The sequence below is a fragment of the Orcinus orca genome, chromosome X (assembly GCF_937001465.1).
Source record: "Orcinus orca chromosome X, mOrcOrc1.1, whole genome shotgun sequence".
Classification (NCBI taxonomy): domain Eukaryota; kingdom Metazoa; phylum Chordata; class Mammalia; order Artiodactyla; family Delphinidae; genus Orcinus; species Orcinus orca.
In genome coordinates this window covers 116,520,909-116,809,266 of record NC_064580.1, presented here as the reverse complement: position 1 = coordinate 116,809,266, position 288,358 = coordinate 116,520,909, and the positions used below count along the sequence as shown (strand labels likewise).

The 288,358-nt window shown below is 41.5% G+C and overlaps 6 protein-coding genes, 1 non-coding gene and 3 pseudogenes across 23 annotated transcripts; 6 read left to right on the top strand and 4 right to left on the bottom strand.

Moving 5' to 3' along the window:
- Nucleotides 1–3,569, bottom strand: part of LOC101282499 (dolichyl pyrophosphate Man9GlcNAc2 alpha-1,3-glucosyltransferase-like) — a 7,682-nt pseudogene extending 4,113 nt beyond the window's left edge.
- Nucleotides 3,570–7,960: 4,391 nt separating this feature from the next.
- LOC101277529 (retrotransposon Gag-like protein 8) lies at nt 7,961–9,205 on the top strand. The gene has a single exon (XM_033403691.2). It carries the CDS (start codon nt 8,009–8,011, stop codon nt 8,348–8,350), a length of 342 nt encoding a protein of 113 aa, XP_033259582.1. The 5' UTR covers nt 7,961–8,008; the 3' UTR covers nt 8,351–9,205.
- A 13,498-nt stretch (nt 9,206–22,703) lies between these two features.
- RTL8C (retrotransposon Gag like 8C) lies at nt 22,704–23,957 on the bottom strand. Its single transcript, XM_004285486.4, has one exon. It carries the CDS (start codon nt 23,904–23,906, stop codon nt 23,565–23,567), a length of 342 nt encoding a protein of 113 aa, XP_004285534.1. The 5' UTR covers nt 23,907–23,957; the 3' UTR covers nt 22,704–23,564.
- A 4,934-nt stretch (nt 23,958–28,891) lies between these two features.
- LOC101275912 (retrotransposon Gag-like protein 8) lies at nt 28,892–30,180 on the top strand. Its single transcript, XM_049704989.1, has one exon. It carries the CDS (start codon nt 28,950–28,952, stop codon nt 29,289–29,291), a length of 342 nt encoding a protein of 113 aa, XP_049560946.1. The 5' UTR covers nt 28,892–28,949; the 3' UTR covers nt 29,292–30,180.
- A 35,069-nt stretch (nt 30,181–65,249) lies between these two features.
- LOC101277412 (small integral membrane protein 10-like protein 2A) lies at nt 65,250–67,482 on the bottom strand. Its single transcript, XM_033416105.2, has one exon. It carries the CDS (start codon nt 67,277–67,279, stop codon nt 67,046–67,048), a length of 234 nt encoding a protein of 77 aa, XP_033271996.1. The 5' UTR covers nt 67,280–67,482; the 3' UTR covers nt 65,250–67,045.
- Nucleotides 67,483–115,050: 47,568 nt separating this feature from the next.
- MOSPD1 (motile sperm domain containing 1) lies at nt 115,051–136,008 on the top strand. Its single transcript, XM_004285485.3, has 6 exons — nt 115,051–115,187; nt 126,363–126,617; nt 126,729–126,804; nt 128,257–128,474; nt 132,803–132,964; nt 135,048–136,008. Exons 2-6 carry the CDS (start codon nt 126,464–126,466, stop codon nt 135,077–135,079), a joined length of 642 nt encoding a protein of 213 aa, XP_004285533.1. The 5' UTR covers nt 115,051–115,187; nt 126,363–126,463; the 3' UTR covers nt 135,080–136,008.
- Nucleotides 136,009–139,356: 3,348 nt separating this feature from the next.
- On the bottom strand, nt 139,357–203,058 carry LOC101277174 (uncharacterized; annotated as a pseudogene).
- LOC101274902 (annexin A2-like) lies at nt 186,976–188,234 on the top strand (annotated as a pseudogene).
- A 3,147-nt stretch (nt 203,059–206,205) lies between the features above and the next one.
- On the top strand, nt 206,206–286,778 carry PABIR2 (PABIR family member 2). Of its 17 annotated transcripts, XM_049704977.1 has the most exons (11): nt 206,207–207,244; nt 209,410–209,500; nt 213,591–213,647; nt 213,951–213,994; nt 214,079–214,133; nt 214,407–214,508; nt 214,852–214,937; nt 215,690–215,754; nt 218,424–218,520; nt 233,198–233,280; nt 286,164–286,778. In XM_049704977.1, the coding sequence occupies exons 1-11, from the start codon at nt 207,147–207,149 to the stop codon at nt 286,187–286,189; spliced, it is 804 nt and encodes a 267-aa protein (XP_049560934.1). In that variant the 5' UTR covers nt 206,207–207,146; the 3' UTR covers nt 286,190–286,778. The 17 variants fall into 17 exon arrangements, with proteins under 17 accessions (XP_049560937.1, XP_049560934.1, XP_049560938.1 ...); XM_049704980.1 differs by lacking the exons at nt 233,198–233,280; nt 286,164–286,778 and adding an exon at nt 228,104–229,895 and having other exon boundaries at nt 206,206–207,244; nt 214,855–214,937; nt 215,693–215,754; XM_049704981.1 differs by lacking the exon at nt 233,198–233,280.
- LOC117198640 (small nucleolar RNA U109) lies at nt 221,573–221,707 on the top strand. Its single transcript, XR_004479854.1, has one exon. It is a non-coding gene; the product is annotated as a small nucleolar RNA U109 (small nucleolar RNA).
- Nucleotides 286,779–288,358: the final 1,580 nt, after the last annotated feature.

Sequence of the window (288,358 nt, the reverse complement as noted above, 5' to 3'; positions counted from 1 at the left end):
AACAATTTAGAAAATGGGAATAGGAACATACATATCGATAATTACCTTAAATGTAAATGGACTAAATGCTCCCACCAAAAGACACAGACTGGCTAAATGGATACAAAAACAAGACCCATATATATGCTGTCTACAAGAGACCCACTTCAGACCTAGAGACACATACAGACTGAAAGTGAGGGGATGGAAAAAGATATTCCATGCAAATGGAAACCAAAAGAAAGCTGGAGTAGCAATTCTCATATCAGACAAAATAGACTTTAAAATAAAGACTATTAGAAGAGACAAAGAAGGACACTATATAATGATCAAGGGATCGATCCAAGAAGAAGATATAACAATTGTAAATATTTATGCACCCAACATAGGAGCACCTCAATACATAAGGCAAAAACTAACAGCCATAAAAGGGGAAATCAACAGTAACACATTCATAGTAGGGGACTTCAACACCCCACTTTCACCAATGGACAGATCATCCAAAATGAAAATAAATAAGGAAACCCAAGCTTTAAATGATACATTAAACAAGATGGACTTAATTGATATTTATAGGACATTCCATCCAAAAACAACAGAATACACATTTTTCTCAAGTGCTCATGGAACATTCTCCAGGATAGATCATATCTTGGGTGACAAATCAAGCCTTGGTAAATTTAAGAAAATTGAAATTGTATCAAGTATCTTTTCCGACCACAAGGCCATGAGACTAGATATCAATTACAGGAAAAGATCTGTAAAAAATACAAACACATGGAGGCTAAACAATACTCTACTTAATAACGAAGTGATCACTGAAGAAATCAAAGAGGAAATAAAAAAATATCTAGAAGCAAATGACAGTGGAGACACGGCAACCCAAAATCTATGGGATGCAGCAAAAGCAGTTCTAAGAGGGAAGTTTATAGCAATACAAGCCCACCTTAAGAAGCAGGAAACATCTTGAATAAACAACCTAACCTTGAACCTCAAGCAAGTAGAGAAAGAAGAACAAAAAAACCCCAAAGGTAGCAGAAGGAAAGAGATCATAAAAATCAGATCAGAAATAAATGAAAAAGAAATGAAGGAAACAATAGCAAAGATCAATAAAACTAAAAGCTGGTTCTTTGAGAAGATAAACAAAATTGATAAACCATTAGCCAGACTCATCAAGAAAAAAAGGGAGAAGACTCAAATCAATAGAATTAGAATTAGAAATGAAAAAGGAGAAGTAACAACTGACACTGCAGAAATAAAAAAGATCATGAGAGATTACTACAAGCAACTCTATGCCAATAAAATGGACAGTCTGGAAGAAATAGACAAATTCTTAGAAATGCACAACCTGCCAAGACTGAATCAGGAAGAAATAGAAAATATGAACAGACCAATCACAAGCGCTGAAATTGAAACTGTGATTAAAAATCTTCCAAAAAACAAAAGCCCAGGATCAGATGGCTTCACAGGCGAATTCTATCAAACATTTAGAGAAGAGCTAACACCTATCCTTCTCAAACTCTTCCAAAATATAGCAGAGGGAGGAACACTCACAAATTCCTTCTACGAGGCCACCATCACCGTGATACCAAAACCAGACAAGGATGTCACAAAGAAAGAAAACTAGAGGCCAATATCACTGATGAACATAGATGCAGAAATCCTCAACAAAATACTAGCAAACAGAATCCAACAGCACATTAAAAGGATCATACACCATGATCAAGTGGGGTTTATTCCAGGAATGCAAGGATTCTTCAATATACGCAAATCTATCAATGTGATAAACCATATTAACAAATTGAAGGAGAAAAACCATTTGATCATCTAAATAGATGCAGAGACAGCTTTTGACAAAATTCAACACCCATTTATGATAAAAACCCTGCAGAAAGTAGGCATAGAGGGAACTTTCCTCAACATAATAAAGGCCATATATGACAAGCCCACAGCCAACATCATCCTCAATGGTGAAAAACTGAAAGCATTTCCACTAAGATCAGGAACAAGACAAGTTTGCCCACTCTCACCACTGTTATTCAACATAGTTTTGGAAGTTTTAGCCACAGCAATCAGAGAAGAAAAGGAAATAAAAGGAATCCAAATCGGAAAAGAAGAAGTAAAGCTGTCACTGTTTGCAGATGACATGATACTATACATAGAGAATCCTAAAGATGCTACCAGGAAACTACTAGAGCTAATCAATGAATTTGGTAAAGTAGCAAATGAAGCAACTGAGAAAGGATTAATCTCCAAAATATACATGCAGCTCATGCAGCTCAATAACAAAAAAACAAACAGCCCAGTCCAAAAATGGGCAGAAGACCTAAATAGACATTTCTCCAAAGAAGATATACAGACTGCCAACAAACACGTGAAAGAATGCTCAACATCATTAATCATTACAGAAATGCAAATCAAAACTACAATGAGATATCATCTCACACCAGTCAGAATGGCCATCATCAAAAAAATCTAGAAACAATAAATGCTGGAGAGGGTGTGGAGAAAAGGGAACACTCTTGCACTGGTGGTGGGAATGTGAATTGGTTCAGCCACTATGGAGAACAGTATGGAGTTTCCTTAATAAACTACAAACAGAACTACCATATGGCCCAGCAATCCCACTACTGGGCATATACCCTGAGAAAACCAAAATTAAAAAAGTGTCATGTACCAAAATGTTCATTGCAGCTCTATTTACAATAACCCGGAGATGGAAACAACCTAAATGCCCATCGTCGGATGAATGGATAAAGAAGATGTGGCACATATATACAATGGAATATTACTCAGCCATAAAAAGAAATGAAATTGAGCTATTTGTAATGAGGTGGATAGACCTAGAGTCTGTCATACAGAGTGAAGTAAGTCAGAAAGAGAAAGACAAATACCGTATGCTAACACATATATATGGAATTTAAGGGAAAAAATGTCATGAAGAACCTAGGGGTAAGACAAGAATAAAGACACAGACCTACTGGAGAACGGACTTGAGGATATGGGGAGGGGGAAGGGTGAGCTGTGATAGGGCGAGAGAGAGGCATGGACATATATACACTACCAAACGTAAGGTAGATAGCTAGTGGGAAGCAGCCGCATGGCACAGGGATATCGGCTTGGTGCTTTGTGACAGCCTGGAGGGGTGGGATAGTGAGGGTGGGAGGGAGGGAGACGCAAGAGGGAAGAGATATGGGAACATATGTATACGTATAACTGATTCACTTTGTTATAAAGCAGAAACTAACACACCATTGTAAAGCAATTATACCCCAATAAAGATGTTAAAAAAAAAAGAGTTTATCTCCTATCCACGTGATATAGAGAGAGCAATCTAGTCTGGTTTTATAAACTCTGCCATATATGCATCTAAGAGACAACAATAAGCTTAAGGGGTGAATAATCAAATCCCCAATATTGTACGTTTTTATCACTGCTGTTAAAATTCCCTTGTTTGGTAAATTATAAGTAATTTCTTTCCAGTGTCTCTCTGCTTCATAACCACCAAACATAGGAGGTTTTCCAGTGCTAGATGACCGGTTTATTGTAAAAGGATATAGCGCAGGAACAGCCAGATGGAAGAGATGCATAATGCCAGGTATGAGGAAAGGACACAGAGCTTCCACGCCCTCGCCAGGCGCACCACTCTCCCTGCATCTCCATGTGCCCACCAACCTGGGAGCTTCAAAATTATTGGGTTTTGACTCCTGCTTGTTCTCCATAAGGCTTCCACAGACATGAGAATGGCAAAGCCCAAATTCAGGATAGTGTTTACATGAGGGACAAATGTAGTCACTGTGTTTGAAGTTTTATTTCCTTAGCTGGGAGGTGAATATACAGACATTCCTTATACTGTTTCCCATACATTCCATACATTTTCATATTCCTGCTATACTTCATCAATAGAGAAAAAGAAAAAGGGAGATAATGAGGCAAGCAGGAACGCCCAAGAGTAAAATAATGGTATAGAGTGTATCTTTCAAATATTGGTGGAAAATAACTTGGAGCCTAGAATTCTACTTCCAGCCAAACATTCGAGTGTCAGCGTGAGTTAAATGCATTTTTAATACATGAGGTGTCTTTGTGTGTGTGTTTCCAGGAAGCAGACGCTGAGACAGACCCGTGAATATAAATAGCTTACTTGAGAGGGAATCCCAGGGAGCAGTGGTATGGATGTGGGGAAATGAGCCTTAGAAGGAAGGCAACCAGTTAAGGGGGATGATCTAGGAGGTGAGAGCTGTGGGTAACTGGAGCTTATTCAGAGAGGGGGGACTATGGGAGACTGTGTAGAATGCACCTCAAATCCATCTCAAGTATGGGACAAGGAAGCTGGCGTATGTAGCCACCAAAACCCCAACTATTATTTAATAAAGCTACTTCCAGGGGTAATAAATCTCTCGCACTTCCGGCTGGCTTTGGGTCATGTCCAGCATGCGCCAAGGGTGAGGAAAAAAACCCTAATGCAGAAAGTCATGGGTGGTTGTAGAAAGCAATTTAGTGGGTGTAGAGGTGAGACCTGGCTCTGAGGAGTCAGAATCTTTTTGGCATTGTCTGCAATACTCTACCCACTGTTTGTGTGAAATTTTCAATAAACTGGAATTACATTTCCTCTCTCAGTCTGATCATGTATTAAACATCGTACCAATTAGCACATTTAGTTGAAATTTGGTTTCAGGAACCCCAGTCCCAGAGAATTGTGAGATGACTTTTCAGCTGCCTAAGAAATGTTTGCATTGCAGAACTTAAAATCTTCTAGAGAAAAAGAGAGCAAGACCTCTGTGGTCTGTTCTGACTGAAGATGTGCCCACTGGGTGGGTGGGAACGGGTCTTTCCCTGGGATTTTATGAAAACCTTGGGCTGCAGGTGTCAGCAACTCAGTTCATGTCATCCAGTCTAAAGGGCCCCAAGCTGCAACGTGTCACATCCTGCCTGAGGGGTTCCTCAGCATGCAGAGGTCAAAGAAGCTCCCCTGGTCTTCCATAGCACCTGGAACTTTTTAATATCCCTATTATTAAGCTCTGTGTTAAGGAATGAGTCGCCCATTAGGGTGTGAGTTAGTCCCACCCAGCTATGCTCACCCTTATCCCAACCAGTATACTGTCCCCATAGTGTTGTTATCGAAAGTGGGGTCCGACTGCTCGCTGCTCTGAAGCCAATAAGAGGCAAGGCTGGTGGAAAGGAAAGTTTGCTTTACTTCGGAGGCTGGCAACCAAGGTGGGTGGCAGGGGAGAACTCCTGTCCAAAGGTCGACTCGACTCCCCGCCACTGACAGTCAGTGGGCAAGAGTTTCAGGGGTGTATAGGTGGAGGGAGGGGGCTACATGCAGAAACAGAACAGTCAGCTCTGACAGTCATCTGGAAATTGGTCATACGATGGTCTGATCAGTGACATCTTGATTGTTTCAAGTACAGTTAGTCTTCAGTTCCAGGGTCGGTTTATTCCCATTTCTTTGAGGACAGTTCTCGAAATTGTGGCAGCTTATGTCATGGCTACAGCCTGGTCATCATGTAGTTAACTTCTTCCACCTGGTGTGCGTTTCAGTATCTATAAGACAGCTCACAGGATACGGCTCAGAATATTATCTATAGCCCTTAAGGAGGAACTAACTTCGCTTAATGATTAAGTTATTATTATTTTGTCCTGTTTGACTGTTTTCCTTTGCTTCTAAATTTTCTCACTTCTCTGATTAAACTTATTCTTTGACTAAAGCTTTTCTACAGATAAAAGGCAGGTGGAAGACATGGGGGGAAGTGGGGAGGGAAGGACCATAGCGTCCTGCTCTGTTTCAGTGTGTATTCCTCTCTTCAGAGATTCTCAGAAATGCTGTTCTGGGTGGTGAGCAGCTTGTAAGGGACTGAGGAGTCAGATGAGCAGAAGTTCAGTGACATTTGGGGTATTATTACCAACTAGACTCCATTTCAGCCTCGCATAGCCACAGGTGGCAACAGATGGCCTTCCCAAGCATGTGATGGAAATCCAGTAATGGATCTTTGTCACAATTCAGATGTGGCTTGGATGCCTGGGTCCACTGGCTGCCCAGCCAAGTGTGCGGTGTCTTCCCTCAGCTGTTGGAGGTTCTCTGAGCTATCACCATCCACAGACCAGGGAGAACTTGGGGCTGGTTCAACCTCCCACCCTAACACCCCCAGAGGGACTCAGTGGCCATAAGAGGTGCCTGCTCTGGATAGAGGGGGCCTAGGTTTGGGGAAAGAGACATAACGGGAAGGGAGGTGTTACCTCAACAGAAAGGTAGGACCTACAGGGCAAAAACCAAGAGAAAACTTTGGGAATCTTGGAGGACTTTTCACATCTGCTTTCCATTTGGGATTAGCAAGTGTGCACAAACCAACCAACACACACTCATAAACAAACAGGCAAGGTGGATGTTTGCTCCTGACTGTAAGCTGAGGCAATACTACAGTTGACTTTAAGTGTTTTTTCACGTGTGGGGAATATTACCCTGGTTGCTTGATGTCCAATGTCACAGAACTAGTGTCTCACATACTTTGAATTTTTTTTTACTTGTGAATAATTCTGTATTAGCCGGGCCCACAAGAGATATTTTGCACTTGAAGGTCATCTGATCATCAAGCACTGTTGCAACTCAAGAAGGTGGAGACAAATTTGCTGTCACCTTGTTGGTATGGGGCAGCACCTAAGTCCATACCTCCTCTATCTCCTCACACAGGGAAAATTAACATCTTTAAGATGTTGTGCCATCCTATTTCAGACCTGGGTATGCATTTGTGTTTGCCTGAGTATTCCTGTATATCCCCTCGTTAGCATTTCAAAATGTTCTTTGACTTTTACGATTTTTCAAGTATATTCCTAGGCACTATTTTTTTAGTTGCTTTTCTGAATTGAGTCATTAAGAGTATTGTCTATTTTAACTGATTACTTTCTCAATTATATGAAAGCCTGTAAAGAATATATATTAATTTTGTACTCAGCCACACAAATGAATTCATATATAACCTGTAATGGTTAGTTTTCCCTCCTTCAACTGGTTAATGTCTTAGTTATTTCTTTCCTTTATTCTCACGTATGGAAATATATAACGTCATATTTGGAAAGCATCCAACACCTCTTACTTTTGTCTTTTGTTTTCTATACTGATAATCTTTTGATCTCTTAATATACCAAATTAAGAGATTTCTTATCATTTAACCCTCTTTACATTAACTGGTCATGGTGCAGGTGCATTATTCTCTGACTATGCTGCTCTGAATTATGTTGACCAATATTTGGGCCTTTCCTATTATGGTCAAGGCAACCACACCTACAACCAGCGGTGCGATACGTCTCCAACTGAGAGATGCAAAGATAAGTAGGAAAACGTGTTCACAGAACTGCACCCAAGTGGTGTACGGGTCGGAGGGTCGGCAAAGGTTACGCTAGGGCTGAGGGGCGGAAGGGGTGAAAGGGAGGACTCCTCAATTCCAAGAAGAGGAACTCCGTTCTCCACGTGCTGAGGCTCAGCCATAGTCCTGTAGAGAGAGAAGTCCTGGGCCCCTCCCCTCGTCTCCGCCCCTGGCCTGCGGCCCGCCTTGGGAAACCTAGGCTCCGCCCCTTCGTTTACGCCCCGCCCCTTCAAGCGCCCTTTGGCCACGCCCCTTTCCCCTTCGCGGGGCGGGGCCCTGGTCCTCTCCGAATTTAGCGTGCCCGCCCCACCCCGTGATGTGCCTGCGCACTGCGGACCACCCGCCTCGTCGGCTGAGCCTAGACCACTTAAGACTCCCGCATTCCGCCTCAGGAAACCTCAGCCCCGCCCCTCAGATTCTGACCCTCCGGGAGCGGGCGTTAGCCCCGCCTCTTTCCCCTACTCCCACCCCGCCCAACTCGGCCGCAGCGTCACGCCTGCGCTCTAGCAACCACCAGGCTCTGTGGGCGGAGCCGTGCAGCGTCAGGTACCGCCCATGGTCCCGCCCACCCCGGGCTCGGGTCCACCTCCGCACACACGCACTTCCCGCCACGCCTCCTCGCAGACTCTGCTGAGCCCTGGGGACACCAGCGAAGCGAGCAAGGCGCGATGGACGGCCGAGTGCAGCTGATCAAGGCCCTCCTGGCCCTGCCCATTCGGCCCCAGACGCGTCGGTGGAGAAACCCGATCCCCTTCCCCGAGACGTTTGACGGCGACACCGACCGGCTCCCGGAGTTTATCGTGCAGACGGGTGCCTACATGCTAGTGGACGAGACCCTGTTCACCAACGATGCCCTGAAGGTGACGTTCCTCATCACCCGGCTGACCGGGCCCGCCCTGCAGTGGGTGATCCCCTACATCAGGAAGCAGAGCCCCCTCCTCAACGATTACCGGGGCTTCCTGGCCGAGATGAAGCGGGTCTTTGGATGGGTGGAGGACGAGGACTTCTAGGCCGGGAGCCCCTCGGGCCTGGGGGCGGGTGCCCGGGGGAGGGTCCGCCGCGCCAGTCGCCGCCACCCAGATCGCCACAGGCGGCGTCCTCCCGCCGCGCCTCCCCTCTCCCTCGCCTTCGGGTCGCCTTGATCTCCCCCGCGCTCGTGTCCCCTCCCGCGTAGTGCTTGCCTTTGTTCCAGGAATAGCGCTCCAGGTTCCCGCTGCTGCCGCCGCTGGGCCTGGCTCTGGAGCGGCCGCTGCCCTCTCGGGCCAGCCCGGCCCCTCCCCTGCAGACTTGGACTCGGTCGTGCGCTCCAGCTGCAAGCCGGGCTCCTGTTACACACCGGACAGACCACCCTCAGCCCGGCCGCTGCCAACCGCCCGCCCTCTGCCAGACTCCCAGGCCCGCACATAGGTGCCCAGAGATCTGCGCTGCCACCGCCACCGCCATCCACCGCATCCCACCGACAGCCTGCAGCCTTCAGCGGTCTGGACTCGCCCGGGAGGTGTCTGAGCTGAGCACAGCCTCTGGACAATGCTTCCAACAGCTCGCCACCGCCCTGGAGGGGCTGGCCAGCCTTTCACCTTCGGCGGGACCCAGTCCCTCCCTCCTCCCAGAGACATCTTCTGCTCCTGCCAGGTGGCCGCCAGGTCCCAGGGGTGCCTGGCAGCCAAATCGAGTCACTCATTGTCTCCGGTGGACCTGTTCGTTTCGCCCAGAATCCAGTTCTCTTCTGAATGTGCAGCTGTCTCTCTGATGTGTGCCTTTTGTTCCACACAGTAACCCCTGCACTCTGCCCAGCTCTTCTACACTACCTGGACAAACGTCTTTTCCTTGTTTTCAATAAATGTCAGGCGCTGTTCAAAAAGAAATTGAGTCTCAATGAATATGGCGCCTCTCCCTCCCTGGTCCCGTGTGTGGGGTCCATGACTTGCTCAGGAGGTGTGTCCCCTGCCGTGCTGTGGCTGATGTTGAGTCTCGCATTATCCAACAGAAAAGATCGCCCTGTGGTGGTCCTGGTGATGGAGACCCCACTGGTGATCAGTCAGTCCCGGATGCTGACTCTTCCAAACCAGTCAGTTCCGTGCCCCTTCGGAAATGGATCTTGATCTGATTTTGGCCAAGGCGATGTTAAGGAGAAATTAGCTAGGAGGCTTTGGGGAAAGAGTTCCTTGCTTCCAAAAAGCCGCTTGAAAGCACAATACCTGATTTCTACAAATCATGAATCCTGCACATTTGTTGGTGAACACCTGTCAAAGTTCTATTTAATCCATTTTTCAGAGAACCAGCACAATGACAGGTGGTTCAGAAAAAGCATTTACATTTATGGAGCCTTGATTGTTAAGTGGAGAAGGGAGTGCAGAACTGCTCTTGTTAATCTAGGTAGAAAGCAGGTTGAGAGCCTGCAGGACAATAAAATTATAACTTTCTTCAATGGGCAGAAAAGCAAAAACTGTTGCTCCTTACCATTTCTCTTCATGCCAACCTGTTAAAACATGAGTGCTGAAAAAAGCCTCTGCTACTTCATCTATGGCTGGGAAAGTTAAATATCCTGATAGTCAGATGATCCTCAGAGGGCTTATAGGGCAGTACTCTGGTGTGATGTTAAAAGGCCATGGAATAAACCCTGCCTCATTTTTAATTAGGTTTATTTTTCCAGAGTACATAAAAGAGGTGGGAAAATGCTGAGCTTAGTTCATGCATGGGTTGGCTTATTATATGGTAGAAAGCAAAATTGGACCATGACTGCAGGACAAAGAGGACTGAAGCTCACAGTCCAGTCCTTCGACTTCTCTCCCTTCTGCTTCTAGATCCTTTGGTTTTCGACTTTATGCTAAATTGGTGTTTAATCATCCTTAGCCTTTCATTTTCTTTCTGCAGTTCATCAATAGCCTTGTGTAACAATCATCTGTTTTCACAATCTTTATAATTACTACTTACTCAGGACCACTCAAACTCCGGAGATATTTCACCTTCCATGAAATTTCCTTCCAGTGGTGTCCAATCTCAATTTACCACTAGCCAAAGTTTTGACAATTGCACCACGACCACATCACAGGGGTTATCAGTATGTCACTTACCACCAGTGATGTAGTCCCCATTTCTAGCCAGCTGGCAGGTTACTGTGCTCTAAAATCCTATGTCATTATCTGCATCTTAGGACCACTTCTAGAACCAAATATTATACTTGTAAGCTCCCTGAGAAACAGATCTCATAAACACTTGTAAGAGAGTGAGGGAAGCAGGTTTGAGTAAAGGGAGAATTTGAAGAGCTATGCAGTTGCAAAAGAGGCCTCAGCTGATCCTACAGGGATATCTAAAGCTAGGATGGCCACTCAGAAAAATTATGAATGGAGGAGATGAGGCCAGGCCTTTGTGCCTCCACACCGACTAGTCATTGGATGTGGTCTTACCTGGAGGAAGTAGTGTACCCCTGGGCAGGGCAGCTCCCTCCAACCCATAGCAATTCCTAGAGGGTGATTCAGCTGTGACTCTCAGCAGCCTATACTCCTAAAAGCTGGGGGAATGAGTGCCTCAATCCTAAAGGTGGGATCTGGGCAGTGCATTACATCATCCACTTCACTCATCAAGGGGGGAATAGAATCAATACAATGGAACATAATTCAGCACTTAAAAGGAATAAGATAAATTTATGCCAGCTGATTTGGAGAGATTGTTGCAAGGTTTTGAAATATAATATGCAGAAAACTGCATAATGTGCCCCTTTTTTTGTTAAATAGATATTAACCCCAAAAAGCTTACATATGAATACACACACACACACACACACAAGATTAGCTAGGTATGAAGAAAAATATAGAAATATACAAACTAGGTTGTTAGTATGGGTCACAAGAGGTGGGAAAGGGTTGATGCCATAGATGGAGTAAGGACTTCTGCGGGGTACCCCACAAAAAAGGAAAGAAAAAAAGTGGCACTAAAATGGGGAGCTTAATGTGTGTCCCTGAAAACTGGAAAATGTATAGAAATTTGTGAGAATGATATAGTCTTAATCAGTGTTCTGACAAGAAACAGATGCAACACACAAATGCAGTAATGAGGGAGAATTAAATGAAGAGACTGTGTAGAAGGGTTTCGGTGTGGTGAAAAGAAATTGTAACACATTGGATAACCGTTGTGCAAATATTCACCCCTCACTCCCCCACCCCCCACCACCTTTGGGATGGAGTGTACACACCTGTTCCTCTGAATCTAGGCTTGGTCATACATTTGCTTTTATCAGTGAGATATGAGCAGACATGAAGTACCTAGAGGGTTTCAACATGCTTGTGCGGTTTTGCTAGTCTTCTTGCACTCCTGTGATTGCCTTGAGAAGAGCTTGCCCCAGGTAGCTGCTGATCCTTCTGTTTGGGCTACACAGTAATTCACGTGGAGCAGATCTGAATGCAGTTTGCATCCCAGAGCCAAGCCCACCCTAACTGCATCCTGTAGCAGAATAGTCCCAAACAGTTCATAGCACATGAGCAAGAAGAACAGGTGACTGTCATAAGTTTTGGGGAGATTTCTTATACAGTATTATTGTAGCAATAGCGGACTAATACTGACACCAACAAGGGATTTTGAAATACCCTGAGGCTATCAATAGTGAGGAACCATTACCTCCCCCCAAACATGAAGGGCAGGGAATGGTTACTGGAACACAGTGGCTATAGAAGAGAATCCCTGGATAGAATTTGTGGCCTTTGGTCGAGGAACTCAGCCACAGCCGCCTTTCAATCTGGTTGAGATGGAGCCTTCCCATTGGCCAAACTCAACCAGAATCTAGAAGGCAAGGGAGCCATTTATGCAGTCCATAAAGGTCAGCCTCCTGGGGACAGAGTAGGGTGGAGGAGAGTCGTTACAGAAGGACAGATGGAAGATATCCAGGAGATATGTGAACAATTCATTCCAAGTGAGGAACATGGAAAGAGATGCACAATCACATTAGTAATCAGAGAGATTTTAAATAGAACAAAAATTGGATTCTATTTCAAAACTATCATACTGGTAATAGTAAAAAAATAATGACAATATCAAGTGTTGAAGGGATATGGGGGAATGAGAATTCTCATATACTGCTTTTGACAGTGTACAACAAAGTTGGAGATGAAAGTGGCAATGACCTATAAAATTTGACATACATACCCTACAAACAAGCAATTCCAATAAGGATGTTGACCACAGCTTTTTAAAAAGAATGTGCGTACGATTAGGACCTCTGCTAAGCTGTATAACACCTTTGCCTGCATTAATAAAAGGTGCCCCCTTGTGGTGAAAGCAGTCTCACGTGTGCACAGTCTGGCAAGCACTTCAGAAGTGAATAAACTATTGGACTGTATGCGGCAGCCCCGTTTGCAGTCCCTGAAAATTGGAAACAACGTAAGCATCATCAGTAGGAAAATGCATACACACACGTATGTACATTTCCTTTTGTCCTCTTTTAAAAATGTAGATCGTCATTTTAAATTTCAGAAAAGTTTCAAGAATAGTTCAAGTAACTCCCATGTCTCTTTATCCCATTTGCTATTTCTCTCTTTCCCTATCTATGTATCTACCTGTAAAATATGGACAATGTGTATTTTCTGAATCATATGCATCATTATGTACATATACATATATAACACTATGTATATATAATTTTTTCAGAATTATTTGACAGTAAGTTCATTAAAATTATAAAGTATATCTGGAAAAAAACTACAACTAAGATAATATTTAATGGTTAAATATCAAATGCTTTCCTTCGAGGTCACAGACTAGACAGAATTATCCACTCTCACCATTTTTGTTCACAATGTCTTGGAGGTCTTAGCCAGCATAACTAGCCAATAAAAGGAAATAAAGGGTATTAAGATCGTAAATAAAGTAAAAGCCATTATTTGAAGATCTGACTGTGGACATAGAAAATCCCAACGAATCTACAAACAATTAGAAATAATAAAGTTAGTAATTTTGCTGAATACATGAATGATGTATAAAAATTAAAAGCAGACAATAACAAGCATTAGTGAGAGTGTGGAGAAATGAGTCCTCATATATTGCTAGTAAAATGGTGCAGCTACTGTGGAAAACAGTCTGGCAGTTCCTCAGAAAGTTAAGCATAGAGTTACCGTACAACCAAACAAGCAATTCCACTCCTAGGTATGTACTCAAGAGAATTGAAAATATACATCCTCACAAAAACTTGTACATGAATATTTATAATAGCACTATTCATAATTGCTCAAAAGTGGAGACAACTCAAAAGTTCAGCAAGTTATGAATGAATAACCAAATAAGGCATATCCGTATAATGGAATATTATTCAACCATAAAAAGGAATGAAGGACTGATACATGCTACCACATGGATGAACCTAGAAAACATAGGGCTTAAGTGAAAGAAGCTAGCACAAAAGACCACATATTGTATGATTCTATTCATATGAAATGTTCAGAATAGGCAAATATACAGATGCAGAGAGTTAGTTGATTAGTAGTTGCTGCAGCTTGAGAGAGGGAATAATGTGGAGGCAGAGGGATTTTTTCTGGGGTGATGGAAATATTCTAAAATTAGGTAGTGGTAATGGTTGTACAACTCTGTGAATACAGTAAAAACTACTCACTTGTATAGTAATTTAAAATAGTGATATTGGACTTCTCTGACGGTGCAGTGGTTAAGAATCCACCTGCCAATGCAGGGGGCAGGGGTTCAAGTCCTGGTCCGGGAAGATCCCACATGCCGCGGAGCAACTAAGCCCGTGCACCACAAATACTGAGCCTGCACTCTAGAGCCCGCAAGCCACATCTACTGAGCCCACGTGCCACAACTACTGAAGCCCGTGCACCTAGAGCCCGTGCTCCTCAACAAGAGAAGCCACCGCAGTGAGAGGCCAGTGCACCACAGTGAAGAGTAGCCCCCCCTCACCACAACTAGAGAAAGCCCGCTCACAGCAACGAAGACCAAACGCAGCCAAAATAAAATATAAAATGAATAAATAAATAAATCTTTAAATAAAATAAGTGATATTATAGAGTGTGGATTATATCTCAATAAAGCTGTTATAAAAAATTAACTGTATTCCTGTTTACTAACAATAAACTAGTGAGAACAGTATTTAACAAAAATAATGCCATTTATGATAGTGTTATAAATTACCCAATGCCTGAGAATGAAATATTTGCAATACTTCAACACTGGAAAATCCAAAATATGACTGAGCTAAGTTAAATAAAATAAATGGAAGGCTATAAGATGTTACTGAATTGAAAGACTTAAAATTGTTATAATATATATTCTCCCCAAATTTATTTTTAGATTCAATGCAATTCCAATCAAAATCAAGCAGACTTTAGAAGAAAATACAGGAGGATATCTTCATGATCTTGGGTTATTCTTAAACAGGATATAAAAATTATTAACCATAAGAAAAATTGATAAGTGACTCTAAAATTTATATGAAAAGGCAAAGAATCTAGAATAGCCAAGTCACTATTGAAGAAGAAATACAAAGCTGAATGACTTACAGTATGGGACATCAAGGCATGTTGTTAAAAAAAAATAGAGCATGCAGTATTAGTGCAAGGATAGACAGATAAATAAATGGAATACAATAAACAATCCAGAAAGAAATTCACACGTATATGGTCACCTGATTTATGACAAAGACACCATCTCAGTTCAGTAGGGGAAAGAATGGTCTTTTAAATAAATGTTATTGGGTCAATTAGATATCCACAATGAAAAAAATGAACATCGGCCCCTATGTCCCAGCATACATAAAAATTAATTCAGTATAGATTATAGACTTAAATTTGAAAGCTAAAACAATTAAAGTTTTAGAGGAAAACAAAGGAGAATATCTTTATGATATTAGGTTTGGCAAAGGTTTCTGAAACAGGACACAAAAAGGCATTAATTATAAGCCTGCCCGCCCTATAGATAATATTTATTAAGACATCCAATCACACAATTCCCCCCACTTTATGACAGCATCCAATCCAGAGCAAAGCTTCACTTCCTTAAACCCTCCCCAAATTACCCAACCAAAGCCCAAATATCTTACAGTCTTTTCTAACACCTGCTTACTGAGATACCCCATGGTTCTCCAGGATTTGTGTTCTCCTTTGCTGCAATGAATAACAAACCCAATTTGTTCAATTACAGATGTGTTCCTCGTGGTCTTTGGCTGGAGGATATTAACATCAAGAATATATAAAGAACTGCCACCAGGCAATAAGAAGATAGATAAACCAAATTTTAAAACTGGGTGAAATTTTTGAATGGGCATTTTATAAAAGAGGATAGCAAAGTGGCCAGTAAACATATGAAGAAGTACTCAATATCATTAGTAATAATAGAGATGCAAAGTAAAAACACAATGAGATTTCAGACCCATCAGCCTACACTTTGATAAATAAGAATGAAACTTGAAACACAACATAGATGAATCTCACAGACACACAGAGTACCTACAATATGATTTCATTTATGAGGGGTTCAAAAACAGGTGAAATTTATCCATGGTGACAGAGGTCAGAAGAGTCTTTACACTACTGCCTGAAAGGGAGCATGAAAGCACCTTTTTGAATGCTGGAAATATTCTATACATTGATCTGGGTGGTGGTTACACTGATGTATACATATGTAAAAGTTCATCTAGACCTATGCTTAAGATTTTTGTCCTTTACTGGATGTAATTTATATCTCATTTCTTAAATATAATGAAAGAAAAAGAAAAGTAATGCATTTTTAGATTAAATAGTAGAGAAGCTGCTGAACATCAAATACAAAGAGAAGATCTTTAAAACAACCAAAGAAGAAACACAAAATTAGACTGACAGCTGATTTATTAACAGTAAAAAATGGAAGCTAAAAGACCATGGAATAATATTGTTTTCAACACTATGACTCAAAATTTTCACATTGTAATATTTCTAATATAAGGGTGTTTCTTACAATTAATCATAGTCTTATAAATTGTTGGCCAGGTGCAAAAAAAAAAGGATAAGTATGTGGCTAAATCTAAACAAACAATAGGACAAATATTTAATTTTAAAATAAAAAAATCAAAAACGAATGAAGCTAAAGTAATGACAGTATGAAGAGTATTTACCCTGGGAGGTGATTATTTGTAATTAAAAGGTTCTAAGTTCCTTGCATTCTTTAATTACTTTCTTCTACTAGTTAAGAAGTTATATTCTCTATTTCCATACTTTTAGTGGTTGCTCTGAAAAGTTAACATGCATATTTAACAATATAGAAAGTTAACCAATACAAGGAAATTAGAACAATATAATTGACAAAAACTTAGACTCTGACAATACCAAGTACTAGTGAGGAAATGGGAACACATACACTGAAGGTAAGAGCGTAAATTAAGAAATATTTTGGAAAACAACTTGGCAGTGCCTTTAGATTAGGTTCCCTATAAGCGGACTTTGACCAAGGACTCATGTAAAAGTCATATATATCAAGAAGTGGTCCAAAAAATATACAGACAGGAGAGTGAGAAAGTGGACTTGGGGGGAAGTGAAGAAAGCCAAGCAATATTTTGTTATCAACCAAAGTCTCATAGAGGATCACTTTGGCACAATCTAATAGGGGAACTCTGGAGGCAATGCAGGTCACACCTCAGAGTTCTCCTAATCAGGAGCAAGACAGCTGAGGTATTTATACCTATGTATCCATCAATCATTAGCTATGGCTTAAATTATGAGATACTGGCTCTTCATGCTTACAAAGGGGGTTCTGGTAGCCTGTAGGCAGCCCTGTGAGAAGGAGCCACAGATTCTGGCTATTGTGAGCAAAAGCACAGGGAAGCGGAGGTGCATGAAAATGGTCGAGAGTTCTAGAGGGGTAAAAACAGAGCATTAACAGCATCTGCTTCAATGGGCATTAGTTTTAATACTCGTAATACCATGAAAAATAAAATGACAGCTACAGCCTGCCCCTCCAGCTCTTCTTACAGTTACTTGCACTAAGTGCTTAAATATACCTGCTTAAAATACCTGGAGTATATTCTTTTGTTTGCAGATATATGCTTCTCTATCTGTACCATTCCAAAGGAGTAGGCAGAAACATGGACCTCATCTAAGACGATGATGAAATAAGGTCATGTGAATGAGGCACATCTAACATTTCTTGGTACATACTAGGAACTCAATACACATAAGTCTTCATCACATTTTTAAAATAAATTTATTTATTTTATTTATTTATTTTTGGCTGCGCTGGGTCTTCATTGCTGTGCGCGGGCTTCGTCTAGTTGTGGCGAGTGGGGGCTACTCCTCATTGCGGTGCGCGGGCTTCTCATTGCGGTGGCTTCTCTTGTTGCAGAGCAAGGGCTCTAGGCGCGTGGGCTTCAGTAGTTGTGGCACGCGGGCTCAGTATTTGTGGCTTGTGGGCTCTAGAGCACAGGCTCAGTAGTTGTGGCGCAGGGGCTTAGTTGCTCCGCGGCATGTGGGTTCTTCCCGGACCAGGGCTCGAACCCATGTCCCCTGCATTGGCAGGCGGATCCTTAACCACTGTACTACCAGGGAAGTCCCCTTCATCACTTTTAATATTAGATATTAACATGTTTTATTTTAGGCAGAGTGTACAGGGCTGGCCCTGATGTTATGGCTGCCTTACACAGCAAGTTCTTTTCTCCTCATCTTTATGGCCTTGATTACATAAATTGTGTGGATATTGATTCATCAAATAATGGACGTAAATGACCCCTGGTGGTCTGAGGTCCCAGGATCTCCCAGGAGTGTCCTACTCAATGCACTTAGCTATCTAGTGACCTGTTAAAACTGGACGTTCAGGCAGAATATCCATTCAACTCATTTGGGAGATAACTGGATGGTTGAGGAGAGAAGGACTCTGGATGCAGCCAAGGTGATAGTCCCATTCAAGTAATGATAGTACAGGAAAGAGCTGAGAATGGTGGGTATAGTCAAGATGTTACCCAACTTTGGCTTCCAAGATAGGCTGTCTCTGTGTGATTCCATGAAGGTAGAACAAACTGGAGTAGTGGAGCCATTGGGAGGATTATACACAATCCTCCAAGTTGAAAGTCAATTTGAATGTTCATATCCTTTAACCCTATATTTTCTAAACGACCAGTCCAGAACCACTTTATTTTTTAAAATATTCATTTATTTGGCTCTTCCAGGTCTTAGTTGCAGCACGCGGGATCTTTAGCTGCAGCATGAGAACCCTTAGTTGCACCCTGCGCTGTCTAGTTCCCTGACCAGGGATTGAACCTCGGCCACCTGCATTGGGAGCATGGAGTCTTAGCCACTGGACCATCAGGGAGGTCCCCAGAACCACTTTAGACTAAATCCTCTGCTTAAGATTTCTTGGTGGATATAACTGTGGGTTCCACATTTGTAGGTAGTTATATCTGAAGTTTTGTTTGATGTTCTATCCTTTTATTTTCTCTCAACATCTCGTGGCAGGTATTCTTCCTTTTTTATTCAATATTCTACTTGGCAATTTTGCTAACTCATTACTTGAACATACTTGTATTTCTTCTTTTGGGAAGATGGGAACCCCTCATTGTTGTAGACCTCCCTGGATTTTGGAAAGGTGTCAATTCAACTTCACCATTGTCTTCATCGCTAGAATGTCTTTTAACATCCAATATCTGAAATGTGATTGATCGGCTTTCATATTACAAGTTAAATATTGCTCCTTATAGAGACCTAAAAATGATAAAAATCCTAGCTATATTATTTTCATACTTTCAGATGTCACCTATCTCCACCAACCTCATCACTTGGGGATGAGAGTGAGGTGTGAAAGTGGAAATAGAAGGGTTCCAAATGTCTTGATTATGGTAGGGTAGAAGAGAGGAGAGGCAGAAAGTATATATATTCTAAAAGCCTCATCTTTTTGGTGACAGAGGTGAAGCAGGACGAAAGAGAACATTTTATTGAGGGAAAAAGTATTTATCGTTGGCGTATTGTATCTTGATTGAAAATTTAAAATTTAATCATGACAGGGGCAAAGAGATATTCCCTCACACTACTAGTGAGAATGTAACTTGAAAATCTTTCTGGGGTGAGATTTTGACAGGTCAAAATAGTTAGTGTTATACGGACTTTGATCTATACATTCATTTTAGGACTCTAGCCTAATGACCTTACAAAGCATGTGCTTGCTTCTAACGAATGGAAGTATGCAGTCCTCCACTCAGCTTGCACAACAGGTACGGCTGCAGTCTTTGGCTCAAGGCCCAAATTCAGGCTTACTATATCCATAGGTCCCACAAGGTTCTAAAATTCTAAAAGTTCCCCCTCTGATCATGTGACAATATGCTCTTAGATGCCATAAGACTTGAAGAAACAGCAACAGCAGGGATAGGAAAATGGGATCAGCAGGGCACTTGAGGCATCTGATGGCGGGGCCTCTGCCATCAGAGGGCTAAAGAGGGAAGGCGAGGAGGGGATGGTGGTGCAACCCCCAAGGGAACCAAAAGGAGCAAAGTACTGGGAAGGTTAGGAGCTGTGGTCCAGGCCAGCGGCCGCTGAATCCAGCCAGACAGGCTTCTCTGGGCCACGAGCTCCCTTATCATGATGTCAGGGATTTCCTCCATACACAAACATAAACACAAAGTCCAGGTACCTTCAGTCCGTGGTCTGTGACTAGCTGCTGCGGTGGGAAGGTAGACGGGGATCTTGACTGTCCTCACTATATGTTAACTGGTAGACTGCTTTTATTCCTTCCTGTTCAGGCATGCCACCTCCCCATGCCACTAAATAGTCTGACATCATCATGGGCTTTCATTTTACTTTTTCATTTTATTTCACTGAGTGTGTGTTTTGACTGACCTTTGTCCTTTCCGTACCCGGTCTCATTAGGTGTCCTATGTTTCATCGTAGACTCATTACTGCTCAGAACTGCTTGATATAAACTGAAGTAGTCACAGTACCTGCATGATGGAAGCCAAAGCGATATGTCAACACCTGTAGACACAAGCAGGGCATCCGTGCAAAGGTTACTGGAGGAAGCTTTGGTGCACCCAGGATTCCTGGTACCCACTCTCTCATCCTGCTTCTCTGGCTCCCTCCAAGTTTCTGGTAGACAGATCAGAGACATTCACAAAGGGTACATTTGGAATCCCCTTCCCTACTCCATCTCCACCCTACGGCTGCCTTTGTTTATAGGGTACACATAGGCCACTGGGGTTAAGGGAAGAATAAGGTATTTCACCAGTACGTTCTACAAGGATTTCCCTGAGACCTGAGTGTCCCCTGGGACACTAAACCACTCAAACGCCACTTTGTTCCCATATTAAATATTTGTAGATTTCAGTGTCACAAAACTTGTGTGTTACCTTAATTATAAGTTTCAAGTTATTATCGGCCCCAAGTACAAACAAAAAAAGATTAATTGCATTTCTCTCTTGTCCCTCTTATAGTCACCTTCCCTTTTGTCCATCTTTATATTTCTCTCCCCTTCTGAGGTAAGGCTTCTTGGTTGAATATTCAAGAGACTGCTAGAATGTGGTGAGGGAAACAAACTAAGAATGACGACTGCAGAGGGGGCGATTGTAAAGTTATGAGAAAATAAACCTCCCTTCTCCCTTAAAAATGCCATTCCCTTGTATCAGTATGGGAACTTGCGAAGATGTTCATGATTAATTCTTACAAAATACTGCCTCTCCCCAAGACATTTGTATCACGAAAAAGGACTTGGGATGATACAACTAGTGTAGACCAAGGAACAATCCTTAACAGAGCCATTCGGGCAGGAGGAAGAAAACGGCAGGGGCATTTTTGTTGAGGGGGGTAGGGGGTAACTAACACTGTTCAAAGGACTTGAGGACACGGGGAGGGGGAAGGGTAAGCTGGGACAAAGTGAGAGAGTGGCATGGACATATATACACTACCAAACGTAGAATCGATAGCTAGTGGGAAGCAGCCGCATAGCACAGGGAGATCAGCTCAGTGCTTTGTGACCACCTAGAGGGGTAGGATAGGGAGGGTGGGAGGGAGGGAGACACAAGAGGGAGGGGATATGGGGATATATGTATACGTATAGCTGATTCACTTTGTTATAAAGCAGAAACTAACACACCATTGTAAAGCAATAATACTCCAATAAAGATGTTAAAAACAAAAAAAGGATGCCCAGTCTTCACAGCCCATTCTACCTCCCTCGAGAGGCAGGTTTTGACTGGACAGATTGTAGGGAACACGCTGGATCTACTCCATAAAGTAAACTGCTTCCAAGCACTTCTCAAACCACTTCAGGAGAATCTATGTTTAAAACCAAACAGTGAATATACTTAACACAATCGTCTTTCATACCCACCCAGGAAGGCTGACTGCCAGGACCTTGAATTGGAACCTCATAATTAGCCTGCTTTCAATTATTTTAAGAACCTGTGAATCAAAAAAACTCCATTTCATTAAGCAATTCAGATTTTCCCTCTGACTTTAAGACTCTGACCTGTTACATACGAAATGCAAGTTAATGATGTTTCCACTATATCTGGTAATAAAAACATTCTGATACAAAATGAGGGTAATGTACCTCCAGCTCCACGTACAGCCCTACAAACCAGTGCACAAGTTTACCTGTTCAAATGAAGAGAGAGAGTCAATGAAGTGAAAAACCACTGTAGTGATTGATTCTTCATTGCCCTGTTCTGGAAAAATCACCTAAATTAGAAATGAGGCAGAGTCAACTGTCATCCTATAAGTCCATTTTTTAAATCTGACTCTACTAGGAAACTTAACTTTTCCCAGACATAGATGAAGTAGCAGCACGGGTGATTCAACGGGTTGGCATGAAGAGAAATGGTAAGGAGCAACAGTTTTTGCTTTTCTGCCCATTGAAGAAAGTTATAGTTTTATTGTCCTGCAGGCTCTCAACCTGCTTTCTACCTAGATTAACAAGAGCAGTTCTGCACTCCCTTCTCCACTTAACAATCAAGGCTCCATAAATCTAAATGCTTTTTCTGAACCACCTGTCATTGTGCTGGTTCTCTGAAAAATGGATTAAATAGAACTTTGACAGGTGTTCACCAACAAATGTGCAGGATTCATGATTTGTAGAAATCAGGTATTGTGCTTTCAAGCGGCTTTTTGGAAGCAAGGAACTCTTTCCCCAAAGCCTCCTAGCTAATTTCTCCTTAACATCGCCTTGGCCAAAATCAGATCAAGATCCATTTCCGAAGGGGCACGGAACTGACTGGTTTGGAAGAGTCAGCATCCGGGACTGACTGATCACCAGTGGGGTCTCCATCACCAGGACCACCACAGGGCGATCTTTTCTGTTGGATAATGCGAGACTCAACATCAGCCACAGCACGGCAGGGGACACACCTCCTGAGCAAGTCATGGACCCCACACACGGGACCAGGGAGGGAGAGGCGCCATATTCATTGAGACTCAATTTCTTTTTGAACAGCGCCTGACATTTATTGAAAACAAGGAAAAGACGTTTGTCCAGGTAGTGTAGAAGAGCTGGGCAGAGTGCAGGGGTTACTGTGTGGAACAAAAGGCACACATCAGAGAGACAGCTGCACATTCAGAAGAGAACTGGATTCTGGGCGAAACGAACAGGTCCACCGGAGACAATGAGTGACTCGATTTGGCTGCCGGGCACCCCTGGGACCTGGCGGCCACCTGGCAGGAGCAGAAGATGTCTCTGGGAGGAGGGAGGGACTGGGTCCCGCCGAAGGTGAAAGGCTGGCCAGCCCCTCCAGGGCGGTGGCGAGCTGTTGGAAGCATTGTCCAGAGGCTGTGCTCAGCTCAGACACCTCCCGGGCGAGTCCAGACCGCTGAAGGCTGCAGGCTGTCGGTGGGATGCGGTGGATGGCGGTGGCGGTGGTGGCGGCAGCGCAGATCTCTGGGCACCTGTGTGGGGGCCTGGGAGTCTGGCAGAGGGCGGGCGGTTGGCAGCGGCTGGGCTGAGGGTGGTCTGTCCGGTGTGTAACAGGAGCCCGGCTTGCAGCTGGAGCGCACGACCGAGCCCAAGTCTGCAGGGGAGGGGCCGGGCTGGCCCGAGAGGGCAGCGGCCGCTCCGGAGCCAGGCCCGGCGGCAGCAGCAGCGGGAACCTGGAGCGCTATTCCTGGAACAAAGGCAAGCACTACGCGGGAGGGGACACGAGCGCGGGGGAGATCACGGCGACCCGAAGGTGAGGGAGGGGGGAGGCGCGGCGGGAGGACGCCGCCTGTGGCGATCTGGGCGGCAGCGACTGGCGCGGCGGACCCTCCCCCGGGCACCCGCCCCCAGGCCCGAGGGGCTCCCGGCCTAGAAGTCCTCGTCCTCCACCCATCCAAAGACCCGCTTCATCTCGGCCAGGAAGCCCCGGTAATCGTTGAGGAGGGGGCTCTGCTTCCTGATGTAGGGGATCACCCACTGCAGGGCGGGCCCGGTCAGCCGGGTGATGAGGAACGTCACCTTCAGGGCATCGTTGGTGAACAGGGTCTCGTCCACTAGCATGTAGGCACCCGTCTGCACGATAAACTCCGGGAGCCGGTCGGTGTCGCCGTCAAACGTCTCGGGGAAGGGGATCGGGTTTCTCCACCGACGCGTCTGGGGCCGAATGGGCAGGGCCAGGAGGGCCTTGATCAGCTGCACTCGGCCGTCCATCGCGCCTTGCTCACTTCGCTGCGTTCAGCGAGGCTACGCGGAGGTGGGCGAGGAGGCGTGGCGGGAAGTGCGTGTGTGCGGAGGCGGGCCTGGTCCCGGGGTGGGCGGGGCCACGGGCAGTTCCCGTCGCAGTGGCGCTCCGCCCACATGGCCTGGCATTTGCTAGGGCGCAGGTGCAACAAGGGGGAGTACCTCGCTCCAGGGAGGACGGGGGAGGGGCGCCGTGCAGGAGGAGGGGACGGAGCTAATGGTTCTTGAGGAGTTAGTGGGTCGAGTCAGAGGGGCGGGACCAAGAGTTTTTTGGGTGGGCCGCGGGGAAGGGCAGGAGCCAGGGGCAGAGCTCAAGACACTGAATCTTTTTTTCTGTTTAATATCAAATTATTTCTATTACCATATTTTATTTTTTCACTGAAGTATAGTATTATATAAGTTATAGGTGTATAATATAGTGATTCACAATTTTTATTGGTTGTACTCCATTTCTCGTTGTTATAAAATATTGGCTATATTCCCTGTGTTGTACAGTATATTCTTGTAGCTGATTTCATACCTAATAGCTTGGACCCCCATATTGCCCTTCCCCCTTCCCTCTCTCTACTGGTAGCAAGTAGTTTGTTCTCCATATCTGCGAGTCTGCTTCTTTTTTGTTATAGTCACCAGTTGGTTGTATTTTTTCCATTCCCATATGAGTGACATCATATAGTGTTTGTCTTTCTCTGTCTGACTCATTTCACCTAGCATGATACCTGCCAAGTCCATCCGTGTTGCTTCAAATGGCAAAATTTCATTCTTTTTTATGGCTCAGTAGTATTCCATTGTATATCTACCACATCTTCTAAATCCATTCATCTGTTGATGGACACTTAGGTTGTTTGCATACTTGGCAATTGTAAACAATGTTGCTATGAACATTAGAGTGCATGTATCTTTTAGAATTAGTGTTTTCATTTTTTTCGGTTATATACCCAGGAGTGGAATTGGTAGGTCATATGGTAGTTCTATTTTTAGTTTTTTGAGAAACCTGCATTCTGTTTTCCACAGTGGCTGCACCAATTTACATTTCCACCAAGGGTGTATAAGGGTTCCCTTTTCTCCACATCCTTGCCAACATTTATTTGTGTTCTTTCTGATGATAGCCATTCTGACAAGCATGAAATCATAGCTCATTGTGGTTTTGATTTGCATTTCCCTTATGATTAGTGACAAAACAGTATAGGCTTACATGATTCTTTTTTATATCAATGGCAAGAATACACAAAACTAAATGTTTATAGAGTTCAGAATAGTGGTTATCTCAAGAGAGTGGGAATTATATTCTGCAAAGTTGCATGAAGGAATTTTACAAGATACCAAAAGTGTCTTCCAAAGTGGCTCTACTATTCTGTATTCCCATCAGCAATGTATGAGAAATTAATTTGTTCTTCAAACTCAATGACACTTAGTATTGTCAGGTTTTGTTTGGTTTTGGTTTTGGTTTTGGTTTGTTTTTACTTTAGCCATTCTAGTAGATGTGAAATGGTAACTCACTGTGGTTTTAGTTTGCAATTCCTAATTATTAATGATGTTGAACATATTTTTTGTGTGCTTACTTGCCATATATATACATTTTTTCTTTTGTGTAGTCTCTTCAAATATTTTGCTCATTTTTAGTTGAGTTGTTTACTCTTTTATTGTTGAGTTGTATTCAAGTCTTATAAAGATATGCGATTTACTCACATTCCCCCCCCCCAACCTGTGCCTTTTCATTCTCTTAATAGTGTTTTTTGAAGAACACAAACTTTAATCTGAAGAAGTCCTATGTACCTAATGTTCCTTTTATGGATTATAATTTTCATGTCATATGTAAGAAATCTTTGCCTAATCTAAGGTTGATCAGGTTTTTTCCTGTCTTCTTCTAGATGTTTTATAATTTTAGATTTTACCATTAGATCTATGAACAATTTTGAGTTAATTTTTTTGTATGGTATGAGGTATTGATAGAAATTTATTTTTTTGTAGATGCATATCTAATTGTTCCTGTATCATTGTTGAAAGGACTATCCTTTCTCCACTGATTTGCATTTACGGCTCCATACATGTGTGGGTCTATTTCTGGATTCCATGTTCTGTTCCATTCATCCATTTGTCTTGATGGCAATATTACAGTGTCTTAATTACTGTAGCTTTATAATAAGTCTTGAAATCAAATAGTATTAGTCTTCCAAGTTAGTTTGATTTCAAACTAGTTTTAGTCGTTGTGTGTCCTTTGCATTTCCATATGAGTTTTAGAATCAGTTACTTTTTACATAATAAAATTTTTCCTGAGACTTTGAATCTATAGATCAATTTAGGGAGAATTGATATCTTAAAAATATTGTTTTCCGGGCTTCCCTGGTGGCGCAGTGGTTGAGAGTCCGCCTGCCGATGCAGGGGACACAGGTTCGAGCCCCGGTCCGGGAAGATCCCACATGCCGCGCGGAGAGGCTGGGCCCGTGAGCCATGGCCGCTGAGCCTGCGCGTCCGGAGCCTGTGCTCCGCAATGGGAGAGGCCACAACAGTGAGAGGCCCGCGTATCGCAAAAAAAAAAAAAAATTGTTTTCCAACCCATGGACATATATCTCTCCATTACTTAGATCTTCTGTCATTTATCTCAGGAATGTTCTGTATTTTTCCGTGTACAAGTTCTGTATTTTTACATTTTTTGTCAAATTTAACTCTAAGTTTTTCACATTTTTATGGTATTTAAAAACTTTTTTAGTTTCTGGGACTTCCCTGGCAGCCCAGTGGTTAAGACTCTGTGCTCCCACTCCAGGGGGCACAGGTTCGATCCCTGGTTGGGGAACTAAGGTCCCACAAGCCATGGGGCAACTAAGGCTGTGCACCACAACTACTGAGCCTGTGTGCCACAACTACAGAGCCCATGCACTCTGGAGCCTGCGTGCCACAACTAGAGAGAAGCCTGCGGGGTGCAACGAAGAGCCCTCGTGCCACAACTAACACCCGATACAGCCAAAAATAAATAAATAAATAAAACAAAACAAAACTCTCTTGTCTGTTACTAGAAACATAATTGATTTTTGTGTATTCACCTTGTGTGCTGAAAACATGCTAAATTCACTTCTTAGTTCTACTTTTTTGTTGTTGATCCTAGATCCTAGAGAATCTGTTTTCTATATATATGAACAAGTCATCTTTGAATAACGAGTTTGCCTTCTTTTCCTGCCAATCTAGATGACTTCTGATTCTGTCTTCGCTCTCTTTTATTTATTTTAAAATTTATTTTATTTTATTTATTTTTGGCTGCGTTAGGTCTTTGTTGCTGCCTGCAGGCTTTCTCTAGTTGCGGTGAGCGACTCTTTGTTGTGGTGCGCGGGCTTCTCATTGCGGTGGCTTCTCTTGTTGCAGAGCACGGGCTCTAGGCGCGTGGGCTTCAGTAGTCGTGGCTTGCAGGCTCTAGAGCACAGGCTCAGTAGTTGTGGCGCACGGGCTTAGTTGCTCCGCAGCATGTGGGATCTTCCTCGACCAGGGCTCAAACCTATGTCCCTTGTATTGGCAGGCAGATTCTTAACCACTGAGCCACCAGGGAAGCCCCTCTCTCTTTCTTTTATTTTCTGTCTTCCTTTCTTCCTTCCTTCCCTCCCTTCCTTCCTTCCTTTTTTCCTTCCTTCCTTCTTTCCTTTCTTTCTTTCTTTCTTTCCTTCCATTATTGCACTGGTTGGAACCTCCAGTACAATATTGAATTGCAGTGGTGAGAGTAGGCATGCTTGTCTTCTTGATCTAAGGGTGGAATGCATTCGGGCTTCCACATTTAAGTATGTTATCTGTAGGTTTTTGTAGATGCCTTTTATTAGATAGAGGAATTTCCTTCTATTCCTAGTTTGGTGACAGTTTTTTTGTTATTGTTGTTCGTTTGTTTGTTTGTTTGTTTGAATATGACGTAGAAATCCTTCTTCTAGGCATTTTCCCTACAGAAATGAAAATATATGCTCACACAAAATCTGAATGTTTGTAGCTGATTTATTTATGATTGCTAAAAACTTTAAATATGCCACATGCCCTTCAACTGATTAATGAATCACCAAACCGTGGAACATACAACCGTATTTCATCAGACTTTAGAGTGGCACTCACAATCCCAACCTTCTGATAATGCCATTGAGTGTGGGTGGGGACTGTGTCTTTCTTCTAACACATAGAAAATGGCAGAGGTGATGAAATGTCACCTCTATGATTATGTTACATTATACACAACTCCATCTTGCAAGCTGACTCACTTTCCATCTCCTGCTGGCCATAAAAAGCAAGCTGCAGTGTTGTGAAATGCCTATAGAGTGGGCAACTGGCAGAGAATTTCCAGCAAGCTTTGTAACAAATTAACAGATTTTTTAACATTTAAGCCTCCTTTACATTCCCTGATCATTGTGCACTATTCTTTGACTATGCTGCTCTAGATTACGTTGGCTAATATTTGGGGGGTTCCATTATGGTGCAAGGCAACGAAATCTATAGCCAGCGGTGCAATACTTCTCTGATTGAGAGATACATGAATAAGCAGGAAAATGTGTTCACAGAACCGCATTCAAGCGGCAACTGGAGACGAAGAGGCAGACGATACGCTAGGGCTGAGACAGAGGGGTGGGAGAGATGAAGTGGGAGGACAGCTCAACCCCCTGAACAGGGACCCTCTCCTCTCCTCCCTCACAGTACAGAGCCATGTCCAAGGATCCACCACTGGTCCCGGCCCATTGCCGACCACCTGCCTAAAGAACCCTTGGCCCCGCCTCTTTCGTTCCGATTCTCCCTCCTCAATAGGGCAGCAGGCCCGCCTCCTTCGCCAACATGGCGCCCCTTCCCCCTCCTCTCTGGCCCTAGGTTGGCCCTTTTGCCGCACCTGCGCACTAGCAAATGCCAGGCCATGTGGGCGGAGCGCCACTGCGACGGGAACTGCCCGTGGCCCCGCCCACCCCGGGACCAGGCCCGCCTCCGCACACACGCACTTCCCGCCACGCCTCCTCGCCCACCTCCGCGTAGCCTGGCTGAACCCAGTGAAGCGAGTGAGGCGCGATGGACGGCCGAGTGCAGCTGATCAAGGCCCTCCTGGCCCTGCCCATTCGGCCCCAGACGCGTCGGTGGAGAAACCCGATCCCCTTCCCCGAGACGTTTGACGGCGACACCGACCGGCTCCCGGAGTTTATCGTGCAGACGGGTGCCTACATGCTAGTGGACGAGACCCTGTTCACCAACGATGCCCTGAAGGTGACGTTCCTCATCACCCGGCTGACCGGGCCCGCCCTGCAGTGGGTGATCCCCTACATCAGGAAGCAGAGCCCCCTCCTCAACGATTACCGGGGCTTCCTGGCCGAGATGAAGCGGGTCTTTGGATGGGTGGAGGACGAGGACTTCTAGGCCGGGAGCCTCTCGGGCCTGGGGGCGGGTGCCCGGGGGCGGGTGCCCGGGGGCGGGTGCCCGGGGGAGGGTCCGCCGCGCCAGTCGCCGCCGCCCAGATCGCCACAGGCGGCGTCCTCCCGCCGTGCCTCCCCCCTCCCTCGCCTTCGGGTCGCCGTGATCTCCCCCGCGCTCGTGTCCCCTCCCGCGTAGTGCTTGCCTTTGTTCCAGGAATAACGCTCCAGGTTCCCGCTGCTGCCGCCGCCGGGCCTGGCTCTGGAGCGGCCGCTGCCCTCTCGGGCCAGCCCGGCCCCTCCCCTGCAGACTTGGGCTCGGTCGTGCGCTCCAGCTGCAAGCCGGGCTCCTGTTACACACCGGACAGACCACCCTCAGCCCGGCCGCTGCCAACCGCCCGCCCTCTGCCAGACTCCCAGGCCCGCACACAGGTGCCCAGAGATCTGCGCTGCCGCCGCCACCGCCACCGTCATCCACCGCATCCCACCGACAGCCTGCAGCCTTCAGCGGTCTGGACTCGCCCGGGAGGTGTCTGAGCTGAGCACAGCCTCTGGACAATGCTTCCAACAGCTCGCCACCGCCCTGGAGGGGCTGGCCAGCCTTTCACCTTCGGCGGGACCCAGTCCCTCCCTCCTCCCAGAGACATCTTCTGCTCCTGCCAGGTGGCCGCCAGGTCCCAGGGGTGCCTGGCAGCCAAATCGAGTCACTCATTGTCTCCTGTGGACCTGTTCGTTTCGCCCAGAATCCAGTTCTCTTCTGAATGTGCAGCTGTCTCTCTGATGTGTGCCTTTTGTTCCACACAGTAACCCCTGCACTCTGCCCAGCTCTTCTACACTACCTGGACAAACGTCTTTTCCTTGTTTTCAATAAATGTCAGGCGCTGTTCAAAAAGAAATTGAGTCTCAATGAATATGGCACCTCTCCCTCCCTGGTCCCGTGTGTGGGGTCCATGACTTGCTCAGGAGGTGTGTCCCCTGCCGTGCTGTGGCTGATGTTGAGTCTCGCATTATCTAACAGAAAAGATCGCCCTGTGGTGGTCCTGGTGATGGAGACCCCACTGGTGATCAGTCAGTCCCGGATGCTGACTCTTCCAAACCAGTCAGTTCCGTGCCCCTTCGGAAATGGATCTTGATCTGATTTTGGCCAAGGCGATGTTAAGGAGAAATTAGCTAGGAGGCTTTGGGGAAAGAGTTCCTTGCTTCCAAAAAGCCGCTTGAAAGCACAATACCTGATTTCTACAAATCATGAATCCTGCACATTTGTTGGTGAACACCTGTCAAAGTTCTATTTAATCCATTTTTCAGAGAACCAGCACAATGACAGGTGGTTCAGAAAAAGCATTTGCATTTATGGAGCCTTGATTGTTAAGTGGAGAAGGGAGTGCAGAACTGCTCTTGTTAATCTAGGTAGAAAGCAGGTTGAGAGCCTGCAGGGCAATAAAACTATAACTTTCTTCAATGGGCAGAAAAGCAAAAACTGTTGCTCCTTACCATTTCTCTTCATGCCAACCCGTTAAATCACCCGTGCTGCTACTTCATCTATGTCTGGGAAAAGTTAAGTTTCCTAGTAGAGTCAGATTTAAAAAATGGACTTATAGGATGACAGTTGACTCTGCCGCATTTCTAATTTGGGTGATTTTTCCAGAACAGGGCAATGAAGAATCAATCACTACAGTGGTTTTTCACTTCATTGACTCTCTCTCTTCATTTGAACAGGTAAACTTGTGCACTGGTTTGTAGGGCTGTACGTGGAGCTGGAGGTACATTACCCTCATTTTGTATCAGAATGTTTTTATTACCAGATATAGTGGAAACATCATTAACTTGCATTTCGTATGTAACAGGTCAGAGTCTTAAAGTCAGAGGGAAAATCTGAATTGCTTAATGAAATGGAGTTTTTTTGATTCACAGGTTCTTAAAATAATTGAAAGCAGGCTAATTATGAGGTTCCAATTCAAGGTCCTGGCAGTCAGCCTTCCTGGGTGGGTATGAAAGACGACTGGTTCTCTCATTTGGCAGTCAGGCACTAATCATTTTTCACGTACTTCCTGTGTCCCAGGCACTGTACTATGAACTATGAATACATCATTGCAAAGTTATGGTCCAAGTCTTCAAGGAATTCAGAGTCCATTTGGCTGTAGTGGAAAAACCACATGTATATATGGAATCTCAGATTTGGATTTAATTAAGAAGTTCTTGAATCCGTGCTTGGGCACACCAGCTGTATGACGTTATGCAAATTTCTTAACCTTCTTAAGCCATTATTTCCTCATATGTAAAGTGGGTAAAATAATACATTTATATTGCGTTCCTTATGAGAATTCAATTAAGTAACAATAATAAAATCTGAGCACTGGGACTTCCCCGGTGGCACAGTGGATAAGACTCCGTGCTCCCAATGCAGGGGACCTGGGTTCCATCCCTGGTCAAGGAACTAGATCCCACATGCATGCCGCTACTAAGAGTTTGCATGCCGCAACTAAGGAGCTGGTGAGAGGCAGCTAAGGAGCCCACCTGCTGCAACTAAGACCCAGTGCAACCAAATAGATAAATAAATAAATAAAAATAAAATAAATAAATGAAATGTAACATAAGAAAGCTTTCCAGAAACAAAAATATTTTTTAAAACAATCTGAGCACTCAATAAATGGGGCTTGCTGTAACTATAAAAACAACAACAATTTAAATTATTTTTTAGGGCATGATGATAACTTGGGGCTTGTATATAACACAGTTGGAGCATAAGAAAAGAACATTTAAATCTGCCCTTGGGAATTCTCTAGTGGTCCAGTGGTTAGGACTCTGCGCTTTTACTGCCGAGGGTCCGGGTTCAGTCTCTGGTCAGGGAACTAAGATCCCACAAGCCATGCAGCACAGCTAAAAAAAAAAAAAAATCTCCCATAGATGAGGCAGGGACCATGTCAATAGAGGAAGTAGTAAATGAGTTGAGACTTGATTCCCATGAAAGAGGGCCACCTCTATCTGAAGTTCAGAAGAATGAGAGAATGTGTTTAGTATATAAAAGTCAGGAAGAGGGCATGGTAAGAGTTAAGATAGCAAAGGTGGAAGCTACATCATGAACATTCTCATATGTCATACTAAGGCATATATCAATTATTCTGTATTCACTGGGGAACAATGGAAAGATATTGAATGGGGGACCGATGTGATTAGATTTGTGTTTTAATGTTCACTCTGGGGCTGAAGTTGAAAATAGATTGTGGGAAGATGGAATGTGGGCCGAGTCCAGTAACGAGTATTTTGTAGGTGATAGTTATCCAGGGCTTAAAGACAAAGAGGATGGGCAGATAAAAGCGACATTCAGATTCATTAGAACTTGGTGATTAGTTGGAACGTGGAGGTTGGGGAGAGGTAGAGGTCTCGGATGGGACCAAGTTTCTGGCTTAGTAATTGGACCATTCCTGGATCTGACATGGGCCAGTCTCTCTCTAGCTTTTTGATTTCTTTGCCTGGAATATTTTGTTTTTCCTCTTTGCTTTCACATAACTTTCACTAGACCAATTCCTACTCACTGGATCTGTTGACTTCATTCAGAAGTTCTTCCTGAGCCACCAAGTTTATTTTAGTAGTTTCTCTAATGTGCATCTCATAGGTCCTCAAACATCTGTATAGCACCATATTGAAATAGAATGACTCTCACTAAATTGCGGGTACTCAACTCACTTTTTTACAGATTTAAAAATCAACTGTAGGTTGAGTTACAATTTACATGCAATAAAATCACCCATTTTAAGTATATATTTCAATGCATTTTGAAATAATACATACATATATACAGGAATCCCCCCTTATCCTCCGTTTCTCTTTCTGTGGTTTCGGTTACCCTCAGTCAACCGTGGTTCAAATATATTAAATGGAAAATCCCAAAAATAAACAATTCATAAGTTTTAAATTATGTGCCCCGCTGAGTAGAGTGATGAAATCTATCACCATCACGCCCACCCCACCCTGCCCCTGTCGCCTGGGATCCCCAACCGTTACATCATCTGCTCCTGACATCCAACCATCCACATTGTCATGGCTTCATGATCCAGGATCACCTAAAGCCGATGATCCTCCTGATGTATTGTCAGAAGGTCAATGGTAGCCTAACACTACGTCACAATGCCTCCATCATTCACCTCATTTCATCTCATCTGTAAACATTTTATCATCTCATGTCATCACAAAAATAAGGGTCAGTAAGTACAGTACAATAAGATATTTTAAGGGAGAGAAGGAAACCACATTCACATAACTTTTATCCTTGTATATTGATATAATTGTTCTATTTTATTATTAGTTATTGTTAATCTCTTACTGTGCCTAATTTATAAATTAAACTTTATCATAGGCATGTATGTATAGGGTAAAACATGGTATATATAGGGTTCAATACTATCTGTGGCTTCAGGCATCCACTGGGAGGTCTTGGAATGTATCCCCTGTGGATGTGTATATGTGTGTGGGTGTATGAGTGTGTTTTAATTGCCTCCTATGCACCCCATTGGTGAGGGAGGTATTCCTACCCTGGGGTTATGGGGATGGCTGAACACATGACACCTGACACTGGGCAGACATGATCAATAACAGTTTATTGGTCACATATACTCACAGCTCAACAGAGGAGGGCACTGCACGCTACATGGGGGGTTGCACTTGGGAACTGAGTGAGCAAGCAGGGGCTATGCGAGGCAGGCTTTGTAGTATCAAGAGGATTCGGTGCCCCTGTTTTCCCTGGGGAGGATGTGATTGGCTTGTTTGAATAATTCCTCACACTTGTGCTAAACTGAAACCCTCTACTCAGGGATAAGCAAGAATTGCACCTGGTCTCTGTGATCAGAGGAGTTGTTTATCTGGGGGACCCTCTCCGTGGGAGCAGAGTAGGGAGGGGAACTTGTGGCTAGGGCATTTGAGGTCCTCCTGGTTTCCCCAGGTCAAGGGAGTGCACAATATTGGGCCTTAAACCACAGTATGGAAATATGTATGTACATATGTATATGTGTGTGAACACCACCACAATCCAGATATAGAACATTTCTGTCACCTCAAAATGTTTGCTTGTACCACTTTGCAACCAGTCACACCCCTAGTCCAAGCAATCTAGCACTGTAGATTAGATTTTCCTATTCCAGGACTTCACATAAATGGAATGATACAGTATGTACCATTTTATGTCTGGCTTCCTTCACCTCAGCATAATGCTTTAATATTCACCCATGTTATAGCATGCATCAGTAGTTCATTCCTCATTATTGCTAAATAGTAGTCCAATGTATGGATATACCAAATTTGTTTTACTTATTAATCTGTTTGATGAAAATGTGGGTAGTTTCTACTTTTAGGCTATTGTGAATAAAGCTTTTATGAAAATAATTATGCAAGTCTTTATTTGGGCATATGTTTTTATTTCTAGGACGAATACCCACGAGTGGAATTTCTAAGATATATGGCTGGTGTATATTTAACTTTATAAGAAACTGCCAAACTGTTTTCCAGAATGGTTTTTCCACACTCCCAGCAGCAAGATGTGAAAGTTCCAGTTCCTCCACATCCTCACCAACACTAGATATTGACTTTTTTTTTTTTTTTTTTTTTTTTTTTTTTGCGGTAGGCGGGCCTCTCACTGTTGTGGCCTCTCCCTTTGCGGAGCACAGGCTCCGGACGCGCAGGCTCAGCGGCCATGGCTCAGGGGCCCAGCCGCTCCGCGGCATGTGGGATCTTCCCGGACCGGGGCACGAACCCGTGTCCCCTGCATCGGCAGGTGGACTCTCAACCACTGCGCCACCAGGGAAGCCCTGTTTCCTTCTTTTTTAAGGGTGAAGAATATTCCATTGTATGTATATACTACATTTTCTTTATCCATTCACTTATCGATGGACGTTTAGGTTGTTTCCATATCTTGGCTATTATGAATAATACTGCAGTGAACATGGGGGTGCAGGTCTCTCTTCGAGATCTTGATTTCAGTTCCTTTGGATAAATACCCAGAAGTGGAATTGCTGGATCATATGGTAGTTCTGTCTTTAATTTTGGGGGGTACCTTCATACTATTTTCCATAGTGGCAGCACCATTTTACATTCCCACCAACAGCATACCAGGGGTTTCTTTTCTCTATATCCTCGCCAACACTTGTTATCTTTTTGATAATAACCATCCTAACATGTGTGAGGTGACATTTCATTGTGGTTTTGATTTGCATTTCCCTGATGGTTAGTGATGTTGAGCATTTTGCATAACTCTGTAAATAAACTGAAAGCCGTTGACTGGTACACTTTAAATGGGTGAATTTTATGGTATGACAAACATATCTCAATAAAGCTGTTAAAAATAAAAATGGTCCCAGGACTGACAGCATATCGGTTAAGAGTGCAGGGCTTCCGGAATCTTCAAGGTGAGTCCCAGTTCCTCCACTTTTTAGCTGTAGGACCTTGGGCAAATTAGATGGCCTTTGCTAAGCCTCAGTTTCCTCAACTATAAATAGTGCTTACTTCACGAGAGTGTTGAAGATCAAACAAGAATATTTCTGTAAGGTTCTGGAACATAGAGAGTGCTCAAACATCTCCAGCCATTTTGTTATGATATAAGCCTTCATCTCTAATTCAAAGACAATCTCTAAATGAAATAAAGGTAAAAATTGCAAAAAAAATTGCAAAAAATTACTGTTTATTTAGGAATTAGTTTGTAGAAATATAGTAAGAAGTGATATTTTTCTGGATGTCGACCAGGTTTGTACATAAATTAACAATCTTATTGCTGCATTCTTTTCCCCACAATCTGTAAATAATTTTTCAAACTAGCTCTGTCATTCTGCTGGTTTCCTGACTAACGCATTACATAAAATTTTGACAGGTGTTCATCAACAAGCTGTGTAAGAATTATGGTTGTAACAATGTGAGAGTTGTACTTGCACACTATTTATTACACGAGCTCTCTCTACCACGATTGCTCCAGAATCTAAGATCTCAAGACATTAAACTACTCAAAGGCCACTTTGTCCCCTCTGTGTCTATATTTCCTATATGAAATTTTTTGTACATGTGTGTCACAAAATTTGTGTAATATTATCTTAACTTTTAGAATTCAAGTCAATATTGGCCCTAACCACAACCAAAAAAAAAAAAAAGATTAATTGCATTTTCTCTCTCATTCCTCTTATATTTATATTCCTCTTTTTTTAATCAGTCTTTATGTTTCTCCCACCTTTGATATTCACTTCTGAGGTGGGGCTTAATGGTGGGGGACAGAATAAATTGCTGAGAAGGAAGTTATGGAAACAAACCATGAATGACAACTGTAATGGGTGAGATAGCAAAGTAATTGCTATGAACTGAATGCTTGTGTTCCTCCTTCCAAATCCATATGTTGAAGCTCTAATCCCCAAGGTGATGGTGTTTGAAAGTAGGGCATTTGGGGAAGTTATAAGGCTTAGATGAGCTGATGAGGTTGGAGTGCCCAAATGGAATTAGTGTCCTTATAAGAGGAAGAGATAGGATTTCTTTCTCTCTCTCCCTCTCTTTCTCTCTCTCCACCATGTAAGGATGCAGCAAAAGGGCAGCTGCTTGCAAACCAGGAAATGAGCCCTCACAAGACATCTGATATACCACCACCTTGAGTTTGGACTTCCCAGCCTCTAGAGCTGTGAGAAATAAATGTTTTGCTGTTTAAGCCACCAAGTCTGTGCTATTTTATAATAGCAGCCTGAACTGAGATGCTAATGAAAAATAGCCTCCCTTCTCTACTTACAAATGCCATTTCTTCTCTCCCTTTATGGAATCTTTCAAAAATGTTCATGATTAATTCTTGCAAACCATTAACCCTCTCCTAGACATTTGTATCACGAAAAAGGACTTGGGATGATACAACTGGTGTAGACAAAGGAACAATCCCTAACGGAACCATTCTGGTAGGAGGAAGAAAACTGCAGGGGCATTTTTGTTGAGGGGAGTAGGGGGTTACCAACACTGTTCAAAGGATGCCCAGTCTTCACAGCCCATTCTACCTCCCTCGAGAGCCAGGTGGACACAGATTGCAGGGACCATGCTGGATCTACCCCAAAAAGTAAACTGTTTCCAAGTCTTTTTCAAACCACTTCAGCAGAATCTACATTTAAAGCCAAACAGTGAATATGCTTAACACAATCGTCTTTCATACCCATCCAGGAAGGCTGACTGCCAGGACCTTGAACCGGAACCTCATAATTAGCCTGCTTTCAATTATTTTAAGAACCTGTGAACCAAAAACCTCCATTTCATTAAGCGATTCAATTTTTTCCTCTGACTTTAAGACTTTGACCTAATACATGACAAATTTCAAGTTAATGGTGGTTTCAGTATTTGGAGGAACAAAAAAATAATAAAGAACACATAACACAAGTAATGTACCTCCATGTCAATGGAGTCTTATGAACTACAACACATGAATAGCAAAAGCTTACCTGTTCAAATGAAAAAAGAGATGGATAGAGGATAAAAAGTGAGAAAACACTGGTGTGATTTATTCCTCTATCCTGTGTTCTAGAAAATCACCAAAATTTAGAAATGAGACAAAACGTTAGATTGTACAACCTTTGGACATCACACCAGAGAATTGTCTATTAGCCCACCCGTGGATCATCTGATGCAGGATAGTTAACTTTGTTGACCAACAATTGGTAAGGGAGCACAGGCTTTTTACAATACTATAAATATGAGGTTAAACTGAAGATAAGCAAGGAGGGATGACTTTTTTCTGTTCATTAGGGGATTTTATACTTTTATTGTCCTACAGGTCATCAACCAGGTTGTGTAAACAATATCATTTCTGCATGCCTTTCCAGTACCTACATAATGGTTTCTATAAATGTTTTTCAAAAGCACCTGTATCATTCTGTTGGTTCCCTGAAAAATGGGATAAGTAAAACTTTGACATTGTTCACCATCTGTGTAGGGTTAATGGTTTGTAAAACTTTGGGTGCTTTCAAATGGCTTTTGGAAATGAAGAAAGCTTTTCAGAAAAGCCTCCTGGCTGACTTCTCACATCACCTTGGCCAAAGTGAAGATCCATTTCTTAAAGAGACTTGGAACAATCCTTACTGGTTTAGAGGGTTATTCATCTGGGACTGAACAGTCACCAGTAGGGTCTCTATCCCTAGGAACACCTCAGGATTCTGACTTTTATTTTTTTTTTCTTTTTTCAGTACGCGGGCCTCTCACTGCTGTGGCCTCTCCCGTTGCGGAGCAGAGGCTCCGGACGCGCAGGCTCAGCGGCCATGGCTCACGGGCCCAGCCGCTCCGCGGCATGTGGGATCTTCCCGGACCGGGGCACGAACCCGTGTCCCCTGCATCGGCAGGCGGACTCTCAAGCACTGCACCACCAGGGAAGCCCTGACTTTGATATTTTATATGCAAGGCTCAACAGAGAGGAGAGTGTCTCTAGCATTACCCATGGAGGAACAAGGCATATTTCTTCTGGACCACTTTTCCATGAATAGGGAAGGAGAAGTGCCATATTCACTGAGACTCAATTTCTTTTTAAATAGTGTCTGACGTTTATTGAAAATAAGAAAAGAGTTTTGTTCAAGTAGTGTTGAGGAGTTGGGTAGATATAAGTTATACTGTTGACCAATAAACCAATAACTAAGAAAATACTGCACATCCAGAAGAGAACTGGATTCTGGGTGAAACGAACAGGTCCACAGGAGACAATGAGTGACTTGATTTGGCTGCCAGGCACCCCTGGGACCTGGCGGCCACCTGGCAGGAGCAGAAGATGTCTCTGGGAGGAGGGAGGGACTGGATCCCGCCGAAGGTGAAAGGCTGGCCAGCCCCTCCAGGGCGGTGGCGAGCTGTTGGAAGCATTGTCCAGAGGCTGTGCCCAGCTCAGACACCTCCCGGGCGAGTCCAGACGGCTGAAGGCTGCAGGCCGTCGGCGGGATGCGGTGGATGGCAGGGGCCGTGGCGGTGGCAGCGGCAGCGCAGGTCTCTGGGCACCTGTATGCGGGCCTGGGAGTCTGGCAGAGGGCGGGCGGTTGGCAGTGGCCGGGCTGAGGGTGGTCTGTCTGATATGTAATAGGAGCCCGGCTTGCAGCTGGAGCGCACGACCGAGTTTAAGTGTGCAAGGGAGGGGCCGGGCTGGACCGAGAGGGCGGCGGCCTCTCCAGAGCCAGGCCCGGCGGCGGCAGCAGCGGGAACCTGGAGCGCTATTCCTGGAACAAAGGCAAGCACTACGCGGGAGGGGACACGAGCGCGGGGGAGATCACGGCGACCCGAAGGCGAGGGAGAGGGGAGGCGCGGCGGGAGGACGCCGCCTGTGGCGATCTGGGCGGCGGCGACTGGCGCGGCGGACCCTCCCCCGGGCACCCGCCCCCAGGCCCGAGGGGCTCCCGGCCTAGAAGTCCTCGTCCTCCACCCATCCAAAGACCCGCTTCATCTCGGCCAGGAAGCCCCGGTAATCGTTGAGGAGGGGGCTCTGCTTCCTGATGTAGGGGATCACCCACTGCAGGGCGGGCCCGGTCAGCCGGGTGATGAGGAACGTCACCTTCAGGGCATCGTTGGTGAACAGGGTCTCGTCCACTAGCATGTAGGCACCCGTCTGCACGATAAACTCCGGGAGCCGGTCGGTGTCGCCGTCAAACGTCTCGGGGAAGGGGATCGGGTTTCTCCACCGACGCGTCTGGGGCCGAATGGGCAGGGCCAGGAGGGCCTTGATCAGCTGCACTCGGCCGTCCATCGCGCCTTGCTCGTTTCGCTGGGCTCCACAGGGCTCGGTCTATGAGGAGGCGTGGCAGGAAGTGCGTGTGTGCGGAGGCGGGCCCGGTCCCGGGGCGGTCGGGGCTGTGGGCGGGCCCATGGGCGGTACCTGGCGCGGCGGGGCTCCGCCTACATGGCCTGCATTTGCTAGTGCGCAGGCGCGACACTTGGGGGCCGAGTTGGGCGGGGCGGGAGGAGGGGAAGGAGGCGGGGTAGGAATCCGAGGGGCGGGGCCTAGATTTCCTAAGGCGTACGCGGGCGAGGGGCGGGGGCCACGGGCGGAAGCCAAAATACCTAATGTTAAGTGGTGAGGGCGGAGTCCGTTGACATTGGAGAGGGGAGGGCAGAGCGCGTCGGAGAAGAGAAGTAGACCTCGTGCCCACCCTGCCTTTGGGCCACTCATTTTTCTTCCGAGTTCCTTGTAGAACCCTCGGCCTCTGGACGCCCCTTGCATAAGGTTCCGTTGTGAACACATTTTCCTGCTTGTTCATGCATCTCTCAGCCAGAGATTATTGGCACCCGCGCTGCAGCGGTGGTTGCCTGCCACATTAGTGCGAAAGTCCCAAATATTAGCTAACGTAATTTAGAGCAGCATATTCAAAGAATGATGTACCATGAACAGGGAATATAAGGAAGTTTTAATGTTAAGAAATCTCTTAGGGCTTCCCTGGTGGCGCAGTGGTTGAGAGTCCGCCTGCCCATGCAGGGGACACGGGTTCGTGCCCAGGTCTGGGAAGATCCCACATGCCGCGGAGCGGCTGGGCCCGTGAGCCATGGCCGCTGAGCCTGTGCGTCCGGAAAAAAGAAATCTCTTAATCTGCTATATTAAAAGAACAAAAGAAAATAATCAATAGAGAAACTGAAAGGCAAGTGTGAAAGTGAATGGATGCTTTCCAAAAGCAATTTTATACATGTTCAATGTAAGAATAACGGAAAGGAATAACTAAGAGTTTTAACAAATTGGAAAGGAGGAGAGGAAATTAGCCATTACCTGTTATATCAGAATACCATTTTGTGACTGAGTATAAAATTAATATAAATTTATCACCAGCTTTCATAAATACAGAAAATAAGCAGTTAAAATATATAATGGTAGAAGACCCTATTCAGAAAAACAATTCAAAGGAAATAGTGCCTAGAAATGTATTTTTTAAATTGTAAAAATCACATGAAGAAATGTTTTAAATGCTAAAGAGGGATACAAAAGAATACTCAAACAAATGGAATGATATCCCAGATCTGGGGTAGGTTGACTCAATATCATAAAGTTGTTAAATTTCCCTAAGCTATTTTTTAAATAAATTTATTTGTTTTATGTTTGACTGCGTTGGGTCTTCGTTGCGGTGCACAGGCTTCTCATTGCAGTGGCTTCTTTTGTTGCGATGCATGGGCTCTAGGTGCGCGGGCTTCAGTAGTTGTGGTGCACATGCTTAGTTGCTCCGAGGCATGTGGGGTCTTCCTGGACCAGGGATCAAACTCGTGTCCCCTGCATTGGCAGGCAGATTCTTAACCACTGCACCACCAGGGAAGTCCAATTTCCCTAAGTTAAATTATACTTCCAACACATGACCAGTGATGGGATCTTGTCATGAGGCAATATTGTGTTTAATCAAATTATATGCACTATTTTTCCCCCCAACATAATCCTACCAAAATACCAAGAAGATTTTGTTTTGATTAGAGAAGCTCATTTTAAGGTTCACGTGGAAGAATAAACAATGAAAAATAGCACAGAAAATTTTGAAACATAAGGGTAGTGAGGGATGACGTGCTTCAACAGATAATCACAAATATATATTATTATTTATTGGTATATTTTTATTGTCTTTTTCCCCTGACTAAAATACGAGATGCTGGCAACCTCAGGTAGCCATGATGTTAAACAATTCCCTCTGTTTTGTTTTGTTTTTTCAGTAAATGTTCTGGGGATAGGGCTTTCCCACAGCTAGCTCCCAGTCAGGTGAAATAACACTGTCCAGAGAACGGGACTTTTTCAGGGAGCTACAACATCGCAGTTCGAGGAAAGTCCCAACTGTGCCAGACGTAACAAGGTCCTATGAGAACCTTATCCAGCCTACTTCTCCCAGCCCACCTCCTCCCAAACTCCAACCACTCTCCTCACTGCTCCAGCCATTCCGCCCTCCTATTCCTTAAACACAATAAGCTCATTTACTCAGATGCATTCTATTCTCAGGCTGGAAAATGAAAAAGCCAAGGGCCCTTGTAGCAGTTGAGATGAGGGGGTTTGTTCAGGAGTTCTGGGGGTCGAGAAAGAGGGTAAGTATGAAGAAGATTTAGGCTGGTTGGGGGAGGGTTTTGCCAACACCAAGAGAACCAAGTATATCAGAGTACAGGGAAGATCTGGATAAAGGAATCCCTTTTTTGAACTTTGGCCAAATTCCTTTCCAGAAGGATTGTGCAGATTCTAAACTCCTTTAAACAGTGTGTGTTCTGCCCATCACTCAACAACGCCACCAGCAGTGATTTTCTTTTAATAGCAATTGAACGCAATAGATCAGAAAGTGGGTCTATAAGTGCATTAATTTGCAATATTTGATTACTGATAAAGTGGAAATATTTTTGTATCTTTATATTTCGATTGTCTTGCATCTTCTTGGTTGAGTCTAATTAAATGACCGCACATTTTTTGAGGTCTAAGTTTTGTTTATCTATTTGCATAAAGTATTAGTGCATGTATTATGCATTTGTAATAATATAAAACATATCTTCTCACTGCCTTGAATTATCATTTTTGGACAAATGTAATTGTTGACATTTTAATTAATCAGATCGATTTCTGTGGTTATTATACTAGATTCTACACTGGACCAAGATGAAGGAAACATCACAATCTTCTCTTACAGATTTTCTTTAATTTTTTAATCCTATAACTTTTCCACGCATCCAGAATACATTTTTAAGGGTGCACAACATGAGAATCTTCTTTGTTCTGTTCCATTTTTTTAATAAAAATAAGCTTTATTACATTAGTTAATAACTTCACAGGAGGATGAAAATGATTTTAATGGTTTTTATTGGTTTTGGAATAGTGAGCTTCAGAATTAAAATCTACAGGCTGAGATGATACTAAAACTTTCTGAGTTCGATCCACATTTTTTGTACCACTCAGTCTTCCTTTTTATACTCATGCCTCCATCGTGTGACACCTATTGTGTATTCAAGGGGAGAATTAAATTAAAGGATAACTGTTCTTTTGCTCCAAAGCCTGAGGACTCCAGTCACTGAGAGTAACTCTGATACTTGGTGTTAAGTAAAACAGTTACTTCCTTTTGAGAATGGTGATGGTTAAGTTTGCTTCTTAGCCTTTTTGCTGGTTGATTCTTTTTTTTTTTTTTTTTTTTTTTTTTTTGCTGTACGCGGGCCTGTCACTCTTGTGGCCTCTCCTGTTGCGGAGCACAGGCTCCGGACGCGCAGGCTCAGCGGCCATGGCTCACGCACCCAGCCGCTCCGCGGCATGTGGCATCTTCCCGGACCGGGGCACGAACCCGTGTCCCCTGCATCGGCAGGCGGACTCTCAACCACTGCGCCACCAGGGAAGCCCATGCTGGTTGATTCTTGATTTTGATCTCAGTTATGTATATTATTTCATGTAGAAATGGTGTAATGACTCATATTGGTGGAACATTGATGATCTCTAAATCCATACCTTGATTACTTTTAGAAATGTGAAAGATTCATTGCTGGTATTTGGACTTTACTGTGTCTGTGTCATTAGTACTGGCAGGAATGCAGATTTCAGGAACTTGGACATTAACTAGCCTCACTAATCCTGACTTTTATTACAAATGCCCATTGCCCATAGTATCCTAGGGGCACACTTGCAAATTAAGAGCAAATTCCCCATTATATATACATTACCAAATGTCTTAAGTTTTTCTGTTGTTTTCTCCTCAAAGACCTGTGTTCAATGTCAAGTGTTAGTAACATTATGTAATTTTTTAAAATTCTTCATGAATTTGTTCTGGATTAAATGAGCTCATTTCTAGTTTTATCAATTTTTGAACTTACTATGTTACCAATTACTGAAACTAATATAAAAGTAACACAGTTGTATAATGTGCATTTCATGGTCTATTAAGTGGAACACAAACCCCATTTGCATGATTTATTAACCATATTCTTGCATAGTGTATAAAATGTCAGTAATTGGTAACAAAGTGAGAACACATAACCCATTCCAAAGGTTTCTCACCCATAATTTTGTATGAGTCACTTGCTTTATTAATGAAAAGAAAAAATGGAGTTTTGAGACTCCCCTTCTAGAAAATAACTGGCAATACCTTGCAACATAATATTTAATAATTCCCCTATGATGCTTGATTAAAGCACGTTGAACCTAGGTTCATTTTGAAGGGGCAATCAGGTTTCTATAGAGCAGCAGTCTTATCTCGTGATTTGATTCATGCAGTTCCTGTCTTAATAAACTCTTTTGGCCTACCTCACACAGGCTGCATGACTGGGTACTCTGCCCCAACCAAACATTTGCAGAAATTCTTCTGGATAAGGGAAAGGGGAAGTTTGCCCCAGCCACTCATCTTATCAGTTTCCAAGTTACTTAAGTTTCCTGCAGTTGTGTTAGGCTGTCCACCCATTAGCAAGTCTCCTTGTAGATTTGTACAATCACCATTTCCTTCAGGACCTGTGGTGGAAAAGTCTAGTACTGGTCAGCTTATGGGCCTGTGATGAGAAGAGAGTGGACCTGGAACCAACTGTCTGGACCTGCCAGACAAGTAAGTGCACCCTTATGTTATGTGGGGCCACAGATGCTGGGTGGAGGGTAGCACCCATCCCCTGTCAGCTATAACATTATTTAAGGTGGTGTTGAAATGCCTTCCCTTAGTCTCTAAGATAGGAACTTCCAACAATGTCAGGGTCACTCCCTGGGCACTGCTTATTAACTCCATGGTTCAGGCACTGTGTCTATAATCAGTCAGTGGCATCTTTTTCCAGTCCTTATTCATGTTCCTTTGTTCACTGTGGGTGCCACTATTACAGACACGTTGAATTTATTAGAATGTCAGATTTCCAAAAAGCCTGATCATGACATATTCCCATCAAAGTTTTGATCTGTCTTTTTATCCTTTTGGAAAACCCTTGTAATACCAGGCAGAAGCAGGATGGACTGGAAGGCATTGTGAAAAACAAACTTCAGGAATCGAGAGATGGTAGGAGTGCTGCTTTTTTTCAGGTAGGAGAACATGGATTTGAATGTAATTTAAAGCTAGCTCTATTTAGGAAAGGGGAGAAAGATGAGACCTGTACACCAAGTGGGTGTCAGAGAATGAAAATCTACCAGTCTACCCTCGCTATGTGTGGGTGGGCATTTATTTTGCAGTGGTCCTGGAGGCATAGGCTAACAATTAAAGTAATATGCAGGTCAATACTTCGTTAAATACTTACCCTTCCATACTTTATTGGGCTTTTTTTTCACCTTGCAGTTGTTGCTGAGACAATACATTGTGTTTCATTCACAATAAATTTCTAGTATCTGAGTCTGACTCTTTCTTACTCTCACCTCTGAGCCTCAATTTCCATATTTGCAAAATGGGAATCACACCTTGCTGTCAGGGATATTGTAAGAATCAAGTGTGGTAATCTGTGTAAAGTGCTTAGCACCCAGGAGGTACTGAAAGAATTAGTACACCATTTCCAGAATCCATATATTGGAAAAGAACATTGTGGCTTGGTTTAGCTCTTCTCCCCACCTGTCCAGACCCCACTCTCACTTCATTTCTTTAGACTTCTGTCATAATATCAACCAAACGTTTGTTTCCTTTCACAGGACCAGCATATTTCCTCAGATATTACAGGGCTTCTTTTTGCAAACCAACCTCTTTAATTCTGCCATGATGCCAAGAGGTAGCCCGGCAACTCAGACCTTGCCTTGCTCTGAGCCAACTCTGACGCCTTACATTGAAGCTGATGGGGCTCAGCACCAAGTTTGGGCACCAAGAGGGTGCTTGTCAACTGGCAGTGCCAAAAAGTTCTCCTCTCTTTCCTTGTCTGTATAAGGTCACTTCTTTTCTGGTCAGTGGTTAATTTGTGGAAAATCAGGTGAAGAGTTTTGACAGTTGGGGTGGGGGAGGAGTGCTAAATATAAATACGAACCCTTCTAAAGTATGTTCAAAGACACTTCTAACCTCTAGCTTCATAGATACCTCTGGTTCCTCTATTGCTTTATTAGCACAGGTTTTATCCAGAAGGTGGCATCACAGAACCTGAATTTCACTCACCAAAGGTTAAAAGAAAATCCACATTTCTTTGTGATTAGAAACTAAAGAATGTAGCCTTTAGACAGCACATTGCCATTTCAAAGGCTTTTTATTTATCCCTGTAATTGGCTAAGTTACCTTAAAGCTGTGAAAGACGGGGTGGTCATGAAGGTTTCCTACCCGGTGAGAACCTGAGGCCTGAGATACTTAGAAAAACCTGTACCCAAACCAACATTCCTTCACCAAGTGGCATGACGGTGACCAAAACTGGCTTATTTGCTAGTCAAACAACAGCTGTGAAACTTAATAGTAACTGTGATGCCTTCTTCCCCTTCCACACACACTTGTGTCCACTGCCCATCAAGGTCATGTTGGGTGACTTCATTGGAGGGAGGGGTCGGGGAGACCTAAATGGATGGTCTAATAGGTAAAACTACTGAGCATTGGCACTTAAAAATAAGTCACAAGGTTGAGGATTCCAAAAGGGTGACTCTCTGATTGGTGCCATTCTCAAAATCAGGACTCTGAGGGAAAGAGAAGGTAATCCTCCTCTGAATTTGAGATGGAAACTGGCTTGCTGGTTCTTTCCCAGGAGTTCATTCCTAGGCCAGCCATGTCACTTAGCCCCATGAGACAGGTACTCAATGAATGTCTACTGACTGGTAGGGATGTTAATGTTCTATACCTTCTTGCTGTAAAGTATTCCTCTGGATATATACCCCAAGTGGGATGGCTGGATCAGATAGTAGATCTATTTTTAATTTTTTGAGGGACTTCCATACTGTTTTCCGTAGTGGCTGTACCAATTTAGATGGGAGAACACATCTTGAACTAAATGGGTTTCATGACTGGTTCTCCCGTCCTTTTGATTGTCTGTTCTTTTAGGGAGAGGAGCTATAGAGATTAGAGGCTCAAAGGGGGAAGGACTTCCCTGAACAGGAAAGGTGGAATGACTAGATATGGTCTATCCTCAGGGTGCCTAAAGCCTAGTGGTGGGGAAGGGGCTGGGAAGAGTGACCCTCTGCAGAGCTGCTCTCAGAGCATGAGGAGAAAGCAGACAGGAGGACATCATGAGCCCTCAATGTGAAAGGTGCATTGGACTTTGTGTGTTCAAGAGTGTCTCCTGAGAAGCAAGAAGAACTACAGTCCTGCAGCCTGTGGAACAAAAACCACATTCACAGAAAGATAGACAAGATGAAAAGGCAGAGGGCTATGTACCAGATGAAGGAACAAGATAAAACCCCAGAAAAATAACTAAATGAAATGGAGATAGGCCATCTTCCAGAAAAAGAATTCAGAATAATGATAGTAAAGCTGATCAAGGACCTCAGAAAAAGAATGGAGGCAAAGATTGAGAAGATGCAAAAAATGTTTACCAAAGATCTAGAAGAATTAAAGAATAAACAAACAGAGATGAACAATACAATAACTGAAATGAAAAATACACTAGAAGGAATCAATAGCAGAATAACTGAGACAGAAGAACGGATAAGTGACCTGGAAGACAGAATGGTGGAATTCACTTCTGTGGAACAGAATAAAGAAAAATGAATGAAAAGAAATGAAAACAGCCTAAGAGACCTCTGGGACAACATTAAATGCAACAACATTCGCATTATAGGGGTCCCAGAAGGAGAACAGAGAGAGAAAGGACCCGAGAAAATATTTGAAGAGATTATGGTCGAAAACTTCCCTAACGTGGGAAAGGAAATAGCCACCCAAGTCCAGGAAGTGCACAGAGTCCCATACAGGATAAACCCAAGGAGAAACATGCCAAGACACATAGTAATCAAATGGGCAAAAATTAAAGACAAAGAAAAATTATAGAAAGCAGCAAGGGAAGAACGACAAATAACATACAAGGGAATTCCCATAAGGTTAACAGCTGATTTCTCAGCAGAAACTCTACAAGCCAGAAGGGAGTGGCATGACATACTTAAAGTGATGAAAAGGAAGAACCTACAACCGAGATTACTCTACCCAGCAAGGATCTCATTCAGATTTGATGGAGAAATCAAAAGCTTTACAGACAAGCAAAAGCTAAGAGAATTCAGCACCACCAAACCAGCTCTACAACAAATGCTAAAGTAACTTCTCTAGGCCGGAAACACAAGCGAAGGAAAAGACCTACAAAAACAAACCCAAAACAATTAAGAAAATGGTAATGGGCAGCATCAGAAAATCTACCAACAATAAAGGCTGGAGAGGGTGTGGAGAAAAGCGAACCCTCTTGCACTGTTGGTGAGAATGTAAATTGATACAGCTACTATGGAGAACTGTATGGAGGTTCCTTAAAAAACTAAAAATAGAATTACCATATGACCCAGCAATCCCACTACTGGGCATATACCCAGAGAAAACCATAATTCAAAAAGACACATGCACCTCAATGTTCATTGCAGCACTATTTACAATAGCCAGGTCATGGAAGCAACCTAAATGCCCATCGACAGATGAATGGATAAAGAAGATGTGGTACATATATATACAATGGAATATTACTCAGCCATTAAAAGGAACGAAATTTGGTCATTTGTAGAGACGTGGATGCATCTAGAGACTGTCGTACAGAGTGAAGTAAGTCAGAAAGAGAAAAACAAATATCGTATATTAACGCATATATGTGGAACCTAGAAAATGGTACAGATGAACCGGTTTGCAGAGCAGAAATTGAGACACAAAAGTAGAGAACAAACGTATGGACACCAAGGGGGGAAAGCGGCAGGGGTTGGTGGTGTGATGAATTGGGAGATTGGGATTGACATGTATACACTGATGTGTATAAAATGGATGACTAATAAGAAACATAAATAAATAAAAAATAAACATTAAAAAATATGTGCACTCCTGTACAGTTTGAAAGATCTCTTGATCCCTCTGGATTTGAATTTGCCCTCTCAGTCCATCATGCTGGCTGCAGAAGCACAATAAATGGGTTACTGAGTGTCGCCAGCCAGGCTGCCTCACAGTTTATATTTGGGTTGGCCTTCCGAGCTTCCTTTGCGTCTTCTTACTCATGTGCAGGCCTACTATACTGCTTCTTATCGCCTTTGGAAAAGAACAGCAGCGGGCTCGATTTAGTGACTCCTAAGGAGATTCACTGATTTGCTCAATCTCCCCCCATCAGTCAGACACAGAAGCCTTCCAGAATGCTGAAAGGCCTGTTGTAGACTCTACTCTAGTGATCATAGGTTGTGCAGTCAGGGTACTGAGCGGCAGGATGTAGGATATAGTTAAAGGCAGGAAGTGAGCACCTGTGCATCTCCTCCAGAGCTCAGAATTGATGTGTTGTATACTGACAAATTTGCTAAGAGGGTAGATCTTATTCAATCTTCTGTCATGTTCTTATTACAATAATAATAATAGTACTAATTAATGAGGGTAGAATGAAACTTCGGAGGGGATGAGTATGTTTATGGTATAGATTATGGAGTTGGTTTATGGATGTATACTTATCTCCAAACTCATTAAATTGTATACATTAAATATGTACAGCTTTTTGTATGTCAGTCATACCTTCATACCTCAATAAAGTGGTTTAACAATAATGATAATAAAAACCCTCCCATGATTACAGATGAGTGCTCCCCCTCAAGTGTTTTTAGATTTTAGAACTGAAGGGGAAGAATGCTTCTACATGGGGAAATGGGTAATGCCATTTATTGCTTCTGTATTATTGTTTTGCCTTGGTTTTTCTATGTATATGTAGCATTTGGACTGGTGGTGTATGAAGTGAACATTTAGTCCATAGGATTTTGAATTTCATAGAATCACAGCAATTCTACAGAAGCCATAAACTTCACCTGGAGGACTTCGGCTCAAGGAGTGGCCCTGTGACATCAGCTATTTGTCATTTGACCAGAAATTGACTTTGGGTACAAATGTACTATATTTGTATTCCATAGGGTGGAAGGCAGTGTCTCAGGCCGATTGGTCTCTCCAGAAGGCCCCTTTTCTCTGAGACTTTCCCACAACCTTCTGTTTTCTGTGAGACTGAGTTCCCTGGCCATAGCTACTTGGTTTGATACTTTTCATCTTATCCTAATTGGGCCAGCCATACTTTTGTTATATTTAGAGTTTGGGACTAGACCCCAAGAATGAGTGATAGCCTGCAAAGGCTCATGTGTAACCTTTCACTGCAGAGAATATGAAAAGACATACTGTTGAGTTTCCCTGAGCTAGCCTCATTTCTGTGTCTTTAAAATGCATTTGTTGCTTAAGTTTCTTGCATTTTGTAAAATACTTGTGTACTTCTAATAAAATTCATTTGCTTCAGAAGATCTCACTTGTAGATTTTTATTATTCACGATGAACACCAGCATGATCAAGGAAGCTGTGGCTCTCTCATGTGCATTGTCACCTGAACCAGGGCAGAGCTCTAAGCTATAGAATCTGATGCATTAAGAACAGGAGCTGGTGGCAGGGGAATGGAGTCTCAAGGTCATGGTAGAAGTTCCCCCCTTTGTTAAGCTCTCCCCTTTATTTAGGGGAAAAATTCCCCTAAAGGCTATAGGTAATCTCATACCTCCCTGTGAGAAGTGATCCTTTCAGGCACTTCATGAAGGCCATAAATGCATATTTGGGGATGGTGGAGGAATCTTCCGATACTCCCAAGGGGAAGGCAGAGGTAGAGTGACCAGCATGGTTGTACAGAAGATCAGTTCAGAAGTCAGTAGGACCAAAACTAGAAGCATCAAGCACACAATTAATTCCTGGTGAAGCCTGCATTAGAATCTTGGTCCCTTGTGTCTGAGGCATCTTTCATTACACCACACCGCTAGGTCTTTTTTATTTTAACGTCTTTATTGGAGTATAATTGTTTTACAATGGTGTGTTAGTTTCTGCTGTATAACAAACCACTAGGTCTTATAAAGGCTTTGTAAGAGCAGAATTAAATTAGTTAAGTGGGTAGAAGAATTTTTTTTGCATTGTTCTTTAAACATATCAATACAGTTTCCAGTTCTAACTGGAATTAGACATGCAATTAACTAAAATTGGGCAGTCTGTTCTGCCTGTAGATATGCTGCGTGGTTGGGTAGTTTCTCTTCTTGGGATTTCATAAAGGTGTCAGCAACTCTGTTCTTGCCATCCAGTCTAGAGGGTCCCAAGCTGCAATGTCTCATTTCCTGCCTGAGAGGTTCATCAGTGTGTAGAGTTCAAATCACTTCTCTTTTCTCCAACTGCAGCTGGAACTTTATATCCCTTTTATTATCCTCTCATGTTACAGAATGTGTGTCACATAAGGCTGTGAGCCATTTCCCATTGGCCCTATTTCAGGACACTGGGTATGATTTTACCTGAGGCATTTGCGTTTAAACTTTACCAAACACCATGAAATCCCATTACCACTCTGATCTCTACATTCCCAGGCCTCACCTGAAGCGCATTCCGCGGAGGCGGGCCCAGGGCAGGGGTGGGCGGGGCCATGGGTCGTACCGGCGCCTGTACAGGCTTCGCCCTCAAGGCCAGATGATTGCCAGTGCGCAGGCGCAACATGGGGGACGAGCTAGGGCCGGAGGGGGCAGAGGAAGGGGGTGTGGGGAAGGGGAGGGGCTAACGGCCCCTGGTGGAGGAGGGGGGGGGTCAGAAGCGGGGGGCGGGGCCTAGGTTTCCTAAGGCGGGCGGTGGGTGAGGGGCAGGGAACAGGGGAGGAGCCCAGGACTGTGTCTTATATGATGGGGGCGGGGCCCGCTGCGCTTGGGGCGGGGAGGACCAAGTACTCTGGAGCTGAGGAGTCAGCCAGGGGCCCACCCTCCCTGCCCTGCCCGCCACTCACTTGCCCTTCCGAGTTCCTTGGCCGACCCTCAGTCTCTGGACGCGCCTTGAGTGAGGTTCTGTGAAGCATTTTCCTGCTTATTCATGCATCTCTCAGCCAGAGATTATTGGCACCTAGGCTGCAGGTGTTGCCAGCAACATTAATGGGGAAGCCCCAATATTAGCCAGTGTAATCCAGAACAGCATGTTCTAAGAGTGCACCATGACCAGGGAATGTAAGGAAGGTTGGATGTTAAGAAATATCTTAGGGCTTCCCTGGTGGCCCAGTGATTAAGAATCCGCCGGCCAATGCAGGGGACACGGGTTCGAGCCCTGGTCTGGGAAGATCCCACATGCTGCAGAGCAACTAAGCCCGTGCACCACAACTACTGAGCCTGCGCTTTAGAGCCCGCGAGCCACAACTCTTGAAGCCCGTGTGCCACAACTACTGAAGGCCAGGCACCTAGAGCCCGTGCTCTGCAACAAGAGAAGCCGTCGCAACTAGAGAAAGCCCGTGCACAGCAACGAAGACCCAACGCAGCCAAAAATAAATAAATAAATAAATTAATAATAATAAAAAAAGAAATCTCTTAATTCGCTATATTGAAAGACCAAAAGAAGATAAACATATGGTCATCTGCATCCATGTTGAAAAGATAAAAATGAGGGGTTATCTGATTTTACCTGAGGCATTTTGCTTTTAGTCTATTACTAATACCAGAAAATCGAATTACCACTCTGATCATTAAGTTACTTTCTCTAACATCATAATCACATATATGTGCATAATTCACTGTTTACTTAGGGCAATGACACTGCAATTCCTTTCATAAATCATGTGGTTTTATGAGATAATGCTGCAGGCCAACCCCTCTGGATGCCCACAATAGCTCGACCCAAAGAGGATGTGGCTCCTGTTGTTCCATATTAAAGTATTTCATTAATTCATGGGTTTGGAGTTGGAATTTTAATTGAAGCCTTTTATATGTTGTTTCTATATTGGAACTTTTTTTTAATGTTGGGGGTAGGAGTTTATTAATTAATTAATTTATTTTTGCTGTGTTGTGTCTTTCGTTTCTGTGCGAGGGCTTTCTCTAGGTGTGGCAAGCGGGGGCCACTCTTCATTGCGGTGCGCAGGCCTCTCACTATAGTGGCCTGTCTTGTTGTGGAGCACAGGCTCCAGACGCACAGGCTCAGTAGTTGTGGCTCATGGGCCTAGTTGCTCCACGGCATGTGGGATCTTCCCAGACCAGGGCTCGAACCCGTGTCCCCTGCACTGGCAGGCAAACTCTCAACCACTGCGCCACCAGGGAAACCCTATATATTGGAACATCTTAGTTTCACTGATTTTATAAGTTTACTTTTTTAAATAAATAGATTTAGTATTCATGAAGGTTTTATACATTAAGACTATTTTTTTCCTTCCCAAATCTGCTCTCCCTCTGTCTTCCTCCCCTTGGTAAATGACAGTTCTTTTCTTCCTATTGCTTAGGCCAAACACCTTGGTGTCGTCCTTGACACCTCTGTTTCTTTCATGTCCCACATTAACTCCATCAGCAAATCTTCAGCTCTACCTTCAACATACAACCAAAGGGGTGCACATTCAGGGACAGGAGGAATTGCTGTGGCCTTCTTTTCAGTCAGTCTCCCACAGTCTGTATATGGAAGTATGAACCAATGCCTAGAGCAGAGTCTTACAAACAGAATATGAACTCATAAAAAAACATGAGGGAATATATAGAAACAAAGTCTGTATGTAAGGTATGAACTTACTCAAGGTGTATGAATCCCTTCTAATCCACTGGCGTGAACATCGAATCAAAAATGGGTGTAAAGGAAACATCTGTGGATTTGCAAGGGGTTGGAATTTCAGCTCAGCCTTCTCTCTTCATACCCTAAGAGGAATAGAAAATAAAGGGAATCTCCTTTCTACCTCTAGGAGAGTGGAAGAGAAAATAAACATCTAGCCCATAACTTGAATGTTGTGCAAAATTCAGATGCAGGATTAGAGTTTTAGACTACTGTCTGGAATCAATAAAACTTTGTGATTGATGGAAGAAATTTTCACAATTGGGGTATGGGGAAGCCATTCTGGCTCATATGTGATTTGGCTTGAACTTTATGCCAACTAGAACAGCCTATTTTATGACCTGTTTATCATGCATTGTACATTTGCTTTAGCCATTAAGAAAAGAATTCATTATCCAGAAGTAAAGTATGTCCACTTTGAAGATAGGGGTAAATGCCACCCCGCTCCTATGATGCTCATGCTAGTACTCCTTTTTTCTTTAAACATCTTTATTGGAGTATAATTGCTTTACAATGGTGTGTTAGTTTCTGCTTTATAACGAAGTGAATCAGTTATACATATTCATATGTCCCCATATCTCTTTCCTCTTGCATCTCTCTCCCTCAAACCCTCCCTATCCCACCCCTCCAAGTGGTCACAAAGCACCGAGCTGATCTCCCTGTGCTATGCGGCTGCTTCCCACTAGCTATCTATTTTACGTTTGGTAGTGGATATATGTCCATGCCACTCTCTCACTTTGTCACAGCTTACCCTTCCCCCTCCCCATATCCTCAAGGTCTGTATCTTTATTCCCGTCTTGCCCCTAGGTTCTTCATGACCATTTTTTTTTTTAGATTCCATATATATGCATTAGCATACGGTATTTGTTTTTCTCTTTCTGACTGACTTCACTCTGTATGACAGACTCTAGGTCCATCCACCTCACTACAAATAACTCAATTTCGTTTCTTTTTATGGCTGAGTAATATTCCATTGTATATATGTGCCACACCTTCTTTATCCATTCATCTGATGATGGACACTTAGGTTGTTTCCATCTCTGGGCTATTGTAAATAGAGCTGCAATGAACGTTTTGGTACATGACTCTTTTTGAATTATGGTTTTCTCAGGGTATATGCCCAGTAGTGGGATTGCTGGGTCATATGGTAGTTCTATTTGTAGTTTTTTAAGGAACCTCCATACTGTTCTCCATAGTGGCTGTACCAATTTACATTCCCACCAACAGTGCAAGGGGGCTCCCTTTTCTCCACACCCTCTCCAGCATTTATTGTTTGTAGATTTTTTTGATGATGGCCATTCTGACCGGTGTGAGATGATATCTCATCGTAGTTTTGATTTGCATTTCTCTAATGATTAATGATGTTGAGCATTCTTTCATGTGTTTGTTGGCAATCTGTATATCTTCTTTGGAGAAATGTCTATTTAGGTCTTCTGCCCATTTTTGGATTGGGTTATTTGTTGTTTTGATATTGAGCTGCATGAGCTGCTTGTAAATTTTGGAGATTAATCCTTTGTCAGTTGCTTCATTCATGCTAGTACTCCTTTAAAGATAAGGTTCCCTTCCCAGATACCAAGGTCATGCTGACTCACTGCGTATGTGCTAATCTGTCCCTTTTGAAATCTTGAAGGAATGTACCCCTGTCATGTTTGTGTTTGATGGTTGTTCTTTGTTCTGAAAAGATATAAAACTGTGATGAAAACCATGCTTCTCCAGAGCAGCTTCTCAGAGTTAGTGATAAGCTGTTCCCTAGGCTATAGTCCTCGGTTTGGTTCAAATAAAACTCTTTTCTCTTTCTATTCCTGTTATAGATTGTTTATTGATTATTTATGTTGACATGATGATAAATAAGGCATGGCTTGGCACCATTTGGGTTAGAAGTGGCAATGCGATATGAATTAGTGTTCCGAGCAGGTTCAGAATATTGGTTCTTGTTTTGGTTCCAGTGTTAATAAAAAGGACAACACCCCCCAAAGTGTTGGTCATCACAGTAATACTTAGGATATAGACTCAGAGTGGCCTTGGCTACCTTCTAGTTCTGTAGCCTGACTTGGGTAACCCCACCCCCCCACCCCAAATTAATCTGTTGAAGCCCTAACTCCAACGTGATTGTATTTGAAGATAGGGAGTTTTGGAGATAATTACATTTAAAAGAGTGAGGTCATGAGGGTGGAGTCCTAATCCTATAGGATTGGTGGCCTTGTAAGAAGAGGAAAAAAGAGAGAGACCTCTTCCTGCCCACACACATAGAAGAAAGGCCATGTGAGAACACAGGGAGAAGGCAGTCATCTGCTGGCACCTTGATCTTGGACTTACCAGCCTCCAGACCTGTGAGAAATCGATTACTGTAGCTTAAGCTATCCACTCCATGGTATTATGTTTTTACAACATGAGCTGACTAAGACACCTAATCTAGGGTTTTCCTAACTGATCTAGGAAATGCTGGTGTGCCTGGACCGTTAGAAGGTGTTGGTTCTATGGTCAGACACTTTGGAGGATGTTGCATAATATTAACGTCTCTTGGAAATCCACAATGTACATTAGACTATTAAAGGCTTTCAGAGCCCTAGAGTGAGAAAACCTGTTTACCATTGTTGGAGGAGCACCTTTTTACGTCTACATCACAGATTCCTTACACGGGGTCTTTGGAAGCACCAATGGATTGATTTTTGTTTTGTTTTGTTCTGTTTTGTTTTGCGGTACGCGGGCCTCTCACTGTTGTGGCCTCTCCCATTGCGGAGCACAGGCTCAGGACGCGCAGGCTCAGCGGCCATGGCTCACGGGCCCAGCCGCTCCGCGGCATGTGGGATCCTCCCAGACCGGGGCACGAACCCGTGTCCCCTGCATCGGCAGGAGGACTCTCAACCACTGCGCCACCAGGGAAGCCCGGATTGTTTTTGTTTTATGCACATGTCCAGGCCTTGACTCTGCTTGCTCCACACCTACTGAACCAGAATATCTAGGGGTGAAGCACGGGCATATATATTTTTTCAAAGATCGTATAGATAATTCTGGTGAGTGCCTCTAATTATGAATGACTAAAGGTATACAAATTTTTGTGGAGTTGAATTTAGGAACTACTGATCTAGGACAACACCCTCGTTTTATAGGCAAGGAGATTAACATCCCTGTAGGGAAAATGACTTGCTCAAGTGTGAGCACAGAGCAAATATTTGAACCGTTTTTCCTCTGCTATAAATAACCCCTAGGTGGCAGTCTATGCCTTGGTTTTAGTCTGTGCCTGCACAGGCAGAGAAGTTGAAGGATTACTGAATGAATTTGAGCCTTGAAATGAAACCGTTAGTCAGTCAAGTGAGTGTCATGAACCAGTGCCTTGGACCAAGCAGTTCCTGGGCTGTTTTTGTGTATTTCTCACAGGCCAGGTCTCCGACCTAAGAAGAAGAGAACTGAGGGAAGGTGAAGTCTAGATTGGGAAGGGAGAGGTGAGGGGGCAGCAGTACCTTTCCCATAGAGCCTACTGTGGCCAAGAAGCCAACGACTCTGCCCACAGTACCAGATCCTGAATCCTGAGATGGGCAGAAGTGTATGTCAGGCTGAGACAACTGGTTTTCCCAAGCCACCCCTCTGTTGATATATTCTTTGAGAAGGAATAGTTTAAAAAATATATCTGATGATGGGCCTTTTAGAGAGATGCCTCTTGAAATTCTATCATTTAGAGAACCTTTTCTGTTATTCCTATTGTTCTTCAGTAGCATCCTAAAATATCTTAAGAGTTTCAGACTCTCCCAGGCCAATACTAGGGTTCTAGTCTTGTATCTGCTACTAACTTCCAAAGTGATCTTAGGCAAATCACCTCCCCTTCCTCAGCCTCAGTTTCACCATCTAATTTATTTGTATTAAACTCCTTCAATAAATCAGTGACAATCTGGGTGATGGCTAATACCCAACTTCAGTGACTCTAATAATTTGTATTGGGCAAGATACAGCATCACAGATACACACACACACACACACAGAGGAAACGGCACGTGTGCCTTTCAAATACCTGTTACACACTTAGTAAGAGCTTCCTTTTATCCTCTCCATGAGGTGGCCCCTCCCCCTCTACACACAAGCACAAAGGTCCATGGAACAGAACAGATGGCAATTATTGAATCATATTGTGTCATCAAGGGAGAAGCCCAGAGGTATAGCAGGCTCCAGACACAGAGCTCCAGTTCCACTTCTTTGTGATTCCCTTGGATCTGTTATCCTCCATGATTTGGCTTGTCAGGCTCTTGGCAAGGTGGCTTGGGAACAGCAGTTCCCAGGGGTCACATCGAAATCTAAGAATTTCCACAGGGAAAACAAAGGACCATCCCTCTGTGCATTTACTTCTTAGGAGAGAGGAAACCCTTCTTAGAAGCACCCGAGTGCACTTTTCACCTTTCACTGGTCCTGATTGGATCATATTCCCTTTTTTTTTTTCATTCGCTGACAAAGGGAATGATAGAACCCTGATTAGCTTGCACTAATCTTTGTGGGGGGAAAGGACTACTGAAGTCAACTGCTTGTTAACCTTCCTTCCTCCGGAAGTTGAAAAGACAAAATGCTTATAGTGCAAAGATAGGGTCATTTCTAATCCGTTGAGAAGGATTAAATGGTCATTTTCATGATACGATTCAATAATTGCTGTCTGTTCTATTCCATGGGCCCTGTGTGTTTGTGTGTAGAGGGGGAGGGGCCACCTCATGGAGAGGATAATAGTTACCATCCAAAGGTGTTGTCATCCTTCTAAATTGACTTAAGGTATATTATCCAGGGATGGCAAGTGAGATGCAGTGTCAGTCAAGGAATAGAGTTAAATAGAATGAGTGGTAGGCATTCATGAATTTTATTCACAGTGGTGAGTTCAGGCAGCAGGCTGTGACTCTGTTTTCTCGGTTGTCTAATGCAAACCTGGACCAGATGCTAGCCTGTGACATATGGCATTGAGTGGCTAGAAGCCCACCGGCATAATGTAGGGGAAGAAATTCAAAACTTCTGAACACAAGAGTACCCTATTGGATCTTATGAGCATCTACCCATTCACTCTAACTTTGCCTCTCCAAAGAAATTAAAGTGTCTGTCCTGTAACCCTTACCTCGAGAAATTAGTGGGTGAGGGAAGCATCAAAGCTTTCAAAAGCACTTCTACTGGCTATTCTCTCAAGACAGAGGATGCCACTGAGAAGTAGGTGCCATTGAAATGCACTCTCTGATTTGTAGCATGTTGGAGGGAGCCAGGTATAGGTGAGTCTAGGTGGTGGCAGTTAACATCAGTAGCAAGTGGATATTATTACCGTAACAGACATCTGGAGATCATCTGAAAGGTTGTTGTGGACTGAATTGTGCCCCCCCCAATTCATATGTTGAAGCCCTAACTCCCAATGTGACTATATTTGGAGAGAGGGTCTTTAAGGAGGTAACTAAGGTTAAATGAGGTCATAAGGGTGGGTCCCTATTCTGAGGATGGGAGTCCTTATAAGAAGAGGAAGAGACACTAGATCTCTCTCTCTACAAATGCATAAAAGAAAGGCCATGTGAGGGCACAAAGAGAAGGTGGCCATCTGCAAGCCAGGAAGACATCTCACCAGAAACCAACCCTGCTGGCATCTTGACCTTGGACTTCCATTCTCCAGCACTGTGAGAAAATAAATGTCTGCAGGTTAAGCCACCCAGTCTGTGGTATTTTGTTATGGCAGCCTGAGTGGACTAATACACATGGAGAGATCTCTGGCTATGGATAATTAACCTTGTAGTTCCCAGGAATTAAATCTACAGACAATCTACCAAGGCCTTAGTTGATCTGTAAAACCAAAAAGATTCTTGGGTCTGGCCAAGAGAGGTGCCTTGCATTTGAGTCACCACACTAGCCTAACAGATAGAGGAATAGCTCATGTGCAGTTCCCAGGCATGAATTATTAATTACACACACCCAGAGTCCTTAGAATAGAGGATGGTCAGGTGAATCTGTTGTAACACTGTGAACCTTCCCTTTGGCCTTCCCTGCAAGGTGACACGGAGCAGGACCCCATGGTTCTTCCTCACCACGTCCGCCACCTGCCTTTTACCTGTGGAAAAACTTTAGCCAAAGAATAAGTTTAATCAGAGAAATGAGAAAATGCAGGAACAAAGGAAAACAGAGACCAAATAATAATAATTTAGTCATTAAGCAAAGTCAAGGACCTTTAGCTCTTCTTTAAGGGCTACAGATAATATTCTGAGCCGTCTCCTGTGAGCTGTCTTGTAGAGACTGAAACTCCCACCAGGTGGAAGAAGTTAACTACACGATGACCAGGCTGTAGCCATGACGTAAGCTGCCACAATTCCGAGAATTGGCCTCAAGGAAAAGGGGACAAACCCGACCCTGGAACTGAAGATTAACTGTACTTAAAACAATCAAAATGACACTGATCAGACCACTGCATGACCAATTTCCAGATGACTGTCAGAGTTGACTGTGCTGTTTCTGTATGTAGCCCCCTCCCTCCGTCTATAAAAGCTCTTGCCCGGGCTTCCCTGGTGGCGCAGTGGTTGAAGGTCCGCCTGCCGATGCAGGGGACACGGGTTCGTGCCCTGGTCCGGGAGGATCCCACATGCCGTGGAGCGGCTGGGCCCGTGAGCCAAAACCTCTTGCCCACTGGTTGTTAGTGAGGGGGGCGGAGTCACCCTTTGGACAGGAGTCTCCCCTCCCCACCCCGGTTGCCGGCCTCCAAAATAAAGCAAACTTTCCTTCCCACCAACCTTGACTCTTTATTGGCTTTTGAGCGGTGAGCAGCCGGACCCCAATTTTGGCTACAAAAGCCCCCGTAGCCGTTGACCTTGGCAACTTGCAAGGGAAAGCAGGACAGCCCCAAACCTTTCAGAGACTAATTGAAAAATGCCTTTAAGGCAGTGCTAGTGCCAAGGGACCCAGGACACCCCTGCAGTAGTACCTAGTGCAGAGTGGAGGGAGTGCTTAAGGAGGTTGGGGAAAATGGGGTTCTTCCCTGAGGCTGCTACTCAGGAGGCTCAGGGAGACCCTGATGCCCCTTCGCCGGGATTATTCTACCAGTTCCCAGGTACACTTAGTGTCAGGTAGTATCTGCACGTTGCTTAGAGTGTGTACGTTTTGTTATTGTGGTTGATGTCCAGCCTCAAGGCATCCCGTCTCCCCTGACATAGCCGAGGACCCTCTCAGACAGGGACATTTGGGCCTCCGTTTAGAACCCACCAAACCAAGTCCCTAATCTCCTCTCCAGATGGAGTGTTTTGGGCTGGCAGCTGTCAGGGCTACCCTGACCTTCTGTTGCTTCCTCTAACCTCTGTGCTCCAACACATGCCATCAAGGAAACCCCTGAAGTCATCTTCTGCACCTTCTGAGGGATGCAGAGAGAAGGCAGCGAGTGGGAGGTCGCCCCCATCCTTTGCTTCCACATCCACCATATCATGGCCTCTGCTCATCCTGCTGGAACAGCGAGCGTCCTGACTGCCGGAAATTTCCAGGCAGAGACAGGCACCTGTCTCCTGTATACTGCCACAGTGGCTACCTGGCCCCTGGAGAAAGGGATATGAGGGTAAGGAGAGGCAAATCACCCTCCTTATCAACAGAGGAAGTAAAATGCGATAGCTTATCCTTATGGGAAGTGCAGAGATTTTGGCCACCATCCAAGACTTGAAAAAGTAGGTGTTATTCCTACCACACCCAGACTAATGGATCCACAGCTAAAACAGGCTCTCTAGCTAGCTGGTGTGGGCTACCATGCTAGTAGGTTTGCCCCTTGGCTCTTATCACCTAGAAGATCCAGTGGTGCCCAAAATGTTTAGGGTGAATCAGTATGCTTGCTGTACGGAGCTTGTGGTAAGCCCTGATAGGAGAATCACAGCGCAGCCTGCTAGGATGTAATATCCACTACGAACCAGCAACCAGTATATGGTGCTGTTTCTCCCATTGCCAAGATTGGCAAGTTTGGGAACAGAGGGGCAGAAACAAAGGTGGTGCCTCTCGTAATTACACCTGACCCATCTGCAACAGTTTTACTTTGTGTCCCTGCAACTCTGATCTCTGCTGGTTTAGAGGTTTTCGTTCCCTAGAAGAAACACTTCTAGTCTGGGACAAAACAGTGGTTGCATGAAATGTGAAGTCACTCTTAGCTCCTGGAACCACTCAAAGCAGGTGGTTGTGGTGTTCATGCTGTAGAGTGACAGGGAGGAATACGAATGAGACTCGGATCCCCTAAGGTGCCTTCTTATATGACAATCCTGAGGGCTTGCATGCCAGACTACTGCAACCCTACAAAGCCCACCAAGGCTCAGACTCCTCAGGAGCGAAACTGTGCCCCCCCAGTAGGTAAGGCAAAAGGAGCGTGGAATTGACAGAGAAGTCATAAATACCAGGACCACCTCATGGCTATGTGCAAACACGAAGACTTACCTTCTACCTGTACTGCCTGGCTGGTTGTCTTTTTTAAAAACTCTCTCACCTCTCCTTTAGTATTGTAAATCGGATAGAGTGGTGGTCGTGGTGAATTCACCATTTAGGTCATGGAATTGTAGAATAACAATATTAAGTTGGGATAATGGTGGCGCTAGAGAAAGAAGAGACATCACGGGGAGAACTTGAACTATAATCAGAGGCCCCATGACCTCATCTCCGACTGTGATAGCTGGAAGTGTTTGTATGTGTTGTTTCTCTCTGGGTAGTTCTTGGTGGTACGTGGAGTAATTAAATTATGCCAGGAGGGAGCACGTTTGGAATCATATGAATGGAAGAAGGGTGTTTGTACATGCTGTCTGTATTACTTTTCTGTCTACCTAACATCCCCTCCTTTGGGGAACTGCTGAAAATCAGAGATTTGCTTCTCCAGACCACAGGAGTGCTTGCTGTAGAAATCCAAGTGACGGAAGGACAGCAGCACCCAGCAAAGGCCCCCCAAATTGGGTATCCTTGCTTGTTCTAGAGCCTCCACTTTTTACCTTGCCCAGAATCACTCAGATTCTTTGGTTCAACAAAATTTAGCTTATGAACTTGACCTCTAGCTTCCCAAGCATTTTTCGGGAAGGATTTGAAGCGAAGCTCTTAGATTTGCAGTAAAACTACCCAAGGTGGGGACTTGTGGTAAGTCATGGAAGACAGAATGTTTCCCAGTCTCTTACCACTCCCACCCCTATACTGGGGCTCAGGATTCTAGAGATAGTCTCTGAATTGCTGGAGAAGGGAGTCATCACCAGTAGTCATTGAGGTGACCAGAACCAGTCTGAAGGCAGTTACGGAACTGCGTCCCAGGAAGGGGGTCAAGGGTCACAACAGAAAGCACAGGCTGTAGTCCAGCCTGAGGAAAGTTCAGGACCTGGAACCTGAATCTGTGCCTGTAAAGTTGGAAGTTAGGACCTATCTGCAGAGGACCTGGGGGAAAGGAAGAGGGAAATGATGGAGTCAAGGTAGAAAAGGAATTTTTTTCACCAATCAGAATGGCCATCATAAAAATGTCTACAAGTAACAAGTGCTGGAGAGGGTGTGGAGAAAAGGGAACCCTCCTACACCGTTGGTGGGAATGTAAATTGATACAACCACTATGGAGAACAGTATGGAGGTTCCTTAAAAAACTAAAAGTAGAGTTACCATATGATCCCTCAATCCCACTCTTGCACATATATCCAGAGAAAGCCATAATTCAAAAAAGTACATGCACCCCAATGTTCATAGCAGCACTATGTACAATAGCCAAGATATGGAAGCAACCTAAGTGTCTACTGACAGATGAATAGATAAAGATGTGGTGTATATAGACAATGGAATACTACTCAGCCATAAAAAATGAAATAATGTCATTTGCAGCAACATGGATGGACCTAGAAATTATCATACTAAGTGAGGTAAGTCAGACAGAGAGAGGCAGACAGAGAAAGCCAGGGAATTCCCTATATGTGTATATGTATAACTGAATCCCTTGGCTGTACACCTGAAACATTGTAAATCAACTCTACTTCAATTTAAAAAAAGAAAGAGGGGGCTTCCCTGGTGGCGCAGTGGTTAAGAATCCGCCTGCCAATGCAGGGGACACGGGTTCGAGCCCTGGTCTGGGAAGATCCCACAAGCCGCAGAGCAACTAAGCCCACGAGCCACAACTACTGAGCCCACGTGCCACAACTACTGAAGCCTGCGTGCCTAGAGCCCGTGCTCCTCAACAAGAGAAGCCCGCGCAATGAGAAGCCCGCGCACCACAACGAAGAGTAGCCCCCGCTCGCCGCAACTAGAGAAAAGCCCGTGCACAGCAACGAAGACCCAGGGCAGCCAAAAATAAAAAATAAATAAATAAATAAATTTTAAAAAAGAAAGAAAGAAAGAAAGAGGGACTTCCCTGGTAGTCCAGTGGTTAAGACTCCACACTTCCACTGCAGGGGCCATGGGTACATTCCCTGGTCGGGGAACTAAGATCCCGCATGCCTCGAGGTGCAGCAAAAAAAGCCAAAAACCAAAAACCAAGAAACTAATTTCTTTGGGTAGAATTCAAATCCTGAATGACTATGAGTTCCATCTGATCCTCCATTCGTGTGCAGTGGTACACGTACTTGTACTTGGGAGTGCTAACCCGAGGGTGCAGGAATGGAGTGCCTAGCCCTGTGTTCTCAAAGTTCCAGCATCCATGCCACCCACTTGGATAGTGACTTTTACACTAAAGTTTTAAAAAGGAGGCCTCACAATTCAAATAATAAAAATACAATTAACAATTAACCATAACAGGGGTGATCCTTTGGTAACATATAAAAATATTGAATCACTATGTTGTACACCTGAAACTAATAAAACGTTGTGAGTCAATTATACTTCGATTTAAAAATACAAAGAAAGGGCTTCCCTGATGGCGCAGTGGTTGAGAGTCCACCTGCCAATGCAGGGGACATGGGTTCGTGCCCCAGTCCGGGAGGATCCCACATGCCGCGGAGCGGCTGGGCCCGTGAGCCATGGCCGCTGAGCCTGCGCGTCCGGAGCCTGTGCTCCGCAACGGGAGAGGCCGCAACATGAGAGGCCCGCGTACCGCAAAAAAAAAAAAAAGCTAAGAAAAAACGAATCATAGCAATAAATGTCTCACATTAGTAGGAAGAATAATATTGTTGGCAGTATTTCATCACTCTGCCACTATCCTTTTCCATGTTTGTCTCCTCTCCTGAACATTGGGGGTAATGACAGTCACTCATCTCTGAGTTGTTGTGAGGATTAAATGCAATGATGTATATAAAGTGCTTAGGACCTTGCATGGCTTATGGTAAGTGTGCAATAGTGTTTGCAAGTATTATTATTTCTCTATAACTAGGTGGAGTATATAAATGTATATTATATTATATATATATATATATATATATATTTCTCTCTGGCTCAATCACTTGAGTCATTGGTGAGGTGACTTAACATCTAGTACACATGGATAAAATATAATTCCTTATTTTTAATAGCTACATAGTATCCCATTACATAGACGGACTATTTCTATTTAGCCAAGCTCCCGTTGTATATTTAGCTTATTTCCTCTGTCTTGCCATTATGATCAATATTAAAATGTAAGAACCTTGTCTAAACATCATGGGGTACTTGTCCAATTTTTCAGTTTTTAAATTTTTCAGTTTTGAAAAATTAAATCACACTTTTTGTGTTTACTTTAACTATGACATTGCAGACGTTAGCTCGTGAAAAGTTACATAGAGTAAGGAAGCTCTGGGCTGCCTGAAGATTACTGGCCATTTCATGAGGCATTTCCTTATGGTCTTATGGCTTGCTTGGAAAGCAAGGAAATCATATTTCATGCGATCATTCAGGAACATTTTAGGATATGCATCCACTATTGCAGAAAGATAGGAGGGCAGAATTTACCTGGACTCACGTACCACTCCCCAACCCCCCTTCCCCCAGATTTCCTTCTAATTGCAGTAAATTCATTTTTAATAAGTTTTAACTTTTAATCAAAGTAATACATGTATATAAAGGATTTAGAAAAATCAACCAGTACAAAAGGACATATAATGAAAAGCAGTAAATCCCCACCCACCCTTCTCAACTTTTGCTTTCCCAACCCAGAGGCAAAAGCTTTTACATGTCTGTTTAGAGGTTAACTCCATTTTTCCTAATAATATGCTTTTCTTACTATTTCTTAACTTGATGACATGAGGCATTTTCTGCTGACTTCCTGCTGTCCCCTTGGTTTTCCTCCCCCCCTCCATATATCACTATTTTTAATTCTTCTGTTGGTTACCTTGTTCACTTTAAAAATCTAACCCCTAAATCTGTCTTATTCTTTCAACTAGAGACAGTATCTGGACTTCCTAGTTTAGGAGAATAACACCACTGTTCCACTTCCTCCTCTCTGCCTGCCAACTTGTTGCCTGTACTTGCCAAAGTTGGTTTACATTCCCACTCTGTTCTATAACTATAATTAAGTCTCCCCTGGTTTGCCTAGTGATTTACTCTAAAAATGAAAAAGCATAACTAATATTTCCATTGTAATGATTATTTACACACTGTTCACTGAATAGCAAAGTTGAACGCTATGATTGGATTTTCTGTGACTGCAGAGGCTGGATCCACGTGCCGGTGTTCAGATTCCCTTTCTCACACTCCAGGCAACGGTTGAAAAACAGGCCACGTCTGAGGTTGCTTCATATGTGAAGCATGCTCTCCTTGTACAGTTTGAAATGTTTGTTTTTCCCAGTAGGTTCTGTTTGCCGTTGTTGTTTCTTTTAGGATGAAGAAATGTATGCCTTCCCGATCATGCGATAAATTTGTTGCCTAGAATCGATTCCATTCAGTTGGAAGTCTATTCATTTCTTTTTCTAATTTGGAGGACTTGCCTCCTATTTGGACCACTCTTGTACAGTTTATCTTTTTTTAAGTTGTTGGTAACTTTTCCTTTTTTCCCCCTTAGGGCATCCTGTGCTTATTGTCATTTCCCTACCTTCAGTGCTGTCTTTTGTTTTATGGATGCAAGAACTTCTCAAATATTTCTGAGGATTTTCAGATTTTTAGGTTCTGTTCTTTGAATTAGCTATTTCCTTGAGATTCAACTTTTCATTATATCTTAGGCTTTTTTGGTTACACTGCAGGCTTTCTGCAAATGACTTCTAGCGGCGCATTTATATGAAAAGACGAGGCAATTGGCAAGACAGGCCGGCAAGTCTGTGTGCGCGAGGCGAGCTGGTCGCTTTGCTCTAGGGCGGCTGAACTGGTGGGTGGAGGTCAGCCATCCTGCTGGGCACCCCCCAATGCCACAGAGTTAGTTGCTCTAAATATGTACCTGCAGGCGCACGTTGAGAATCACTGAAGCCACGACGTAGAAGTAGGGGAAGTTCACGCGCAGCCGCCAGGCCAGGTCGAAGAAGGTGATCAGCGTGCGCGTGAGCCCTTTGCAGAAGGCGCCGTACGAGCCGCGGGCCGCGGCCGAGCGAGACAGCCGCACCGCCAGGCCCGACAGGGCCGCCGCCGCCGCCGCCGCCATCGGTCTGGTTTGGCCTCCCATACAGCGCCCAGAGCCCGGGGCCTCCCGCCGGCTCCGCGGACAGAGGGACGCACGCGGGGGAATCGGCGAGGGAGGTGGATCGCGCGGCCGCAGATGCGAGCTGCGCTGCACGGAGGGCACCCTCCTCCTCCTCTGGCTGCGCTCTGGCCACCGCGGTCCCTGGTGCCCCGCCGGGCCGCCGGGCTAAGTTGCCTCGGGGCCGCGCGGGGCGGGGTCGGGCTGGGCGCCAGGGATCAGGAGCCCCGGGACGGAGAGGAGGGGAAGGTGGGGGGGGGAGCCGCGGGGAGGGGGGAGCCGGGGGGAGGGGGAGGGGCTTGCAGTGCACCCGGGAGACATAGCTTCCTGACCCCGGTGGTCTTTTTTTTTTTTTTAATTTTTAAATTTTAACGGAAGCAAAACGAAACTTGCTCAAAACGTTAGAAATGTTCCTTCATAAGCACGATCTTGAGCAGCTTCGAAGCGTGAACGCGTTTCCTGTTCCCTCAAATCCCTTTAGGAATTTTTTCAATCCTCAATTGTGAGCTAGTACAAATACACCAAACCCACTAATTTAACTTTAAGATGTGTGCATTCTGTTTTACTCCTTAAAGCGTCTTATTTTTGCTTTTGCTTTACATCTGTAGTATTCTGCTAATGGGAAAAGTTATACAAACAAGTTTTTAGAGATTGTCAGCAGCACAATGAGAACAATGGAAAGCAAATTCCCTGCTTAGCTTCCCAATTCCCCACCCCTCCCCCGCCGTGAACTGAGGTTACGTTTCCTGTATGTACTTCCAGATGTGATGTGTTGATACAGTGCTCTTACCGTGTCAATAATGTACAACTACCTCACTCCCTTTGACGACGGATTATTACACCAATACATATGCTGACTAATAATGTTCAATAATTCATTTAACAAATCCCCTGTTGATGGACGCTCTGAATGTTTCCAGTTTTTCTTATGCCAAAAATTGTTGCAGTGAGCATCACTGTACACATGGATTTGCAAGTGGCAGAAGAGGATGAATAACATGATCCCATCTTCATTTATAAAAAACAATCACATAAGCATATACATTTAGTGTTTGAGGTCAAAAAGTTTTACTAATACATGTGGTTAATCAAAGAAGTTTAGAGATGAGGGCTCTATTCAACCCTGAGTGTTAATCTTGGAATTTTTTTTCCTCAACATCATAGACAATAATTACATCTCATTATTCTTCTAATTTGCTTTTATTTATCAGAGAAGCTGAGCAACTTTTCTAAATTTCTTAATTTTTATTATTGTTTTACTCATTGCTTGTAAAACATTAAAACTTAAGTATATATTATGAGAAAAGTAAAGTTCCTAGGATCATAACCCCCCGAAAGAAAGACTATTAACAGCTTGGTATATGTTTTAATCAATTATTTACATATTTAATAAGCAAGGCATATATACATATTTCACACACAAATTGTAAAACAAAAATGAAACCGTACTAACACACTACCCTGACAGTTGTTTTTAAAAATAATGATATATCTTGCTTATCTTTCCATATTGATTTCTTTATTTATTTGGTTGCGCCGGCGGACTCCTTAGTTGTGGCATGCGAACTGTTAGTTGCAGCATGCATGTGGGATCTAGTTCCCTGACCAGGGATCGAACCTGGGCTCCTTTGTCTTAACCACTGCACCACCAAGGAAGTCCCTCCATATTGATTCCTTATGATCAATAATACGGTGTATTATTCGTTATGGTTTGCCAGTAATTAACTGAAGGATATTTGGATGGTTTCAAATTTTTCACGATCATAAACAATGTTGAGATTAACATCATTGCACGCATATCTTTGTACATGTCTCTGATATTTCCCTGGGATACATTCCTAAAGGTGGAATTCTTGTATCAAAAGGTTTTCACCTGTTTAATGATTTTGATACATACTGTCAAACTGTCTTTCACACAGCTTGTACTAAGGTATCCATGAACGTCCTCAACTTTCGTAATAATGAGCATCGATGTTCTTTTAAATCTTGGACATTCTAATAGGGTGAAAATACTATCTCATTTTAATTTGCATATTTTGTTTACTAGCGAGGTTAGACATTATTCATATGTGCAGATTTCATTGCACATTTGTATATAAGGAACTATTCTTTCAAAAGATTTGCAGTCTTGGGCTTCCCTGGTGGCGCAGTGGTTGAGAATCTGCCTGCCAATGCAGGGGACACGGGTTTGAGCCCTGGTCTGGGAAGATCCCACATGCCGCGGAGCAACTAGGCCCATGAGCCACAACTACTGAGCCTGCCTGTCTGGAGCCTGTGCTCCGCAACAAGAGAGGCCGCGATAGTGAGAGGCCCGCGCACCGCGATGAAGAGTGGCCCCCCCTTGCCGCAACTAGAGAAAGCCCTACGCACAGAAATGAAGACTCAACACAGCCAAAAATAAATAAATAAATTAATTAATTTAAAAAAAGATTTGCAGTCTTATAGAAAACAAATTTATGGTTTCCAAAGGGGAAAGTAGGGGGAGGGATAAATTAGGAGTTTAGGATTAACAGATACACATTACTATATATAAAAGAGATAAACAAAAAAGACCTGTGTGGCACAGGGAACTATATTCAGTATCTTGTAATAACCTACAATGGAAAAGAATCTGAAAAACAATATATGTATATATATGATCACTTTGTGGTACACCTGAGACTAACACAATATTCTAAATCAACTACACTTCAATTGAATATATATATATGTAAACATTTGGACAAGCTAAAAAAAGATTTGAAGTCTTAATTTTAATCAGTATTTCCAATTTCCGTGTAAAAAATGTTGTACCAATTTCCACTCCCTCAGGCAGTGTATGAGGCTGTCCATTTCTCCACACCCTCACCCATATTATTATGATGTATTATTTTATTATCTCTAATCTAAAAGCAAAGCAAATAATTATTCTAATTATTTTAATTTGCTTATATTTGATTACAGTTGAGTCTGAATATTATGTTCATTGGTCATTTATAGTGGCATCAAAAGGAAGGAGGGTGCCGCGGACTGGATGACTGACTGGAAGGTAGAGGGAGGGCTTTCAACTAATATGCAGACTAAAGGGTCCTAGAGATCCCGGGGCAGTGGCAACAGCAGGGAAGAGGCGAGTTAAGCAACTTTCCCCTCTCTTCCCCTCTGTCTCCTTGCCCCTCAGGCTGTCCAGGCTCTGGTCCCTTTGCTCATTTTTATATTAAAATTTTTGCAAGGCTTCCCTGGTGGCGCAGTGGTTGAGAGTCCGCCTGCCGATGCAGGGAACACGGGTTCGAGCCCCGGTCCGGGAAGATCCCACATGCCGCGGAGCGGCTGGGCCCGTGAGCCATGGCCGCTGAGCCTGCGCGTCCAGAGCCTGTGCTCCGCAACGGGAGAGGCTACAACAGTGAGAGGCCCGCGTACCGCAAAAAAAAAAAAAAAAAAAAAAAAAAAAAATTGCCTAAGGCAGGCAGAACAGCACAAGCAGCCAGAAAATGAAGAAATCTCAACCCCAGCTTTAGGAGAGACCTAGAGTACACAAAACAGCCTCAGGTAATGCATTAAACAAAGGAATTAATGCTTCCTTCTCCCTCACACCAGACATCACGAATATAAAATAGTTGTAATAGGCCACAGTTATTGTTTTTGGGAAACTGTACAATCTTTTAGCTCTTCTTTCCCACAATAGGGCGCATATGCCTTGATTCTTCTGTCTGAATCACCCACTCTTAGTATGTATGGGGGGAATATAACGTTTTTAACTGCTATATTGGTCCAGAGATAATAGATTTAACTTTAATGAGAGGCTTTTGAGTAGAAGACACTGAATGGAACAAAGGTGTTTACCTTTCCAAAACAAATAGAAAAAATTATAAAGAAATGCAAGGTAAATTCACTCATAAAATTAGTGGAAGGGGTGAGGGTAGTGGCCCAAAGTGTCTGATAAATTACTGGAGTGAATTCAGATTGGCTCAAACTGAAAAATAAATCTCAGGCAAAGGTTGCAGCAGAAGCAGAGCTACTTTGGGGGAAGAAGGACCAGGTATGGAGAGTGGACGTGGGAGGATGAGGTAAAAGGAGAAGATTAGTTTACAAGTTATTTGGAAAATGGCTGAATAAGTTGGGCTCTACTTCCACCATCTTCCCCTCCTCCATCACCAGTGGAGAATTTTATCTCCTGGATGCAAATGAACAGCGTTTCTCTAAAGAAATTGAGTGATCTGCCTGCAAAGGGCTAGGGCTCCAGAATGGGGGGAGGAGGATTGGTGCCTGTGGCAGAGAAAAAAATCGCCACAAATGTTTCTTTTCCCTGAATCCATAACTTTGCATTGACATTGCAGATCTGTCAAGAGGTGATCTGTTTCATTTCTCTTGAAGCTACCTTCTAACTTGCTTTGGTCAATGGGACATTGGCAAAAATAGTGCAGACAAAAGCTAGAAAAGTGCTTATGCATTGGGACCTGGCCTCTTGCTACTCTTGTAAACCTGCTGCCACCAGACTGGATGATGAGACACATGACCCAGTTATCCCTGTATCCCCAAATGGCAGCCAACCAACGCCTAGAAGTAGTGTCACCAGGACTGCTAGCAGCAGCTGATGACAGACACATGAGAGTCCAGCTGACACAAGCAGAAGAATAGTTCAGCTGAGCCCAGTCCAAGTTGCCAACCCCCAACAATTGTCCATTAAATGAATGGTGGTTGTTTTAAGGCTCTAAGTTTTGAGTGATTTGATCTTTGGTGGTAATTACTTGAATCATGGGGCCCCTAGGACTGAAAGAGAAGCATGACCCATTTAACCAAAAGAATTCTGGCAAACAGAAAGTTGGGGCACCATGATAGAGTGTCACAGCCCCTCAGGTTGTATATCCAGGGTCCCTAGGAGGAAGGGGAGACTGGGAGCCTTGAGGAAGGATGCTATGGTAACACTGGAATTATGTACTGTAAATCTTCCTAGTTACCCCCCAAAGGACCCACAGCATTTTCCCAAGGTAACTGTGCAGAGGAGAGATAAAAATCCTCACACTCTCCAGGGATTATTAGACAACGGCTCTGAGCTAGCACTCATCCTGGGGATTCAGAGCACCACTGGTGGCCACAGTCAGAGTGAGGGTTAATGAATGTCAAGCGATAAATGGAGTTTTGGCCTAAATCCAGCTCATGGTGGGCCAGGAAGGTGTGCAAACCCACTCTCTGGTAATGTGCCCAGTTCCTGGGTTTAAAGTTGTAACAGGTAAAACCAGCAACTGGCAAAACACCCCAATTGGCTCCCTGACCTGTGGAGAAAGAATTTTTCTGTTAGGAAGAGCCAGGTGGAAACCTGGAACTTATCCTCCTTTCCAATTTTGTAGCAGTAACACCCAACATGAATACAACACTTGTTACATGCCAGATACTCTTCCAAGCACTTTACATACATTAACACATTATTCCTCAAAACAGCACTACAAGGTAGGTACTATCTTTTGTTTTGTTTTGTTTTTTACGTATTATTATTTTTTTATAATTTGTTTTTTTATTGAAGTATAGTTGATTTACAATATCGTGTTAGTTTCAAAGTAAGTACTATTATTGTACACATTTTACAGAAAAGGAAATTAAGGCATTGAAAGCTTAAGTAGCTTGCCCAAGGTCACCAGTTAATAACTGGTAAACTGGAACTTAAACCAGAAGCGGGCTCCAGAGTCCATGCTCTTAACCATTATATTGTCAAAATAGTAAACCAAAACCAATATTGCAGGCATGGGGGACTCACAGAAATTAGGGCCACCATCAAGACTTTAAAATTCCATGGTAGTGAACCCTATCACATCCCTGTTTGATGTACCTGTTTGGCTAGTGAAGAATACAGAGGGCTCTTGAAATGGAAATGATATATGTGGATTGGCCTTGAACAGGTTCTGAAGGTGCAAGTAAGGTACATGAGCAGTGGCTCACACTTCCAGTGTGCCTATACCTGCCACACTGCCTTCCCTTTGCCAATCCGCACTTACGGTTTCATGGGGACCATTATGGACTAAATTGTGCCCCTCCCAAATTCATATGCTGAAGTCCTAACCCCCAGTATCACAGAATGTGACTGTATTTGGAGACAAGGCCTTTAAACAGGTAATTGAGGTTATACGAGGTCATTGAGGTGGGCCCTAATCCAACATGACTGGTGTTCTTATAAGAAGAGGAGATTGGGACACAAATAGGCCCAGAGGGAAGACCATGTGAAGACACATTGAGAAGATGGCAGAGGAGAGGCCTTCAGAAGAAACCAACTCTGCTGATACCCTGATCTCTGACTTCTAGCCTCCAGAACTGTAAGGAAATAAATTTCTGTTGTTAAGGCCACCCAGTCTGTGGTACTTTGTTATGACAGCCCTAGCAAACTAATATAGGGGACCTCTTTATACCCAGTTGTATTAGTCAGGGTTCTCCAGAGAAACAGAACCAATAGGATATATATAGATCTATATAAGAGAAGACTTATTATAGGAATTTTCTCACACAGTTATGGAGGCTGAGAAGTTCCACAGTCTGCTGTCAGTTAGCTGGAGAACCAGGAAAGCCAGTGGCAGAATTCAGTCCAAATCCAAAGGCCTGAGAACCAGGGGCGCTGGTGTAAATCCTGGAGTCCAAAGGCTAGGAACCAGCAGCTTCATTGAATGTTTGAGGGCAGGAAAAGATGGATGTCCCAGCCCAAGAAGAGAGATAATTCTCCCTTTGCCTTTTTGTTCCTTTTGTGCCCTCAAGGGATTGGCTGAAGCCCACCCACATTGGTGAGGATGGATGTCTTTACTCAGTCAGGAATCTATTGAAGTACAGCTTTGACATAAGGGCATTAGCTGGAAGCATACTGCTGTGGCATCCCAGTCCCACACAGGAGTAGCCCAGAAAGACAGTGAAAAAGTAAAATCTTCCCTGAGAACATAATTTCAAGTGGTATATCTGGTTGTTCAGTTTGCTTGGAAGGAGAAATTGCCTATGGTATGGCTCTACACTGTCTGATGTTCAGGAACTTGGAAAGTAAAAACTGTAGTACTGGTGACAAGAAGGTTTGGGAGAAGTCATATGTGGTCTAAGAATGGCCACAGAGTATGAATACATTTGTGTTCCATATAAATGCCCAACAGAGGGCATCAACTGTGATGAAGGCTCTCAATAATCATGTGAACAAGATGACTTACCGAAGAATGTCAGCCAGCCCCACTCTGAAGCTTGCTCAGGGGCCCATGTGCGAAGTGGCAGTGGTTGCAGGGACAGAGGCTCTGCATAGGCTCAATTACATGGATGTCCCCTCACCAAGGCTGATGTAGCTATCAGAACTGTTGAATGTCCAACTCTGACCTGCCAATAGCAGAGGCCAATAACAAATTCCCAATACGCACCATTTCCTTGGGGTGGGAGGGGGCTCCAACAAGCCATCTGGTGGCAGGTTGATTGCATTGGACCCTTTCCATCATGGAAGGGATGGGAGTATGGACTTGCCTTTTCTTACTACAACACTGCAGCCAGAACCACTTTCATGGGCATACTCACAATTATGATAGCCCACACACACTGCTAAGGAACTCATTTTACAGCAAAAGGCAAGAAAGGGCTAAACAGAATTCACACTGGTCATACCTTATCCTCCATCATCTAGAGTGGTGAATTGCCTATTCAGCATCCATTTGCAAGTATTTTCGTCATGTCCCCTTGATTTTGGCCTCTGCTGATTTAAAGGTCTGATTATTAGTCTACCGGAAGAAACAACAATGATTCCATCGAACAGATTGTTGAGACCACAACCTAGCCATTTGAGTTACATGCGTCACTGGTCCAACAGGCAAAATATGGGTTTGATTGGTGTGATTGATCCTGATAATCAAGGGGGTGTTTGGTTGCTCTTACACAATGCAGGCTGGGAGAATTAAGTCTGAGACTCTGGGGCTCCTCTTAACACTGCCACATTCAGTGGTCAAAGTTAATGAAAGATTACAGCAACATCACATAGGCAGGACCACTGAGGACTCAAACCTCTCAGTAATGAAGCTTTATCTCAGCCTGCCAAGCAAAGAGAACTTGATAGCTGAGAAACTGGCTGAGAGCAAGAGAAAATGGAAAGAGTAATGGAAGAAAGAAGTTACAAATACCAACTATGGCTTTGTGACTAGTTTCAGAAACAAAATGGAAGTAGCTGTTCATATTTTCTTTTTTCCTTATTTTTGGGTGTGTGTGTGTGTGCGTGTTGTGGGTATTATGTGATTATGGTGAACTTAAAGAGGAATGAACATGGGTCAACAATCCTAAATTTAGAGCTGGGTGTGGTAACTTGTAAGACTTTGGGCATCCTCTTTTGGGGAGAAGTTGAGTGTGATTTGTTTTGTACAAGGCGTATGGAAATGGAAAATCTTATTGTTGCTGTCGTTGTTATTTAGAACTTCAAGTGTGGAAAAAGATTGAATAGACACTCATCATTATTTAAATCTAATCTGTTACTGAAAATATGTTGGATACCGCATTTTTGGATAGCAGAAGCCTATCTTTTATTAATTTAAGTGGGGAAAGTAATGTTTCTTAGCTCACCCAAACCAATTTTCCCAAATGTTACTAAAAGACTCTTTAAAAGTCTATATAATCCACCAAAGTTTTCTGCGTAATATGAAGCATTTATAACCCAACTATCTAGCTATTTACTATTTAAGGAACTCGCTAGTTTATATGTTTGTGTGCAGTATGTGATGGGTGATGCCATAAAGTATAGGATATGAATTACACTCCGTTCCACATTGCAGGAAACACATTCTGTAATATAAAGAGAATCAAGTCTTATGCTTGCATTTTATCTATTTTACTTTTTAAATTATTACACTATAATGTTACAGTAATCAAACAGTGTGGTATTGAAGAAGAGATAAATACACATATCAATGGAACAGAAGAGAGCCCAGAAATAGACCTACACACATACGGCTAACTGACTTTTACAAAGATGAAAAAGCAATTCAGTGGAGAAAGGACAACCTTTCAACAAATATGTTGAAACAATTGAACATCAATAGGCAAAAAAAAGAAAAATTGAATCTTGACTTAAAAATAATACTTTATTAAAAAATTAATCCAAACTGGACGATAAGTCTAAATGTAAAACATAAAAGTATAAAAAATTTTAGAAGAAAGCACAGGAAAAAAATCTGTGTGACCTGGGATTAGGCAGAGTGATTAAGCATGACACAAAAGCACAATCCAAAAAAAAAGAGGATGAATTGGACTTTATCAAAATTTAAAATTTGTGTTCTTTAAAAGTCACTGTTAAGGAAATGAAAAGACAAGGTACTGTCAAGAATTTGATAGGATATGAGATTTTACCATACTTAGAAGATAAAAAGTTAACCTGTTACAGTTTCGTGGATACTGGCAAAAGACTCCTGGGTTTGAGACAGGTGGCCTTATTACTCCTGGAAAAAGTCATGCCCCCTAAGTCCCACGGAGTGATGCAAAGGCTCTGTCATGGATGTTGGGACACGCAGGGGGCTACATTACAGGAGAGGGACATTGGGCTTGGGGGATTCATTGCTTTTATAACAAGTGGAAACAAGCCCTCTCTGTCTAGGGGAAGATGTCACCTCATTCCTCAAGGCTGTTTGCAGTGATGAAAACACAATCACAAGAAATGGCCAGGTAAAGGGCAATCAGGGTTTTCCAGTCTTGGCACGCCCATCAGAAAAATGTGCAAGGGCACTAGCGGCCCATGGTGGTCCTCTCTCCCAACATTCCACCCTGCAGCCCAACACATTCTTGGCCAAATTTGAATTTTTGCATGAGTATGCCACTCTAATCTGACCCAGAGAGTCTGGGATCAAATCTGTTGAATTTGTCTCATAAACTATTTTCAAAAGAACTCCAAGCTGCAGGATGAGACCACCTTGCAGCAGTGACCTCATCCACCCCTCCCAGAGTCCCAGTCTCATCCAACTCTGAATAAGTCCTAGCGGGGAACACTAGGTCTCCTTTTAGACAGTAAGAATAGAGTCTCAGTCCAGACGATTATCCATAACAGCCCACAAAAGGGAGTTTAGACATCGTGATGATCTTTGATATCATTGCCAATAATTATAAGGGGGAATAGATGGTCCATAAAGCAGTCTCTATTCCCAATGGAGAGGGTCCGTGGCTCATTTTCTCCCACATACAAACATATAAAACCCGAAGGGGAACAGTTCAGGATTTGTTGTCACCTTTATATTGGTTTGCTTACGCCACATGGGCAGTGTCACCAAGTATTTGCAGCCTCAATCTTCATACCTGGCATGACCCAAGGCCACTTGAATGTCAAGAGAAACATATGGATTGGAGCTAGATTGAAACAACATTGTACAGGATCATGTGTTTATACATGTTCACTTTCAGGCGCTGCCACTGATGGCATCAGGAATAACAAAATATTTCTAGACCTGTCATAACCACGTGAGTTTTTCTGAATTCATAGCACATGGAAGGGGATTACAAAATTCAGCAGCAGGTCAGACTGCCAGTGCAGCTGCTGCATGACTCAAGTGACAATGCTAGCTAGATCCAGGAGTCAAAGACAACATTAATTGCCCTCCCTCCATCCTTGTACCTCTCAACGTTTAAGGTGTTCTCTCCCAAAGTGCTGGGGATTGGTAATTTCCCTCCTCTGCAACATGATCGGCGTGTCCCATCCCAATACCTATAACTTCACCTTTTCTCCAATCACCTCCTTGCTTGTTTCCAGACCTTTCATCCTGGTCATTGCACAGGAGGCAGTCAAGAGATCTCTTTCTGGGGATAGCTGCATTCAGTGACCAAACTGCCCCACTAAGGTGTGTGGACCAAGCGGAAGTAGAGTTAGAAGTCGTTCCAATGCTTAACAATAGCAGATACTAATGGATGGTAGGGTGTGTGGAATGTTCATCAAATACTTTGACTATTGGCCCATTACTCGGTAACATTTGAGAGAGAAAAAAAAAAGGCTGCACCATTTGTCATGCTGCAAATGGGCTGAAGAACTGAAAACATGACACAGGTAAGACTCACAAAGGCCGTATGGTGTGGTTGGAGTCAGCTGATCAGACTGAAACAGCAACACATCAACTTGAAAAGTGTCAAAAGTGCTGAGACCATTGGTAGCACTGAGGCGGACAGTCAAAAGTCTGAGGTAGGCAATCTGTCAGGAGGGAGCAGGGTCAATGCCCCATGCCTTGGGGCCGCCATTGTTGCAAGACAGGCCACCTTTTGGCAAGAGTCACAAGTCTGGTACATAGTAGTGGTTTCTGCATCAGAAGCAGAGTCCTTTAGTTTGTGCCCAGTCCCCGATGCCAGATGTGTTGCCATGTCTGATGGCATTCCGGCAGTGTGGGCTTGATCAGCTGCTTGATTTTATTTAGTTGGTCTCTTCAAAGAACAGACTTTTACCGTGGGCATCCCTGTGAGTGACCCAGGCAGTCCCATCAACACCCACAGTTTGTGTTTCCACAGTTTACGACCCCCAAAAGAGGGGGTAGTCTGCAGTCTTTCAACTGACAGATCCAATGGCCAGCCATTGGCAACAGCCCCAGAGTCAGTAAAAGTATAACAAGTTTCATCAAGGGAAGGGTTGACCAGATTTATGAGAACAGCCTTGAATTCTGCCCATTGAGCACAAGTGTGATAACACTGCAGTCAGGGCTGTTGATTTGGAGGAATTCTGAAGTCATCTATACCATAGAAACTTTGGACATCAGAGGATAAAGGTACTCACAGCAAATGCTGCACCCCTCCCCACCCCCGCCCCCGACACACACAGGTGGCAAACAGCAGGCGTTTGTCCCAGTAGCACCTTTCTACTTGTGTCAATGCCCTGAATGGAAGGACCTCCTTTGAGTCTTTTCTTTTTGGCTGCCCCACGCAGCATGTGAGATCTTAATTCCCCCACCAGGGATCAAACCCGCGCCCCCTGCAGTGGAAGCACGGAGTCTTAACCACTGGACCGCCAGGGAGATAGGTCCCTCCTCTGACTCTTTATGAGCATTTATGGTACAGTACAAGCATTTAACACATCAATTACCTTATACATTTTCTCATCAGTAGGTTGAATTGGCACAGTGGGCTCTAACTACAAGATCACTTGAACTGTCTTCCCTCATCTATAGTTTTACTCAAGCTCTAACAGTTGAGTTTAGTTCTTTTTGTTCCCTCTGGGAACACAGACCAGGTTGTTTAGCATCTGCACGGGGCAGTCCCAGGTGTGGGAGGAGGGAAGAGGGGCAGGGGACTGGAGGAGGCCAGTCTGAAGGGAATAGCTGGAGGCTTTTTCTCATTTGCTTCTTTTCCCAGGAGCTCCACCCTGGAGACCTCAAGGCCATTGGCCACCTGTGCGCCCAGTGCCCTCTCCAGCCAAAGGACTGGGTAGGATGGTGACTTGGACGCTTGTTGCCAACAGTCATAAAAGTTTGAGTCCCTCCCCCTGCAAGTTCCCCTTTTTTGTTCTTTAAAGCAGCTGAAATCTGGGTAGAGGAGGAGGGAGGCGTCAGAGGGTGTGGAGGGAGAGAGCAGCTCTGCACCAGTGAACAAGGCTTTCCATTTCCTTTAATTTTGAGTGGCTGCCCACTTGGGCTCAACTATTGAACCTTTAATGTGTTTCATTGCCTAACGCTGTACATCCTCATTTCTGACACTGTATTTCAGCCTAGGAGACCCTTTGACTCAGCAGCCATATTCCCTTTAACTAGGGATCAGGGCTGTCCCATTGTCATGATAATGTTATTGTCATGATAACAACCCTTCCTCTGCCCTCCCAGAGGAGAGGGATCAAGAACTAAGGTACCAAACTAGTAGAAGAAGAGATTAGAGTTGGGGTGGAGGGGTGCGGGGTGGGGCGGTTGAAGGAAGGTGGTCGAAACGTACAAACTTGCAGTTATAAGATAAATAAGTACTAGGGATGTAATGTACAACATGATAAATAGAATCGACACTGCTGTATGTTATATATGAAAGTTGTTAAGACAGTAAATGTTGAGTTCTCACTACAAGGAAAAATATATTTTTTCTATTTCTTTAATTCTTGTATCTATATGAGATGATGGATGTTCGCTAAACTTACTGTGGTAATCATTTCATGACCTATGTAAGTCAAATCATTATGCTGTACACTTTAAACTTATACAGTGCTGTATGTCGATTATGTCGCAGTAAAACTGGGGGGAAAAAAGAACGAAGGTATCCAGCAGAGGAATTTTTGTGTCATAACTGAAAATGCCCTAGAGAATGGTGACTTCTGAAATGGATACTAAGTCACAAGAAAAGTAGGTGGTTGAGGGGAACATTGCCTAGAGGCTAATAACCTGCGTGTATGGATACCTTTCCCTTGAGATGGTAGCTATGGGGCCCCGGGTGGGGTAGGTGGTGGGGGAGAAAGAACTAAGGTACCAGTCAGGTGGCTTGTTTCATTCCTACCTCTCACCACTTAGTCTCTAACATCATTCATTAACTGGTAGGACAGTGAGGGATCCTTAACTCCTCACTTCCCCACTATTTGGGCAAGAGCATTCCCTACTGGATCCCAGGAAGTCTTCTCCTATTCTCTAGCCTGGCTTGTGTGGGCCCTTATCCTTTCTCTTCCGGAAATCCCTGTCTCTTTCAGCCTCCCCCTCTTATCTCCAAAGCTGTCAAGCACTGTGCAGGATCTGAAGTTTTACCCTACTTACAAACCAACAAGTTAGCCTGTTATTGTTTCATGGATGCTGGCAGAAGACACAAGGCTACAGAATCAGAGACAAGGCACATTATTATTCACTGCAAAAGTAGTAGCCAGAGTGTTTGTGTGATGCCTGTACCAGCCCCTTACACCAAAGTCCTGCGGTGTGATGTAAAGGGCCCATCATGGGTGCCTGCACACACAGTAGACTGTGTAACTGGAGGAGGTGCTGAGTTTGGTGGACTCACTGCTTTCATAACAAGCAGAAGCGAGCCTGCTCTTCGTTGGGGTGAGACAGCACAACCCTCAGGGTGAGAGATGGCTAGGGTAAAGCGTCGTTAAGGCCTCACCCAGTAAAGAATGTGCTGGGACACACAGGGCCTGTGGTAAATTGCCTCTCACAACAGATACAGACCAGGAGAAAATATTACAAATCACATATCTGGCAAAGGACTCATCTAGAATATTTATAAAGAACTCTCAAAACAACAGTACAATAATGCAATTTAAACATGAGCAAAAGACTCAGATGCTTGACAAAAGGGAATATACAGATGGAAAATAAGCATGTGAAAAGATGTTCAACATCTTTCTATGAGATGTTCAACAATTTCCATGCAAATTTAGAGCACTATTAGACACCACTATGGAGAAGACGGTCATCTTCTCATTGTAGCCTCACATGGCAGAGAGCAGAGAGGGAAAGCCAGTTCTCTCCTATCTTTTCTTATCATCCCATCAAGAGAGCTCCACTCACATGACTTAATTACCCCCCAAAGGCCCCACCTCTTAATACCATACACAGGGGATTAGGGTTTCAACATGTACATTTTGGGGGGACACACACAGAGAAAAGTCCATAGCAGTACCTATTAGAGTGGCTAAAATTAAAAATACTGACACTACCAAATGCTAGTGAGGGTGTAGAACAACCAGAACTCTCATATATTGCTGGTGGGAATGCAAAATGGTACAGCCACTCTGGAAAGCAGTTCGACAGTTTCTTATAGAGTTAACCATATACTTACCACATGACCCAGCAATCCCACTTCTAGGTATCTACCCAAGTGAATTGAAAACTTATGTTCCCACAAAAACTTGTACGTAACACATATAGCAGCTCAGTTCGTAATTGCCAGAAACAAGAAAAAACCCAAATATCATTCAACCAGTAAATGGATAAGCAAACACTGGTATATTCATACACTGAAATACTAGTTAGCAATAAAAAGAAACGAACTATTGACATACTTAACAAGTTGGATGAACCTCAAAGGTGTGCTGAGTGAAAGAAACTAGTCCCAAAGGTTGCATACTATATGATTCCATTTATATGACCTTCTTGAAAAGACAGAACCAGAGTTATGGAGAGATCAGTGGTTGCCAGAGTATAGTGGTGGGGGGAGGGTATCACTATAAAGGGATTGCGGAAGGGAGTTTTTTGTTTTTTTTTAAACTAAGTTTTTTTTAAAATTAATTAATTTATTTATGGCTGTGTTGGGTCTTCGTTTCTGTGCGAGGGCTTTCTCTAGGTGTGGCAAGCGGGGGCCACTCTTCATCGCGGTGCGCGGGCCTCTCACTATCGCGGCCTCTCTTGTTGCGGAGCACAGGCTCCAGACGCGCAGGCTCAGTAATTGTGGCTCATGGGCCTAGTTGCTCCGCGGCATGTAGGATCTTCCCAGACTAGGGCGCAAACCCGCGTCCCCTGCATTGGCAGGCAGACTCCCAACCACTGCACCACCAGGAAAGCCCCAGAAGGGAGTTTTTTGGGGAGTAATGGAACAACTGTGTAACAAGACTATTAAAATCCATAGAACTTTATGCCCTCCTCCCCTTCTAAAGCCCCTACCTTTCCTAGCTTCCCTTGCTGCTAAGGCGTAGACATACAATTTAGCTTCTGCCAATCTGATGCCATTGTGTTCAGCTTTGAGTGCTAAGTTGTCCCTTGCCTCTCCACCAGAGTTGGTCCAAGAAGACCAGCCTAGAGTCTGTTCCACTACCTTTTCCACAGATTTTCTAACATACCTAATACACCTATAATAAATTGTTGCTAATTTAAACTGGTTGAGTGGATTCTGTTGTGTAAAAGCAAGAATGCTAATTAACATATCTGTGTGTGACTGATGGTGCTATTCAATTCCAGACCAAGGTCTGCTTCTCGAACATACCATGTAACCATGATAATCAGTTACTAACCATGGCAAGCAACCATTTTCAGAGAGGAACAATTGGATGTCCTTTTAACATGGCCAAAGGAGGAGCTGTGAGTCCTTACATGGCCAAGTATTCAATAATAATTCCTTGGCACTTGAAGTGGTAAAATACTGATTCTAAGTAGATTAGTCAATTGATTGCAAAAAAGGTCCCAACAATTCCTCCCATCACTGGATGTGCAGCCCTTTGCACTGGGACTTTGCCAGTCTTTCCATCAAGAGGCGGAGTCTGTTTCTCCACCCTCTTGAGTCTGGCTGGCCTGTGACTTGCTTTGACCTACAGAATGTGGTGGAGGGGATACTGTGGGATTTCTGAGCCTAGTCAAGGAGGCTCTTGGAACCTCGAGGCCTCCGTATCTGGAGGCCTGGTAGCCTAAATCTCCTGGGGAGCTCTGAAATATATAGACTCCTGAGCCACACTGCAACCAGAGCTACTGAGCACGAAGTGAGGACAAGCATGTCCACCCCTACCCTTACCCCAAAAGTTAACCTGGAAAATATTGACTTGCTATCTGGATCTGACGCAAAGGACCAGTGGCCCTTGGCCCTGTGCTCTCCAGGGCCTCACGTTGCTGGCTGCGGGGCAGTGACTCAGCGTCTGCCCAGGAGGGAAGAGCGAAGTCCCTGAGTGCCATATCGGCATGTATTAGCAGTCCACAAGCCGTCCTCTGGACAGCAGGGTGCAGAGGTGGGTCTGGGCTCTCTCCAACACACAGCTCACAGGCTGCCCACTGCCATTTTCTGAATTCTTGCTCCCTGTCAAAGCTGTCTTGCAGGTTCATTCTCACCAGAACTCTGTTTTGTATACGTGAGTAGACAGAGCTGAGCAGAAAGAAAGAGTACACACGGTGAGCGGCCCGGGCCCTGCCCTCCCATCCCACAAGAGGCAGCCCCTCCCATCTTGGTACACAAGATTCCCTCTGCTCTATCCTGTGGGCTTGTGATCGGCGTCACATCCCACTGAAGCCTCATGGTCTACTGACAAAGGTTCTCTTCTTGACCATACTCTAGCCAGCCTCCTCTCAGGCTTCAACCTTGGTCATAGTTGGAGTTTCTGATAGCTCAAAGTCTCCTCCCAAGGATGACCTTAGTCCCCTTTAAAGTGTCTGTCTGAGAAAAGTCAAGGCTGCCAAAAGAATTTACTGTTTCTTCCAGGCAGCAACTGAGCATAGGGTCCGTGTCTCCCAGTCTCTGTGGGAGGGTAGGACCTAACGTTGACAGGCACCAGTTAATAAACCCAGATGGGTTTCACACAGACCGACTATCCTCCCCCAACTTCCCACGTTTTATAATTTTTTCTCTTCCCTGACTCTACTGAGCCTTCACTTACTCCCTTCCCTATGCCCTCATTTCCCTTTTAAAGCACCCAGTCACCTCCATACAAATCAAAGTTCATGCTGGACTATCTTCTCTGTTGCAATAGTATGTTACGGATTAAAATCTGTGCTAACCACTTTAGTGTCTGGCTTTGTTTATCTTTGACACTACCACCAACAACTACATGTACACAAATCTTCTAGATGGTACTGTGTCATTCAGATGGCATGTCCCAAAGGAAAAGGAGGAAAAATGACTGCACTTGCTGTATGAGTGGGGTGGGATTGTGGCCTCGTTTTCACTCCTCACCTCATACAACTATTTCCCTTGATGCCGCTTTGAAGCTGCTTTGCAGCAAATTAAAAAAATATATAGGTGTGAAAAAGCATGTCCTTCTCCACCAATGCTTCCAGACCCAATACCCGTCTAGGATGACAGAGCCTGTCCTAAACATGGTGAATGTCGAAGGCGCTGTCTAGAAGATGGAGTTAACACTACAGAGCTCACCTTGTCTCCTGGCTACTCAGGAAGACAGAGAAAGAGCAGTGACAGGAAAGGTTGTGGGCGAGGGATTTTGGAGACCAAAGGCTTTCTCATTTCAAGTTTTCCAAAATGAGACTGTGCACTGTCATTATAATTATAGGTTTTCAGGCTTGAAGCCTCCTCCCTGTGACTCTGTGTAAGGATGGTGGGAAGGTCCAGGACTTCTGCTCAGGGACTTGGGATGATTGTTTCTGCCCTTATCATAAGCAATGGCTTACCTTGCTATACGCGTGTGTGTGTGTGTGTGTGTGTGTGTGTGTGTGTGTGTGTGTGTGTGTGTGTGAGAGAGAGAGCATGAGGGGGAGAGCATGTGCCCATACTAGGCCTGCTGCATTGGTATCTGCTTTTGTGGTGAGACAGGGAACAGACAGGCCTCCTCCTAGTGCAAGGCTTCCTCAGCTTTTCACAGTTGCCAGTCCAGAGAGAACGGCGGACGCGTAGAGTTTGCTCTTTACAAGATGTAGGACGTCGTCATATGGCAGCAAGGGAAGGCAAGGGTTTTATCATGCAGATGGCCTCTTCTTCCTCTGGGGGATAGAGCGAGCCTATGGGACAGATTACCTTATTGGTGCTTGACCAGAAAATTACAGACAGGTTGATTAAGATTATATTTCTGGGAGAGGTTAAAACTATGATTCGATCAGGTATTAAATGTAGGTTTGGTATCATGAGCTTTTTGCATGAGTGATGCCGTTTGGGGTCTGTGGTTTTCTTTTTATCATCAGCTATCCTTTACCCCCAATCCCCCACCCCACCCCAGTTCACAAAAGAAGAAACAGCAGCTGATGAGCATTTAGGGGGGGAAATGTTTAATTTCATCAGTAGCCAAAGAACACGCCCCTTACTAGCTATTACACACTGCCCTGTTTCTTTCCTCTCTGTAACACGTCATCCAACGCAGAACTGCTAGCTTATATCGTATAGCTTATATGCTAGCTTATATGGTATGGAATGGTATCTGTCTTACTCCCTCCTGGGCTCCTAATGTACGGAATATGACAATGAATCAACGCTCAATAAATATTTCTTTTACATTGGATTTTTGAAGAGGTACAATATAAAACAACTCTGAAGTAATATGTTGCCTGTCAAGTTGGCAAAGACTTCAAAAGATAGGAACGGTGTTGCAGATGACAAGTCCAAAGCAGCATTCTCTCACACTTCCAGAGAGAGGGGAGTTGTCTTTCTGGAAAGCAACTTGGCAATACGTGTCCAAAACCTAAAAGGATTACATTGCCTTTGAGCCAGCAATTCCTCTTCTGGTCACTGAGCCCCTAAACTAAAAGGCTTATCAATGGTATTGAAGGGGAGCAGAGCTTGCCACCCCAAAATACGCCTCTTTGGCTTACTGAGCATTTGGGGCTGATTATTTCTGAGAAGGTGCACAGAGGAGAAGCTCTGAAAACCAAGTAGAAGTTATTCTTTTATAAGATACATTTACACTTCTAAGGGAAATCTCCATTTGTAAGGGTGTCTCCAGCTCTGTACCAGGAAGGGGGTGTGGTGAGGGGGGCGGGGATGACCTTATCCCCAGGAACTCTTATCAATGGAGAAAGCAGATTAAATCTGCATCACAACCTTACCCTTGTTTACTGTGCTTTTCCTGGTCACTTCCCATAACTACCCCCGACCCCCTAACATCTCCTTTTGTCTTTAGCTGGAGATGGTATTTAACGTGATAGCTTGGGCCGTTTGGGGGAGTTACTCAGTTTTCCTGGGTCTCTCCCCTCTATACAGGAGGTATCCATGTTGTTGAACGTGTTTTACTCCTGTGTATTTGTCTTTTATTATGGGGTTGGGCGGGGGAGGTCTCAGCTAAGAACCTAGACGGGTAGAGGGAAAATTATTGTTCCTCCCCTACTGTATGCACAGAAATTAAACCACAGTGAAGTATACTGTCCATGTGTTTTGCAATATTTAAACATTAGAAAATAATGCCATAGAAGAATAAATAACACCTTGGAAAGATCTTTACAAGATTTTGTTACAAAGTAGAAACAAGATAGTATGTAGAGAAATACTACATTTAAAATTTATTTACATTTAGGTAGAGGGAAAAAATAATGCAAACAAAATGCCATGATGTTCTGAGGGATTATCTGATGTACAGGATATCAGATGATTTTTATTTTCTACTATTGGTTTATCTGTATTTTCCAAATGTTCCCCACTTTTGTAATGAGGCAATTAGAATTTACTAGAGCATCTTTGCCCCCTGCTGGTTTATTCAGTAATGGCCCTCAGTCTGAGGGAGGAATGTCGTCCACTCAGATAGAAGAGCAGATACTACTGCAGGCTTTAATCCAAAGGCAGAGCTTTCAATATTCCCAAGTCCTTTGCTAGGACAAATGGCTGTGTCCTAGGGGAGCAATCTTGCGGAACTCTGCTACCTTTGACCATATGAGGACAATATGCTCTCTGCTGCCGTAAGACAGAGAAACAGCAACAGCAGGAAGAGGAACATAGTTTCTGGGATCAGCAGAACCCTCGAGGCAGGGCCTCTGCCATCAGAGGGCTGAAGACGGGGCAGGCGATTGGAGTTGGGGCGGCGGCCTTGGGGTTGGAGGAAAGAGGACCCACTGAAGTGGGAGTCCAGGGCCAAATGGATTTGGTGACTGTCTGCAGGGGATCGGTAAGAGGGTGGGCACGAAGAGCACACGGGGTGAGCGGGGGACGGTGGTGCAACCCCCAAGGGGACGAAAAGGAGCAGAATACAGGGAAGGTAAGGAGCTCCGGTCCAGGCCAGTGGCCGCTGAATCCAGCCAGGCAGCAAAGCCTCCTCCTAGACATGTCTTACCTCATCATGTTGTCAAGGGCCACCCACCCCCGCTCCAAGTTCTTAGGGGCCCATGGTTTCCTCTCTGAGGATCTCTGAGAGGCCCTAGAATTTTCCATAAATAGTGGTTTCCCAGTTGACCTCTCCTTATTCACTGAGTGTAGCAGAGAATGGGCAGCATTGGGCCTGTGCTGGGCCTGGGGTTGAGACCGGGACTGCCCTTGCCTTAGGATGCTTGGATAGTTAGGGCTGTCAAGGGATAAATATAAGGGCGGAAGGGGAGAACCCACTGACATAGGACCACTTTCCCATGACTCAGGGTTTAATGTGGTTGTCTTCTGTAGACCAGGATTGACAATAGGAGATGCTGTGGTGGAACTGGGTGCCCCGGTATCATTGGAGATGATAGGATTTTGTGATGGCAGAAGCCAATGATGACATTTAACTGACCTAGGCAACATTGAAGTAATTACGATAATAGGCTGTGTTATCGTCTGAATTGTGTCCCCCACCCTCAAATTCATATGTTGAAGCCTTAACCCTCAGTGTGATAGTATTTGGAGGTGGGGCCTTTGGGAGGTAATTAGGGTTAGATTAGGTCATCAGGGTAATGCCCTTATTAAAAGAGGAAGAGACAGGAGATTCCCCAGCTCCCTCAACCAGGACCAAGAAAAGGCCATGGGAGGATATAAGGAGGGGGACAGCCCTCACCAAGAACTTGGTCATGCCAGCACTCTGGCCTTGAGCCTCCAGAACCATGAGAAATAAATGTTTGTTGCTTAAGTCACCCAGTCTTTGAGTTTGTTACGGCATCCCGGACTGACTAAGACATATGTCAAAGACAGAAAGGTCACCAAAAGTGAGTATCCAGAAGCCAGACGTCCAGGTGAGGCAGTGTGTCAAAGTCAGTTAATCCCCAGGAGAGTAGAAGCAGACATAATTCTGGTCAATTTTGCTACCTAATAGTTGAAGCTCAACTTTTTAAAAATATTGGCATGAATTCCTGGGTGCTAGGTAGAGTACTAAAGGAATCTCAAGAAATCTGGGGAATCCCCATCTTTTGGAGGCTGGTACCAAAGAGGGACATATCCTTTTCTATCATCCATCTCTTGGTTCCCATCAATAGCAGAGTCCTGGACTGTACATACTTGAGTGTTGACCCCATTTGCGTTCCTTCTATTTTTACAATGTTTTGGAATGAGGTCGTGTTCTAAGGTGACCCAACTAGCCAGAAATCAGCATCATTTAATAAAACCACCTTGTTAACTTAAAATGCAAGGAGCTGGAGAAAACAGAGCACTTCAGAGGATTTGGATTGGCCAATATTTTCATCAAAGAAAAAGAGATGATAAATAGCGGCTATACCATTTTTGCAAATTCATATCAACCTAACAAGGTTTCATTGCATTTCCTAACACCCACCTTTCAACACAGAAAACCCTCAGGCCTAGTGAATCCTGAGGAGGCAATCTTAGCATTGCTTTAGCAGCACCTGTGAAACTGGACTGGATTAGAGGATGGTGTTTCTCCTGGTTTAAAATCTTCATAAATGAATGCTGAATGTTTGCTGTTATTCATTACATGAATGCTCTTAAGAAAGGAATTTTAGTTTTGACATGAAGGCAATTCCTGTAGGTACCTTAGTAGGTCACAACCCATGCAGCAAGTACTTAGCGAGAAGCTAGGGTGGAGATTTCTTTCCCTGCTAGGGCTACAGTAACCATCTGTTTGAAATGATTGTTTTCTATCATTAAAGAAGAGGTTTTGTCCTGTACATAAACTGAGTAGCATATGATTGCTTTTAGCTGACCAGCTTATACTGAGTTATGCCCTCATACTGAGGCAGAAGCTTACTGGGAAGCATCTATGTCAGATCTCAGGGCAAGGTCCAGTTTCCCGCAGTGGGACCACACCCACTGAGGGGCCGAGTAGTGGGGCTGGAGCCTTCCCACGAGGAGTAGGGCTAGGCCCGGAGGGATGGAGACAGCTGTGGATCCCTAGACGAGGAGGCAGCTTTGTGTTTGGGTGTGTGGTCAGAGTAGGTTGAAGGGTTCCAACGTGAAGTGACAAGAAGAATATCGATAGATTCTTAGAGGAAGAAATGAACCAGAACCTCTGAAGGGTCATTCTGAGGAACCAAGGCCCTGGTAGCTGAAGTGTGGAGGATGGAGGGAAGGTCACCAAGTGGGAAGAATACAGGGACCTAGCACTTATATTGGACACCCTGGAGTCTCCACTGGAATCTCACTACTACATGATGATGTCTCTCCTCCCTCCCTGACACACACGTAGAAGGAAGCCAGATGTAGAGCAAGGAACATAAGTTTTAGAGTCAAGCAGACCTGGGTTCAAATCATGTTTCTGTCATTTATCTACCTGCTGTGTGACTTCGGACACATCACTTGCTTCTCTGATCTTCAATTCCCTCATTTATAAAATAGGAATAATAAGAGTAGTTATCATATAGGGTGTTTTTAAGATTAATGGGGACAGTGAGGTGTCTCCACTCATTAGGGGTATATACCTAAAATGGTTTCATTTTATTTCTTTCATATTTCCCAGTAAATATCTCTCAACTGCACTGTGGTCCTGATGGAGGCATAAGACCACACTCCGCTGAGGTGTGAAACTCTTTTCCCCCATAAGATGGTAGTTTTTGGCAAGACCATGGGCCCCAATCTTATCTATCATTTTGGGACAATTCCTGGGTTTGCAGACAAATGCCATATATATCTTACTCCTCAAGAATCAGGAAATTGAGGCTTGGGCCCCTTTTCCACCTGGCAGTGCCCCAGGTCTCCATCTCTCCCGAAGTCCCTTCCTGTATGCCCGGGCAGCATCAGGCACAGTGCCAGCATGGGAGCTTTGCAGTTTTCAGAGGAAGGATAGACACCCGTCTCCATCTTAGTAAGATGGTGGGTGACTTCCAATGACTCTTGTTTTTATGAGTGGACCTCTTAGACCTTCCCCTGTCTTGGCTTGGGGAAGGGAAACATTGCACAGTCCCTAACTAGACCTCTTCTATCAACTGGGCCCTGGGGCCTAAAGCTGGTTTTCCCACAGCCAGGTCTGTGGGCTGGTGGCTGACCCTATTCGTTGCTGTCCCTCTGAATTTAGAATATGGGGTATTGAGTGTCTTTTGCTTTAAGTTTTAGGCCCTTAGCTATGATTCCAAGAGAACAGGCAAACTACAGAGACAGAAATCAGATTAGTGGTTGCCAGGAGCTCAGGGTAGGGGTTAGGGGATTGACTGTGAAGGGATTTGCAGAAACTTTGAGGGGTGATGGAAAGGTTCCACATCTTATTCTGGTGGTGACTGTGTGATAAAACCCATTGAACTGTGCACCTCAAAAGGGTGAATTTTACTGAATTTAAATTATACCTTAATAAAAGGGGGGAAAAACAGGGAACAGGAAAAAAATCTCTTTGGGTAACTAAGAGTGTCATATCACAAGGTAAAGGGCCTGGCACACAGATTTCAATACCCCATAGCCACTGTTCCTGGCAAGGGCCAGAGCTCTGCGGGAGCTCCGTCACCACTGCTGCTCACCAAGCTACGAGTCCAGTCACCTCCCTGCTACCTCTCCTGGGCTGTCCTGTCACCTGTGGCTGCTACTTGGCACCAGTAATACCCACACTGGTGATATTCTTATTTCTGTGGGCCTTAGGCCTGCTTCAGCATTCCTGCTCTGGTTCTCTGAAGGGGTAGAGCTGGGGTGGAGGTGGGGAATCCTTCCAGATGGGACCGAGTTCCTGACCACCGAGAAAACCTGCCCAGGACCTCCCAGGAGTCTGGCTGGACTGGTTCTTTGGGCTCTGCTCTCAGCACGGCCTTTCCTGATGGCCCTGCAGAGAGGGACCTCACCCTGAGCCAGACTCACTTATTCTCCTTCCCAGGAGCCCTGGTGTGAGCACAGAGGAGACAGTGAGAGAAAGCAAGAGAAAGAGGCTTGTGTCTTGCTGGCTCCCGACCCAGGAGAGAAGCTGATAAGGCCTTACTTATGGAGGATGCCTCCTTTTTTCCATCAGCAACTTAAAAATATTTTTATTTAAATATCTCAAGCTCTTGAGGCTTGACACTTTGGAAAAGGAGGCCTTGCCCCAGGCAGTCAAATAGCAGTTACGGAGTAAACGAGTGACCATCTGGGGTGGGCAGGGGGTGTCTGTGAAATCAGATGTCAACTGGGGTCACCCTGTCATTTGAGATTCCCATAGAATTAGCTTAGAACCCTGTCCGGCACCCATAGGAGCCACTGCATGTGTCTGCGCTTTCTGAGGAGAACCTGCTTTTTTCCTAATCACACACCTCTGGCTCCAAGTTCTTGCTTGGGCTGAATCAGCTTAGTAAACAGAGGTTCTCACCATCGCACCCTCACCGGAGACTGGAGACCGGGAATGTTGAACTGAATAGCCCAGCCCTGGCTGCAATTTGCATCACCTGGGGAGCTTTTAAAACTCCCAATGCTGGGACTTCCCTGGTGGCGCAGTGGTTAAGAATTCGCCTGCCAATGCAGGGGACATGGGTTTGAGCCCTGGTCTGGGAAGATCCCACATGCCGCGGAGCAACTAAGCCCATGCGCCACAACTACTGAGCCTGAGCTCTAGAGCCCGCGAGCCACAACTACTGAAGCCCATGTGCCTAGAGCCCGTGCTCCGCAACAAGAGAAGCCCGCTCACTGCAGCGAAGAGTAGCCCCCGCTAGCCGTAACTAGAGAAAGCCTGCACGCAGCAACGAAGACCCAATGCAGCCAAAACTAACTAAATAAATAAATTTGTTTAAAAAAAAACCAAAACAAAGCTCCCAATGCCAAGGCCGCATGCTGATTACATCAGAATCTCTGGGGGTGTGGAACCCAGGCATCAGTATTTTTAAAGCCTGTGTTGTGCAGCCAAAGTTGAGAAACAGTGTTTTCGAAGTTCAGACAGACCTGGCCCTGCCACTTATGGGCTCATGGACCTTGAATAAATTACCTAAGCTTTGTGAGTCTCAAGTTTCTTCATCTCTAAAAGAGTTTGTATGAAGAGGCCATGAGTTAATCCTGATAAAGCCTGGTGCCTTGTAGAGACTAAGCACCTAATAAATGGAAGCTGTTAGTATATTTTTTATAAGACAGTCTACTGCTGTTATTAATGGTGGATAAGAGCAATTTAACACCCTTAAAACCGCTAGCTTGGGAAACCGGTGCTCTGAATGGAGGAATAAGAGAAGATAAATTCTAGCCACAAATATTCATTGTGATTCTAATTCATGCTAAGCTTCGAGGGGACCCAGTGATGGTTTGATCTACGCTTTCCAGGGACTCACAAATCTAGCTGTGGGGAGAATAGATGTGTAGACAAAGAAGGAGGAAGTGAACTTTAACTTACGTTAGACAATGAATAGATTCAAACTCCGTGCTGGAATGGCCAGGAGAGTTTTCACTGAGAAGGATGTGGCTTTGAAATATGGGTAGGATGAGGGAGAGTGTGTCAGGGAGAGGAAATGGCTGAGTAGAGATTCAGCGGCTGGAATAAAGATGGGTGGACTGGTCTGAGTGAAGCAGAGGGTTTGTTACGGAAAGCCCTGGGGGATAAATGTAGAAAAGCAGGTTTGGGAAGAACATGAATCCCAGGTGAAAGGATGTGGACTTGATCCTATAGGTTCTTAAGGAGTGTGTGTGTGTGTGTGTGTGTGTGTGTGTGTGTGGTGTGATGGAATCCTCTGAGCATTCAACGAAAAGCTACGTATATGGTGGGGGAGATCAAGGATGGTAATGAATCACATCCTTCCCTTATGGGATCTGAACCAACAGAGAAACATACAAGTGAATCAGAATCAAAGTAGGAGCTCTGTTAATAATAAAGCCGTGTTGGAGAACATAGCATGGCCTTAAGGCAAAAAGGGACTTCTTACTCCTTCCTCTAAAATTAGATGAATTTAGCCATCTAGTCACAAGCAGAAGAAGCCCTGACCTGGTTGCAGAAGCAGGAAGCAGAGAGAATATTTGCCACTTGTACAGAGAAATGTAGCAAGAGGTCAGGTCATTTATTTGCAGTACCTTGACATATTAATCTCTGACCAGAATTGGAACCAATGGAAATCAGGCCATCATAAAATGGCAAATTTATAATTTCAGAAATTTTATTGACTCTCTCGGAGTACATGGACCCCAGAATAAAGATCCCTGATATAGGCAATGATAAGTCACAGGTTTTTTTGTTTTTGTTTTTGGTAAGGAAATGTAGTAGCAGATTTATTCATCATAGCCCCAAATTGGAAGCAATGTCCTTCAACTTTTAAATGGTTGAACAAACTATGGTACATCCATACCATGGAATACTACTCAGCAGTAAGAAGGAATGAAAAATTGATACACAGCAACCTGAATGAATCTCCAGAGAATGATGCTGAGTGAGAAAAGCCAATCTCAGAAGGTAACACACTGTATGATTCCATTTATATATTTCTGAAACGACAAAATTATAGAGTTGGAGAATAGAACTGTGGTTGCCAAGGCTTAGGGATGTCGGAGCAGGGAGCGAAATGGCTTTGGCTATAAAAGGGTAGCACAAGGGATCTCTGTGATGGAACTGTTCTATATCTTGACTGTGGTGGTGGTCACATGAATCTACACATGTGACAGCATTGCGTATAACTGTATACACACACACACACACACACGAGTGCATGTAAAACTGGTGAAATCTTAATAAGGTTCGTGGATTGTATCAATGTTAATTTCCTGGTTGTGACAGTATTCTATAGTTAAGATGTGACCGTTGGAGGAACTGGTGAAGGGTGTGTGGGATCCTCTGTTTTATTTCTTACCGCATGTGAAACTACAATTAACTCAAAGTGAAAAGTTTTTTTAAAAAAATCAAGTTTCACAGAACATTGAGTGTAGTATGATTCTGTCTGTATTCATGCCGTCAAAAGGATACATTCATATATATGTACTTATATAGGCATAAAAAATTTTTGAGAAGGCCACACAGGACAGTTAATAGTCGTAGTTTTGTGGGCCTGTGGTTAATAAGGAGACCTACTTTTCACTGTACATCCTTTTATATGCTAAATTATTTTTAAAATGTGCATATTTTCTTTTTAATTTTAAAGGAACATTAGTTGAAGCAAATAAATTGTTGTAGTCACTGGAATCAGATATGCCACGTTATCATTGGAGTACTGGCATCTGATTCGTCTTCCTTTGCTGCACTCTGCACAGGAATGAACACTTGCATATACATAAAATGTTTCCGGAAAAAAACTGTTCCCAGTGGCCACCATTAAGGAATGGCGTGGTAAGGAAAATAATGTGGCCTCAAAGTTGTCCATGTCCTGGGCTTCCCTGGTGGCACAGTGGTTGAGAGTCCGCCTGCCGATGCAGGGGACACGGGTCGTGCCCCGGTCCGGGAAGATTCCACATGCCGCAGAGCGGCTAGGCCCGTAAGCCATGGCCGCTGAGCCTGCGCGTCCGGAGCCTGTTCTCCGCAACGGGAGAGGCCGCAACAGTGAGAGGCCCGCATACTGCAAAAAAAAAAAAGTTGTCCGTGTCATAATCCCCAGAACCTATGGATATGCTTTGGCACATGGCAAAGGAGAATTAAGGTTGTAGATGGAATTACGGTTGCTTATCAGCTGACTTTAAGATGGGGAGATTATCCTGGATTATTCAGTCATGCCCAATGTAATCACAGGAGTCCTTATAAGTGAAAGAGGGAGGCAGGAGAGTAAGGAGTCAAGGTCAGAAGGAGACTTGAAGATGCTATACTGCTAGCTTTCAAGATGGAGGAAAAGACGTGAACCAAGGAATGCAAGTGGCCTGGAGCAGCAGCAAAGGCAAGTGAACAGATTCTGCCCGGGGCCTCCAGAAGGAAAGCAGCCCTGGTCTCCTTGATTTTAGCCCAGTGAGATCCATTTTGGACTTCTGGCCTCCAGAACTATAAGATGATAAATCTGTGTTGTTTGAAGCCACTAAATTTGTGGTAATTTGTGAGGCCAGCAATAAGAGACTAATATAAATGGCTATGAAGGTAAGAGAATACGCTGAAATATTTTCACTTTTCAATTGACACCCTTCTTTAAGAGAAAAAGAAACAAATTCATCAAGTTTGAGAGCTAAGTGGTGACCCTAGATAAATGGTTTTCATCAAAACGCCCAGAGGGAGAGAGAGGCTCTGAATGGATGGGGCTCTAGGCCCACTCAACCCTGTCAGAGCTGAAGCTTTTTCACTTGTATCTGTTATTTATATTGGGCTTTGGTGGCTGTATTAGTCAGGATTCTCCAGGGCAACAGAGAGAAGGAGAGGGAGAGGGAGAGAGAGAAAGTGGATTTGAAAAACTCTCTTCTCGTCTTGCGTCTTTCTTGACTATCACACAGAACCCTCATAACACTCTGATCACTCTAATACCAGATGTGTGGGGGTTCTTCCCTGCCAAGCCATTCTCTGTGACACCGGCTGGGCGACCTACACTTTAACTCAATTCCCACACTATCTACCTGGAGAGAGCGTCAGATCCCACAAGTTAAGGGCTCAGTCCCACAAGACTGCCCACAGAAAGTGATACGATTTTTGAAACTTTAGGCATTCCCACAATTGAACAGTCTTTCACTAATAGCAAAAACAACAGCTACCTTACAAAATAACTTTTAAAAAAGAACCTATCCAAAGAGTTTTAGAGAAACATAAGCAATTTAGTCCAATTGCTGGCAGGGTGACAGGGAAGCCATTTTGGTCTTGACCAGGATTTAAATGCCTGTTCTCAAATAAATGTGCCCATTCCAAATGCCATTCGAGGGCTTTTAGACACAAGTTTCCATAGGGCTATGATGACCAATAAGAAATCACATCTCAGTGCCTTTCACATTTGATGAGTGATGTCTGTAGCCTCACTGAAGTGAGGTCAACCTCTGGATCTGATGCTTGAGAGCTATTAAGACTTTGGACAAGTGACCTCTTTGAACTGTAAGATATTCAAGAAGTTGTAGCTATTTTTATTATTATTACTATTATTATAAATTCCCACTTTAAATGGGGATAATTAAGTACCTACTTCACAGGATTGTTACGACAATTAAATGAAATAACACACTTAGCACTTTGGCATATAGTAATTGCTCAGCAAATGGTAGTAGCTATTAATAGCAGTAGTAGTGTGACATCTAATGTGAAGGTGACATTATAAAGTCAAGTCGAAATCCCATTAAAATTATTCTCGAAAAGTCCTACTAATATCCTGAAGTACACTCTCCGTGCCTTTGCGTACATCCTGTCCAGCTGATTTCCTTCTGTCTCACGCTCATCCTGTTGCATCTACTCACTGAGTGGAACAGCAAGTGACTCGCTCTTTGTCTTTCCTTTATTTTCCTGTATTGGGTGGGGAGGGAGGAGCGGCACGCACGCTCAGTTGAACTGGCACGAATTAAATGTGGTAGATGGGACATCACTGGTTTATTAGTCCTAGGAAGCTGGCTCTTTTCAGTGTTATCTCCTGTGAGCCCTACGCTTTGCTACTTTCTTGTTCTCTGAGCTGAAAAACATTAAAAGTTTTAAAAAGGCTGACCACGAGACTCCTTTCTATAGGAACTACAGAATTTTAGAGTTGCAAAGGATCTTGAAGGTGTTGACCAATGCATTGGGTGGCAGAACGTGCCACCAGATGGGACTGTGCTACTTACAAGCCGGGTGAGCCACTTAACCCCTCTGCCCTTCCATAAGCTCACAAGTGAAATGATGGCCTGTGCTGCCCGCCTCCCAAGGTTGTGAACAAGACTCCACAAGATAGTATTTATCCCAATAAAGATATTAATAATAGCTAGCACTTACTGAAGGCTAAGTTATCTCATTTAATTCTTACAATATCCTTGAATGAGGTAGTGCCCAATTAACTGGGCATTACCCGCCCCCCCCCCGGGTAGTGCCCAGGATAATTAATTATCCCCCATTAACTCATGGAGAGCCTGAGACACCAGAAGATGTGTCAAAACACTTTGAAAACTCTGAAGCGCTCTGCAAGCGTAGGGGATGATGGAGATGAGGATGTCGAGGGATAGAAGTACAAATGTGACCTTGGCAAGTCACGTCTCCAAATGGGGCTGAGTTTTCTTATCTGTAAAATGAGCAGGTTGAACTCTTTCAAGGTACATCCAAAACTTTAAGAGTCTAAATACAAAAGCTTGGAGCAAGGTCCATTGTCTACACACTAAAAGTAAATTATTTCAAGAACAAATTCTAATAAATTCACTTGTCATGCTCTCTATAGCAGCTCCATTCAGTTCACATGTTGAAGCCTGCATGACATTTCACCCACTGCCAAATCGCTCCTTTCTTTTATGTTTATTTGACAAGCATGAATGCTTTGAAATGTTCTGAATATTTTCTCCTTAGAGCACAATTAAAGGACCAAGGAACATTCCCAGTAAAGCCTGCTTAGCACCGGATTATAATTTAATAATACATTCGTGGCTCCTTTGGTGTGCCTTACTGAAATAGCTAATGTGCATTTTTCTGTAAGGCCAACAGAATGCATTTATTTTCCCATGTTTTCATTGGAAATATAACATTATAGTTTTTCAGAGACAGAGAGAGAGAGAGAGAGAGAAGGAAGGAAGGAAGGAAAGAAGGACAGAAGGAAGAATGGGAGGGTGGGAGAGAGAGACAGAGAGAGAGAGAGAGAGAGAGAGAGAGAGAGAGAGGGAGAGGGAAAACCTCTGCTCTAACCCAATCCCAATATTTTTCATTCCCAGATGCTTCCTTCAGTCCTTGTTCACCTGCTTCCAGATGTTTCCACAGTTCGTCGTTCATTCCACAGGTATTTATTATGCCATAGCATGTAGCAGGCACTCACTGTCCTAGGGACTGAGTTTACAGCAAAGACAAAGTCCCAGGCCTTGCTGCAAGCCTTGTGTACATGCACTTTGCACTTTTATTCCCCCTCACCTTTTTTTTTTTGACTTAACATTATATCCTAAACATTTTTCCATGTGTCTTCCCTGAAAGAATGAGGACAGAGAGAATAAAATCGGCTCTGTAGGTCAGAGGGAATTTAAGCTCATAAAAGATTTGTGCAGTGCTTCTGGGGAAGAGATTTGAAGATGATTTGAGGAGATTTGAAAGCACTCTCTAGATGATACTCGTACATTATGTCATTTACTTCCATCTTTACGACAACTCTATGGGGTCAGAAATATTATTATCTTACTCCCATTTTATGTATAAGGAAATTGAGGCTCAGCGAGGTTCTTACTGGCTCCAGATCACATAGCTTATAAATTGCAAAGCTGGAGTTGGAGTCCCAGTCTGCATCACCCCGAACATCTCCCTTCACTTTTGGGATGGAATGGGGCCTTCCAGTTCTTCCTTAAGGAACTTTGATTTGCTTCTGTTTTTTTCTTTTTGAGGAAGGTAGGAAGTAGAAAATCATTCTGCACCACCTGTTGCTCAATTTCGTAACTACTTCCAGGTTTGCAAGAAGATAGAAGTAGAGAGAAAGGAGGTAACATGCAACTTAGAGGAACTGAAAGAAAACAGGAGCTCTTCCTTTCTTTTTCTCTTTTCTTGCCTCAAGTCCTTCCACTGCATCACTTTTGTTTGGAGAAACAACTGAGAAAACAGTATAAACAGTCTACTAGCAATGGCATAAAACACAAATGACTAAGATATAGTAGCTAGACCGAATACTCAAGGGATGCCAAAGACCCACAGCTTTACTGCATACATGCAACAAGTGGTTAAAGGGAGGCCAGGGTCACCTTGAACCTTTTAGATATCTCCAAGGTAATAACAGCAACAAAACCAAAATTCCAATAACAGGAATCCCTGGACAGTCATGCAGCTCTTTACCGTCTTCAACTCCCTGTACAGCAGTTTCTCAAATATGAGCAATGTGTGAACACTTTCTGTTGGAAAAGAAATTCCTTCAGACCTTCAGTGTCGATCTTTTATTATAATATTACTTAAATAGATGGTAACATAAAAGAAGACATAAGCTCCTTATGCTTATACTTAAACAACAGTAAACCAGATTGATTCTGTATATTAAACGCAAACAAAACTACGAAATCAAATTTGAACATTAATTTCAAAAATTCAAATCACAAACATTAATTTAATATGATGGTTGATGTTGTTTTGCTGAAACTAAATCACTTTCCCCAATGTGAATACTGGTATGAGCATTATTAAAACACTTCCTCTGAAGTAACTATGATATTATCCACCTTCATTTGGAACAAATACATCATTTATGCATTAGGTCTACCTCTGTTCTTTTCTCTTGGATCCAAAACAATTAAAAGAGTACTCTTTGTACTATTACGATTGTAAATAGAAATGCAAGTTCTGATGCTGAAATTGCATGACAGGATTTGGTTATAAGGTGGTCATCCACTTAATACAATTCTGGGAGACATCTTAGGACCACACTTGGAAACACTAGAGATTAAGAGCGTAAGCTTTGGAGTCCAACAGATCTGAGTTTGTATCCTGGCTCTGGCTTTGCCAGTTTCTAGTTGGGCAAGTTATTTAACCTCAGGTTTCCTCCTCTATAAAATGGGGATGATAATAATAGTACTTTAATTTTGCCAGCAGAAGCAGGCACCATGACTCACTTTCTAGACATGCGTGATGTTTAAGCCTGAAACTGTAGAGAAACTTCAGAGCTCTTCTGTAACTTATTTCAGAACTCCTCTGTAACTTGAGAACAACACAGAGTTGGGCAAGTTGAAAAAAAAAAAAACCTTTCTCTGGCCTCCCACCCTATCCTCCTAATACCTGCATGTGCCGTCCCAGGTTCATGTTTTAGAGTGGAAATGGAAAATATGATTGAGCCTAAAAAGGGAAACAACTGGCAATGCCAGTTAGACATTTGAGAATGAGTTGAACCCGTGCCACAAGACAGCTGTTTTTATCTGAAGCCCACCAATAAGGACTTGCTTTTTTGCTTCCTGGCCTGGCATGAATCCTTTGATTCCTGAGGCCCCCAAGGTTGAAAATAGCCTAGCCACCTGCCAATGGTTGGTATATTTTTAGGACCAGCAGGATTGGAAACAGGGCTCTGTATGCCTGGAACTTGAGCCAGGCTTCTGGGTGGGTCTCTTACCTCCATTGGGTTGCTAGGTCCTGAGTTGCTGAATCAGATCCAGAAGCCAGTCATCGAACAAGAGAGAGAGTTCTGAGAGGAGCAGATTGCAATAGTAAAAGGGGGAAGAATACAGGAATAACGGGGCAAGTAGAAGGTCTTAGCTAGTGGATATTTGGATAAAGGATACAGGAAAATTGTGTAAATGCTAGGATCCCATAATAAGCAGAAATCACAGCACTAGACCCTTTCTTTATTAAAAGAAATGTAGATCAATTTAAAATTGATCTTATGGTCTCTTACCAATCTCTCAAACAAAAAGCCTAATACACTTGAAATTGTCACAAAATCGTGTATGCGTCAAATTATAACAGACGAATCCAAAGATTTTGTTCTCTCCACCCTCCTTATCCCCATCCCACTCAAGAGAAAAATCAGTTCTTGTTCTTCTTGTCTCTCTGTGGGTCTCACTCTCCTGAGTGATTTATCAAAATCATTCTTCCAAACTAACACAACATTCCTCCTAAGCAAATACACACTTACAGAGAAAGAGGAAATGAATGGATGAGAGAGCAGAACAGAAGGACCTAACTTAATCCGGGAGATGGAAAACATTTCCCTAAGAAAAAAATAGGAATAAAGCTGACTGTATACAAATGCTCATAGCAGCTTTATTTGTAATAGCTGCAAACTATAAACATCACAAATGGCCATCAGCTGCTGAATGGCTAAGCAAACTGTGGTATATACACACAACGGAATGCTACTCAGTAATAAAAGGGAATGAACCTTTGATACACATAACAATGCAGATGAATATCAAGATAATTATGCCGAGTCAAAAAAGCCGGACCAAAATTAAAAGGACATACTAAATGATTCCATTTATATAAAACTCTAAACATGCAAACTCTAGACATTAAATGTGTACAGCTTTTTTTTTTTTTTTGTGGTACGCAGGCCTCTCACTGTTGTGGCCTCTCCCGTTGCGGAGCACAGGCTCCGGACGCGCAGGCTCAGCGGCCATGGCTCATGGGCCCAGCCGCTCCGCGGCATGTGGGATCTTCACGGACCGCGGCACAAACCCGCGTCCCCTGCATCGGCAGACGGACCCTCAACCACTGCGCCACCAGGGAAGCCCTATGTATACAGCTTTTCGTGTGTCAATCATACCTCAGTAAAGTGCCAAAAATGCAAACGAATCTGTAGTGACTAAAAGCAGATCAGTGGTTGACTGAACAGCAGGCTAAGGCGGGGAGGCAGGGGTTAAACAAAGGCCATGAGAAAACTTTGGGGGGCGTGATATATCTATATATCTATGTATCTGTATATCTCTATATTATCTGGACTGGTGATGATTTCATGGGTGTACACATATGTCAAAACTTATCAAATTGTACATTTTAAATATGTGTAGTTGTATATCCATTCTACTTCAGTTAATCTATATGAAAACTATTTTTTAAAACTTAATTTGAGAACTGAAGAATGAATAGTGTGAAATTGTAGTGTTGACATGGGGGCTGGGGAAGAGAGAACTCCAGGTAGAGAGAACAGTGCGCAGAGTTTCTGAGGGGGAAGGGTATGGCATGTTTGAGGAGTTCAGAAAAGTCCTGTTTGGAAGGAGTTGAGAGATCCAAGGGGAAAGGGGCAGGAGACGAGGTCAGAGAGGGCAGCAGAGGCCAGATCACGCTGGGCCTCACATTCATCTGTTCTTTCAGCAAATATTTGCTGTGTGCCAGGAGCTGTTCTAGGTGACTGGGATTATTTCAGTTCACTAGCGCTGTGATAGCAAAGCACCACCGACTCGGGGTGGGGGGCTTAAACAACAGAAATTTAATTTCTTACAGTTCTGGGGGCTGGAAGTTGGAAGTCAAGGCATCAGCAGGGTTAGTTTCTTCTGAGGCCTCACTCCTTGGCTTGTAGATGGCCCTCTTCTCCCTGTGTCTTCACATCACCTTCCCTCTGTATGTGTCTGTGTCCTAATTTCCTGCTCTTTGAGGGCACCAGTCATATTGGATTAGGGTCCACCCACCTGACTTCATTTTACCTTAATTAGCTCTTTAAAGGTCCTCCCTCCAAATACAGCCACGATCTGTGGTACTGGGGGTTAGGATTTCAACATATGGATTTTAGGGAGGACACAGTTCAGCCCATAACAGATATAGCTGTGCACAAAACAAAGATGCACGGTCTCGTGGAGGGGGTCTCATTCTAGAGGGGGGAGACTGAGAATAAACAATAGTCATAATAAAGTATATCGACTGTAAGAGGTGGTAAGTGCTATCGGAAAAAGAAGTGGGGCAGGATAAGGGGATTGGGAATATGAACTGTGTGACAGAAGGTGGGAGTCGGGATGAAAGGAAAGCGGGAGAGCTAAAAGTTTTGTTCTTTAGCCTGGGGGCAGTGAAAAGCTCTTGAAGGGTTTTTAACAGAAGTGTGACATGGTATTTGCTTTTGAAAAAGATCACTCTGTTTATGGAAAATAAAATAAAGGGTGGGGGAGGCAGGTAGGAGGATTTGGCAATAGTCCGGATACAAGGTCATACTGGCCTGAACTAAAGTGGTGAGTAGGGGGCTGGGATCATGTGGCTAGACTGAAGGTATGCTAAGGAAATTGAATCAATAGCATTTGGTGATTGAATGTAGAAGGTGAGGAAAATGGACAAAACAAGGATGACTCCTAGGCAAGATGGATGATGGATAAGGAAGACTAAAAGAGGACCTGGTTTGGGAGGGAAGATCACGAGTTTGATTTTGGATGCAGTGAGTGACATGCCCTGTGTGATTCCCAAGTGGAGTTATCCAGTGGTCAGTGAGATATGTGGGCCTGGAGGTTAGAGGAAGTGCATGGGCTGGAGGTACAGATCTGGGAACCAGCAACATATAAATGGTAGAAGCAAGGGGTGTAGATGAGATCAACAATGGCTGCAAGACTATGTTGTTTCTCTGGTCTGCTTGCTCTCCCACTTTCTGCAATGACAATTTCATGCTTTCTCCACCCTTTTCAAAACTTCTATGACTCCTACTCAACCAACACACAAACATACACCACCACCACCACTACCACCACCATCATTATCAACGGAGACCTAGATCCCAATCTCTCCTCCTGAACCCCGCCCATTATTCCCCCCTCCAGTTTCTTCTGTCACTCCTTCTTTATTTTCTCCATCCCATCATCTCTTATACATGCTCAGTTTTATTTTGGGGGGTTTGCTTCAAATACTAGGAACTTGTTTGGGTGTGTATAACCAGATTAAACTAGAATTGGCTTCTTAAACATGGAGTTTGGGTGTTTTAAATGTTGTATTTCACTTATTTAGTAAAGTTACTGATTCCAAATATATATCTAGACTCTGATTTTACTCCAAATGTTAACATTAAAAATGCATTTTGTATAGTTATGTTGAGAACCTCAACGTTTATATAATCACTCCATTTTACAGATAAGAAAACTGAAACTAAAAGAGACAAACTTGCCCAGGGTCACATACAGCTGGTAAGTGTCAAAGATGAGGTGTTTTTTTCCATTTGTAGTAATATCATTTTAATTCAGAAATTTAAATATACACATTCATAGCCAACTATTTAAAAAAGCATATGTCCTGTAAAAATAAAGTGGCATTACCAAAAAAGGAGTTTGCCAAAAGCAATAGCAAAATTACATGATTACAGTAGGCTGAATTTGCACATAATATCCCTTAAACATCAGAAAGTAAAATAATTACACACCGACCCCTGTCATCAAATTATTTCAAAAAGGGCTTCCCTGGTGGCGCAGTGGTTGAGAGTCCGCCTGCCGATGCAGGGGACACGGGTTCGTGCCCCGGTCTGGGAAGATCCCACATGCCGCGGAGCGGCTGGGCCTGTGAGCCATGGCCGCTGAGCCTGCGCTCCGCAACGGCAGAGGCCACAGCAGTGAGAGGCCCGCGTACCACAAAAAAAAAAAAAAAAAAAAAAATTATTTCAAAAAATCTAATATTGGTATTCTAATGAACAAAAGTATAAACATCTCTTTATGACCAACTGCTCAGACAGCATAAACACTGCTTTCATTTCCTCAGAATCCTTTCCCTTGGCACTATTCTTTAGCTCTTACAGCAATTACTTTGTTGGGTCAGTTTAAGAAAAGTCTAAAAAGTAAGGCTTTATATGACTGGCCACTGGTTATTGATGTAAGCTCTTATTCTTTATAACAATAGAATATTTGTGTATATTGTTAAACTGGATGGCATTTGATATATGGCATGCCAGTCTTCAACAGGTACTGAAGTTTATTAAGAAAGGTGTGAAATCAGATTATCTTAATATTTAAAGTATTAACAATGACATTCTTTTAGAAACAAAGAAAAACAAATAAAATGATATTATCATAAAATGGTTTTGCTCTAGCTCCTTTCACTGTTTCATACTTTTGCTCCCTATATTAAGATGTAAATATTTAAGAACTTACCAGACACTGAACTTCCCAGTGTGTTCGGGAAGATAAGATTTGAATGTGTTTGGTACAAAATGATATAGGTACTTAAATGCTAAAAGAGCTCAGAAAGTAATTGCAAAGATGTGTTTTATACTACACTTGTCCTGCAGCTGTTTACATAACTCATTTCTCTACCTCACCCATTCTATCCTATTCATTACAAACACTGACTCCTATGTGCTCACTGGGCTCATCTGAAGCACAGAACACAGTAAATTATTTGAGTGATTATTTTCTCCATTCTCCTGAGGATGATACAAAATCAGTACCATTCTAGATGCCATAGGGAATTAGGGCTTAATTCTCTCCTGGAAACCTAATTGAGAAAAGCTTGTGATAGACACTAGCACACGTCCTTTTCTTCCCTAACCCTTCCTCCCCAAAATACTCTAGCCTCATGGTGCCTATTTACCTAATGGTAGACTTTGTCCTGTATTCCTATCCACAGAGGAAAGTTGTTTGAATAAACTCAGCTTCATATATTTAAATCTTAGGCTTCCTCTTAAGCTATATATTTCTCTACAGTCCCTACCTTTGCCAAGTTTGGTATGTAACAAGTCATTTTTTTCGTGACTTTTTATTTATTTTCTACCCACAAACTACAAAAATCTTCATTTGTTTCTGGAGATGCAGAATACACAGTTTTTTGGCATAATATTTTGTATAATATAAAGTAAATATAAAGTTTGAGTTATCCTATTCCTGTGAACTGATGATGACAGTTGAATATTTTGCTCAAAAAGCTGGTGTGGATTTTGAAAACTTTGCTTGACTCTCCTAAGAGGATAAACAGCTGCTAAAAGATGGTAAGGTTTATATGCTAACTGGCAAATTCTTAAGGTTTATTTTACTGAGCCATAGCAAATAAGATCGTCTCATTCCACGGTATAGGGGTCAGTCTTTGCAGGCTATGCCTCTCTGTAGCAACTAGTCAACTCTGTCACTGTTGCACAAAAGCAGCCATAAACAATGAGTATGGCTGTGTTCCAATAAAACTTTGCTTATGGACACTGAATTTCATATTAATTTTCATGTGTCTTGAAATATTCTTTTTTTTAACCATTTAAAATTGTAAACACAATTCTTAGCTCGCAAGGCCATGAAAAGCAGGCAGTGGGCTGGATTTGGCCAACAGGCCAGAGCTGGCTGTCCCTTATATAGGCTTTTATATGTTATGCAAAATGTTTAAAAACTACAGGTTCCAAGTCTAGAGACTTAGGAGACTTATGTTTTTTAGATCTCTCATTTTAAAACTTATACCAAATAAGTTCTCCACTTTCTAGATAAATATACTCACATAAGAGAAAAAATAATTCAGAATACAAATTCCTACTTTAAAAAACAAACAAAAAAACAACCCCAGAAACCTGTAAAATTGAATGTTTCACCTTAAAACATAATTAGGAAACACTTAAATTTTTATTCTATGCAATATAAAACAATATGCATAGATTTGGTACATAATGTTTTAGTTTTTAATTTAGGAAAAAAGATAATGGGGAAAAGGTTTATAAATCTCTCTATCCCTTTTATAAAAGTTTCAGCTGACACCAGAAGTCCGTTGTATGTACAACCATCAACTCTGACTACAATATGAATTATACCCAGGATTTGGAATTTACCAACATGAGTTCTGGATGCTCTTTTAAAAATGCACAATTATATCATAGAACACTATGGCTTCTACAAACTTTGAGACACTTTTGAATAGGAAACTCCTGGCTCCATAATATAAGGAAACAAGAATATTCTTTCCATAGTCATAGAGTATAAAAAACTTCACAGTCTGATTTACCTCTATCAAAGGTAAAATGATTCACTGCTACATTTCATGGATTATTTTGATGCTCAGTAGTTCCTAAACACAAAATAAATTCCGCATGAACTCTTATCAGTTTGGGTTTTCCAAAGCAAGACACCAATACAAAATGTATTGAATTGGCTGGCAGAAGTCCATGGGCTACAGAAAAGGAATTAAATATAAACGTTTACCAACTTTATCCATTCTAATTTTACAACAGCTTTGGGTATTGAGACCTAATTGGTTTCTTGTGTCTACCCATTACAAACGTAACTCAGTCTCCTATTTTAATACTTCTCAGGGTCATTTTTTGCTGGGTATTTCATTGAGCATCGTATAAGATCATCTCTTCCAACTTCAACAACTTGTTCTTAAGATTTCATTTCGTTACAATAACGAACTTTTTCATCTTTAGCAAGCTGGGTATATACTTGCTTTTGAGAACTAGAGAGATTTTTCCAGTTTTCACTTACAGTTTTCAGCTTTACTTGTGATGTACCATCCTTAGCTTCCTGAAAGCGTTCAGCTATAAAAATGTTATAAGTTGAGCGAGGTCTTTTCGGTTTTCCAAGCATTGTTAACTCTCTCTTTTTTATTAACGTTTTCTTTTTTAAACGTTTCTGCATGATTTCTTTTTCCAAAGATACCATTTGACTTGGAGGTAGTTGTTCTTGAATTCTGTTTATCTCTTCTTTGTATGCCTGCCATTCTGCCCTGTAAACATCTTTGTATATCTTTTCCTCTGAATCAGGATGTTCCCTCCGTAGCTCGGCAATTTTTAAAATTAGTTCTGAATTTTTCACATCTGGGTTCTGAGCTTTAAATATGGGTAGCTGTTCTTTAGAAAATCGAATGTATGAAGTCATAGGCTTCTTTGGATAACCACTCATGTTGGCTGAAAAGCAACTCGGTACCTTCGCAAAACTGAAGAGAGAGCGCAGTCTACGGCCGCAGCCCTCGCAGAGGTCCGCTCCTGGCTTTCCCAGAGCGCTCAGCACGCCCCACTGGCGCAATAGAACAACCCCAGCAATGACGACTTGAACCCTCGAGCAACCCTCCCGAATTTGCTGTCATGCCCGCCACTCAAAGATGAGGTTTTAACCCGGATCGGAATGCTTTTTATCCATGCTCTTAAGCCACTGCGCTGCAGTACGGTACACCTGTCTTCTGCAGTGGACGTTTGGAAAATACTTAAAACTGGATTATAGGGTTGGTCACTTTGAAGTACAAAATCACATGGGCTGTTGTGAAGTATAATTATATACAAGCTACATCTTAAGTATGTGTTACTGCAGGATCTCCCTGTCATGGCTTATCCATCCCAGTCATTGAAATCATCCGCGCTTCTATGATGACATGTTCTCAGATGTGCTGTGGTGTGCGTGCTTACCTTAACATTGTTTTCAGTGTTAGTTCGGTCTGCCTTCCAAGTCTGCCCATGGAGTAGATAAGTAGGTGAGTGTGACAAGTTATACATCTTGGATGCTTAATGAAATTTTAGTGCCGCCCTTTGGCATGTTCCCTCAACAGGGTGGCCCAAAAGTTTTAGTGCAGTTTTAAGCTTTAAATATAAATACATTTTCATTGAGTGCCCACCAGATTACTAGGTAGAGAATCCCAGATCACTCTACCATTTATGAGACAAGTCGAGGAGCTAAGCATTAAGGGTTGGGTCACGGGGAGTACAGGCTTTGGGATGGAACAGAGTGAAAGGGTGTAGACAAGAAAGCAGTCAGCTCCCCAGGACATGATGTAGGAGCTCCCTGACAACCTTGAGCATTTTCAGTCAAGTTACCAAATTTAGAAAATGCTGAGTATCTGGATTTCTTGTAGGAAATGGCAAAGCCTCTCTGGGTTGGACACAGGACAGCCAAAATGGCAGGCACAAGTGTCCGAGAGCATGGAGGCATTGAAGAATGAGGATGTAAAAGCATGGAAATCCTCTGAAGAGTGCAGAGACATGGGCTGGAATTGGGGATGCCCCAAGCCAGTATCTGGGCTACGCCATCATTAGTACGGACTCCCCTTGAATTTGTATAACTAAGTTGACCAGTCTCAGTGGCTCATGGCTTTTCTTTCTTTATCGGGTCTCAGATTCTTCATAGTAATAACTAACACGTACTGAGTGCCTTCCTTCTACGTTCTAGGCTCTTTACAACCATGCATTATTTCCTCTATCCAGGCTATCATCTGAAAGAAGGCTTCATAGCTGATGCATCTGACCTCAGAGAAGTTAAGCAACTCACCCCAGTTTCCATAGCTCATGACTCCATGCTTCTTCTCGTAAAGCACTCAGCATCACATGTCTCATTCCACAGCTGCCTTCTATTTTCAAAAGGAATTCCTGATTTGTACCTCTTTCCCCTTAATACTATGCCTAAGACCATCTCCTTATCTTGGTCAATTTTTTCTGGCATAGTGAATAGAGAGTCTTGTGCAACTGTTGTAACCCAATAGATGCAAAGAGTACAGGTAGCCTGGTTGCCACAACAGAAGGTACAAACCATCCTTAGCTCTGCCCACAGGCTCACTAAGTCATAGGTTTCTCTTGGTGTCACTGAGACCATCTCAAGCTCCTGGAGCATGGAAAATGCTCCTACTATTTAAAGAATAAAACAAAATCATTCGTACACAGTATTGACATGTAGTAGGTAATTCAATAAATGGTCTTGACTAATCAGTAATTTAGTAACTTTTATTTTTATAATGTGGGTTGTGTGGGGTGGAGGGGAGGAGAAATACAGAACAGTTTTTCTGTGGTTGATTCTATAAGTTTGGGTGGGGAATCAGGGCAGGAGAAAAATCTATTTCCTGGACCTTGAACAAAGATTTCTGGCCAGGCCTGCCACAGACTCATTTTAGTCCAGCCACCTTATTGTACAAATGGGTGAGTTTTGAGGCCCAGGCTGAAGAAAGGATTGGCCTGAGTTCATACAGCTAGTTAGTGGGACAATGAAGTCAGTCCCTACTTTTGCAAAAAGTACTCTAGGCAGTTAAAATTCTCTTTCTACCCTGCTACCAAATGCCTGCAATTGTGATTTTTATTGCTTATTTTTTTCCAAAATGAGCTATGGCAAGAACAGGAGAGGAGCTCTGGGCAAAGGTTTCCAAAATGGAATAGCAATGCAATATAGCTGAACATGGCTGAACAATCTAGGGTGAACGGTATGGCCTTTAATGCCTTTGTGTGCCTGGATTTGCCACGTGTCTGGATGGTCAGCAGATGAGAATGCAGCCGAAACCTTGTTGGTATTCAATCCTGTTTTAGCCACACCTTCCAGTCCCAGCGCTTGCCTCAAGGTATTGGGAGAACTAGGCCGTATTCCCCACTCTTTTCAAAAGGCCCTTCTCGAACTCAGCTCAGGTCAAAAGGAGCACACGTACATCAAGGCTATGAGCAATAGGCTCTCCCTGAATCCTAGTCTCAAGACTACCAGTGCCAGTGCCTAGCAGCTTGCATCTCTCCTGAAGTAGCTAACGTAGGCGCTACCAAAAGGGAGACCATTTGGTCTTCAACAAACATTTGCTGACCCATGACCCTGTGCACGTCTCCAGGCTAGGACATGAGGATACGGAGTTGAACTGTGGCTCCCCTCGGTGAGCTCCCAGTCAAGCAGGTGAAGCAGACGTTAAACAATTTCATAGGTCGGCACAACAGAAGCACCGACAATACATCAGGCACAGTGCCACACCCCAGGGGGTGCGAAGGTGTTTAAGACCCAGTCCAGCTCTCACCACCGGAGAGACAAACAGGAAAACAGTGACAATACCGTGTTTAACTGCTGGGAAAGAGGTCTGCTTGGGAAGATGGGGGAACTCTGAAGAGAGCGGTCTAAAGGGAGTTTTGGTCACAGAGCACTGAGAAAGTCCTGGAAAATCACCAACTGGATGGAGACAGTAACGGCTCCTGTTTTTGGCTTCCACTGGGAAATCAGCTTAGCTGCCAGCCACAGAGCCTCAAGCCAGTTTCTGGGCTCCTGGAGCAAGGACAAGGAAACCCGGGGGAAGGTTTTGCTTTACTAGTTGTGGGCACAGTTGTGACGCAAACTGAAGTTTTTCTGCCCTTCTGGAGCCTCCTCTCAGGATCTGTTCCAGTTTTGATTTCTCCTTATCTGAGAGGCCTTTCCCAGAAAGAATCCTAAATGAATTCATTCTGATCTGTGAATAACTGGTAAGAGCAGTGTCTCCCAGGTTTCTCTGAGGATTACAATCACCTGGTGTCGTTCCTAATTATACTGTTGATCTTGTTTTTCTCCTGGTGTGATATTGTGATTTATAATAAGAAATATATATTTGGTTTTCCTCCCCGTTTCTGGCACAGAGCTCCTAAAACTCTTGAAATATCCAAAGTGATGAGAGCAATAAAGGTGTCTGGATATTCATAACAAACCCCTTTCAACCATATCTGAGTTTATGTTAATGCAGTGACTACTGGAAAACCCCTAAGGATGGGGACCTCCAGAGGGGAGAGGGGCGGGAGGTTGAATCAGTCACCAGTGGCCAATAATTTAGTCAATCATGCCTATGTAATGAAGCCTCTGTAAAAACCCAAAAGGACAGGGTTTGGAGGGCCCTCAGGTTGGTGAACCAGAATGCTTCCGTGTGCCACCATGCCAGGCCCCAAACTCCACAAGGACAGAAGCTCTTTTGTTCAAGACCTCGCCCTATGTATCTCCTCATCTGGCCATTGGTTCATATTCTTTAATATCCTTTGTAATAAATCAGTAATCTAGTGAGGAAACTGGTGTCCTGAGTTCTGTGAGCTGCTCTAGCAAATTGATTGAACCCAAAGGAGGGGGTCACGGGGACCCCTGATTTACAGCCAATTGGTCAGAAGTACAGGTGATAACCTGGACTTGTGATTGATATCTGAAGTGGAGGGCAGTCTTGTGGGACTGAGCCCTTAACCTGTGGGATATGACACTATCTCCAGTTAGATAGTGTCAGAGTGGAGTTGAATTGTGGGTAGACAGTGCCAGAGTGGAGTTGAATTATAGGACACCCAGCCTGTGTCAGACAGTTGGTCAGTGGTGTAGAAAAGCCCACACTTTAGAATTGTTGGAGCAGAATCTTACCTGGAAATTTTTATTCAATAAGTCTGGGTAGGTTCTGGAAATCTGTTTTTGTTTTTTAGATACAAATAATATATGAAAGCAGGGACTATTTACTCTCTGAAAATGGGCAACTCTCCTTAAAATTCTCTGCTCGTTTTCTACACCTTCATGTAGTTGCAGGCTTTGTAAAATGAACAGGCTAATGCAGCTGGGCTCACAAATCAGACATACATGTGCTGAAGCCCCAGCGAGGTCTGAACTAGAAGAAAAGATACTTCCTGAAGCGCATAGCAAAGGGGATTAGAAAATTGTCCAAGCTCTGAATATCAGAATAGTTCTGAATTCGTGGCTTTCTTTCGTGGACATCATGGAAATCTGTTTCTAACAAGGGCTCTGTGAACAAAGAAGAACAAAGAGCGTTGCTCACCACCCAGTTCTACAAGGGTTAAGTTGTAACCCACTGCATTTGCTGATGGACAGTGTACTCTGAGTGGAATTCAGGATGAAAAACAGGAGGAGGCACTCTGTGCTTTGGACAAGCAGGCCCCATGGGTAGTTAGATGCATATCTCAGGAAGAATTTCAATGACCCCAGATTCTTGCATCTTCTAATACATAGGAACGCACAGTTAAAATCATTGACTTGAGGTATCTGTTCTTTGTGAATAGCAATAATCTTTTACCAAGAATGTATGCTTGACTGTGCATATTTCCTAGCTGAAAGTGGATAAACTGGCTTCTCCCCTACCTCTTTGGAGCAGTTTCCTCAGAGCTAGCTGAATGGCTGCCTCCTGGGCTATAGTCCTCAGCAAGACCCCAAATAAAACTTAAACTCACAACTCTTATATTGTGTGTCTTTCTTTAAGTCAACAGTTACAGGTAATTCTTCAGGCAAATTTGGGAAACCATGATTTAAAGCATTATCCCCAGGGATTCACAATAAAGGCTTTGATTTCTAATGTGGAATCTCAAACACACATACCTAAGTGGTAGAGTGTAAAGGTTTTAAAAACGTAATAATAAAACAGACCTTACACTGGAAAAGCATCCTACAGTTACATTTTCACATATACTATAAATATTACTACATCAGAACCTCCTAACAGCCCAGTAAACTGGGTAGGACAAGGATTCTTGTCCCCATTTTATGGATGAGGAAACTGCGCCAGAGTGTATCTTGTAATGTAATTGGAGAGCAAACAATATGCATTAAATGGTGCGGGAACAACACAAAGCAAGACGCCTACTTTTGTAAAAGGATACCTTGTAACACAGTTTACAAGGTCTGAAGGGATGTGGATGGAGCCCAAGGGCAGCCTGAAGCAAATAGAAGTCTGAAGCTTCCCAAAAGCAGGAGATACAACTGCATTTGGAAACTCAGTTATTTTCTATGGCACCGTGAAATCTTTCTACACTGGATTGTCATGTGAACTATACCAGCAATATCTTCCACAACCACATATCGTACCACAAACCAGTCTGACTTGCAAGGGAAGTACAAGCTTTGGTCCTTTTGCAATGCTCTGCTGACTAACCACTTTGTGTTTCATGTGGCTGGGTCAAGATGGAGATGTCCTAGTGAAGGGAAGGTGGTGATTATATGAGGTTTTGCCTAGCATTCTTTCTGGGCCTACTTAGGGCTTCAGATGCAGTGAAGTTGAAGGATTTCATTCATTTCATCCAACTGTATGTCTCTTCTGAATCAGGCATTCTGCTGCCAGCTATGGGTGGGTTTTGAGAAATTCTTAGCCTAGGCAGGAGAGAAAGGAAGACATATACATGACTAGTGATTACCTAAGTCAGGAAGAATTGCAAAGCAGAAAAAGTAACATTCTGTGATGGTGGTGCAGGAGTTAATGGTTCTCATGGACGATCCTGGAGGGTTTACCGGAGGTAGTGACATTTCTACTGGGCCTTGAAAGACAGAAGGGCATTATAAACTGTGGGAATCTGTGAGCAAAGGCATCCGAAGCCTGAGCCCATGGGAGATCTACTGGCAGCCCATTGCTCAGGTGGGACAACTGGGGGAAATTCTTTGGGCCTTATACTTGTGGGGAGGGGACCTGGAGTAGCTGTACCTTACTCTCCTTAATGGACATGATTAAAATTTAATTCTGAAAATTCTCTTTAATGATACTCAAGGGGCCTATGAGCATTACTGACAGTGTGGCCTCCTCTCAAGGGGGAGTATTTTGGGCAGCCAGCGCTGGTTGAATTGTCCCAGGCCCCACTGTCTTCCATGGATGGCCAGTTGATGGGCTCAGGTGTTGGGTTATCAGAAAAGGGTTGCAGAGGACCTCATATAAAATGCTAAGGGGTTGTAGATACTGCTGAGACAGTGAAAGGTTTTAAGCAGAAGAGTAACTTGTCACGTATACATCTTAAATCTCTCTGATTGCTGTCTGGGAGATGGTTTAGACAAAGACAAGAGTGGAAGGAGAGAGTCCAATCGGGAGGCTACTGCAAGAGTCCAAGCAAAAAATCATGGGGCCTAAACAGAGCCTGTAGCACTGAGGATGGTGTGGAGAAAGAGGGGGTTAATAAGACATCTCAGAGGCAGAATCAACTAGCCACTGTCCTCATTCCGCGTGTGTGTGTGTGTGTGTGTGTGTGTGTGTGTGTGTGTGTGTGTGTGTGTAGGGGAATAGGACGAGGGAGGAGTCAAGGGTCACTGCCTAACAAATGCAATGAGAGATGGCCTTCTGTAAGAGTCCCCTTTCTCTTCAAGGGGCGGCAGGAAGGGAGAGGAGGGGCAGGTCAGAGACAGCAGGGAGAAATCCAGAGGCCAGGTGGCAGTAAGGAAGCCCCGCCCCCGGATCCGGCCCCGCCTCCGACTCCACCTCTTCTCCCTCTTCCCACCCACCCCGCAACCGCAGCTCATCCTCCAGGGCGGAGAGAGGTGGCATTTGAGTCCTCCGGTATCCCAGCAGGCAGTGCAGCCTAGAGATGCTGACAAAGGACTGGAGGGAGCAGTCGCAGCTGCTTTCCGAGGAACCGGTGTTGCCGAGGTGAGAGTCCCCCACCGTCCCGTCACCCACTTCCTCCGACTTCGGGAAGACGTGGAAGTTGCGTTGCCAAGAGACCCCGCGGAAAGAATGAGCTGTACCTAAACCCCGAGCTTGGCTCTGTGACTGACAGCCGGGCTCCGTGGCGCCGGGACGCGGGTGGGAGGTGGGGGGAAGGCAGATGGAGTCCTTTCTGCCCCATCTCTGACTGTCAGTTGCCCCGCCGCCCGCGGATCTCCGCCCCCGGATGGGGCTGGCGCGTGTGTGTTTCGCTTTTGCCCGGGCGGAGGCAGCTGGCTCTGGATCCTCCCGGTGCCTGCCCGACAGAGTTCGGTTGCCCCGGGGATGCGACTCCAGGGACAACTCTTTGGCGGATGTTTCGAGGAGGGCTGGGGGAGGGAGGTCGACATCCCTGTTCGGGATGACACTGTCCTCGTCCTTCCTCCAGTCCAGCCGGTCCCCGCGGCGAGCAATTGGAAGGAAATCGGCGGGGCTGGAGCGAGGCGTCCCGGGATGGCTGGAGGGCAATGAAAGCGGGGTGGAAAGGCTGGGAGTGAGAGCAAACGCCTTCTTGAAATGATTGGCGGGGGATGTAAGGGGTACGTGGCCTGTGTCTTCCCCCTTCCTGGACCTCCGCACGGATCCTGATGGTTGCACCAGCTGCTGGGCTGTAAACAGGCTCACATGACCGGTTTCACATGGAGCCGGCCGGTGTGGGGACGAGGGCTGGAAAGGCTGGGCCCCAGCCTGGTGGAGCTGAAGTCCTAGGATGGATCGTTTGATACTCCCTCCTCAGCCTTCCAGCCCTTCGTCAGTGCTCTGTGGTGTCCCCTCTGGGTAAAGTAACTGACATCTGTCCTCTCCGGATTGAAGTAGCATTTCTGCCCCAGTAGACTCAAAAAGACCTCACTTCGGGGAGCGAGAGGGAAAATGTTAAGTGAAAAAGGTCCCGGATTTTTTTTTTACCTTTGAGGGAACTAAGAGAAGGACGGAAACCTGAAACATTGGGTCCTTTGGATCTTGCCTAAAAAGCAGTCCTGTACTTTTGGAATGCATTGTGTTCTTAATGTGAATTCCAGACAAAAAGGGGAAAATCTACTTCTTCAGGCAGGGCGCACATGGGATTTAATATATTCTTGATGGTGAAAATCTTGTCCACTTGTTTCCTCTAAGTGCTGGGAAGTCTCTGCCGAGAAAATATCATATACAGGATATTAAATAGGGAGTGGACACCAACTTTTAGATTACACGTATATTTGGTTATAAAGCAGTGGGAAGTTTGGAAAACAGGAAACGGGGCCAAATGTGCCTTTCAAGTTGTTCACGTCTACATATCCAAACAGGATTCGAGATTAAACTAGATTCTGAAGCATTTCTAGAACTCTCAAAATAAGAGGTTTACTCAAATACCAGGATATTTGAAAATTTGGAATTCCCTTTATTTGGATTTCCTTTATTTATAGAATATAATTAAATGTAATGGACAATATTCAGTACCGAGTTACCATGTTATAGGCAAAGATAGAAAATAGAACAACTAGTTTATAACATAATGCATGTTTCTCCCCTTAAATTGTTCATGCACATTTTCTTCCTAAATTTTTTATTTTCAATTTTTTTTCTCATGGACCTTTTACATATAAGTCCAATTTCTGAAAAGCAGAAAACAAGAAACTGCAAGAAAAGCTTCCCAGTCTCTAATAGCCCAATGAAGTAATTTGTTATTCTTTTTCTGATTTTAAAAAGTTTAAGACGGAAAATAATTTAAAATCTTGTCTGAAACTTAGATTATTAGTGTTCTGAATCTTGTTTTGCCACCTTGTAGCATTCTGGAGAATCTTGCCCTACAATAAATAGATTAAGTGATTTACTCTTTGAGGCCCTCCATTTCCTCATGTGTAATATGAAAGTTTTGTTTTAATCTCCAGAGCCCCTAATAGCTCTCAGATTCCATAAAGTGGTGCAGTTTTTGATTGGGCACTATTCTTGGATAAAATAAGCTGGTCAAATAAGGCAAGATGTTGGTATCAACTAAAAGGAACATGCAGCAAGTAACAAGAAGTACCCAGAATCCTAATAGAAATAGGAACTGCATTCTGCAAAATTCTTATTAGGTAAATTAACCGTATAGGTTGACCTGTACCTGTCTCTCCTCTCTATCAGGGAATTGAAGATTGCCTCCGCTAAACATTATAAATAACAGTTCCATCTGACTTTCTTGATCTTCAGGGCATAGTACAAAGTCTGATTCTTTCACTCATTCCAACTTCTTCCTGAATTAAGTGGGCTATGTGATCAGTGATGAAATTTGAATAAAAAGACAGCTCTAGCAGGGTCTCACCTTGACAGTACCTTGATGAGATCACCAGAACCAGTATCTGGTTTTCAGCCTTTCAGGGTTCAAAATTACATTTTGCCAGCACATCTAGAAACTATCAGTCAGTCTCAGGGATTGATCCATACTAACCAAACTCACAAGAGATTTCTATGTTAATATGAATACCAGTTTATTAATAAAGGGAGACGTAGAACTGCCAAGCAGACCAGAGATTCATGTACAAGCCAGGGCACCCTTTGGTCTTGACGCTGTGGGAACACATAGAAATTGCTCTTGACCTCCCCTTTTTTCTAGGGTCTGTGTGGACCACTTCTTAAAACACTTAGTAGCTGATACAGTTGACAAAATTATAGCTTGCTTTTATATAAAAACCATTTTGGTTATACATTTGTGTGGATATACCCTAGTCACCTGATGGAACTTGAGCCACCTGAAAGACATCTCTGAAATCTGTTTCCTCTCCATTCCTCCTGCCTTAGTGTAGGCCCTCATCTCTCCATGCCACATTCATTCAATATTTATTTATTTTTTTACTGTAACTACTTTGGGGTCAGGCCCTTTGCTTGACTAGTCAATGGCAACCAGTTTCCTACTTCAGATCATATCCAGTCAATTCCCTGCTTCAAATCCTTCCGAGGTTTCCCTTGGCCTGCAGCAGTGCTTCTCAAAGCATAGAGTGCATCAGAATCATTTGCAGGGCTTATTAAAACACAGATGGCTGGGCCCCAACCCCAGAATTTCTGATTCAGTAGGTCTGGGGGAGACCCAAGAATCTGCATTTCTAGCAAGTTTCCAGGTGAAGCTGCTGCTGCTAGTCTGGTACGACATTTTGAGAAACACTCTCAAACTTGGCTTACAAGATTTTCACCATCTGCCTCCAGCTTACCTTTCCAGCCTTCTTTCTTGCCGCTCCCCCATACGTGCTATTTTTTAACCATAAGCAATGCCAAAGCTCATTTTAAGAGTCCCTTTCATGCCTCCACACATACTCTTCCTTGGAATTCACCCCCGTCTCCCTCCACTCCTACTGCAAACCCCTATTTAAGGCAGACTGTCACTTTCTTTATGCTCCCAGAGCGTTTTGTATCTATCAGCATTTTAACATTTGTCACATCTTATCCTAATTACTATGTATATCCGTTTTTCCTGCTAGACTCATTTTGGAGGGCTGAGACCATGATTTCATCTTTTCTCCATATTCTTTAGCACAGTGCCTGGTATATAATAAGTGCTCAGTAAATGTTTGTTGAAATAATTTGTGATTCTATAACTTCTGAGAGTGCTCTATGTAGCAACATATGTATTTCATATAATGAGTTAATATAGATTTTGAGAATTGCACATACATCATGAAATAACTGAAGACATTGGGATAGTATAAAACAAGGGTTGGAAAGAACTAGTTTGAAAGAAATGTTTTAAAAAAGGCATTATTGGAGAGCATCCTTATTTCTTTTATTTCTTTATTTATTGGTCACGCTGCGTGGCATGCGGGATCTTAGTTCCCCAACCAGGTATTAAACCCATGTCCCCTGCTGTAGAAGCTCAGAGCCCTAACCACTGGACTGCCAGGGATGCCCCATCCTTATTTCTTTTAAACCTTAAAAGGTACACTACTTAAGTTTTACATCTTAAATATGTAATAGCCTAGCACTACATATCATTTGTAGCAGTCAATCTCATTAGTAAGATATCAAATGATACAAAAACCCCTCGAAATTGTATAAAAACAAAATTGCCTAATATTGAGCAGTGAACCATTTAAAAATATAGCGTGAACATTAGAACATCGCTTGTGAAAGAGCCGATTTTAGGAACAGACCAGCCATTAAAAAGCCTCATAGACGATACTGGAAACTCAGAGATGAGGAGAGCTGACTTTATGAAATGGGAAGGAAAGAGAGGTTTTAATACCAGTGAGAGTAAAGCAAAAGAACATATTGCTCTTCACTGTTTACTATCCAGTTGGCCGTTGGCAAGGACTGCACCAAGTATGGAGGAAAGAGATAGCCCCTGTGCCCAGATAAAAGGGAGCTGGGCCTGAAGGTGGAGCTGGGAACCCTAATCAGTAAACACAAGAGCCAGGCACAGGTAGTAAGTAGCTGGTGCACTGTAGCCAAGCAGATGGGTCCCTAGTGTCAGCGAGAGGCTGTACTTCAAATCATCCTTAACTGTTTCAAACTTTGAACTACTTCGGTACAAGAATCCCCAAGGATCACTTATTTCATTTTTCTTGCAGGCTCCTCTCCCCCAGATAAGGGCGGGGCGGGGGTGGGGGGCAAATGACTATATGGTTTGCAAGGGGTTTCTATGCTCTTTAAGTCTCCAGGTTTTGAATCTTTGGGGATAAAAGATCTCGAAACTCCCCTGTTTATCTCAGAGCCTTATCTTTCCCTTCCTCTGGTCCATCCAAAGTGAGGAAGACAGAGAAAATAATCACACTTGGGGTATTGGTCTCTCTGGACTGATGGTGGAAAGTGTGGGATTTCAGTGTGTTGAGGCTTTTTTTTTTTGGTGGGAGAGTAGTTTGCAGACTGGTCACAAGGTGGTGTGCACACATAAGGTTTTCGCTCAGATTTCATTCATGTTTGCATTTCTGTGCTTTGGGATCAGAGGAAAAGGATGAGGCAGTCTCCTGTACCACCAGCTCGCAGCGGTTCTGTCTCCCTGTAAAGTCAGGGGTATGTCAGAGCCTCAGATTTCTAAACCCTGCTGGCCCAGTTGGGCATGGGGAGGCAGTGGAGATGAAGAGAGGGAAATGGGAGGGAGGGAGGAGGGGAGAGGCAGCTGGGAGTGTCGATGCTCTCCGTTCTCTTACTGCAGCCCATGGCAATCAGCCACCATAGAGTTACTGTTCCTCTAATTGGGATGGGTTGCCTGTCTTTTGTGGATGAAGCGTGTTCAGCTATGGGGAAGGGGAATGTTCCTTGATGCAGGAGACATTTATTAGTGGATACCTGTAGGTTAACTGCTAAGTTCAGTATCTTCCAAGTGCCTAACGCTGAGCTTGAGTCTTTGGATGCAAAAAAACAAAACAAACAAAACAAAACAAACAAAAACCCCACAGAAAAACAATACGGCATTATGACTGAAATCTGGGGAGTCACAATTAGTCCACACAAAACAAATGTCAATGTATTCACTCTATCCAGTAAGTACATTAAAAAATAATGTAATAAAATTAGTGAAATGCTTGTAGATCAGAGCAGTAGCAGAAGGCCATAAAGAGGGGACATTTGTACTAGGCTTTGAAGAATATGTAAAATTTTGGTGTCCAGAGAGGAAGAATAAAATAAACCTTGGTTATTATCGCCCTAATGAATAGTTACTGACAGCCATAGCTCTGCTTTCACAATCAGGAAAAGAAAGTGTGCGCAACTTAGTAAGTGAAATTGTCTCTCAGTTTTTTTTCTTGATAAAACTGAAAAGGAAACACATGCATCAAGACTTGAATTTTGGATCATCCTTTGAGAACTCTTCTCTTCTGGAAAAGCAGGGGAATTTCCTAGAGATGAGGGCATGTGTTGCCATCAGCATTAGGGAAGCAGGGTTTTTGAACTGAGACGCAGAGGAGATGATTATTGTATAGGGAAGTGCGACTCTGGAGACCAGAGTTCTGCCACCAATATCCTGTGCAACCTTGGGTAAGACCCTTAACCATCCTGGGCCTGTTTTCCTTGTTGGTAAAATAAGAAGGGTTAGGAGCTGACATCCTTTGACTCTGTGTGTGCTTGACTTTTGGAAAGCAACCTTATTAACTGATTCACAGTGAGGTTTTACCGGCTTAGTGTATAATCTCTCCCCAGAATTTTTGCACTCTATCATTTTGCAATATTGACTAGAGCAAAGAGAAAGTGTTAGTCTCCGGAAAACCATCAATTAAAGGCAGGTATCATGCTCCATCATGTTTGTTGGCAGAGTCTGTAATATTGCACTGGTGACCTAGTGCTAATTTCTCCCTAATCTCCTCTGGTTGGAGTTTGGGAGGCAATTTATATCTTAGCCAAGATAAGTGAGAAATGGGAACACAAATTCGAAAAGAGATAGTAAACTGCTCAAAAATGATTCAGCACTTTTAAGATGGTGACTAGGGGACAGACAGCCTATTCACAATTCATGGGAAAATATCCACCTCATAAAGAGAAAGCTTCAAAATTCAAAAATAAGAATTTCTACTAAGCCATCATTTAAAGCGAGTAAAATTTCTACTCTGACCTATGCCAACTAACTTCCTGAGGTTAGAAGCAAGAGTTTAGCACTTGTTCTGTGTGTTTAATTTTGACTCCCCAGCCAGATTTATAAACCATCTCATACTCCTTTGTAAGAAAGTGTTACATTTTCCTAAGTTTTCAAGTCATCTTAAATAAATCTTGGTTCTTCCCATTGTAATGAGTTTCTGTTGCATATAAAATTATTTTAAATAATTAAAAAATAATTCTATTTAACACATAGTTTAAGGTTTTCAATGTTATTAAAAGATCATAAATGGAAAATGCAATCAACAGATTTTTCACATATTGTTTCTAAATTCCTTCTTATGTTTCAAAACTGGCACCTTTTTGGAACTTCCCTGGCGGTCCAGTGGTTAACACTCTGTGCTTCCACTGCAGGGGGCATGGGTTCGACCCCTGGTCAGGGAACTAAGATCCTGCATGCCATGTGGCACAGCCAAAAAAATAAAATAAAAATAAAAGTTAAAAAAGACCTGAGACCCTTTTCAAATTAGCCTCTAGTAGAGTTGTTGTTTGAGTCAACTTTTTTTTTTTTTTTTAGTTTTGAATTAGGTCTTCATGGGGTTCAGAACTCAAAAGATTTAAAAGGGTATCAGGAGAAAACTCCCCTCTCACCCCGGTCCCCAGCCATTCAGTTTGTCTTTCCAGGGGCAGCCCTGGCTGTCCTTCCAAAGATATTTTACCCATACCCAAGAAAATAGGTTTACATAGTCTTTTATCTTCCTTTTCTACACAAATGGTAGCATACCCTACTCTCTGCATCGCACCTTGCTTTTCTCACTTAATACTGCATTTGAAGATCAGTCCATATCCACACCACACAAAGAGCTTCCTCTTTCTTCTTGACAGAGAGCTGGTATCCCAACGAATGGCTATATCGTACTTTACTTAATGAATCCCCTATTAATGGCCAGTTGGGCCGTTTCCAATCTTTTGCTATTGACAACAACTAGCTCTTACTGCATGCCACGCTTCATTCTATGTGCCTCACATAAATTATTTTGTTAATCCTCAGTGCTGCAAAAAAAAAAAAAAAAAGCCCTGTCACATATATGATTTCACACAAGGGGAATATTTATGCCTGAGAAATTCCTAGAAGTAGAATGTCTAGATCTGAGGGTTAGGTGCATTCAATTTTGGCAGGTATAGTGGTTGTACCAACTTATATTTATATCCCCGCCAGCAATGTAAGAACATGCCTGATTGCTCCCACCATGTACTATCAAATTTTTGATTTTTGCCAATCTGACAGGTAAAAACATGTATTTCAAGTATAGCTTTAGTTTGTATTTCTCTTGTGAGTGAGCTTACACATCCTTTTGTAAGTTTAAAAACGATTTGTATGTCCTTTTCTATAAAATATTATAGTGTTTGCTCATTTTTATATTGAGTTGTCTTTTTTTAATGATTTGGAGGTCCTCTATATATAGTAGGGCAGTTAGACATTGCCTATGATATGATTGAAAATGTTTTTTTGGCTTTACTTATAAAACTTTTTGCCATGCAGAACTTTAAAAGTTTTTATATAGTTGAATTTACTAATAGTTTTTGGTTCCTGGTTGTTAGAAAGCCTAAGATTATTAAAAAGATTTTCCATGATTTCTAGTGCTTTTATGCTTTTGGTTTTTTTATACATTTAAAGCTTTGATCCATTTGGAATTTACCATAATAAAATTCTGGAATTTTATAAGGAGTGAGGGATAAACTCAGTTGTGTTTCTAGATGGATACCTGGTTTTATCAACATTTATTGACTGAACTATCTTCCATGAATTAGAGATGCCACCTTTTTAAAAAAAATCTTTTTTAAATTTATTTTTGGCTGCGTTGGGTCTTCGTTGCTGCGCACGAGCTTTCTCTAGTTGTGGCGAGCGGGGGCTACTCGTCGGTGCAGTGCGTGGGCTTCTCATTGCAGTGGCTTCTCTCGTTGCGGAGCACGGGCTCTAGGTGCGCGGGCTTCAGTAGTTGCGGCACGTGGGCTCAGTAGTTGTGGCTCACGGGGTCTAGAGCGCAGGCTCAGTAGTTGTGGAGCACGGGCTTAGCTGCTCCGCGACATGTGGGATCTTCCCAGACCAGGGATCAAACCCGTGTCCCCTGTACTGGCAGGCGGATTTTCAACCACTGTGCCACCAGGGAAGCCTGAGATGTCACCTTTTATCATAAGCTAAATTCTCACTCTAACTGAGTTTTAGAATAAGATGTTGAATATTATTTAGTGATGCCAAATTTGGATGTTCTATTCCTGGCAGCCAAGCTTACTAAGAAAGTAATTGTAGAGCTTATCATTTTCTATTGAAAAAAATAACATGCCAAACTTCTGAGAGGACATTATCCAAATAGAAATATGTATGGCTCTTAGGAAAGAAAAGAAATTCATGGCAAATAAAAACTCAGAATTAAAATGATTTAATCAGATGCTTTTTAGAATAACCTTAGTTTTATTTGATTGAAATGGCCAGTTAGTTTGGTATAGTGGAAAGAATACTGGACTAGGAGAGGCCTGTTGGCATTTTTTTATCTACCTTGGTCTCTTCCTAATTTAGTAATGACAACAAATACTTAGAACAGCGCCTTGCCTATAACAAATGCTAAAGGCTTTACATAGATCAGTTCATTCAGTATATGTAATTAATAAAGAATTTGTAATCTGTTGTGAATTAAACAAATATAAAATATCATTACTAATAAATATGTCTATAGGTGCTTTCAGCTTAGTCATAAAAACCCAAAAAACAAAAAACAACCTAACACTGTTATGGGCTACATGCATGCTATAAAGTATACAAAGAGAAAGTGGAACCTGGGGCAGCCTGTGGATGATGACCTTACCAGGGTTCTCCCTTACCTTCACATTCCTGTGTCTTCCCGTATGCTGATCCCCAGGTCTCAATGCCCTCCCTACCTACTTCCCCCAACACAGAAGCTCGTAACCTTCTTTTCTTTAAGGGCCACCCCAAATGTTGTCTCCTGGCCTCTCTTCCAGGTAGAATTATTCATGCAGTCTTCTAATTCCCTAGCGCTTTGTATACGACGGTATGCATTATAATAAAGGTAGCTTAAATATTTATTTTGTCTCCTCAATTATACTTGAGTTTCTGGAGGGCAGAGTTTCTGGAGGGCAGGGCCTGTGCATTATTCATTTTTGTATCTCTGTGCAGCTCTTGACATAGTTCCTGGCCTATAATGTTCAGCTGAGAGAAAAGAATAAAAATTTGCATACATGATTATACAGTATCCTATTTGATAAAAGTGGGCAAGGCCTCAATCAGAATCTGAGCCCCGATAGCTGGTAAAAACCAAACGATGGGGCTTCCCTGGTGGTGCAGTGATTGAGAGTCCGCCTGCCGAGGCAGGGGACACGGGTTCGTGCCCCGGTCCGGGAAGATCCCACATGCCGCGGAGCGGCTGGGCCCGTGAGCCATGGCCGATGAGCCTGCGCGTCCGGAGCCTGTGCTCTGCAATGGGAGAGGCCACAGCAGTGAGAGGCCCGCGAACAGCAGTGAGAGGCCCGCGAACCGCAAAGAAAACAAAACAAACAAACAAAAAAACGCCAAACAATGGTACAGCAGAAACTAACACAACATTGCAAAGCAGTCATAACACAATAATAATAATAAAAAACAACCAAACTATGTGATCATTCGTTATATTTCTCTCTGAGTGTATGAGAACCTGAGTGCAAAGTATTAAATGGATTTTGGCCTACTGTATTTTATAGGTGTGATCTACAGGGTGAAAATCAGACATTTTCTGTGACTGTATGTTTTAGCTTTCTCATTTTATTTTAAAAAGCCACACTTAGGGCGCTAGCTAAATAAGAATGTTGTTGATCAAAATTAGATTAGGAGACAAATACAGAAACATTACTTATCACACAGGCTACAACTCTCTGGAACATATTCAACAACCCCAGAAGGAATCCAAAAAGGTCTCTGAAGTTGGAAGAAAATAGCTCTCATGAAGTCTGTGTACTTGATGTAGGAGGGGAGGCACCGTGCCACTTGCATGCCAAGGCCTGCTTACTGACTTTGAATTTTCATGGAAAACTCCAAGGACTGCTTAGCAAGTTTGGATATGCGTATTCTTTTCAAGACATTTTTCCTTGTCTTGGGTTTTGGTAGAAAAAACGATTAAGAGAACTCTTCCACCCATGCTGCCAGAAGGCACTAACTAAAGCATTGTTGAAATAAATGTTAAAAAAGTGAGTCTCGTGTTTTTCCTTTGTAAATCATGGAAGCTTACTTTGTTTTATTTATTTTTTTCATCTTTAAGAATTCTGATTGGCTCACATAAAATCAGTTGTGACAAAACTTTTTTTTTAAATCTGAGGTTTTAAATGAGTGACATCCTTTTGATCTCACCTTTTTGAGGGTGATTAATTTTAAGTAGGAAGCCTTCTTTATCATAGGTTGATATCCTGAATGTGAAAGGAGCAAGTGTAAGTTTCTTTGCATAGTTTGGTAGAAGCTGTATAAGTAAGCCAAGCGGAAGAGTCAAAAGGCATGTTTAAATGATTTCTGGACTGTTATAATGCATGCTAACCATGCGAGTCAGAGCTGGCTCATGATTACAGGTATCACTCAGTTTGCTTTTTCTCTTCTCTTTCCAGATTGCCAAAATGCTTTGGAGTTTTTAACTGATTTTAAGAAAAGCCCCAAATAGATTTGAGACTGTAAAAACTGAAGCCGCAGCAAGGGGGATTCAGTGCCAATGCATCAACAAAAAAGGCAGCCAGAGTTAGTGGAAGGAAATCTTCCTGTCTTTGTGTTTCCCACAGAGCTGCTATTTTATGCAGATGACCAGTCAACACATAAGCAAGTGTTGACGCTGTATAATCCCTATGAGTTTGCCTTAAAGTTCAAAGGTGAGTCTCCTAGGTGTATTTTCTGGATTTTAACTACTCCCTACTAATTTTTGACTTGTAGAAACTAATTTTTTAAAAAACACTAATGGCCATTGTGACTTTTTCTTTCAGTTTTGTGTACTACTCCAAATAAGTATGTTGTCGCTGACGCTGCAGGTGCAGTAAAGCCTCAGTGTTGTGTGGATATGTAAGTCACAACCACTTCCTGGTAACATGTTTTCAGTGTGTTAATATTTATGTGTTTAACTTGGAAAAGATCTTTTCTTGAAGCTGCTCCCACATAGGCCTTCATTATATTTTGAATTTTTGCTGAGAGTTTGTCCCGCAACATACTTTTTAAGAAGTTTCTAAGAAAGTCTAAACAGGTTGGCCAAATAATAATTCATTATGTTGGAGCTGATGTGTGTGTTAATATTTCCACGAACACTTCCTCATTGTTGTGCTTTTATTCATAGCAGGGAGATTTATGGAGGCAAAGTTCTAACTTATTCCTTTAAATTTCTCTAGCTATAAGAGGGAATTTAGCCCTCTTTGGAACATCTTGCTGTTATAGTGTCATTTGTGGAACTAATAATACTATGCTCTCAGAACAATGGTCATATAAATTCATCTGAAATGATTCAGCTAATAAAACTGAAAGTTAGTCTATACAAACAGGAAGCGAGTGTATAACTACTCATCTGTAAGAGGTTATCTGAGCTCTTCCAGATAACTTCATCTTAGAGTGTCAGATAAATGATTGTTTGTTCAAGCTGTTCATATTTAATTTTCACTTTAGAACTAGTGGTGACCAGATGGATCCAATGACCAGCCCTTAATTTAAGCTACCAAGTAAACTGTATTTGTTTAAATCTTCCGTTGAGAATGAGAAGCAGAAGTCTTTTCTCTTGCATACATTTTCATCATCTCAGAGCCATAAAATGATGTATCTTTGAGGACGTGTTTTTGCACATTTCTTTTGATTTTCGTTCAGTACGTAATAAGCACGGACTATTGCAAAGAAATATAGTCTCTTGCCTAATCAATGTTTTATCTTTGACTCAGTTGTTCTGTGTTCTCTATTAAGAATGAAGTAAAATAAATGGCACTGCAGATAACTTGCATAGAATTTATAGTACTTTATATACTCTTTTCAGAGAAATACAGAAATGCATTGTAAGCCTTCTGTTGCATTGGTCTTACTGTGTTACCTACTTATTCAATTGCTTATTTTTGCCTTTGTGCATGGACTTCAATTTTAAGTGTAGGGTGAGGTTCGTTATTTTGTTACTTGAACAATAAATAAGTGGCAATAGGAATTTATGAGACTTTTGTGGGGAAGAATATCCTGTTTAGTGAATATTGCTGTACACAGATAGCCAGGAAAAAAATGTCATTGCTAAAAGGAATTTTCTTTACCTATCATTCTTTTACTTTTCTTTACTTATTATTCTGAAGATGACTCTTATTCATCAAATATTTCAGAATTACCCATTTCTTTTTGGGTTGTACTGTGATTTTTTTTTAAAGTATCACTAGCAAATTTCTGTATTTGAGTATTTGGTTATAGTCAGTTAATATGTATGAAATTTCTTGCTGAATTCTGCTTGACAGGCCCCCAGAAACCTAAACAGCATTTGTTCTTTTTTAATGTTTCCAGTGTGATTCGTCATAGAGATGTTCGATCCTGTCACTATGGTGTAATAGACAAATTCCGTCTCCAAGTTTCCGAGCAAAGCCAGAGGAAGGCTTTAGGAAGGAAAGAGGTCGTGGCTACTCTTCTCCCGTCGGCAAAAGAACAACAAAAGGAAGAAGAGGAAAAAAGAATAAAGGAACATTTAACTGAAAGTTTATTTTTTGAGCAGTCATTTCAACCAGGTAGTCTGGATTGTTTTTAAAGCCCTTTTGAGGTCTTACACATTTCTTACTTTAAGAGAATCAGGGAGCAAAGAATAATTACTAGAACAATAACCTGCCGCTCTAAACCTAGTCGACTACTTCAAAAGTGAATGAAGAGATCAGGTACCTAGAATCGAACAAGAGGCCTAGAGCTGGCCTTTCAGCGGAGAGAAGAGCTCCCGCTAGATGAGGTTATAAGGAGAGGGCAGTCGTTGCCAGAGCCTTTTCAATCTATAAAACCTGAGACTGCAGGCCCTGTGCTTTATAATGCTAGCACAATTTGGCAATTCTATACTTTTGTTTCAGTGACTTTCCTATATCCTTTCTCATTTAATTAATTCGAAGAAGGAGAGAGATTGTGTTTGGCAATAGGCCAAGTTTGGTGCACTGTTCATATTATTTTGAAAAAAAATCTCATTAAAGTTGAAGTTAATTAAACTAAGTAGATTATAATATCCCCTGTGGGCTATTAATTGAATCCCTCTCCATTCCTCATTTCCTTCCAGCTTAGATATTCAGGAGTGTTATGATATATTCTTTCAACATCGACACGATCCTCATAGTCAACTCTTGGACGTCATTCCGCCTCCCTCTGAACTTCTCATTATCTCCCTCCAACCCTATTATAAGGGGAGGAAGATAAAATTTTCCATAGAAAAGCATGGAAACTTTTTGACCGTGATATATGAATGTGATAACAGCTGTCCTTGAAATTGCAACATTATATATGAGGGATTAAAAACCATCTAGTTGTCATTACATTAATTCATAGATCCCTATCAGTTTGTTCATCTTAGAACGTTTATCTCGACAAGACAGGGAGTAATGCCCCTTTGATTTACTGGAGCCAAGTGTCTTCTCATTCCGTGCAAGGAGTGCCCAGATTCTCTGGTGATACCAAGACTAGGAACTAGGTAGTAACTAGTAGATTGTTTTCTTCTCAGCAACTATTATTAACCGACAGGACCAGTTTTTCATGTTTCGAAGCTGAAAGAGAATCTCTGTCAAATGTCACTTTGATGTCCAATCAATACTGTGAAGTTGACTTATAAATAGATATGAAATGCAAGATTCCTCTTTTAAAATGCCTCCTGTAGAACAAGAAAGGCCATTTGAGCATTTGGTTTTGGGTGTTAATTTTATAATTTAAAGTAAAGTGGTCGTTACAGATCATTTTGGTATTTAACAGACTGATTTAATGCTGAAGAATAATAAGGGTTAAAAGTTTACTGTTTCATATATATATATATATATATATATATATATATTTTATTTTTAAATTGTTAGAATTCAAGCGAAAATCATCCTAAAATACAAATGTGTATTAATTGAGCATTTTATTATTTTATTTTTATAACGAACCTTTGTATCTGAAGTACATTAGAGAATTCTTCTAATGGTAAAATTGGAGTAGGTAGATGAATAGAATAGGTGATATTGGCATAGCACATGGTGGTCTCTGTTTTGGGGAAAAAAAAAACCACCACACACCTCTCTAAGCCATCCTGGTCAGGAAGCTCAAGGAAAGCAGACACCTTATTTGTCTTGTTCATCAAGTTCATCACTTGTTCAGCACAGTGCCTGGCATACAGTAGTTACACAGGAAATATGTGCGCGGGCCTCACTAGGAAGGCTGGACTTCTCAGCTGGTAGGGGCAGCTGGGTTGGTTTTCTTTGTCTTACAAGGTTTCCACGGCTGCTGCTGTCTAGAGCAAGGGCGGCAGCACACAGTAGAGCTCCCCGCTCCCCGCAGGTACCACAAGATTGTGAGGGTCTCTCTGTGAGTTTAGCTGGAAAAATCGTTGGCGGCTGTATCGTGAAAGATTTGGATTTTAAAATGTGGTGAAAGGCAGTACAAATGAGAAATTTCTTCTCAAGTTATGTATTATATAAAGAGACATATAGTAGTAACAAATTTAAAAAAGTAACCAGCACCTATAATCCCACACACTTGACAGATCTGCTTACATGTGTTCCGTGTTGCTTTCTAGACCTCGTCTATGTGCATAAATACAATTATATATTCTTTTTTTAACAGAAAAAAATATATATGTATATATTCTTTTTTTTTCATTTAACAGAAATTGAAGAGAAACCCACAAAGCATACTTTCAGAAAATACCAAAGCCCAGGTCATTAAAAAGTTATTTTAAAAAGATTCAGCTGAATCTTAGAGGGTTCGTCTTAATTACATTATTAATGAACTGCTGTGTCTATGCCAGGTTTGAGCCAGTGCTCTCTGGCTTAAGAAAACTACGTTCTTTATTATGGTTTATAATAATAAAGAATTGAAAATGACCTAAAAGTCATTTAGGGGATTGATTAAATTACGAATATTCATAAGATGGAATGTCAGGCAGACATTTACAAGGATTTGATAGAATGGTAGATAGTTATATATGGACATAGAAAGAGGTTCAAATATATATTCCAAGTGAGAGAAAAAAAGTTATAGAACAGTATGTATAGTATGGTCTCATTTAAGTAAAAAAATCATTTTACATGTTTATATGGGCATTTATAAAATCTGAAAGGATCTATACCAAGCTGTTAACAGTGTTATCTCTAGGAGGATGGGATTACAGAGGAACCTTTATGTTTTCTATATCTCTAAAATTTTTACAACCCTGTAGTATCAGAAAAACTTTCCACTTTGAAAAATGTCAAGCATTTATGTGAATGTTTTTAGAATTTCTCTAAATAGTAAAAATTCCTTGAAATAATCTTTACTGTGGGTTTGCATTGAACAGTGTAGTCGTGATAAATATTTTCCTTGAAAACTTACCTTTGCAACAAATATAAATATAAAGTACTACATTCGTTAGCAAAAGATAGACTTGTTTTTAGGCATTTATGCTATTGTTTCATCTCAAGCAATAATCACTATAAAATTTGAATTTGTTTTCACCTATCTGTCTTTGGTGAGGCTCAATTAAACTTCACACAACAGCTATGGTATTAATAATTTAGAAAAGCTGCATCTAATAATAAAATGAACAGCATTATTTCATTAATAAAACACAAAGATTGTGTTGCTGTTGGCTATTCCTTTTAATGAAAGGAAGGGTAGTGGGAAAAGCCGTAAGACAGAAAATGCTGGTGGGTTTCTTAAAAATATGGGTATGAATATTGTACACATACAACCAGAACTGTAGAATAGCAGGCCAATAATAAATATTTTTAAATTTTATTTTATTGCGGTAAGAATACAACAAGATATCTGCTCTTTTAACAAATGTTCCTGTACAATATAATATTGGTAACTATAGGCACAATGCCGTACAGCTGATCTCTAGAACTTATTCATCTTGTATAATTGAGATTTTTATGCCCATTGATTAGCAACCCAGCCCTTGGCAACCACCATTCTGCTCTCTGATTCTATGACTTTGACTATTTTAGATTCCTCATATAAACGGAATCATGCAGTATTTGTCCTTCTGTGATGGATTTATTTCATTTAGAATAATATTTGCCTGACATTGTTTCTGCTGCTTTCTTACTTCTATGCTATAAATGGGGGTAGAGTGGAGGGCAAGAATTTTCATAGGCAGCTTTAATAACATTAAAGTAGAACGTTTTGCCGCCTTAACACCTTCAGAAATGATAGCAGGATGCTGCAGGTATTAGGACCAAACCTGTCTCGAGACCTACCAAAGATACTCCCAGAAGGTAGTGGAGCTCTACTGCAGTGGGCTCCAAAATGGAGTACACACAAGCAGTGCATTGGGGGTATGGGAAGAAAATGCCAGAACTTCAATTTCTATCTATTTTTAGCCCATTCTCTGCACAGATAATACATGCTTGAACACTTTCTACGAATTCCGGTGGGGTAGTGGGGAAAGGATGATGACCACTGTTCTCTTCAGTAGGAACTCACTACCTCACATTCCATCCTGTAATGGGCTTCCAGATAAGTCCAACAGATCAGGCCCCACGAAATGGGAATGATGGGGAAAGAATCAGAGAAGTTAGGCAAAACCAGAATCCTGGTGAGTGGTGGCCAGTCCGTGTGAATGAACTTTTGTCTTAAGTTGTTTTTAGAAGCAAGCTCAGGGGGCTTCCCTGGTGGCGCAGAGGTTGAGAGTTCGCCTGCCAATGCAGGGGACACGGGTTCGTGCCCGGGTCTGGGAAGATCCCACATGCCGCGGAGCGGCTGGGCCCGTGAGCCATGGCCGCTGAGCCTGCGTGTCCGGAGCCTGTGCTCCGGAACGGGCGAGGCCACAACAGTGAGAGGCCCGTGTACCGCAAAAAAAAAATAATAATAATAAATAGAAGCGAGCTTAGGGATTTTTATCTTTTTACAGAAAACAGAACTGTCTCCTCAGGACCTAGTTTACTAACTGTCTTCCTGGGAGTGGTGTGTATTGCAGCTCTGATGCTTCCCACGCTGGGGGATGTGGAATCGCTGGTGCCTCTCTACCTCCACTTAAGTGTCAATCAAAAATTAGTGGCTGCTTATATCTTAGGTAAGTGTTTTAAAGGTGCATTGGGGCATATGTGTAGGTAATTTATTTTCTTGAAAAGAATAATACATTGTTCTTCTATTTATTCCATTCTTTCTTCAAAAAATCTCTTCTGGACTAAACTGTGTCCTAAATACCTGCAAAATACATTTGTAAAAACATGAGAATTATGGAAACACTCACATTAAACTTCAGTAAGCCAAGGATTCCTAACCTGAATCAAGGCCCAGAATCTCTAAATGGCTTGCCTGAGGTGTACTGATTACAGTTGATTCCCTTTTTAAAAAAGTTATTTAAAATTTTAATACAGTTTTTAAAGGTTACTTTCCATTTACAGTTATTACAAAATATTGGCTCTATTCCCTGTGTTGTACGATACATCCTTGAGCCTGTCTTACACCCAATAGTTTGTACTTCCCATTGCTCCACGCCTATTCTGTCCCTCCCTGTGTAGGCAGTTTGTATGGCCTGGAGGTGGTAGTGGCGGTCTTTATGTGTGTGTAGGATGATGGTGGTGGCTTGATTTTTTTTTTTAAGAAAAACAGATTGCTTCAAAAGCACGTTGAGATAAAGTGCATTTTAAGATTTAATTGTTGCCTCACATTTAGTTCTTTTCAGCTTGTTTATCTAGTACCTAATACTGTATTTTTCAGTTATTTTCCTTTTGCTGATTTACAGTGGTATAAAACATGTATAAAATGTAAAATGCATACATTCCATGATACAGCATTTTTACTTCTAGGAATTGATCTTAAGGAAACATACAAAGCGCATACAGTGATAAAGATGAACAGGGAAGCCTTGTTTAATGTTGTGACCCTTTCTCTTTAAACCAGTTCCCTTGTTTCCTGTTGAATCATTCTTTCAGTCATCCTGGCTTGAAACCTTATAGTTAATTAGTTCAAATGAACAAACATTCATTCAGTACCTACCATGTGTCAAGGATTAGGGTTCTGGTGATGAATGACTCTCCTCATCGTCTCCTCTCACCTCTTCTGAGGTGCCAACTCTTTTCAGTATTCTCTCTCAGAATTCCTTGGTGTGCTCCCTTTTATAAAATTTCCAAATTGTCTTCTAAGTTGTCTCCGACTTCTGTCTGTGTCCCTCCTATTCCTATTCCTCCCCTTTACCCCCATTATCTCCCCCCGCAAATCATCCATCACATTACTGTCAGGTTGATTTCCATTCTGTGTTGATTTCACCACCACCACTCCCTACTCAACAACCTTCAGTGATTCCCCATAATCCGTAGAATGAAGTATAACTCCATAGTTCGGCACTGAAGACTCCACACTCTGAGCCCTCTCTGAGTTACTCTTGTCTAGCTGCTTCCCTATGTAACTTCTTGATTAGAGTGCGTTAGATTATTTATTGATCCCCACAAAGCTCATCTGTAGCCCCGGTCCTACCTCCATGCCCTTGCTCTTGCCATTCGCTCACCTGAAGTGCCTGCCCATCATACTGTTCTATATCTTTCCTGTCCATCTTTTAGGCTTACTTTAGCTTGACCTTTTGGGGCATCTTCTCTGACTGCTCCAGTCCTATGTGATTATTTTCCTTCTCTGTACTTTGTCACTCACTTTTTAAAAACCTCTCATTTAGGACTGAGGATATTCTTATATTATTAAATTTTTTTATGGTTTTATGTATGGAGTCTCTTCAAAAGAAACAGGCTAAGCAGAAATACTATGCTTCTGTCTCTTTGTGGCCCTAGGGCCCTGGGATACAAACAGGCTTGCATTGTTTTTGTTGATGAAATTAGCAGGCTTTACTGACACTTTAAAATGCCATGTCTGCTATTATTATAGTTGTCTGACTGGATAAAACGAGAGATATATTTGATGGTTAAAAAATTAGCTACGGCTAATTTAGTGATTGCATTAAATCTATCCAATGACTGCCTATTGCTGTAAATTGGATTTCTTCTGTATAGTATCAGCTAAATTCAAGTTGATTTTGAGTTCTTGGTAGAGTGCCTGCCTATGTGCTGTGTTTTATTTGCTCACTGAGGTGCAAACAATTATTTATTGAATGGAAGGTTTTGTAAAATGCATGTCCTTAACTGTTCTCCAATTTTTTCTTTCAGGTCTTATCACAATGGCTATACTTAGAACATGAGCAAGGAATTCACTTGACTTCTGAAGTAGATTTATCTTGAAAATATGAATGTGGACTGCCTTTTATCTTTATTTCACCCCATTAACATGCTACAAACTATTGATTGATTTACAATCATTGCAAATGTATAATATATATTTTAAATTCCTCTATAATTTTATTCCAAGGACTCCAGCACATTATGTTACAGACAGCAAGGAAGCTTCTGAGTGACACTTAGGAAATTTTTTGAAGAAATTCTTTTTATATCTAAGCCGACCGTGCAAAAGACTTTAATTAAGACATTTGTTATTTTCTCATCTTTTTTCTAATTCACTTTGATTGTTGAGGTCATGTATCCTTCAAAGTTAAAGGCCTAAAAGAGCAAACTGACCAGCCTGAAAATGAAATTATATTTATTTCCTAGCCACGAACATCAATGTTACTATATAAATTATGCCTTGTCCTCTATCATTATATACAGGCGCCATGGTGTTTCTAAAAATAAGAGTTTTACAGTTAATGTGTAGAAGGTAAAAAAATGAAAAAGCATAAAGTACTGAGGGATCATGTTTATCTTAGGGTCTCACAGAAGACAGGACATATTTAATTCATCTGGTGAACTACAGCATAGGTTGTGGTCCAGCCACCAAGAAGCAGGGTGACCATTCTGTTTGGTCTAAGAATTCTGAAGGAAGGTAGGCATAATGCTTTATGCTAATAGGAGGAAAAATCACTTTATCTTTTCTCCCCAGCCCTTTGCCTGACTGTAAGCTACTGGCCCAGATGGGGACTACCAATGCCAGGTGTTTTATGTGGAGATGATTTTTCACCTTTAAACTCTAAGCCAAGTACAAAAACTCCTTAATATCTGTGTCTATTTTTTATCAGTCACTGAGACATTTTTTAAGTTTGTATTTATTATTAAAACAACTTTACCAAAAAAAGTCCCCAAAGCACAACTATGTACATTTCTTTATAGCCTCTTCTGATCTCTAACATATATATGCAGTTTTAACTGTTATTGTTATAGTATCTGATCTTTTGACTTAGGATTTTTATCTGAGAGCACAATGCATTGAGTCTCTTGAAAATCATCTTCCAGATCTTTTTACAGAATGAACTTATGCACTGCTACTGTAGTATTCTTAAGGAATATATGTAAACACGAGATGTATGCCTGAGGTTGGGTTTTGCAGGAAACAGTACTTTGCTTCTAAAGTAAAAGCTTTTACGTATACTCTTTCATAGAAAATCCTCATTGTTTAACCATTTGGGGAGCATAAATCATTAAATGGATCATGTCTGTATGTTGTGTAATGACTAAAAAGCACATAAATGTAATCTATTTTGAACTTTGTAAAAAAAATCCCTTGTGTTTGAAGGTTATCCTTCTTTCTCTGTCCATCTCAAGTCGCGTGTGTGTGTGCACGTGCGTGTGTGTGCGTGCGCGCGTGTGTGTGCGTGTGTGCGTGTGCAGGTGCACGCACGTGTGTGTGCATGTGATAACACATTGTAAAGAACAGAAATTACTTTAAAAAAATAAAAGAAAATGGAGACCTAAGTTTCACAACGATTGACACATTTTGTTTCGGTATATCTCTGAGGAACTCAAAGTCTCCTGTTTCCCAAAGCTGTCTCCTATTCCTGTGAGTTAAATAAGCAAAAATAAGAAGTGAAATATGTGAGCTAAAATGTCTTAAGTTTTTAAATTTACCAAAGGAGTTAATTTGTTTTTACAGTTTTTGAATAGGTAACAGTTACGTGCTTCAAAAATCAAAAACTGTAAAAAGGTATACAGTGAAAAATCTCTCCTCACCATCCCTGTTCACCCCGTTCCCTGTCCACACAGCTCCTTACAAGTGACCACTTTTTTTTTTTTTTTTTTTTTTTTTTGCGGTACGCGGGCCTCTCACTGCTGTGGCCTCTCCCGTTGCGGAGCACAGGCTCCGGATGCGCAGGCTCAGCGGCCATGGCTCACGGGCCCAGCCGCTCCGCGGCATGTGGGATCTTCCCGGACCGGGGCACGAACCCGTGTCCCCTGCATCGCCAGGCGGACTCTCAACCACTGCGCCACCAGGGAAGCCCACAAGTGACCACTTTTATGAGTTTATATATACTTCGTTTGTTTCTCCAAATATATATTCTTATTTTAATGCTTTTATATATAAATGGTAACATGTTCTACATACTGTACTGCACCTAGCTTTTTTCTACTTAGCGCTATATCCAGGAAGAACTTTCTATATCAGTAAAGAGTATCCTCCTTCTTATTACAGCTGCATAATATTTTGCATGGCTTATAGCATAATTCATTTTACCAGTTCCTGACTAGTTCTACCAGTAACGCATGAGAGTGCTTTCCACAGTCTCATTAGCTATGTGTTCTGCCTATCTGATAGCTGAGAAATGGTATATCCGTGTAGTTTTAATTTTTATTAACTTAAAAGTGAGGTTGACCATCTTTTCATAGAGCTTATTCACATCTTTGGTCCCACACCCCCTGCTTTCTGGTGGGTGGGTGGTTTTTTTCCTTATTGGCTGTAGGAACTCTTTGTGATATGAGTTGCAAATATTTCCTTTCAGTTTATCATTTTTCTTTGACTTTGTTTATGGTGTCTTTACCATTGCAAAACTTATTCTGGAGTCGTTGAATTTATGAATCTTTTATGACTTCTGGATTTTGAATCATAGTTAGAAAACCCCACTCCAAGGTAACAAATCATAGATACGCACATGCATACAAACACCAGTTAGAAGATATAGAGAATAGTCCATTTACAATAGCAAAAAAATTAAATTACAAAAACCTAGATTTAAACTTAAAGTCCCGAAACTTTTATAAGGGAAACTAAAACACTCCTGGGAAACACAAAACTAGACCTGAACAAATGGAAAGACATCTGGGATGTTCTTGGATGTGTAGTCTTAACATCATAAAGATTTCCTATCTTTCTAAGTTACGTAAATTTAACATGATCCCAAAAAGAATACCACAAAGTTTTGGTATTTTTGTTTTTCACCTAGACAGGTTGACTCTAGAGTTCATATGAAGAAATAGCATAGCCAGGAAAACTCGAAGAGTAAAGGGAGAAATTTTTCCAGAAATTAAAACTTTTATATAACTCCAATAATGTGCCACTGGCCTGTGAACAAACCAATGGAAAAGAATTGGAGTACAGAAATAGACCCAAATATATCCAGGAATTTAGATAAAGGTGTCATCTGCAAACAGTGGAGAAAAAAATATACTGGTCAAATAAATGGCATGAAAACTGGATGGCCATCTAGAAAAAAAAATTGAAGTTGGATTGATGCATTCCACCGGGATAACTCCAAATGGATCAAAAATTTAAATGTAAAAAGATGAAACCATCAAGGTGCTAGACAACAGAATGGGAGAATTAATTCCTTTAAATCTTGGAAGGGGTTAATTCTTGATGACTCAGTAACAGTATTTCATATGAAAGACTAAATTCATAACCAACGTCTCCCCTGGGCAGTAGTTATACTCCCCTCCTCAGCGTGTAACTTCCCAGTTTTGTAAAAGGACCGCCCCCAAATGAGTTTTCAAAGTAGATCCCCAGAATCATAAAACGGTTGGATTTTTCCCTTTTAGAGATTACTCGATTCAACTCACTTACGTTCTCCCCTTTAATTCAAACCTGCCGCATTTTGACACGATATAATCAACAAGAACTGGGTGACCGGCAAGTGATCATACGCTGTGTGTCTGCACTGTGTGGATTTACAGTCCGCATCTGAGTGTGTGGCGGCACCTCAAATAGCCTTTGATCCAATTCAGTGCTGAAGTGCCTGGCACACCCCACAAATTCTGTAGGAGCTGGAGAGGCCTGAACTGGTCTTAGACGGTGGGCTGATTCATACACAAAGAGTAGTGGGGTTCACAAGAAAAGGCAAGGATAAATGTGCCACGAGGTGAGGTGAGTTGTTTTGAAACGATTTCCAGGGAGATATTCGAGACTGTGATTGTGTGTGCCGTTATTTCCTGCCTACCGTGAAGAAAACTTTTTTTCTGCCATGATTAAAGGGGCTGAAAACAGGCTAGTGAGGAAAGAACCAAGCTTGCCAAGGGGCCACCGGCATTACAGAATTTAATCAGGGACATGGTAAAGAAGTTGTCATCGTGAAAGTGAATATGATTCATCTTGAAGGCAGCTAGCAGACAGGAAACGCACAGCAAGAGGCATGGCAATAGTTGTAATTATCTGTCACTGTAGGTGTTTCTGCCGCCTCGAAATCGTTAGGCCTGCACAGTTCTGCCACCCGAATTCACTTCAGGAGGAGTTATACAAAGTCAGCGTGTAAAGCTTCAGGTTTCTAGTAGGGATTCTGGAAACGAGTGTCTCCTCGACGTTTTCATTCACCGAACTATTAAGTAGAAAGACTAAATAGCCACTGCTGAGGAGACACCTACAGGGTTTCAACATGAACATGGAAACGGAACTCTGAGGTTTCAAAACTTTGCTATTATAAAAGAGATTGAAGATTTCAAGTAGCACCTAAAGCCCTGACATTTTGAGAGAACAGGCCTAAAAGGAACGATTTAAAATAGACCTAAAGGAAATTGCAGGTAGGGGAGTGCTTGGGACCGTGTAGCTGCTCTAGGAGATTCAAATGGAGGGAGTCTCGCTGTATTATCCCAGCAGCAGAATGTCAAGTTAGTGATTATTTCATTAGGAAAATATTTGCTACACCTGTAATCTTGAAGTGATTAAACAACATACCAGAGCAGAACATTACTCTCCAGGATTAAATACCAAACAAAATAACAAAGAGTTGACCCAGCTACGGGCCACTGGGATGAGACCTTGTCCAGTTACCACATCAAAGACCCTTGAAGTAAGCCATAGGCAGAAAAAAAGAAGAATCAGTTAGGATACTGGACTAAACTCAAGCTGGCTGTTTCCTTTATTTTGTTCATTTAGTTTCTAATTTGCCCCTGTCACTTAGTTAATCTAAATATGTACAAAAAATTAAAGTGGCACCCACCCTGAGCTATGTCAGCTCAGTACCTAATAAAAATGGGGCCCAGTTCAAGGAAGATGATGATGGGGAATGTCCAGCTCACTAAATGCATTTTCCAATTAGCTGGGAGATTGCTTTGTGAATCACTGACTTAATGAACACACAAGCTGGGCCGTTCAGGATGGGGGAAAGCCCTCATTCAATAAAGTGAAAAGAATAAATGAAATGATTTCACGAGGATATAGACAGATTTTAGTCCACCAAGGTAGAGAAAAACAATGCAAAACCTCTCTTGACAAAATGAAGTGTGAACTGTGATAATGTTAAGGGGAAAAAATGTGCTACACCCTGGGGTGGATGGGTAAATTACTTTTGCACAATCACAAGTCATGGCAGACGAGGTTAGGAATGGATTTATTTGGGGAAATTGAAACAAAAGCTCCCTCTCTCCCCTAATGAACATGTTTTTGGAGCTAATCACTGTACTAGGTTACCTGTGTCTTCTACTCTTTGCAGGCTTTGTTTATGGGCTTTTCTTAATAGACTTTATTATTTAGAGCAGTTTTGGGTTCACAGCAAAATTGAGCAAAAAGTACGGAGACTTCTCATATACCCCTGTCCTAACCCCCAACACGTGCATAGCCTCCTGCACCATCCACATCCCACAGAGGTGCATTTGTTATAATGGAGGAACCCACACTGACACATCATTATCAAGCAAAGTCCATAGCTTACAATAGGATTCACTCTTGTCGTATGTTCTATGGGTTTGGACAAATGCATAATGCCATGTATCAACCACTTTAGTATCACATAGATAGTATCATATAGAATAGTATCACTGCCCTAAAAATCCTTTTTAACTTAAAAACCTTGTTATGGATAATGATAAACATGTACAGAAGCAGAGAGACTAGTATAATGAACCCCTCCCATTTACCCATCGCCTGCTTTCACAAATTACCAACCATGGCCAATCCCAATGAGGTATTTTGCAAAGGCTATGAGAATGGAGCTATAGGCGGACTGGTATTACTTTTGTGGAAAAAGGATTTCTTCTCAGTTAAGTGAGTGATTGAATTATTTTGGAGTGACCATGTATTAAGCACTAACTGTGCTAGGTACTTTGCAAATGTTATCTAGACCCTTGCTTCTCCAAGTGTGGTCGGTGGACCAGCAACATGGGCATCACCTGGAGCTTACTGGCAGTGAAGACTCTCCAGTCCCATCTCAGACCTACTGAATCAGGGTCAGCAGTTCAGCAAGATCCCCCAGGTGATCTGTATGTGACTTGAAAGTTAAGAAGCACCGACTCCCTGGTCCAGGGTAGACACTTAAATAGCATCCTAACAACCCTGCAACAACTCCTCAAGGCAGATACTATCATGCCCAATTTATAGATGAGATAACTAAAGCTCAGAGATATTATTTGGCCTTTTCAAGGTCTCCACAGCTAAACTTAGATTTGTCCGGCTTCAGAGTTTATGATTTTACCGCTTAGAGCATGCTGCCTCCCAGCTAGGGGGCTCACTTTTGGGTTAACTCAGTGGAAAAAGAAAAGGAGATGGTAGTATGTGTTTGCACAACAGAGGACCAACCAGTCATCCTGGCAGATGATGACGACAGTGACGACGACAGCGATGATGACAGCAACAACAACAGAAAACCAAACAGTTTGCTATTATGCACGCAATCACTTGCTCCACTGAAAGACTTTTTCACTTTTCAACCAGTTATTATGGAATCGTGTAGGCAGCTAAATATTTCAGAGTGGTCAGAGGTCAGGAAAAAAAACTGGAGCAATTATCAAAGTTAGTCCCCCTTGACAGTATCTGTTGACCCAAATATGAACCAAACTGCAAACCATAATGCTTTCCCAGAACAGAGAGAAGATGTGCTATAGACTCACATAACTGGTAAATGCATTTTTAAAAATCCGTCAGGCCAGTTTGACATCATATAGGCAGGAAAGGCAGGTTTCACTTTCCAACCAGCTGGGCAGTTTTAGCCTATAGCTCTGCTTATACTGAGAAGGGAGCCTGAAATGGCTGAGCACTGTTGGGCAATGCAATAGGACCCTTTGTGTTCGGGGTAGCATTTTGAAAGGAATATTACAGGAAAAGGTAGAGAAAAAGCATAATTCTGGGAGCACACCCCAACTTTAGCAGAAACTCATTAGATCTTAGGAACGTCTCCCTCTAATCCTAGGAGGAGATTAGGCCGTTTCCTACTCTTTCTGCTGCACTAATGACTCAGGGGATCAGCATGGCTGCTTGCTTTTGCAATGAGCTGATCTGATGATTAATTAGCCTCTAGCAGAAACCTGATGAAGTTCTCAGTTCAAAGCCCCAGGGATCTAGTTCAGGGCAATCTGTCCTCAACAAAAAAAGACTAGGTGAAGAGGCACACAAACTGGCCTGGTGAGAGGGGGCCGCAGGGCTTATGATTGACTTTCTACTTTACAACCAAATGACCTGGACACAGCCTGCTGTTGTAAAACAGTATTCCTACTGAAAAACAGTAAACCCACTGGCTCAACAAAGCTAATTGTCTACGTGCATGAAATCAAATTCCTAGTGTATCTTCTCTGCCTTGTAAATACCTATTTGGATCACTTTATCCCACATTCTTTTTTTTTTTAATCCCACATTCTAATAGATTTCATAACATTTTATGGCCAACCTTGCCCTCATGCTAAAAAATATAATGAACAATACTAAGAATTGAGTCAAAAGAGGCCCAAATAAAGCCACCTAAGGTAAAATGGACGTCTTATGAAAGTTATCTTAAGAATGTTTTTCTACACATTGAAGGAGATTTTAAATAGTATTTTAATACTGTATTTGAATATTTTGATCACTATATTTTCCCTCTGAAAATCTCACAGAGACATTTCTAAGATCTATTTATCTAAATGACCACCTTTGTAAGGTTAGGAGGGCAGTTATTATTGATCCCTCTTGTGCAGATGAGGAAACAGAGGCTCTGACAGTTGAAGTTAATTGCCCTCCAGCCAGGAAGGGGCACAGCCTAGATCAGCATCCTGATGGTGAGCCAGCCCTCTCTTCTTTCCACTTACCACAGGTTGAAGAAAAAGATAGCACAAGAGTAGCCACAAAACTATCCCCTAAAAAAACTAAGGCAGCTGAGAACATGCCAGGATTATTAAATTAGTTGGAAATACCTTTTCACTTTGGAAATTACAAGTTACACCCATGGGTCATTTGGTGAGGGGGAAGACACTGAGACACGAGTACTGAAGGCCTTTGGGTTGTAAGCTGTGTTGTGGACCCAGAGGAATGGCACTTGGGGTGGGGCACAAAGCTAGCTGCATTCTGTCCTTCCTTTCCTCACTGCTCATACTCTCCCCACCCAAGGGGAAGTCAGGAATATTCTGGAAGGCAGGGGCCCCTACTCAGAAAGTAGGGAGCTGGGGCACTGTTGTTCCAACTTCAAGAAGAGGGCATTCAGTAGACTGCAGTGTCTCCTGGGCCAAAGTCAGATGCCTTCCCCACCTCTACTTCTGGGGCTGGCTGTGGAGGGAACCATTAGTTTGAATTTATTCTAAAGGGCACGTCCTAATGGGTCTGAGTCTGGATCTGTATATGTGCTGCTATCCAGCTGAGGAGAGCACAGCGCTCTTTGTGACGTGAAGAGTGGGTTAAGTTCGTGAAAAGATTTCAAAATAGTCCAGGGGAGAGGAGGTGGGGGAACCCCCATAGCTTCACTTCTGCTAGCCCCTTCCAGTTTTACCATGACTTTGAGTCATTATTTTCTTACAACGGGCTATAGGGTGCCCCGTAAAGCTCTCTTCCCCACAAGGGAGTCCTGGGGAGTTGGGCTCCAGTTCGGATTATCTAACAGAATGACCCTTGTAGATACCATGTAGATAACACACAATCAGCCCAAGAAATAAATTCCACACATGAACCACATACATTTGAAAGGCCCCAACTGCTGGGAGCCAGACTAATCTGTAGTTAAGGAAGGGATTTCTGGAATTTTCTGTGAGCCTCCCAGGCTTCCCGCATCTCATCCTTCTCATTACGTAAAAGGAATGGAAAAAGGAGATGTTTGTTTGGGCCAGGACAGTGTGTGATGGGAAAAATCAGCAGGTGAGAGGGCATTTTGTAATACTTAATCTAAAGGTAAGAGTTTTGCTAACTACTGAATAAATTTACGGAAGGAAACAATGTCCTTGGTATAAATATTTATATCAAATAACTCAACACTCCTAAAATCCTGGAGAACGTTCTGGTTTGCATGTCATAGGGGCTGGCTGGACACTTGGAGGAGATGTCGTAGACAGAATTTGGGCATGGGATGGGAGACTGGGCTGGAGAAGTTACTCCTTCAGGCCTGAAATTCTGTGAAAACTAGAGGTGCCAATCCATTTTCTTACGGAAACTGTACTTTTTAAAGTACAAAATTATAGAGATGGAGAACAAATGAATGGTTACCAGAGGTTAGGGATGGTGGAGGGGGACGGGGTAGGTGTGACACACCAGGGACATCTTTGTGGTGACAGAATACTTTTGTGTCTTGATTGGGGTGGTGGTTCCACGAATCTATACATGTAATAAAATGGTGTAGAACTATACACACACATTGTACCTATGTCAACTTCATGGCCTTTATATGGTACTATAATTATGTGCAGTGTAATCACTGGGGGAGACGGAGTGAAGGGGAACTTCCTATGAGTCTACAATTATTTCAGAATAAAAAGTTAAGAAACATCAAGCACAATCCTGCATTTCTTTTAAGTGCCCTACAAGACACTTCATTTACACAGTTTTTCTTTTAAGAGAGCCCTACCCCACACACCATAACTCCTTCACTCTTGAGGATTAGAACTACAGACTTAGGAACAAACTTTTCCTTTTCCATCTTAATTTCTTCATTGGGAACAAATTGTCAGAGACCGCATCTTCCCCTTTTTAATTTTAATCTACAGGTCTGATGTTTCAGATGGAGCTATTCGGTCGGTAATGCCTTGAGCAGACACAGACGGGGAGGTTCTATGTCTGACTAAGCCAGCTCTTCTCTCTGAAATGGAAAGAAAGCAGAAACATGTTAAATTCCTGTCATGCCTTGCATGTGAATAGAAGCATAAGGGTAGGCAGGAGGGAGAAGACAGGTCAGGAGGGTCTGGGGTCCTCTGGTAAAGCAGAGAGGCTCTTCTCAGCTCCTCTGTGCTTCTGGTGTTGAGAAGCATAGAGAAATTGCCCCAGGAGGTCAGGCACTTGAAAGGTAAACAGTTCAACTAGCCTCAGAGAGGGGGCCCTTCGAGTCAAATGTAGAAATGTGAACCAGCTTCCTTCCCCACCTCCCCAAGTACATCAGAAGCGGGGGTGGACAGAGCCTGAGCCCTTCAGTGGGAACAGGTGGTTGTAACGGGCAGGTTATAAAGGGGTTTGGGATGGGAGCACCTGCCACGGGCTGTCAGCTTCCTGACACACTCTATCTGCCAGAGGCCCCAGCTTGGCCTTCGTAGATTCCATGCATCTCTCTGAAACTTCTTCAATCCATCTCATCTGACCCAGAGCACATGACTATAAGCTGTCTCATATTATTCTCTTATTTTGAGTCATAGGGGCCTGGGTTCAAATCCTAGTCCTACTGCTTATTATTTGTGTGATCTTGGGCAAGTTGTCTTAACTTTTCTGCCCCTCAGTTTGCAGATGGGGCAAATGGGGATAATACCTGCCTTACAGGGTTTGTAAAGTGTCTGGCACCTAGTAGGTGCCTAGCAAATGTTAGCCTTCTCTTTGCTCTGCTCATTGTTTTCAGTGTGGCCACATCACCCACTAGACTGGAAGCTCCCTGAGGGAGCTTCTCCCCCTGTACCTAGCATCGGGTTGAGTACACTGTTAATGAGTCCCTACTGGTTAGGCTGAATGGTGCCTTCCCAGCTGCCTCAGTGATACTACTGATGGAGACCCAGAAATGGGCATAAAGGAACATCAACATTTCATTTCTGTTTTGTTTGGCTTTGGTTTATTTTTCACTTTCTTTTTTAAAAAATCTTATTTTTTAATTGAGGTATAGTTGACTTACAGTATTACATTTTTCAGATGCATCAACATTCCATTTCAAAGATATGAAAGTAACATGCTGAATTCTTTACTTCCCTGATACACTGTTATAGTAAAACTGTCCATGTGATAAGGCCCACCTTTAGAGCAAATATAATTTTAGACGAATATTATGTACCTCAAGTAAAATTAAAGTCAGTATAGCAATACAATTCTACCTCAAGAAACAAGAAAAATCTCAAACAAACAACCTGACCTTACACCTAAAGCAATTAGAGAAAGAAGAACAAAAAACCCCAAAGTTAGCAGAAGGAAAGGAAGCATAAAGATCAGATCAGAAATAAATGAAAAAGAAATGAAGGAAAGATAGCAAAGATCAATAAAATGAAAAGCTAGTTCTTTGAGAACATAAACAAAATTGATGAACCATTAGCCAGACTCATTAAGCAAAAAGGGAGAAGATCAAATCAATAGAATAGCAATAGGATAGGATGTCCGCAACTTACTCTCAAGTGTTTTAGAAAAAAATGTGTGTGTGTGTGCGCACGTGTGCGTGCGTATGCGCGCGCGTAGAGAGACAATGGTAAATGTAATAAGATGCTAATGATAGATAAATCTTCATCAAGAGTATGTGAAATTTCGTTTTACTACCTTTGCATTCGATCTTCTGTAAGTTGAAAATACCTTGAATTAAAATTTTAAAAATATATTATTTTGAGCATTTAACCATAGTGCCTGATGCTGTGCTAGGTATGATATTCAAGGAAGAACAAGACATGGTCTCTATCTTTAACCCAGAAGCTCATGGTCTGGGGCTGGCAGGACAAAAAACAGGCCAGCACAATTCAGTGTGATAAAGGATGGCACCGAGGAGGTGTGCTGAACCCAGACCTCCTAGGGTGAGGGGGTTGCAGAAGGCTCTTTACAGACGAGGTAAAGGAGAAGCTTAATGTTGGGGGAACTAATTAAGTTTGGGGTGCCAATAGGACATGCAAGCAGAGCTGACCAACAGACTGTGGGTTATAGACAAGAGGTGCCTCCTGAGGACAGACAACAAGGCCTGGATTAGCAGGTGTCAGGGGCCAGGCCAAAATCACCGTAGCCTCTGAGGTAACATAAGAAGTGCAGGCATAAGCAAAAACACCTGAAGCTGAAAGGTTGAACACAAGTGTGCTTACTGATGACTTAGGATGAACGTTGTGGTGCGAAAACTGAATGTCCTAGTGACATCAGCCCCTAGATGGATAAATATCAATAGAAGTAGCCTGGATAAGGGCATGGCCCCAAATTAGCTAGGATTGCTAATAATAGACTGTGAGGCAGGAAGAGGACATTAAGTGATCATAAGAAACTAAAGAAGTGATTTTTCAAGAACAGGATGAGCTCTACCAGCAATAAGGATAAGGTAGTACCCAATTAACACACAACAGGATGGGGAGAGGTTGTTGTTAATAGGAAAAATCCTGAGAACAGTGCTGGGTTCCACAATGAAGGGAAATCAGCAAGGCAGTACTGCTGTTTCAGAAGTCAATGGGGGAATGGGAATTTCCACTCAATTATTAGATATAAGAGCCAGGATGAGAAAGTACATGAATGTTCCTACCAAGGGCCTGGTGGGAGCTCATTTTTTTCCTTTCTTTGAAAACTTTTATATTATGGAAAATTTATAAAAAATAATGAGAACAGCATTGGCTTAAGCCACATAAAACTGCCAAAATGTGACAATTTTTGACCCACAAAAATGCAATTTCATGTTTCAAAAGCAAATGAACTCCCATATACCCATCACCCAGCTTCAGCGATTATTGACACATAATCAACTTCATTTCATCCAAGTCCCCACCCATTACCCTGGCAAACTAATTTGAAGCAAATCTCTGGTGGGTTTTTTTTTGTGTGCTTTTAAATAAATGATTTAATACCTATAAAAGAGATTCATATTATATATACATATGTATTATAATATTTTTACTTAATTTTCTCAGTAAAGTAATATATTCCTGTGGCTCAAAATTCAAAAGATACATCCTGTTGTATACCTTTAATATATACAATTTTTATTTTGTAATTACACTTCCATAAAGCAAAAAACAACAAAAAGCGTACAAAGCAAAAGGACAACAGCTCTTTCCTCAGAGGCAACCGACATTAACAGCTTTTCATGTATCCTTCCAGAGACGTTTTACGCATATGTTAGCAAAGAGATTGCAAACTATTCCCACTGATTTGTACCTTGCTTCTTCCAACTAACAAAATATTTTAGAGATCATTCCATATCAGCACATAAAGAGCTCCCTCTTTTTTCCAGCTACCTAGCATTCCATTTAAGAACCACAATTTACTTAACTAATCAAACCACTATTGGTGGACTTTTAGGCTGTTTCCAATCTGTTGCTGCTATAGACAGTGTTGCAATGACTCACCTTACGCATTCATCTTGCATCAAAGCGAGTAAGTGTTTCTATCTGTAAGAGAAATGCCTCAAGGCTGAATTGCTGGATGAAAAGGAACATGAACTTGTAATTTTGATAGATATTGCCAAATTGCCCTCAATCAGGTAGGAGTTATTTTAATGCTGTCTTCACCCTTTTATCACGCGCAGTTTTCTTGCTGCACCTTTCCACTTCCTCCAAGGGCCCTGTAGGGGACCATTTCAACATATCAAACTCAGAAACACCTCTCTGGCCTCAGCCTCCTATGGGTCTCTCGCTACCACTCTGGCCACACGACCACCGGCCTGTTCTTCCTCCCCTTTCCTTGCCCAGAGGTCATCATAGGCTGCCGGCTTCCTTTCCTCCTTCCAAGCTGGCCCCATGATCAGCTGTCTTAGCCATGCTAGTGTTCATCCCTGGACTCACTCTCCCCATGACCTTCTGTCGTACCTGCTCTGCCAATCCTCGGCCCTGTGAAAACCCCACCACCCATTCTCTCCATCCCCCCGTCCCAGCCAGCTAACTATTGCTGGAGAAGGTCATGAGATTGGCTCTGCTACAAAGCCAGGCCAGTCAGCCTCAGCGGGGCCCCAAGGGCTGCGAGGCAGTCCTTTTATATATCTGTATCAAATTTCTCTCAGTGATTGTTCCAAATCCTCTCCCTCTCTTCAGGTCCCTTTCCCCACTCTCACCCCACTCTCACCTCTCAACCCAAGGGCCTAGCCTTGGGTTTCAATGACAGGACACAGGTCACCAAGCAGGAACTCCCCCGATTCTCTCAGCTCTTTACCTCGCCCTTCCTTGGATCTCCGCATTTTCGCCTATGCCTGCTCATCCCCCATCCCTCAGCCTCAAGAGAACAAGGGACTTCCTCCTCAAGGCTTCCTCTTCCACCTGTGCCCTTGACACTAAGTCCTCTTGCATTCTCCTGCACTTGGCCCCAGGGGCCATCCTTTTTCCCTTTGGGCAAGCTCTCCCTCCCTGCTAGGTTTTCCTTCTCAGCCTAAAAACACTTCCCCTCTATTGGTGTCACTGTTCCACACTACCAACAAACTCTGAAAATTTAGTCATCTTTAAAATTACACAAGTAATTCATGCCTCCTGGCTTCACTTCTTCCTTCTAAGTCAGCCCCAAAATTTAACAGAAAACTCAGAAAATAATGATAAGTAAAAAGAAGAAAATAAAAACCACCCACAATCCCACCATGTAACTGTTAATATTTTGGTGTATTTCTTTCCAATCATTTTATATGCACATATATTCATTTACATACCTATATGTATTTTTTTCTTACAAAAGTGGATCATAGTACACAAAGTGCTGTCATACTATATTTCAGACATCTTAGCTTTGCTATCTATTAGTTGTCTGATCCTGGTTAAGTAAATTAACATTCCTGAGTCCATTTCCTCCTGTGTAAAATGAGTACTATTGTAGTAACCACCTTGCAGGGCTGTTATGAGGATTCAATGAGATAAAAATATATAAAAACACTTATCACAGTGCCTGACACATGGCAAGTTGAATTAATGTTAGCTATTATGATCTTCCAACGTCAATAAATATAGCTCTACATAATAATGTAATGAGTTCTGTCAGTGTTGTGTCTAACAGGAGTGACTAAAGCCCTGCAGTGACACCAGCACATATTCATTTGGTACATGAGCAAGTGTATCTGTGGGATAAACTCCTTAAAGCATAACTGCCGGTTCAAAAGCTCTGCACATTTGTAATTTTCATAGATATTGTCAAATTGCCCTTCCTCAAGTGGAAGTTACCATGATTTCTCTAACTTATCCCTTATTGATGAATATTGAGGCTGTTTTCAAATTTTTCACTGATACAAACCCAGACTGTGAAGAACATTCTTATAACTAAATATTTGCATGGATCCATGATTATTTTTTTCAGGGCAAAGGAAAGAGTATGAGTAGATGCACAGAGATGGGGGAGCAAATGGTGTGCATGGGAAGCTGCTAGTATCAGTGACACACAGAGGGGAGAAGGACAAGAGGTGAGGCTGTAAATAAATTGGGACCAGATTATAAAGGACTGTGAATGCCACATTTATTCATTTAGTCATTCACTAAATATTTAGTGACTATCTATTACAGGCCATGCACTGTTTTAGGCACTTTATCCACTTAGTGAACAAAATCAGAAAACGATTCCTGCCCTGGGGGAGCTTACATTCTAGTGAAGAGATACAAACAATAAAAGTAATAAGTAAACTACAGACAGTGTTAGAAGTTGACAAGAGAAAAGGGAAGGTAGAGCAGGCTAAAGGGGATCAGGAGTGCTGGGAGCAGAATTATTATATTATTGTAATATTATAATATATTGTTATTAAATATTAATAATTAATATTAATATTGCACAGAGCAATATTAAATAGAGTGGCTGCCCCATTGCAGAGTTTAAACTTATTCTAGTAATGAGGAATCACTGAGGTAGGCATTCATATATGTTCATCATCATCTGTGCCATATCCACATACCACCTGATACTTGATACCTAATGATTTCTTTAAATCAACTTACCATTCACGAATTAAATTTGTTTTAAATGAAGTTTTATAACACCAGCATAAATGGAAACCCAGTATTGCATGCCATGAGGGCCTAGAAGAGGGTACTGGATGATACTAGGACTGGCCTCTTCCCTTCATTACAGAGACCAGCTAGTAAATAAGAACAGTAACAACCAGCACATTTAAAATTGTGTGCTTATTATTTGCCAGGTAGCTTAGCATTTTACATGCAGCAGATAATTAATTTTATCTTCTCAGTAATTCTATGCTGTAGGTACCATTATTGTTCCCATTTTTTAGGAGGAAATTTGGGCAAGTGATTAACTCTCCCAAGCCTCAGTTTCCTCCTAAATAAATGGGGACAATAATGAGGATATAGATTTAACACCTATCTTTCTCAAACTATTCCAAAAGTTGAAGAGGAAGAAACACCTCTGAACTCATTCTACGAGGCCAGCATCACCCTGATACCAACATCAGACAAAGACTCTACCAGAAAAAGAGAATTACAGGCCACCGATGAACATAGATGCAAAAATCCTCAACAAAATATTAGCAAACCGAATCCAACAACACATCAAAAGGGTCATACACCATGATCAAGTGGGGTTAATCCCAGGGATGCAAGGATGGTTCTATATCCACAAATCAATTAATCAAAGTGATAGACCACATTAACAAACTGAAGAATAGAAATCATATGATCATCTCAGTAAGTGCAGAAAAAGCTTTTGACACAATTCAACATCCATTCATGATAAAAATTCTCAACAAAGTGAGTACAGAGGGAACATACCTCAACATAATAAAAGCCGTATATGACAAACCCACAGCTAACATCATACTCAATGATGAAAAGCTAGAAGCATTTCCTCTCAGATCAGGAATAAGACAAGGATGACCACGCTCACCACTTTTGCTCAACATAGTATTGGAAGTCCTAGCCACAGCCATCAGACAAGAAAAAGAAATAAAAGGAATCCAATTTGGAGAGGAAGAAGTAAAACTGCCACTGTTTGCAGATGACATGATACTACAGAATATCCTAAAGACACCACCAAAAAACTATTAGAACTAATAAATGAATTCAGTAAAGTTGCAGGATATAAAATTAATACACAGAAATCTGTTGCATGGCTATGCACTAACAATGAATTATCAGAAAGAGAAATTAAGAAAACCGTCCCATTTATAATTGCATCAAAAAGAATAAAATGCTAGGAATAAATCTAACCAAGGAGGTGAAAGACCTATACTCAGAAAACTATGAGACACTGATGAAAGAAACTGAAGATGACACAAACAGATGGAAAGATATACCGTGTTCATCGGTTGGAAGAATTAATATTGTTAAAATGACCACTCTCTCCAAGGCAATCTACAGATTCAATGCAATCTCTATCAAAATACTAATGACATTTTTCACAGAACTAGAACAAATAATTCTAAAATTTGTATGGAAACACAAAAGACCCCAAATACCCAAAATAATTTTGAGAAAGAAGAACAAAGCTGAAGGTATGACACTCCTTGCTTTCACACTACAGTACAAAGCTTAAATAATCAAAACAGTATGATACTGGCACAAAAACATACACGTATATCAATGGAGTAGAATAGAGAACCCAGAAATAAACCTACACATATATGGTCAATTAATCTATGACAAAGTAGGTAAGAATATACAATGGGGAAAAGACAGCCTCTTCAATAAATGGTATTGGGAAAATTGAATAGCTACATGCAAAAGAATCAAACCAGACTGACTACTTTCTCACACCATATATAAAAATAAACTCAAAATGGATTAAAGACTTAAATGTAAGCTCTGAAACCATAAAACTCTTAGAAGAAAACATAGGCATATGCTGTTGACATCGGTCTTAGCAATATTTTCTCAGATATGTCTCCTCAGGCAAGGGAAACAAAAGCAAAATTAAACAAACGGGACTACATCAAACGAAAAAGATTTGTACAGTGAAGTAAACTATCAACAAAACGAAAAGCTGCCTAATGAATAGGAGAAGATATTTGCATATGATATATCTGATAAGGGGTTAATACCCAAAATATACAAAGAACTCATACAATTCAACATCAAAAAACCCCAAACAACCTGATTTAAAAATGGGCACAGGATCTGAATAGACATTTTTCTAAAGGAGACATACAGAAGGCCAACAGGTACAGGAAAAGATGCTCAACAGCACTAACCACCAGGGAAATGCAAATCAAAACCACAATGAGGTATCACCTCACACCAGTTAGAATGGGCATCATCAGAAAATCTACAAACAATAAATGCTGGAGAGGGTGTGGAGAAAAGGGAACACTCTTGCACTGTTGGTGGGAATGTAAATTGATACAGCCACTATGGAGAATAGTATGGAGGTTTCTTAAAAATCTAAAAATAGAACTACCATACGACCCAGCAATCCCACTACTGGGCATATACCCTGAGAAAACCATAATTCAAAAAGAGTCATGCACCACAGTGTTCACTGCAGCACTATTTACAATAGACAGGACATGGAAGTAACCTAAGTGTCCATCAACAGATGAATGGATGAAGAAGATGTGGCACATATATACAATGGAATATTACTCAGCCATAAAAAGCAACTAAACTGAGTTATTTGTAGTGAGGTGGATGGACCTAGAGACTGTCATACAGAGTGAAGTAAGTCAGAAAGAGAAAGACAAATACTGTATGCTAACACATATATATGGAATCTTAAAAAAAATGGTTCTGAAGAACCTAGGGGCAGAACAGGAATAAAGACGCAGACGTAGAGAATGGACTTGAGGACGTGGGGAGGGGGAAGGGTAAGCTGGGACGAAGTGAGAGAGTGGCATGGAAATATATACACTGCCAAACGTAAAATAGATAGCTAGTGGGAAGCAGCCGCATAGCACAGGGAGATCAGCTCGGTGCTTTGTGACCACCTAGAGGGGTGGGATAGGGAGGGTGGGAGGGAGGCTCAAGAGGGAGGGGATATGGGGATATATGTATATGTATAGCTGATTCACTTTGTTATACAGCAGAAACTAACACAACATTGTGAAGCAATTATACTCCAATAAAGATGTTAAAAAAATTTAAAAAATAAAAGATAAAAATAGAACTACCATATAATTCAGCAATTCCACTTTGGGGTATTTTTCAAAAAAAACCAAAAACAGTAATTCAAAAAAAATGCACCTCTATTTTCAATGTAACATTATTCACATAGCCTAGATATGGAAGCAACCTAAGCGTCCATCGATAGATGAACGGATAAAGAAGATGTGGTATATATACACAATGGAATATTACTCAGCTATAAGCTGCTGCATAGCACAGGGAGATCAGCTCGGTGCTTTGTGACCACCTAGAGGGGTGGGATAGGGAGGGCGGGAGGGAGACTCAAGAGGGAGGGGATATGGGGATATATGTATATATATAGCTGATTCACTTTGTTGTGAAACTAACAGCAGAAACTAGCAAAACATTGTAAAGCAATTATACTCCAATAAAAATATTTTTAAAAATTTTTTAAAAATAAAAAATAAAAAGAATGAAATCTTGCCATTTACGACAACATGGATGGACCTAGAGGGTATTGTGCTAAGTGAAATAAGTCAGATAGAGAAAGACTACCGTATGACTTCACTTAGATGTGGAATCCAAAAAAGAAATGAACAATCAATCATAACAAAACAGAAACAGAGTCATAGATACAGAGAACAAACAGGTGGTTGCCAGAGGGGAAGGTGGGTTGGGAGGATGAGTAAAATTGGCGAGGGAGACTAAGAGGTACAAACCTTCAGTTACAAAATAAATGAGTCACAGGGAACTAACATAGTGTTGTAGGTCAATTATAGTTCATTTTTTTAAAAAAGGAAAATAGGGCTTCCCTGGTGGCGCAGTGGTTGAGAGTCCGCCTGCCGATGCAGGGGACACGGGTTCGTGCCCCGGTCTGGGAAGAGCCCACATGCCGCGGAGCGGCTGCGCCCGTGAGCCATGGCCGTTGAGCTTGCGCGTCCGGAGCCTGTGCTCCGCAACGGGAGAGGCCACAACAGTGAGAGGCCCACATACCGCAAAAAAAAAAATTTTTTTTAAATAAATAAATAAATAAAAAAGGAAAATAACCTAAATGCCCCCAAATGAGGGTCTAATTGAAGAAATTATATACTTATAGCTTCTAGTCAGAGTTTATAATAACATAAAAAACTTTTAAGATTTTAAATAAGTAAAACAAAACACATAAAATTATATATACAGCATGATCACAAAAATATTTCAAAAATATGCATAGAAGAAAAGACTGGAAGGAAGTACATCAAAATATTGTTGATTATCTTTGGGAGTTAAGACTATTAGTAAATTTTTAATCTTGTAGTTCTTTGACTTTTCCAATTTTTCTATGAGTATTTATTATAAAATATAAACTTTTTAAAAAAGTTTTAAAATTTTATTTATTTTTATTTTTTAGAAAAGTCAATATAGGAGAGAAGGGCCCATGGCTTCTGCTTACTCCATGTTGTGCTTGGGGGAGACTTGGAGAGGGGACAGGAAGGGAACAGAAGCTCCCAGCTACATCATCCCCTGACCACCAACCCCACAAAATCCAATGATTGAGGTTAGAGCTAGATTACTGCTTTAAAATACAAACACCTCCCCTCAGAGTTAAATTTATTGGTCACTTTAATTTTCCTGCGAAGAACTTTAATCAGAATGTCCAAATTGATTACAGACTCGCTAGGATGGGAGTTTTGATTAGAAGAGGGGAAGAAGATGAACCTCTGGAGCATCGGCCCCGGCCCCTTTTGGAAGAGGGCAGACCTGGAAGGTACCAGCAGAGGGAGGGAAGGCTGGCACTTGGGCAGCTGGAGGGAAAGAGGCAACAGAAAGCAAGGTGGGACAAAACTAAAGACAAGCTATCAACTTCGGTTGTCTCTAATTCAAGTCCTTTGGGGAAAGAAACAGAATATAAATACAATAAATAATACATCAGCAGAGAGACAGTGCCTAGTTCCTGTTAACATGCTTAGTCTCTGAAAGTGTAGTACTGCTATTCAACTTCCTGAGAAGTGAGCTTTGTTTCTAAAAAAGAAAGCCACTTTCATTCGTAAGAAATAATATGGGACTTTGAACCACTCAACCTAAGAATCTGAACCCGAGATATATCTTTTCCTGGTTTCAGTTATCATTGAATAATGAAGCCAGGTTCCCTGAAAGGCTCACAACCAAGAAAAGTTCAATATAATATAGTAATGCAGTCCTTCAATGTTTGATTTCTAAAGGGAAGATGAATCTTTGAATGGAGTAAATAATAATATATTTAAATAGCTTAGAGAAAATTGGAGACTGAAGAAAAGCTTCTCATGGAAACAGAAAAACTAGGAGCAGAAGGGTTATATCTCTGACATAGAGCAAGCACTGCCTAATGACCCCCAATAGTCCTCAAATGTGATATTATGTGGGTCCTATGTCACGAAGGAAAACAGTATTGGATCTGTTTGTTGCAGACCATCTACGATGGGATAGACGTCCCTAAAGGCAAGTACAGCACCCCTGCTTTCACAACGTAGGAAAGGAGACAGAAAAATCCTTTAGTTGATAGCCTGGTGAATGTGGTACCACATTTTCTAGTACACAAATAGCTTCCTTCTCCTGCCCAACACTTGAGGAGTCCCAGACAAGACTCAGACAACCCTGGCACTTCTGCTGGAGTTCCTGTTTGGTAAACTGAAATTAGCAAAGCCTGTTGCTTGGTAACATGTGCTCTATTAAACGCTTGGATCTTGGGTATGATGAAATAGACCAAGTACATCCACTATTTTGTTTTGCTTTTTTTTTCTTTCTTTCTTTCTTGTCACCAAGATCCAAAGGCTAATACCATGCTTCATAGTTTTCCAGGTACCCACAACCCCCTAACCAACAGGACACTGGCAAATCCCTATGAAAGTCAGACTCTTCTCCTGCCAGTAGGTGAGGGAGTTTGGGAGCCTACAAACACATTTAGTATGTCACTGAGACTTTAGCAGGCCATAGATTCTCTTGAACTGACTATGATTTATCTATGAATTAAGCCTCTGGAGAAAGTCGTCAGTTTATTTTCTAAATCAAATAGGATTATCTTTTGAAGGAAGTATTCCCTTTAGCTGATCATTTTAAACAGTAATGAATAATTGCCTTTGGCCAAATACCAAAACCCAAGATCTACAAGGTAAATTCTTTGAAAACAAATATAATCTGATGAGCATTTTTGATAAAATAAATATTTAAACATATTTCCTCATTTTCATCGATGGCTTTCTTATCTCAAGCAACATTTAACACAACAAATCCTTTGGAAAAATAGGATTTCAAAATCAAAATATTATTTAAACAAACTACATACATGAGGCACATAAATGAACATGCATTGCTGGTGGGAATATAAAATGGTAAAATTACTTTGGAAAACAGATCGGCAATTTCTTATAAAGTTAAACATGCACTCGCCATATAATATAGCAATCCTACTAGGTATTTACTTAAGAGAAATTAAAATACACATCTACACAAAAGCTTAAACACAAATATTCATAGCAGCTTTATCTGTAATAACCCCCAACTGGAAACAACCCAAATGTCCATCAAAAGGTGAATTGTACCATATACATACAATGAAACACAACTCAGCAATAAAAAGTAATTAAGTACCAATACAGGAAGCAACATGAATGGATTTCAAGGACATTCTAAGCAAAAGCAACCAGACACAAAAAAGTATATACTATATGATTTTATACATATATATGAAATTCTATAGAAGAGAAATCTAATCTGTAGTGATGAAGAAAAGGAGATCAGTGGTAACCTAGAGCCAGTGGTAGGAGTAGAGGAAGATTAACTACAAAGGGTCAGTGGACATTTTCTGTGACAATGGAAGTGGCTATATCTTGACTGCAAGCTTAAAATAGGTGAAACTTATAGTAAGTGTGGAAATTATATCTCAACAGAGTTGATTTTTAAAATAGCATAAATGAAAACTCTTCAAAAGTTGAAAATTTAAAGTTATATCTGCTTAGCAAGTGTAACTATTAAGTATCCTGTGCAAATTGTGTACCAAGATGCAGTCTCTACAATTAGGAAACTACTCTCTTGAAAAAACTAAGCACATAGGAACATGTGGAAGGCATTGGGCCCAATGCTATTCGGAGCTGGTATATACAGTTAACCAGGTTCTTTTAAATAGTGCCTACCATGTGGAAGGATTGGCAAAAGGAATAAAAGGAAAGGATTCATTAGGCTGGAAAGGAGACCAATACACACTAGGTTGGTTGGGAGATCTGGGATCAGATCAATGACAATAAATGATATTCCAGTACGTCACCATGAACCCTGGCTTGTCACTGTCATCTTGTGAGGTGCCTCTCAGTGGGGAGGCCAATTAATCTGGATGCAGCTTGACCTTATCTAAAAATTGGTACCAAATAACTGGGACAAAGAGTAGAAAATGGTATAGGACAAGAGGTTCTTCAGATTCCTTGGCTAGACTATAGGGAATCCCTTGCCCTCTCCATCAGTGTGGAAGCTCTCTCATTCTCCTTTCAGTGTTTGGTAAAAAATTCTACTAGGGTTTTTATAAATGCAGGAGATCAGATGAGGAACAGATCTGGAATATTTTATTCATCTATATAGCTTTAGAAATTAAAAGATGGGAAAAATAGATAATTGAGTATCTCTCATATATAATCTTAGGATAGGATTCAGAGTACAGTCACACCACACTGGGAAATATCCTGAAATTACTTTTTTAATCAGAGGGATCTAATAATATCACAATCTTTAAGGAACTTTTAATGAAATGTGAAAAACAAGTGTGGAGTGTTGTGGTCACTTCTGGGTGCCACACTTGAAGGATATTGACAAACTGGAGGCTAATGGCCAGGATGGTAACAAGGCCTGGAAACCATCTCAGGGAATAAAATACTAGAATGGAAACCTTGAGGAGAAAAGATCTGTCTAGACATGGTAGCTGTTGCCAAGCATCTGAAAGTCTACATCTATGGGAGAGGTGATAGACTTTGCCTATTTTGTGGCATTCCCTATGACAAATTAGGACCAAAAGATGGAAGACAGATTTTAGTTCAATATCTGGGGGAATTTTTGAATGAGTAGAACTTTCCAATAGTTGAAAGGCTCTTTGACTCTCCTTCAGTGAAAATTCAAATAGAAGTAAGTGAAGAATCCAATAGCAGTAAGGGAGTGCTAATCCTCTTATCCTGTCCCTCACATAATTAATAACTGCATGAGTTTCTAAAACATATTTAACTTCTATTATTTCTTGATTATACAAGTAACAGATATGCCATGTGCAAAAAATTGAAAATACAGACAAGCAAAGAGAAATGCAAATGAAAACAAAATCATGCATCTTCCCATCTCCCAGAGATGTAAACATTTTGGCATATAGCCTTACAAGAACTTTTTCTGTTATAGATCCCTATAAAATATATGCATATACCTTTTAAAAACAAAAATGAGATCCCATTAATCACACTGCTTTTTTACTTTATGATACAGTATAAACATCTTTCCATATCAAGTAATATATGACCATGTCATCATTCTTAATGGGTGCAGAGATTTCCATGAAATGAATGTACCATAATTTGTTTAATCCAATGTTTCCCAAAGGGCATTCTACATAACATCAATTCCACAAGATGACCCTCAAAAAAGAGAACTTAGGTTACATAGTTTAAATATGCTCCATACCATATCCCCTTTCTTGGGCTTTCACAATGTTAAAGAAATGAATTAACGGAGTTTCCCAAACTTACTTGACCATAGATTCTCCACGGTCTCTCCCTTCTTTAATTCTTCAGGACTTACTTATTCACATTTTATAAAACACCCTGATAAGTGCTGGCTTAACTGATCCTTTAGTGTTAATACTACGTTTTTTGTTTTTTATATCAAACTTGCCATTTTAACCATTTTTAAGTATACAATTCTGTGGCATTAATTACATTCACAATGTTGTACCATTCCCACTATCTATTTCCAAAAGTTTTTCATCATTCCAAACAGATATTCTGTACCCATTAAGAATAACTCCCCATTCTCCCTCACACCAGCCCCTGGTAACCTGTAATCTACTTTCTGTTTCTACAAATTTGTCTATTCTAAGTAAGTGGCGACATGCAGTATTTATCTTTTCGTGTCTGGCTTATTTCACTTAGCATAATGTTTGCAAGGTTCATCCATGTTGTAGCATGTGTCAGAACTTTATTCCTTTTTGTGGCTGAATAATATTCTATTGTATGGGTATACCACATTTTTATCCATTCATCTGGTGATGGACAAAAGTTGCACCTTTTGGCTGTTGTGAATGAATAATGCTGCAAGGAACACTGGCATACAAGTACCTGTTTGAGTCTTTGTTTCCAAGGAGTGGAATTATTGGATAATATGATAATTATATGTTTAATATTTTGAGGAACTTCTAAACTGTTTTCCACAGTTGCTGTGTCATTTTACATTCCAACCAGCAATGTGTAAAGGTCCTATTTCTCTGCATCCCCACCAACACTTGCTATCATATGTCTTTTTGATTATAGCCATCCTCATGTATGAAGTGGTATCTCTTTGTGGTTTCTATTTGCATTTCCCTAATAACTAATGATGTTGAACATCTTTTCATGTGCTTATTGACCATTTGTATATCTTCTCTGGAGAAATGTCTATTCATGAGGTCCTTTGCCCATGTTTTGATTGGGTTATCTTTTTGTTGCTGAGTTCTAGGAATTCTTTATATATTCTGGATTAAACCCTTATCAGATATGATTTACTAATATTTTTTCTTATTCTATAGGTTGCCTTTTCACTGTCTTGTTAATGTTCTTAGATGCGCAAAAGTTCTTAATTTTTATAAAGTTCGATTTATCTATTTTTTTTTCTTTTGTTGCTCATGCTTTTAGTGCTATAGCTAAGAATCCATTGCCAAATCCAAGGTCATAAAGATTTACCCCCTTTTTTTTCTAAAAGTTTAATGGTTTTAGGTCTTAATATTTAGGTCATTGATCCATTTTGAGTTAATTTTTGCATATGGCATAAGGTAGGAATCTAACTTCATTGTTTTGCACGTGGATATTCAGTTGCCCCAGCCCCATTTGTTAAAAACATTAGGTTTTTCACGGTGGCAAAGAACATTACAGTAAACATCCATTGCAACCTGTCCTATATTTTTCCCTAAGAAAAATTCCTATGAGTTGCTATATCAAAAGATGTACACATTTTTAAGGCTTTTGATACATACTACCAAACTTCCTCCAGAAAGGACATTAGGAATCTACCACAGTGAATTCAAATACCACTTTCCCCACACTCTTAACAGACTTGTCTATTATAAAATTTTTTAAATCTCTGCTAATCAATGTGGCATGGAAATGTATTCCAAATCAAGTTTAAGGGAGTTTTAGCTGAACTTCCCTTGACAGCCCGAACATGCTAGCCTTAGCACCTTCCTCTCCAAAGACCTCACACTTATGAAAAGATTATCTAAGAATAAGACTTGATGTAAACCACTGCAGAGTTCAATATGTCTAGCTAAGGAAGCAAACTAAACCCTTCCTCTCAGGAAAGCGGGACTAGAAATGAAAAGTATATTTAGGTTCCTCTGCTGGATAGTGTAATTTCAAAATATTTCTTTCCTCAGCACAGAGTCACAGACCAGCTGTTCGCGACTTTCAAGTGTGTCCTTTTTCATTTGTGTTCAATGGAGAGTTACCAAACACGAGTCATGCCAAAAAATCAACTAAACTGAAATTAGAGGAAGAAATTTTTCTTATAACCATATAATAATTATCAAGGAAAAAGAAAAGGCTATTTTGCTGGTTATCTGCTTTTTAGTACTAGTTGAGTACTTCCAAATGTGTATTGGGACAGACTTTTTTTATAGTTGATGTTGCTTTTGGCCCTGTCTCCTTTGCTTCTTTGAAACAAATATACCAAGTATAGGGCTTCCCTGGTGGCTCAGTGGTTGAGAGTCCGCCTGCCGATGCAGGGGACACGGGTTCGTGCCCCAGTCCGGGAAGATCCCACATGCCGCGGAGCAGCTGGGCCTGTGAGCCATGGCCGCTGAGCCTGCGCGTCCGGAGCCTGTGCTCCACAACGGGGGAGGCCACAACAGTGAGAGGCCCGCATACCGCAAAAAAAAAAAATATATATATATATATATATATATATATATATATATATACCAAGTATACCTTTATTTTGTTTTGTCTCAAGCTGTAGTTATAGTAGAAAGAAAATTTTATGATTAGTGTTTTGTCAGTGGGAACTTGTTATTAATATGGAAATCCTTAGAGGATCATCTATCCACACAAAACAAGAAACCAGGGGGAAATGAGCTTTCCACATTTCATCATAAAGCATGCATAATTCATAGAAGGGAGGAAACTACTGATGAGGCTGAAGAAAATGAGTTTCTTGTTGCCAGAAAGAATCAAAATATTAGGTACAAAGTTCTCTAATTTCCTAAATATTTTCTTAAGGCCTTCTGAAGTTTAACGTCATCATGACTTTCGCTGTCATGCTAGCAAAGATGAAGGCAGATGTTTTTACAGAATCAATAACATTTTAAGAGGCAGAAGGGATCTTACAAATATCTAGTCCAACTCTATTTTACCGATTGGAAATATGAAACCCAGAGAGGTGGCGTGACCTGCCCAAAGTCATACAGAGCTAGTGACAGAGCTGGACCTACAAGTCAGGCTTCCTGACTTCTGTACTCACTAATAATGTAGGCTGTTCCCTCGCCTAAAAGGTTGGTGTGAACCAATGTTCCCAATTTGCTTTGCTGTCAGTAATGCCACAGAGATCTCCGATTTCATACAATAGCTTATTGGGCAATTTATGGGATTCAGTTAATAACTGCATCAGTTTGACACATTTCTTCTGAGAGACTAGGGTCATTATTTCCCATTATCAAGAAAGTTGAGCAAGTTTCCAAGATTCCTATATGATTCCTATTTCTATTCTTTTCTACCTATACCTTGTGGACATTTGTAAAAATCAATCTTATTTACTCTTGGGTTAAGAAGCACATTTTAAGAAATGCTGTGAGATATCATGGAATTTAAGGGAAAGAAAGCTACCTTTTCACCAGAGTAACCTATTGTTCTCTGGCCTTTTAAAAATGCTCAATTTCAACTATCTGAGAGTGAAGTCTACCTATATGATGTATTTTTCAAGCTCAACTTTTAAGATTTAAAATATTTAAAAACACTTCAGGCAAATTGTAATTAGTTTTCTCCATAGATATTCAAAGTACCATACATGCATTTTCATCATGGATATTTATATGTAGTTGCTTCTAGGTGAATTTTAAAAATTCATTTAGCAGATGAGATTAAATATCCTGTAGTGGGAGTACTAATAATTCAAGGGGCAGGGACAAAGATTAATGCAGAATTAGAATCTTAACTCGTGTGCTTTTAAAATCTCACTCGATTTGCCTCAGTTCTAAAGAGCCAGTGAAACAGGCCACGTAGATACAAATTCTAACTCCATACCCATTTTTAATGTAAGAGCTTTCTAATAGTGAGAGTTGTCCAACAATAGAATGAACTGGCCTGTGACGGAGTTCAGTCAGTCACTTTGAAATCACAAGATTTCAAACTCAGGCTAAAAGGTAACCTGTCTGGGGTTCTTAAAAGGATTCTTGCAATGAGAGGTAGATTAAAAGACTTCTAAAATCCTTTAAGATCTAAGTTTCTGTAATTTCAATATTGTCTTTCTCTCATACTTTTATAGTACAGAGGTCCTTTCATATGTGTATTTAGAGTCATATTATCTTAGACTGACTTGTACCAACATTTTTGCACTTACGTTATCCTGCTTAAAGATAGCAATGGTATCTCACTCATCTTCATATAACCTACAGTTTTAAGTATAGTTTATGTACACAGAAAGTATTCATTAGATACTTATTGAATATATTTGAAATTACAAGCTTGATTAGTTGACTTAGTCATTATAAATTTTAAGAACCATATTTTTTTCCCTGGTCTGAGAATCTAATTTATTACTGCAGTGAGTTTTCATGTTAGGATGTATCTGGGTGCTGCTCTTTTATAAGGTTATAAGTAAAATAAGAACACTTGATTGAACACGAACACATATTTAAGGGTTAAAAACGATGCTTTTAAAGTATATGAAAAACTATTTCCATTTTCATTTATCCTCTTAGTGACAATGTGAAAACTAGCATATATATATACACATATATATACACATATATACACATATATATATACACATATATACATTTATAATATATAGGAAGAAGACATACGAACACTTATGTACAATATGATCACCTCTTGTTCTTACATTTTTTTAAAGATGGGTTATAAGATAGACAATTTAAAAAACTAATTTAAGAAAATTGGAACAATCAAAATACCAAAACTATCCTGTTGTGGGTTGAATTGTGTCCCCAAAAAGATAAATGTTGAATTTCTAACCCTCAGCACCTGTTAATGTGACCTTACTTGAAAATAGGGTCTCTACAGATATAATCAAGTTAAGATGGCGTCATGCTGGATTAGGGTGGGCCCCAAATCCAATGACTGATGTCTTTATAAGGCCATGTGAAAACACAAGGACACAGGGAGAACCCCAAGTGATGATGGAGACAGAGATTGGAGTAATATGTCTGCAAGGCAAGGATTTCTGGCAACCACTAGAAGCTAGGAGAAAGACATTAACAGATTCTCCCTTAAAGCCTCCAGAAGGAACCAATGCTGCTGACATCTTGATCTTGGACTTTTGGCCTCCAGATCTATGAGATAATCCATTTCTGTTGTCTTGGGCTACCCAGTTTGTGGTACTCTGTTATGGCAGCTCTAGGAAACTAATACATGTCTTTCCCTGTGGAAAACTGGCATGACAATTCCTTGGCATGTTTAGGATAACAAAACATAGTCTTTCCATAATTTAAAAAAATCAACCACAGGGCTTCCCTGGTGGTGCAGTGTTTGAGAGTCCGCCTCCTGATGCAGGGGACGCGCGTTCGTGGTCCGGTCTGGGAAGATGCCACATGCCGCGGAGCGGCTGCGCCCGTGAGCCATGGCTGCTGAGCCTGCGCGTCGGGAGCCTGTGCTCCGCAACGGGAGAGACCACAACAGTGAGAGGCCCGCGTACAGCAAAAAAAAAAAAAAAAAATCAACCACAAAATACCTCATGTAAAAGTTAGAATTGCTTTGGTCTGAAAATTAATACATGGAAAATCATTTAAGATATGGAGCCCCCCAATACACAAGCTCGAAAGGTAACAGAATGGAAAACCAACTACAAAGTCCTCAATTCTGAGCATATTATAGTGATTGATTCAGCTAAAACAATAAAAACTAACCAAATAGAGTGAAAGAAATTGTCTAAGTTGAAAAAAAAAGTATATTGAGATGAGATAGCCAAGATTACCAAGATTTATTGATGAAAGTTCCTCACACAAATGAGTAGTAGTCTCACCCCCATTGTTCACTTTCTCCATCCTTAGTCTTTGTACTTGATCATTCTGAAAAACTTTTTTTGCTGAAGTGTTGATAGCACATGGGGACCTTTTTTTCTGTCATTGATCTATAATTTCAGCAAGGAACACCACTGCAATCACACCTCATTCCATGAGGGCCCCACTTCGTCCACTGAAGTCGGGCAAGAAGTTAAGTAACAAAGGCGATATTGATAGTTCACTTGTCCTTAGCCAATTTGTAGAATCCTATCCCAGTTTCAGGAGACCATATGATTCCAGTCATCTCAGAAATATTCAGTTTCATTTATTCATAGGTGAATAGACTTTCCCCCCACCATATATATACATTCTAATCAATTCCATCAGGGCTATTGTCAAAAAATTCTTGATGCCAATCTTTTTCCCATGTGGAATATACCTACATCAGATTTCTATAATTCTGATTATTTCTAATGACAAGGAAAAATGTTTAATAAATATTTTAGATAGCCACTCCTACCTTCATTAGCTGAGGAAATTTAAACCAATTTTCAAATTCATTTCATGAAGATACATTTCTATTTTGCAAAATGCTAATACTACCCCCAATTACCTAAAGTACTTACTTTATATTTAAAGTTTTTAATACATGATTTTTCTTATTTAAAAAATCCTTAAGACTTTTGAATAGAAAATTGGGTTTTAAACAAACCTTTATAGCCCTTTGGGAACAACTGGAAGTGCATGGTTCCTGCAGAAAAGCCCTAACATATTAAGCTTATATTTAATCAAATCAGTAGTCATGATGATGAATAAAAGGTAATTCATAGAAATGTAAAACACCACAATTTATCCACATTGTCTTTTTTCCACACTTAATTAGAGTACAAAATTGATCAGGGATAACCAGGTTAAGTACAAATTGAGTGAAGCCCAATTACATATTATTTTCTTGCTATTCAATTAGCTTCCATTCATCTTGCTTCCCCTACCTATTCCTCCCCAACAAATTACACATCCAAGGATTCATGTCAAAAATTGGCAATCCTTGGATCAATACAGTATAACTAGCTTAATTTTAAAACTGCTTTTGATAGATGATTTTTCCTTACCAAATGGAAACTAGCAATTACTGAAAATATTAAAAACTAGCATAAATATTCAGTACATAATTTGAAAAACCATTTTATCTGTTGATTAATGGAACAATATTATTTCATTAGAATGTATAATTTTATTTATTTTTTTATTCACATAAATAGAGCTCTCAATTTTTTTTTAAAAAAATCAAGGTACAGCGTATTTTTATACATTAGCAACCTGAAGATGTATGATTGTATCGTCAACATACTTCTTATTTAGAAAACATCTTTGAAAGTATTACTACATTGCATTTAAGGGCATACCCAGGAATTAGACATGCAAGTTCTATAGATAAACAGAATTCTAGGAAATTGAGAAAAAAAGATAAATAGGAAATAGTCTAAATTATACCACATACAATCCTGTTATTACTCTAATGTGTGTGTGTGTGTGTGTGTGTGTGTGAGAGAGAGAGAGAGAGAGAGAGAGAGAGAGAGATCAAGCGAGTGCACGTTTGTTTCTCCATTGCTGTATTGGGGAGAGTCTTGGGATAGGTAAACCACTTAGTTAAAAGCTCATCTGCTAGAATAAATAGACAACTAAAATCAGAAGGCAACACAGGAGAGTTTGTGACAGTGCTGATTTTAGCTGGTGAATTATGAGAAGACCCTGCACTGCTGCTGTTTCTATCAAGAGCATCTGAAGATAGACTAGGAAAAAGAAAATACCACTCATTGATAACAGAATTCAAGAGATCTCTGTGCTTTGTCTACAAATGAATGCAAAATACGTGAAGCAAAGAATTGGCATTAGTTACAAGAGCAGTTTCATAAGAGCAGTAAAACAAAACCAACGGTAACAGCAATAAAAATCCATTCACTGTATTTCCCATTTTGATCATTAAAACTTGCTTTACTGGCACACTTTTAAATAATATGCTCAGTCTAACAAAGCACTCAAAAATCCAAGATAGAAAAAATGGGGCAGAAGATGACTCTTTTCCAAGATTGCATTTTTATGTATATCTCTAATACCTCTTAATCTAATGCCAAAACCCCACTTCTAAAAATGTGTCTAATAAATCACAGCAAGATCCTTTCTGACCCACCTCCTAGAGTAATGGAAATAAAATTAAAAATAAACAACTGGGACCTAATGAAACTTCAAAGCTTTTGCACAGCAAAGGAAACCATAAACAAGACGAAAAGAAAACCCTCAGAATGGGAGAAAATATTTGCAAACAAAGCAACTGACAACGGATTAATCTCCAAAATATACAAGCAGCTCATGCAGATCAATATCAAAAAACAAACAACCCAATCTAAAAATGGGCAGAAGACCTAAATAGACATTTCTCCAAAGTAGACATACAGATTGCCGACAAACACATGAAAAGATGCTCAACATCACTAATCATTAGAGAAATGCAGATCAAAACTACAGTGAGGTATCACCTCACACCAGTCAGAATGGCCATCATCAAAAAATCTAGAAACAATAAATGCTGAAGAGGGTGTGGAGAAAAGGGAACCCTCTTGCACTGTTGGTGGGAATATAAATTGATACAGCCACTATGGAGAACAGTATGGAGGTTCCTTAAAAAACTAAAAATAGAACTACCATACGACCCAGCAATCCCACTACTGGGCATATATCCTGAGAAAACCATAATTCAAAAAGAGTCATGTACCACAATGTTTATTGCAGCACTGCTTACAATAGCCAGGACATGGAAGCAACCTAAATGTCCATCGACAGATGAATGGATAAAGAAGATGTGACGCATATATACAATGGAATATTACTCAGCCATAAAAAGCAACTAAACTGAGTTATTTGTAGTGAGGTGGATGGACCTAGAGACTGTCATACAGAGTGAAGTAAGTCAGAAAGAGAAAAACAAATACCGTATGCTAACGCATATACGTGGAATCTAAAAAAACGGTACCGATGAACCTAGTGGCAGGGCAGGAATAAAGACGCAGACGTAGAGAATGGACTTGAGGACATGGGGGGAGGGGAAGCTGGGATGAAGTAAGAAAGTAGCATTGACATATATATGCTACCAAATGTAAAATAGATAGCTAGTGGGAAGCAGCCACAGAGCACAGGGATATCAGCTCTGTGTTTTGTGACCACCTAGAGGGGTGGGATAGGGAGGGTGGGAGGGAGTCTCAAGAGGGAAGGGATATGGGGATATATGTATACGTATAGCTGATTCACTCTGTTGTACAGCAGAAACTAACACAACATTGTAAAGCAATTATAATCCAATAAAGATATAAAATAAAAATGTGTCTACTATATATTAATGTCACACATAAGTGTTGGGGAGAAGAACTAAAGTTAATATTATAGTATCCATTTGGGATATTCATTTTTTAAAACTTCTAAAAATATTTCATAATATACCATACTTCTGAGTATATACAATAACCAAAGTAGACTTAAAAACCAAGTTAAAAGTGGTCAATGAATGCTTGAAATCTCATGTTAATACTCACAATACATTCCTATCAGATAGCTGGGTAGTATCAGAAGAAAGCACGTTGGTTGTGTCTTGGAAAAATCTCTTTGGCTGATGTTCAAATGTCATTTCACCTACGACGAAAATGCAGATCAAGGTAGATATATTTTGTCTAACGTGTTTATTATGCTTTTAATTGCAAAAGTAAAACTTGTTCATTGCAATTAATGTATAAAATACAGAAAAACAAAAGGGAAACAATTTTACGTCACCATTATCCAGAGATAACCATTTTTCAGTAATTCCTGAATATGTGTGTATACATGATTTTTTTAAACAAAATTGGATTTGCACTGTATATAATACTGATATGTAATCTACTTTTTGTTTTTAATGATTATAATTTTTCTCATATTAGTAACTAAATTCTACAACATAAGTTTATATAGCTATGTAGTAAGGATGTACCCTAATTTAATCTCATTCCTTATTTTAAAACTTTAAGTTACTGCTCTCCTTATTTTGCTAAACATACACAATGAACTAAATAGATCGATTTTTTTTTACAGCATACAATGAACAAAATAAATACATTTTCAAAGATTAGGGAGAAAAACTTAATCTCAAAAAACCACATTGCTATAATCTTCACTTTGAAGTAAATGTTACACGTTCATGTGATAACCATGTCTGGATGTGAGTAAAACTGATGATCAAGTCCATAACTTCTATGGTGGAATATATTTGAATGATAAAACACTATGGCCACCTACTCATTAAAAAACATCCCTAGGAATAGAGATTTCCAGACCTTCCTTAGGAGTATAATCATGGCTCATAAAGCTTGAAAGAGGTCTAGATATTATCCCATGCCAGATACACTTACACCATTATGGAAAAACTACTCATCTCTCCTTTTTGGTTTAAATTAAAAACAAGACAAATCAAAACAAATTCATCATAGAAGAAAATTAAAATTTTCTTTGCTAAAATCATTATTACTTGTAAAACAATATTTATAGCTGCCCAATCTCTGTAGATCTCTCAGAATTCCCACTTGAAGCCTTATTTTTTCTTGCTTGTTCCCAACGGAAGTAATTGCTGCTAATCACCATAAAATATGCCTTCATATGCTTGGAGACTCTAACCCTTATTTCTGCTCCACTTTACAGAGAGTCCTCATTCTTTTTTTGTTTTTTCCCCCCAGGACCTCTTTTTGATTTTTTTATACCATCTTTCCCCACACTTCACTTGTATTAATGTGATAATTGGACATACTTTGTTGTTTCCCAAATAAATATTCATATTCCAAAATATATAATTAAAATTAAATTTCTGTTTAATCTGTTATTACATCTGGAAAGTCAGATAAACTTTGACCAGATCTGTATAGACTATATTTGGGAGGGTCTGACTTAAAACACATAGACCGTGTGGTACTTATAGAATTTGCTTTGGAGTTCTTAGGGACACCTCAAAGAAGTGAGGCAGTCAACTTCCAGAGCAGCTGAAAACCAGGTACAAGAAGCTCATGTGGAACATGCCACATCCACCAAAACACTGGATGGAAACCAAGTCTATTATGTCAAAATTGAAATATAAAAACAATTTTTAAAATCATAAATTCTAATAAAATTCCAGGCATTTTCAACGTCATGAAACATTTTATATGTTATCTTAAAAGAAGAATTATTTTAATTTAGTAAAACACTGTCTTTAATTTAAGCGTATTTGATTTTAAATACTCAAAGGCCCCCCCCCAACTTCCTAACAGCTCTTCAACTGCTAATACATTTGAATGTTTTTTCAACATTAGCCCAAACTTCACAGCACAGGTAAAAGACACTTAAGCTAGGTCATTGATCCATTGTCATAAAACAATGTGCTTAGTTTGTAAAAGAGCATTTTCCAGAACTGATCTCCTCTTAGTCTTAGAATATAACGAGTACACGCTGAGTTAGGTATGTTGTTAGGAAGACTGCCATTAATTCATGCCAAATGCAGGGAACACTGCAGTGCATTTCAGTTTCCTTCCCTCTAGTTTTGCTCTTCCCCTACCTCTGCCCCCCCCTTCCATTTCTTCTTCTTTCTCCTTCTTCTTTCCCATCTTAATGGATTTTTCACAAATATACATCTTTAAGTTTAATCTCCTTTCCCATTTATCCATTTTCCCTCCCTACTATAGTTTAACTTTGTATTAAGCCTATAATTCAGTAGTCATATCCCAAAAAAGGAAGAAGTACATAGCTTAGTGAGGCAGGGGTGAGAAAGGGGATCCAGAACTGTGGCAGTTTAAAAAAAAAACCACTTCTGTTCTTTCCTTGCCCTTTTACTACTGAATAGGTGGATCATTTTCCATATATTTAACCAAACAGAACCCCCATAAACAACTGAAACATCAACATACACTTTAGCATATATTTTTAGTGCTGTAAGTGGATCTAATTTGTGTCAACTTATTCATATGATATCAACGTGTACGTGTAGTTATGGGGCAGGTCAGGGGTTGAGATTCAGGAGAATACTTGATGGCTCAATCACTCTATTCATTCATTCATTCCCCACCTTGTTTCAGAAAGTATTTAAGGCAGCTAGCTTGGTGAATTATACAATGAAAATCATAATAGTTGACTAAACTGGAATTAAAATTTTCAATTCACATTTATATGGCCCTTTATAGCTTTCAAAATGTCTTTACACATAGTTTCATTTCAGTGAAACAAAAGGCCTCTAGTAATTTATCAAATATGTTTTAAATAAATAAATCCTTTAAAATGTATTTTTGTATAATACTTGATTTTATGTGATATCTTATGAAAATAAAGTTATATTTATTTCTGTTGGTAGATAAAAGTACCTTTTCTTTTTAATGGTCCAAGGATACTTGGTCTAATAGTGTTGGTTGGGACTTTGACTTCTTCTAAAATAAAATTATAATCGTTACAAGAAAACATTTGAACAAGATCAGCTGTGACTATTTCGTTATAACAGATCTAAGGATATACACTAAAAGAGGACTGTATGTAGTATCCCACATCACATGATTTCATTGCTTTTCTCTAAATCTAGGTAAAAACAGGAAAGCCTCAGGACAGAAAACTGTCTTGTAACTTATAAGGATTCAGGATTTTCCCAAGTTGTGGGGAAAAAAAGCTAGAAGGACCTGTAGTCCTGGCTGTGACCTGCCTTAAGACAAGGTGAAAATCAAGAGTGAATGAGGGGGTATGGTAGTTAAATGTTCATTTGTTCATTCGAGAGTTAGCTCTGATCCTTATGAACAAGCTGGGTCAGAGGAAGGCTATGTTCAGACAGGGTTAATGAATTACTGATTCTTCATATGGTCACATGTTCTCACACATTCTTAGTTGATTCTTTTCAAAAATACAAAACGGGCTTCCCTGGTGGCGCAGTGGTTGAGAGTCCGCCTGCCGATGCAGAGGGCACGGGTTCGTGCCCTGGTCCGGGAGGATCCCACATGCCACGGAGCGGCTGGGCTCGTGAGCCATGGCCGCTGAGCCTGCGCGTCCGGAGCCTGTGCTCCGTAACGGGAGAGGCCCGCGCACTGAAAAAAATAAAATAAAATAAACCAAAACGATGACATTTTAATTTAGCTAAAAAGACATTACTTGTTTGGTTGTCACAGAACCTGGAGCTACAATTTTTTTTTTTTTTTTTGGCTGCACCGTGCAGCTTGCGGATCTTAGTTCCCCAACCAGGGATTGAACCCGGTATAACTTTTCTCAGAAAGCAGATTAGTGGTTTCCTAGGGTGGGCAGGGGTGGGGGGAGGAGATCAAGTGTGAAAGATCACGAGGAAACTGTTCAGGGTGTCGGAACTGTTCTATATCTTGATTATGGTTACGGTTACAGGATTGTACACATTTACCAAAATTAATCAAATCGTATAAAGGTTGGTGACTTTTGTAATATGTAAATACTAGTTTAAGAAATGAAAGGGAAAACTGCCATTTTGAATCAGCTATAACTATAGCAAAATGTATCCCCCAAAAGATTTGGGTGGTGAAACATTGATGTTTTATAAGTATTTCAAGGGACACAGACTTTTAGACACTCCTTTCTTACCTTCTCAGTCGCCCTGGTGAGAGAAGCTGTTGGGGGTGCTAGAATTAAATGAGTGGACTTTGGAGAAGGTGGTTTCTCTAAATCGTTGTTACTCTTTATAAGCAGTGTCCAATTGTAGCACCTATTGCTTACTTATCAAGTGCTGAGGGTGATAGCTATGGCACAGGGAAGGGAATCCTTACTGCGTCAGTGGTTGTACCATGGAGCTCTCACCATCCTAAAGCAAGCAGGGAACCCAAGATTCACTTCAATAAGCAAAGGCACCTTTTGCCTTTTGGGAAAGAGAGCTACATGCCGGATAAGGGGCTTCCCTAGCACCCAAAAAAGACCTAGAATGTGACTACTCAATATTGAGCAATACCTAACAGATACACAAATCCTAAATTTCAGTCTTTCTCTTTGGGTTTGACCTGTGATTTGTTATTGAAAACTACAATGCTGTGTCCAGGAAAGGATCAAAAAAGCTTTGGTTAGAACTAAGATACAAATGGGACAACAAAAACAGCTATAAAAATGTTTATAAATTTTATGTGGACAAAATCAGGACCACACAATTCAGGATTTTAAAACATGTTCTTTTCTTCTCCAAGACACAAGTAAAGTTATATTACGTGTTTCTTTCCTCTTTCTAACACACTTGCAGATTTACTCACTCACACTAACACTTAAATTAATTAAAATTAGGTCAGTTAGGGGAATCCAAGAGCCTCTATAAATTGTATTAGCACCAAAACATGAAAAGTGACAGGCTCCAGAGGTTATCTACTCATTCTTCAGGACTTATTCCTAAATCAGGAATAGATGGCAATCTAAGGCGCTCAGGGCTCAAAAGAAAATAAGATGTCACTGCTTCTGCTGATGACCCATTTCCCTACCTAATAATCCCCAAATCTACAAACTGACATCTAACCAGAACCTCTTCTACTCAAACTTCAGCTCAGTTCTTTTGTCATTATCTGAGATGTCCATGGAAAAGAACCCTAAACATCATTCAACTACCACAACTTAGTAATTATAATATGTACAGGGACATAAAAAAATGTTAGCAAGGAATGTAACTACATTCCAAACATGTTTAAATGAAAGGCTGTACATTAAAATGCTAGTAGGAGTATATGTATTACAGGCATAAAAATGCAGTATTTTCCCAGTAAATCCATGGCCTGTGGTTTAAAATTCTAATATATAGTTAATAAATTACATAGAAGGGAGTGAAATCATTTATCATTTCATCATCTAAGCAATTCAACCAGCACAACTGAACTTTTTTTAGACTCACTAGGACAGAGAGGAAGTTGATCCACAGGAACAGTGGTTTTGTATCAGACAACTATTTACTTTGAACCCCACTCTCAAACAATTAGTTATTTTTATGGGTAAATCGTAAACTGTTTCAAGAGCAGTAAAAAATTATGCAGGGCTTCCCTGGTGGCACAGTGGTTGAGAGTCTGCCTGCTGATTCAGGGGACACGGGTTCGTGCCCCGTTCCGGAAGGATCCCACATGCTGTGGAGCGGCTGGGCCCGTGAGCCATGGCCGCTGAGCCTATGCGTCCGGAGCCTGTGCTCCGCAACGGGAGAGGCCACAGCAGTGAGAGGCCCGCGTACCGCAAAAAAAAAAAAAAAAAGTTATGCAGCATATATAATTTTAGTTTCAAATGAGAGTTTAAATGTCTAGAAATTACAGCAAAACCAGGTAGTGCCAACATGAAAAATCAGTAAAAATTTCAAATTTTCTACAAAATTGAAGTGCTAATACCATACCATACCATACTTCAAAGTTTCTTTCCAAGACTGACCCATCTGTATTGCAGTTTGTACCTCCTTACAAAAGAAATGATATGAGTACTGAAGTTTACCTATCTAAAATAAAAGATATAACTGAGTATGATCAGAATAGTAATTCAATGCACACTACTCACCATTCATGCATTGTTTCCCTATTCATTAAATCCATGGCTTCTTCCTGAAAGGTGAGAACGTGAGGATAAACTGAATGCCCTGTTCCTATGATTTTACAAAGTTTTACTTCATTTGGCTGTACATTTATTATTATTCACTGGGCTATAGTAGAGCTAGAGTATAAACAAATCTCTAAACAAGTGTCCGGTTCTCTACTTTTCATTGTTGCACCTACCACACAGAGATCTATTACTTATGCATTATAGTACATTGGATATGCAGGAATTGATTAGATGAAAAACTTTGTACCTTTCTTCATTCAAAAGAGAAAACATCAAACATTAAACATTAAACTATTTTTCCAACCATTAATACTATGATATTAACAAATAGTACTCACAGTCCAACAAACTAAATGTCTTTCAGCATGGGTTTGCTTAAGCAAATGATGGTACAAGCATGATTTAAATCTAGTCATTGACATTGAAAAACATGTATTACATATTAAGTAGGAAAAAACCACAAATGCTTTTTATGTAAAACTGTAAATGAGAGGTGCTCAGAAGGATGTTCCCCAAAAAGTTAACAGTACTTATCAATGAGTAGTGAGATCTGTGACAGTTTGTTCTTTCTTTCTCTGTACTTTACCATATTGTTTGACCTTTTTATAAGTATGCAAGTATTTTTCACATAAATAGTTACTTAAAAAAATAACCCACATATGGAAAGACATCCTGTGTTTGTGAATTGGAAGACTTAATATTGTTAAAAAGGCAATACTACCCAAAGTGATTTACAGATGCAAGGCAACCCCTATCAAAATCTCAAAGGCATTTTCTGTCAAAATAGAAAAATGACCTTGAGAAAGAATAAACTTGGGAGGACTACACTACCTGGTTTTAAAACTCACTACACAAAGCTACAGTAATCAAAACAGTGTGGTTCTGGCATAAGGACAGACATATAGACCAATGGAATAGAATAAAGAGAGCCTAGAAATAATCCCTTGCATATATAGTCAATTGATTTTCAATAAGGATGCCAAGACCATTCAGTGGGGAAAGGACGGTCTTTTCAACAAATGGTGCTGGAAAACTGAACATCCACATGTGAAAGAATGAACACTTTCTTTACACCATATACAAAAGTTAACTCAAAATGGATCAAAGACCTAAAGTTAAAACTTAAAACTATAAAACTCTTAGAAGAAAACATAGGGCAAAAGCTTCATGTCATTGGATTTGGCAATGATTTTTTGGATATGATACACAGGTAACAAAAGAAAAAATAAATTGAACTTCATAAAAATTAAAAATTTTCTGCATCAAAAGAGAGTGAAAAGACAATCACAGAATTGGAGATGTTTGCAAATCATATATCTGATAAAGGATTAATATCCAGAATTTATAAAATATTCCTACAACTCAGTGACAACAACAAAACAACTCACTTGAAATACAGATGGTCCCCAATTTACAATGGTTCTGCTTATAATTTTTCAACTTTACGATGGTGCAAAAGCAATGTGCATTCAGTAGAAACCCTACTTCGATTTTGAGTTTGACCTTTTCCTGGGCTAGTGATATGCAGTCAGATACTCTCTCGTGATGCTGCGCAGCGGCAGCCATGGCAGCTCCCTGTCGGCCATGCGATCACGAGGGTAAACATCCGATACCCTTACAACCATTCTGTACCCAGACAACCATTCTGTTTTCACTTTCAGGACAGTATTCAATAAATTATATAAGATATTCCCTACTTTATTATAAAATAGGCTTTGTGTTAGATGACTTTGCCCAGCTGTAGGCTAATGTAAGTGTTCTGAGCACGTTTAAGATAGGCTAGGTTAAGCTATGATGTTCAGACTTTCGCTGCATTAAATGCATTTTCGTCTTAGGATATTTTTAACTTATGATAGGTTTATTGAGACATATGCCCATCACAAGTTGAGGAAAATCTGTATGGGCAAAGGACTTAAATAGATGTTCCTCCAAAAAAGATATAGAAATGGCCAATAAGCATATGAAAAGATGCTCAACATCATTTTTTATTAGGGAAATGCAAATCAAACCCATAATAAGATACTGCTTTACATGCATTAGGATAGGCATTATTTTAAAATATGGGGAAACAAAAACAAGTGTTGTTGAGAATGCAGAGAAACTGGAACATGAATTGCTAGTGGGAATGTAAAATGGTGCACACTCTGGGAAAAAATTGGTTTCTCAAAAAGTTAAAGATTAAATTATCATATGATCCAGCAATCGCATTCCTAGGTATATACCCAAAAGAATTAAACGCAGGGACTCAAACAGATACTTGTATACCAGTGTTCATAGCAGCAGTATTCACAATAGCCAAAAGGTATCCTTTACCAGATGAATAGTTGTTTTAGATAGTATATACATACAATGGAATATTATTCAGCCACAAAAAGAATGAAGTTCTGACACATGCTACAATATGAATGAATCTTGAAAAGATTATGCTAAGTGAAGTAAACCAAACACAAAAGAACAAATATTGTATGCTTCCACTTATATGAGCTACCTAGAATAGTCAAATGCATAGAGACAGAAAGTAGAACAGAGGTTACAGGAGTGGGAGGGTAGAATGGGGAGTTATTGCTGAATGGGTACCGAGTTTCTGTTTGGGATGATGAAAAAGTCCTGGAAGTGTAGAGTAGTGATGGCTGCCCAACATTGTGAATGTACTTAATACTATTGAATTGTAGTCTTAAAAATGGTTAAATGGTTAAAGAAAACCTCAACAACCCACAGTCCAAATTCATTCTGGCATTCCTAAAAACATACTTCACAAATAATGAAGAACTTAGGATGGCGCTGGGGAAATATGGTGCTAAATATTATGCGGAACATGAAATAAGCAGATGAGCCTTCCCTTAAAGAGGCCTAGAATCACATTGGAAAGACAAGCTTTATTATATACATTTAGTCAATCTCCAAAGTAAGCATAGGCATAGCCCAGGAGGTATACAAGATGATCCACTGAGAAGAAAAAAGAAAACAAAATAGAAATTTAATTTATATACTTTAAAATCCAAGACAGTAAGAAATGAAAGCTTGCCGATATTAGACATACAGATTGACACTGGTGCCCTCACTCAGCCCATAGGGTCCAAAGATCTTGTGAGAGAAGAGCCTTTTTTTGGCCTTTAGCTAAGTACAACTAATTGCAGTTCACCTGTGCCAGGTTAGGCGGGCATATGGATATATTATCTAGTTTTAACTAAACCAAGCACCGCAAAATGGACAAGCGCCTTAACAAGATTCCCACGAGAAACCTTGGACAGAGATTAGTGATGCAAGTCTGTGCAGACAACAGCCTCTCCTGGCACAGCTTCTCATCAGCCACCTGACTGAAAACACAATGCTGAGCTAATCTGCTTTGTCAAGGAGCTGGCTAAAGTAATTCTAATCCTCAAGACCATTGGAAATACGAATTCATACTGACTCTCAATAATCATCTATAATTAATAAAATAAAATTTTAAAATTTCTAGAAACATCATTTCATCTTCATCTCATTCTTGTTATATCTCTAATCTTGCATATATTCTATGATTCACACTATATGCTGGCACTCAATATACACTATATTCACAGTATATGGTGATAACGTAAATACAATAGACATAAATTGGAAGCACGTGCTCAGTTTTTATTGATGCAGTGCGTGATTAAAAGAGTTTAAATATTACTGTCTACAGTATAAACAATAAATGTCATAAATAGTCTGTAATAAAGAGTGGTGTGAGTTGTGTGACTTAAAATTTGACCTCGGCCTTGAAAGATGTTTAAAATCTGGACAAGCAGAGGGTGGAGGGGAGGCTGTAACAGCAGAAGGAACCATATGAACAGAAGTTTAGAGGAGAGAAAGTATATGGCAGGTTACACGGTAGTGAGACTAGTTTGGTTGAAAGGGAATTTGCACTACAGAGCAATGAGAAAGAAAACTGGTAAGAGCACCAGATTTATGGGATCTTAAATAATTGAAGAGATTGAATTTAAAGAGTTTGGGCAGAATAGCATAGCTGTTAGGACCACTGGTTTTGGAGCCAAACAGAACTGAGTCAAATCCCAGCTCTATAACTTACTACCTGTGTGACCTTAGGCAAGCAACTTAACCTGAGCCTCAGTTTCTTCATCCTATAAAGATGATGATAATAATAAGGATAATGACGTGGTTGTACAGTTCCTATTAAAAGGTCTGGCACGGGCTTCCCTGGTGGCGCAGTGGTTGAGAGTCCGCCTGCCGATGCAGGGGACGCGGGTTCGTGCCCCGGTCCGGGAAGATCCCACATGCCGCGGAGCGGCTGGGCCCGTGAGCCATGGCCGCTGAGCCTGCGCATCCGGAGCCTGTGCTCCGCAGCGGGAGAGGCCATAACAGTGAGAGGCCTGCGTACCGCAAAAAACAAAACAAAACAAAAAAAGGTCTGGCACATAGTAAGTGCTCGCTACAGCCTAGCTTTTCTTCTTCTTATTCAGAAGGTAATGGGAAGCCATTGTAACTTTTTGCACAGGAGAGAAAAAGATGAAAATAATGTTTTAAAAAAGATATTTTGGTGTTGGTTGTGGAAGTCGGATTAAATTAGCAGAGATAGGAAATCTATTAGAATATTATTACAGTAATCTGGACCCAAGGGACAGAAGGAAGTAGTAATGGGAACAGAGAAGGTATTGTCAAGGAAGAATTAATAGGATTAGATGCCTAATTGGATACAGTAGAAAAATAAGGAAGAATTGAAGATGAGCCTAGAGCTTTGAGTCTTAAAACTGTGAGACTGACTATTTTGATGCCATTATGGAAAATGAGAGAAATTGGGAAAGGAAGTTTAAGAAGTTAATCAGTCTTTTAAAACAATGGAACAACAGTAAATCTTTTCAGCAAAATGTAATTGTTAGTATAGTTCTTCCATTTAATATTGACGTAGATGTAGATGTTTTCCTCTAGGGAGAAGCTCAAAGTATTTTGTAATTCACTCAATCCACAAGTAAAGAGCAAATTTTCCCAGAACTAGGACAGAATTTTGCTTATTGTTTCTCCCACTGAAAGTTGGAGCATTCCCCAACATCAGCTATTTTAGGATCATTAGTAAATGTGGGTTGACACTTTTATTATTTACATCTTGCCTATTTCCAAAACGGATATGAGATGGCTTATAATAAAATAAGATTGTTAAATTAAGGATTAAAAGTCAAGAGCCATGTAACTGTCAAGGGCAAAGAGTATGCTAGAAACCTAGGTTAAGGAGAGTTGTTGTACTTGAGCACTGAACTTAGCTTTCAACTTTTTAGTATCTAAGGTAAAAATGAAAATAGGAAGTCACCCACTTTTGCTCTCTGAAGGAGAGCATGCTTGAAAGATTTTAGTTGCCCAGTGGCACCTTGCTCAATAAATGCTTGGTGAAAGAATGAAACAATTTGTAAACTAAGATCAAATTAAATTTCTTTTAAAACAAGCTAGGCTATTCCCTTAGAGAAGGTCTCTTCATAAGAGAGACTAGGTACTTTGTAGGTTCCAAGGAAAACTCAAAAACAAATCACAGAAATCTAATGTCATTGCTTTACTAGACTAAAAAATGGTAACAAAGTCCACAAGACAGACTAACTGTGAAACCTGGCCAGCAGAAGAAAAAGCTCACAGGCACACCTTACGTAACAGACAATATCTAAATTGTCCCTACCACAATCATGCCCTGTACTCCAGCTGGTATAATCTGTTTTAAATGGCCTCATCTCATAAACTTCCCCTACATTTGTGTCTAAACCCAGTTTAATCTATCCAAACTAGGTAATATAAAAAGAAGACTGTAAAACGTGTGGCTAAAGTTCATATTTGTGAAGATATAAATACAAGGGATGCTAGAAATGCAGAGGTAGTATGTAAGTAGATAATTTTTTAATTGATTTTACTGAAGGCACTACAGAGAAAGTCAAGTTCTTATTGGGTACCAATGATTTTATTTTCTATTTAACAAGTCAGGAAATAAATGTAAAGTTATAGAATAATATGTTATGAACGAACTGTTACGGGTTCAATTGTTCCCCCCTCAAATCCATATGTTGAAGTCCTAACCCTCAGTGCCTCAGAATATGACTTTATTTGGAGAGAGGGTCTTAGCAGAGGTAATCAAGTTAGGATAAGGTCATTAATGTGGGCCCCAATCCAATACGACTAATGTCCTTATAAAAAGGAGAAATTTGGAGATAGACACTTGTACAAGGAGAATACCATGTGAACATGAAGATGGCCATCTACAAGCCAAGGAGAGAGGCCTGGAACAGATCCTTTTCTCACAGCCCTCCGAAGAAATTAATGCTGCCAACACCTTGATTTCAGATTTCTGGCCCCCAGAGCTGTGAGAAAATGAACTTCTGTTTAAGCCCCCAGTTTATGATACTTTGTTAGGGTAATCCTAGCAAACTAATACACAAACTATTTCTGCAGGGATGTTATTTGTTTAGGGGACTGGGAGAGAGGGAAATAAAGCCTGAGTGCTTTCAACCCTCTTGAAATATAAGCTCAATTGCTATTAGGAAAGGAAAATGACATAAAAAGAATAATTCCTGAATATTTAGGAAGAATTACTATGTTTAGAAAATCAACTTCCACGGTAATCATTTTGCAATATATACACATATCAAATTATTACATTGTACACCTTACACTTAGACAATGTTATATGTCAATTATATCTCAAAGCTGAAAAGAAAAAGAAAATTAACTTCTAGCTTGATGTTCTCAAGCTCTCTAATACCAAGAAAACAACTAACAACCACAGTCAAAAAGAAATTGTCTGGGACTTCCCTGGTGGCGCAGTGGTTAAGAATCCGCCTGCCAATGGAGGGGACATGGGTTCGAGCCCTGGTCCGGGAAGATCCCACCTGCCGCAGAGCATCTAAGCCTGTGTACCACAACTATTGAGCCTGTGCTCTAGAGCCCGCGAGCCACAATTACTGAGCCCGTGTGCCACAACTACTGAAGCCCGTGCGCCTAGAGCCCGTGCTCTGCAACAAGAAAAGCCACCGCAATGAGAAGCCCGCGCACCGCAACAAAGAGTAGCCCCCACTCACTGCAAAACTAGAGAAAAACCTGCGCGCAGCAAGGAAGACTCAACACAGCCAAAAATAAATAAATAAATTTAAAAATAAATAAGTAAATAAATGGCTTCATTTAAAAGAAGAAGAAGAAATTGTCCATTAACTGCCTAATAGGAAAAGGGCAACTTAAACCATACCCTTACTTAAAAGTTGACCCAGAACCTAATATTGACTTGGGGCTGTGTGCTTGTTTTAGAATAAAAGCAAATATAATCAAATCAGTTTGTAGAAAATACAGGGGATAAAAGAGCATATTAAACAGCACCACATGGAAGCAAAATCAGAATGTGGGGCTTTCCACAAGACAAATGGCCTAGTTTCTTCAATAAGGAAGTGTCATGGAACAAAAACAGGAGGGGAAGGCTGTTTCAAATAAGAGACCTAAAAGATCATGGTTGGAACATGTTTGAATCAGTGAAAAAGGCATTTTTTGAGAATCAGGAAAATTTAACCTGGACTGGTTATTAGATAAAATTAAGGAATAACTCTGTTAGATGTGATGATGGTATTGCAATTATGTAAAATAAAAAGTCCTCAGAGATTCATACTAAGTATTTAAGGGTAAAAAGATATTAGGGTTTTACTTTAAATCACACTCCTCCCCCCAAAACAGAAGGGGATAGTTGAAAAATGATGTACAAAATGTAATCAATAGTCGAAACTAGATATTGAATACATGGAGGTTCTTTTTTGCATGTTTTAAAATTTCCATTAAACGATTTTTAATGTAGTGTGCCAGGAACCACACATATATTAAATCCTTTCACCCTCACAAAAATCCTATGAAGTAGCTACTATTATTTCCCCCGTTTCGCTACAAAATGAAATTAAATAAATGCCTTTGTTAATGTCATTAGAGTGAAAGTTCAGAATGTAATGAGGCAAGAAACAGACATTTCTGTTTTGTACTTAAAAGGTTAAGTTCAACAGCTAAAAAGAAGTCATGGTTAAAGAATGCATGTAAAGAAATATGCAACTTAAGATATCTATCAGACAGTTAAACTGCTGAAAATAAGTCTTAATTTTCCATTCAATCAGCACCCAGATTGAAAGTTAATGTTATTTCTATTTTCCCATTTCATTCATTTTCTACTTGTGTTTCATTTTATTTTATTTTAGCTTTAATTTTTGTTTTATAATTTTATTTAATTTTTTAAAATTTTAATTTATTTTTTACTGAAGTATAATTCACCTACAACACTATGTTAGTTCCAGGTGTACAACATAGTGATTCACTATTTCTATATATTACAAAAAATGATCACCACTTGTGTTTCATTTTAAATGTTTATAATATATATTCTGTCACTCTGGAAGTAAGTTGCTTTACAATTTATATTACTAACCAGTTAAATTAGTCCTGATTTCAAGCTTCATAATCAAATAGAAACATGTAGTAATCAATTTAAAAATATTTGGTCTAATTTAGGGGAAGCAAAAAAATTGCACAAGTAAACCAGAGGTCCCTTTAACTACTAGTTTTAGGTTCTTTCATTAAGAATTTCTTAAATAGCTACATACTCACAAAGACAAACAGTAAAAGAATGTCTTATTTACTAAAAAGTAAAAGGATCTTTTAAACCATAGTTTCTTGCTAGTGGATGATAAGCTGGGCGTTAGGGAAGCCATGGTGTGAGGGAGAGAGGGAGAGAGGGAAAGGAAGCAGGAGCTGGAGCACAAAAAACTAGGGTTACGAGATACTCTGGGTTTTGTGCCACTGAAAACATGGTGAGGGTAGCTGTAAAAGAATCCAGTAATTTGGGGCTAAGTCTTGGCTTGACACTTGCTAACTCTGGACATTTGGTAAATTACTAACTTTCTGCCATCTTTGGTTTCTGACCTTATAAGTTTGTTGTGGGATGAAATGAGACCACAGATGAGACCTATTATAGTGCTAAGTGAATAATAAGTGCTTCATAACAGTTAAGCGGCCTCGCCTTGAACAAAAGTCTTCTTGTAGTTGGGTGAAAAAAATAATCCCACCACCTGTGGTGAAATGGCGATTTGATCTTTTGAGTTCTGTGGCTAATCCTTGGATAAATCAAAGATTTAATTCTGTATTAGGCTTTTGCTATTAAACACACACACACACACACACACACACACACAAAACATAAGACAGTGAGGTACAATGTGTTCCTGAACTCAAATCACTGAGAAGTGAACATAGCATAAAGACGGTTTTATGTGTCAAAAAAATTCTTCATCTGGGAATTTAAGAAAACCATGATAACTATGGCTATTATGAACCTGAAAATTAATTTTCATATATAGCATTCATCATCTTCTTTGAGATCCCTGAAAGAAATTAGATTCAAGGTAAAAGAGTATGCAGTATTTCGGGAAACTATCAGTTTATTAAGACAGTTAATAACCCAAATAAATAGAGGGCCCCTTAGTTGTTTTGGATTCTTTTTTCTTTTTCTTTTTTTGTTTTTAGAGAAACCATTCCTGGAATTAAAAACTTAATCATATGTGACCTCACTTAGAATTACTGAACCACAGGTATTGTTTAAAAGAAAAATAAAATTTACTTTTTTTAATGAACAGCTGTCAGTTTCTCAAAACTTCTTCTTACCTGTTTGATTTGATGAAGGTGACTGGTGGAAGCCTGAATGGGAGAAGGTGGCACAAACTGAAATTTAAAATATAAAAGTCAAGTTTCCTTTAATGTTTCTGATTATTTCTAAACATTAATTAAGTCAATGTTGAATGGCTTAAAGTATTTCTTGAATGCCTAATGCATGCTAGCAACAGCATTAATTAAATTTAAAGTTTTTAAAAATTAAAAATCCAATTGAATCTTGCCTGAAAATTATATTACTTGAAAGTCTATATATACCATAACAGAACAAAATAATTGTTAACATAAATATGGGGCAGAACATCAATAGAACATTTTGTTTATCTCTAGCTGTCCCTTCCCAAAGCACTAAGATCTTAAAATCACCTCATTTTTCCTTGCCATTTTTAGCTCATTATTAAAGCTTAGTGATAGGCATTATCCAGAAAAAACTGAAACAGTCATTAAATCAGCAGCTAACTTAATAAGCATATAAAAGAAACAAACAAAATAATTCCAAACATCTTGGAATCTAGCTGGGGAAACTAAACTTTCATAATAAGGAATGAGTAAGGCAATCATGTTCAAGGAGTTCAACACATTTTACTCTTGCTTGGTCAGGTACTTGCTGTCTAGGCCCTTTCTCATTTGCAGGACTATTTTCTCCTTTTTGGTCTTTTCTCAACGCTTATGAAGACCCATACAAGAGGGAAATGAAAGAATGCAGAGATTTAAAGCTGTGTGAAAATAAGGCTTGAAAATTACCTTTAGAATTCATTTATCAATTCTATCTGTAGCCTGGTTCGTTCTTGAAATGCTAGATAATGAATTTACCATAAATTATGTTCACATTATATCTTAAGATCACATTGAATTGTGTATTAAAACATATTTAATGAGCACCTAATATATGCTAAAGCACTGTGCTAGGCCCTGAGGATCCAAAGACAAATAAGACATTTTCCTGTCCTTGAGAAATTCAAAGTCCAGGTAGGGAAAACTAGGCCACAGGTAAGTGCCAGAACAAGTTAGGATTTGTAGGAATTCAAAGGACAGAGAATATGATTCTGCCCGGGGTCTTTGAGACGGCATCACAGAAGAGGGCAGGAATTCATTAGATAGAAAAGAGGAGGGAGGCTATTTCAGGGAGTGGGGAAGAGATGCTCAGGCAGAGAGCCATGTTTGGGGAACAGAGAGATTCAGGGTGACTGAAACTTGGCACATGATAGTGCATGGCAAGAAGCAAACTTGGGGGAAATTCGGCTAAAACCAGGTTGTTGTTTTTGTACTTTAGCCTTTGAGCCTAATAGGAAACCTAAAGCATAGGGCCCTCTGAGGTCTTAAACCTCAAAGGTATTTTAGACAAGAAGATCATATCTATTTTAGAAAGGCAACCCTAGCAGCATATGCAAAACAAATTGAGGGTGGAGGGAAGAGGCACTAGAAGCAGGGTCACGGGCCAGGTAAAAGATGACAAGGGTTTGACCGAAAAAGGGAGGGATGAAGACAAGGAGGCAGATTGGAGAAATGATAAGAAAGTAGAAAGAGCTAAAGGTTGGCCTGAGGGTTCTAGCTGAAACTATAGATGGGTGGTGGTCAAGAAAGGCAGTGAGAGGAGCGTGTTGGCCAAATAAATATTCTTATGAAGCAGATAGTCTGAATTTTTATTATGTTTTATAATTTATCATATGACTTTTAAAGGAGATATTACCTCGCCAATTATATTTTTCTGAAGAAAGTGTTGAAATCAGTTTTTTTTCTAATCATTTGCTAGAAGATGGAGGAAACAGCCAAGGTTCAATGACATTGACACATCATCAACCAAAGTTCACAGCTCATATTAGAGTTCACTCTTGGTGTTATACATCCTATGGGTTTGGACAAATGTATAATAACACAAATCCATTGTTACAGTATCATACTGAGCAGTTTCCCTGCCCTGAAAATCCTCTGTGCTCCACCTATTCATCCTGATCTTTAATTTTTTCAGCAGAAATTGACTCACTTTCTTTCTCATTAAAGCAATCAATACATGCTCAGTATAAAACATAATTAATGGGGGAAAAAAGCATCATCCACTCTCCAGAGGTGACCACAGTAAATATTTCAGTGTTTATTTTTCCAGATACTATTTTGCAGTTTGAGTGTTTGGGTTTTTTCGATAACACATTCCAGCTCCACATCTGGGGCCACTTGCAGCTCTCAGCTCCTGGTCCAGCTTCTATCAAAATGTCTACTGTTCACAGAATTCTGTGCAAGTTTGACACTATCCACCTGACCACTGACTACTATCCACCCCCAATGTAGACAGGTCAGTCAAAGCATACACCAACTGGGATGCTGAGCGGGACGCTATGAACATTGAAACGGCCATCAAGACTAAAGGTGTGGATGAGGTCACCATCGTCAACATTTTGACCAACTGTAGCAATGAACAGAGACAGAATATTACTTTTGCCTATCAGAGAAGGACCAAAAAGGAACTTGCATCAGCACTGAAGTCAGACTTGTCCAGCCACCTGGAGAAGGTGATTTGGGGCCTTCTGAAAACACCCACTCAGTACGAGGATTCCAAGTTGAAAGCCTCCTCCATGAAGGGGCTGGTGACAGATGAAGACTCTCTCATTGAAATCACCTGCTCAGGGACCAACCAGGGGCTGCAGGAAATTAACAGTCTACAAGGAAATGTACAAGATTGATCTGGAGAAGGACATTGTTTCTTTTTCTTTTTTTAAATATTTATTTATTTATTTATTATTTTTGGCTGTGTCAGGTCTTAGTTGCGGCATGCAGGATCTTTCATTGCAGCGAGCTGGCTTCTCTCTACTTGTGGCACATGGGCTCTCTAAGTTGAGGTGTGTGGGCTCAGTTGCCCTGTGGCATGTGGGACCTTCGTTCCCCGACCAGGGATTGAACCCATGTCCCCTGCATTGGAAGGTGGATTTTTAACCACTGGACTACCAGGAAGTCCCAGGACATTGCTTCTGACACATCTGATGACTTCTGCAAGCTGATAGCTGCCCTCGCAAAGGGTAGAAGAACAGAGGATGGATCTGTCATTGACTATGAACTGACTGGCCCAACATACTTGAGATCTCTATAATGCTGGAATGAAGAGCAAAGGAACTGATGTTTCCAAGTGGATCGGCATCATGACAGAGAAGTGTGTGTCACCTCCAGAAAGTATTTGAAAGGTACAACAGCAATAGCCCTTATGATCAAGAAGGAGGGCAAAGGAGACCGGCAAAATGTTTTCCTGAACCTTTTCAAGTGTATTCAGAACAAGAAGTCCCTGTATTTTGCTGACTGACTGTACAACTCCATGAAGGGCAAGTGGACTCACGATACGGTCCTGATTCGAATCATGGTCTTCTGCAGTGAAGGAAGGGGACACATTGAAAATTAGGTCTGAATTCAAGAGAAAGTATGGCGGGCACTGCCACATCCAGGAGGACAGCAAGGGTAACCACTAGTAAGCGTCGCTGTGCCTGGGTGGTGGGGGTGATGCCTGAGATGGCACAAGTGTCCAGAAGTGGGGCTCCTATGATTCCAGGTGACAGTTCTAGAAACTCAGTTTGCAATTAGCAGCCCCCTTGTACCCATCCATCACCTTGCCTAAGCATTGCCTGACTTTCCCAGCAAGTTTCTCCTTTTAGCCAAAGAAATGAACATTCCAAGGAGTTGGAAGTGAAATCTATGATGTGAAACACTTTGCCTCCCTTGTACTGTATGGTAAACAGATGAATAAATTGAATTTTTACTTTAGAAACAAAACAAACTCAAAATCCATTCCAAGTATCTTTCCATGTTAAAATTCACCTGCAACATCATTTTTAAAGGCTGAAAATTATACCATATAGAAGTACCATAATAATAAGAAGCACCTATTTACGTGCCAGACGTGTCTTATCTCACTCAATTCTCCCAACAACCCCATGACAGAATGGCACAATGGGAAATTTACACCAAAGATACCAGTGAGGTTTATTGACATCTCAGGAAACTAGTTCTATTTTAATACCTTGCTTCATGTAGAAAAATTGACATTATTATTGTCCCCATTTTAAAGATTAGGAAACTGATGGCCAGAGAAATTAAGCAACTTGCTGGGTCATACAGCTGATAATTGCTAGAACTGGGACTCAAACACAGATAAGGAAGGCTCATTCATTAAATCTGTTCCCTGTTGCTGGACATTCATACTGTTGCCACATTTTTTGCTTGCTTTTTATAAATAATGCTATGATAACCTTTAAACTAATCTTTGCACACATCCTTAGTGAATTCTTTAGGATAAATTCATAGAGTTGGAATTTCTGGGTCACAAGGCTGTTGATACGCATTGCTGACCTGCCCTACAGAAAGCTTATACAAATTCACTTTCCAGCAGTATATGAAAATATTGATTTCCTTGTACTTCTCCAACATTAGATATTATTGCTAATTAAAAAAAATGTATGCCCATTCTTAAGGCATACTGTAAAAAATAATCTATTTTCCAAAGCAAGTAGAAAATATTGTGATTTATCCAGTTTTGGATATTCCCCCCAATGTGCCCGTCTATTAGCATTGATCATTGGGAAGTTGTGCGGCAACATGCACCAAATCTGAAAAATTTAGGTTTACCTTTAAAAAGTTCAAATACATTGGGTTGGCCAAAAAGTTCGTTCGGATTTTAGGACCATGTTATAGAAAAACCCGAACGAACTTCTTAGCCAATCCAATATATATCCACACACATATCTTTGAACAAGCAGAATTTTAACAAGTTTAATTCATACTACTGATGCTCATATCATCCTCATTCAAATGCCCAGAAAGTTCACAATATAGAATGTGCAACACTAAGGTTTATAAGATTTATAATCTAATTGAAAGGACATGTTAACCTGAACTTAAATATATACATACACCCTACATACAGAAAAATATGGTACTTTAGCTGTTTTATAAATGACTGTTACTTTTTAAAAAGCCAAAAGAAGAGAATTGTATGGTGTGGCAAACTGTTCTAAACTAATTATGAAAGACTTCCTGGAAGAGATTATTTTTAATTGATATCTAAGAGATGGGAAGGAACCAGTTTAGTTTCAGGCAACGGCTCAGAATTTCCTACTGGAAAACTTTATCCAGGAAATCCTGAGAAGATTGTCTGACTGAAGTTGATGACATCTGCAAGGATATAGTGTGAAATGTCTGGGGAAGGTAGGATTTGAACTTGAGCTATAGAAGTATAAGCCACAGTAAAGCTTTTAAACTGGACAAAATATGGATCATTTATGGGACTTGGTTGGTTCTTTTAGTAATAATGTAGAAAATTAATTGTAGAAAAGGCATCTGGAAGAGAATTCTCCCAAAGATTAAGTACCGTATGTGGTATATGCAAGGGAATGACCTCAGATAATTTTTCTACATGAAACAAGGTATTAAAATAGAACTAGTTTCCTGAGATGTCAATAAACCTCACTGGTATCTTTGGTGTAAATTTCCCATTGTGCCATTCTCTCACACTTTAGGAAAAAAAGTCCTTGGGAGGAAGCAACAGTACCAGCATCAAGGAATGATGTTACAGGGCAGGGAGGGTAGGAGTGGGAGTGGGGGGTTGGGAGGGTGCTGGGTGAAGCTGATTCCCAAGTGTTATCTCTAGTGAAGGAATTAAGATAGGAGGAAAGGTCGTGCTTAGTTCCATTTAAGAGAGACCACAGAAAACTAATATTGTAAAGACATTAAATTTTTTAAAAATAATGTTTAACTTTCCTAGGTTTGCTATTTTTAACCCATTTCCTACTGTAGTTACTAGAGATAAAGCACTTAGAAAATTCTGAACAAGGGTTGTATGCTATGTTTAGGAATGTCTCTCCCGAGTTCCCAAAATGATTTAAGGTGGCTTACGAAGATACTGAACATGAATTGAATGTAGGCTAGAAGGACAGAACATAATGCAGGGCAAGGAATGTATTACACACTCACTACTGGGTGGGCCATAGATTGGATTTAGAGTTCATAGTTGCCAATGTGGAAAGCAAAACCTAATCAGGTAAATATTGGTAGCCATAAAATTAAAACAGACAAATTGCTCAAGTAAAGTACAACCGTTTCTGACAGGAGGATGAGATACTTTTCCTGGAGAAAAGACAAGGCTGCACCAAGTTTAACAGAGGTTCCAGGAAGAGAATTCCAAGCGGAAGAGTGGGGAAACAGGCATGCCAACCTCGGAGGTCTCAGGGGATACAGCAAAGGGGTAAATCGGGGGGAAGGCATAGTCTCCATAGCCAGAAGAGGGCCTCGGATTTCTGCTCATCAGAAGTGGGGTGGGGTGATTTCCTGATAGTGGTAAAGAAAACATTTGAGCTTAATTAGAAAATAATTGTGAGATAGCAGATTTTTACAAGGTTTGTAAATATACATCTCTATTTGCGTGTTAAATGGCACCCGTGATTCTTCAATGCCCTCTATCACCGCAATTTTTTCTAAAACACTGTTCTACCTACATTTTAATACATTAAAAACAGCCTCAGTTAAAATTTTTTTAACTGTGGTAAAATATACATAAACATCAAATTTACCATCTTAACCATTTTTAAGTGTACAGTTCAGTAGTGTTAAATAAGTACACTCATATTGTTATGTAACCAATGAAAAGAATCCTTTTCATCTTGCAGAACTGAAATTCTATACCCATTAAACCAACACCGCCACCACCATTCCACTTTCTGTCTCTGGGAATTTGAATACTCTAGATTCCTGCAGTACCAATTTTAAGCACAGTCTAGTATGGGATAGGATCCTTAAACTTATGGTTAATGATATCATTCAATAACACTTTTCAAGTACAGTTGACCCTTGAACAACATGGGTTTGAACTGCACGAGTCCACTTACACCTGGATTTTTTTCAATAAATATACAGTTGGCCATTTGTATCTGAGAGTTCCCATCCATGGGTTAAAACAACCACAGATTGCAAATTTAATACACAATCTGTGGCTGGTTGAATCTGAGGAATCAAACCCTTGGATATGGAGGGTGGGCTATGGGACTGGAGCATACTCGGATTTTGGTATCATCCGCGGGTCCTAGAACCAATCCCCCGCCAATACCAAGGGACGACTGGATTTTCAAAACAATATTTTTTCAACAGGGATGTTTCTATTTTGCAATGTGGTATATCCGCTAGAAATGAAAACACCTCTATTGTTGATGCTTTGTGAAAAACATTCAAATAGTATAGAAATGCATAAGGTGGAAGTAAAATTCTTCCTATAATTCCATGCTCCAGAGATAAGTACTAATAATAGATTGACACATATCCTTCTCGACATCTGTAAACATATAGAAGATCATGCTATACATGTGATTCTGAACCCTGGGTCTAATTACTAGGTACAAAGGTTAGTGAGGCTGCTCGGGATGGTAGAGTGGAAAGAAGGAAGGAACCTGGGTCTCTGATGACATCCCTGAGCCACTGAATTAACCAACCCTGGAACCTCCTTTCATAAGACTTCTTGTTGTTTGAGATAATAAATGTCCCTTATTGTTTAAGTCACTTCTAACTGAATTTTGTTACTTCTGCCCCAAACATTCTACTTACTATGTCATTTTCCTAGATAACTCAGCCTATCTATACTTAAGGCAACTATGTACCTCCATATGTCTTATAATTATAATGAGGTGATACTTGGAACAAAATAAAAGCATATGCATAATGCTGTTACAGCAAGCTAAACCAATAAGCCTTGAAATTCCCATCATCAAATAAGTTAAAATGACTTCAGTTCTACCAAACCCAATCCATTGTACAAGATGGTTTATTTTAAATATGCATATTAAGCTGAACCTTACGGGAATTAAGAGCCTAGAAATCCTAAGGAAAATTATGCATTTTAAAAAATGTCAGGTACATAGTTTCTCTACATATGTACTATTACTAGCAGAAACACATTTATTGAGCATTTAGTATGTACCAGTGCTGTGCTGAGTGCTTTACACCGATTAATATAATCACAACAAATTTATGAGGCAGATACTATTACATTCCCATTTTACAGATGAGGAAATTAAGGCATAGAAAGGGTTATCTGCCCCCCCCAAATAATCAAGCTCATATGTATGGTGCCATTTATAGGTCCTTTCCTCTCAGTCATTATTTAACCCAATCCAGTCTGGCTTCTCATCCTACCCTTTTCTCCACTGAACTTTCAAGTTCATTAATAAGCTCCATTTTGGTAACTCAGAAGGACACCTTTCAGTCTTTATCATGTTTCACCACTTAACATGATACTCTCTTCTGAGTCTCCTCCCACCTCTCTGACTATTCCATCGTAGTCTTCTTTTGTGGGGTCTCTTCTGAGATTGATTTTTAAATCTGGTGATTTTTAAAGCTTTTTCCTATAGCCTCTTCTCTTCTCCTTTTATACTCTCTCCATAGGTCATTTCATTCATTCCCGTAGCTTTAAATAATAATCTATTGATGAGTCCTAAATGTATCTCTAGCCCAGATCTCTATCCTGAGCTTCAAACTAGTATACATAACATCTCCACTTAAAGATCTGAGAACCTCAAACTTAACATGTCCAAAACTAAACTCATCTTCCCTTCTAAATCCACGCTTCTTCCAGTGTTCCCTTCTTCTGTGGTACCACTATCGCATCAGTTGCCCAAGCCAGAGAGCTAGTAGTCATCTTTGCCTCCACTGTTTCCCCCTCTCCATTGAATCTATCACCAATTGATTCTACCTTTCAAGTATCTCACGCATCTGCCGCCGTTCTCCATGCCCACCGCCATCACATTAGTCCAAGTTACTATCAGCTGTTTGCCAGGGTTACTGCAGTTGCCTATCTGAGCTTCTTGTATCTACTTTTGTCCTCTTCCAATCTATCAATACTTTCCCCCTCTGCAGCCAGGGTAATCTTTTAAAAATGCAAATTTGGGACTTCCCTGGTGGCACAGTTGTTAAGAATCCGCCTGTCAATGCAGGGGACACGGGTTCGAGCCCTTGTCCAGGAAGATCCCACATGCCGCGGAGCAGCTAAGCCCACGTGCCACAAATACTGAGCCCGCGTGCCACAACTACTGAAGCCTGTGTGCCTAGAGCCCGTGCTTTGCAACAAGAGAAGCCACCACAATGAGAAGCCCGCGCACCACAATGAAGAGTAGCCCCCGCTCGCCACAACTAGAGAAAGCCCATGCGAAGCAACGAAGACCCAACACAGCCAAAAATAAATAAGTTAATTAATTAATTAATTTTAAAAACAAAAATGCAAATTTGATCAGGTCAATCACAGACTTAGAATTCTTTAACGGCTTTCCACTGACCTTAGGATAAAGGGCAGAATCTTTTTTTTTTTTTTGGCCACACTGTGTGGCTTGTGGGATCTTAGTTTCCTGACCAGGGACTGAACCCGGGGCCCCGGCAGTGAAAGTGCCGAGTCCTAACTATTGGACCACCAGGGAATTCCCAAAGTGCAAAATCTTTAAAATGACTTGGAGAGCCCCACAAGATTTTGCACTAGTTTATATCTCCAACTTCACTTCTCACCGCTTCATCTTCCACTCTAGCTAGAATGTACTTCTTTCAAATTCTCTACACACTCTGTTCTCTACACACCACACTCTAGGCCTTCTAACATGCCATTTTTTTAACCTGGAATATTGTCTGTACCTGTAACCAATATCCCAAACTAGCGAACACCTACACAGCAGTAAGATCTCAACTAGTATGTCATTTCCTCTCTAAATCCCTCAAACTAGGTTAGATCTCCCTGGCAAGTAGATCAGGGCTTAATACATAGTAGGTTCCTAAAAATATTTGTTGACTTGGCTGAGTAGAAAAGAAGACTGGATAGGTATGGAGGGCTTTTTATTTTTAACATCTTTATTGGAGTATAATTGCTTTACAATGGTGTGTTAGTTTCTGCTTTATAACAAAGTGAATCAGTTATACATATACATATGTTCCCATATCTCTTCCCTCTTGCATCTCCCTCCCTCCCACCCTCCCTATCCCACCCCTCTAGGTGGTCACAAAGCACCGAGCTGATCTGGTATAGAGGGCTTTGATAGACAAGCAAGTGCTCAGTAAATGTTGAATGAAGGAGCAAATGAGCGGGTGGGTAGAGGAAGAAAGATTTGTTTAATGAACAGTTCTATTTTTTTCCCAATATACTATTAGTACATTTGTGGGCATAATATTGAATATCATTTTATAAAGATGAAAATGTCCAGTTTTAAGATTAGGAGGCAATATTTTAAAATAGGTTCCAAGCTATAACATTTCATTAAAATATGTTCTATAGCTTCCATCATATTAAATCATATAAGAGAAATCTATGAATAACTGTATATCAACAATTTTCTCAGATAATCTAGACAAAATGGACAAATTTCTAAAAACACACAAATTACCAAACTAACTCAAGAGGAACTATAAAATCTCAAAAGACCTGTAAACAAGTAAAGAGATAGAATCTGTTTCCACAACCTCCCAATAAAGAAAAGTCTAGGGCCAGATGGCTTCCCTGGTGAATTCTACCAAACATTTAAAGAATCAACACCAATCCTAATAAAACTCTGCCAAAAATATAAGAGGAGGAACATTTCCTAACACATTCTATGAGATCAGCATTACCCTGGTACCAAATCCAGCAAAGATGCTACAAGAAAAGAAAACTATGGCCCAATATCCCTTATGAATACAGGTGGAAAAATCCTCAACAAAATAATAACAAACCAAATCTAATAGTACATTAAAAGGATTATACACCAAGACCAAGTGGGGTCTATCCCAGGAATTCAAAGGTGGTTCAACATAAGAAAATCAAAGTAGTAATTCATATTAACAGCATAGAGAGGAAAAAACAAATGATCATCTCAATAGATGCAGAAAAAGCATTTGAAACAATTCAACACCCTTTCATGATAAAAATACTCAGCAAGCAGGAGTGGAAAGGAATTTCCCTAACATGATGAAGTGCATTTACCCAAACCTATAGCTAATATCATACTCAATGATGAAAGACTGAAAGCTTTCCACTTATGATCAGGAACAAGACAAGGATGTGTGCTTTTTGAAACAAGAGAGAGGTGGTGGTTGAACAACATTGTGAATGCACCAAATGCCCCTGAATTGTATACTTTAAAATAGTTAACTATGTGCTATATGAATTTCACCTCAATAAAATGATTCATAGCGTGAATCATTTATTCACTTTGGCTTACTGATGTACAAGCATATTTCCTATGTTTACAGGATAATTTGTAGATGAGTTCTAATTTAGAGATTGCATTATAACACCATGAAAAACAAACTATATTTTCGATTCAAGATAAATGCGAGATAAAGTCCAACTATAAGCCTGAAAACTACCCTTAGGAGAGCCTGCAAGTTTTCCTCTCAAAATTAGAATGTTCTTTTAAAAATTGAAAGCCAGATGGTTTTATATATAAAAGCAAATCTCAATGTTAAATCCATGTGGGATTTAAAAGTTAATTCTGCTGCAGCTGCAGCAGCTGTACCAATCATAACTGCAGCCAATGTGTTTATTTTTCCTTCAGTAATGTTTAGAGCAATGTTTCTCAAAGTGGGAACTTGTTAGAGATGCAAATTCTCAGGCCCTGCCTGAGACCTCCTGAATCAGAAACTCTGGGGTTGAGGGCCAGTAGTCTGTTCTAACAAGTTTTCCAGGTGCACACTCAAGTTTGAGAACCACTGACTAAGACCAATAGTGCAAGTCTATAAGCATTTTCTTACCAGACAGTGCTATGCCATACACGATGTACTGTTTCTTCGAGTTCTTAATGTGTCAGATTGGAACACCGGTGTATTGCCACTAAGAAGAAAAGGAAAACATTTGTCATTTAAAATCCATTACAAACATTTTTTAAAGAAATAAGATTTCAAATCCTTAAACAACAATGCCATTGATGTAAATGGCTTCTTTGTGGAGACAGCTGTGCAGATGTAGGAAGTAGAACACACACACACACACACACACACACACACACACATACACAAAGTCTTGGTTGGCTGAACCTAAACAACTGTCCATGTAAGGTAAGTAATTCTCAAGCATGCCACGTTACCTCTAATCATGCTACCAAGAATAAATATAATTTATTGTGGCCTTGGAGAGACATCATTTTCTGTGTAAACTTGTAACCAATTTAAATCTATGACTGAAGCTATTACGTGCTAGTACCAACTCCCTATCGACTCCCAAACTTTCACATGAATGAGAGGGATAGCCAGTAGCAGGGGTCGACAGAACTGAGATTTTCAGATATGTTTCATTTGGCCTACTCAGTGTTAAAAATGTTTTTGAATTAGTTGTGCACACTTGGAACAACTATGGAGATTTCACATAAAGAATCCAGATTGCAGATTTCTGGATTCTACTGAAAATTTGCAAGATTTTGCCACACTGGGCCACATTCCCCCATGGCAACAACGTACTGAAGCTAAGCAGCTGCTGCATGCTGAAGATGGTCCTTGTTTGCCCAGCTTTGAAGGTGCTCACCTGGCGGGCCACAGCCTGATTTGAGGTTGGGACCCTGAAGAAGTCCTCTTTTCCTTTTTATGTTTTGTTTTTGTTATAACTTAAAAAAATTATTTTATATTGGACTATAGTTGATTTACAATGTTGCGTTAGTTTCAGGTGTACAACAAAGTGATTCAGTTATACATATGTGTGTGTGTATATATATATTCTTTTTCAAATTCTTTTCCCATTTAGGTTATTACAGAATACTGAGCAGAGTTCCCTGTGCTTTACAGTAGTAGGTCTTTGTTGGTTACCTATTTTAAATATAGTCGTGTGTTGTTATAACGTTTTATTTGGAAACTGTTTAAGACAAGAAATTGCAAAAAGAATATAGAGAGTTCTCATGTACCTTTCATCCAGGTTTCCCCAGTGATAATAAGAAAACATCTTTAACATGTTCTTTTCTGCCACCTATATCCAATCAGGTGCCAGGTCTTTTAGGTTTTACCTCTGTGATCTCTCACGTCCATCTTATTCTTTCCAGGCTCCTTGCCAAAAACCAATTCAAAGCATTTTTACTTTTCCACTGACTCTGCAATAGTCTAATTGGTCAGCTCACCTCTGTTCTTTCCCTACTGCAATCAGCTTGCTCTCCTGCTCACAACTTTCAATGACTCTCTTCATTGCCTGCTGAATTCAGTTACACTCTTTCCTATAACTTTCAAAGCCTTCCACAATTTAGCTCCACAGACTTTTGGATTTCATAGACTGGGAAAATTTCAAAACAAAATCTTGGCACAAACATACAGTTGCTACCATTTTCTCTTGCCAAGTAAGGTCATTCTTTAAAAATCTCACCAACTATCAACACCATCATTTCATTTATAAAAGGATATTTTGTTATTTAAAAAAGCAGGGCTATTATTAAAAATAATAATAATAAAGCAAGACTAACAATCTGAGTAAAATACAGTCCTGTCCAGGAAAGTATGCTGTAACTTTTTAAAATCATGGATTGGTAAAATGTCCCCTAGGATCAGCACTGGTCAGCAGATGAACATTTGGGAGCCAGAGATCCAGACAGAGTTGACCAGCATTCTGGAATACACCTATGCTTTCCTACTTCCAAGCCTGTTCCGTGTCGTTGGAATGCTGTCCAGCTATCTGGCCCCCTTTCTTCCCGTCTGCATCCTGTCAATCTGTTAGGGCCCATCTTAAATGCCACCTGTCCAAGAATCTTTCCTGTATCCCTCACCAATTCTGCTGTCACTTCTCACTCCCTTCTCTTAATTACCCTAGCACTTTCTTTCCCTAAGCACATGTCATTCTACCATACGTTGAAGTCTTTTGAGTATTTATTTTCCCTATTAAAAGCTTATTGAGAGGTTCCCTGGTGGCACAGTGGTTAAGAATCCGCCTGCCAATGCAGGGGACACGGGTTCGAGCCCTGGTCCGGAGAGATCCCACATACTGCAGAGCAACTAAACCCGCGAGCCACAACTACTGAGCCCACGTGCCACAACTACTGAAGCCCACACACCTAGAGCCTGTGCTCCGCAACAAGAGAAGCCACCGCAATGAGAAGCCTGCACACCGCAACGAAGAGTAGCCCCCGCTCGCCACAACTAGAGAAAGCCTGCACACAGCAACGAAGACCCAACACAGCCAAAAATAAATACATTAAAAAAAATCTTATTGAGCCTAAATATACATCTTTGCAGAATAGGAACTTGCATATAACAGGCAGTAACTCAATATTTTTTGAGAGGATATACGTACAGGTCTAATTTTTACTTCCTTTCCCAGTCATTTTCCCCTACGAGAACAGGAATATATTTTAGCAGTCACTGCTAGGAAGTTGGAGGGAAACGAATGGGTTACATATTTCCACGGTCTTTTGTGTGTGTGTGTGTAATTCTTTTTTGTTTTAATTTTTATTGGGGTATAGTTGATTTACAGTGTTGTGTTAGTTTCACATGCACAGCAAAGTGTATCAGTTATACATATACATATACCCACTCTTTAGATTCTTTTCCCATATAGGCCATTACAGAGTATTGAGTAGAGTTCCCTGTGCTACACAGTACGTCCTTATTAGTTATCTATTTTATATATAGTGGTGTGTATATGTCAACCCCAATCTTCCAATTTATCTCTCCCCCCACCCGGGCTAATTCTTAAGGCTGACAATTATATTCTCCCCTAAATTTTCATCTGCCAATTTTATTTAATGACTATAACTGAAAAAAAATCATTGAGGCAGCATATATTTCAACTGATATGAGTCACTCAACATGAATTCATAAAATCCTAGGTGATATCTAGAATTAAGTGCTACTTACAATTTGGAAAAAGTGAAAGTAATATAACTAGATAATGTTTAAGTGATCAGTAAGCAGTAATATAACTAGATAATGTTTAAATGATCAGTAAGCAGCTCTGTCTAAACTACAGTATATTTATGCCAGTTATATTCCCAAAGCAATCACTCTTCATGGCCACTATTCTTCTTCCAGGTTTGCACAAGTTTAATAAACCCAATAGTTGGCAAACTTTTTCTGTAAAGGGCCGGACAGTAAATGTTTTGGGCTTGGTGGGCCATACAATCTTCGTTGCAACTACTCAACTCTGCCAGTGTAGTGGGAAAGTGGCCCAAGGACAATAAGTAAACAAATGGGTGTGGCTGTGTTCCAATAAAACTTTATTTACAAAACCAATCAGCAGGCTCAATTTGGCCCCCAGGCAGTAGTTTACCTTTCAAACAAAACTGAGGCAGTAACAGTTTAAATGCAGGGTCAGGCTAGCAGTATTTAAAGGGGGAAGGCACTGGCAGAAATCCACGAATTTAATGTCTAATTCTAATAAGGGCCAGAGAAGTAGAAGAAAAAAAATACTACCTTTAAATAAAGTCACTGACACCGGTATCGAAGTCAGCCAACTAGAGGGGCTAAAGAGTATAAAGAACCAAGAGGTTTAAAACTTTTGACATTGGTATTTTTATTAATACAAGATGAACACAAAACTATGCAGGAACTTCTTAAAAAATAGTGATACTTGTGGGCTTCCCTGGTGGCGCAGTGTTTGAGAGTCCGCCTGCCGATGCAGGGGACACAGGTTCGTGCCCCGGTCTGGGAAGGTCCCACGTGCCGCGGAGCGGCTGGGCCCGTGAGCCATGGCCGCTGGGCCTGCGCGTCCGGAGCCTGTGCTCCGCAACGGGAGAGGCCACAACAGTGAGAGGCCCGCGTACAGAAAAAAAAAAAAAAAAAGTGATACTTGTAGTAAAGAGTTGACATTTAAAGAACAAATTCTGCAAATGCTGCTGCAAGAGAGACTGAAAGTCTTTATATACAGGAAACATCAAGCAAAATTGGAAAATTGCTTGAAACAAGTGCAACAATATTTAGTGAGCTGTGATAGAGGCCAGGCAATGAGTATTAGAGGCCCACCTTAAGGAAAGTGGAAAAGTGAGCAGTGGACATATGCAACTGCAAAGAACTGGGGGGAAATGAATTCAACTAAGGCTCAGTGTAATTCTACTCTAAATTTTTTCTTGTTGATTACATGACCTCGGGCATGTGATATACCATTCCTGTGCTACTTCTTTTTGACAGACAAGAGTCCCTGGACTTGGTCTGCTTTGTGGGTTAACTCCTACTAGATAAATAGCAACTGCCCCTAAACTTTCTGTACAAAATTCACTTCCTGCATCAGGATCTTAAGCCATGGAATTCAACACTGTAACCACGCTCTAAGATGATAAAAGCAAAAATTTCACATCCTTTGCAGAACAAAGCAAAGTATGAAGGGATAACTGGGATCACTCTTTGCTTCCAGGACTTTGAGGATCGGGAAAAGGGGCCTGGTCACCCACCTCCCCCCGCCCCAGCACTTAATATATTAAACAGGATCCACACGTTCCTTCAAATATATATCCTCTGTCATCTACGTATTCGCAAATTGTTCTTCATTTCATAAAGCCTTTCAATAAAATGAACATTCTCAAGTGTTTTCTTCTACTAGCAGAGTGTGTCCATAACAGCTCATTTATTCACACAACAGGATTTAGAGTAGAATCCTGAATTTATAGAATATTCTTGTTCTCAGTACAACATGCAGAGCTGCCTCCACCCTTTATTTTTCTATCTGCCTGTTTAAAAAGGTAATGTATTATTTTCTGGTCACTTAGTTTGCTTTTCATTTTGTTACAGCATATTCTCCCTTAACTCAAATAACCAGAAAGCTGCATCTGTTTAGTTAATCAACTTAGATATTGATTAGTAGTGGACAAAGCACTAGCCTAGGAGTTTGGAGACACAGCTTCCTAGTACTGGCTCTACTACTGACTGACATTTTGGAGATTCATGGGCCTGTTTCCCCATACATTAAACAAGGAAGATAGATCTGGTCTCTTGAGTTCCCTTGTAACAGTGAATGCATTTTTCAGACATTTTTACAATACTGAGAAAACCTTATGATACTGGGATGTGAGATCCAAGATCTCACTTTAAAATTCTATTTTAAGAAATAATAAGCTTAAGTCATGCCAGATCTTTGGATATGTGCAGGAAATACAGTTAACCATCAGTGAGTTAAATCTTTTTTCATCAGCAGAGCTCTAAAGAGCCTTTTAGACATTTCCTCCCCCAAACTCCTCCTCGAAAATCCCCACACCATTTAAAAAGCACAAATATACTGCATATCAGTCTATGTGCTGTATGTATACCTGTGCTTTATACATACGAGAAAAAATTTTTCACCCACCAAGAACTAACTAGGGGCAATATTGGCCATTGAGAATGCAAAATTTAGGAGATCAATTTTCGGTGATACCTAAACTTTTTGTTCAAATAAAAGCTAGGTGTAAAAAAGGCCCAAGCTTATTTGCTTGACAACTAGTTCCATTCCAACTGTGCTGAAGGTGAAGGTCAGAAGTGACAAAGCAGCGGAGAGAATGACAAAAATCAGTCATTACAGAAGATGTGGAGGCGAGGGTGGGGAGTGCACAGTTTCTTCAAGAGTGGGTAAGAGATGGGGTGAAGCTAGAAAAAGTCGTGCTCCAAACCAAATGGTTGCTGCTTTCCGGTCGCGATGAACTGTCAGAAGAGGACGTTCAGGTTCCTGTGTGAGCTCGCCCTCCGGTCAGCCCGCCCCACCTCCCCCCACCCCCAGACTGAGGGTGGGATCTTCCGGACACCAGGAACACCGGAGATACCCGCAGAACCTCGATGAATAAAGGGGTGGGAATGCTATTGGAAGTCACTTTTTTGCAGCTCTTGCCACCCTCCACCGCCCCCGCTTGCCTCCTCCAGTATCTCAGTCCTGCTCACCCAAGCCCACTGATCAAAGGGACGCTGTTGGATCTTCTCAGAGTGTTGTCTTCTGTGGTGGTTGAACTCGGCAGCACCTCCAAGCCTAGTTCCATTTTCTCCTGTGCCATGTCCGTGCCGAAGCTTAGTTTGGAGCTCTCAAGGTTTTCTGGCTCCCGTTCATATAAGCACAAGTCAAAGTGAGGAGCTGATGTAGGGAGAGAGGAAAAAGGGGGGAAAGAGAAGAAAGGAGGAAGCTCTTAGACGAGTGCGTGCTCACTTTTGCAGCCCTACCATCCCCAACACCGGTGGGCACAAAGTGGGGCAGGACTGGCTCCGACCCGCCTAACTCCCAAGCTCGGGGCACCAACACTGAGATCCTCCACCTCCAAGCCTGTAATGAAAATGAGGAATTTATCTTAATCCGTGAATCCTTCTCCTTTATTTCTCTCAGCCAAGGCAACCCCGGGTAAGCCTCTCCGGCCAAAACAAAATCTACAACCTGCAGCCCTGGATAATCATTTGGGCACCGCCCCTCCGCGCATGCGTTCTGGGTCCGGCCCGCTGACGCCTGTTTACCACGCAAGCAATGAGCATTATCGCAGGCGCCTGTGTCATTCTTGCTGGGGGCGCACAGGCAGTGAGGGAGCCGCCTTTCCCCCCCAAACCCGGTTCTCCCTTCGCTCTCCCTAGTGCAGACTCACCTTGGTTGTTCTTCCGCTCCTGTGTTAACCCTGGCGTGGTTTCGTTAACCATTATTTAGGAAAGAAAGAATGGAATAAGGTGTATGGGAGCGCCATCCTTTCTGCCTTAAGTCTAATACCCTGTTTTCTCAGTTTTGGTTAGCCCAGTGTCCCCTTATGACTGAGGCCAACAAGCTTGTAATCTCCCAGGACGAATTTTTCCATCCTGTTAAGACACCCTACACCTTTGCAATTAAAAAAACACTGAAGCCTGGGGGTGTGGGCGGGGACACTTTTAAGTGCTTAGAGACCACCCACTCCCAAAGGGTCCTGGTAAGGCGCTAACACAATTGAACCAATCGCACAAACAAATCATTGTTTTCCGTGTGTGTGTGTTTTACCATAATCATACAGTATATTTTTACAATGAATAAAACCTAGCTGCTCGAAGCTATTCATCTAAGAAAAACATTGGGGTTAAAGCAGGGAGGCTTATTTTCTTAAAGCAAATATCTCAGAATTTAGTATACATCCCAGTGTTTCCATTTAACAATGCTATCATGGCTCGAAACATTCTAAGAACTGCTCTTTTAGAATTTTTCACCACCAGTTAATGAGCCACACTGAGTAGTGAAATCTTAACTCCATGCTAATAATTTTGAAAAACCACACATTTTAGGAACCATATAGAGAACTGGGAGAGAAGGCAAGTGAAACGAGTGAAATGGGAGTTATTAAAATAGTCATAAGGTGGTATAGCATTTTACAGTTTTAAAAAAATGTTTTCACATACTTATCTCAATTGGTTCAATCATTAACCTTGCTCAGCTGATCAGTGGTGAATTTAAAATAATGGGATTATCTTGAGACAGTTCATGACAAGTTCATGTATAACATGAAGTATCATAATCATTCTTCATTCATTCTGAGAATAGACTAAGAAAAGTGTAGTTATATTGGGCAGAATTAGGTTACCTAAACCCCAGACATGAGGACGATTTGGAGTCTCCATTCCTGATATAAGACAGGTTAACAATAGCTACCATTTGGGGGGCACTTATTATGTGCCAGGTACTGTCCTAAGCACTTGAAATATGTGATCGCATTTAATGCTTACAGTAACTCTGTGAGTTAGGCGCCATCACAATGCCCATTTTTCAAAGGAGGAAACCGAAGCCGGGAGGGGTTACTCAAATTACAACTACTAAGTGGCAAAGCCAAGATTCCTCTGCCCTTCTATTTAAGTGAAAAGACAGACCAGGCGCCTCTGGATATTTCTCTGGATACTATTTTTATACCCATAAGTACTCGACAAATACTTATTAGATTATTTTATGAATAAATACAGGTTTAAATAACCTGTCCTTCACAGCTATCCTGTAAAGTAAGTAAATCATTTCTATTTTATAGTTGATAAAATTCCAGAGAGATTAATGGCACATAACTAGGTAGCAGTAGAATCTGGGCTGGTACCAAGATTCCTGAAAGCCACTGCTGAAGTTCCCAGGGTAAGCTGGAAAGTTTATGAAAGATGGCAGCTAAAGCTTAGTAAAGTCAGGGTGACTGCAGAAGGCAATGGTTAAATACAGAACAGAGGGTCAAAACCAAACTGTTTGAATAAGAGATAAATATGGAGTACATCAGAGAACAGGTAGCTCTTACCTCCACTCTACTGCTTATTTTACTTTTCAAAGAGTTTATTACTATTCTTGGCAGGTAATAAGGTTTAATGGATATATTCTGAATGAATAGACCAATCAAATCTCATCATGTCTAAACATTACTGATATCTAAACACAGAGCTTGTGTTTCTAATCCAGCTGGCAGGAAAATATAGGCAATTTAAAGGAAACTATCTAAAAGTGGTTTAAAAACTCTATTATGGTCAGAACACATAAATATTGAGGATTAAAATGACGATTAGGCTTGGCAAGTCTTAATATGGTACAACTGAGTTGAAGAAGCAGGTAAAACTATTTTTGCAAAAGATGAATTTTTTTTATTTTAAATTTCCTGATTATTAAGTTTCCTGTATTTTCTAGGTATGTATGATTAACACAACACAGAGGCCATCTCTCTCCCAGGGTCATTCAAGTGGTGAGGATTAAATGAGTTAATATTTCTAAAGCTCTCAGAATACTGCCTAGCACACAGTAACTGCTACGCAGGTGTTCAATAAAATAAGTAATTCCAGGGCTTCTCTGGTGGCGCAGTGGTTGGGAGTCCGCCTGCCGATGCAGGGAACGCGGGTTCGTGCCCCGAACGAACGCGGGTTCGTGCCCGTCCGGGAGGATCCCTCATGCTGCCAGCGGCTGGGCCCGTGAGCCATGGCCGCTGGGGCCTGCGCGTCCAGAGCCTGTGCTCCGCAACGGGAGAGGCCGCAGAGGTCAGAGGGCCGCGTACCGCAAAAAAAAAAAAAAAAAGTAATTCCAGGTCTCACACAAGAATTCTGGTTCTGCTACTTGTTCGTCAGGACTTTACCTAATATCATTGAAGCGAAAGGTGCTTGTATAATGGAGACGAGTGTTTCTCACTAACTATATGAACTCTCACTAGATTCACTTTATTTTTACCCCATTGCTTTTGTTTATTCACTTCCCTTTGCATCCCTAGTGCATCCAAATGGATGATCTGAAAAAGAAATCTGCCCCTCCAGACAGAGACCAACAAAGTCGAGGGATTTAAGAAACGAGCGAGGATCACATAAGTCAGAGCATACGAATTGGGAGCGAAAAAACGTGGAAACCACGTGTTTCTTTTTCCCATGAATACTGGCCCAAAATCCTCCAGAAAGATGATGCTCCAGTATCTCCAAACGATTGGTCCTTTTCAAAATCGGGCGCCAGGGTCCCCGGGCCAATGCACTCAAAAAAGGCTCCGGGCTCCCTGGAAACGCTCCTCCCCTTTGGAGGAAGTTTGCCGGGCGGGGCTCCCACGCATGCTCCGTGCCCGCGGGCCCATTGGCGCGGCCGCTGGGCGCGTGCGCAGGACCCGATGGGACCCCGGACGCGGAAGACCTGGCACGGCGGAGGTTCCCGCTTCTGAGGCGTGAGAGGCGGCAGGTTGTAGAATTTGGTCTTGGCCCCGAGGGGTTCCCCCGGGCCATTAGAACCCAAGACAGGAGAAGGAGGCACCGCGGCGGCGGCTGGTCGAACCCCCCACCTGTCCTCCAGGCAGGGAGGGGGGGCGAGGAGAGGAGAAGCACTGATCGCAGGGCTGAGGAGCCTCCGGACCGGGTCCCGGAGCATGGGGGACTGGACCGGGTCCCCGAGCATGGGGAGCTGGAGTCTCCGAGGCTGCCCGGCCGGGCCCTGCCCGACTGTCAGCTCCTCGGTGCTAGTGCTGCCCGGGCAGCTGGGGTGTCTGTAGCCCGGCCCCGCTTGAGGTCGTTGGCCAAAAGATAGCAGCATGAGTGCCGCCGCTGCCTAGTTTCCCCCCCCGTCCTTCTCTGCTCCCTCCTTTCTCTCTCCTCTTCCCCATACTTCGTCCTTCTTCTTTCACTCCCCCCGCTCCTCTTTTCCCTCCACCCTACCCTCCTCCTTTCCCCCGTCTTCTTTTCCCCCTTCTGTCCTCCTCCTTTTACCCTCTTTGTCTTCCTGCTTTTCCATCTATCCTTTTTCCCTCCCTCTTGCTCTTTTACCTCCTCCTTCCATCCCTCTCCTTACTCGTTCCTCTTCCTTTATCCTGTCACCGTCCACCACGACCTCTCCGTCCTCCTCCCCTCCCTCATCCTCATCCTCCTTCCCTCCTCCTCCTCTCCTGCTTTTCTCCGCCCCCGCCCCCAAGCCTCCGCCCCTTAGCCCCCGCCCCCAACTGCCAGTCCCCAGCAGCTCAGTCCTGCAGTGAGAGTCTTGGGAGTCCATAGCTAAGCACCAGGAGCTGAGCACTGTCCGCCGTGCCTGCCTGCAAGTCTCCGACATGGCTCAGGAGAAAATGGAGCTGGACTTGGAGTCTGACACATCTGATGGGGTCACCCTGAGGAGAGCCAACAGCGCTCCCCTGATCCAAGGGCTCAGGTGAGCACGGTTGGGGAGGATGGAGTGCAGGGTTCAGGGGCTCCTCGACCCCCTGCAAGCAGTCTTCCTTCCCTCAAGTGAGAGTTGGAGCTCATTTGGGTCCTCCATGCTGAGGGGGTGGGGACTTGTTTGCTTGACAGTAACTTGGGTCCCAAGGTGGAGTGAAAGTTTGACCCCAAACTCTGGGAAGTGTGGGGAAAATGGGGCCCTCTCTACCTGGGGCTCTGTTGGCCCACTGTAAAAGAAACTACAAGAAGCTTCTGGCTCTTCTAACAAGTTGCTTGCCCTGCCTAATTTACACCACTGAATGTCAGACTGAAGACCCTGGAACTAGGATTGCAACTTGACACCTGCGTCTAAGAGTTGCTATTTCTAAGCTTAGTTTAGGAACCCTGGCATTAACACAGGTTTACTTCAATAAATCACAGTTTATCTAATAACTTGTAATTAAATGGCATATTCATGTCCTATTAAGTGATTGGGATTTGTCATAATGTTTTCAGATCCTAGAACTGCCTGAAACGCATTCTGGTCAATAAAAAAAGAAGGGTGGCATGTCAGTGAAAGCACAGGTTTTGGAAAATAATCGAAAGAATTGACACTTGAATTTTAGCGTAAGGTCTTGTGTTTTCATGTGAATTAAGTCACCAGAGGGTCTATTTTAAGGTAGACTCTTGTGATAGAGAAGGTTAGGTTGGCAGACGTCTTGAGCCTATTACATTTCACTTTTTGTAAGTGGGCAATTCATCTTAGAGCCAATTCGTGAGACCCTGTAGAAATGGAATGACTCCAAAAAAAAGGGGATGGGAGTAGAATTAGCCAAAAACACTAATCAGGCACAGTGAAGGCGAAGGAAGAGGTAATCCTTGTCTGTCAAACTGATTATAATATCTTTATTTTAGGGAAGAAGCAGATTCACCTTTTTTTTATATTTCAAAACTGAGGGAATGGTGGAGTGACTCTTTGCTTTTCTAATGCTGTCCTCAGCTCTACATTTATTTTTGACACTATAGGAATAAACTGGTCTTTTCTGGTTGTCTTTTTGAATCTCATAAGCCAGCAATTGCTGGGAACTGGGGTGAGCCTGTTGACCTGCATTTAGACTGTTGTAGAAATAACATGCTGGGTTTTTTTGAATCATGATTTAAGTAATTATTTGAAAGGTAGCATGATGCGACAGAAGAAGGAGTGAGGCGACCAGGCCTAGTCCCAGTTTTCTCCCTAACTGGCTGTGATCAGGAATGAGTCACTTAGCCTTGTTGAGTCTCTGTTTTCTCATTTAAAATTTCAGAGAGCTGGATTAGGTGATCTCCACGGTCCCTTGAAGCCCAATCCAGTTCAGCCCTGAAAATCCTTCTTGACCTCTTGTCCTGGGCATGGCACTCTGCTAGGGACTGCAGGGATGACCAAAACACCTCTACCAAGGGGTTTAAACCACATGCACACTTTCCTTTAATAAAAAAGTCGGTGTCTCAAGAAACATCTGATTTCCCATTGTGCTCCCACCCAATGCAAAGGAGGGAATGATCGCATTAGGTTTGTGGAATGAAGAGGGGCTTTGTGGAGGGTCTGGCATTTTCGATGGGTGTTGAAGGAGAGGAAGGGTTTGGACAGATGGTGGTGGAAGGGAAGGCATTTGAGGCAGAAGGGGCAACAGTAGCAAGATTACAGGTGTGCTGATGTAGTTGGACAGCAGGGTTCCAAAGTAGAACACATGTTTAGGGCAATAGTGGGAGATGTGCTGATAGGGCTCCCACTGGACATCAGGGCTCCCCAGCCCTTCTCAAGTCACAGCACATGTAGAAAGCAGTAACAATTGCGGGTAGGTCCTCTGGGGTAAACAGATGAGGCTGCCAGTGTCTGGTGGTAACCGGTCTGGGGGCGTGAGTTCTGCCCAGAAGGAGCTGGAGACAACCAGTCTGGAGCTCCGCCCCATACCTCTCCTAGCCGGCCCCCAAGCCGGAGGAGATCAGTATCAGCCAACCTGTAATCCACAGCACACCACTCCGGAAGCTCTGAAGAGGAGGAGGACGGTGAGAAAGTGCTACATTGTATGAAATGAGGAGCCCTTGTCGATTTCACTGTTAACCAGAGAGCTGGCGTTAATACAGTCGAAGGATATCTTATATGAGAAGACATTAATCATTTTATCTTTTATTTTTCAGTGACCTTTCCCAGGTTTTTCAACCTTACATGTTTAGAACTCGGAGGAATAGTACAACCATCATGAGCCGTCACAGCTTGGTAAGTATAGGAGTAAGTATCATCAGTAGTTGGGATCGGGGGAAGCACTTGCAAATGTAGTTCTTTCTTGAGATGATGTGCTCTGCACCATTGCTTACAAAAGAAACAAATGATATTACCTGTCTTGTTTACTGCTTATGCTATGGCTATTTTTAGCTTTTGGTGCAAAAAGGAAACCTGGTTAGAATTTTTTCTTGGCTGTGGGACTAGGTATTTTTAAACATTGTTCCTTGTTTTTTGTCACTACTTGCATATGGTAGTGAGGTAAGTCAGGATTAACTTCTAATTATAACTGAGAACAGTGGTCTTTATTTGTCCTAGGATGCAAAAATCATGTATATGGTAGCAGAGTGTTTATTTTTGTTGGACAGTGCTATCCATTCAAAGTAAAGTCTATTTGAAAATGCTTGGATTTGTATTCCAGTAGAGGTGCTGATGGTGACTGGTCTATATAGCCAGAGCCATCAGGGAACAATTTTTTAGTTGGTTGGTTGTGTTGGGAGAAATTATGTTGAGGTTTTTACATAGTAGCCCTTCACATGTGGAGCCCACTTATCCGGTAATTGCAGTGCCCTGGAAGATATGAGATGTAAGCAAATAGACCTCTAAATGGCTGAACCAGATTTCCATAGACTGTGCACAAAGGTTCATCAGTTTATTTATAGGAGGGGCTCTCTGACCTCTGAATCATCTAAAATTTATGCACAATTATAATAAGCTTCCAACCCAGTAGTGTGTGAGAAGCAGCAAATCAGAAGAGGTACATTTGGGTTAAAGGTTTATTAGCAGCAAGGGAGGAGAGGGGAAAACTGAAAAGCGGACAGAGGTTCTTACAAAATCAGCCCGTGGGTTGGTCTTAGGGCTGAGAGCCTGTTAATAGACCCTGAGGGTGTCACTGGCGTTGAACTGTAAAATAATTGATGTTCCTACAGATACCTGGGTCATTAACCTTTCCTTAAATTATAGTAATACCTACACTCATATGGTATTTTACATGTTACAAAGTACTTTCACACATTTAATTCTCATAGCAACCCCTGTGAAGTAGGCAGGGCAAAAGATGTTTTTCCCAGTTAAAAGAGGCAACAGCTAAGACTCAGCCGATCTAAGTAACTTGCTCCGAATCACACAGTTAGTAAGTGGCAGAGCTGGGATTAGAATAGAGATCTTCCAGTGCCATTCTGTTTGGTCAAATCTGTTTAAGAAATGGGGGTGGGGAATATAACACTTTTAAGAAAGATTTCCAGCTGAAGTGGCTACAGATACTTCAAGGGGGAAATGGTAGCTCTCTGGAGATTTCGTTTACTGCCCCTTCTTCCCTGAGCATACTAGAACATAGAACTACTCGTTTTTGCTGTATATGTGAAAAATGTTTCTATATGTTCTACAGCGTGTTCTGATCTCAACAGCATAGCAAAGAAGGGAAAATGATTTTGCCCCTCTGAACTTCACTTGGCTCTTTTCTAAGATGTGAAGATTCTTATCAACTCTGGCGGGGTGCATCTCTCATTAATAGCCTTTCTTCTGGCTCTACTAAAATGCATGCAGACTGAAATGGAAAGGGCTGGGGGGGAGGAGGGCGGGGCTGAAGAAAGAGATGTGCAGAACTAGGACCTTCATTATTAACTGATTAGATAGAAAGGCAGGGAGAAGAGGACTGCAGTGACTGAGATTTTGTTTCTTGGTGACCAGGGGGAAAAGTGTTGCCTTTATTCTGGGTAGAGAAATAAGAGGAATTGGTCGTTTGAAGGGAAAAAAGATAACATTCTTTCCAGGCATGTGGGTTCAAGATGCCAGTGGCCCCGTGCTGTTCTCCAAAGCAATATTTAGAAATCTTCTCAGAAACAACAATCATCCTGCCTCACCCCCTTTCACTTTCAGCAGATGACCCTTCTCACTTCTCAGAGAAGGCAGACACCTCTCTTCCAGAACCGGCAGCTTTCTTCTCCTGGAAGCGTCTTTCCCTTCACATGGGGTGCTTCCTGCTAATGGTTGGGAATTTGTCGGACTCCCCTGTGCCTTTGCTTAGTCTGTCGTCTCTGCTCTATCTTGTGTCCTCACAATCTCTTCCTTGCTGGCTCTTTCCCTCCCACCTTCTTCTCCCGGCTCACACATCTCATATCTGGAAGACAAGCTTCTCTTCTTTTTCATACGTCTGTCTTTCCCTTTTTCCCTTCCCCTCTCCGAGCTTTTTCAAAGTTTAATCCACACTCAACTGCCTCTGACTCCTTGCCAACAATTCAGCCAGTTTATAATCTCACTACATCTACCACAACTCCATTTAAAAACCGTGCTGCTAAAGTCCCCAGTGTCAGGGGCCTCTGTTCTGGTCCCATTTAAGCCCTTTGCTCTAATTTCACACCATTAACTGGCGCCTCCTTGAGGTTCTTGGCTTTTTGCTCAGCCCATCCATTGCTCTTGTTGCTGGTACTGGACACAGCTCTGCTGTTCTCTGTCCCTCTTGAGGGTCTACTCTCCAGTTCTGTCTCAAATCGACAAGTTGTGGGTGATATAGATGTACCATCTAAGCTTGTGGCTTTCTCCACAGTCAGCTTCTGGCAATCCGTACTTTGGCTTTCCTGATTATTTCGTTGCCTTTGGGGTTTCTTTTGTTCCCTGACAGACATGTTCATGCTCTCTGCCACAGTATCCTGATGGAGTCTTTCCTGCCTTATTTACTTGCCTAGTAGCTTAGCATTTTTCAAATGACCTTATCAAGAGTTCACCAGCAAACATATATTACTTTCATAATGGAAAAAAATACTTTTGGAAAGGAATTTACTGGTAAAGTTTTTCTTGTTTCAAAGCCTAGGAGAGGAAGAAGTAAAAGAAAAGGGTGGGAAATGAAGGGATATCTTTTGAGGTAAAATCTTATTTTAGTGGATAACTTTAAAAAAATTTCACCAGAATTAGCTTTTGCCTAAAAACCTTAGAGCAGTTTATCATCACCATTTTATACTGCTCACTACATGAGTATTTTTAAAAGTTTGAATAGGATAGGGTCTCTTGTAGCAGGATAATTGTCATATTTGGTTTTATAGTATTACAGATTCATTTTCATTTCATCATGGAATAAATAGCAGTTGTTTACATTATGGCTATAGACTCTCCCCCCCACCAACCAGCAACTGAGTAAGATGTTGATATAAATTGTACCTTACATTTCATGATCAGATTATGATGATTTTGAAGGAACATAATTTGGCCCCCAAGTCATTTCATCTTTGCGTTATTAAAAAATGATCTAAGGGAAAGCAACAGTTATCTTAAAAATGCACCTTGCCTCTACATTGATTTTTTTCTGAACTAGTAAGCTTTGTGGTGATAGCATTAGTGATCGAATTTTAGAATTGACTTAGATCACGCAAGTAAAATCTCCTTATTGCAGTTTTAAAGTGTTTTCGATAAACATTAATCATAGACAATATATTATATTGGGCTTATTTGCTTGTCTTCCTCCGTCAGTGCATTGGTAATAAAAATGAATAGAATCAGTGTTTTTGCTTTCCCTTCGTATAGAGTTCCTTATTTTAGATAAGTGGGGTAATGGCTATTTCTAAGACCTGGAGTCTTTTTTTACATAAACGTACACGGCTCTGCATTCATTTTGGGAAAAATGTTAAAGTCAGTGCCTGTCTAGCGACAGATGGTGCTTTGAGGTTGGACACCTGGTGTACTTTCTAAAGACTGAATGTACTCATGGGTCATTTCAAATAGGATAAAATGTTGAAACGTTAGTTGCTGAATGGCTCTCAGTTTACTTACCTTTGCCTGCTTAGGAGAGGAAGACTAAAGCATTGTTTTCCAACCAGGAAATGCACAATTACTTGCTTCTTGGCTTTTGCCAGAGATGAAGGTTTTCAAGGGTTAAAATTATAATCAGTCATAATTCTTGTAACCAAATTTCTTTATCAATTACATTGTGATCAAAAAAAACCCTGAATGTACTGCCTCTCTAGTGCATTAATGTTCAGTGATTTAAAGAGCTCGATTTCTAAGAAGAATATGAAAAATTATCTAGGAAGAGGTTGTACACTGGCACTGACAGCAGGCCGCTGCTTTGTGATTCAGAAAATAGTAAATGTTTACTTCTTCTTTCCAGTTGCTGTCACCCTCACCTAATCGGATTCCTAGCAGCAGACTGCTTCAAATCAAAAGGGTAAATTTTACTTACTGGCTCAGATCTGTAATTTTCTGCATTTTACATTTTGATTTTATTTTCATTTTGCAGATTTAGATATTAAAAATGAGTCAGGCTGCCACTCTGGTTAGTTGTGGACAGGTTCAAATTCTTCTGAGTGGGCAGATAAAATACAGATGTGACACAGGTGACAGTCTTAAAATGTCAGTCCCGGTGTACTGTGATGATGTCAAATGAGGCAGAAAAGTCCTTTTCATTTTCTTTGAAATAGAGAACTGTGTGGTTAAATTTTATGTTTTCAGCACATGTTTGCCTTTGCAGGAGGAAGGCATGGATATGATGAACAGAGAAACTGCACATGAAAGGTTAGTGCCTCACAAGAACAGGGTGTGGCCAAAGGTATGTCTTGTTTATGAGCACTAATGGCCATTCATTTTTGTCTGTTTTAGAGAAGTGCAAACTGCAATGCAGATAAGCCAATCATGGGATGAGAGCTTGAGCCTGGTAAAGTTTTCACATATCTGCTTGTTTTTTATTTTCTAGAACCCGCTGTATCGTTCATTGACTTCATTCATTTTTTTCATTTACCTCTTGCCCTCCTGTTTCCACATTTGAATTCAGTGTTTTTGATCTCTGCTTTCCCACCAGAATATGAGGTTGCAACTTTTTAGAGTCTATACATTTCTGCTCTAAAAATGTAGGCCTATTTGTGTAGTAAAGAAGAACTGTGATGTGTTGAGTTGTGAATTATGAGGAAATAACACTTTCTATTTACAGAGTGATAGTGATTTTGACAAGCCAGAGAAATTATATTCTCCTAAAAGGATTGACTTCACTCCGGTTTCTCCAGCACCATCACCCACCAGAGGATTTGGAAAGGTAGGTTCATTGACAAGATATTAACTCTCTTTCACACACTGACCTGTTTACTCTCTAAAATACACACACACACACACACACACACACACACACACACACACACACATCACCTCAATTTTGATGAATTCAATGACTGGAAGGAAAATTAATAAAAGTCTATAGTAGTAATTTGAAAAAAATCTATCAATCTATCCATCTGTCTATCTATCTATCTATGTATTCTCTCATAAACATGTATGAGAGACAGATAGGTAAGCAATTCTAAGGATGCTGTTGTTGTCATTTTGATAAGAACCTTTTGAAAACTGGAGCACTAGAAGTATTTTAATATGTTTTTCCCTAGCAGTGTTTTTCACCATCCTTACAAATGTTTGTGAGCAGCAGCGGGCTACCACCAAGTCCCGTTCCTAGTCCAAGACGCTTTTCCAGGTAAGTAAACCTGCTTTTTAAATGTGGTTGAAAGGCTGTTCATTAAATTTGTCTCTTTGGTGAACTTTTCCCCCAACATTTTATTATGGAAATTTTCAAACAGCAAAACTGAAAGAATTTCACAGTGAACATCCCTATACCTACCACCTATATATTCTGCCATTAACATTTTACCATATTTATTTTTTTGAGGCTTATGCCAGTTTATGTTCAGAGGGGACACACACACTTGAAAATATATTCTTTATAAGGATAAGGAAAAAAAATTTTTTAATTGTAGACCAGTCAAAATCCCAAACAACTTATTAATAAGGTTTATCCTTTTTTTTTTAAACTATTGTGGATATTTTGTCTTAGAAAACGAGTGTTTTGTTTTTTTTTTTCTGTACGCGGGCGTCTCACTGTTGTGGCCTCTCCTGTTGTGGAGCACAGGCTCCAGACGCGCAGGCTCAGCGGCCATGGCTCACGGGCCCAGCCGCTCCGTGGCACGTGGGATCTTCCCGGACCGGGGCACGAACCCGTATCCCCAGCATCGGCAGGTGGACTCTCAACCACTGCACCACCAGGGAAGCCCAGAAAACAAGTTTTTAAAATAGCTTAAAATGCCATGTTATTCCAGATTGTCATATGCCAGGTCAGATCACGTACTCAACCTACAACACAGACGTTGTCCATTTCTCCCTATGTATCCGTCAATTTTATTGATTTGCCAAAAGTACTTTATTGTCATCCTGTTTGTTTATTCTTTAAAGCAGGAGAAGCCAGAGTCCAGTCAAGTGCATTAGGCCCAGCGTTCTTGGTCCTCTTAAAAGAAAAGGTATGTGTCATCCCCTTCTGCTATTAAACATAGTCCAGCTTGAGTTACAAATTAGCATTTCTGTCTGAAATGAGTTCAAGGCATGACTCCTTTCTTCTAAAGAAATAGTGAAATATTCTTTCCAATGTATGGTTTACTGATTCTAAATTCTGGGAATTAGTTATTTGATACTGTCTATATTTTTTTATACTTCATAACTGAATCTTATTCAGATATTCATAATATCAATATATATTCCAGAAATTTTGCCTCTCAGTGATCTGAATATAAAAGAGATGTAAGTTGATACATTGCAGAAATATGTGTTAATGTCATAGCAAATAAGTCCATACACATGCTGTATGCTCAAATATAAGTCACCACCAAATGACGCCTCCCATTTGAGTCTCTATAGGGTTTTTGATATGATAGGGTACTCTTGTGTGTGTGGTTTATAAGAAATACACTTTATTTTTTTTAAATTAATATTTTTATTGAAGTAGAGTTGATTTACAATGCTGTGCCAATCTCTGCTGTACAGCAAAGTGACTCAGTTATACACAGACAGACATTCTTTTTTTATATTCTTTTCCATTATGATTTATCCCAGGATAATGAATATAGTTCCCTGTGCTCTACAGTAGGACCTTGTTGTTTATCCATTCTATGTGTAATAGTTTGCATCTACTAACCCCAAACTCCCAAGGGGTGCTCTCTTAATTACCTTATTTTAAACCACAAAGCACTGAACGAAAATGATCTCACTCAGTGCTAGTTTTAGATGCTTATAGAGGGCACCCAATGGAGTCTATTAAAAAAAAAGGCAAAGAAATTTAACACGGGTTTAGTCATTATTCCTGGGGATATGACCACATGATTACAAGTGTTTTATGTCATTTTAAATGAGAGTTTTAATGATCATTTTAAAAAAGCAATTCAGTAAGTGGTTTTTTTTGTGCAGATCACCTCTGAAGCTAGTAAACAAATCAACTCTTCTAATGTTAGGTAAACAGATACTTGCAGCTTCGGCGAAGACTTTCCAGTGGTATAGCATCATACACAGATTCAAAAAGTGCTATATTTCAGACAACTTAAAATTAAAGATGGTGTGCTGTGGGGAATAGATGCTGATACAGTGACAATATTTGTATTTAGTGAATAAATTTTATTTTATAAACTAATAGTCTTTTTCCTTAACGCTGCAAGGAATTATTTACAATCCGAAGAACCTTCTCAGGAGCTATTATGTGAAAATAAAACTTGGAAATTAAAGCTAGTATAGTTATTAGTATTAATTTTAAATATGTTGTAGGAAGTTGATGGAATGTAATATGGTTGTTCAGTTTCAAAGCTATTCCAAAATATACCAGCAGATGGAGGGATTCCTTGCTAAAAAGGGCTAAAGTCTTTTGCTAATGAGGTGTTGAAAGCCCGGCAGCAGCTTTGAAAAGCCGCATGTTAAAGCATGGAAAAAAGCAAATGAAAACATAACCTTTCTTGAATTGCAGTAATTTTCAGAATAGCTCCAGAGGAAAGATAATATGAATTAATTAATAATATGGGGAAAAATGAATGTTGCATTTGTTCTTCCTTGATCTTTTTCCATCATAAGAATCTTGTAGAGGTTTAAGTTCATGGTTGCTCATTTCTTAATGGAGTGTAGATAGGCCCATGAATTAAATTGTCTTTAACGTTCAGTTTTAAAGCTCAGATAAAGAGCTTTGAAACCAAGGTATGTGCATGTTTTAAATCATAGCTTATTTGGAAAGGGGCTTTTCTGTCTAATTTAGGGTTGTTAGTCTGTGCACTCCCAGTGGCAAAATGTTAAGCATTATTTCTTCTGATGCAAAGTTTTTCCATTCCCAGTTCTGAGAAAATCTGTAGGATTGAAGTAGCCAGTACAACATCAATTTTGTGAATTAATTAATAATTGCTTTCAGTTACAGATGTGCTTTCAAACTTATATTTTCTAATCTTCATTTTCACTAAGTAGCCTAAAGCAACCTTTGATTTATATGCTCTTTATCAGACTGCATGCCTTTGAATCCGTTTGACTTCAACTCAGGAAATGTTCTGACATTAAGATATATAAAATCAAGAGTCTTTACTAATCATCTAGCATAAATTATTATTCACCGTGAGCTTCAGCTCTTGGGGGATACTTTATTTCTGCTGTAGTTATTAGTCTTGATTCATTTTGCCTAATGCAATCAGTGTTCTACTTTTCTATTAAAGAACCTGACTATATGGGCAGCAGACTACATACAATAAATGAGAAGGTATTTTTAGGGCTGCTGACTTTTTTTTTTGTGGTACATGGGCCTCTCACTGTTGTGGCCTCTCCCGTTGCGGAGCACAGGCTCCGGACGCGCAGGCTCAGCGGCCATGGCTCACGGGCCTAGCCGCTCCGCGGCATGTGGGATCTTCCCGGACCGGGGCACGAACCCGTGTCCCCTGCATCGGCAGGCGGACTCTCAACCACTGCGCCACCAGGGAAGCCCCGGCTGCTGACTTTTTAGTTGAGTTTATGTGGCAGTATATTTCTTCTACATTAAAGCACATGGGAAAATAGCTTTCAAGTAACAGTTTGAAGTGTTCCGATCTTTGGTTAAACAAAGATCACCCCATTTTAGCAGCAAGCCTGTATCTGTAAAATTGCTTTATGGTAGCATCATCTCTTTCTGTTTTAGGTGAAATGGAGACCGAAAGCCAGCCCAAGAGGCTCTTCCAAGGCACTACCACTATGCTGTCTCCGGAGGCTGCACAATTGTCTGATCTCAGTTCATGGTAAAAAATGAAATAAAATCCAAAGGATACTAGGGAATGATGTATTTGAAAAGAACCGCAGCAAAAGTATATTGGGATCATTTAAAACATATTCAACTTTTTATCCATGCTCCCTAGAGGTGAAATCTCCATGGAGATGGAGACAGTGTGAGAAACCAGATCGTTTGAAAGTCACCAGGACTTCCTTTGGAAGTGCGTGTATCTTTTTGGCACCTTCACCTTCATGCCTAGCTCCTGTTAGGTCAGCCTCTCAGTAGGTGCTAATAGTGTGGGAGAGTGTCAACAGCTGGATGGCATGAGAAGGAGCTTCTGGGTTGCCCTGGGTAATATGCCTTGATTGTAGCTGCTCTGCCTGCATTTTGTATTATATCCTTTTAACTTAGCAGAGAACACCAGCATTCTCTTAAGCATGGCATTTTCTAAATAGCACTATCTGTTGTTATAAAATCTTTTTGAAAATTTTGGGGTGTTTCGTCACAATAGTAACTAAGGTTTCGTTTAAATAGTAACACTTGCAGATTCCTGTGGTCTGTTCACATAACTTTTTTTTAGTCTTTTAGTCTTACTCATCCGAGTTTAGATGTCTAACTTAAGGCCCTTTCATGTTTTTGTGCGAAAGTTAACTTCTTTTCCTGTACCCAAATTTGAGTACTTGGATGAGTTGAGTACTTGGATGCCAACATACTTATAGGAAGGAAGAGAAAGGGATAATAGCAGTGGCCAGGTGATATTTTGAAATCTTTCAGTACGTTTCAGTCAACTTACTGAGCACCCATGTTCTGGATGCAATTGTGTAGTGCCTTGCAGAACTTTTTGTTCCCTGAATTTGATGGCTAAGGTTCTTTTTTTTTTTTTTTTAAGAACCCCAGAGGGCGTTCACTTTAAAATAAAAAAGATGGTGCTCTCTAAATGGAAGAATCCTGTAAGCCACTTATAAGTTATATAGACTGACGATTCCTTCTTTCCAAATCACTTATTCATTGTTTTTCCAAGGTAACCTCTACTTCTAGTTGACCCAAGAAGTCACAGATTATTCTAGCTCATTAGACTCGTTGATCAGTACCATTCTAACCTTGGAACAGATGCCTTTTAGATGGTTCTGGCTATTTTCAGCCCCACAGTCTCTCTTCTCTCTCATCCCTGTCTGTCCTTGTTAGCTCAATGTGCTAAATTTGGTACAGAATGTCTTTCCAGGTATGTAGATGATTGCAAAGAGAAAACTTCTAAAGCTTGTCAAGAGGACTAGTGGGTGAAACTCTATACTGAGTGGAAACTGCATATCACTTTTATGGTAAAGTGTGTTTTAATATAGGCACATGACATTATAAATAGATTTCCTTACGCAGTTACTAACCAAGTAACCAAGTTCATGTTAAATGATACGAAAGCATTCGCCAAGCTAAAAACATACAGGGTGAGGTGATTTTTTTTTTAAATATTGCTGTAGGCTGACTGTGCTTGACTCTATGAAACAGGTTCACACTAATAAGTAAGGAAGGACAGAGAATATATGGCATTTACCAAGGGCCCTATCCCCTTGTTCAGACGTTTACTCCTCTGAGCAGCACAACCTAAGCTGTCTGTGATGGTAGCTGTTGTGAGGCTTCTATTTTTTTTTTTTTTTTGGCCATGCCACATGGCTTGCAGAATCTCAGTTCCTGACCAGGGGTTGAACCCAGGCCACGGCAGTGAAAGCCCAGAATTCTAACCACTAGGCCACCAGGGAACTCCCATGAGGCTTCTATTTCTATTGCCACCACCTCCATTCTCCGTAGACATGTGACTGGCTGTGGGAGCCCTGGGAACATCAACATTGGGGATGAAGGGCACTTCTGATCTGTAAACACAAAAAGTGTCGCCTCACACTGGAGAGATTGACTTTATTCGTGGCTGCTCATAGAGCACTAACAAGCCAACATATGGCTCAAGTAATATATTAAAGAGAAACTTATTACTCAAAATTCACAAAACTCAGTATCAAAGATATTTAGGTGATTAAACTTTCAAGCGATGTTTTTAGTAAGTTTGGAGCATCTGGACTTCTGAGGCTGTTAAAGCTGACAATCGCAATAAGACTCTTGGAACACCTTGTGTACTAAGATTGCTGACATTTATGTCTTACAATGAACAGAATTTAAATATGAGTTATTCATGATACGTAAAATTGGATTCTGCTTTTGCAGAAACTTTTTTTCCTATCTTAAAAGCAGCTTCATTGATCAGAGATCCATATTCTTAGAAATGGGGACAGAGACAGGAGCTACCTGTTGCCAAGGATAACAATCTACTCGATAACTAAGGAAACCATTTTTATACATTTTAGGGAGAGAAAAGGTATCAGATCATAAGTAGGTATTATCTCATCATTTCAATCATTATAGTTTGTTCCCTGCCCCACTCCATAAAGAAGAGATGGGTTTTAAAACTTTAAACTTTATATACTAGATAATGATCTTTAAAAGCTTGCATCTTTGAAGTATAAATTATCAATAAATGTGAAGTTTGAGTATTGACCCATATGGAGTTTGTGTCCGGTGTGCCAACTGCTATGCAAAGGAATAGTAGGCCTCCTTTTCATAAACCTATTTCTTTTTTTTTTTTTAGTGATTGAATCTTTCTTTTTTGTTTGTTTATTTTATTTATTTTTGGCTTTGTTGGGTCTTCATTGCTGTGCGCTGGCTTTCTCCAGTTGTGGCGAGCGGGGGCTACTCTTCATTGTGGTGCATGGGTTTCTCATCGCGGCGACCTCTCTCGTTGCGGAGCACGGGCTCTAGGCACGCGGGCTCTAGAGCGCAGGCCCAGTAGTTTTGGCGCACGGGCTTAGTTGCTGCACGGCTTGTGGGATCCTCCTGGACCAGGGCTCGAACCCGTGCCACCAGGGAAGCCCTATAAACCTATTTTTTACTAAGAATTCTTTTTTTTGCCAAGCAAATCTGGGGACCTTTGTTAACCACAAGGTAGGAATTACGTCATTCTGCATTTAGTCCTTATGAACATCAGGAGTTTGACCATAGCTCGGAAGTACACCTTTACATGGTGCTTTCATTCTTTTCTTCATGCTGGGAACTCTTGTTCTGCTCCTCATTCTTTTAGGAGTAAGGCTATCTGTGGCATATAAAATAAAGGAGTTTTCAGGGCTGCTAGCCATGTAGTAAAGATTAAGTGATAGTCTATTTCTCCTACAGAAAAGGAAAAAGTCTTCCATGAAATTTCCTGCCCAGTGCCTTAGTGTTAACAGGACTGCTGACTTAACCTTTATGGTTTTATTTTAACATTTTACACTAGATTTATCTTAGTGATTTTTAACATTTTTTTTAACGTATGTGTCACGGCAAGAAAATTTTATCATGAGTATGTTACATGTACAAAGAATAAGGTAATCATTATTTATTATGACAGAAATGTTCACATATACTTGAAGATGTTTGTGTGAGCAGCTTAGACTTCTGTGCTGATACTTTTTTTTCTGGTGATTAAAGAGTAGTATTTTTAATTAAAATTTTTTTCTTCCAGTTTTACTGAGTATAGTTGACATACAGCACTGTATAAGTTCAAGGTGTGCAGCATAATGATGTGACTCACGTACCTCATGAAATGACGGCCACAATAAGTTTAGTGAACGTCCATCATCTCATGTAGATACCAAATTAAAGAAATAGAAAAAGAATTTTTTCCTTGTGATGAGACCTCTTAGGATTTGACTTTCTTAACAACTTTCATTTATAACATATAGCCATGTTCATTATCTTGATCATGTTGTACGTTACATCCCTATGTGCTGATACTTTAAAACTCCTATCCCCAAAGTGACAGTGGAACTGGTCATATTTAACTATGTGATCTTAAAAACCTAGAGGTTATACAGCAAGATAATGCTGGGTCTTCGTAAGGTAAGATAGTAGAGAGTAGAGAACAAACCCTATGGACCAGTTTAACCCACACCAAGGGGTAGGGGGATGCCCTGTAGTCTTACCTTATACTAAAATCTGTGCTGGGACTGATAGGGCTGCGGCTGATTTCTAGCGCATTTACCTGCCTGGCATTTATCTGATAGAACCCAATTTACTGACTGGACAAGGCACAAGAGTGGCTCCACCAGATGCGTGATAGCGTGAGTCACACTGGACAACCTAATTTTGTTGTTACTTTATCACTGAATGTTTTAATGATTCCCTTATACTTTCTCCCTTAGTTTTTTTAGACAGAGGGCACTACTTTAGCTGTCATAAGTATTTTTGGTGGTGTGGTTCAAATACTGCCTCAATTGGTATAGTCAGTGGCTGAAATGAATTAGTTTACTTTTGTTTCACGTACTCCTGTGTCCAATTTGAATTGTCTAGGTCCTTTGCTTTCCTGCCATTGTTTGGCTTTGGGCCACTAGTCTAAGGCTCATTAGCACCTCCATCAGAGCTTAAACTAGGAAAGAAAAAAAGAGAGAAACTTAAATTGGACCACGCTTTGTTGCTTTTAGAAGCCCTGGTAGAAGGTTTAATAGCAGACACAGTGAAAATCACTTTTGTACAGTGATCTCTCTGGAATTACAAAATCACGTTAAGTCTTGCTTGTGGGTATATTAACAGTGGGTAATTTGTGACCTGTAGTCACTGCTTCCAGGACCAAGTATAGTAGTGCCAGATTAATTAGAACAGAAACTAGATTTTAGTTTAGTGAAAATACCTGGTTAAAGGTTTACCAGGCTCTGAATTTAAATTGCACTGGAGACTAAATGCAAGTATGCTATTTTTCTGTCAATGAAACACAATTATATATGTTTACAGTTAATAATTGAGAAGAAATTCTTGAAAAAATATATTCTTGAAAAAATACATGAAGTGAAATGTTCAGACTCATTTTTTTTCTTGGTAACTTCCCCATTAGCTTATTTCTTTAAGGTAATCAACAGCATTAGACGACAGATTTCATGGCGAGTCACGTTCTATGTTTTTGAATGAATACAGGATTCACCTAAGCAAGCAGGTTTTATGGCAAATGGAATCTTTTAACCCAGGGCTCACCATAAGTCTGGTTGGAATAAGAAAGTATTTATATTCAGATTATCTGTTTGGTGGCCAAATTTTAATCTAAGCCTGTTTCTTCCTGCCAAGCAGCAGAGAGCGTGTCCTTCGGCTTCCCAGCCAATATGTGCTTTAGGAAAGTAAATTCATTTTAGTATTAGTCTAGGCAAAATGCTGCAGGAGGAAAATCACATATGTTCCAAAGGCAAATATAAAGGTCTTTTGATTTTCCAACGTCTTAGATAATCTGTGCAACTTTCTTTCAGTACTTTGAATAATTCATATTTTAGACCCATTTTGCCATTTGGTTGAAAAAATACCACAGCCAGCTAAATTTTCCAAACTTCTTACTTAAAAGTGGTATTATTAATGATGCATTTGACAGCAGAAAGTATAGAGTAGGAGGATTGGGAAATATACTGTTTCCATTTTTATTGGGTTGGCCAAAATGTTCCTTCGGTTTTTAAGTAAAACTAAAAGACACATTTTTCATTTTCACCAAGAATACGTTGTTATTGAACAACGTATTCACTGTTTTGTTCCACTACCTTCTGCCATTTTTCAGGCAAATTCATAATTTCATTTACCCAAAACTTTTTATCTTTTTGTGCAAAGCACTGTTCCAGGTGCCTTTTACAGTCTTCCAGGAAATTGAAATTTTTTCCATTAAGAGAATTTTGTAAAGACAGAAATCAATGGAACTCCGAAGGTGCAATGTCTGGTGAATACGGCGGATGAATCAGAACTTCCCAGCCAAGCTGTAACAGTTTTTACCTGGTCGTCAAAGAAACATGCGGTCCTGCGTTATCCTGATGGAAGATGATGCGTTTTCTGTTGACTGATTCTGGACGCTTTTTGTCAAGTGCTGCTTTCAGTTGGTCTAATTAGGAGCGGTACTTGTTGGAATTAATCGTTTGGTTTTCCAGAAGGAGCTGATGATAGAGGACTCCCTTCCAATCCCACCATATGCACACCATCACGTTCTTTGGATGGAGACTGGCCTTTGAAGTGGTTGGTGGTGGTTCATTTCGCTCGCCCCACGATCTCTTCTTCTGTTCCACATTATTGTACAGTACCCACTTTTCATTGCCCGACACAATTTGTTTTAAAAACAGAACATTTAAATAGAGAATTGCATGCAGAAATACTGGTTTTTTGGTGGTTTTTTTTTTTTTTTTTTTTTGCTTAACTTAAGTGGAACCCAAACATCAAAGTGATGAACGTAACCAAGCTGGTGCAAATGATTTTCAACGCTTGTTTTGGATATTTTGAGTACGTCGGCTATCTCCCGTGTGGTATAACATTAATTGTTTACAGTTAATGTCTCGATTTGATCACTATCAACGTCAACTGGTCTACCCGACTGTGGAGCATCGGCCAGCAAGAAATCTCCAGCACAAAACTTTGCAAACCACTTTTGACACATTTGATCAGTCACAGCACCTTCTCTATACACTGCACAAATCTTTTTTTGTGTGTTTCAGTTGTGTTTTTAACCTTTCTTGACATAATAAAGCATAATATGCCGAAAATGTTGCTATTTTCTTCCATCTTCAATATTAAAATGGCTACACAAAAATTCACCAATTTTGATATTTTTTAAATGCACGCTGATACGACAGCTGTCACAACACAGTCTAACAAAATTGTTTCGAATGAAGTTAAAGATGACTAAGCGCTACTAGAGCCATCTTATGGGAAAAAACGAACGAACCTTTTGGCCAACCCGATATTTTTACTTTTCCAAAGCCTATTTGTATTCTGTTTCCATCTGAAAACAATCCACAGGCAAAAGAAAGAAATGACATTTTGAAGAAATATAAGAGTAGAGAAGCTGGGTTGGGGGAAGTTACATTTTATTAAGGGTGGTACAGAGCCCAGAAACTTCCAAATGTATCATAGGTTGCTTAACAGTGGAAATATATTAACTTGGAAATTCATAAAAACGATAATATTAAAGACATAATATTGAGTTTCAGGGCAGTTTAGACCAGGATGAGCTTTTGCAAAGGAGCTAGTGATCAAACTTAAACTAGAACCTATATTTGCTGATTCACAAGTCCTTCTCCAATTCTATGCTTTGTTTCCTTTTCAAAAATAAAAAAGTATGTCTGTGTAGATCCTAAAACTACCTGACTCCCTCGCCAGCTTTCTCTCATCATGTTCTCCTTGCTCCCTGTGCTATAGCCATACTAGCCTGGTTTTGGCTCCTAGAAATAACCTTGCTTCTTCCCCAGCTTTACCCAGTTAAGGCCTACTCATCTTTCAGACAACTGCTCAAATATCACTTTGGGGGAGCCTTGTTCCTCCGTATTCCTCCAAATTAGATCAGGTCACCCATGTTATATACTCTCAGAGTCCCTTATATCTTTACTGCTTTGATCACAAATTATAATTATATATTAATTAGCATGATTATATAACTGTCTGTCTCCTGTACTATACTGTAAATTAGATGAGGGCAGGGATCATGTCTGTCTTATATACCATTGTATTTCTAATAGCTGGCATACATTCTGCACTTGGCAGGTACTCAGTAAATATTAGAAGAAATGTAATGACTGAATGAGTGAATTCGGGCCAGATATACAGCACAGAGCTTACACGTTGTATTGATGGGTATCGTAGCCAGGAAGGCAGCCTCATGTCACATTGTGAAGGCTGGCAATTGTGAACGCTAAAGTCTGTAGCCAGATTCATGAGGCAGGCTGGCTTGATTGTTGGGAGCCCTGGGAGCCTGGGCTGGATGGGTCAGGTATCCCCAGGCTGGGTTCTAGACGCTCTTGATGACCAGATCAGGAGTCTTAGTGGAAGGACAGGAGCACAAGCCAGTTGTCAGGATTCAAGAAGCAAATGGGCTGTGAGGGTATTGGGTCTGTGGATATAGAGCATTCCTATTAGAAGCTTGACTGGAAGTTAACTGAAGGGATCAAAGAAACAAGTCTTTTAGAAATAGGAGGGAGACCTTTGAGTTTTGAAAGCAATAGGAAAGGAAATAGTCTAAGAAATTCATAAAATGAGAAGAACATAAAAGGCAAATAATGGAGGAAATTAGAAAAAAAAGTGTATTTGAGTCGAAGGGCTCTTGGGAGTGGGGAAGTGATAAAATCTAGAGCAGTTGAAAGACTGTTCTGGAATGGAAGGACCATGAAGCAGTATACTTGCTAGAATACTTCCGACAGTCCAGGGTACCTCAACGAGTAACCACTCCTCTTACTCGAAGGCTGAAGGTAAGAAGAGAAGTATAAAAATAAAAACAATTTTTTAAAGAAGAGAAATATAAGGGTAGAAATCGCTTGAGCGGAAGGTAGGGGACTCCCTCACGGAAACCATGACATGTCAAGAGGAACACTTACTGGTATGTTGGACCTTCTGGTGCCTCTAGGAGAGCACCCAAATGATACAGAACCTTGCGTGTCTTAACTTGGGATTTCTCTGACATTGTCCTCTCCCAGGTATCTGAATATAGTACATCCTCTAGTTTTGCTGTTGCTTTTATGCTTTTTATGATTTACCAATGCCGTACTGATCCGTGAGTTCTTGAAACCATGTCATTGCATGTTATGTTTGCCTTTACCCTGATAGATGCATCTGCTTATAATTCTTTTTGCTTTGTCCTCAGTTCAGATATTTTGGATGGCAGTAGTAGCCGCAGTGGCTTGTCCTCAGACTCACTGGCTAAAGGCAGCACAACCGCAGAGGCTCCAGTAGCATGCTCCAATTCATGCTCTCCGTTCATCTTGATGGATGATCTCTCACCCAAGTGACTTACCCATTTCTGATTCAGTGTTCTAACTGCTGTTTCCTGCAGAAAACATTCAGGGAGGAACACAGGGAACTTTGATCCGTAATGAGGATTAAAGTGTTACTGATCTAAACCATTTTGATGCCGTTCTTTTTTGGCACTTCTCTAAAGTTTGATTTTATGAGTGTAGTAACCTTACTTAGGTCTCTTTTTGCTGATCTCATTTTGAGCTAGTAATGTAATCTCAAATACTCATTTTTGATTGCTTAGAGTACATATATATATATATATATTTTTTCTCAGTGCTTCAAAGAGCACGTATTTTAGAGTCTATACATTTAAGGAAAGCACTAATATGTATCTTCAACAATGGTTCTTTTTCCCAGCAGTGTCATGACAGCTAGAGTTGATCAGAAATTCTCTTGCTTGAGAGATTTTTGTTGTTGTTGTTCTCTGTTGACTACATAAGTCTCAAATCTCTTTATCTCACAATATTAGATGAGTTGCTTTTGATATAAATTTTTATTTTTCTGCATCAGCTTAAAGTACATTATTTTGTTTCCCTTTCCTGTTTGAGCCGCTTCCTTGCCATTTCTCACAAAGGGGAAAAAACATGTCGTTGCTTTCATTACTGTGCATATTGCTTCTTTGCTGTTGGAGTGTAGGATGCAAGGATTGATTTTAGTGCTGAGAATGTAAACGGACTTAACAGGATGCCGGGATTAGTCACCACAGCTTCTTATGACTAAGCTACCCCAGTTGATATTGTTCTCCTCAAACCTGTTGCCCTAAGGAATATATAAAATATTGTTAATGTTTCTAGGTGGTGTTATCAAGGAGAAGAAATTCCTGCCTTGACCAGATGTGTGGAGCATCTACAAATGAATGAATAATGTTATTTACACACAAACCACTGTGTAGAAAAGTGTACACGGAGCTTGACAGCTTGTCTTGGGTGGTGTAATGAGGCCTGAGGGGCCTTGGGGTTCAGTGTCATGCTGTAAAGATGTATATCATAAGGTAGCGTAGAAAACGGGCTTTATGTGTCTGATTGCCACATACCGTTTTGATTGCTGCTTCTTTCTGATTACTTTTTCGTCATTGGAGTTGTTTGTTTTGTTGTGTGGTGAGTGGTGTTGTCGACTGTATTTTGGTTATTGTGTTGCCCCCAGAATCAGAGTCCAGTTCTTATACATGCTGCCTTATGGGAAGCGCAGTTTAATATCTATGAGGAAGCTTTTAGGAGCTGCCAAAGTCAATGTCATTGTGCATTCTGCTTTTAAGAAGCTGTTTGAGCTGTCAACAGTGTACATGATAGTAAGTCTGCGGTACCATAAGTTATTTAACATTTAAAAGAGGAAAATCCCGATAGAGCTATTTTAAAAACCTGAGTGTAATCTATTGCCGTGTTATTTATTATTTAAAACTGTGTGCAAAATGTCTGTTGTGATAGATCTCTTTTAATGTTCAGACATCGTGGTTGGATTGTCTGTATTTAACATGCAAATTTGCCTGCTAGGACCATAATATTCCATTTTTAAATGAATGTAAGAAATGAAAACTACTGCATTTGTGTCTTTTGAAGGCAAAGGTCGTTGAATTTTAAAGGAAGATGATGTGCTTTGAGGGTACCCACAGACTAGTAATACTGTAGGGCTTGAAGGGAAACCTATTCTCTCTGAATTATAAGAGAGCATCACTTAGCTTGCAGTAAGTAGTTCTGTTGTAGCATCAGCTGTGTTGTTTATTTTAAATTGTGATAACTGCCATAATGGCCATTAGTGGCTTTATTTCTCATATTGGCTTTCACCTGTGCAAAGTCCATAATCCTTCAAACCTAACATGAATGTATATACTATGAAGATTGTTCTCTAGTATGTCATTTCAAAGAAAAATTACATCAGTGGTATGCAGTGTATTTACTCTGTTTGTGAAAGAACCATGTTAAAAGTCTCTGCCTATATAATACTGAGAGATGGTTTTCTCCTGTAGGGTATTTATCCACCAGCTCTCTACTGTCTTCTTTGCCTTAAAGGGACACTTTTGGCCATCATTTTTTGGCTCTAATTTAGGACTCTTAAGACATAACCTTTAGAATGTAATGATATTTAAATTTATTTTTGAAATTCAGTGGTGGGGTAGAATTGGGACAGGAAAATGCAGTTGTTCCTCTGTTATGAGAACTAGGAGGCAAGGTAACTGACTTTACTGTTTAAGCCAAGGTTCATTTTTATTGTTTAAAGTGACTAGAAAATTAAGTTTGTACAGGGGTTGTTTCGGATTACGTAAAAGATAGAGATGCTAACCTTCAGGTGAGCTTTGTTGACAGTACTCCTTTATTTTTATATAAAGTCTAATATTTGAAAAGTGATCATTATAAAGTAAAATTCTCTCTTCCTATTCTAATATGATATCATATTTCAGGCTTCTATTTGAAAACAAGTATAAGAGATGATATGATAAGAAAATTTACTAGATGCTCTTTTTGCTTGACTGACATATAATCACTGTGTTTCATGATAACTGCTTTTGGAATAATAATAAGTTTTGTGAACTGCTGACCTTGTGTATATCTTAGAATGCAAACTTAATAAAGTGTGTACACATGCATAAAATTCTGTAAAATTTTTAAGCCTATCCATATCCCAGTATTGCATTCTCTGTGTCTCATTGCAGTCAAGTTTTGAATAAAAGGATATGGGGAACACAAAAGAACTAATAGCTGTTTTGAAGTTTGGGTTGTTTCCCAAAACAAAGAGAAACCTCTCCACATAATCTGTCAAATTTTCAAGAGCATTTTGTAGAATTTGACAATTTACAAGGTTCTTGCCAAGGCTACACATATTTCTTACTTGTTTTGGATTTATTGTATCTTGTGTTTTTTTTTTTACATATTCATAAGGCTCTAAATTGTTTTTGGAGCAAGGTGGGGGGGTGGGTAGACAGGCAAAAAATAAAAGCCTTTCAGGCATGACTCAGGCTTTAAACACTCACTCTTCAGTATTTAAAAAATACATGAACTATCTTATCTCACACTTAGAGAAAAGTTGCAAGAATAGCCCAAAGAACTCCCATGTATTTTTCACCCAGGTTCCTCAGTTGTTGATATTTAACCACATTAGTTTCACCATCCCTCCCACTCGCTTGTATGTATGTATGTGTCTGTGTATATTTGTATGTGTGTGTCACATTTTTTCTGAACCATCTGAGAATAAGATACAGACATGATACCCCATTACTCTTAAGTGCTTCATTGTAAATTTCCTAAAGACAAGGACATTTCTACATGACCACATTGCAGCTATCAAAATCAGGAAATTAACCTTGATACAAAACTATCCCACCTAGTGTACAGACCCCGTTCATATTTTGCCTGTGGTGCCAATAAGGCTCTTTTAGCAAGAGGGAAAAAAGTTTCCTTCCGGCCCAGGATTCCATCCAGGATTATGTGTTACACTTACTCATTATGTGTCTTTAGTCTCCCTCAACCTGGAAATCCCCCAGTCTTTCCTTGTCTTTTGTGATCCTCATAGTTTTGAGAAGTACTAGCCAGTTATTTTGAAAAATGTCCTTCAATTTAGATTTGACTGATATTTCCTCGTTACTAAATTCAGGTTATGCATTTTGGGCAGAAATACCACAGAAGTGGTGTTGTGTTCTCAGCATCTCATTGCAGGAGGCACATGGTACCACTTCGTCCTATTACTGGTGACCCTTGATCCTTTGGTTAAGGAGGTGTCTGCTGTGTTTCTCCACTGCATAGTTAGCGTTTTCCCTCTGAAATGGGTAAAATATTTTGTGTGGAAGTACTTTGAGACTATAAATATCCTGGTTTTTCATCAAACTTTCCCCCAGTAATTTTAGTATCTTTTGCTCTTTCTTGCCTGCTAGTGTTATGATGACTACCCAATGGTGATTCTCTACTTCCCTTATTCCTTCTACACCTATCAATTGGCATTCTAGTGTAAAGAAGAACTTTCCCTCCTCCACCATTTATTTGATCCTTGTGGACTCGTGGACTCCTATTTTAGTCAGTGGGTTTTTATTCATAACCATGACTTTTTTTTTGATATTCACATCTCAGATATGGACAGTGAGAGTCCCTCCAAGCTGGCTGCTGTGTCCTTTTGGCAAATCTATCATTTTTTGAGCAGTGTTTTACTTTCTGGCATAAGATGTCCCGGATTCATACTTTCCTTGCCCCAAGCCCTGCGATCAGCTGTTTCTCTAAGGAGCCTTGATTCCTTTTAATAGAGAATGGTATTTGGTACAATTACCAAAATATAGGCACTAGGTATAATCACTGCTACTTGAGCATTATGGTTTAAAGTCCCTCTCGGGACTTCCCTGGTGGCCTAGTGGTTAGGATTCTGGGCTTTCACTGCCATGGCCTGGGTTCAATCCCTGTTCGGGGAACAGATCTTGCAAGCTGTGCGGCACAGCCGAAAAAATAATAATATTAATAAATAAAGGCCCTCTCAACACAGAAAATACATGTAAATGTATATTTATATATACACACATATGTATATCTGATCATCTATTAAAGACCATGAGTATCTCTGATTCCAGTTCAACACTACCGAGTTCATTCCAGCATCCGTCCTATCCATATTTGTAACTATTCTCGGATAGTGACAAGCCTGTTTCCCTTTATCCTCAATACAATTGCTCATTTCTCCTGTATGTAACCAATTTCTGACCCTGACACATCAATGCCCCCTCGGCCCCTCCAGCCCTGGCTGCCTCCATAGGAGGAAGGGAAAGGGAATAGTATTCTAAATACTCAAGTTTTAAATATCCCTTTCTCAGACGCACCCCAGCCATCCCCAAGCTTCTCTTCCTCCATGTTTACCTGTTCACAGCTCATGGATTTCTTATATTCATCAATTTAAAAGTATTTATTGAGCCCTGTGCTGGGAACTGTAAATGCAGATGCAGTCAGTACCTTCAAGGTGACCAGCCTAGTGAAATAAACAGAGGTACGCTGACCATTAGAAGCACCAATTCTAGTGTTTTGGGGAGCACGAAGGGAGAGCACCCAGGCTGTGCTTCTGGAGTCCTTCCCAGAACACTGGGAAGCTGAAGCTGAATCGAAGAACAAACCTCAGGTGGAGGGAGAAGTGAGAGGGAAATCGGATACAGAAAGAAGAGACCAAGGCACTCTCACAGTCATACAAGTAATTTGCTAACATGAGAAATGGGGTTGGAGAGAGAAATAGAGGCACCTCTGGTCTTTCAGGATTTGGGAGTCTTTAGCTTATGTAAGTGGGAGCTATGGGTGTAGACCTAAGAAGGGAGATTTATGGAGAAGAGGGTTAAGGACAAAATCCTGACAAGCATCAACATATAAGAGGCAGGTTGAAGGAGAGCTGGGGTGGCAAGAGGGATAGGAGAAAACCTTGGAGAAACCAGCTAACGCTGTCAGCAAAGCTAAGGAGGGAGTCGTGTCCAGGGTCACTTAAGATGAGGATGCAAAACTTCCCATTGGATCCGATCATTAGGAAGTCCCCTAGAGACTTTCATGAGCGTACTTTTGGTGAGGTGGAAGGAACAAAAGTCAGATTGCAATGGCTTGAATAAACAGGGGTTTAGGAAATAGAGACAGTACAGTCTGTGCCCAAATCTTCTAACTTCATCTTTCCCTTCTTTCCCTATCCGTGCTCAATTACGATACGAAATTGTTCCCATGTTCTCCCCTGTATCCTCAGTGCTGTATCTACAACATAGTAGTCACTCAATAAAATTTTGTTGAACAATAACCCTCCTCCCCCCACTCTAACCCACAGAGGGAGCTGAAAGATAATCACTCCAACCTGTAGAGGGAGCTGAAAGAAAGTCACGGGGGAGGGTTAACCTATAGAAGGAGCTGGAAGAAACTCCCAGAGCAGTGTTAACCACGCACTCTGACCTCTAGGAGGAGCACCAAGCTTCTTGCGTTCCAGGCATTCCTGAGGGAAACTTGCATGAGGAATCTTCATCAAGGAGTACTCCGTCTAGGTAATAGTTATTCATATGTACCTAATATGTACCTTCTGTTTGTGGCATGTGATACCAATTTTCCATTTATGAAAGTGATGGGAAGTGTTCTGTTAAAATAAACTTAGAAAATAATATTTTTAAAGATGTATTTTAAAGATAAATGTTTCAAAGAAAAAGTGAGTTCACTAAAAGAAACATCTTCAGTAAACAGGAGTCTGAGTAATAGCTAGCTAGGTATAGCCAAAATCTTCAAAGTAAAATATAAATCAGAACTTTGATCCAGGAGTGGATTGGATTGGGTCACAATGATGTGTGGAATTGTTGGTATGAAGAGGTTAAAAGCTGTTGAATCTGTGTGAAATGCTCTTTGGGGTGCCTCTTTGGACCCTCTTTCTGGGATTCTGATTCTGCTAGCTCTTCTCCTATAAAGTGTGGTAAGAGAAGTCTGGCATCTCTCCTTTAGCTTCTGAGGAGAAGACACTCCCCCTCACCTTGCAGATCAAAGGGGAACTTGGTTGGGGCTCAGGGAGAAGAGGCCTAAAAAGCACTTGAGGCCTGATTTCCTAGGTCCTGGTTTGCTTGGAACTGAAGGGTTTTCTGGGGACTTTCAGTGCTAACACAAGGAAAATCCTGGGCAAACTGGGACCAGTCAGTCACCCTAAATGGTTTCTTGCCTTCCCTAGGTGTGGTTTTTCTTCAGTTTGTTTCCTTAACCATCTCTTCGGACTAAAGTAGTGGTGAGAGCTCCAAAGCTAAGGTCAGAATGTAGCCCTCAGAGAAAGAAGCTTGTCGTCTGGGTCACTGAGGCCTGCCTGGTTTGGGCAAAAGGAAGTTTTAGTCTAATCCCTTCGGTGACTACACTGAAGTCTGAGGTGAAAGACCGAGCTAGTCAAGTGTTTCTTTGTCTGAATCTATTCTTCAGACATTTATCTCCCTCCAGGACCTATGGGGTTGGATTGGGAGGACGGGGGACTGGCTGTTGTAGGTAGTGGTCACGAATTTTAGGATTTAAAACCCTGATGTTGTATATTTCCTCCTCTAAGACAAAACTAACATTTCATAGCAGTGTTTAAAATTATTTTCTTTTTAAAAAGTGTTTTTCTTCATTATTTTTCTTCATTTTAAAATTATAAATTGTGAAGGGAAAAATTCATTATAAAGTTTAAACCTTATAGAAGTATGCAAAGTAAATAAATGCCTCCCCCCGTAGCCTTTTCATCCATAGTTTGATTTGTATGCCTAATTACCTTTTTCTCTATATATGTGAACATATTTATAACAGACACACATGCATATTTTCACACTTTTTATTGAAGGATAACATACATACAAAGAAGTGTACAGCTTGATGAATTATTACAAACTGGATGGTCTGTGGAATGTTCTGTGTGATCTGGATGATGGTTACATGGGTTTATTCAGCTTGTGGTCATTCACAGGGGGCGAACGGCTAGAAGTGGGCATTGGGGGCGCCTCAAGTGTTCTGGAGTGTTCTGTGTGACCTGGGTGATGGTTACATGGGTTTATTCAGTTTGTAGTAACTTACAGGGTGGGAAAGGCTGGATGCAGGCATTAGGGAATGCTTCCGGATTTCTGGAATATTCTATGTCAGCCTGGGTGATGATTTATGGGTTCATTTTTAGCAATTGTATAGTATTCCCATGTATGAACATTCCATAATTTATTTAACTAATCCTTAACTGATGGTCATTTAGGTTCCTTATACTTTATTAGTATACACAAGTAAGATCTTTGTTTCTGTAAGTATTTCTGCAGGAGAGAATCTTAGAAGTGATAAATAGTTGAGTCAAAGGGTATGTGCATTTTATTTTATTATGCTCCTTTTGAAAAGGTAATACAAGTTCAGCATAAAAATTCAAAGAATAAAAAGGGCATAGAGGGAAAAGTCAGTCTTCCTTCTACCCTGGATTCCCAGTCCCATAAGGTCCTTCCTCAGAAGCAACCAGTGTTATCAGCTTCTGGTGGGTTCTTCTGGAGATAGTCTATGTATTGCATATGTATTTGCATATTTTATCGGCATTTCTTTTGTTTAACATCTTTATTGGAGTATAATTGCTTTACAATGGTGTGTTAGTTTCTGCTTTATAACAAAGTAAATCAGCTATACGTATACATATGTCCCCATATCCCCTCCTTCTTGCGTCTCCCTCCCACCCTCCCTATCCGACCCCTCTATGTGGTCACAAAGCACCGAACTGCTCTCCCTGTGCTATGCGGCTGCTTCCCACTAGCTATCTATTTTACATTTGGTAGTGTAGATATGTCCATGCCACTCTCTCACTTCATCCCAGCTTACCCTTCCCACTCCCCGCGTCCTCAAGTCCATTCTCTACATCTGTGTCTTTATTCCTGTCCTGCCCCTGGGTTCTTCAGAACCATTTTATTTTTTTAGATTCCATATATATGTGTGTTAGCATATGGTATTTCTGTTTCTCTTTCTGACTTACTTCACTCTGTATGACAGACTCTAGGTGCATCCACCTCACTACAAATAACTTAATTTCGTTTCTTTTTATGGCTGAGTAATATTCCATTGTATCTTCTTTATCCATTCTTCTGTCGATGGACACTTAGGTTGCTTCCATGTCCTGGCTATTGTAAATAGAGTTGCAATGAACATTGTGGTACATGACTCTTTTTGAATTATGGTTTTCTCAGGGTATATGCCCAGTAGTGGGATTGCTGGGTCCTATGGTAGTTCTATTTTTAACTTTTAAGGAACCTCCATACTGTTCTCCATAGTGGCTGTATCAATTTACATTCCCACCAACAGTGCAAGAGGGTTCCCTTTCCTCCACACCCTCTCCAGCATTTATTATTTCTAGATTTTTTTGATGATGGCCATTCTGACTGGTGTGAGGTGATACCTCATTGTAGTTTTGATTTGCATTTCTCTGATGATTAGTGATGTTGAGCATCCTTTCATATGCCTCTTGGCCATCTGTATATCTTCTTTGGAGAAATGTCTATTTAGGTCTTCTGCCCATTTTGGGATTGGGTTGTTTGTTTTTTTGATATTGAGCTGCATGAGTTGCTTGTATGTTTTGGAGATTAATCCTTTGTTAGTTGCTTCATTTGCAAATATTTTCTCCCATTCTGAGGGTTGTCTTTTCGTCTTGTTTACGGTTTCCTTTGCTGTGCATAAAGCTTTTAAGTTTCATTAGGCCCCATTTGTTTATTTTTGTTTTTATTTCCATTTCTCTAGGAGGTGGGTCAGAAAGGATCTTGACGTGATTTATGTCATAGAGCGTTCTGCCTATGTTTTCCTTGAAGAGTTTTATAGTGTCTGACCTTACGTTATAGGCATTTCTTAAAGCCACACCTCCACCCCACCAAGATTGTACCAATTTATACTCTCATCAGTAGGGTATGAGAGTTCCCATTACCACTAGAGATGATTCAAGGGTCCTGGAAAGACATGAGTAAAAGAAACAGATTTCATTCATTCACTCATTCATTCATTGGAAATACATTCATGTGTTTAAAATTCTACAGGTACAATAGGGCAGAAAATGAAGTGTCTCCCTCCTGTCTTCATCCCCCAGCCACCATAGCTCCTCTTCCCCACAGCAATTGTGGTTTTATGTTCCTGTGTATCCTTACAGAGAAAGTTTGCATATATGTAAACAAATTCATCAATATATTCTTTTTTCCCAAATTTCACACAGATGGTAGCATATTTATATAAGCTATTACTGTGTAATCTCCCTCTCCTTCCCCCTGAAACCTTAGTGACTTAAAACTAAACAGTTCATTTTTTTCTCATGAGTCTGTGGTTGAGCTGGGTGGTCCTGATCTAAAAGAGATTATTGGGACAATTTGGGAAATCTGAATATGGACTGTGAATTAAATAATATTATTTTATCAATTTTTTTCAATTGAGGATTCAAAATTTAGGCTCAAAGGTCATGCAAATTCATTTAGTTTTCATGTTTCTTTAGTTTTCTTTAATGTAGAACAGTCCCCTCACTTTCTTTCATCTTTCATGAAATACTCATTTTGAAGAGTCTGGGCCAATTGTCTTGTATGAGGTCCTGTTGTTCGGATTTGTTGGATTGTTTCCTCATGATTAGATTCAATTAAACATTAGATTAGTTAAATCTTTTTGGCAAGAATACCACATAGGTGATTCCCATTGCATCATATCAGGAGGTACATGATGTCAGTTGTTCCACTGGTGATGCCAAGTTCAGTCACTTAGTCAAGGTAGTGTTCTCCAGATTTCTCCACTGTAAAGGTACTTTTCCCCCTTTGTAGTTAATATTAAATTAGTATTTTAAAAGTATTAAATGTGACCATGTAAATGTCCTGTTCCCCAACAACTTTCACCCAATAGTTTTAGCATCCATTAGTGATGCCTCCCTGGGTCAGTTTTTAAGATGGTGGCTGCAAAATATTTTACTAATTCTGTCATTCCTTCCACATTTATTAGGTAGCATTCTTCTGTAAAGAAAGCTGCCCCCCTTTTTGCATACCAACGTGTTATAACCTGTTACCTTTATTATATTATACTGGTGTGTGAACAGACAGATCATTGGAGCAAAGCGGAAAGTCCAGACATAGACCAAGTGTAAAATTTAACATATAGTAAAGGTGGTATACCCAGATCACTGGGGCAAAAATGGACTTTTTTTTTTTTTTTTTTTTTTGCGGTACGCGGGCCTCTCACTGTAGCGGCCTCTCCCGTTGCGGAGCACAGGCTCTGGATGCACAGGCTCAGCGGCCATGGCTCATGGGACCAGCCGCTCCGCGGCATGTAGGATCTTCCTGGACCGGGGCACGAACCCGTGTCCCCTGCATCGGCAGGCGGAGTCTCAACCCCTGCGCCACCAGGGAAGCCCTGGACTTTTTAATAAATGCTGTTGGGATAATGGATTGCTGTAAAAATAGATAATTTGGTTCCATACCTCACACTGTACACTGGAATAAACTCCAAGTGGATCTAAATGTTAAAAAATGAAACCATGTAAGTAATATAAGAAAACATGGATGAAATCCTTTATAACCTGGGTATAGGGAAAGCCTTTCGAAGTATGACTCCAAATCCAGATACAATGAAAAAGATGGATAATTTCAACTACATAAAAGTAAAGGCTACATAAAAATAGAAACCTGTTGCGTGGCAAAAGACCCCCAACAAAAACAAACAAACAGACAGACAAAAACACCACATAAGCACAGTCGAAAGAAACACAACAAAACTGGGAGAAATACTTATCTAAATGGCTAATATCCCAAATACATATATAAAGAACTCAAATTTCAGAGCGGGGGGTAGGCTAAAACTCACAAGAGGAAAATGGGCAAAAATATGAAAACACAGTTCACAGAAGAAATGAGCCTTAAATATATGAAAAGCTACTCAACTTCACACACAGTATGAAAGATGCAAATATGTTTTTTCAAAATATGCAGTCAACTTGACTATCTGGGTCACTTGGGGAGGAGGGCGAATGGTTGAATGAATGATGAACTACTCGGTCCTTATACTTACCAATGGGGCCTGCCACTTAACAGTCGAACGAATGAATGAATGAATGAAGTGGAGGCAACCCCTATGTTTTCTTTAGTTCCCTCTCCCCCCTTCTGCTTCAGTTCTTGCCCAGTTTCCATATCAAAATCCCTCTCCTAATTTTTCTCCCTAATTTCCATCTTGTGTCCATTTGTTAACTAAAGTAAAACTTCAAGTATGGCCAATAAGCATAAATTTTAAAAAGTTGCAAGTTTTAAAGGGAACTTAAATGTTAATATCTAAAGTGCTTGAAAAGGTCCGCCTTTCTTATCTTTCTATAATTATTCTCTCATGTACCAAAACAGGAAAACTGAAAAATAATTTATTGTTGAAATCATTCCAGCATTTGTTTGACCTTATTACTAAAACTACTTCTTAGAATTTCGTTGCAAACCTTCAGTACTTTAGCTTTACTTTTGTGAATTAACTTGGGACTCTAACTACCATGACTTTGTTTCCTCAAGAAAACGCTTTGCAGGCACCAAAAAATAAATATACCAATAAACGTTTGAAATGTAGCACACTTGTAAGCTGAGGGCCTGCAGGTTTATGAGTGCCTATCGATTGAATTTGTTAATAAACCCTTAAGCAGTTGTCTTTTTTCTCCCTACCACCAGAAACCCTAGGTGTATTTTTCTATTACACTTAATTTTTAACATGTAGAATAAGGCTTTCTTCAAATGTTGATTTTTTACCTCAGAAATTTAATGAGTCACTTGATTTCACAAGCCCAGAAAAACAGGCTTTCCCCCAGACAGTCATTGTAAAAGGAGCCTCTTGGTAATAGATCCTGTTTTCTCTAATACAGTAATTATAGATTGATCCAATAAACGTTACTTTGAAATTTCACTCAGTTGAAAGGCACTATAGAAAAATCACGTATGTTAGACTCTACAAATCTGCTTTCTCCTTATCTTTGTGTGTCTTTAGGAGTTTTGATGGCCTATATAAATAAGCATGCTGCTTAGTAGCAGTTTACCACAGAAAAACATTTTGCAGGATTTTTTTTAAAGGCTTTGATGAATGTGAATACAAATTGACCTGGGACAACTAGGGGTTTGAGGTTAAAATTGAGGTAGCGGTCGCACTAGAGAGGCTATTAAAAGATACAGTAGGGGCTTCCCTGGTGGCGCAGTGGTTGAGAATCTGCCTGCTAATGCAGGGGGCATGGGTTCGAGCCCTGGTCTGGGAGGATCCCACATGCCATGGAGCAACTAGGCCCGTGAGCCACAACTACTGAGCCTGCGCGTCTGGAGCCTGTGCTATGCAACAAAAGAGGCCACAATAGTGAGAGGCCCGCACACCGCGATGAAGAGTGGTCCCTGCTTGCCACAACTAGACAAAGCCCTTGCACAGAAACAAAGACCCAACACAGCAAAAATAAATAAATTAATTAAAAAAAAAAGATACAGTAGTATCCAGAGGTGTGTGGAAAATGAATTATCAACAAAGTTGTACTGGAGATATGCCATATCTATCATTTATTCCTTTGGTTAGAGAATTTTTTTGGTAACAGAATATTTTTTGACGATTGTGTGACAATTGTTATTTTTCTTCATTCACTGACGTATGGGAAGAAGAAAATTTAGATTAATATTAATTTCTGCAATAGGAACCATATTTTAGGAGAATAAACATGAACATTAAAAATCCCATAGACATTGTCATGTTAGTACAAACACTAACATGCATCAATTTTGGAAGAATGTGTGTAAACTATTTTCAAATGATTTTTTGTTTGGGTGTTTGTTGCTTTGTTTTTTATAGTGTGTCCTCCTGATTCAACTCGTTTGGCATGTTTTTCCTTAGTACACTATTTTTCAATTGCCATAATGTATCCTTTGTGTTTTTCTTTACCTCATTAACTTTACTTATCCTTTAAAAATCTTCCTCTTCACTCATATATATAACATATTTAGTGCTTATTAGCTAGGACATATGAAAATCCTTTTTTAAATGAGACCATCGCTTTTTGTACCTTATTTTCCCTAGATTTTCTTTCAAACGCATATTTAAAAAACAATTTATTGTCTTGACTATTTATCCGTATCTTTAAAAAAAAATGCCTTCATCTTACAGCTTCCTTTATATATTTATGTTACATATAATTGTAACCTTTGCCTTTTGAGGATATTATGCATGATTTTATTTTTAATAACTCATTAAAATGCTGATATTGACAATTGAAAAATAAAATCGAGGTAGCAGCCTTTCAATAACTAATTGTAAAAGGACTATACACTCATTGGAGAATATCTGAAAAGTAATGGAAAATTGAAGGCAAAGTTTAAAGTGAAAATTAAAATCACCATAATTACACCAGGTGGAAATAACTATATGTTTGTGGGGTTTTTTCTAGATAATGGAGTTCATACTCTATATACAATATTTTAGTCTATGAAAGCACTTAAAGATAGAGAGTATTTTTTAAAGAAATAGTCATCCAGGGTATTTAGGTTTTATGGGTTCGCACACTACTGTGGTGAATGGTTTGAGAATCTGCGTCTAGAAATCAATTCATAGAAGTCCTGTTTTGATTACCTGCAGATGTCAGTGTGGATCTGAGTGTGGTTCAACAGTTTGTTCCAGGATGTGGGGAGACAGTTTAAGTCCAGTTGTGAACCAGTTGCTTATTGAACAAACACTAGTTTAGTTTGGATGAGAAATGTGAGCTGCAAGGGCCTTAACTCGATGAAATTTCTTTTGACACAATCTTAATAAGCGTGGTATATTCTCTAGTTACAGATGTTCACAGAAGATTACACCCTCTTGTTCTTGCTTCTGATTGCTTGACCAGACTTTCTGAAATTTTTCATAGTGCTAGAGAAGCGGAGTTGATGTTCTTGGGCTTATTCAATTTGACTTCAACCCAGATGGCAAGTCTGGGGGTTATATTACAAGCTGTGTTGGTTTACTTTCTACTGATATCTCATATTTAAACACAAAGTTTAAAACCCATAATTCCTTCTCTCAAAGAGCATTGTCTTTGCCATTCCTTCCAACTTTTCCTTTCTTTTCTACATGATTCCACTCTCATCCAACTTCATAACATACAAAGTCAGAGTGTCTATTAGGCTAGGAAATTGTCAGAGAGACTAGCAGGGGCTCATCATGGCAAAACCCTGTTCTCTCCCGAGCCACAACAAATCACCATCTGTTTCATAAGCTAGCAAGCTTCCTCTCAGCTATAATTTGCTATATATATTGTTACATAAATTGTTGGTAGCTTCTGTTTACCTAGCAACAGAATCTGTTTGGCAGAAGGCTGTGGGAAAGGAGGCTTTTCTTTCTTTTTTTTTTTTTAAAGGCAGTTTCTTCATCTACAAATTTTCTTCAAGTGCAAGAGAGGCAGATGTACTAGCCCAAACAGTCTGCCTTTTATAACATTTTAACCCAAATTGCCTAGTAAATGCTGACTTTGGAGATTATTTTTGCTACTTTGATTACCTCGGATATAACTGAATGCCCTCTTAAAAAATGTTTTTTCTTTTACAAGAAAACTTTGTACAAATCACTTTGAAAAACTGCCTTGACCTTGTAGCTGTCAAAGATCACTGAGTTTGGGGACTGCCCACATCTGTCCAGCGTAAATTTCTCCTGTTTCCCAGTGTTTTGGATTCACTTGTGGGTTTTGGATAGTGAATTTACATTTCAAGAGCACTGGTCAGGAGACAGAGAATCATTGTATGGCATCCCTTATATGTGGAATCTAAAAAAAAAGTCAAACTCATAGAAACAGAGAATGGTGGTTGTGAGGGGCTGGGGGTGGAGGAAATGGCGAGATGTTGGTCAAAGGGGACAAACTTCCAGTTAAAAGATGAGTAAGTTCTGAGGATCTAATGTACCGCATGGTGACTATAGTTAATGATACTGTGTTGTGGACTTAAAATTTGCCAAGAGAGTAGATGGTAAGCATTCTCACACAAAAAAAGGAATTACGGGGCTTCCCTGGTGGTGCAGTGGTTGAGAGTCCGCCTGCTGATGCAGGGGACACGGGTTCATGCTCCGGTCCGGGAAGATCCCACATGCCGCGGAGCGGCTGGGCCCGTGAGCCATGGCCCTGAGCCTGCACGTCCGGAGCCTGTGCTCCGCAACGGGAGAGGCCACAACAGTGAGAGGCCCGTGTACCGCAAAAAAAAAAAAAAAAAAAAGAATTATGTTTATTGTTCCTTAACTTGATTGTGGTAATCATTTCCCTGCGTATACATATATCAAATCATCATGTTGTACACTTTAAATATATTACAATTTTATTTGTCAACTATATTTCAATAAAGCTGGGGGGGAAAGAGCATTGGTCAGGACCTGGTGGTCTTTAAATTAAGTGTAACCAAATCAGGCACTATGCAATGTGTTGTCTGCATTACTTTAACTTTCCTTTGGCTGAATAAGCTATATATTTCTACCTATCCACTTTCTTAGCTTTCTAATCAGCAGAGCAATGTGTCTGCTGAAAGAAAAAAAAAAGCCAAAGGGAAAAAAAGTTCTGATGTTCTCTTCATGTTAGTTATAGACATCGGATGCTGTTAAAGGCTAGAGCGTATTTTTATGCATTCATTTTGAGAAGGGAAGAAGGTGTTGTCCTGTCAACTTCCTTCACAAAACAACAGGCTGTAATTTGCTGTGGGCTTACTGCAGGCTAGTGCCTTGGTGCAAGTGACTGGTTTTCCATTTTGATCTACAACTGTTGTGGAGTTTGCTATGAAAAGGCAAGGCGGAGGTTAGTAACCCACTCCTCCCTCCAAAAGAAAAAAAGAAAAGAAAGAGGAAGGAGTCAAAAGGAAAAAGAACTTCTATATTATCCTGAGGTTTTGACACTGGTTATAAGAAAAGACTATGGCAGAATTATTATATAGACAAAGTTCTTTTGGCCAGAGCGTTCCCATGTCTTCCTTTTGTAGTCTTTGTTTCTGCCCCCTTCCATCCCTGACTCTTCACTTGCCCACAGGGTTTCAAGGGACATGGAAATTAATTGGGATAGGAGATAGCTTTCTCTGCCTTCATTGATAATACCAACACTTATTCTTGGCACTCTCCTGTAATGCCAGGCAGGTAGGTGAGGAATTAGCATCTCGAGCCATGAGATTGAGACCCGTTTTCATAGAGCAGATAGTGGAAGGCAAATAAGGGAAGATGAGTTCATCAGAGAAGGGCTGGCAGAAGAAAAGCAGAGGACTGGACTTTCAGGACAGGGGGGAGCGAATGATCAAGGAGGGAAGCTCGTTGTCTCATCTACGCAACATTTCTTCAGCAATGGGATGTGCCAGGGACAAGAGGTGTGAGAAACAGGTTAGAGAGGAGAAATTTTAGAGGGTGATGACTAGGAAAAAATGGTGGAGGATGCCCCAAATGTCTTTGGTGGCTTCTTAGCAGGTACAGAAGTCAGATTGCAGAGGACCAAGAAAGGAATGCAAGCATGAAGGCAAGTATCTATTCTAAAAGTTTGGCAGCATTTAGATACTGGTAGCAACAAGGGTATGACGGTCACTTGTAGGGTAGTTGTTACTGTTGTTGATGATGAGATTGAATAGCCCACGGGATAGGTAAGAAATCAGAGGACCCTACTGAGCACTGCTATCCAGTAGGATTTTCCACAATGATGGAAATGTTCCGTATCTGCACTGTCCCTTCAGGTAATCCCGTGTGGCTATTGAGTGCTTGAAATGCGGCTAGTGTGATTGTGGAACTGAATGTTTAATTTTATTTGATTCTAATTCATTTACATTTAAATAGCCATATGTGGCTAGTGGCTACCATACAGGACAGTGCAAGTCTGGAGGGAGAGGATAAGTGTGGGAGTAGAAAAGTATGAAAGGGTGAATTCTACAGCAGAGACGGAGGGGATAACTTAGAGAGTACTCAGAAAAAAAAATCATCTGACGTGAGAGATATTCTCACATCTCCATAGCTTCAATTTTTTTCAGCAAACTTTGTCAAGCTCATCTACTAAGAATGGGGGTGTTGGAATAAATAGGACTTGGGAACCTGAAGATAAAGACTGGAATATTCACGGTATAAGGTATATAAGGAACAATTGGGCAGTGGTGAGAACCAAGCTGTAGTTGACAGTATGAATTAGTGGTGGGCCAAGTCTAAGGGGCTCAATATGGTGAAATTTGTACTGGGCCAAGTGTGTGCAATTCCATACAAGGTTCATTTCGGAATAAGAAACTAGCTGAAAGGATCTGGAAAAGATTATTATGCGGTTTAAGTTTAGGAAGTTATGTTTAAGTGTATCTCAGCAGCTCTATTACTCTACCTGAAACGTTTCCTGGTAAATTTCATTGTTTTTTTTTTTTTCCTGGTGAGTTTAAGCGTTGATAGTATAAAATATATTTGAAAGAATTTCACTAGACAGGTTGGGCTCCTTCTGCCTGGGTGGTATTTGGTTAGGGTGATCTGCCAGATTCCGTTGCTTGTTGTCCTTGTGAAAGAGTTTGGGGGTAGCTCACCCATCGCTGGTGTAGGGGTGAAGGCGGAGGGAGGCTTCTTTATATCTATAAAAATTATAGCACTGTGCAAATCCATGGCTATTTAACTAACACCCTTTCCAGATGTCCTTGGGGGGCAGGAGCAGGAGATGCTTATTGCAACATATATCCTATTTTGGAAGCTAGCGTTCTTCTGTATGTTAACAGCATCAAAAGAATTATGAACCAAAAAGTTTTTTTTAAGTCCAGGCATAGACCAGTATAGACAGCAGTTTAAAACCTTGATTTTTAAATGGAAATCACCAAGCATAAATTTTTAACTTCAGAAAAAAGTGTGCACTTTGGCTAACTAGTCAATCCTGTGGCTATTTCCATGTAAGTCTTTGCTTCTTCTTTTCATTGCACCTTAACCTTCTTGGGAAAGGCTAGTTTATGTCAAAAGCCAATGACGAATAACCCTGGTCAGAACTCTTCCTCTAACCCTAAGATTTAAAATGAGCACAGTGTGTCTCATTTAATACATTCCAATGGCCAGAAAGGGGCAACGTGACTTCTCCATTCTATAGAATTCCAGCCAAGACTTTAAAGAGAAATAAAATACATATAGAATCCTCAACTTGCCAATATCAGACCTAGGTCATTAACTTGCCGGTTGTTTTATCCTTCGAGAAAGGGGATCTGCTGTAAGATATCAAGACATTCCCCCATATAACCCCTGATACCAGAGTATTTCAGCCTGCCCAAGTAACCCCAGTAGCTCCAAGCAAATGAAGTTTCCAAAGATGAGGACAAAATCATGGAAAGTAGAACCTGGCACGCCTCTAAGGTATAAGGAGTAACTCAGAAATTTTAGAATTTCAATTCGTTCATTCAGGCATTTGTTAAGTATCTTCCAAGAACCCGTAACACTGGTGGTGACGTGGGGAGAGGATGGAGATTCAAGGCAGTATGAGGTCTGGCCTGAAAAGATCTTGTACTCTAACTGACGTATCAGATCTGAAGCTTCTAAAGCAATTTGAGAATGGTTAGGTGCTAAATTACTTAGTAAGGGCCAGAAGGGTGAGTAGAACCTATCCTCTTAAATATAAAAGAGATATGTGATAGCATGGAAAGAACCCCGGACTAGCGTGTTTAAGGCCAGTTTTGTCATGATTGACAGCATCATCTTGGCCTGAAACTAACTCCTTAGTTGGTCTTCCTATAAAATGAAGATGATGCTACTTGCTAAGCTGGCTTCTGCAAAGGGCTTCTTGGAATATCAAACGAGAGGGATAGTGGAGGTGAGAGTCTTGCCTGGGTTGGGGGGCCATGCTGGGTAATTCCTAAAGTCCTTTCCCACTCGTAAGATTCTAGGATTTTGTGGTAGTAGATGCAAAAGTGCTTTAAAAACTGTAAAGCGGTATAAAATGTGACATTTGTGTCATCCTCATCATTATAAATGCTCCTTGTGGGCTCCCGGTGGCTGACGTTCTCCCTCCCGCTGCCGATGGGCCCACTGCACAGCACACTTCCTGACTTCCAGGCCAGGGTTCTCTTTATGACCCCTTAACGTCTCTTAAAAATTAATAAGCTGACTGACCAGCAGAGAGTTTCCCAAGGAGGTCCCTACTATTTCCTCACTCCCACAGACATTTATTTTCTCTTCCCTGGCAGAGTGCAAACTTCACTACAGGCCACTGAACAAAATAATGTCTTCTTTTAAAATCATTAAGCTGAGTGACCAGGCAACTCGAAATATAGGAGGGCGTTTCCCGGGGAGGTCAGGTCACCACCATCTCCACATCCTTAAGCATATATCTTCCTTTCCCCATCAGAATGCAAGCTGCCGTATAAACCACTGGGCAGACGTTCCTCGGGCCTCCGGATAGGCCAAATTTAGCCACAGGAAGCAAGCAACTGAACAGGGCACTCTTGGTGCAGGTTGGCAATGGGTTAATGAGAGGTTTCATTTAACTCTAGGTGGTCAGTGGTGTTCCACCCCACCTCTCCCAGAGTCTGTCATTGTCCTGAATGAAAAGGCCCAAGGGCAATGCTTAGAAATGAGTTTAAGCTGTTATACATCAACTAAGGACAAAGTCCCCTGTGCTTCTGTCCTTACAGCCTTGCTCTATACCATTCCTTCTGACCTAGCATATACTACCTTGGATTGTTTATAATTTTTCCAAAGCATATGGCATGTATCCCTTACTAAAATCCTTGTAGCCCGTTTAAGATTGAGCACAATGTTCTGTACATAATATTCACTTGATTTGAAAAACAAATTCCTAGTAATGTAGAAAATACAATCTTTCTCAGTACTTACAGTCCAAAAGAAATTATACTGATACTAATCCAAGAAACTTGGAAGTCTGTTTGCTTCCACCCTTACCTCAAATAATGCAGATTGGTTTAACAGCCCACCACGTCTCATTAATGTGAATGTCTGGTTACCTCTGGCAGTCGGTGCTGGGATCTGGGAGTGGAGTTTGGGCATTAGTTAGCTTTGCCAATGACTGTGATATATCATCTATAATATATGATACGTGATATAGCAAGCAGAGCCAAACAAGTCACTCCGAGAGTGAGTTATTGGCTTTCTGGACAGAAAAGGTATTGGGTCAAGTCCAAAAACAGCACTGAATTTTCCTACTCTGTGAGCAGCAAGAAAAATGAGGGCCAAGATGACCACAATCCTATCTCGCCTCCACATCTGCATTTACCGAGATGTTTTTAAAGTCCTTGATGTTAACTCCAGAGAAGCAGTAAAAACGGACCCAAACCGGAGAGATGTAAAGGGTGCCTTCCTGTCTCTTGGGACAATTAGGCAGCCAGCCAGCCTGGCCAGCTGAGGGAGAACAAGGAGGGCAACCTGCCCAGGGAGACCAAGCAGAGGTCAGGCAAAGAACCGAAACCGTTCTGCAAGAGGGGTGGGAGTTTTGAAAAATTAAAAACAGGTCAAGGAGGAAGCCAGGGGTGGGAACTGGACCCTGAGGCACAGGCCTGTGGTTGTCCACCGTCCAGAACTGGATGTCACCCTGAGCTCTGCAAGTTCACCCTCGCCTGTGTCAGTGTCTGGAGTCCTCAATCGCAGCTTGAATGAATCTTGGTTTCTCAGGTTGATTCATTTTAAATTCAAGACAAACTGTAGAGGGCTGAGGAGGGGCACAGATTTTCGGGCCTCCTTACCTCCCTCCAAAGCTGCAGCTAGCATTTTTTCACCCAGCACCTTCAAACAAAGGGAGAGCCATGTTAGCTTCCTTCTGGGAAAGGAAGGAACCGGGCTTGCTGGGGTTTGGGTCGTGTTTGCTAGTGAGGCATTAATCAGGGTCTTGACATAGCTGGAAAGGGCTGGTTTCCTCTTCACATATAGAATCATAAAGGGGGCACAACATTCAAACAAAAGGCCAAGGAAACCTCTCCCAAAGATCCTATCAACTGCAGTTATGGACCAAGGAGTTTGGCCAGAAGGGAAAGCCCATTTTAGAAAAGGACCCTGTTTTTCCAGGCAGTGACATTCCTGTTACTCCGGATATGACTATAGTTCCAAAGAGGTCACTGGGGTAGACCTTAACTTCAGCTGGCTTTTAGGGAGTGGCCAGTTGCTCGGGGGTAAGGTTATTTTTCATTATCTCTAGCATTAAGGAGTGCGGATATCCTACAGTTGAGGAGGTGACCATTGCAGTTTGATATCCTACCGTCACATTGTTTAGCACAAGTGTAGTTTAGAGGATTGCTTCCAGCTTCAGTGGGTGGAGACTAATCTGTCTAAAGCAATCTTGGTAATGCTGTTGCCCCTGGATATTTCAGATATACCTGGCTACAAGGATTCGTTTGGAAATGGGCCTGTGACCCAGTTCACAGTAATGAGAGATGAAGGAAAGTTTGCTGTGAGGAAGGTTTCCTCATTGTTAAGAAAGAGGTCTCTTTCCCTCTGATATGTTGTCGTGTACGAACGTGAGGTCTGAAACTGCCGCAGACATCTCACTCGAGCTTGAGGATCAACTCAACTCAGGGAGGAGATCAGGACACAGAGAAGAGCAGGCAAAAGGAACTGGGGTTACAGTATTATGTTAGCCCTGAAGCCACCTGCCTCTGGACTTCCAGTTTGGTGAGCCAAAAACTGTCTTGTTTGGGGGGGTAGATGGTGACCAAGAGAGGCTGGCTGTTCACTGAGACCGGAACTCCCAGTGGGGACTCTGAGGGTCTGATACACACTAATTAGACTCAGAGGAGATTATAATTCAGGAGGTCAGTTTATTCATTAACGATGGAATGTATTCCTTTCCAATGCCTGGAAGACTTATGTCCTCTAATTTTCTTTCCCAGTATCAAGATAGCTGGGAGACCAAGTTGGTAGTAACAGTAGCCACAACAGCAAATAATAATAACAAACAGCCTAATTTGCCCAAAGTTACATAGCTAGTAAATAGATTTAGACTCTATTCTATCTGAGTCCAAAGCCCAAACTCTTAACTACTAATTTATCTAGCCTTTAGTGGCAATCAGGATGTTTTTATGACTAATGAAAACAATAGCAACCTTTTACTGAGCTCCTGCCTTACGGCAGGCCCTGTGCTAAGCACTCCACATGTATTACCTAATTGAATCCTCATCATAATCCAGTGAGGGTAGGTATTATTATTATTCTTCCCATTTTAGGAAACTGAGGCTTGGAGAGATGAAATAAGTCCCCAAGTCCACATGGGGTGATAAGTGGTAGGGTCACCCAGCATGACTCTAAAGGAACCACTGTGTTTTAGGCACTCATAACCAAGGGAGGGAGAGAAGGATAGCACCTGGGTAGTGTCCTCTGTTCTGATCCAAAATATACCTTTCTAATGGCCCAAAGAACTTAGGTTCACTTTTGTAAACAGTGCTGCACACTAACTGACAACTTCTTACGATCCAGGTCTCCTTATTCAGCACAGGTAGACCTTGTTTTATTGTGTTTTTCAGATTTTTCTTTTTTTTTTAACAAATTGAAGTTTTGAGCAGGTGTATTGGCTCCAGTTTCCACCAGCGTTTGCTCTCTTTGTGTCTGTGTGTCACATTTTGGTAATTCTCACATTTCAAACTTTTTCATTGTTATTATATTTGTTATGTGATCAGTGATCTTTGACGTTACCGTTGCAAAAAAATTACCAATCGCTGAAGGCTCAGATGATGGTTAGCATTTTTTAGCAATAAAGTATTTTTAACTAAGTTATGCACATTGCTTTTTTAGACATAAATGCGCTATTGTACACTTAATAGACAGTATAGTGTAAACACGACTTTTATACACACTGGGAAGCCAAAAACAAAATTTGTGTGACTTGCTTTATTGCGTGCAATATTTGCTTTATTGCGGTGGTCTCAAGGCAAACCAGCAGTATCTCTGAGGTGTGCCTATAGTCACACTCCAAAAACTTTTGTCACAAACACATTAGATAACTGATTTGGTATGTTAGCCTTTTAAACCGATTCCTTACAGTTGAGATTTTAGAAGCTGTTCTCACAGTCCCTTGTTGATTTTGAGACAATACCCTCATCTTAATAGCACCAATGGTTAGAGTTTTTCTTGTTAATGTCAGATTCAGAATGTGACGTGGGCTTGCCTTCTTCCTACAGCCTGGGAGTCTTCCTTATTTGTATCCCGTAGCCCTCTCCTTACTAACTTCAGCTTTTTTGTGGTGTTGAATTGTCCATTCTTACCTGAACCATACATCTTGGCACTAAAGTCTGTTTCTTTTGGTTCTTTACTATGTCTTTATTTTCTAACTTAATTGTTTTAATTGTTCTATGTTTAGAAATCGTCTCTCTCCCAACTAAATGGCAAACTTCTTGCAGGCATTGACTGTGTTTTCTACTTCCTACACATTCCCCACAGCACCAAACAGAATGTTGAGCACGTAGTAAGCATTCAGTGAATGCTGATGGAATTGAATTATGAACTATTGTCTCATGTTCAGTCTTTCCTCAAGGGCTTTTGGTTAGAACATTTGGCTGGAATGCCATACAGACCAAACTGAATTAGGAAAAAAAAACATGCAATATATGTTACAGTCAAGGCTCAGAATTTCACATTACCTAATGTTTTGACTTCTTTTCAAATCAGTTAGTTATTATCTGGTCTCACAAACATTGCCTATTTTTTCATATCTCCTAGGAGGGTATTTTCTTATCTTTGCCCCCTAATTTCACATTTTTCCCTCTCAAACAAATCCTTGAGTGAGGTTTCTCTTCTTGCTGAAGAAGTCACTGTTGTGACCATCCCTGAGTGGCCTAATTTGGAACATGTGTCATTTCACTTCTGTCTTCGCTTTTCTTTTTTCTTTCTTTTTCTTTTCTTTTTTTTTTTACATTAACAGCTATGTGTAGATGACAGCAGCTCGAAGGTGACAACAGAAATGAAGGACCCAGCCCTTGCTGTCCTTGTAACTTGCACTTTCAAAGGGGCAAGACAGAGCATTCACTCAAAACAAAGCACACACATTTGAGGATTCCAATGCAGGAGGAAACTTACAGGAGAGTCATCCATCAATTTTAACCTAATTTGGCCCCTTAAGGAAGTCGGCACCCAAATCACTGCCAAAACTTTGCTTATTCTTACTGAAAACTTCAAAACCCCTCTCAGAGTTGCAAGACCACTGTGATCTTCTTTACTTTGTCCTCCATGCTCCTGACAATGTGGCCACAGTCCTGTATTCTTGGTGCCTGGGCAGGGCTAACGGGGGACAGTCTGCTCCGTCAAGGAGGAAACAGCAGGCCTGTCTGCCACCTCCAGTGATGGGGTCTCCTTGAACCGACAAGTTCAGTAACTGGATTTAGGCAGCAGTGGCCCCCTTTAAGCAAATATGTATGAGAGCTGACGTATATGAAGGTGGAAAAAGACCCTTCCCCGGCGCCCCATCCCTTGCCCTGTGCCTCTCTGCACCTGTGACTGTTTGCAATCCCCACCCTGCCAGCTTTGTTCCTCAGTAATCCCTGCTGAGGGAATTTGGGCCTGCTCTCCACAGCCACTTCCATCTGTGCTTGGCTTTAGTCTTGAGTCCACAGTTCTGGCAAGTCTTGACTTCTTCAAAGCCAGTGTGAGGAGAGTGCACGTTCAAAATCATCTGCCTGGGGTTGGAGAGAGTGGAAAATGGAAAACATGCTCATTTTGGAGTCATCTCATTCTTTTGGAAAAAATCTGAAGCCTCTACTGGTTTATTGTTTGTAGGCTGCCAAATGTGTCCTTTTTTTTTTTTCCAAGACAGAGGAAACCATCTTTGAATCTCATTCTTAACAACACACAAACAATATGTAATGCTTCTCCCACCCACTGCAAAATTGCCAGATAAGGTGGAGTTAGGGTTTGGCTTCTTTATTGTGTGTGTGGTATGCGGGCCTCTCACTGTTGTGGCCTCTCCCGTTGCGGAGCACAGGCTCCGGACGCGCAGGCTCAGCGGCCATGGCTCACGGGCCCAGCCGCTCCGTGGCATGTGGGACCTTCCCGGACCAGGGCACGAACCCGTGTCCCCTGCATCGGCAGGCAGACTCTCAACCACTGCACCACCAAGGAAGCCCTGGCTTCTTCTTCTTGTTGATCACAAAGAATTCCCAACTGATCCACTTTGAGCAAAAGCAAGGTGTTGGTCATTCTATCATTACCCCAAACTTCCAGACAGTTCCTGTCCTGGAGATTTGTTACCCCTTACCCACCCTGCTGCCTACTTCAACAAAAAGAAATATATGAAAAATGGATGTTGGCTACTTGCTTCTGATATTTTGTCTTCCAAAGTTCCCCTCACCGTACTGCAGTGGAGGGAAAGACTATGAGTATACATTTGTTAGGGGCATAGTTTTTTGACTTGGTGAAAGGCTTTCCTTGTTGTTGTAAAGCACAGCTTAAACATAAACAATGAGACCTCATAAAGCCAGGCTCTGTTTACTCCAAATGGTGGGTATTTGGAAACTAGAATATAGAATCATAGATTTTTAAAATAAATTTTTATTGAAGTATAATATACATGTAAAAAATACACAAACTATTAGTGTACAACTTGATCAATTTTTACAAAATGAACATACCCATGTAAGCAGTACCCAGATCAAGAAACAGAGCACCTTCCCTGCATGAGTTTCCTAGGGTTTCTGTAAATTGCCACAGATTTAGTGGCTTACAACAGAAATGTATTCTTTCATAGTTCTGGAGGCCAGAAGTCTGAAATCAAGATGTCAGCAGGGCCGTCTCCCTCTCGGGGCTCTAGGGGAGGAGACTTCCTTGTTTCCTCCTGCTCTGGGGGCTCCAGGTGTTCCTTGGCTTGTGTACGCATTGCTGTAAATCTCTGCCCCCTTCTTCACAAGGCCCTTCTCCTTCTTCTCCCTCTTCTGTGTCTTCTCCTCTTCCGTCTCTTATAAGGACACCTTGTCATTGGATTTAAGGCCAAATAATCCAGATGATCTCATTTTGAGATCCTTGACTGAATAACATCTGCAAAGACCCTTTTTCCAAATAAGGTCACGTTCACAGGTTCTGGAGCGTGGATATATCTTTTGTGAGGCCACCATTCAACCTACCACACCCCTCATTTCCTCTTCCAGCCACTCCCCTGTCATAGCTAACCACTGTCCTGACCTCTAACAGCATAGATTAGCTTTGCCTGCATTCGAACTTTATATAAATGGAATCATACAGGATGTGCTTTTCTGTGTCTGGCTTCTTTCGCTCAACATCACACTTGTGATGTTTATGTACATGTTTGCTTAAAGCTGTAGACCAGTCATTCTCATTGCTGGATAGTACTCCATTGAAGGACTTTGTCACAATTTACCCATTTCACTCTTGACGGACCTTGGAATTGCCGTCAGTGTTAGCTATTATAAATAGTTCTGTTATGAGTACTTCTGTACATGTGTCTTAGAGCACGTGTGCATGCATTACTGTTGAGTACCCCTAGGAATAGAATTACTGAGTCCCAGATTATTTGCATGTTCAGCTTTGGTACATAATGTCGAAGAATGATAAGAGTATGAAAGTTAGAATGAATTTTTGAGATCAAGACCAGATGCCTCACTTAAATAAAACTCAAGTAATCCCAAATCCGCTGAATTCAAAGTCTACTCTTTCTCCTGCCCCGAGACCTTTTTTTTTTTTAACATCTTTATTGGAGTATAATTGCCTTACAATGGTGTGTTAGTTTCTGCTTTATAACAAAGTGAATCAGTTATACATATACCTATGTTCCCATATCTCTTCTCTCTTGTGTCTCCCTCCCTCCCACCCCCCATATCCCACCCCTCTAGGTGGTCACAAAGCACCGAGCTGATCTCCCTGTGCTATGCGGCTGCTTCCCACTAGCTATCTACCTTACGTTTGGTAGTGTATATATGTCCATGCCTCTCTCTCGCTTTGTCACAGCTTACCCTTCCCCCTCCCCGTATCCTCAAGTCCATTCTCTAGTAGGTCTGCGTCTTTATTCCCATCTTGCCCCTAGGTTCTTCATGACCTTTTTTTTTTTTTTTCCCCCCGAGACCTTTTGAATTGGGCAGATTTTATTGTACGTTTTCATTCTGGCTTAGTACCCCGTCAAGGTGCTGGGCCAAAATCACACCACATTGCCTTTGTCAGATCACACAAGTGAAAGGGAGCTTGGTTGCACTGGCCATGGGGGGAGGCAACAAGCAAACCATGTGACCAAGGGTGTTAGCTGGAGTTAACTGGCTTCCTCCCTGCATTTAAGCCTCCTGTTTGCTCCAGGACTCAGCCGGCTCAGGATCAAGTGTCTCAGGCAGGCTGTTTCATCCTGACTTGTGTAGGTAGAGGAGTGATGTGTGCTTTGTAAAGAGCATTGCCCATGAAGCTTTCACTGAAAGAAGTATATGTTTCAGAAAAGAGTCCCATCTTTTGGACCCTGAGCTGAGGAAAGCCAAAGGCAGCTCAAAGTCAAACAAACAATTTAGCAAGATAGATACTACCCCCACTCCCACCCTGCTGTGTTATTTTTTAAAAACCATTTAGTGTAATTAAGCCATTGCCTCATAAAGTTGTTTCACCAGGAACTTCAGTTTCCCCAGGAAGAGATGAAAATAAACTGAATGTTTCATGTCACTGTTCCCACGATTCTTAAAAAATCATGTTTGTCTTTAACAGCATGATATGAAACATCTCTTGTTGATAAAGAGTTGTTTTACCTCAAGAGAACAAGGCAACAAAATTTACAATGACAATTTTTATGCACATTTAAAACATGAATTCTTCATCTAGATTACCAGGCATTTTTGACTCCGACTCTATTTTCCCACATAATTATTTCTTTTAAATCCCCTAATTATTCCATTCTGTTGAATACCATCTGTCCTGCTGAGGGACAATTGTGTCTAAACAAATCAACAGGTTTTACATCATTGTCTAAATATGAGGGAGAAACGGCCCCCAAACTATACTCTGGCACTTCGGTGGAAATTAACAGAGTTCGAAATCCCACATTGGGAATGCCTCATCTCTGGCTCTCCTGGAAGCTAACTTTCATAACTTGTGGAGCCCCAAACAAAGCCAAATGAATTTTGGAAAGGTCAGTGGGAAAGGGATTGGGGTGGGACTTTCCCAGAGAATGTTTGAGCCTTTGCTCTCTGAGCTGTCTGGTTACCTGCACAGTTTGTACTTCTCAGGGGGTGTGGAGGAGAGGACAAAAGCCATCCTCTCTTGGTACCTGGGGCCAGGGGGGCTGGACACGGGGATTTGCCCACTTTGCTTGGAGGCAGCCATCTCACCCTGGGAACCCCAGGAACAGTGTAGTTACGTCAGGAAACTTGGAGGATGAGCACAGCATCTGTGGGAAGAAAATTGCCAAGGATTGTCTGCTTTGTGTCTTGTTATCTAGAGAACCGCTGATGTGTTTCAAATAATCAAATAGTGTGCAGTGGGAAAGCACTTCTCCCTGAAGCCTGTTCCAGGCACCCCAGAGCTCCAATGCTTCTGCTCCACGCCTGCAGACGTTGCTCTTAGCACTCTACCTTCCAACAATAATTGACCTTTCTCCTTTTTGATTTTTTTCTCACCGTCTGTGTCTTGCTCTCACTACTTGCCCCTACCCCCAACTTAGTTTTCTTTTTATATGTTTATTTCTTTCCTCAAAGATGTGGCCAAGAAGCCCTGATGGCTCTCAGGGTTAGAAAGGAGGTTAAATCCACCGGTCTGTGCTAGTCAGTGGTTCTGAGTGATCAGTAAGTCCCAGGAGATTCTTTTCCTACCTCTATGATCGTATCAGCCTCCCTCTCCCCTACTGGCCTATGTTATCATAGTCTCTCCCTCTCTTTTTTAAAAATTTATTTATTTTATTTTTGGCTGCATTGGGTCTTTGTTGCTGCACGCGAGCTTTCTCTAGTTGTGGCGAGCGGGGGCTGCTCTTCGGTGCGGTGCGCGGGCTTCTCATTGTAGTGGCTTCTCTTGTTGTGGAGCACGGGCTCTAGGCGCGTGGGCTTCAGTAGTTGTGGCTCGCAGGCTCAGTAGTTGAGGCTTGCGGGCTCTAGAGCGCAGGCTCAGTAGTTGTGGCGCATGGGCTTAGTTGCTCCGGGGCCTGTGGGATCTTCCCAGACCAGGGATCGAACCCGTGTCCCCTGCGTTGGCAGGTGGATTCTTAACCGCTGTGCCACCAGGGAAGCCCCATAGTCTCTTTTTATAAATGCTCACTTCTAAATCAGTTGATTCAAAGACTGTGAGCATCTGCCTTCAGCTAATTAACTCTGATTTGGTTCGAAGCCCAATCAAAAGGGACCAAAATGAAGGAGTAGACAGTCCTTCAGCATCTCCACCTAATTTCCCATAGACCCGATTGGTTCCTTCACAGGCCTTGGTGCGGTTAGGGATTCTGTGTCTCCTGTGCGCAGGGCCCCGCGCAACATCAGGGGAAGGGCAGAGGAGTTCACCGTTACCACGCTGGGACTGGGCAGTGCCCCCAGTCAGGTGGCGGGCATGTCAGCACACACGCACTTCCCGGACTCTCCCCTGGCGCCTGCCCAGAACCCCAGCAAGCTAATCACAAGGAAACTGTCTGTGCATGAACTTCAGAAGTGAACGGGCAGGTGGCTTGCTTTAGAATTAGCCTGCAGCACCTCTTTTTCTAGCTGCCATCCAGTATCGGACATGGTAACCACACCAGTTAACACCCCGGATTGGCGTGGGATTATGAATGGAGGGAAGGGAGATCCCCGTGCAAGCAAGCAGCTGTCCCTTTGGTTAATTATTGGGATCCACAAGCCCATACCTACTGCCGGGGCTCCAGTGTCGAGATGATGAAATAGGTGATTAAAGGACTTGGAGATCAGTCCACACTGCAGCTTTGTCTGGAGTGTTCCAACGACAAGTGTTATTAGTCCACTAATCATAACATTGCCTGCAGTGGAATTTCCTTGGGAAGGAATGGGGCAGCGCCTCCATGCCAGAGGGCTGCACTGCATGAAATTACTAACACATCACAATTGGCTGTTCTGTGGGAAGGCGATTCCAACATCCAATTCAGGAAATAGGTCACCAGGCTGCTAGATGCACTGTTATTTTGATTTACTTCCTTAGACTCTTGCACTTTTTATACACTTCTCTCTGGGTAGAATGAAACTCCTCCGAGTTATTTGGCTTCTGGAGTGCCACACGGGGAAAGATTCGAGCAGCTTCTGAAAAGAGGCAGGGGTTTTCCGTGGTCAGGCCTGCGGGGTCCACTTGCTTCTAAGAATCAGGCCCGATGCCCTTCAGGTTGATACTCCTCACCTTGCCCCCTTTCGGTGGGGTCTCCCGGAGGTCTGAGGCCATGGCTTTCAGGAGCCTGCAGCTGTGCCTGCCAGACAATAAATGTTTAGAGAGAGGATGAAGAGATACAAATGGGTTGGAGGGCGCCAGACCCTTCTCAGTAATGAGCATAGCAAAGCTTCCATTTCCAAGGATCTTGAGGGAACGAGCTGTACTCATTTGGAGTACTGCACTGCCAGAGCCGTTAGTACCAGCTGTTGGATTCTGGGACCACCCTGTTGTTGGGGTTAGAGGCCCAGCCAACCCTCTGGTCACTTGGGCCTTAAGAAGCAGGAGTCGGGGGAGCTCTGGGGCTCTGTCACCGAGCAGCTGCCTTCTCTTTCCTGGATCAGTCTAGAGTTCCCCTGATTTTTCCTAAACCCAAGCAGTTGTCTACTGCCTTGCAGCGTCAGCAGAGGGTATTTGTGGGTCCGTTGGTATTTACAGATTTCACATCAGGCAAAAGCTTATGTTTCTTTTTTTTTTTTTTTTTAAGGTAGACAGATGGTCTGACACTACAGGCTCTGAACTTAGCCCCCTGCTCTCTTTTTGTTTTTAACCTTTCAACTGCTGGGTATTTGTGGATTCATGACATCTTTCTTGGTGCTCAGAGACGTACTGTTTTTTATTGGGGCATGAAGTCTGGGCTTTAGCTCACCTGCCCAGAGGTGCCATCCCAATGCAGTCTTTTAGGAGATGGAGACTTGTGCCAGTGATTCACTGGGGCACTGAAATGCCATGGGAGGGTTTAAAGAGGTCTCTTGGAGAGTAAGACCTTGCTCAGACCCACTGCTCCTCCCCCCAACCTGCCCCCGCCTTATCCGGCCACGCAGACCTGTCTAGGCAAATAGGAGAGGGGAATCTTTATGAGAAACTCCCCTAGCATTATATTTCTTTGGGCTCTGGACTTGAGAAGAGTTTCACTGCCTTTTCAAATTCTCAGTGGCCCGTTAAACACAATCTCCGCCCTTCAGTTTTGTTTGTTTGTTTGTTGTATAAATCTATAGAGCAGAGGTTGTCACACTTAAGTAGCTGGAGTCGAATGTACAGTCACCCCAGAACCACCACGTGGCTTCTGCATATGCTTCAGAGACAAGGAGAAGCATCGTGAGCGCAGGCGCGGCGCAGTGGAGCACAGTGTAGGACGCTCACGGACACACCGACAGCCGCTGGCCGGCTCTGATTCCCGGCTGGGCTCCTTCCCAGCCGTGGGGCGAGGCAAGTTCCTGAGCCCCTGCTTCCTACGCACAGATGAAAACGAGAGTTCTTAGCACAAATGTGTTGGGAAGGTGAAATAAGAAAATGTAGGTGACGTGCTTTGTTAGGCCAGTCCTGGAAATTAGCAAAGTGGCCGCTAATAGTGGCTTTTCTCATTATGAAAATCACCTCCTGGGCTCTGGAGTCCTGTTTCCTGTTTAATAGCAACCGTGGGAGTCACAGGAGCCACCCCGCATCTGAGTCTGGCTATTTTCGAGGCTCCCTTTGGAATGGGCCGGCCCCAGTGTCCAGGGGGTGGGAGGCGGGGAGGGAGCAGGCATTATTCTCTGGGTTGCAGCTGTGGCAGCCAGTACAGTAACCTCCACATGCCAGATGAATCAAGCCGAGGGCCAGATCTGGGCTGTGGGCCAGAGGCTCCCCACGCTGATTTATAGTGTGGACAGAGATGTGGGTGTTTTGTGAATATATTTTGATGATGATAAAAAAGAGAGAGAGAGAGGCAAAAAAAACACCCTTCCTAAAAAATGTGCTGAAGGAGGGAGGTTCAGGGCTATCTGCAAGATTAGAGCGGCCTGCGTGTGGGCAGCAGCAACTCGTTAGCAGGAGGCCCATGGAAGAGCAGCCTGGGATACGCAGTGCCCCTTGGAACGCAGTGAATTGTGAATGAGGCCCCTGTCTGCCAGCCATTGGGGCAGAGCAAGCCTGCCGTCCCTCTGCAGGTGTGCAGTAGGGGACTAAGCCTGCATTTTAACTCCTGCGGGCCCCGCCGCTGGACCTGCTGGGCTCTGTGGAGGCTCCCGACTCCCATGCTTGCCCGGTGCTAACACTTCTCCAGAAACCAGCCAGCCGTTGCCTTTGGGGTCAGGCCTAGGTCATGGCCAATGAGCCGGAGACAATAGGCTAAGTGTGGGAAGGCCGCCCTGGATGGAGTTTGGAAAGAAACAATATCCAGGATTTATTCTTCAGCACAACACATTTGAGAGGGCTCCCAACTCTGGGGCCGAGGGAGGGAGCAGAGTGGAAGCAGGGAGGTTGAGTCGGGGCTGGGGGTCAGGGCTCCCTGCGGAGTGTTTTCCCTCCCAGACAAGGCAGAGTCAGGCACGGCCCTCCTTGCTTTACTCATGAAATGTCAGGCACAGCTGTCCTGGCTTCCTGTATTTCATCCGAGAAAGAACCTCAACCAGGTTTCCTAGGACCCATACAGATCTTTGAAGACAGCAGATTTATTCCTCAAAGGTGAGGCCGCTAGGCAGACATCAATCCGGCTGGAGCTTGTAGTGCGCAAACTCACATTGGTCTGCAAACATTTTTCCCCTGAGGGAAGGGCAGTGAGCACTCTTATGCCAATAACCTGTAGTATGTGACAAGTATAATCTGGTGGTTTTTTTTTTTTCATTTCCTTACCTCTCAATGCTCCCGGTCTGGGGCTTTCTCTGAAAGCCAGGCCTCACTCCAGGCCTCTAGCACCCCTGCCACTCTACCATGCTCATTTTTGCCTTTACACTTTTGCTTCACCCGGAGCCCTCTTGCCCTTTGATGATTCAAAGCCTCCTTATCCTTCCACATCGCCAGTTCTCTGAGGAAACAGCCCCAGGCACCCTTAGTCCCCCCATTATTGCCTGGCCCAGGGCTTTGGGGCACATACTGCCTGCATGTACAAGCTGAACTGCCTGTTTGCCCACCAGTCCAGAGGGCAAAGAAGTCGAGAAAAGGAAAGCGAGCCTCAGACCCAGCTCAAGTGGGTTTCTGGGGCTTTTCCTGCAATTTTTTTTTTGCATATATTCACCTCTTTTATGCGTTCACTTCACCAAAACACAAAGCCACCACGCCCATGAGGCCAACCCTGGGTTACAAAATTTCAGCGCCTACGGCGGTTTCCCCCGTCAGGCGAAGCCTCTCCTGCCCTGAGCCCTGGGAGTTCTCTGCTTTCTATCCAGGATGAGAGATAAGACTCCATGAGAAGGGCCCTGGTCTGTGTCACTCGGGGCTGGCTCCTTTGCAGGATGGTGAGAAGCCCCCTGAAAATGAAATGAAATGGCTTCTCAGGCTCTTCTATTTGAATTTCCCATTTCCTGCCTTGGAGCTCAACAAAGGACTTGTGTATCGAGTGTGTGTGTGTGTGTGTACCATGGCAGGAGAATGCACACAGGATCCTTGTTGTCCATTCACTTTTCTTGGGAGGAAACAGAAGTGGGTGTCTATTCCCAGCGGTATTAGGGAACAGCGGTGGAGGCCTCCACCATCCCCCCTTCCAGCTTGCTAGGGATGTCTTTCACTCACAGTTTGGTTGGATGAAACCAAAAAGTTGCATCTCTGGCTTCTGACTATGTCCCACTCCCCACTCGATGCCCACCAAAAAATCGTGTTCAGTGAATGTTGAGGGAGACTGTACGTATTCTCAGCAGATAAGGGAGGCTGGGGCCACTCCTGTCTGGTGCTGGCGTTGCCTTCTAACAGACATCGGGGTTTCTCCACCCCTACAGTAGCACTTTTTTTTTTAATGTTATCTTTTTTGGAAATTAAATTTATTTATTTATTTATTTTTTGGCTGCGTTGGGTCTTCGTTGCTGTGTGCGGGCTTTCTCTAGTTGCAGCGAGCGGAGGCTACTCTTCATTGTGGTGCGCGGGCTTCTCACTGCGGTGGCTTCTCTTGTTGTGGAGCACGACCTCTAGGCACGCGGGCTTCAGTAGTTGTGGCACGTGGACTCAGTAGTTGTGGTTCACGGGCTTAGTTGCCCCGCGGCACGTGGGGTCTTCCCGGACCAGGGCTCGAACCCGTGTCCCCTGCATTAGCAGGTGGATTCTTAACCACTGCACCACCAGGGAAGTCCCTACAGTAGTGCTTTTTGGCGATCTGGCAGCAGCCTAACTTGAGTCACTGCTTTGGATGGCCCGACCTCAGCATTTGAGAGCATCTGTGGGGGCTGGGCTTCGTAAAACTTGGGTTTTCTTTGAGATCCTGGTAAAAATGGAGTAGGCATTGTGGGTACACGCTCATCACAACCCTGGGAACAAACCCTTGGCTAGGAGTGTAGCGGGGCCCATTTACAGACCAAATGTGCTAATTATAAATGGTTCTTATCTTGTCATTAAAGCAGATCTGGCAGGCCTGGGACTTGGCAGCCCTCGGTGAGCTATTAGTTCCATGCTACTGTACTGACTGGGCAGTCATAAAACTGTATCTCTTTGAAAAATGGTCCATAATTTGGACCAGCCTCCTCTGCACCCACTAGCCCAAATTGGTGTGACTTGATGGCCCAGTCTTGGGCTGCTCAGATGCTGGATTTAATTTCTGTCTGGAGTTTTAGGTAGACTGGAGGGAGGGATGCAAGGGCCCTGTGCAGTGAGGTCAGGTCAGAGGCTCTGGCCCCCAGCCCCCCGCCTCCTTCAGCACCAATTGGCTTCCTGCTGTGAGGCAGCCCTCTAGTTCACATCCTCATTCTGTGCCCGACTCTGTCAAGCCCTGCTAAGGAATTAACTGCAAGTTGGGAGTTAGTTGGTAAGAGCCCGGGGCATAACAGGCATACTTGCATATTAACAGGAGTCCCAAGGAGGCTAAAAGTCTCCATGGATGGAGGCCATAGTGCTGGGATGGGAGCTAATAGGGTAGATATTTCTGGATCGAGTTCCTTAGAAGATGTTGTGGGCATTTCAGGTATCAGGACGGAATGATTGGGAAAATGGGGTGGAGGGAGTTGCTTCCCAGTGCCCCAGAAATCCCACCAAATAGACCACACCATCTCCGGTCAGACGGTGCCAATCTCTCTGCCCCACCCTGGCAGTGTGGTGGAGAGCGTTTATGAAGTATCAGGTGGCACACGTGCCTTTGTGAGTTTAGGGCAGGCCCCCAGGGTAGCTTATAGTCTAGACAAGAAGGCTGAAGGCTTTATCCAATGTTTCTCAAACTTGAATTGGCTTTCATTTGATTCAAATGTCTCAAAACAGAGAAAGGACTCAATCTTCTATTGACACACAAAACATGAATTTGGGAATCAAATCCAACCATTGCTCATTTCTTCACTTTTAAAAGCACATATTTAAATATTTGCTTCATTGGGTGAGATAAGTAACATACAGGTGCCTCTTGCCTCTGAGAGTAATTTCCATTATCCTACAAAGGAAAAGATACCTGCCCTGGATATTGAGAAACCACTATTAAACCTAATTCCATATAACAAATAAAGTACTATTTAAAAAAATAAAAGCACATGTTGAACACTTAATATGTTCCAGGCACAGTGCTTCATATGTGACAGGCAAGTACGACTACATCCCCATTTTATACACCAGGAAACTGAGGCTCAGGCACATTCATCGAGGTCACACAGCTCTGAAGTGGTGGCACTGGAATTAAAACACGGTAGCCTCCATACTGTTCCACATATACACTACCAAATGTAAAATAGATAGCTAGTGGGAAGCAGCCCCATAGCACAGGGAGAGCAGCTCGGTGCTTTGTGACCACCTAGAGGGGTGGGATAGGGAGGGTGGGAGGGAGACACAAGAGGGAGGAGATATGGGGATATATGTATACGTATAGCTGATTCACTTTGTTATAAAGCAGCAACTAACACACCATTGTAAAGCAATTATACTCCAATAAAGATGTTAAAAAAAAAACAAACCAAAACACGGTGTAGCAGAGAGCACAGGTTCTAAAATCAGGCTGTAAGGAACATTCTTTGTCTTATAGACAGATGTGTAAAATTAAGTGATGTTTCTTTTTGTGAGTGTTCTCTGGACCTCGACCCTCCTAGGACAACAGCTCTAGCTCAGTGGGGAGGTTCAGTATAAGGATATAGGTGTGGGAGCCATCAGCATATAGAAGGCAAGTGAAGTCCGGTGGACAGGAGAGCACCAGCCGGAATGATTTGTTCAAGGTCATACAGCCATCAAGGGCAGAGCCCAGCCCAGGCGAGAGCACTTCCCCCATCGCTGCTCCTGTCAGCTGGGTGGAAAACGCAGCTCTCCAGCTGCAACCTCCACACCGGGAGGCTGCTCCCCCCTCCCCCCATCCTGTTCCTCAGCCCCCTTCCTCTTGCTTTAACAGACAGGAGTTGTTTCCCAGATGGCAGTAACAGTACTGACAATCAGAAAAATTTGTGCTGAGTAATATTTCAGACCTAATGGAGGGAATTCCAGGATAAACAGATGACTCTGGGGTTTTTACCACCACTGCCCCTGAAGACCCATCCTCCAAGGCTCCCACATGAAAGACTGTCCTTCTCAGGAACTCAGTGCTTCTGTCTGTGAGGATGTTTCCAGAGCAATGACTGCCCTTTGACAAAGGCTCTCCAAAACGGTGGCTTTTGTCTCTTGACACTCTTCACCATGTTGCTTTCTCTTCCATGGAGCCCTCAGGCCGTCATGCTCTTGTGTTTTCTCCTTTCTCCAAATATGATAGCATCTGGCCTTGACTTGTCTGCATGTGCACAATAAAGACATCTCTCTGGAAAGAGTATCATAATACTGTTTCCTAGATCTTTGTTTCAGGGGACAGAAACTTAAGCCAAAGGAATAAATCTCTAAATGTGAAATTTCAGATATCGGCCAGCAAGTGGGAGGGTTAGTAAAGGGATATTGAGAAAAGGCACCTTTCTTGTACTTCTGAAATCATACTAGTGGCTCTGAATGTCAGCTCCTTATATGGGAACTAATATCTATAGCTGGAAAAATCTCAGACACTCCTGACATGGTTGAGCGGAAAGGGCATGGGCTCTGGAGCCAGACTGTGTAAGGTCACATTCCAGCTCTGCCACTTCCCAGCTGGGGTACCTCACATAAGTTGCTTAAACACTTGCTGCATCAGTTTCCTTATTCTATAAAACAGGATAGTTATAGAACCTAATTCACAGGGTTCTTATATGGGTGAAACTAGATAACTTGAATATCTATAAACACCTAGCATGGTGCCTGGCACAGGGGGAAGCAGTTAATGAATGCTATCTAGTCTTGGCATTTCCTCATTAAAGCTGGCTTTTCCTTAGGTCCTTGAACTATGTAGGTCACTTTAGGGGAACTCAATTCAGCTGGAATTATTGAGTATCTGCTGTGTGCCCAGCCCCATGCTTGGGACACTGTGAGGAAGACAATAGAAATCTACAAAGGAGGAGCTAATCTCAGGGATCTGCTTTGGTGAAATGTTTTGAGCTTCTTCCAAAGAGCCCCATCTGACAGCTAGGCCCAGGGCCCTTCCTTATACAGAATAGCAAGGGATTTAAATTCACGGGCTCCGCAATCAGGCAGGCGTGTGTTCACTTCTTGCCTCTGCCTCTTGACCGTGGTGTGACCTTGGCAAGGCACACTACCTCCCCATGCCTCAGCGCTTCATCTGTAAAATGTGTGTCATAATTTCATCCTTACCCATGCTGTACCCATCAACATAGATTCGTAATTATTGCTTTATGCAGTTCTCTTTTCAATCAGATGGAAAAAATGGAGTTACAAAAATATATTAGTATCTTTAATGTTTTTAGATAAATAATACATTTACTGGTGTTCTTTACTTATTTGTGTGGATTTGAGTTACTGTCTAGTGTCCTTCCATTTCAGCCTGAAGGACTCCCTTTGTCATTTCTTTTTTTTACCTTCTTTTTAAAAGTTGAGGTATAATTGACATATAACATTGTATTAGTTTCAGGTGTACAACATAATGATTCAATATTTGTATACATTATGAAATTATCACCACAGTAGTTAACATCCATCAAAAGACATAGTTACAAAAATTTTTTTTCTTGTGGTGAGAACTTTTAAGATCTACTGTCTTAGCAACTTTTAAATATACAGTACAGTATTATTACCTAGTCACCATGCTGTACATTACCTCCCCATGACTTATTTATTTTATAACTAGAAGTTTGTATCTTTTGACCCACTTCACCCATTTTGCCCAACTCCCACCCCCTACTTCTGGCTACCACCAATTTGTTCTCTGTATCTATGAGCTTGTGTTTGTTTGTTTGTTTTTTAACATTCCACATATAAGTCGGATCATATGGTATTTGTCTTTCTCTGTTTGACTTATTTCTTAGCATAATGCCCTCAAGGTCCATCCATGTTATCTCAAACGGCAAGATTTCATTCTTTTTTTATGGCTGAATAATATTCTCCTTCATTCTTAAGGGTAGTTTTGCTGGATATAGAATTCCTGGTTGACAGCTTTTGCCATTCAGCACTTTGAATATGTCATCCCACTGCCTTCCTATCTCCTTGGTTTCTGATGAGAAATCAACTGTTAATCTTTTTTTAAAAAATTTTTATTTATTTATTTATTTATTTATGGCTGCATTGGGTCTTTGTTGCTGTGCGCGGGCTTTCATTGCGGCAGCTTCTCTTGTCACAGACCACAGGCCCTAGGTGCGTGGGCTTCAGTAGTTGTGGCTCACAGGCTCTAGAGCGCAGGCTCAGTAGTTGTGGCACACGGGCTTAGGTGCTCCGCAGCATGTGGGATCTTCCCAGACCAGGGCTCAAACCCATGTCCCCTGCATTGGCAGGCGGATTCTTAACCACTGCACCACCAGGGAAGCCCTCAACTGTTAATCTTATTGAGGACCTTTTGTATGTGATGAGTCACTTCTCTCTTGCTGCTTTTAGGATTTTTTCCTTGCCTTTGGACAGTTTGCTTATGATGTGTCTAGGTGCAGATTTTTTTGAATTTATCCTGCTTGGAGTTGGTTGATCTTTTCAGATGTGTGGATTAATGTTTTTCATCAAATTTGGAAAGTTTTCAGCTATTATTTCTTCAGATACTCTTTCTGCTTCTTCCTCTGTCTCCTGTCCTTCTGAGAGTCCCATTATATGCATGTTGGTATACCTGAAGGTGTCTCACAGGTCTCTGAAGCTCAGGTCATTTTTCTTCATTCTGTTTTCTATTTCTCACATTGAATATCAATATTTTCAAGTTTGCTTATTTTTTCTTCTGCCTGTTCAAATCTGCTGTTGAACCTCCCTAGTGAATTTTTCATATCAGTTATTGTACTTTTCAACTTCAGAATTTCTATTTGTTTCTTTTAAAAATAATTTCTATTTCTTTATGGATATCTGCTATTTATTAAGACATCATTCTCATACTTTAGTTCTTTAGACATGGTTTCTTTTAGCTCTTTGAACATATTTAAAATAGCTGATTTAAATCTTTATCTAAAAAGTCCAATATCTGGGCTTCCTCAGGGACAGTTTTTATTGGTTGTTTTGTTTTTTCATGGGTAGGGGCTACTTCTCTGCAGGTCTCATAAGTTTTTGTTGAAAATTGGACATTTTGAATATTATAACGTGTTAAATCTGGAAATCAGATCCTTCCTCCTCCCCAGGGTTTTTTGTTGCTGCTTGTTGTAGTTGTTGTTGTTTGTTAAGTGACTTTTTCTATCTGAACTTCCACGAGAGCTGGTTGGTCCTGTCTCGTAGTTACAGTTTACAAGGTATAACTCCCTCTACTGTTTGCTTTGGTGGCCCTGCAGCTCTTTTGATGATATTTGAGGCTAGTCATTGGGAGAAGCTAGTTATAAATATTAAACTTGTCTTATGCTTCTTAGATCTCTGCTGAGCAACTTCTATTCAAGGAACCTTGTAAGTCAGAAGGCCAGTCAGCCTTCATTATCTGCCTTCATGTGAGAAAGAGAAAAAAAATAATGAGAGATTTATATGGCATGAGAGAAGAGCCCATTCCACTCTTCTAAGAGGCCTGAAAAGACTCCCCTAAAGAGAATAAGCCACACTCCAGAAAGAGAGTTGAAATCCATGTCATCCAGGATAGATGCCCCTAGCCCTTTCCTTCCATTCCCCATCTTCCCTACTTTTGAGGGGAGGGAAGTACACCCTTGCAAACTGGAGTTGGCTGAATCCTGCAGTGTTGCCAGAGACAGGGGTGCCTATGTGAGGTTCTCCCTACAGAAAAAGGGGCAGCTTTAATGGTGAACTAGAGTCAATCAGAGACTGGGGCAGAAGGACTGGAAAGAAAGCCTGAGGAGCACAGGTAGAGTGTCTCCAGCACTGGATTGGGAGTGGGCGAGGGAAGGAAAGGGGAAAGGGAGACAGGCAATGGCAGAAAGAACAGTCGATAAATTCTGTGCCATTGGGGCAGGCTTAGAGCAAGAGGCAGTTTGCTTTTTCCTTTTTTTTTTTAAAGTAATTTTTATTGCAGTATAGTTGCTTTATTTATTTATTTATTTATTTGTGGTACGCAGGCCTCTCACTGCTATGGCCTCTCCTGTTGCGGAGCACAGGCTCCGGACGCGCAGGCCCAACGGCCATGGCTCACCGGCCCAGCTGCTCCACGGCATGTGGGATCCTCCTGGACCGGGGCACGAACCCGTGTCCCCTGCATCGGCAGGCGGACTCCCAACCACTGTGCCACCGGGAAGCCCACAGTATAGTTGCTTTAAAATGTTGTGTTGGGCTTCCCTGGTGGCTCAGTGGTTGGGAATCCGCCTGCCAATGCAGGGGACATGGGTTCGAGCCCTGGTCTGGGAAGATCCTACATGCCGCAGGGCAACTAAGCCCATGAGCCACAACTACTGAGCCTGCATGTCTGGAGCCTGTGCTCTGCCACGGGAGAGGCTGCGACAGTGAGAGGCCCGTGCACCACAATGAAGAGTGGCCCCTGCCCACTGCAACTGGAGAAAGCCCTTGCACAAAAATGAAGACCCAACACAGCCAAAAATAATTAAATAAGTAAATAAATAAATTTATATATACAAAAAAAAAGCTAACTAGGCTGTACATAGGATTTAAAAAAATATGTTGTGTTAGTTTCTGCTGTAGAGCAAAGTGAATCAGCCACTCGTATACATATATCCCCTCTTTTTTAGATTTCCTTCCCATTTAGGTCACCACAGAGCACCGAGTAGAGTTCCCTGTGCTCTACAGTAGGTTCTCATTAGTTACCTATTTTATACGTAGTACTATATATATATGTCAATCCCAGTCCCCCTATTCATCCCACCCACCTTCCCCTCTTCGTATCCTTAAGTTTGTTCTCTGCATCTGTGTCTATTTCTGCTTTGCAAATAAGTTCATCTGTATCATTTTTCTAGATTCTACGTATAAGTGATATTATACAATAATCGTTTTTCTCTTTCTGACTTACTTCACTTTGTATGACAGTCTCTAGGTCCATCCACACCTCTGCACATGGCACAATTTCATTCCTTTTTATGGCTGAGTAATATTGCATAATTCAAAAAGATACATGCACCCCAATGTTCATTGCAGCACTATTTACAATAGCCAGGACATGGAAGCAACCTCAGTGTCCATCGACAGAGGAATGGATAAAGAAGATGTGGTGCAGTTTGCTTTTTCTGATTCCATATTTTCACCAAGCAGTTTTTAATAGTTATTTGGGTTCTTGAGATGTTCGTCAACCATCCACCTTATACCTTCATTCAACAAACATTTACCAGGTGTCAGGCACTGGGCATAAGGATATGAATAAAACAGGTCTCTCATGGTTATAGGAGAAAACAATGTATGGAATATAATGGCATAATGAAAGAAGGGCTATAACTGAGGGAAGGCCAGAGACCTGGAAGCCGCAAGGAAGCCTCTCACTCCAGCTTGGAGTGGGGGGTAGGACGTAGGAATCTGTAAGTCCTCTATAAGGAGGTCGCGCTTGAGCTGAGTCTCTAATCTTGACGCACAAGAAGTTTGTCAAGTGTTGGTGGGAGGAGTGTGTGGGGATGCAGGCATCCTAGAGAGAAGGAACGGCAAATGCAGACAGAAGCCAGAGAGAGCTTGTGGCACATTTGGAATGAAAAAATAGCTTTGGAGGGTGGACATGGGGTTTATGAAGGGTACCAGAAGGAGGTGAGATTAGAAAGCTAAACAAGGCCAGACCATGAAGTGCCCTGCGTGTTTCAAGGAGGCACGTGTGCTTTATCTTAAAGGTTGTGGGGCAGTCAGTGAAGGCTTTCACAGGAGAGTGACCTGGGTGGTGTAGTAAGATGGTTCAGAGTGTAAGATCTGTACACTATTGATGTTCAGAGTGTGGTCCCTCTACCAGCAGCATCAGCATCACCTGGGAACTTGTTACAAATGCAAATTCTTTGGGTTTTTTTTTTTGGTTAAATTTATTTGTTTGTTTGTTTATTTTTGGCTGCGTTGGGTCTTTGTTGCTGCACGTGGGCTTTCTCTAGTGGCGGCGAGCGGGGGCTACTCTTTGTTGCGATGCGCAGGCTTCTCATTTTGCTGGCTTCTCTTGTTGCAGAGCATGGGCTCTAGGCACATGGGCTTCAGTAGTTGTGGTGTGTGGGCTCAGTAGTTGTGGCTCGTGGGCTCTAGAGCACAGGCTCAGTAGTTGTGGTGCGTGGGCTTAGTTGCTCCGCACCATGTGGGATCTTCCCGGACAAGGGATCGAACCTGTGTCCCCTGCACTGGCAGGCGGATTCTTAACCACTGTGCCACCAGGGAAGTTCCACAGATGCAAATTCTTGGGCTCAATCCCAGACCTACTGAATCAGAAACTCTGGAGGTGGGGCCAGTCATCTGTGTTTTCACAAGCTCTCAGGTGATTCTGATGCATGCTTAAGTTGGAGAACCACTGCCCTAGGCAGATCACCTAGGTTGGAATCCCAGCTCTCCCCCTGTGTAACTTTGGGCAAGTTTGAAATCTTTCGGAGCCCCAGTTTCCTCAGCTATAAAATGTGGATTAAAAAGTTGTTGTGAGGATGAACTACGTTAATATATAAAAAGCACTTAGAGTAATACCCTGTCCATATAGTATGTGAGCCATTATTAAGAATGTTATTGTCACCCAAATTCCTTCTGGATGGCTGAACATTTTTATCCGACCTGGGGGCCTTAGTTAGTGTCATGGCTTTTCCCTTCCCTTCCCTGCCCTGCTCTGCCCTTCCCTTTCCTCATATGTAGAAAAATATCTATCAAATGTCCATCACAAGCAAAGTGGTGTTTAAGGGGAATTCATTTGGAGATAGTGGTAGCACCCTAAAGATAATCCAGGTCTGCTAACTGTATAGAAGAGATGGAACTCAGGGGTGGCCTTGGACATGCCCCCTTCCTCAGATCTTGTCCTCAGTATGCTCATTTGTGGGGCGAGGGGGTTGGAACAGATGATTTTGGAGGACTCTGACAAAAAGGTAATTTTGCTTACCTTTATTTATTTTTTTAAATTTATTTGTTTTGTATTTATTTTATTTTTGGCTGCGTTGGGTTTTCATTGCTGCGCGAGGGCTTTCTCTAGTTGTGGCGAGCGGGGGCTACGCTTCGTTGCGGTGTGCGTGGGCTTCTCACTGCGGTGGCTTCTCTTGTTGTGGAGCACGGGCTCTAGGCGCGTGGGCTTCAGTAGTTGTGGCACATGGGCTCAGTAGTCGTCGCTCACAGGCTCTAGAGCGCAGGCTCAGTAGTTGTGGCGCACGGGCTTAGTTGCTCTGCAGCATGTGGGATCTTCCCGGACCAGGGCTCGAACCCGTGTCCCCTGCATTGGCAGGCAGATTCTTAACCACTGTGCCACCAGGGAAGCCCCTTTGCTTACCTTTAAATGAGTCAGATTTAGCACACATTTACTGAGTACTATCCTAGTAACTTTCACAAAATTTCACAAGCCTGTGAGATACGTATTATTATTATCCCCCCCAATTAAAAATGAGAACATGGAGGCCAACAGAAGATCAGCTGGCCCCAAACTGCATGGAACCCAAGGGGCAGAGCTGAGATTTGAGCCAGGTCTGCCTGATTCTAGGACTTGTCTCTTCTACATGGTGACACTGCCTCCTGTGGCTCACTGTGACTTCCTTCAGAGAGATAAATTGGCTTGGCCAAGGTCACACAACTAAGCAAGGAGCAGAGGAAGGACTAAAACCCATGTGTTCTGACTCCAGGGCCGGTGTTTGGTCTACAAATCACAGTGGCCTGTAACAATGAAAGCTAACAGCATGCTAAGTGCTGGACTGATTAATGACCCGCCTCTTGCCTACCAGCTCCAACAATCTAAAGTCAATAGACAACACACCAGCCATGTAACCAAGAGCCATGTGGCACCAAGATCAGCAGACCTCTGCAGGAGTCAATCTGAAATGCCTGGAGGGGTCCAAGAGGGTTTGAGATGGACTTCCTGACTGCAGACTCTGTCAGAAGCTATTTGAAGGTGTTATGAAAAGTGACTTGCTGCCTCTCTTTCCAAAGAAATGGATTAAGTTGAAGATCTCCCCGTTCACTGATCTCCAGAGTAGGGTATGCACATTGAGGTGTGGGAAGAAAATGTTAGAACTTCTAATTCCATTGTCTGTTTTTTAATCACTTTTAAATTTCTATTTTTTTTTCTTTTTTTTTTTTCGGCCGCACCAGCCTGTGGGGTCTTAGTGCAGCATGTGGGATCTTAGTTCCCCAACCAGGGATCGAACTTACACCCGCTGCGTTGGAAGCGTGAAGTTTAACCACTGGACCACCAGGAAATTCCCTAAATTTCTATTTTCTATGTATGCTTTATGATGTAGAACATACACACTAAGCTTAGTTTATAATTTACAAATTATTAATATACCCATAATTTATAAATAATTTTCTATTTTTGTATAGGTTATAGGATGTCCTTAATTATTATATTAGTTTATAGTACATTAATATAATTTGTAAGCTAGAAATATATTTACAAAGTATAAATGCATTGATAAAATATATAATGCATTGATAAATATATATAAATGCATTATATTATATATAAATGCATTGATAAAATATATAACTAAATATATTAAAATTATACATATTTTACACATATTATACATGGTATTTGGAGATATACTTGAAAACTTTTTTCTAAACAGAAGTGCAAGGAGATAATACACAGCCCACCACTATCCACTAGAAACAGCAATATTCTGAGGCCTGCTTATGTTTTGGTAAAGCAGAAACCCCATCTTCTTTTGCATTTAATAGCCATAAATCATGTGTTGGTCTACCTGTCCTGGTCTAAGTGTCTACCCTGAGTGCAGAGACTCTGTCAGGGACAGAGTCCCTACCTTTGTATGGTTGACAAGCACATGGTCCAGTAATGGGGGGCCAGTAACATCAATTTTGGACCATCCACACAACAGAATTTTATCTCATGATTTTAAATGATGTTGGAGACAACATATATAAACAGTTGATACAACTCAACATCAAAAAAATAACCCAATTAAAAAATGGGCAGAAGAACTGAATAGACATTTACATTTTTCCAGGAAATGCAGATGGCCAACAGGCACATAAAAAGATGCTCAACATCGCTAATCATCAGGGAAATGCAAATTAAAAACACAATGAGATATCACCTCACACCTGTCAGAATGGCTGTCATCAAAAAGACCACAAATAACAAATGTTGGCGAGGATGTGGAGAAACTGGAACCCCCATATATTGTTGGTGGGAATGTAAATTGGTGCAGCCACTGTGGAAAATAGTATGGAGTTTTCTCAAATACTGAAAATAGAACTACCATATGACCCAGCAATTCAGCTCCTGGGTATATATCTGAAAAAAACAAAAACACTACTACTTGGAAGAGATTCACGCATCTGAGTGTTCATAGCAGCATTATTTACAATTGCCAAGATATGGAAGCAACCTAAGTGTCCATCAACAGATGACTGGATAAAGAAGATGTGGTATATATATATATATATATACACACATATACATACAATGGAATACTACTCAGCCATGAAAAAGAATGAAATAATGCCATTTGCAGCAACATGGATGATCTTGGAGGGCATGATGCTAAGTGAAATGTCAGACAGAGAAAGACAAATACTGTATGATATAACTTATATATGGACTCTAAAATATAAAACAAAGGAATGTATATAACAAAACAGAAACAGACTCATAGATATAGAGAACAAACTAGTGGTTACCAGTGGGGAGAGCAAAGGGAGACAGAGCAATATAGGGGTAGAGGATTAAGAGGTACACACTATTATGTATAAAATAAGCTACAAGGATATATTGTACAACATGGGAAATATAGCAAATATTTCATGATAACTCTAAGTGGTGTATAACCTTTAATACATACATACATACACACATAAATAAATAATGTTAGAAAAAATATATCATGATTTGGAGAGATGGTCTTATATTGTAATCATAAACAAAAGTAGTTTACAATAACAACAGGATGATCAGTATTTTAATTTTTTTAAGAAAACAACAAATTGTGTATACATGCATGGAAAAAGACAAGGAGGAAATAGCCCAACATACTCATCATGGTGTGCAATTGTAGGCATTTTAATTTTCTTCTTTGTAGTTATCTTTGCTTTCTAAAATTTCTATTAGAAGTTTATATTGCTTTTGTAATCAGGAAAAACACTTTTTTGAAAAGAAAATAAATTGAGCACATGCACTTGAGAAGGATGTACGTATCCTTTCAGTACACAATGCAGTCCTACAGAAAGAAAAATGAGGCTGACTTGTCACAGTTTCCTGCAAGAGGATGCTGAGGACCTTATCATATCAGTGCGTGGTGAGGGCACTGGGGGAGAAGTTTCTCTCAGGTCTCAGAACCAGGAAAAGCTACACTGGTTTGCTTTTATCTTATGGACACTGTGACTCATGTAACTCAATAATCTTCAAACGCTTTTGCCTGAGAATCCCCTGAGATTTTTAAATTTTTATTTCGAAGTAATTTTAGATTTACATGAAAGTTGACAAAAAAAATAGTACAGAGAGTTCCCATGTACCCTTCATCCAGTTTTCCTTAATGTCAACTGACTTAACCATAATACAGTGATCAAAACCAGGAAATTAACTTTGGTACAATAATACTAACTAAATGTTTTAGTCCACTCAGGTTGCTGTAATAAAGTACTGTAGACTGGGTGGCTTATAAACAACAGAAATTTATTTTTCACAGTTCTGGAGGCTGGAGACCTGATAAATGGGTGCCCGCATGGTTGGGTTCTGGTGAGTCCTCCTCTGGGTTGCAAACTGCCATCTTCTCTCTGTGTCCTCCCATGGTGGAAGGGGCAAGGGAGCTCTCTGGGAACTCTTTTATAAGGGCACTAATCCCATTCATGAGGGCTCCACCCCCATGACCTAATCACCTCCCAAAGGCCCCACCTCCAAATACCATCATATTGAGGATTAGGATTTCAACATATGAATTTGGGGGAGGGGGGACACAGACATTCAGTCCATTACACTAAACATCAGAGTTTGTTCTGATTTCCCCAGTCTTTCCACTGATTTTTTTTCTGTTTCAGGATCCCACATAGCATTCAGAAGTCATGTCTCCTTAGTCTCCTCCAATCTGTAACAGTTCTGTCTTTCATGACTTTGATGCTTTTTAAGATACTGGCCAGCTACTTTGTAGAACGCCCCTCGATTTGGGGTTGTCTGATTTTTTCCTCATGATTAGATCGAGGTTATATATTTTCGACAAGAATACCACATAAATGATTTGTGCCATTCTCAGTGTTTCCTGGCCTTTAATAACAGTGTCCCCTTGCACATTTTTATCACACAATTTTAAAATCATAAGTGTAAATAGTTGCAAATATGTTATTTCCAATCTATTATAAATATCAGCATTTTAAATAATACTGTTACTTCACTCTTTTAAATGTATTCTAAATACCAAATACTGAAGTGATTTTTACCCACCATCATTTTATTTTAAAACATATAAATATTTTAAACATTTAACATTTTATTCCTTGAATCTGTATTTTTAGTTCAATTCCCTCAGAGAACTTTATCTTAAGGTAATACATTTTTATATGTGAAATATAATGCTTCCACATCAGACTTCTCTGTAACAAAAATATACTTATAAAGTGAAATTATTTTTACTTCCTGTATCCATAAAACACTACTAAAATTATTATAACTACTGTACATAAATGATCAAAACAAAATAAATATATTAAAAGGTTTTGAAAATAATTACAGTTACAAAAAGAATTTTTTTTTTAATTTTTATTTTTGGATGCACTGAGTCTTTGTTGCTGTGCGCGGGCTTTCTCTAGTTACGGCAAGCGGGGGCTACTCTTTGTTGCAGTGTACAGGCTTCTCATTGTGGTGGCTTCTCTTGCTGTGGAGCACAGGCTCTAGGCTCGTGGGCTCAGTAGTTGTGGCTCATGGGCTCTAGAGTGCAGGCTCAGTAGTTGTAGCGCACGGGCTTAGTTGCTCCGTGACGTGTGGGATCCTCCCAGACCAGGGCTTGAACCCGTGTCCTCTGCATTGGCAGGTGGATTCTTAACCACTGCGCCAGCAGGGAAGCCCAAAAAGCATATTTTTATTTAAATGCATCTCAGTGAAATGGATGGGACTTTTTTTCAGGTATCCATGGACAAATATTACTATATTGCTAGAAAGAGACAGTTATTCAGCATCAATTCTATTTCTAATTTTCTTTATATACATAAGGACTGAGAAATCTTGTTCATATAAATAAGATGAGACTTGAAAAATTTTATTATAACACTGTCGTATAATTCTATGAGTTCCTTTGAGTTCCATACCAAATATCAGAGTGATCTCCCAGCAAAAACAACTTTTTTCCATTTTTTATTGCAATGTAATTCACGTACATAAAATGCACCCTTTTAAACTATAAAATTCAGTGGTTTTAGTATATTTTAAACATGGCGCAACTATTACCACTATCCAATTCCAGAAGAGTTTCATCACACCAAAAAGAAATTCCTTACACATCAGCAGTCACTTCCCATTTTCCCTTCCCCCCAGCCCTTGGCAACCACTAATCTTTCTGTTTCTATGGATTTTCCTATTCTGGGCATTTCATATAAATGCAATAGTGTAATATGTGGTCTTTTGGGGGGTCTTTTTTTTTCGCTTTTTCTCAGTGTTTTCAAGGTTCATTGTTTTTATGGCTGAATACTATTCCATAGTATGGATGTACCTCATTTTCTTTATCCATTCATCAGTTGATGAACATTTGAGTTGTTTCCACTTTTGGTCATTGTGAATAGTGCTGTTATGAACATTTGTATGCAAGTTTTTGGGTGGACATATGTTTTCATTTCTCTTGGGTATATATACCTAGGAGTGGAATTTTGGGGTCTTATGATAACTCTATGTTTAACCTTTTAAGGAAGTGCCAGACTGTTTTCCAAAGTGGCTGCACCATTTTCCATTCCCACCAGGAGCGTATGAGCGTTCCAATTTCTCCACATCCTTGCCAATACTTGTTGGCAAAATCTGTCTTTTTGATTATAGCCATCCTAGTGGGTGTAAAGTGGTATCTCTTCATGGTTTTGATTTGGATTTCCTTGATGGCTAAATGATTTTGAGCATTTTTCATGGACTTATTGGCCATTTGTATATCCTCTTTAGAGAAATATGTCTATTCAGATCTTTGCCCACTTTTAATTGGATTATATGTCCTTTTATTATTAAGTTGTAAGAGGTCTATATATATTCTAGATACAAGTCCCTTATCAAATATATGATTTGCAAATATTTTCTCCCATTCTGCATGTTGTCTTTTCACTTTCTGAATGGTATAATTTGCAGTACAAAAGTTTTAAATTTTCGTGTAGTCCACGAAAATTTTGTGTCTCTCGTTTTTTTTTCTTTTGTCACTTGTGCTTTTGGTGTCCTATTTAGAGATCCATTACCTAATTCAAGGTCATGAAGATTTATAACTATGTTTTCTTCTAAGAGTTTTAGTTTTAGTTTTTATAGTTTTAGCTCTGGGTCTCTTGCCATTTCCATATGAATTTTAGGATCATCATGTCAATTTCTGCAAGAAAAGCCAGCTGGGACTTTTTTTTAGGGATTTCATTGAATCTGTAGATTGTTTTGGGGGGTATTGCCATTGTAACAATATTATGTCTTCTAATCCATGAACAAGGAATGTCTTTTCATTTATTTATTGCTTCTTTTATTTCATTCAGTGATGTTTTATAGTTTTCAGTACACAACTCTTACACTTCCTTTGTTAAATTTATTCCTAATTATTTTTTTATTGCAAATGGAATTGTTGTTTGATTTTCAATTTGTCTATTGTTAGTAATGGTAGTATTGTATAGTAGTACAATTGATTTTTGTATATTGATCTTGTATCCTGCAACCTTGTTGAACATGTTACTAGCTCTAATATGGTTGTTTTTGTAGATTCTTTAGGATTTTCTGCGTACAAAATTATATTATCTGTGAATAGGGATATTTTTACTTCTTCCTTTCCAATATGTATGCCGTTTATTTCTTTCTCTTGCCTAACTGGCCTGACTAGAATCTCTAGTACAATGTTGAATAGAAGTGGTAAGAGTAGATATCCTTGTCTTGTTCCTGATCTTAGGGAGAAGGCTTTCAGTTTTACACCATTAAATCTGATGTTAGCTGTGGGTTTTTCATAGATGTCCTTTGTCAGATTGAGGAAATTACTTTCTATTTCTAGTTTTATGAATGTTTTTATCATGAAAGGACATTGGATTGTGTGAAATGCTTGTCCTGCATCTACTGAGATGTGGGTTTTGTCCTTTGTTCTATTAATATGGTGTATTACATCGATTGATTTTCATATTTTGAACCAACCTTGAATTCATGGGAAAAATCCCACATGGTCATTGTATGTAATCCTTTTTATATGTTGTTGAATTCATGTAATTCATATACCAATAATTGCTGGTATTTTGTTAAGGATTTTTCATTATTGTGGTAAAACACACCTTTACATAAAATTCACCATTTCAACCATTTCAAAGTGTCCAACTCACTGGCATTTAGTACATTCACAGTATTGTGCAGTCATCATCACTATTTAGTTTCAGAGCATTTTCATCACCTCAAAAGGAAACCCCATACACATTAAGCAGTCACTCCTCATTCTCCCCTCTCCCTAGCCCTTGTCAACCACTTATGTAATTTCTGTCTCTATGGATCTACCTGTTCTGAATTTTGTTGAGGGTTTTTTTTTTTATCTATATTCGTAAGGGATATTGTCTGCAGTTTTTGCCCAGGTGTGAAGTGCAAATAACTTGGGTGAAATCCTTTCTATTTAGAGAATGACTAATTCAAATTCTTTATCAGTAAAAAAGGGGTCCTAGCCTTTCTGTAAAACACAATTATTCACAGGCCCCTTTGTACCCCCTTCATTTGGCAAGAGAGGGAGGTGAGCAGAGGAAAGGAAGAGAGCATTTTTTCAGCTTTGTCTCTCTTCTGTCTGATGGAGAAGGAGGACTTTGGAAGGAAGCCTTTCCATTTATCTTCCTTGCCCTCTAGTCTCCCCTTTCTGTTGCTGTGCTCAGCCCCAAGTTGCCTCAAGTAGCCAGATCCCAGGACAATATCTCTGAGGTCTCTTCTCCTCAGCTGGGGCCTTCGCCCTCAGACTACTCTCAAAACTGCTTCCCTTTTGGGTGTCCCTTGCCTATAACCCTTGCTAACTGGCCAGATGGCATCCATTTGCTTGAACCACATGTTCTTGTTTGCTAAGGTCTCCCTAAAGTCTGTCCAAATTCCCTGAGCATGAGGAATGTCAAGCCCCAAAGTTGTAAAAAAGGGGACTTGCTGGAGGCCAACAAGGAGGTATTTCTGGAGATCACGGTGCTGTTTATGTAATTTTCAAGTAATGCACACAGGCAAGTTCATCATTTGGTGAAGCAGGCTCAGGGAGTGGGAGTAAAAGTTTACTCCCACCCTTACAGTGCCCCTCATAGCCCAGCCCACCCTACAGCTTTGTTGAGAGCTAGAAGTCCCTGGAGAGACTTGGAGGTGGGGAAGATTTTTTTCTCCAGGGAGGCTTCCTGGCTTATACTTCTCCAGACCCCAAGGATACTCCCAGACTCAAGTTGATGTCATTTGAGTGTTTTCAGATAGAGAATTTAAGACTTACTCTGACCTCATGTGCTTTGTGTTTCCAGCTGAACTCAAACTTTCCAAGACTTGGGTTCATTTACCTTTAGTCAAAAATTCCCTTTCTAATTACACGTGGGCCTCTAAGTCTTCTTGGCCATCAGGTACCAGTTGATCAAAAGTACCACACATTTAGGTGGGGCCAATGAGGCTGACATCTCCTTTGAAGTTCAAATAGGGTTGGAAATGAGTGCAATCACATGATGTCAACTCACATGTTTGAAATATAGTGTGTGACATTTGACAAACTCAAGCACATGGTAAGGCAGCCATTCTGCTTATAGAGCCAAAGAGTCCACTCAGGAATAGGGAAATGACTTCCCATTGAGGGTCTGCTTCTCTGTTGATGGCGGACTCCGAATAGGGAGCTCTTTGATGAAGAGTCTGAATGCTATTTCCAGCTCTTGGGCAAGTAATGAGCTATTTGAATGATTTCAGAATTTTAGTAGGCAGACCTACCCTCATCCCTTGCCCTCACTCTGGGGGAGAGCCCCCACTGAAGGCATAAATGTTTTTCCTGCACGGTTGATAAAAGCTACCTGTCGTATGTATGTAATATACTTCTCCCTGAAGACTACTCCAGATAGCTGGGGCTTGGCCAGCCAAACCAGAGAAGGCAAATTTCCTGCAAGTAAGCTCTCACTTCCCTCATCTTCACCATAGCAGGCTTTAGAGCACTCTCTTCTATCGAATCAGGATGAGACCATAGAACCTTCAATTCAGCACCCCTGGTAATCTGGACCAGTTGCCTGCAGTTGGTATACAAAATAATAATAGTAGTGAATAGTCTTGTTACAATACTGTTACTATCTTACAGACAAGGAAACCAAGGCCAAGGGAGGGTATGTTATCTTTCCCAAGGTCATACTGGAGAAGCTGGGCTGGAATTCTGGTCTGTCTGACTCCAGAGACTACCTCTTAACCATTACACTATGTCAATTCATTCATTCACTCAACAAGTATTTAATCAGCACCAATTATGTGTTAGCACTATTTTAGGCACTAGAGATACAGCAGTCAGAAGGTCATCCAGCGGATCATGACACTGTGGGCCTCCAGAAGGAAGAAGTCTTCTGGGGATCAGTGACATACAATGGAGGGTATATCTATTTGCTAGCAGGATGAGGGATCTCAAAAAGGTGAGCGCTCCAAACTCGAGCACGGGCAGCGTATAAAAGCCTCAAGCTGTGAGGCAAAGGAAGGTAGAGTTTGAGCTCAGCTCGGGTCCTTAGCAGCATCCTATGGGCTTAGTGTAGGCAGGCTGTGGCCCACGTGCCAGTGCTTGAAGTGGAGAACATGCCCCATTAGTCTCCATAACTCTGTGAAGGTCAACCACCCAGGGCCCCCTAACCGTAGGCCAACCTTATGTTTCCATGTCTGCTCACCCTTTTTTGCTCTTAGCAGCTGAATGTGTGATGCTTGTGGCTCCTTGCAAGGAACTCTGGCAGCGGGTCACAGGTGGGGCTGAGCTCACCCCTCCTATAGATACATTTCTCCCTTGTAAAGGGAAAGGAGATAGATCAAAGGACACCAGGGCCCATGTGCTTCATATGGAGACCCGGGTGAGCTGAAAAGGAAGGGGGAGGAGGGGACTAGGGTAGGCTACAGCCAGGCCATGATTTATTGACTTGTTTTGCTCCTGCACTTCTGTTTACCCAGCTGGGCCTGCTGCTGCCCAGGGTCCCGGCATGTGCACAGCCACTCTGGCCAGTCCTTGTGGTAGTGTCAGAGAGAGCGTGGACTGTGTCAGCTGCTGGCAAAAGTGAGGCAGTGGAGTTCGTGTTTGATGGTTGCAACACTCCTACCCCACTGGGCCTTTTCTCACCTCCATGGGGTACCCCCTCCCCACACACGTATCCCAGTCTCAGCCACAAAATCCCTGGGGCCTTTTTCTCCTTAGAGGAGCCTGGTGTCACTCAGGTATCTAAGACATACCTACACTAACAGGTAAGCATCTGCCAACAGCCTCAAGCCTAATTCTTCTAGCATTTAAAAATGCTGGGCACCTCTTTACTTAATCCATTCAAGGTAGATAAGGACAGAGCGCCTCAGGAGAAGAAATGAAACAAATAGCTTGTGGAAGAGTTGTAGGTCCAAGAACATGAATCGAGTCCCGAGTCTTCCAGGCCAGTCTTCTAAATCCTGGCATCTCCATAAAGCTCGCTGACTGGTTTAAACAGCAACAGAGAAGTCTTGGCAGCCCCACATCAGAATGATTTCAGAACTGTGTGTGTGCACGTGCCGAGACAGAGAGAGAGACAGATAGGGTGGTAGCGGTGGTGGTCAGGATTTGAGGACTCAAAAGGCCCTTCCAGGTACATGTGGTCAATGGTCTGTTAGTGCGTAGAATCAGCTCTACTTCTCTCAAAAATCAACACAATAAATTAGGAGTTTGGGATTAGCAGATACAAACTACCATATATAAAACAGGCAAACAACAAGGTCCTACTGGATAGCGCAGGGAACTATATTCAATAATCCTTTAATAGACCGTGATGGAAAAGAATATGAGAAAGAAAATATACGTACACACACACACATATATGTGTATAACACTGCTGTACACCAGAAACTAACAAAACATTGTAAATCAACTATACTTCAATTAAAAAAAAAAGAAAGAAAAACTCTCTGGGGGAAAAAAAAAACCAACAAACCAACACGACCCCAAACCAAACAGAAGGGAGTAGCAACTGGTGGCAGAGGGCCCCTGGGCCTTGAGTAAGCACCAGAGGGGGCGGTTCTGAGTGGGGCTTTCAGATCCTAGCTCTGCTACTTATTAACTCTTTGACCTGAGCCAAGTTGCTAGCTTAGCTCAGCTTAGCTTCTCTTAGTCTCAGAATCACCCTCTAAAATGGGAGCAACACCTGCCTCACTTCATCGTTGTGGATATTGAACATGATAAAGTCTGTCAGGCACTTAGGAACCCATCTGCATGATCAATAGGAGAGGGCTGTGATGATCAAGATGAAGATTCCGGAGAACAGAGGATGGGACATCTGAAAGCTTCAGCACTTTTGATGTTCATTCCTAGTGTTTCCACAGTTCAGAGGAATGTTTGGAAGGGTGGAAACAACCCAAGTGTTCATTGACGGATGAGTGGATAAACAAAATGTATCAATAGTATACACATACAATAGAACACTACTTAGCCTTAAAAAGGAAGGAAATTCTGACACACGCTAGAACATGGATGGACCTTGAAAACATTATGCTAAGTGAAATGAGCCAGTCACAAAAAGACAAATACTGTATGATTCCACTTACAGGAGGGACCTGCAGTAATCAAATTCACTGAAACAGAAAGTAGGATGGTAGTTGCTAGGGACTTGAGGTAGGGGGAGAAGGGAAGTTGTTTAATGTGTACAGAGTTTCAGTCTGGAAGATGAAAAGAGTTCTGGAGATGGATGGTTGCACAACAATGTGAATGTACATGATGCCACTGAACTGTACACTTAAAATGGTAAACTTTGGGAGGGAGACGCAACAGGGAAGACATATGGGAACATATGTTTATGTATGACTGATTCACTTTGTTATAAAGCAGAAACTAACACACCATTGTAAAGCAATTATACCCCAATAAAGATGTTAAAAAAAAATGGTAAACTTTATGTTAGGGTTCTGTTACCACAATTTGTTTTGAAATTAAAGTTGGAGAATTGATGGGGTTATGGGTGTATGCGTGAGGAATGAGAGCGGGGAAGAGCCCTGGTAAATAGATGAGTGCTCCAGTGAAAGCCTTGCTGGGATTCTACTATGTTCTACCCTACTATGAGAGGGCGGCTGATTTCCATAAAGGGGCAGAGACAGAGAAAACAGAAGTAGGAGAGGACGATGGCCTGGGGCTGTCAGTGTAAAACAAAAGATACAAGAGAATAGAGGCTTCTGAGCTCTGAAAATGCAGCAAACTAGGAAAGAAGGCTCCATCCCAAGGCTATGGTCATCTATGGTGAGCACCAAAGCCCCTTTGGACCACAGCTGCAACCAGAAGGGGAGACCTTAGAAGGGAAGGAGGAGGTGCCTTGGGCTGGCCTGAGGTAAAAATGGCAGAGATTCACGAATGCAATCAGCTCAACTGCCCATCATTTCCAAGGCAGAGTGGCTGGGACCAGCCTCTCCTCTTCCTGCAATCCCGCTCCCTCCAGCTCCACAGGGCACCGTAAGGATGCCCTGCTCCTTCAGTTGGGCTGCCTGGTTTCCCTGGAGGGGAGGATCTGGAGGCAGGCCTTCCAGTCCTCACATCCCTAGCAGACCTACCTCCTGGCTGGACCATACCGGCCCCTGCGCCCATGGCCCCTGTCCATGTGGACACACCTAAGTCCAGGACCGGCACAAGCTGAAGAGATCCCAGCCCAGGCACGGAGGGAATTAGGCACGTCTTCTCTGCTCCTGAAGTAATGTTTGTCTTTCAAATTCTGCCAACCAAAATGGCTTGGGCTGTGATTCACCATCACACCGTTATGTCATACTTCCTTACTGCTTTTATGACCAAGGAAGACTCCAGGCACAGTAGCCATATTATGTCCCAGCAAACTCCTGCCCAAATTAAGTCACTCTTTCTGGTCCCTGTCGCTGTTCAAAAATGACATCCAAGGATAATTGCTGTTTTAGGGGCACATTTTAAGGCAAATGCAAGAAATAATGAATGTACCTATTTTCTGACTGAAATTTGCATCTGTCTTTTTACCCTCTCCTGGCAAACATGTTTTATGTTTATTTAAACAGCCCTTAATAAAAATGTACAGCTGCAAAGCATCTTACTACTCAATGCTTTCTGGTTAAGAAAATTGCCCATAATCACAGTTGACTTTCCTATTTGTAACAGAATATTATTTTTCATTGATGCATGGCTGCGGCCCAATGTGTGAACATTATAAACGCAGTGGGAGGCTTATCTGAGGTTGCAAGCACTTCATTCATTCATTCCTTCAGCCAATCAACAAACTTGTTTTGTGGATTTACCATGTGGGGTTTAGGACCTTTTACAGCAGAGGGAAAAGCATCTGCAGAGACATGAGAGAGCGTGGCAGTCACCGATATGATAAGGATAGCCACTGTCAACCACAGTTGATGTGTCATGATTGGCTGTAAAGTGTGACATCAATAATTTGTTACTGATAATAGTGAACGTACCAAAATTTACTTTAGTTATAAGTTGGAATGGATTCAAGGTTCTGCTTATAATAGCAGCGTCACTCTCACTTGCTTGCATTTCAGTATGTTTTAAAATGAGAGGTAGAGAAAAGGGTCTAATTACCAGCCAGCATGCCGAGAATCATATATTCCCCGAGTTCACCCACAGGAGTGTGTCACGCTTATGAACATCATCTGTCAGTTGTATCACAGTTTAGAACTGTTGGAGTGGCCCACAAGGTGTGTGTTACGTGGGGGAGTAGAGAGAGATGAACCTGGGGAGGTCCGATGGGTAGGTGCAGCTTTTCAGAGCTTGAATAAACACATTTTCGACTGGATTGCTCCCAAATTTTGCAGAGCTAATTGTCGTTGACATCACAGAGCTACTGCTCATTTATCAAGCTCCAGTCTTTCCCCAGATACAGAGATGGGATCTTAGTTAACGTAGGGACTGTCAGCCCATACTTGTGACTTTAGCCTGTCTTGGAGAAGCCATAATTATACTTCTCACAATCAACTGCTCCTAATACTGGCTGCATTGCATGTTGAGCGCCTTAGAAATGAGAATGTGACCCAAGAGGCAGTTTCCAGGCTACGTTTCATGGAGTGATTGTATTGTGCACCTCATATATCTGTCTTGGAAAACAGATGGAAATTCTCAGTAAAGATCAAACTAGAAAAGGAACTTACTAATAATGAACTTGATATGCTATCTCTACTGGGCGTGTGGCAGGCTGCGGGGGGTACAGAAAAGGGATGCCTGTGTTGCCTTACCTTTCCAATATAAACTGGATTTCTGGAATTAACCAAAAGATAGATGGAATAATACCTCACATGCAAATAGAATAAGTGATTGGCTTGGTGTTCTGATTTGAAGGGTACCCAAAATGTTTCCCTGCCCCTGAAACTACTCTCCCACTGGTGCCTGATTTTCTAATATTAGAAATTGTGGTAGAGTTACTTTATTTGTTTAAAATCTGTGCTTTGTTCTTTTAACTGTTTTTCTTTTTCTTTTTTTTCAAATGTATGCTTTAGGAAAGGAGGATACTTTAAAAAAATAAGAAGCACATTCAGGAATGAACTGGAAGCCTGCTAGAATTGTTAAGAAGACCAGTTGTGTGGAGATGCAACCTCAGTAATTAATCAGTGAGCAGCTAGCAGCCAAATATCTGATAAGAGGGAGGAGGCCCTCTCCTTTGAGGGGGAAAATGACTCCCTTCTGATTGAAAAAGCACCATCCCAGACCTTCTTGCTGCTGACATGCAGATGTACATCTGGCTGTAATCTCTCACTCCCTGCTAGCCTTTGCCAAGCTGTGTGGAACAGAAATCCCCGTTTCTCCCCCATGTAAGGACACAGAGAGAAATTGAATAGTTACATAGTTAAAATTCTGAGCACTGGCGAGGAGAAGGAACATGCCCAAAGCAATAAAAAGACTCTCACTTCAAAACTGTGGCTGAAGAAAGATTCGAGCAGTTTAAACAACTGGTTGAGTTGATTGGGGTGAAGGGAGTAGGCGTCTCAGAGCCACGGACAGGTCTTGATACTCTGCAGACAAGCCAAGAAATCTTTAAATTGTGTTCAATCTACTCAAGGTTGGTGAACAAGACAGAACAAACGCTTAATAAAAGTTGACGGGATTTATTTGCACCTAGGTGTCTGTGTTTCAATAACTCCTGCTCTAAATTTTATTTTCTGTGGAGTTGTTTTAAATGCAGGTTTATTGATAAAGAGTGAAAGCATAATTAAGTGGGGAAATGTGCTCTGTCCCCTCTCTCTGAGCTGTCCGACTTAAGGGAAACCTATCATTCTGTCAAAGTGGTGGCAACTCGTCCAAATTGCAGGACTAGCACACAGGAGGGAAATCACCCCCTTTGAAGTTTTGCCTGCGAAACTTAGTAACCCACAATTCAGAAGTGACAGCAAGCACCACAGTGCCTCTGCCTTTGGATTAAACACTGCAGCCTTCTTTAAAAGTGAAAATGTCCCTGGGAAGGTTAACGTATAAAGTTACTGGGTCCTTAATAGGGTGGTTCCTCAAACTATTTATCAGAACCATCTGACACCACATCTTTCATTTATCTTGAGAACTTTAAAAATGCAGGACAGTATAGAGAGGAATATAGCAAACACTTGTGTACTTGCCACGCAGAGTGGAAATACAGTACTATATTTACTTTGTCTTCCATTAAAAAAAATAGAATAGTTTAATAGAACAGATTTGTAAAATAGCTTATTTTTTAAAATAAACTACAGGCGAAGTTGAAGTTCCCTTAATCTCCCACTTCTAGTCCATCCATTTTCCTTAATTTGATACATTTTCTTCCAGGACGTAAATAATACACTATATGGTTTTGTATGTACTTTGAAAATTCAGCATTATGTTCTTGAGATCAATCCACGTGGGTACATAATGATCTAGTTTGTTTTCACTGCTGAACCGTAACCTATAGTACAACCCTGACACATTTCATTTATTCATTCCCCAATTGATGGATATTTATGTTGTTTCCTTTTTTCCTTTTTTTTACTATTAAAAACAACTTGCAGTGAACACAGGTGTCCATGTGTCTTTGTACACTAGGTGGCAAATTCTCCAGAGTATGTACCTTTTAGATAGTAGAGTGGGATTGCCGAGTTAAAGAGTACACACACTTTTAGTTCTTCTGGGTCTTGGCAGGTTACTTTCCAAAGTGTCTGTACCAAATAACAGACACCAGTCTATGTGGTCCCACGACACCATACCATTGACAATTCTTGAGTTTTAATTTTTGCCAATCCGACAAGTAAAAATCATGTCTCCGGGCTTCCCTGGTGGCGCAGTGGTTGAGAGTCCGCCTGCCGATGCTAGGGGACGTGGGTTCGTGCCCCGGTCCGGGAGGATCCCGCATGCCGCGGAGCGGCTGGGCCCGTGAGCCATGGCCGCTGGGCCTGCGCGTCCGGAGCCTGTGCTCCGCGGAGGGAGAGGCCACAGCAGTGAGAGGCCCGCGTATCGCTAAAAAAAAAAAAAAAAAAAAAAAAAAAATCATGTCTCCTTTTTCTTAATTTCCATGAATACTAGTGAGGTTGAGCATCTTTTCATATATTTATAGATCACTCTAGTTTCTTGGGTCTATTGCCTGTTTGTAATCTTTGCCCGTTTTTCTTTTGGGCTGGTTGCCATTTAAAAATTGATTTGTTTTATGTCTTTTAGATGCTGTTTCTTTTTCAATTTTTGCATGCCAAATATC

Coding starts and splice junctions, on each gene's coding strand:
- LOC101277529 (XM_033403691.2), top strand. CDS start 8,009: ATGGACGGCCGAGTGCAGCTGATCAAGGCCCTCCTGGCCCTGCCCATT.
- RTL8C (XM_004285486.4), bottom strand. CDS start 23,906: ATGGACGGCCGAGTGCAGCTGATCAAGGCCCTCCTGGCCCTGCCCATT.
- LOC101275912 (XM_049704989.1), top strand. CDS start 28,950: ATGGACGGCCGAGTGCAGCTGATCAAGGCCCTCCTGGCCCTGCCCATT.
- LOC101277412 (XM_033416105.2), bottom strand. CDS start 67,279: ATGGGAGGCCAAACCAGACCGATGGCGGCGGCGGCGGCGGCGGCCCTG.
- MOSPD1 (XM_004285485.3), top strand. CDS start 126,464: ATGCATCAACAAAAAAGGCAGCCAGAGTTAGTGGAAGGAAATCTTCCT. Junction 126,805..128,256: donor CCTCAGTGTTGTGTGGATAT/GTAAGTCACAAC, acceptor TAATGTTTCCAG/TGTGATTCGTCATAGAGATG. Junction 128,475..132,802: donor TGAGCAGTCATTTCAACCAG/GTAGTCTGGATT, acceptor ATCTTTTTACAG/AAAACAGAACTGTCTCCTCA.
- PABIR2 (XM_049704972.1), top strand. CDS start 207,147: ATGGCTCAGGAGAAAATGGAGCTGGACTTGGAGTCTGACACATCTGAT. Junction 209,501..213,590: donor ACAGCTTGGTAAGTATAGGA/GTAAGTATCATC, acceptor TCTTCTTTCCAG/TTGCTGTCACCCTCACCTAA. Junction 213,995..214,078: donor AGAGAAACTGCACATGAAAG/GTTAGTGCCTCA, acceptor TGTCTGTTTTAG/AGAAGTGCAAACTGCAATGC.